At 42.8% G+C, this 288358-nt stretch overlaps 1 protein-coding gene across 2 annotated transcripts; it reads right to left on the reverse strand.

The window, feature by feature from the left end:
• Positions 1-16216: 16216 nt before the first annotated feature.
• On the reverse strand, positions 16217-227694 carry LOC126344332 (tyrosine-protein kinase Dnt-like). Of its 2 annotated transcripts, none has more exons than XM_050002011.1 (12): positions 225757-227680; positions 109028-109155; positions 95604-95710; positions 74488-74618; positions 69037-69211; positions 55219-55615; positions 47869-48034; positions 41911-42070; positions 37456-37605; positions 32363-32522; positions 22296-22432; positions 16217-18481 (listed from the first exon to the last, which is right to left on the reverse strand). In XM_050002011.1, exons 1-12 carry the CDS (start codon positions 225866-225868, stop codon positions 18370-18372), a joined length of 1935 nt encoding a protein of 644 aa, XP_049857968.1. In that variant the 5' UTR covers positions 225869-227680; the 3' UTR covers positions 16217-18369. The 2 variants fall into 2 exon arrangements, with proteins under 2 accessions (XP_049857968.1, XP_049857969.1); XM_050002012.1 differs by having other exon boundaries at positions 16227-18481; positions 55219-55537; positions 225757-227694.
• Between the last annotated feature and the right edge of the window lie 60664 nt (positions 227695-288358).

Here is a 288358-nt window from a genome sequence, read left to right on the forward strand (position 1 = left end):
ATTCCTAAGTGTTTCTGTATTCCTAAATTTTCCTGAACACCTTTCTACGTCCTTCTTTCATCGACAAGCTGAAGTATTTCCTCTGTTACTCATTGTTTCTTCACAATTATGTTATTAGTAGCTATGTTTTTCTTGTGATCTTCTGTGATAGTCCTTTGTAGAGATGTCCATTCCTCTTCTACTGCACTGTCTCCTAATTTTCTCCTTACCGTACTATCTCTAGCCTCAGAGAACGTCAAGCGTATCTCTTAATTCTTTAGTACTTCTATATCGCACTTCTTTGCCCACTGATTCTTCCTGGCTAGTTCCTTAAACTTGAGCTAATCTTCATCGTTACTAAGCTGTGACCTGACTCTACATCTGCTGCTGGGTACACCTTACAATCCAGTATCTGATTTTGGAAACTTTTCCTGGCCATCATGTAACCTAAGTGAATCTTCGCTTACTTCCATTCCTTTTCCAAGTATGCCTCCTCGTCGTCTTGTGACTCTTAAACCAGAGTATTCGTTTTTCACTAACCGATATTTATTGAAGAAATCAATTAGTCTCTCTCCTGTCTCATTTCTAGTACCAAGCCCATATTCCCCACACCTTCTCCATCCCCACACCTGCCCTTTCTTCTTCTACTACCGTTAAAACCACGTTCCATTCGCCCTTGATTATTAGGTTTTCATCTTCTTTTACGTACTGAATTTCCGCTCGATCCCCTGTTTACTTTTTCTGTCTTTTCATCTTCGGCTTGCATTTCGGCATGTATACCTGAACTACTGTTGTTGGTGTTGGCTTGTTGTCTATTCTGATGAGAATAACCCTATCACTGAACAGTTGACGGTAATTGACTCTCTGCCCTACCTTCCCATTCATAACGAATCCTGCTCCCGTTTCACCATTTTCTCCGGCTTTAAGTATTAAATTTTGTTTATTCCGACCGGATATCCCTATCTTATTTCCATCTGACTTAATTAATTGTACACATGCAACACTGACGGTTAGTCCTGTTTTGTATGTGTCTCTAAAAACTGTGTAATAATCATCAATGGTCTTGATCGACACGAATATCAATGATTATTGAAAACAGTCACAGCTGTATTTCGAGAATTGATCACGCTAGTATGTAACGGTGTGTCAGTATTGTTAGTGAGATGGTGTTGATTGTTATTATTACGGCAGTTTATGAAGCCAGGGGGGTGCACCTTGCCATGTCACTTGGGTGGTACCTGAGGCGAGGATATGTTTTCACCCCTCTGGCAGAGTAATACAACGTCAATCCCCCAGGCCGGCAGGCAGGACGCCGTTGTGACAGACTCCACAGTTGGTCACATCGGCGTGTGTGGCTGCGCAACTCTAGCATGCAGAGTTCAACCAAAGATCCCAGCATAGCGTTTAGCGATAGTGGTTGCAAGGAAAGAGCGCGGTGGTAGTGCCAGTGTTGCACGACCATCATTACCAGACTGTCTAGTAATTTATTTAAGACACACCAGTAAGCGTCAAATCAAATCATAATAAATTAATCTCCAGCGGAGAATCAAATGTGAATTAGTGCCGGTGACCGCGAATGCTGAACTACTTACATTGCGATTACCTACGTTAAATTGATTGGATAACTAAATGAGAAGCCACTGTGAAACAAGGTTGGACTCTGAGAAGAACGAGGGAAGTGCGGTAGTGCCATAAAACTGCAGGAAGTCACTCCCCAGCCCTATTCACAGAGTCACCGCTCACTCCCCGTGTAATGGAAAACGAGAGGCGGCTATAATGTTGGGTCGGGCTGTGTTCTCTGGAATGAGAGTCACAGACAAAGACATCCTGGCAACGAACGTCTGAAATCGGACAGTGCAGCTATGCTGAGTAGCAGAGTCTGATTTTCAGGAGCTGTGTGGAAAAGAATGCATTCCACTTAATGGCAGAGAGCTACAACAATTTCTATTGTACAGGGATACATCAGCCAGTCAAACTTCGCTCAAAAATATGAGCAGTTAAACTAACAGCTTATACAGTAAATCGGGATATCAGTTTGGGGTATCGCCGCTGAAAATACTCCAAACCGATCGGAAACAGATCACCGATCATGGCGAAGGTAAAGCACAGAATGAGGATCGCCACTAGACAAATTAGCCTGAGCTACTTCCAGCAACGCAGTTGGCACATTGCCCGGCCCGTACACAGATCAGTGGAGGGGGCAGACGATCGATATCTATATCGTGATCGCATCCACTGGTCCAGGACGTCAGTCAGCAAGAGTAACCTGACGATGATGGCACTTTGCGCCTTCTGAAATTCTTCCTACAACAATGAATCAAAGCGACTGCATGCCTGAGAGACTTTCAAGCAACATATTCACCGTAAAATAGTACAAAAACTCAAGACTTATTTGGACAGACATACACAACTACAAAAAATATCGACAGTCGAGAATTTCCACCGCGTAGAAGAATTTACACTGAAGTTTTAGAACCTCCAGGCTCTCAGCACTCATTTTCTGGGTACGGACTCGGTGACCCATGGTTCCTGAACTTTGGACTGGTGAGCACAGCCAGTGCTCCATCACTGTAACTTCTGAACATGCTTCAGCGACCCCCCCCCCTCGACTTATGAGATGCATGATGAAGTGGAATGTAAGCGGCTGACGTCTAGGGATCTGTGAAACCTCAGTTGTATAAGGATTACGCAGGCAAGTGGGGCTTATAGCCTTATTCCCCTCGTTGCTCGGGGCCTGAGATAGAACCTTCGACTTTAAACTTATCAACTCCCAGCGCGATAGATGTACCTGCTGGCATTACTCACATACACTCTCCGTAACGAATGAGGTAGGCTAGTCATCCTGATAATCAAATTGTATTCAGCAACGGGGCCCAAGGAATTGTAAATGAGAACATGTTTGTAGTGATGAAGAGGAAGAAGGAGACATTTGAAGAAGTACCCCCTTATACATTCACAACGGCTTATGAGGGCTAACTGATTGCTTAAAGTCTATTAAGCGGTTATGAAATGGTTCCTTAGTGCTCGAGACTAACAGGGCTAAGCCGGTGGATCTACATAGGAAACCTGGAAAACTGGATGACTATGATGTAATTGTCATTGAAATAATGGAGTAATTGAGCAGAGCGCCATCTTTATTCTGACCTTCAGTTCTCCATCGCTCTCTGGACACGTTCTGGCCGAGTTCCTCCGCCTCAAAGTTAAGTGCTACTCACCTCAGCCGTCATAGTGCTACAAATGCCAGCGATTTGACCATACAACACCGAGCTGTAGAGGTGAAGTGATCTGTCCGGAGTTTAAAAGGTACACCATGACTCCGGGACTGCCTGCTCATCTCCAGCAACATGCACTAACTGCTCAGGAAGCCACCGCGTCTAGAACTGAGACTGCCCTGTTTTGGCTTAGGAACTGCTAAATACAGGGAATGGAAGTGACCAAGTGCATCCCCTGCGCAGAAGCCAAATCACAACATAAGGGGTCAAAACCCCCGGTGTTTGGCACTTTGTAGGCTTCCATGTTGCAGAGGATACGGGAAGCGACTGCCACAGTCGAGGATGCCATGCTGGGACGGGGATAGCAGGAATTCGATTACCGTATTGACGTCTGCCGAGTCACTCCTGGTTCGCATAGCGAAGGTTTGTAAAAGAAAAAAAATCTGAGTTTCTCTTCAAAATTCAATATATGTGACATTTGTACAATGTTTAGCTCCTGTCCAATAAATAACTGAAACTGTTCCCAGACTTTATGGACACCCTGTATTGGGTAAGAGATTCTGACGTGTCATAGAGTGAGGTCATCCACTGTTTCTAAGAAGCCATCCAGCTAATCATCTGTCCCCTTTTTAATCTTCTCTATACTGGTATTTTATCCATGATATGATCTCTTTGTTCTGCTGTGTTTCGTCTTTTATTGAGTGCTTTCTTGATGTTTACGTTATTGAGGTTGTCTTTTCAGTTCCTGTTGTCCGAATGTAACCTGGTTTTCCCATTTATTATTATTTTTTATAAAGTATAGGCACCACGCTGGTATGTATATCACGCACGCAAGGGCGCTGATGACCTTGCTGTTCAGCGCCCTCACCCTCAAATCATCATCTTCATAAAGTCTTTACAGATCTTGAGGTCACAAAAAACACCAGTCTAAGGAGAAGCTGAAATTTTCGGTGCATTCAATTACATGGATGGTGGAAAATCAAGAACGATCACCGAATTTTTTAACTACAGTTACCAGAGGAACTATCTTTTGTCACATCCACGGCCCTCTAAGATCTAATTTGTATATTAAGGGAAAAGGTGAGGCAGAACTCACAGACAATTGCCATGACTAGTAGAAGAGGCAATATGGGACAGTTCATCTCTATGCTTGGAAAATCATTCTTCTAGAAGTAATAATTATGATGATAAACGAAATTGCATTAAGACAGAAAGACGTTTCGAATAGAAACAGGAATTTACAGTCATAGAAACAAAATAATTAGCATCTCACTTATCGATGAAACAGATAATTGGACGAGGAGTGGAAATGGTTTTCGAGGAGACAACTGTTATTCCAACAATCGACCTCAGGAATGAATAACAAGAGGTCCTCCGAACAATATCGCAGAAATGCCTTCTCCAGCTCTAACGGCAGATAAAGTGCAACTTATTAGGGGAAAGCAACTATAGCGTGTGAAGAGAAATTTTTGTTAATGAAACGGCGCAGAATCGGACAGGTGTTGAAAATAAGGTAATGAATAAAGGTGTACAGAGACACATACTGAAGAGGGTAAATACAGACCATGTTGCAGCTAGTTCAGTTACACTTGAAGCCATTCATGCTGATATCTTGTGTCATGAACGAATGTGTAGTGGAAAGACAGCTTCTAAAAGCTGTAGCCCAGAGGAGATTGGATTAAAGAATAGCTCATAGCACTAACTGATTCTCAAAGAAAGTAGTGGAAAAAGAACAACTTTTCTCTCTTTGCAAAGATACTGGATGAGATTTATTCGAAGAGATGCAGCCTTACAAGAAATCTTTTCTCTGTCCTGAAATTGGGGTAAGTTTTGGAAATATTGAAATGACGACAATTGCACACATTGCCAGTGAAGCTAAGTTCATTTCAAACGATCTTTTGATGAATTGTGAAGCTGTAAATCATGAACGATAGCACGCATTCCGACAGTGAATCTGAAAAATTTATTTCTGGAGGAATGTGTTAAAATATCTGAGCAGGCTGATATAGTTGTCCAAATGTTTTAATGTTGACATCACATTAGGCGTTGAATATTTAAAGGGAAATAACGGAAGAATTTATTTCCTATAGTTAACATCTTCGTCTGTAAGAAGAATCATGCAACCTTAGAAGAAGTGCTCTAGATCAGTTATGTGAATTATAAACTTCAACACACAACCAAAATTACTTTTACAGCCGTTAATTTTGTCCCATTATGAACTAGCTACCAACTTCTGTCAGCTAGGGTGTCTTGAATCCAGTCATGAATCTGTTTCGACTAAGCTCGTATAATCTTTACTAAACTGCAATATGAAACTTTATCGAGCTCTACGAGATTCCTTACGAAGATTATTGTCAGTGTCACCTGGTGATGTTCGTTGAACGAAACCGATTGTGACATAGTAATAATGGTTCAAATGGCTCTGAGCACCATAAGACTTAACTTCAGAGGTCATCAGTCCCCTAGAACTTAGAACTACTTAAATCTAATTAACCAAAGGACATCACACACATCCATGCCCGAGGCAGGATTCGAGCCTGCGACCGTATCGGTCGCGCGGCTCCAGACTGTAACGCCTAGAACAATTCGGCTACTCCGGCCGGCGTGACATAGTAAATGAACCTTAATACAGCTTTAGTGCGTCTTATTAATATTAACACGAACCATCCATGGAGCACAGATGATTACGTGTATGGAATAGCGACAGGAAGTCAAAGTACTTACAATCATCCTGAGTATCTCTGTCTACTGGATTTCATGGAGATTCAGAGTAAGCTATATTTCGCAACATATGTTCGCACAAACGGATTGAAAGTTCTCTCATGGAGGACTTTAAGACCCTTAACGATATCTGAGTGGATCACCTTGGCTATTGCTTTTTTCTCAGTAAAAATTTATAGCGGAGTCGGGACGTACTTTCTGGTGAAGCCACTTTTAAACTTTTTCCCCTACAAAGCATGTTGCAAAGTGGCTAACATTATGCAGTAAATGCGGCAACCTGCTCATTTGCGTCGCTATTTCGCTCGGTCCTCCATTCTGCATTCCTGTGTTTACTAAATCCGCAGAGGCCGCAAGAAATGTGATGATTCCATAATGCACGGACTTGGGCGCGGTGACGGCCGAGTGCGCAGGCGCGAATGCTGCCCACGCTCCGGCGCTCGGCCGACCGCATATTTTGGCTTAATTGTGTGCGAGGGCGCGGCCGGCGTTTTTATAAATTTCTGCCGCAATAAGGTCGGCCCGCCACACCCGCAACACCCGTATGGCTCTGGCTGCCCAATGAAATTTCCAGCAGCGCCTGTGTACGTGAGTGTGTATTGGTGTGTGGTTCTTTGTATGCCAGAGGACCAGCAAATGGAAAGAGGGTGGACGCACATGCGAGGCTATCGTTCTGTGTAGGTGCGCGGCAACGGCCGCTATTTAGGACAGTTCTCTGCATGTTCTCTGCCTGACTTGTGGGAACGGAAGTTATGTTTTTTCATTAGGCACCAGACAATACACGCGGCCCAACTTTTACTCTGTGTTGATGTTGTGACGGTAGATGTGACCTGCGTACTGACGGTTACATCATGTTACAAACAGAAACGGGTTAAAAATAACAGAAAGCGTTCACACAGAGAACCCGTAATTTTTGAGCTGTCGAAAAAAATCTGAACACTAACGAGTAAGCGTGGGTGGAAATATGTGATAGACACTCCACAGTTGACCGAAGTAGTTGAATGTAGCGGCTAAAAAGATGTACATTATTGCAGTTTCTACAGTAGAAATGCCCCAAGCTCTTTCGGGTTCTACTGGATACACAAGTTATTTGCTAACGTGACACGTCGGTCTTCTTTCTTATCCCTGGCCTTGATCCCGTATCCTCATGGAGTCGGAACATTAATTCTTGGACGTGTTATTCTTAGTGGCAGAGGGTGACCGGATGCCTTTCCTGTAAACCTAGACCCCCAAACTGTCATCGTCTGTCGCTGTTTCGATTGTGAATGGTTTCGGCATATTTGTGATTCGTGTAACTGAGGCGAAACATTGGTACCAGCCTGATATTCGCTTCATCGGATGCGGAAATCAGCCTAAAACCTACATCCAGACTGACTGACAAGCAAACCCTCGTCTTTAATCTCAGGGGTGGATTTAATTAGTGGTCGGTCCACCGTTTAATTAATACTTCGGTAAGAGATCAAAAACGTTCGTTCCATTACTTTGAGCCTAATAATTAAAAACTGAATTGCAATGACGCGGATAAGGTACGGTTCTAAGATAGAGTAATGCAAGTTATACACTGTCCTATTACACTAATGTGACCATCTCCTACGTTCGACGTCAATGTGCAATCACCACTCACAGATGGCAGGTGTCAGCACTTTCAATAGAGAATATATAAAGCGCGTCGGGCTGCCGGGGTTATCTTACTATGGAAATGGAGAGATTTATTTGAAGACTAAAAGTAAATGATCATTGACTTTCACGGCACGGCTTGAAGCTTTTACCAAATGGCAAAGTTTTCAAACTTTCCGCGTGTCGCCACGGTTAAAGTATACCGTGGATGGGAAAATTGCGCTATCCAGAACCGGCGCCTACACAGCGTGAAAAATTTGAAAGCAAACACCCTGCAGCAGTTGGCAGAAAGACTCAGGCCACAGGGCATTCCCCGGATGATATAGTCTTTTTGGGAAGCACAACGGAGCAACACATGTATGCACCAGTCCTTAGGGAACATGTCCACCCGCAATGTAGCTGGGTTTTCCTCAACGCGATGGCATCTACCAGCAGAACAAAGAAACATGTCATCCAGCTCGCATTGTATGTGCGTGGTTCAAACACCAAAATAGGTTTCCATGCTCAAACCCACCTCGATCGGGCTGTCCGTGCCATAGATTCTCAATCGACAAATCAAGTGCAACTGGCCGTGAGACTGGAGCTGGCGTGGGTCCTCATCTCTGTTGATATCTTCCTGAACTTCACTGACTCTTTTGTGGGGTTGACCCCCTCGCAGCGTTCCAAGCCCCAAAAGGGGGACATTCAGGCTTTTGGCGGGTAGTCATATTCATGTGGCTGGGCTGTGTAATCGATGTGGGAAAGAGTAGAATCAGGATGATTTGAAATAGCCACGAAAGTTAATAGCTAACCAGTACAATTACCTATTTTCATAGGCCATTATATTAGTATTAGAAATCTCAGCAAGATTTGCACTCGTGGTGGTTGTCACTAACGCAGTCGGTTTTCGGTTCTATCGTTTTTTTCAATGCCGTCTTAACTTAACTGTTAAAACCAGTCAAAATTAGTTGTTTCTTAAACAACCGCGTTTCGGCCTTTTGTTACCCGTATTTCCTGCAATTAACGTAGAAATCGAGCATAAATTGCAAAATTTTCACTCCTTCATTTTCAAGGTAAACATCAAACAAAAGAAAACGAATTCTGGTCAACGTTTACTGATTTTCCCAAAAAGTGATAATGCAATTGAATACTACAAAAGATCACGTTTTCTCCTGTTAGTCGGGGATCATACCACTATTTCGGCACTTCGATTAGTCAGTGTTCAAGGGTGAAAACTGAGGTTGAAGATTTCTGTTTTTTGTGGGAATTTGTCCATTTTCAAGGATTACAAGCAGAAAAAGGTATATTAATTAGATAAAGGCAGCAAACTAGCTACTTTCTGCTTTTGTTTTATGCTGTCAATGAACTCTTGTCGAGTTTTTAATTTATAACTGTTCCATAATTTCTTTCGTCTTTTGTTATTCCATAGAAATTGCAGACAGATCTTGAAGCTTTTAATGCCAATGAATAGATAACTTCATTGCTAACTTCGTAAAAACATCTCGAGACTACGGTTGGTACAACTCTGCAATACAACGGGCGTCCGGCGAGGATAGCGAGAAACTCTTGCACATTGCACGAACACACGTACATTAAACCACAACACATTAATACAAGGACATTACTGTCTCAGCAATGCTGTACCTGTTCTTTTTCTATTACTTTGTCGGTTGTCTCTTTCGGAGTTTTATTGAAACAGCGGTAATCGTTTTTCCCATTGTAAGGCGTTCACTACCCTGCTAGAGCAAATGTAATTTCGGTGTAATGCTCACGCGCTGCCTGCGACAGAAAATATCTTTGCTGCAATTGAGTCACAGGTAAGAGCCGTCTCGGCAGTTCTTGAAATCGCGCGGTTACAGAGTCGTTGCAGTCGATCGCTGCTACAGTGCAGTTGTAGTCTGTCGCTAGTATAGCGCAGTTCATAGCCATGTATTGTAAGGTAAATTTTATAATTTTTATTGGCATGTGCGTAGTTCAGTCACTTGTCTGAGATGTTAATATGAATTTGTTTCAATCTTTTTGTGACTCGCCAGCACAAGTTGCCTCAGATTTGTAGTACTCAATTTTTCATATAATGGATTGTAGAATTTTATCATTGATGTAAAAGATTTCCAGAATATAGTTTTTACCAGTCAGCAAAAAAAGGAGGAATAATTTTGCCTTAAGCCATTACCAATCCCGATCCAGTCATTTATATAAATTTAAATATTTCAGAAATTTTCTCAGGTCATAGTCATGTGTTCTTTAGCAATCAGACGACCAGCTGTGCAGCTGTGTCAATAAGCGAAGTCAGTTTTTGTAATAATTCAGATCTCAGACAAATGTTATCCAGTATTAGTAGATAGGATAGCATTGCACTAAGCTGTGCTATTTAGGAGCATATATATATATATATATATATATATATATATATATATATATATATATATATATATATATATATATATTATTCGGCGACACCATCATGAGGGAAGAATTTTTCAGTTTATTTCTCAGGAACTGATTCAGATTGATTTCATAGAGCCATGGCGTAGCGCTGCTTACGTCAAAATTTATGATATTTCATAAGTTAAGATATTAACAAAAAATTATCATTTTAGTTTTTATACGGGAACGTTACTCCATTTTCTATAATAACATAATATTTAAAAACAATGCTAATATAACGAATAAAAATTGACCCACTTCTATTAAAAATAGGGTTATATGAAAACATAAAATTTTAATAGTGCTGCCATTACTTATTGATATTTCGGCTTCTTACTTGGTTATTACCAAGAGTTAAACAGACATACTTGTTATAACCGAGACCAAACAAAAACCGAAAAATACCGATTATTCTAGACTAATACGCCAGTGTCGGATTTAACCAGTCGGATTTCCCATCCTTAGGGAATTCTCGCACCCTAGGACAGCGTAGCGTCTGCACAAATCTCAGACTTCCTAACAGTGTCCTGTTTGGAGTGGGTGTGAGAGTCAGAGCGTAGAGGTGTGACTGGAGCACACTGGGACAATTCCCATCAATTTAATATTGTAGCTCACTTTAATTTACCTTAACAATCAGTATTGTACAAGTCTAACTTCGTGAACATTTTAATGGTCTGTTACTGCAACAAATTTGTCTCTTAATGTGTTACATGACTCGTCTCAGAAATGTGTCTTCCCTGAATTTGGACTGTAAGGCTCTCCGTGCAACATACCCTCATACACTATGTGATCAAAAGTGTCAGGACACTATGCTGAAAATTAAATACAGGATCGTGGCGCCCTCCATCGGTAACGCTAGAGTTCAATATGGTTTTCGCCCACCATAAGCCTTGAAGACAGCATACACTCTAACAGGCATACGTTCAATCAAGCGCTGGAAGGTTTCTTGGGCAATGGCAACCCCTTCTGCACTGAGTGCTGCGCTGAGGATATGTATCCATTTAGGTCGGTGAAACCTGGCACGAAGTCAGCATCTCAAAGGCGTTCTATAGGAGTCAGGTCAGGACTCTGTCGGGCCAGTTCATTACAGGGACTTTATTGTCGTGTAACCACTCCGCTACAGGCCGTGCATTATGAACAGATGCTCGATCGTGTTGAATGATGCAATCGCCACCTCCGGATTGCTCTTCAACAGTGGGAAGCATGAAGGTGCTTAAAACATCAGTGTAGGCCTGTGCTGTGTTACTGACACGCAAAACAACAAGGGGTGCAAGCCCCCTCTATGAGAAACACGACCACACCGTAACACCACCGCTTCCGGATTTAACTGTTGACTCTATACACGCTGGCGGATGAACTTCATAGGGCGTTCGCCATACCAACACCGTGCCATTGGATCGCCACATTGTGTACCGTGATTCGTCATTCCACACAACGTTTTCCCACTGTTCAATCGTCCAATGTTTGCGCTCCTTACAGCAAGCGAGACGTCATTTGGCATTTACCGGCGTGATGTGTAGCATGACCATGAAATCCAAGTTTTCTCACCTCCCGCCTAACTGTCATAGTACTCGCAGTGGATCCCGATGCAGTTTGAAATTCTCGTGAGACGGTCTGGATAGATGCGTGGCTAGATGTCTGCTTAATACACATTACAAACCTTTTCAGCGGTCGGCGGTTTCTGTCAGTCAACAGACGAGGTCGGCCTGTACTCATTCGTGCTGTACGTGTCCACTGACGTTTCCACTTGACCATCACATCGTAGGGATGTGCGGGAATCTCGCGTTCAGACGTATGATACAAGTGACACCCAAAAATCACGTGACCACGTTCGAAGGCCGTGAGTTCCGTGGAGCGCCCCATTCTGCTCTCTTACGTTGACTAGAAGCTATTTTGGTCACTGATATGGAGTACCTGGCAGTAGGTGGCAGTACAATGCATCTAATATGAAAAACGTTGGTTTTTTAGGGGTGTCGGGATATTTGGTCACATAGTATATGTAGTATCCGTCAATAGAGTTTTATCTCTATGACGCATTCGCATTGACTGATCGATTTTATTACGAAGCGCCCACTTCCATTAATTTCGGTCTATCTTAACCTCCCCCCTCCCCAACTCCCCCACCCCCCTCCAGCATGGTAACAGACTCAGCTAATATCATTTCCGTTGACGTCCTACATTTGCTTAAGGTTCTTAGTCAGGAAATTACTATACCTACTATGTGATGGTTGCACATTAAATCGCTCTTGGATGTTTTTCTCTTTGTGACTGTTCCCATTCATTGAATTCTGATGATGTAGTCAACAGTAAAGGGGCCTTCCATTTATTTACATGCGGTACGTAATGGCGCCAAAAGCAAGTGAAAACATCCTACCGGTGTCCCGACATATTTGCAGTTTCTGGCACTTCAGACATACAATATTAAGTAACGTAATCTCATAAGTTTGATGCAACTTTCAAATATACAACAACACCAACTGTACACACGTAGGACTAGTAAGCGTCCAATACCACTCTCCAATGGCAACCGGGAATTGCTTACACATCTCTTGATTTCTGTCCGTTGCCATCAACGTAGTTGTGTTTCCCTGTAAGTCTTCCGTCTAATCAGAAACCTTTTCATGCTTCGCTGGATTGCTACAGCAGAAATTTACACGTTGTAACGTGTTAATCAAAGCGCTTTCCGCATTATCCACCATATACTTATTGCTTAGCTTGGATACAAGAGTCATTCTACGACTTTACTTTCTTATTAAGTAGACATCCATTTGATAAATTCTGCTATGATCTTTTTTTGGTTTTACCTCTTCTTATTGGTTTGATGCAGCTAGACACAAATTCCTCTCATTTTTCATTGTCTTCACTCCGGAGTGACCCGCGTCCACAGTTTTTTGTGGGATATAAGTTGGATATAATACAGTATCTCTCTTCCACTACAGTTTTTACCTCTACAGCATACTGCAAGACCTCGATGGCTCATCCTTGGTGTTTTAACATTGGTTCGGTCACGCTGTTCGTTCTTCTCGTCAGCGTTTTCCATAGGTTTCTTTTATCGCCGATTCTGTAGAGAATCTCCTTGTTCCTTACGAATCCACATAATGTTCAGCATTCTCCTGTAGCACCATGTCTCACATGCTTCAACTTTCTTCTTTTCAGTTATCCCAGAGTCCATAATTCATTACCGTATAATGCTTTGCTCCGAATGTACATTCTCAGATATATCTTCCTTAAATTGAGGCCTATGTTACATACTAGTAGACCTCTCTTGGCCAGGAATGATGTTTTTCTGTGTGTTAGTTTCCTTTTTGTGCACTCCTGCTTCATCCGTAATGGACTATTTTGCTGCCAATGCAGCAGACTTCCTTAGCTTCGTCTACATCGTGATCACCAGTTTAGATCTCGAGTTTCCCGCGTTATTCATTTCTGCTAAATTCTCATTATTTGGGTCTTTCTTCTGTTTACTCTCACTCCATGGTCTGTGTTTATAAGCCCCTTCGTGCCGTTCCAAAAATCCTGTAATTTTCCTTCACCATCACCTGGCCCAGGCACAGGACGTCATGTTACGACTCAAACTGTGCGCAATAGGCTGTATGATGCGCAACTTCACACCCGACGTTCATGGCGAAGTTCATCTTTACAACCACGACACAATGCAGCGCAATGCAGATGGGCCTAATGACATGCCGAATGGACCTCTCAGGATTGACCCTGAGTCTAAATTCGAGTCTTCAAGCTATCTCTTATTTCCGTCATTGATTCTTTAATGTATAGATTGAACAGTAGAGGCGAGAGTCTACATCGTCTTACACCTTTTTTTTTTTTTTTTTTTTTTTTTTTTTTTTTTTTAATTTGAGAACTTCTCTCTTGCCCTTCCAGTCTCATTACTCCCTCTCTGTCTTTGAAGATATACACACATCAAAAAAGTTTTGCATCACCCAGAACTCTTGAAGGTAAACGTTGATATGGATACTGTATCACAGACATAGTCCCTTTGACTGTTCAGCGATATCAGTAAACCCGCCCAAAGATGTAAACTACCATGCATGAGCAGCGCCTATTACACGGAGGGGGTCCAACAGCCGATCAGTTCCAATCTTACCACTAGGAAGGAGGTACACGGCTCGTGTTGTCTGTAGTTCAACCATGCCTAGACGGTCAATACAGCGTTTCGATATCGTCCGCATTGTAATTTTGTGCCAGGAAGGGCTCTCAACAAGGAAAGTGTCCAGGCGTCTCGGACTGAACCAAACCGTTGTTTTTCGGACATGGAGGAGATACAGAGCGACAGAAATTGACGATGGCATGCCTCGCTCAGGCACAGAACGTCATGTTACGACTCAAACTGTGCGCAATAGGCTGTATGATGCGCAACTTCACACCCGACGTTCATGGCGAAGTTTATCTTTGCAACCACGACACAATGCAGCGCAGTGCAGATGGGCCCAATGACATGCCGAATGGACCTCTCAGGATTGACATCACATTCTCTTCAACTACGAGTGTCGCGTATGCCTTGAACCAGAGAATCATTGCTACCCCTGATGCTCTCTATCGAATTATTAAAAAATTATCAAGGCTTTCTGGTTGGATTAGAAATAATGGATTCTTAAAATTCAAGACAATGGTGTTTCCGTTTAAATCTCTGACTCCTTTTTCTAAAAGGAAACAAGCTCCTATTCCTCACAAAAGTTTTAAAGGGAAACAAAATTTTACACAACATTTGTCCCAATACGTTTGACAATTACAAACTAACACATTACATTTTGGGAGAGGAAACACATATTTACTTCTGTCATATATTTTAAAAGCAACCACAGTTGCCTTTCTCTCTGCATGCTCAGTGAACTAATACTCTGCAGGCTCCTAATGAATGTTCATTCATACGGGCGTAACACTATTAGGGCAGAATAGGAATTTACTTCATGAGCAGAGAGGAAGCTAGCCCCAATTGCACGCTCTCTCTCTCTCTCTCTCTCTCTCTCTCTCTCTCTCTCTCTTTCTCTCTTTCTCCAACCCCACACATACTACATGCAGCACAAAACTAGTGAAACTTGGTTAGCGAGATTACGTGGAAAGGCAGTGCAAAGATAGTGCGATTGCACTTCCCTAGTGTTCTACCAATTAACCGATATCTATCACCTGCTTTACCCATAAGTGAGCCTATGTGATCAATCCATTTCACACCCCCAACTATTTGTATGAGCTATTCGCTTCCAGCTGTGACCCATTGAAATAATAGTCATGGAATACTACGTTCCTTCGTTTTGTAAGTGAACAGTTTTATATTTCTTTACATTTAAAGCAAATTACCTATCTTTGCTTCACTCTGTGGCCTTATGAAGGTCTGACTGAATATATATGCAGATTATTTCAGACAGTACTACATCATAGATAACATCATCTTCTGTGAAATTCCTCCTTTTACTGTTAATATGGTCTCCAAGATCAAAAATATGCAATATGAACTGCAAGCATCCCTACACAGTTTTCTGGGGCATAACCAAAGTTACTTTTACATCTGAGGATGACCCTCTATCCAAGATGACATACTGTGTCCTCCTTACCAAAACGTCCTCAGTCCAGTCACAAATTTCACTTGATACTCCACATGATCGAACTTTTGACAGTAAGCGTTGGTGTGTAACTGATTCAAATGCATTTCGGAAATAAAGAAATACTGCGTCTACATGACTGCTTAGATGTGAGACAGGTGCGAGTTTTCGGAATTCATGTTGACTGTCAGGGAAGAGGTCATTCTGTTCAAGATACCTCATTATGTTTTAGGTCAGAGTATGTTGTAAGTTCCTACAACAAATCAGTGTCAAGGATACTGGACAGTGGTCTGGTAGTTTACTTGTACTATCTTCTTGTAAACATGTGTGACCTCTTATTTCTTCCAACTACTGGGAACCGCTATTTTTCAAGGGACCTACAGTAGATTATATCTAGAAGAGGGGCCAACTCAGCTGACAATTCACTATAGAATCTGGCAGGGACTTCATCGGGCCCTGGAGCTCAGGGGGACAGAACTTCATACCCAAGATACAATGAAAGGAGTTGCTATCTGCTCCTATACAAAGGTTCTGTAGAACGTTCGATACTGTGCACCCTTTTGACCTGTTTCTTCAGAATGTTGGCTCTTTCTCTACTGTATTTCCCTTGCGATTTGACAACGACTTACTTACGTCAGCAATATCTACATTGCAACTGTTGTCTCATACTTTTGGGGCTACATTCTATAGCACACATCCAATATATGTTTATTAAGGACATGCTTCAGCAAATGAATAAAAATTTTCAGTTTATTAATTTTAATTTAAATAAACTCATAATTTTGCAACAAGAAACAATTAGCGTTCAGAACAACGATAAATAAATTATACAACAAAGAAATACAGGATAATGCTTGAATGACAAAACTGATCTGAACAAGCTAGCATAATGTAAAACGTCTATAATAACATATTACAAATTGTATTGTACATGATTTCTTGAACTGAACAATGATGTACATACAAACTAAATTATTCTACCAATATTACAACAGAGGTAGTCACATGCAGCGAGAGTCCACATACATACAGAATATAATTTGTAAAACAATAAACAAATCTCAATAAACATCAATGGGTGATAAGAATACAACGACGGTTACAAGAACACCAATCAGAATATTATAGTTCCAAAGTATATGTGTATATAGGCTAATTAAAAGCGAAATAGCCTCTAGACAGACAGATAGAAATCGATATATTCCACATTAATTGAGAAGAGGTGCATTCCTGCAGTGCTTAGGGTGTTGTTGAGGTTACTTTATATAGAGGGTCTTTGGTGCTGACTTGCAACTGCAAACGAGAATGAACTTTCAGTATGTGATACCATTTCGCTTTGAACAACTAAGTCCATATGTTTTGCATTATACTTCACGCACAGATTTAATAACACCAAATAAGTCTAGCTGTAGTTACATTAACAATCAGACACAAATTTTTCGATATCATGCAATAAAAACTCCGAACATTACAATAAACTTCTGAATTATATGTTTAATATTCCGCATTAATGATTAACAAACGTTTACAGTAATTACATTACATTTTATGATACATTCCAACCAACAACCCTGTTATTCCTTAAACAAACTGCAAGTACTTGTAGGAGGGATGCTTAATAGTTATAAAACGAAAGAGACATAGGTGGTACTGCTGGAGAAGGAGAGGCATTAAATCCTTCAACTCTGAAGGTAGCAGTAATGAATATTGTATGAAAAGAATTCTGTAGTCTTTCCTACGCCAAGGATGAAATTTGAGCCACTAGTACAGGTATATTATGCAAACCACAGAAATACTAGGTATTGAAAGATCAAAGTGGTTGACAGAAAAATTCGAGTGAGTAATAAACCGAAACACAAAGACAGTGAGAGATGAAGAGCTTGTTCCATTATGTGAAGACTAATTTCAAGTTATTTCTTCAGTGAAAATGATACGTTGCTTCAAGTAAATGACCAGCTCAGGCATGCTTGCGACACATCGAGGGAAATAAACGAAAAACCTTGTTACAGTGTTGTCTGTCAGTGTTGTGAAATATCACTTCATGCTGTGTTGAAATAAATATATTTGAATAAATTTCTCTTTAAATATTAACTATACCATTGACTCTCCTTACGGGAATAAAACTAAACTATTGCACAAAATTAGGCCCTTTCTGTTCCATAACATAATTATTTTTCATTACACAGTCGTAACGAATTCTAACAGTTCACTTAAAATTACACCCAAAAATATATGGCACATCTTTAAATATTGAGTCAGTTCTTAGCCTAGGACCTTAATTGATCTCAAATGCATAATTTTCCATTACGACTCTTTCCGTTTCTAAAGGAGTAGCACATTCAGTAATTATGAGAAACATGTTCACATTTCGAAAGGGTGCTGCAGCACAAAATCAAAAGACCACATTGATATGAACACAATGAAATTGTTTGAATAAATATATTTTCATAAAAAAAGCCTTTTGTCTGCCATATATTTCTCTCAGGCAGTCCATGGAACAAGTCATCCTGCTAGATACGTGTCTCCCATTTCGTTAAACCATTTACGTAGAACATCCAGTCTAGTGTGTTGGCTATCGCCTAACATTCTCAATATTTTTCCGTTTTTTTTAAATAGTCATTATCATAACAAAATCTACAAAAATACAAAATAGTTCGAAATATCACAAACATCACATTATCTGACTAACGGCTGCCTATACAAAATATCTCCTTACGGCAAATTTAATTAGATGTGTACAAGTGAAATATTTCCAGGCTTCAGTACATTTTATTCATTACATGAAACGCCGACTTAGTGATGTCGCGAGCGCCTCTGCCGTCTGTACGGTCAAATCACGTGGCGCTGCACTCATTACAAAAATAGCTCTGCCGGTCGGCGTCTTCTTAGATGTACTGCCCTAGCGCCGTGTACAGCTCTTGCAAACAAGAGAGCATCTGGCTGAACGTGACGCGGTCCTCCGGTTTCGACAGCCAGCACCACGCCATCAAAGTGAACCTGCGAAATAGCAAGAGCGAAGATAGACATGAGAGTCGCTCCATTAGACATTTGCTATCAAGAAAAACACAAGATCTGTAGAATAAAAAAGAGATGTGGAGGACGAGGGGTCATTAACATTGGAACACAATTTCATAGAGGATACGGACGAAAGTTCTCTGTCGTGTTGTTTCTAAGGGGGGACGATAATGAATTTAATCAAAAATGTCAATTTTTGATTTATTTTTTATTTGTTTGTACAACTCATGGACAATAAGTTCCCAAAGTTTCAATGTTGAAATCGTATCCGAAGTGCCTGAAAATTAATTAAAACTCTGACACGGCCTCATTGTCACGCGAAGCTCAGAGGGAAAACAGCCCCGACATTCACAAGGAGAGGCTTCCAAATTGTATCCTGGAGCTTCTCAATCCCACTTACAGGTTTCTACCCTATTTTGAATTTCTCAAAAAGTGTGTTCATGGCAAAACCAGAAATCCAAATAAGTATCTAAATTCAGTCATATGGAAATGATGCCCTAAAAACACATTTGCATCTGCTACAGTTGTCAGAATTGGAACTCACGATGCAGTTTTTTCTATTTAACGATGAAAACGTCGAAGAATGAAGGTATTAGAAAGAATGGGCTTCCTGATAGGAAATTTTACTCAAGACATCCTGCGAAAAATAGATTTACAGCGCGTCTCTGCAACTGAAAAGTCAGTTGAAGACCTGGGAAAGGAAAGAAGACAGACAACAAGAAACCAGAAGAGAAACCTTGAAGGGAAGAACGACCCAGAGCACAAATATGATGCCGTCAGAAGTAGTGACAATGTTGCGGTTCGTGAAAAGTTTGTTTTTTAAAGTTCACGTATCTTTTCCTCAGATTCTATGAATGCTACAATTATGAAATTTTATAAAAATATTTTTGGAAATCTAATAAACGTTGTCTCAAGAGAATTTTGAACTTATGATTGAAAGCAGAGATATGGGGCAAAGTGTTTGAAATGTTGCATGAATTTAAAATTGCACTTGTGAAATTATAATTTAAAAATTATGAGAATTCTCCAATTTGACCTATTCCAAAAACCTCATGAGAGAAGCTTACAACATATAAAGAGATGAAACAGAGAAATTTTTGTGGAAATCTGTTGAATACTTTCTGAGAAAAAGAAACATACATAATTTTTTTGAAAATAAAACTTCAAAATTAATCCAAAAAAGTTTTATATATATAATCAAAAGATTTTATATGGAAATGTGTTACTTTCATGAAAAGCGTGGTACAAAATTTCATTGCCATATCTCCAAAACCGTGGATTTGGTGTATTTTTGGAAAAGTGCGTGTTTCTCATCAACGGCCCTCATTAAGGCACCTAACCCAGAAAATCCTTGATTATAGCATCCTTTTGCTTGATAGAACGTTATAAGAGCAATGATAATCAAAAGCTCTTGGTAGAAATTTCAGAGCAAGTTATGTCTGTACACCAAGCCGTGGCACGAATCTGGATTTGGTAATTTTGTCACAAGTGCTCTTCACACTCAGCTGTCCGAACGCACCTCATGAAACACATTAGTTTTCTGCTTCCATCACAAACTCATTCAGGAAGTAACTGTGGAATGCTTGAGTGAGACAGTCTCTCCACAATATTCTCTATCGCTCGCGAAGTAGGAGATTATCTGAGACCTTAACATCGCTTCACCAAAGTGCACAGTTCACTAGCACTAAGACCAGTTCCGTAAACAGAATGCACTGTATTCATTTGTGAGAGTCAGAAACGTTTATGAATGACACTAAATGTCCGTGATAAGACAAAACATTGAGCCAAGTGAGTCTCACACATCTGTCCCATGGACTAGGTCTTTTTTCTATTAAAGCCTCTAGGAGAAGAACTTATGAGAAACGAGTGAAAAATTCTATAACATCCATGAGATGCTCTCGTATTCACACATAGCAAATGTGCTACTGACCCCGCACTGCTATGGTCCCTGGAATATCGGGACAGTTTGTGCTACGTCAGAGTGTAAAACGGCCAGAAACCGTCAGTACTACGTGCCTATAATTCAAGCAATGGGAGCAATACTGGTCCCCACAATGGTGCAGTCTTGACACATTACTGCGCTGCCACCTGAGCAGGTTATCGACTAGGGGCACAAGGCACACAGTGACATTTAACTTTTTATTTCCGTGAATGCAGGTTTCCTTCTTGCTAAGTGAATGGAGCTACCAAAAATCATATGTGATGGTTAGTTAGTATTATGCTCTTATGATTATCATGTTGGTCAGATAATGGTTCAAAGGTTAAAGTTAATAGTGCCTGTAGATGCTTCAAAATAACAACTGAAAACTTCAGTACAGGTTGAACTGTCACACAATGTGGAACAATAATATTACGTTTAAAAATTGTGAGCATATATTTCTGACTAGAGGCCCAGAAGTTCAAGAGTGTAATAGGCCGAGCGCAATGTCAAAACAGCCTGGCTCAGGGGGTCAGTTTACATCGATACACTTGAATAGTTTGTGTGTAGATTCGACAAAAAGCTGTAACTTCACGTGTGTGATCAACAAAGCAGTTACAAAAAAAACTTATAGGTGTCATAACGTTAATATAGGAACACTAAAAAAATGAATAGATGTCCTAACATTACTATAGGGACACTAAAATAGTATTACCATATACCAATGCATGGTACCGCAGCGATATGCACTGGTAAAATTGTCTCGAGCTTACAACAACGTCATGTGCTTTAAAATGTACGACCTCACGGTTGAGTCCTCCTCTGCCATTGTAACTTGTCACAATTTGACGCTGGCCTAGTAGTAATCGACTATTGAATTTTAAACCACTTGACGCTGTTGGAAGCTCGAGAGATTTTTATCAGTATTGACATGTATGCATATGCATAATAGAATCAGCAGTAAGATGCTGTTAAAACTTGCCGTGTCTTATTTTTATTTAGTCGCAAATAGTGTCAGGTGTACATATGATTAGTTTTAGATATATTATCAAAATAAACGAATATCATGAGTGTACTTCATGTTGATGTGGATGCGTAAGTGCCTGGGCTTTTGATGATTGAAATGATACTGGGCGATGTAAAACAAATAGTGATTTGGGTCACCTTACACAAGGAGCTTATATTGTAAGACCGATAAAAAAGAAAAAACAAGTAAGAGAATAACCTGGTTTAGACATGATCTAAAAATGGATGCTGATAGAACAGAAAGTATTTATGGATTTAGGGCACTTGGAGACACACAGAGCTGAATATAATGAATGCGATGGATAGACAACGTGGAGAAGGACGTAGAGACCACAGAGGATGGAACAGTATCGAATGGGGGAGGATATAACGGAGGAAACATGTTAAATAATATGACTCTCACATACGCCTCTAATTACCTGAGAATAATAATGTTCTAACCATTCGGCTGTCGGTAAGAAACCCCCTTTAGTCTGAATAACAGTGTCTAGAGAACAAATTTATTCGCTTTTCGTGGCTGGTTTGAGCCACCTTTAGGTTTAAAAACTAACTGCAGAAACTTTTACTTGTCATCAATAGTTGTAGCAAAGAGTTTTTAGATATCAGATATGCCTGTGCTGGCTCAAAATGGTCACTGGAAAGAAATAAATTCGTTATCTGGATTGCGCTCTTTAGACGATTTGCATATGTATGTGACTAAAGTACCTCCACGGGAGCTAATGCGGTATTTTAATCGTCCCTTCTGTTTTAAAGTTCGCGGTAATGCCCTGCACATTTCTAAACTGGATATTAAACGCTAACAGCCCAAGATAGGTGGAAGTTGGGCGTATGTGGAGGTGAGGGTCAACTCACAGCTCGTCCGGACAGTTGAGCGGCTGCGACAGGCGGTAGCCGTCCCGCAGGTAGGCGCTCATCTCGAAGGGGTCCACCTCCACGTACGGCTGCTGGCCCAGCGTCGTCAGCTCCCACAGAAGCACGCCGTACGCCCACTGCAGCAGCAACAACAACATCAAAAAGGTGGTGAGCGCACAATAGTGGTTTTCCCACTTTGTTAACCACTCCAAGTTAGGCTGGACGCAGTTCGTCTTATAATGAAACAAAGTATTTGATCTTGTGAAAATTCGCAAATGAGGAACGTACTTATAGAGTAATAGTCCATTTCAGTTGCTAATAACTTTCTTAATTTATTCCACGTCCGGTTTCGAAGCTTAATGCTTCATCTTCAGGTGCCACTAAATAGTTGTGACAACATAAATTAACGGAAGTGGAGCCAATCAATCATTGGAGATTAAATCCAAGTTCAACAAACGAAAGGGAGCGTAGGACCTGCAACCACAATGCTTACCTGGACAGTATGATGCACGTTCGTTGAACGTGGGTGTGATCCCCAGTGATTCACTGGCCCAATCATTATATATTTATGTTTTCATAATCATTTAGTATCATCTGAAGATGAAGCTTTAACCCTCGAAACGGATAGTGGAATAAATTACGAAAATTACTAGCAACTGATACGGATTTTGTCTGTTTAAATATTTACAATAACAATTTATTGATACGAAGGTCGACTTTTCCCAACGTACAGCAGTTGACAGATACAGAAAGTTATTGTAAGTTGTGAAATAACAGTATCCTACACTTTCCCTATGCACCTCGTAACGTACTACCAAGACAAAACATTATGACCATCTGCTTAACGGGAGGTTGCGGTCAAGTCTGATGAAAGATATGGGGGTCTTCTTTTATAAAATTTGCATCCATAAAGTACATCTGTTAAAGAATCTTTTAATTGTCAAAGTATTTTAGAAGCTACAAAATGTTGACTGGAACCGTGCGCCGGATTTCTGTCCAATGAAAACCTGCTTAAAAGATGCATGGATGACAGTACGCGAAATGACATCTACATCTACATGGGTACTATGCAAATCACATTTAAGTGCCTGGCAGAGGGAACGAACCACCTTCGCCTTAACATTTCCCTATTATTGCAATATCGCTCAGCACGCGTAAAATACGAACATCTATATCTTTCCGTACGAGTTCTGATTTCCCTTCCTTTATCGTGGTGATCGTTTCTGTCTATGTAGGTTTGTGTCAATAAAATATTTTTGCATTCGGAGGTAAAAGTTGGTGATTGGAATTTCGTGAGAAGATTTCGTCGCAGTGAAAAACGCCTTTACTTTAATGGTGAGCAGCCCAAATCCTACATCATTTCAGGGACACTCTCTCCCATATTTAGTGATAATACAAAACTTGCTGCCCTTCTTTTCGATGTACTCCGTCAGTCCCATCTGGTAAGGATCCCGCAGCGCGCAGCAGTATTCCAAAAGAAGACGGAAAAGCGTAGTGTAGGCAGTTGCCTTAGTAGATCTGTTACATTTTCTGAGTCCCCTGCCATAAAACGCAGTCTTTGGTTAGCCTTCCCCACAACATTTTCTATGTGTTCCATCCAATTTCAGTCGTTCTTAATTGTAATTCCTAGGTATTTAGTTCATTTTGCGGCCTCTAGATTTGACTGATGTACCATGTACCGAAGTTTAACGAATTCCTTTTAGTACTCAGGTGGATGACCTCACACTTTTAGTTGTTTAGGGCCAACTGCCAATTTTGCACCATTCAGATATCTTTTTTCTAAATCGTTTTGCAATTAGTTTTGATCTTCTGATTACTTTATTAATCGATAAACGACAGTGTCATCTGCAACAACCTAAGACATCTGCTCAGATTGTATGCTAAATCGTTTACATTGATAAGGAACAGCAAAGGGCCGATAACACTAACTTGGGGAACGCCATAAATCACTTGTGTTTTACTCGATGACTTCCCGTCAATTACTACGTATTGTGACCTCTCTGACAGGAAATCACAAATCCAGTCACTTAACTGAGACGATATTCCATAAGCACGCAATTTCACTACGAGCCGCTTGTGTGGTACTTTATCAAAAGCCTTCCGGAAATCCAGAAATACGGAATCGATCCGAGATCCCTTGTTAATAGCACCCAACGCTTCATGCGACTAAAGAGCTAGTTGTGTTTCACAAGAATGATGTTTTCTAAATCCATGTTGACTGCGTGCCAATAAACCGTTTTCTTCGAAGTAATTCATAATGTTCGAACACAATATATGTTCCAGAATCCTGCTGCATATCGACGTTAATGATACGAGCCTGTAAGTAAGTGGATTACTCCTGCTACCTTTCTTGAATACTGGTGTGACCTGTGCAAGTTTCCAGTCTTTGGGTACGGATCTCTTGTCGAGCGTACGGTTGTATTTGATTGTTAAGTATGGAGCTAATGCATCAGCATACTCTGAAAAGAACGTAATTGGTATACAGTCTATTCCAGAAGACTTGCTTTTATTAAATGATTTGAGCTGCTTCACTTCTCCGAGGATATTACTCATGTTGTCAGTTGTTCTTGATTCCAATTCTGGCATTTTGGAAGGCTGTGTTTAGTAACTCTGCTTTGGCAGCACTCTCTTCGATAGTATCTCCATAGCTTTCGCTCACAGAAGGCATTGATTGTTTCTTGTCCCTAATATACTTCACATACGACCAGAATCTCTTTGGATTTTCTACCAGATTTCGACACAAAGTCTCGTTGTGGAAACTGTTATAAGCATCTCGCATTCAATTCCGTGCTAAATTTCGAGCTTCGGTGAAAGATCATCAATCTTGGGGATTTTGCACCTGTTTAAATCTGGGATGTTTGTTTCTTTGTTTCTGCAACATTGTTGTGACACGTTTTGTGTACCAAGGAGGAGTAGGTCCGTCGTTTGTTTATTTATTTGTTATAAATCTCTAAGTTGCTGCCGATACTATTTCTTTGAATTCAAGCCACATCTGGTCTACACTTATATTATTAATGTGGAAGGAGTGGAGATTGTCTTTCAGGAAGGCGTAAAGTGAATTTTTATCTGCTTTTCTGAATAGGTATAACCTAAAAACCCACACATTCCACGGCACACAGCACCTGATACCCGTGTAGCCGCCCCCTGCATATAGTGGACACTGACATATCCAGCGGAACCCGAAACCCAAGCACCCTTTGGCGCAAGTCGAGGAATCTGAAGCCTACACGATCGCATAATAGTCTGAGCCTCTGATTCAAAGCCTCCACTCGGCTCTGTACCATAGGTCAGCAATCAGTCCTGTCGACTATGCTGCAAACTGTCAGCTCTGCTTTCATCTTGCAAGCAAGACTGGCAGCTTTTACTACTACTCTTAGCCGCTCGAAGCCAAAGAGAATATCTTCTGATTCAAATTGACACACATCATAGGTGCCGACGTGAGCAACCACCTGCAGTTAACTGCACCGTGTGCTCTTCATGTATCCGGGATGCCCCGTTCCACATCAGGAATGACTTCACCCGATAAGTACATAGAGTGCACATTGGTTTTATTTCCTTTCTTGGCAGCCATGTCCCTAAGGGGCGCTATAACATACCTAACGTTAGAGCTCCCAACTATCAATAATCCCACCCTCTGTGACTGTCCGGATCTTGCAGGCTGAGAAGTTTCCACGGATACAGGACAGGCGACATCATATGTCTCACCGACAGTGTCAGCCACAGACAGCACCTCCAATCTGTTTGTCAGACTAACTGGGGAGGCCTTACGTGCGGCCGTCTGGGAAGTCTTCCGCCGCCTGCTACCCCCCGGGGCAACCTCCCACTCGACCACACGTGAGGGGTCAACCTCGGTGCGAGCAATAACTGGCCACCGGTGAGGACTGATCGGAGGACTCGGGCGTGCTGGACGTCCGTTGGATCCCCACGGCCGGTCCACAAGAGTGGTGCCCATCTACTGCAGCCTCAAGCTGTGTAACCAAAGCCATCGCAGTCTGAAGATGAGAGCAAAGTGTCACCAACTCGGCTCACATCCACAAACAACAATGTGTCCATAAGACTGCAGAAAACTAAACTATGCTGAAGAACGAACTATTGGCACGTAATGCACAACTCTACTGTGGATCCTGAAGAAAACACAAGAACTGTGCCTAATAAGTTAGATTAATAGGCAGAGATTCAGGAACCCAACTACTGAAGCACTCAGATGAAAAATAAATAATTCGCTCCTGATTTGGTACTCGTAATATGTCAGAAAATCGGTTTATTTTCCGACGTAAACGAAAACACGAGAACTGTAGCTATTAGATGTTAAATAAACACGCAGAAACTCAAGCAACTAAACTGTTAAAGCACACAAATGATATTATAAAATTCGCTCATGGTTAGGAACTGTAAAAAGTCAGAACATCGGTTACTTCCCTGTTGCCGCTTGTGCTTCGGTCGGCTACTGCTGCCCGACTGACAACGACAACTTTGCGCAAGCGTTTGGAAACTGGTATCGAAGCTTCTCCATTGGCGGGTAAAAACCGTTGCAATAACGGCATATACTGCTGCAGGTATAGTCAACGAAAGTTATTCATCTATTTCGAAGACCATTGACTTGTTAGAAATAGGCCCAGGGACGAGCGTAAAAAACTTCGCAGTGTTATTTCACAGGAAACAATTGGCCGCCGCAAAGAAAGGGATGTTTCAGTTGGTTAATAGAATCTGGACTGAAAAAACATTGCTCCAAATTTCGAACCAGAGTATGTGTGAGAACGAGGAGGGATGCCTCTATGGTTCTGGCATCGCAGATTGACCCTAAGTTTTGAAAAACAACTTTTTTTTATTACCCAAGGTTCAAACACTTTTTTTTTGCAAACAACGTTTTCCAGCCCGCGAAGCTCTAGAGACACTCGACAGAGTAATCCATTCACTTGACTTGTTAAGTGAAATATACTAAAATGTACTGGGCCTTAGTGACAGCTTTTTTTATTCGTATTTTAAATATATGTTTTAAACAATCGAGTTTAGAAAAACGTGTGAAGAAAATGACACGTTTTTCACATAGCGGACGTTTCTAATCTTTGGGGTCTTTTCTAAAGCCACATTGTGATGCCTGCCCTCCAGAATTTATGCTAATTTAATACTCGTCTATTTTATGGCTTTCAGGAACAGCCACGAATCAGTACAATACCTCACGCAAACCAACGCGCCGCGAGGCGCATACTTTGGCAAAGGCGGCAGCCGTCATTTTTAATTTGCTGTCAGACCAAAAAAAATTTCCAACAAGAATGTATGGTTAATAAAGTGCTAAAACCCCTATTTTAGTAAAACCACCCATAATATGAAAAAAATTAACTTCACCCGTTTTTCGTCCCTCTTGATTAGAGGTTCCACTTAACGGCTATCCATCAGGACACACAATACACGAGGTTTGTGTGCGAGAAGCTGGCACCCGATAGCGCCATAGCTGGGTAACATCGGGTCCATGTCGGCAAATTTTGTAGCCAACACCTCAACGCGAGTTCAGTATCAACCTTCTCAAACTACTGTAGGCCGATTATGGCCTTACGACACGGACTGCTGTAAGATGTTATCACCGTGAAGGAAGACAAGCACGAAGAGAAGCAGGTAGTCCGCAATAAAGTTCACGTAGTCCATAGCTGTGAGTGTTGCCTTCTTTTGCTAGGAGGCCCACAGCTTAACATGTTCCACCGAGCTGTGTCAGTAGCGCGGCGCTAATTCCGAGAAGCCAGTTGCCTGGATGATGGTGAATGCGGACACGAACATTGACCTGGTGTAACAAGAAACGTGATTCATCTCACTAAAGGACAAATCACCACTGATCCACGGTCGAAAGCCAATGACGATGAGCTCATTGCTACTGTAGTATGCCACCATGGTAACAGGCAGGAGTGGTCTGCAGCAGAGCCCCATGTTCAACAAATCACGCCGACCTGCCTTCACTAGCACTGAACTCAGCTGCCGGATCCGGCACATATCGCTGCTTTTCCTACAATAATTCGTGACACGGTCACTCGTGCGGTGATAGGTGTCACCCAAAACATAAACGATTTCTGAATGGCCACTGGAACCTGTTTGTCCTATCAGACTTTAAGGAACAGGTTACGGGAAAGGACGTTACGACCTCGTCTTCCTGATGGAGGACCCCTCTTCACACGATAACATTTCGCAGCCCGCCTTTAGTTCTGCCGTCCCCATGCCAACTGGCAACTTCGCCACTGGCGAAACGTGTTATTCACAGAAATTTCCTCTGATGTGTAAGGTGACGCCCATGTCCATGTGTGGAGAGACCCTGGTGAGCGGTTCGTACCAAATACTGTCCATAAAACTGACAGATTCGGGCAACCTTCCGCGATGGTGTGGGGAAGCATCAGTGGTGACTGTCATACGGATCTTGTGGCTTTACCGCCAGTCAGTACATCGGACAGAATGTCAAATGAAGCACCTTTCAGTAGTATAATTTCCAATCTTATTTTATTTGGCTAAAAATTCTGCATTTTAATACGCCATCATGAAGCCCCTGACCGACGTGTAGGATACGGTCAAAACAGGGACCAGAACGGAGGTGGAATGCTCTTATGCCTCAGTCATAGGCATGAAGATGGCGTAGAAAAACGGTAACGTAGTATAATAAGTTTGAAAATTAGATAACTAAAAGATGATTCAACATTTTTAGCGAAAAGCTGAGTCTAGCAACCATCTCAAAAAATATGGATATACAGGTACATCTAACAGATCCTAATGGACCATGTAGTGGCTACGGATGCGTTGGTGGCCATGACTTCCTACTGACACACGATAATGCTAGAGACCCCGTGGCGGACGATGCAAGAACTCTCAAGAACTCTCAAGGGAGGAAAGGGATGCTACAGGGTGACGTGCGTAGATTTATAAGAAACATGTCACGTAGGCTCACGGAGGGCACACATGTTATTCAAGCACTCAGAGTCAAATAGAGAGCACCCAGTATGACTGGATTAGCGATAGTTTCCACTTTCTGCCGGATATTTCAGTTCTTGCCATGTAAATAAAATAGGATGTAATAATAGTTTGTTGCGTACGTAAGTTTTGAAAGAGAAAGCTGTAATTCGGTAACGTACCCCGTCCTGCATCATTGCTCAGTGGAGTATGACAGATTCCCAAAATTGTTTCCACTAATTATTTAGAGGAACGTAACGGTCGTGTTATTGTTCAATAGACTATACCGGACCCTCAATGTCATGAACCTCTAATTCTTCTGAGCAGTGTATTTCGAGGTGCTTAAGGCATTACACAAAGTGCCGATCTATGCATTATGTACAAAGACCCTAAATCTATGCCTGAGCGTTCGTCAAAGCAAGAATGTAGGCATTTCTATTAACACGGCTGTTGTGTCATCGAAGATGGGAGTATCCACAGCATACTGTTCATGGGGGTAGCTAACCCTTCGTCTCCGAAAATGTTGAAATAAGTATCCTGGCTCTTGTTCATGGTAACCTGAGTGCGTGGGACTAAGTTACGCTATGAAGGAGTTCTGAACACACACGTACAGTCGCTTACACGTCTCACATGCAGTCTTTGTATTCGCCATTTTGCATCTTTCGAAGAGACGCGGTAATGGCGACTTGTCAGAGCAAACAAACACGCCCCAAGTACTCCACTGTCCAGTTCCAGTACCGTTTTGACCGTCGACGACGAGCGGCTTTGTTTGCCGCTGTGTGAAATGGTCTTTCCGAGATTCACTCTTCTAAATATGCACTGCATGCAATTTTCTTTGTAAATTTGTTGAGATTGACCGGCACTCAGTGATCGCAGTATTGCCAGCTGAACTGCAAAAGATATCATTGACAAGGTCGTCCCCGATCGCTGCTTGTTAGGATCGTTTTACGACCACTGGTCTTATGCTGTGTTACCGTGGGTGGGAGTGGTAACAGCTTTCCTTGTACACACGTTAAATAGGCCGCGTTGACAAATCAAAAATTCTGGCAATTTAATTCTCGGTGTGGCCATTGGCACGTCCAAACAGAGTATCTCCCTCTAGACATTCTGTCAAGTACTCGCGTCAATTTATCTTCTACATGGAAAATAGCCGTGAAAGGACTGGATGATGGGACATGTGTTCTACACATATCCCCACTATTTACGGCGTTGTTGGAGGATGATCAGATCAAGAAATACTAGTTATGCACTATCTATAGAGCTACACTGATCAGTGCGATTATTTAAGAAGATGAAAAAATATTGTCCTGGGAATTTATCTGAGAAAGTGAATTATGCACATCTAGTGCTGAGCTCTGCCTATTAAACATAAGTAAATCCACGTCTAACGAAACCAGCCGTGGATATGACTTTACAGCAAGCCTAGCTTCGACAGTTCAGCATAAACTCTAATTTAGGTCTTTACTCTAACTGGTACTGGCAACGGCACGTACGAGGCTTAACCACAGAGCGATGTATCCTTCTTTTTTTGTTTTTATTTTACAAGAAAATTAAATGTGTTATCCAGAGAATGAAAGCTACAATATATGCGATTAATTCGTGGTTTTTTCACAGTTGTCTTCCAGCTTGACACAGACCACGTGTATCTGTGCTCTGCTACCTCAGCCACTGGCGTACGGAATTTTTCAGCGTCTCCACATCTTCAGAGTGATGCGTCCGATGAGTATCTTTGAGTGGGCCGCAGAGAATGAAGTCTGATTTGATGCAGTTCAGAAAGGTCAACATTTTTGGTTCCCAGCGTGTATAAATCTTGGAGTAACCTACGTTTTCGTTGCTGTCTTATTGCACTGCCTTTACAGTTACCTAATTCGTGACACAATGCATCTGTTGTTATCGAGCGGTCGTCAGGAATAGATCGGTCGACACGCTTACGTAAAGTCTCTGCGGCCCCTGGTAGGCCGCTGACCTGCCACCTTTGTTTGCGCTTCATTTTCTCTACAGCGGCGATCGCATCATCTAACGATTGTAACATGTCAACATATCTTCTTCAGCCTATGTGAATGTATAATGGAATTAAGTGGTTCAAATGGCTCTGAGCACTATGGGACTGAACTTCTGTGATCATCAGTCCCTAGAAGCACTTAAACCTAACTAACCTAAGGGCATCACTCACATCCAGGCCCAGGGCAGTATTGGAACCTGCGACCGTAGCGGTCACGCGGTTCCAGACTGAAGCGCCTGGAACCGCACGGCCACACCGGCCGGCAATGTAATTAAGGCACAGAATCCTCTCGCATACGTGCGTGAATGTCAGCAATTTTCTAAACTTATACACTGCGGCCAGCTATCGATGTAGGACGCTGTTGCTCTAGTCGACTGTAGAAGGTGATTTGCAGTGGTACGCCAGTTACTAAACACCACTTTAATGAAGGAGAAAAAAGGAATCAGAAGCATTACTTTCTGAGTGTCCCCTGCAATGTTAGATACACGCACTACCCGTCGTTCGTCGCTGTTTGCGGAGTTAAGTTCGTTGGTTCTAAGTGGTGCTTTTGGCATCCACTGCTTCCTGCTAAATTTTGGTCGATTCTGTGCTTTAACTGGTCTGGCAGACGCAATGCTGCACGCCGACTGAACCATACCTCCAGTGGTTCTGAACTACAAGCGCCCTCCGTTGTGACATTTTAGATGAGCGGGGCAGCATCAAAGCCCATTCGCACTTGGAGCCTATTTACTTCGTGTTGCTGCACTCCAACACCATCATTTCTTCTCTAGGTCAGAGATCCCCATTCTTGTTGGCACTGAGAGCTGTACTTACCTCTTGCTGCATTATTTGTAATGAAGCTTCGTTCGCTTGGAAAAATGTAAGTTAAGTAAATCTTCTGTTTGCTGTGCTCACTTGTTTACTAATCGTTTCTGTCCTGTCCCGCTTTCCTACGCTAACCGTCACCACATCGCTCTGTAGCCCACTTCTTCTCACCGATATGTATGAAGTCGTACACAATAGATTTTCGTCCCAAATACTTCTCTTATAATTACTGTTTGGATTTACTACATCTGATACATTCGCTTGCTCTCTGTGGAACGAATGTCAGTCGCGTTGTTGTGTAGGCTGCAATTAATACCCAAAAGACAAAATTACATACCACGTCGGAGGCGGCGCTGAACTGCTTGTGCACGAGACTCTCAATTGCGAGCCACTTGATAGGACGGTTCTCGTTGTCTCCGAGGCAGTAGTAGTCCGTGGGGAACAGGTCCCGCGACAGCGCGTTGTCCGTGAGGCGCACGCGCAGCTTCTCGTCCAGTCTGCAGGCAGAAAAGGCAGAGGGCGGCTCAGCACCAGCAGTGACGCACAACGACTCCGGAAGGTTTAGGTCTCGACATCACGTTGTGTCTATATCCACTTTACTTTAATTTTGTTTGCTACGGCCTATCGGCTGTGTAAACATTCTCAAGTAAAGCATTCAACTTGTTAAGTACTTAGGTTAAGGGTTTTCATGCGCTACAGCTGACGGATTAAACATTTTACTTTAGCATACACACGCAGCAGACACTTTTCACTATTCAAAATAAAAATAAAACAGAAATATAGAATAGTAGGTGTAGCAACCTCTTTCTTCTAAAACGTTTATCAAGGCTGTGACCTCGTTACATCTAAATTTTTTGACTCAGGAAGATAAAATTTTACGAATAATATGCACAGCTGGTTCACGGTTTTGATCTCATGTGAGTAACACGCAGCGCCAGGAATACTGGTGCTTGCGTCGCGTCGTACTTGAAACTCCCTTGTTTGTTCACTGATGAAAATTCTACGCTTTAGTATAAAACCAGAATCGACAGCAAACCACAATAGTTCAGGTCATGACGTCATAAGCAGAAGATAAAGACAGCAGATACAAACTGAAATCACAAGTTACGAGGGGTATTCAATAATTAATACAACACTTTCTTTCTGAAAGCAGGTCGGTCGCAGATTCGAATCCTTGTCTTTGGCATGGATGTATGTGATGTCCGTAGGTTAGTTAGGTTTCAGTAGTTCAAAGTCTAGGGGACTGGTGACCTCAAATGTTGGGTCCCATAGTGCTTGGAGCCATTGGAATAGAAACAATATTGTTCCCCACTCTTTCGGCTGCAAAACGCCGTGTTGAGTGGTTGCCGCGTAAGATCATTTGATTTTCAGCCTATAAGTAAATACGTGAACTATTACATCTGTTATCGGTCATGTAAATTTGACCGAAAAAATGGATGAGCACGGAAACTCCCACATACACAAAAATACGAGATGGAGAGTTGCGGAAGCTTACACATTATTCCTTTATTGCCCGTAACTGTACTTATTTATGTACAAAACCACAAAACTCCACAAAAGCAATTTTCTTTTGTCAGATAACTTATGGTTCTTATTATTGGCACTGGCTGAAATTGTATAAACTAGTTGATAAACATAACTGTTGTGCAGCAGATGGTATTAGTTTCATACGCTCATACATATCTCAATCTAAAAATTTGTGAACACCCAGAGTGTACACTCACGAGCCGTCACTGTTCCATCTTCTCATCTGGACGCTCTATTTTATTCTAGCGTAACTAATTCATTACACTTTATGCAAGTTTCTAAGAAGAGAAACTCCCCATAGCACCCACCTCCAACATAGTGGTAAAATGCCCCAGTGAATAGGCCGGCAAAAACTAAACACAGACAAAGCGTGAAAACTGGAAGAAGGTATACTGAACTGAAAAAAAGAACGTAGAAATAAGATGTGAAGCCTCAAGTTGCGCTTCAAGGGAATCTGCGTCGTGGTTGTGTGGTAAAGGTCATGGGCTCCAAAGCAGTAGATCAGTGTTCGCATCTGCCTCGCAGCTCAAGGTGTTGTTTTCTTCCGCTTATCTACGTTTCTGTTCGCTGTATTCATATTTATGTCTGTGTTTTGGTGTAACGTCCTTTTGCAATAGCGAGGTGTAAGGCAGGGACCTCCAGACGTACGTACCTCATACTTTTTCCACACAAGTATTACATGTTATGACTCTTGTGTCCGTATTGGAAGCTTTGACTCTTCACTACATTTGTTGCAAAGTATAGTTAGTTCACACCTGTTTATTTGTTGTTTTCATTTCTGTGGGAGGTCTAAGCGGCGTCACTATTGCTCTCACTATTGGCCAGTTTACTGCTACGGTAATATATTCTTATCACACGGCTTGTATTCTATAATCAGTGTGTAGATGGCAGTTGCCAAGAAGAAGAGCAGACACGTCAGTGACCAGACAAAAAGTTCATAAATTTGTGAAAAAAATGGGGTTTGTGTGTAGTTTGAACATAGATTTCCCCCTTTTCAGCCCAACATGACCCCGGAGCCACGACACCATTGTTCGAGAAATTCACTCTATGTTACAAATCTTGAATTTCGACCGTTCTATATTTATATTTTGCATCATATTTCACATTGCAGTGCACCTTCTACCAAGTTTCCATGCTTATCTGGGTACACATTTTGACGGCCTATGCACTGTATCATTTCACGACTAAGTCTGAGTGCGAGTAATGGAAAGTTTTCCTTCTAAGTAAACATGTAAATTGTCACATAGTACCGAGAGGTACGCATTCAATCTTAAGCCTGCTCAAAGTTTACCGTGTTTCGCACTACACATGGAACTTGTATCCGTCATTCAGTCCGTTCCTGTGTATCTTCCTGAATACGACATCGTTTTTCATTGAAATCGTTTTTCCACCTGTTATCGGCATCCTACCCTTAAAAAGAATTACCACCAAACACAGATACTTTAGAGTATGAGAGAGAAAAACTAATTTCCCAGAAGCATCTATAGCAAATAACTACCGTTCTCTGCAGAACTAGACAAACATTGGACAACTTTTTTATGAGACAGGTGTTCTCTTTATATTCAAAGTATTTTCCCATTTCACATATTAAGAGATTTAAAATTCTGTAATACCCATTGTGGAAAAAGTTGAATTTCTCTTACTCTAACGAACAACTCAGTTTCCCTTGCGAACTGTGACTTGTTTTTACTGCTCTCTGTCGAAATGTTAAAAAATGTATATCCCGATAGAACATGGTTCTGTAAACGGTTTAATTCACTTTTTTCTGCTTTATATCCTTCCCAAAGGAGATAATGGAAGAGATAGTGAGAAGCAACAAAAACAATTAGAAGACCACGAAGACACATACGAGAAGAAGTGCAGGAAATTTTCTGTTGAGACTGTTCGAAAGAAAGAGATACGAGAAGCAGTGGAAGAAAGTCGCAGGTGGCTTCAGGATGGCAGTAACCTCTACAATTTTGTACTTAAATCTAGATGGAATAAAAATCCGAGTGAAGCTGAGAAATGAGACTGTCGTGAAATACGTTGCACAAAAATAATTTAGAAGGGAGTAACAAAGTACGTAATGAAAATTTTAGAAGTAGGATGTTAACGTGGAAACTACTAGACCAAACCCGACGGGAAAAATTACTATCTGGTTGGTGATTTTTTTGTTATGTGACCTAAGGCTCGTTTACATGCCTAACTTCTCGTATCCAATGCAGCAGAAATCATATCAGTTATAAAGACGTAGTTAGAATTTTCAGACATAAACAAGCTCATCAAGTAGAACTGTTGCGTTGGTATCAGCGCAGGAACGTGACTTAGACTGCGAATCAGGGCTCATTAAACTACAAATCATAAGGAATGTAAATACCGACTGTCAAATTGAAGAATATATATTTTTCGAAACCCCGTAGTTACCTCCCATTCCGACGCAAAAATTTAAAATTTTGCTCCAAGGTACCTAAAACCTTCTTTTTTAAGGCTGCAAAAGCGTGGAGCCCTACGATGTTAGCCTCGGGCTCGGCGACACTCCAAAAGACCAAGGTGCTGACGAATGCGAAATAAAGGTCACAATCCAGAAGTTCATGTGAGATATAAGGTACCTTAATGATGTCATATTGGCACCAAAGTTCATCAAAATTCTGCCCAACACAACCGTTGACGTGTCACATGATGGTAATTTCGTCACAGCATCTCTTACCCACATTTCACACATTTTTTTGCCGTCTCTCCGACGGAGGTCAGAACCGCGACACCCAATGTTGAAATCACGTGGTTTTCTTAAGGGCGGCCGAGAAGAAATATTTCAGACACACCATCACTGAGAATCGACACAAAAAGGCCTCTGCGGTGGCATAAAGGACGTCTTCTTGAGGCGTTCATTTCCACACATTCGCAGTCCAAACCGACAGTTCGTTGTAGGATGAGCAACATGAAAATGTTATTGATAACCGTTGATACCGCTGACACCCTCCGATGTTTCAACACTTATCTTAGGAGATTGTGGTCTGATACCCCGCTGAATGTGATCAAACCACTTTGGAGTGTAATATGACCGCTATTTTTTCTCTGGCATACAGAGTGGAACAACTAGCAACCGTTCAAAACTATTCGACGAAATTTGAACGTGGTCCGGAGCAGCAAAGGGATTTTATGCTTTGTCAGCATTTCTGTTTCGCGCCCTCCTGTGGTATGATTATGAGGAGGTGTTGGAATATCATGTACTTGAATAAAACGGCAAGGGATCCCTGTAGGGCCTCCCGAGTGTGGGGACATCCTCGGTTGCACCCTCACACCTTTGTTGAGCACTTGCAAAATGTAGGAATCTTGAACTTCAATGTAGTCTTGTGGTTTCTCTATCGCCTGAAGGTAGGCAGATCGCACCTAAGGGGTTTCTAGGGGAACAGCAGCAACGAGGCTGTCGAAGAGAAAGACTGCAGCCACTTTCGAGACAAATTTTAAACTTAACGCGTCAGAATGGCAGAAAACTATGGGGTTTCGAAAAGGTGATTACTTGTTGAGTAGTGTAGTTTGGAAGCGGGAAAGCAGTGAAGGGACAAAATTATAGGGAAAAGCAAATTTCTAATCTATGTACAGAATTATTGAAGACGCTAATTACAGTGCATTATTGGAGGCACTGGATTGACGATTGTTAAGGATACACACAGGTCCACCTCAGTCCACATAAAAAAAATAAATTTGCAATAGAGAGAAAGTGAAATGCTAAACAAAAATTGAAGATATCTGAAACTGTTGAACTGTTACGGAAAATATCGCGAGGTCGCTGCTATGCATTTGTGAACATCATGTCGTCTACAGAATCCCACAACATCAGACATGCTAACAAACCCTCGTTTTCGGGACAAGCTGCTAGTGGACAGATACCGTCATGCTTCGGCTGAGCGAGTGGTTACGTACACGCAGTTCCTGGTGGCGATGTCCTTGTGGCAGACCCTCTGGCTGTGCAGGAAGATGACGGCGAGCGCCAGCTGGATAGCGATGTCCACGATGTCCTGCGTCAGCAGCGTGCACTGGTCCTCCGTCCGCGTGCGGCAGCTCTGCAGGAACCTACAGTCGCACACGGTACTGTGTTACGCACTTCAGCAATGTTAATGGCAGTGGAATGTACCATAAACTGGACTCCCCTCCGAGAAAGGATCTGTGATATCCTGAACTCTAGTGGGACCCAGTACAGGTCTCTGCCACTCTGCAGCAGAGCACACATGTCGACCGCTTTATTTGTCATCTGATCACCATTACCCGTTTTGTCAATGGAAAATGTTTTTACATTGCGTTATATTCTTTTGTTATTTCTCCTATGTATTGGTGGGTGAGCCTCGTATGTATAACTGAACAGGAAGATTGAATATTAATGTTTATTATCACACCATTTAATTTAGACATGGGCTTAAAAATTTATTGGTTTGGAAAAACAAGCTACAGTCGTGTAAGTGGACCCTCTACACTTATTTTTCACGTTTAAAGTCTTCCTGTATTAGTACACACTCTTATTCTTTTGGAAATCTCCTGCAGATTAGTAGACAATGATGGGGAAGGTTGAACAAAGAAAATGGAGTCTGTGTATAATGACTAAAGCTGTCGATTCAATTCAGAAAAGGAATGTCAGGTGTAAGAACGAAATCGTTTAGTGATCAAAAACAACACTTTCGAGGGGTCCTGTTTGAAGTGTGGTACAACTAAGAAGCAGAAAAAAACAGGAAGAGGCAAATTTTTAATTTTAGCCAAAGAGCTGGTTTAGTATTGTCACTTAGCTCCTCAAATGGCCTCACAAGGACTGAGACCACCTCACTTGCCAACACCACTAGGCAGACCCGGACGATCATATATCCATGTGCCCGACAATCCAGCTTAACTTCGGTGATCTGTCAGGAACCGGTGTTACCATGGCGGCGAAGCCGTTGGCCGTATGACTATATGGAAGATGACGTACAGTGGGCAATCAAAAAGTTTCCATACAAAGGCCTTACAGTCCAGAATCGGTATGTCAGTCAGGAAAAATCGCCTCGAGTACTGAGACAGCCATTCAGCTGACGCACCAGGTTGAAGATTCGCATGAGGAGAGATCAGGCTATCGGGAGGCTACGTTACGACATATGCGATAATGAGACGTGCGTGATCATGAGCGGCAGCGCCCGCTGTCACACGATTCCACAACGGCAGTTTTCGAAAGACATGCTGCTCCGTACATATTCCCCTTTCTCCAGCGGATGTCTGCCAGCGTTTACCCCTCAGCAGCCAAGAAAAGAATAACTGCACGTTGGTCCTGTTTGGACGCATTTGGTGATAACTCCGGCGCAATGCACGTTACCACGATCACAGCACGCACATGTGAAAGACATGAATGCCATACTATGGTATTGCCTATATTCTTCATTTGTGTGGCCATATTGTCCGTAGTTGCTTTACAATTCATGAGGGTATTTTTGATCCGTCGTTGCAACAAAAATGAGTGATTTTTCACCAGACGCGTTTCGCTTTGTTGAGGTAAAGCATCATTAGTGGTCTTTCATTAAAATTATCTACACTTTACATACGGAAATGCGGTCTGCTAGCACATCGTTGTTTTTCTGCGTTAGACGCTGATAATTTTCGTTTACTTTTTATATGTTGTGCGTCATTATGCATTTATCTCAAACAGAATGCAGTGGTGTTCATAAAAGTGTGTTGTGAGAAATGCATAGTGCTGCAGAATACCTATAAAGTAGACGAAAATTGTCATTATCTAACTCAGAAAAACTGCAATGGGCTAGCAGACGCCATTTCCCGATGTAAGCGAGAAAGCAGCCGAAAAATCATCGTAAGTACAAACAAACCTATACTTAAAGAACTGTTTATCGATCTAAAACGCCAATCGGAATTCAAATAAACTTTAAGTCCACTAATGATGCTTTACCTCAAAAAATCGAAACGCCTCTCGTGAAAAATCACGCATTTTTGTAGTTGCAGCGACGGATCAAAAATATCCTCATGAATTATTGCGTATATACCAGTGCTTATAATCGCGCATAGTATACACTCTGCAGCAAGGCCCTCCAACAGAAACTTTGTGATTGCCCCTTATATTATACCAACTTTGAAATTAGATTACCTCTTCTCTATTTTCATAACTTTTTCCAATTTCGTTTAAGGCTGTTTCGATTATTTTTAGAACGAGTCCGATTTTGGCAACGATTTTTCAGAGTCGCTAAGTGCAAAATTTCATAACTTTTTTCATAATTACTTCTAATAATATCATCTAGGAGTTACATGTAAAAGATGCAAAATGTTATAAACTAAATGCTACATGCTTTTAAAGCATATTTATTCATATTTCCAGTGTTTTAAAAATTAATAACAACATGGAGCTAGGTTTTGTGCTTGTCCTCTACAGGGAGATTTGCGGTTAAGACGTAGTTGATAAACCAAAAGTAACATCCGAACAATCTTCACAAAATGTTGTATGCAGTTACACTCGGGTCAAACATTCACGTACCGGAAATGTGTGGGTTTTATTTGCTTCACCTCGCTTGTGTTGGGCTGGTAACTAACGTTGGTCTCAGAATATGTGATACACAGACAGTTAACATACGATATTAGAAACTGTACCAGCCTCACATACAGGCTGCGCACAATACTTGCCTCTCTCGGGTTGGCGAACGCCTACGGAGAGTGAAACGACGTCTGACCATTAAATTAAAACGAAGTAAATTGTTGTATAACGAAAACAGCGTAGCCAGATGACGGAATAAACGCTAGGAAACTATGAAACGGATAATTTACAGCTGCTGTTTTCTACACCCCCATCTAGTGTCCACAAGAGATAACGATATTATTACAATATTACCAATTGCTACTGCAGATATCGTTCTAGATTACTCTAAAAGAAAAGGAAGCTAGCCTGTGACGCTTCCTTGATGCAACAGGTAACGGAAAAGCATTTATATTATATAAGAATGTTAAAGAAAATCTGATATTGTTTCAGCTGATTGAACTGTGGTTTTCTAGTGACTCATTGTGTATTGTATTAACTACACGAAACACTTTTTTGCCTTGCTTCACATAACTTCATTATTTTTGTGCGACCTAAGATTCGAGTTGTACGCCCATCTTCCAGTAAGACTACACAACTAATCACGAAGATAGCAATTAAGAAAAGATAAACGCACGTGAGTAGATTGATTAAGAAGTTAGCATTTGTTTAGCTTTGCTGGATTGCCATCGTTGGAATCATTTGTCTGTTGGAGCTTACAACCCGAACCTCCTTCGTACAAAAATAATAACTTTTTTAAAACGAGGAAGGACAAAAGCGTTTCGTTTAGTTAATAGAATGACATTTTTTGTTGACAAAAAATTGTACCAGTATTTGCTTGGAGTCAAAAAAGTAAAGCGGTATAAATGTAACTATATCATTATTTACGGTTAATTCTGTAATTTGCTTAAGTACCCATTGCCCCCTTCATTATTAAGTTTACAATCGTCACACATACAACCGAATTTAGGAAACGACACACTAATGAGACGCTTATCACTTATCACTGGCCTCTAACTACCGTCTTCCTTTTTACAAAGAAGCTGGTTTTCTGAGAACCTTTACGAACGACTTATTATACATTCAGTTCCTCGAATAAGGATCCATATCGTAGGTGCGCTGAATTTCCTAGTTTTGTAGATACCTCGATTGCTTTTATATGTTCTTTCTGCTAATATTCAGATGATTTAACCAGGAAAATATCACTTTGAAATGTGTAAGGAGTTGTTTCCAAACACTGAGAACTGAAATAAGGATTTTTTAGCTACGACTGATTTGGATAACGTAATGCCAAACAGAAATTTGTCAGACGTGCTAACGCTCGTAGTTATTCCGACATACACTGATGAACCAAAATATTATGACTGCCTATATAAAAAATACCTACAATAGTACTACAAACAACCTTAAAACATGAACTTATTCATACTTAGTGCTGCAAGGTGCAATTTGTCACCAGTGGTACTGACAAATTGCACTTTGAAAATTAGGCATGAGTAAAATAGGATGTTACAATGTTGTTTGTCACCAGTGGTACTGACAAATTGCACTTTGAAAATTAGGCATGAGTAAGATAGGATATTGTAATGCTATTTTTAATACCAATGTCGTTATTGTTGTGGTGTTAAACTTCTGTATTTTTTATGTTATGATATCTTATTTCTGCTCTTTTTTTAGATCGGAAGATGATCTGCTAGTTAGATCGAAATGGTTGTAGTTTAAAATGGTTATTATTAATAGAAAATGGTGATCCAGTTAGTTTTATTCATGCATATTACTAGGACTGTTGGGGAGTAATGTTAGTAAATTGAGGTGGTGCAAACGGAGTTAGGCGGTGCACGCACTTTTTGAGGTTGCCCTTGGCGCAGTGCGGGTAGACGAGCAGCGGCGGCAGGCGCGCCTCCACGCTGGCTGCGAGCAGCGGCAGCAGGTTCTGGTGGCTCAGCCCGTGCAGCATCGAACCCTCTGCCAGCAGCAGAGACACCTGCAGCCGCGACGCCTGGTCTGCGAACACGCACGCACACACATACACGTTGAATCACATGTTGTCGCCTCACCGAAGAGATTTTCTTACTCTTACACACAAAATGAAACTTGTTTAGTCACAGAAATAATGTCGAGTTTTATCAAAGTAATTCTTTCCGTTTGTAGTTAAGCGGCCAGCACCTCTGATTGTCATGCGGAGCACCAAGGCTTGATTTCCAAGGGTTTTTACATGGTGGGAGGATTGGAAAAGAGTGCACTCAGCTTCATAAAGCCAATCGAGGTGCTACGTGGATCAGACGTCGATGCCCCTGTAATGTGGAAGGTTGATAACGGCCAGAAGAGGAGTGTGCTGACCCCGTGCCCTCCATATCGATTCAAGTGACGCCATTATCAGAGGATGACATGACAGCCAGTTGGAATCACAGAGCCAGCAAGTGGAGTTCGTAAATTTTGAATGATCTGTTTCGTGTAAGTAATTTAAAAATATTTGTGGAAACCATTTTTTGGCTAGTGTAAAGAAAAATATTTAGAGTACACATTTAGATGAGCGAATAATACACTGTCGTTTTAAGAACTCTGGTGATTTAATGCTGTAAGGTGAAATTTTCCTACTATTGTGATACAGATCATCCACAACTAATACGCAAATACTATTTATCACACACACCATAATGTAACAAATCAAGATAAGAAACTTCCTGGCAGATAAAAACTGTGTGCCCGACCGAGACTCGAACTCGGAACCTTTGCCGCTGCAGAGTGGAACTCTCATTCTGGAAACATCCTCCAGGCTGTGGCTAAGCCATGTCTCCGCAGTATCCTTTCTTTCATGTGTGCTAGTTCTCAAAGGTTCGCAGGAGAACTTCTGTAAAGTTTGGAAGGTAGGAGACGAGATACTGGCAGAAGTAAAGCTGTGAGTACGGGCGTGAGACGTGCTTCGGTAGCTCATATGGTCCCGGTGGAGGTTCGAGTCCTCCCTCGGGCATGGGTGTGTGCGTTTGTCCTTAGGGTAATTTAGGTTAAGCAGTGTGTAAGCTTAGGGACTGATGAACTTAGCAGTTAAGTCCCATAAGATTTCACACATATTTGAACATTTTCCATAAACTCTTCATAATACAATCATTAAATGTATTAAAAAACTGAGTTAATCGAGCAACAACGAACATAAACGGATGTCTCGCGACGTCCGCACCGAGCAAATACAACGAACGAAAAAACGATCAAAAATGAGATAAAAAAAAAGATGGTAGAGTACTTGCCCGCGAAAGGCAAAGGTCCCGAGTTCCGAGTCTCGGTCGGGCACACAGTTTTAATCTGCCTGGATGTTTCATATCAGCGCACACTCCACCGCAAAGTGAAAATCTCATTCTGGAGGACATGCTAAGTTGCATTACAGTTTTCGACAGGAGAAAATGCTGAACTGTCAGCTGTCAATAGGTAGATGAAATTTAGTAAATTAGCACGAAGCAATAGCACTGCTATCACGACGAACTTAGTACGTGCATCGCTGCACGTAATGTATCGTCGACATACGTCTGAATTTTGGAATTACAACACAAACTGCTCCATCACGAAACAAATTCAGTAAAGTCTACTTGATATTTTGGAATGCACCAATCAGTAGCACTGGCAAGTCCGCATCATTTAACCACAAAAAAAAGGAAAACCTCAACTTATTGACTGCTGTAGATGAGCAGGTAATAGACAATGGAAGAACGGAATCAGATGCAACCTTACTGCTTCTGCTATCAGTGAGCTGATAATGGGCTTCCAGATGTGGTGCAAATTTCAGTTACCAGTGCTGCGACGAGAAAATGACCGTAAAAAGCTGTGGTGTGGTGAACACACTAACGTTGTTTAACTTGATCTAGTCTTAGGAAAGTTTTAAGGCCATAAAAGAGGAAGATGTATATCCCCAAATTAGTGGACTTTCGACAGTATTCGGTAATATGGGAAATCTTCGGAAATACTTAAATGGTCTGTGGAGCAAAATTTAAAAAAAAAACTGAAAAACAACGTAACTGTGTGTACTACGGTCCTAAAATCCGAATGTTCACTTTCTGTATACTTAGTGACGGTGAATGTGTAGTGCTCTCTGACACCGCGCACGTCTACTAATCCGTTCTTTTCAGGTGTCGTAATTATTTTGGAGCGACTATCTCGAAACATTTTTACTTCAACAACTTTCGTCATGAACGAAGTGATTTGATATGAAAAATTTTATGTTGTTGTTGTTGTAGTCTTCATTCAGAAGGATTATTTGCTCCAGCTTTTCACGTTGAGTTATACTTTAACTTGTGTCCTTCTGAACATGGTTGTTTGTTTTATAACCTTGATCTCCCTCTACAATTTTTACTTTCCACATTTCTCTCTATCACTAAGCTGAGTTTCTTAATGCCTGAGAATGCGATCTATCAACCGACCCACTCCTTTAGGGAAGTTTCGTGACAGATTTCTTTTTATCCTTATTCGACTCTACGCAACAGTCATTTGACATACCCAGTACTCTTCAGCAATATTCTGTAGGAATACATTTAAGAAGCTTTTGCTCCGTTCTTGTATGAACAGTTTGTCTTTCACCTCTCACTTCCATTTATGGCTACATACCAGACAAAACAAATTACGAACAGACTTTATAACAAATGGTTTAGATGTAAACAGATTTCTCATTTTTTTAAACGTTTTTATACTATTGCCCATCTGTTTCTTTATATACTCTCTAATTCTGCTGTCACTACTTATTTTTTCGCCCAGGGGGCAATATGTATCTACTACATTTAAGTGCGTAGTTTCCTAATTCCCTCAGCATCGTCCGATTGGATTGGCCTACATTCTACTACCTTTGTTTTAGTTTTTTGAAGTTCTTCTCATAGCCCTTTTTCAATACGTTATGCATTCGTTCAACTGATATAATTACAGTAATATGTCATCGGCAAACCATTGAAATGTGCGGCCACGGTATTTGCATGACTCTCCTCGTTGAAATGGGCAAGGTGTAGAGGAGTCTGAATGATGACGAAGATTTCAAGCCCCAACGTTTATATGACAGCTTGAAGGACGATGGTAATCAACTCAGGATACCGACAATGAAAGCAGGAAAGGGTAGCATCAAACCTTCATGTTTCGAAATTGTGTCATACCTGTTGCCTGCTTGACTCGATTAACAGACGACGGCAGTTATCTCTAGAAGAGGAGCTGTAGTTGCGTAACAACGAATAGACGTTTGCATATCTTTTTGTAGAAACCGACCTTCTAATAATCGGGGTGACTCGATTAACGTGTACCCCAGAGAGTTCATGGAGTAAGATGATCTGTGGAGTGAGAATTCAGGTTCATCATCAATACACTTGGCTGGCAGGTGATGGTGCTTCATTGTAGCATAATATTTGGTCACAAGTTTTCCTTTTTCTTACTTTTTATTTGCTTTTCTTCTTCTTTTTGTTTCGCACTACAGCCTTTGATGGGCCTTGGTCTCCTCAACAATCTTCCTCAATCATCCTCCTCTCTGCTTTTGCCTTCCATCCTCGGGTCTCCCTCTTGGTAAGATGAGTGAACACATTGTCCTACCCTCGAGAATTGGTAGTCCCTTTCTTCTCGTGAAATACCATCTGCTTTTCATTAATCGTTCGGGCATCCTGTCATCTGGAATCCTCTCCATGTGCCCTAAGCAGCGTATTCTTTTCGATTTAACAAATTTCATTATAGCTTTCGATTGTACAAACTGTTGTATTCCATCGTTTTAACTTACTCTACAACCACCTGCCGCTCTCACTGGACCATAAAAATTTCGAAGGATTTTCCTTTCAAATGCCCTCTGCCTGTTCATATCTGCTTCTGTCGTCGTCCAAATTTCTGATTCCACTTTTTTGTCATGACGTACTTCAGTATCCGTCCATAGCAACAACAAATACATAACTTAGCGTTTGATGCTCTTGGGCAGTCAAAAGTGCCAGTACAGTAACAATTAAAAACACACCGCCACATAAACCAACGAAATAAGTGTTTGTTATCAACCACTCATTTACTTTAGAGCCAACAGTTCATTTCCACTGCTCTTACTTATATTGATGTGACAAAAGTCATAGCATACTTCGTGTCAGACCATATTTTGTTGCCGGCCGCGGTGGCCGTGCGGTTCTGGCGCTGCAGTCCGGAACCACGGGACTGATACGGTCGCAGGTTCGAATCCTGCCTCGGGCATGGGTGTGTGTGATGTCCTTAGGTTAGTTAGGTTTAAGTAGTTCTAAGTTCTAGGGGACTTATGATCTAAGATGTTGAGTCCCGTAGTGCTGAGAGCCACCATATTTTGTCCAGAGTAGTGCAGCAGCTCGACGTGGCATGAACTCGACAAGTTGTTGGAAAACCCTGCAGAATTAGTTAGCCATGCTCTCTCTATAACCAACCATAATTGTGAAATTTCTGGCAGTGCAAGATTTTGCACACTAACTGGTCTCTCGATTACGTCCCATAAATTTTCAATGAGATTCGTGTCGGGTGATCTGGGTGGCCAAATCACAAGCTCTAACTGTCCATAACGGTCACCATACCAGCCGGGAACAACTGAGGCTCGGTGACATGGCGCACTGTCATCTATAAGAATTCCATCGTCGTCTGCGAAAATGAACTCGATGAATGGTTCTACAATGGTTCCAGTCGGTTCTGTTGGACCAGAGGGCCCAGTCCATTCCATGTAAACACAGCCCTCTCCATTATGGAGTAAGCACCTCGTTCCACAATGTTTTGGTGACAGCCTGGGCCCATGCTTTCGATGGGTCTGTGCTATACTCGAATCCTACCATCAGCTTTTACAATCTGAAATCTGGGCTCGTCTGAACCGTTCACGGTTCTCCAGTCGCCTGGGGTCAAGCGCCGTAGTCACAAGCCCAAAGGAGAGGAACAAAAGGCGATGTCGTACCGTCAGCAAAGACACCGGTGTCGGTCATCCGCTGCCGCAGCGCTTTAACTCCCAATTTCGCAGCACTGTACTAACGGACTACGTTCGTCGTACGTCCCACATTGATATACGTGATTATTTCTCACAGCGTTGCTTGTCTATTAGGACAGACAACTCTACTGAAGCCCCGCTGCTCAAAATGGTTAAGCGAAGGCTGTAGGCCACTGCGTTGTTCCTGGTGGGAGGTAAGCCGCGCGGGATTAGCCGAGTGGTTTAAGGCGCTGCCGGCATGAGCTGTGCGGCTGGTCCCGGCGGAGGTTCGAGTCCTCCCTCGGGAATGGGTGTGTGTGTTTGTGCTTAGGATAATTTAAGTTAAGTAGTGTGTAAACTTAGGGGCTGACCACCTTAGCAGTTAAGTCCCATAAGATTTCACACACATATGAACATTTTGGTGGGAGGTAATGCTCGAAAGTTGGTATTTTCGGCATGCTCCTTGCGGTATGGATATCGGAATATTTAATTCCCTTAAGATTTCAGAAATGGAATGTCCCATGCATGTAACTCCAGGTACCATTCGCGTTTAAAGTGTGTCAAGTCCCGTCGTTAGGCCATAATTACGTCGGAAAGCTAGTCACAAGAATCACATGGGTACAAAGGACATATTCCTTGGGGAAGCTGCGTTGAGCCATCCTATAGCCATCTATATATGCGCATATTGATACCACACGACTTTGGCCACCTAACTGTGCAAGTAGATACATAAACACGTGGCAAGTGTGTGCGATATGGAAGTCTCAAACGACAGTGTTCACCAAAATCACATCGCAGTTCCAGTTTGGCGTTAGCGACATGGGCAGGCGCTAAACACGGTATGGTACTATTACAGCAAGTGTTCGTGTGTTAGGCGGTGTTGGGTACTCACCGGAGACGGTCTTGACGGTGACCTGCTGGTTGCGGAAGACGCCCCGGTAGACGCGGCCGAAGGTGCCCTCGTGCAGCAGCTCGTGCACCGTTATGGACGACCGCTCCACAGCGACGGCGCGCAGCCGGCTCGTGGGGTCCGTCAGCCGCGGGTCGTACAGCGAGTGCTACCGCAAAGGGAGCACACATTAAAAACAGTGACACCGTGTAGACAGCATCATACAGATTACCCGTAACAGGGTATCGTTGCACAAACTCTAATGATCTTACTCTTTCAGTGATTACGAGCATCGGAAATATGAACAAAGTAAAAATATGCAGAAACCTGTCTTAACTTACTACGAATTATCATTAACCTTAACTTCTCTCGTAAATTAAGAAAAAACACAAAATCCATAAGCATCTGATGGTAATGGTTTCATCATGTCCACCAAGGTCCAATAGCCTCATAACTGTCTGTGAGCGTGTGAATGCTATTCTGTCATTCTGCGCAACGGATTAATCTGAGATGTACCCTTCACCCTGTGACTCCTACACGATGCAATTTCCACCCCCACGCTACTACAGAAGTCAGACAGATGCTCCTAACGTTCTAAAGAGAAATGCTTGAAAAACGTTCAGCAATTAATATCTTCTGGACTCTTCCGCTCTAAGGAAATGACGCAAAAATTCTTACGTAACTAGTGGGATACTTGGGTACTGGAGTAGTGATAGTTAGTGTAAGAAAAACATGAAACAACCGAAAATTATTATTTATTTTACAAAAATTCTGAGAAATCATAATGGAACTTTTAGTTATGAACTGAACAAGTTATTTCCGAGTTCTTTTCGGAATGTCAAGTTACCTCTTAAGAATAGGATTCGCTAATGAAATTTCTATACAAAGTTTAAGATTGTTATTGACTTGGAAGAATGGCTGAGAGCCGCGCCTACTCAAATTGAATAATTATCCGTAAAATTTTGCTAGGTACGATAGAGGCTGCTGTTGCATGTGAAATGCAGTGAAGTGTACTGTTATGGAGGAAATATGGGACTCGCAAGAGCTGTAGCGCACAATACCGTAAGCTGCGATGACTGCTGTCTACGACACTCGCTGCTGACAAATAAGATAACTCTCGTTCTATCTGGATTGACCTTCGCCAATCAAACTCTCCCTATGCCTTGATGAAGTCAAGGACTCCTATTCGCCCCTAGTCTAAATATTGGCGTGGTTCACCGGTCAGATAACCAGTCCACCGCAATGCCACTCAAAAATTCTTTCTCAGGCGTTTAACTATAATTCTGTCTGTTCACACCGCACAATAAGTGTGGCGGCCAACACAGTGAACAACGCTGAATCGCAAGGACTCAATATAGAGCCGCTCTCCGATTCACTCTCGACACAGATGCTCTCCCAGTGAAGTACTGGGAAGAGACTTGTTCATCGCTATTTAGAGTACACATACGAGAGCAGACGCTCTCGTTACGTGCTGCCTGCCCCTCTCCACACCAGACATGAAGGGGTATATCTTTCGGTCTCTTCCCTTACTCCTTCAACTCTAGGCGTCAAGAATATCGTCTGCCAAACAGCGTTTCTCTTCTAAAACGGGAGAATGACGTTTCGTTTAAGGTGATCAATCTGGAAATCTGGCGTTTGCTGTCTCCCTGTGAAAACCTCCGAAACTGCGTGCTATGTTTGTAAAGAATGCGTAGGCTGGGCGCTCCCACACAATGTAGCGGAATTTGCTTTTAAGCCGAACACGGGGTCGTTCTGCCTTTCACTCGGGCAAATGCTGTCTGCTCTACGGGCGGTCACCGTCCGACGTAGATAGGCTGATTCATACTCTGAAGGGACCGGCTCGGCCTCCCAGCGTGCGGTCTGCCTCTCCCGAACTAAAAGCTCCTGTGACCGTCGTGTCTGGAATGTGTGTGTGCACTCCAGCCTCGAGTATTTCAATCTCGGTGCGCAGTTGTGATTTACTAGTTATTTGCATATCGTTTACATGAATTCATACAGCATTGACTTTATCTTACCGAGTTTGGATTCGAATGAAGCGTCTTGATGTGCGGAATTTGATTGTGAGGGCGGAGTATTTAAGCAATTCAGGTCAGGACACCACGGCGTCTTACAACTGTTCTACTGTCAGCAGTGAACAGTATGATTGGTGCCTCGGCGGCCATTGTGGGGATGAAGTTACTCTTCTTTGATAATAACAAATCTTCCTCTGAGTTATTCCATAAACATAACGTACCAATTAAGTGCGTAACTACAAGATACACATTTTGTTTCTGCACAACCATCTATGATACAGTTGTTTTATTCTTGGTAATCAAGGCGTCTAACTCCAAAAATGATTTTATTCAAACTCCTGTTTGTTGCTGAATGGTGACCTAGCGCCAAGCGTAAATCTCTACAGGGTGAAGGGAAACAGTCTGAAAAGTTTGTAAGCGTGTTGCAGGGTAGGTTGTGCTGAGAAATAATTGTTAAGGCAAAAGTTCAATATGTTGTGCCGTTGGCGAGTTATTTTGTTTTTTAAGTTAGCAAGTCGAGTCGTTGCGCTCGCAATTACAACCGGCCCCACAGACAATGACGCAAATCGTCTCCTTCATTTCGTTTCCTACAAGCGAACAACAGAGCGCTACGGTACCAAGGATCGAGGCAGTGCCAAAGTCTGAGCATTCTCGTGCGCTATCCTCTACGCTATAAGAACCTACACTCATTTTATCTGGCAGACTACTTGAAATTGCGCGTACAACGGCCTATTTGGCTAACTACAATGGTAATTAATTTGGAAACAGCACTACGGAATTTTTTCTTAACAATTGATTCTCAGCACAGCCTACCCTGCAACGCCCGTATAAACATTCCGGATTGTTTCTAACCGCCCTCAATAGCTCTGATGCGTTGCAGACACCTTCTGCTCAATGTTTGCTACATATGTCATTTCGCATCAAGTGATGCAGAGGTGAGGACATTTCTGTACATGTCTGCTGCTATGTGCAACCAGCCGCCCGTGCACGTATTCTAATGGGATCCATCCCAAATCTGTAATCTCGGTGTGTATATTAAGGCTTTTGTTTAGGTAATTATTCAGCACGTTTATCATATTGATCGAAAAGATTCATTACATAGGACTGTGGTCCAGTTGAATCGTATTGCAATACATTATAATATTACCAATTACTGATTAATTTTGAGAAGCATATACTCACACCGTAAGGCGTGGTTCTCTCCGAGGCGATGCAATATGCAGTATGATGGGGAAGTGACTTGCAATACGATGCGCAAGCAACCCACATTGGTAGAGCGCGGAAATGTAGTGACTTGATTGGTTCAGACTATAACGGCAGCGGCGCTTGTGGCCGAGCGGTTCTAGGCACCTCAGTCTGCAACCGCGCCACTGCCACGGTCGCAGGTTCGAATCCTGTCTCGGGTATGGATGTGTGTGATGCCCTTAGGTTAGTTACGTTTAAGTAGTTCTAAGTTCTAGGGAACTGATGACATCATATGTTAAGTCCCATAGTGCTCAAAGCCATTTGAACTAGAAAGGCAGCAATACAACACCGATACCATTCATTCTCTGTCATATCACCCGGCACAATACGTAGTACTGGTTGCTCCAAGCAACTGTGTGGTACGATGCGTGGAGACGGTATTTTCAAGTCATGTGATGTGTCTAAAGATATTGGTTCATGGATTTAGTTTCTAAGTCAAGTTTTTAATATTTGTATAAAAAAATTAAAAATTATTGTTTTGGGACTCGCACGGCGCAATTACTCTGTTATGAAACTTTTCTCATGCCACTTTGATGAAACTACTTATTAAAAATTAATTTTTGCATCTTATAATCTGGTATCACAGGTTGATGATGAACTGGTTTCCTTCTTTTACTGCCAATAGATACTGTTATACTTCGAAATTAAGTAAAACACGAGGAATATTTTTCTGCAAAAAATGTTGTCGCTTGCAAGTTTTCGTTTGTTGCAATTTAGGTCATTCAGTGCTGTAGGCCAAATGTGGTAACGTACCAAAATTTAAATTGAACTACGTGCTCTAGAGAACTTTTTGAGTCTCAGACATCTATGATATACATACGCAGACTGAAGCGATGAACGAAAATTTGTACCAAGTGCGGTATTCGATCTCAGGTCTCCTGCTCATTAGGCAGATGCACTAACCACTGCTCGTTCCTGACACAGTGACTCTGCATAATTGCACGGACTATCACAGCACAGCTCTCTCCTCAGTCAGTCCGCCTATATACCTTATAGATATTTGGCATCTGAAAACGTGCTAACATTCATGGTGGTGTCTGTTTGTTCTATATCGTGTCTCCCTACCACTTTCGCGCAACGACGCTCTGAGCATGTTTTTTAGGGAATTGACTAGTTTGAATCTGCGACCTGTTGCTGGTAAGGAGACGCTAGACCACACATGACATGTAGAATTCAGAAGAGTTCAGTGAGACTAGCGATGATATAACCAAATACTTAATGATTTCAGCGTCAGCTCCACTGCACTCCCTGTAAAAGAACCTTCATACTACCTAAAATTAGTGGAAGGGGTTCAAGGCTTTCCTATTTTTAGTTAGCTGGTAAAATAACGTCGAAATAGCAGTTAAGTTTACCATTGGAAATTTTATTCTACTCACAAAACATTGTTTATAAATTGCACTATTGATAAAAGGAAGTGTTTTAATACAGGATGGTAAAAACCAACTGCGTTCAACAAAACTGTGAAAGAATATTCCCTGAATGGGTTTCCAAGTTCTACAATGGATCGAAGGATGACCTATGCCATATCACATCTATAATCAAGGTTTAAATTAAGTTTCACAAAAGAGAAAAACCATCAAAATGGTCTACAGTGACCCTCAGTTATCTTTAATAACTTATCTAAGTTGTCGTAAATTACAATGGCTGTAGTGGCTTCTCAATAACTATATAACAGAAACATCATCGCGTTTCAGATTTTTACTTTAAGTGGAAAATGTGAACACCATGAGCTTTAATTGACGATCGACACTAGTGTTACGCAAAAAGGGGGTGTAACAGATGAGACTTCTGAGTGAAGTCTTATGCGCTCAAAAATGCAGCATCGCGTGCGTTCATTATCTTGTTGGTGTTTAGGCAGCGTCAGGGCGACGGCGGGCAGCACAGCTCCGCTCACCTCGCCATCTCGGAAGCAACTCTCTTCTCCTAACTTCTCCTTACTACCATTTACCGAAGTTGGTTTAAAAAAAAACTATCTGGCTCTGTTTTCATCTGACCAATCAGGGTCTCAATGTTAACCTTAAGCTCCGCCTACAAAAATTCTGTCTATCCAATGAGAAACATACTTTTCGTGGTGGGCCAATGTTTTTAAAGTTTGCAATGTAACAGAGACGCGAAAAAGTCTCACGCTATAACTTGCACCTGGTGTTGTCCTTTTAGCGTTATCGTAAGACCTATTCTGTTCTTCTGGAGGGCTCTAGCTTTTAACATGGGCTGGGGGGGGGGGGGGGGGTCCTAACGTAACAGAGACGCGAAAAAGTCTCATGCTAAAAGTTGCGGTTGGTGTGGCCCTTTTTGTGTTGTCGTAAGATCTATACTGTTTTTCTGGAGGGCTATGGCTTTTAACATGGGCTGGGGGGTGGTCCTTGACATAACAGAGACGCGAAAAAGTCTCATGCTAAAACTTGCGGGTGGTGTGGCCCTAGTGGTTAGCTGGCGACGTGGGTGTCCAGTGCGTCCCTTATCGTAGGGCCTTGCAGCTTAACACGGTTCTGCTCTCGGCTTTTGTTCTCGTTTCTCCCTCTGAACTGCGTCTGTCTCACGGTGGGAAGGTATGACCTGCATTTAGGCATTCTTGTGTTAATCTGTGGTATTCCATTTGCTCACTCATTACTTCTTATTACTATGGTTAATTTTATGTCACTATTTATTCGGAGCTATGTGGCATACTACTGGATTCGCTTATCATGTCAGGGTTTTCATGGACGGTGTTGGATTTGCCTGACACCTTACAATGTCACTCCAACCAAAAAGTTTCATTTGAATAAAAAGGTATCCCCAGGTTTCAGACAGGATCCCGAGTTTTATTCGATTTTGAGATGCTATTTCAATACAATTGCATAGAGTCTGCAACTCTATTTCAGTTTAGGGGGAATGCGAAATGGGCTGGAACGTGAATGGAATTTGAATTGAGGTGTTCAAATAGTTCAAATGGCTCTGAGCACTATGGGACTTAGCTTCTGAGGTCATCAGTCCCCTAGAACTTAGAACTACTTAAACCTAACTAACCTAAGGAACACACATCCATGCCCGAGGCAGTATTCGAACCTGCGATCATAGCAGTCGCGCGGTTCCAGACTGTAGCATCTAGAACCACTCGGCCACCGCGGCCGGGAAGAATTGAGGTGTGCTAGGTAGTCAATGCAGTTGTGGAAATCCACCGTGTCAGGGTTGCGTAATGGTTAGGATGTCTGCCTAATAAGCGGGAGACACGCTTTTCAATGCCGGCTTTGGTGCTAATTTTCTTTTCCTCGTTTCAGTCTGCGTATATAAATAACGAAATTGCTTTTCGAGGTGGAAGGAGAGCCATACGTCTCTCCAATCTCTATTAAATAAGTGACAGTTTTGGAAGATGTCCATAACGATGTTGACATCGTTGTGGCACACGTGAGGTTGTCGCCACCTGTTGTGTCTTCTTGCTTGACGTATCACTCCTGTGGGAATATGAGGGTCACGCGGTTAATCGTAGGGTCGCACAACTTTTATTGTATCGTATCGCCTCAATGAGAACAGCGCCTAAGAGTACATTAAAGCTCACACCCACCCCTTTTCTGGAGGACACTCGAATCGCCAATCACAAAGATACCGGAATGTTACCAAGTAATGGTATCAAAGGTTTGTATGTGTTAAGTGTATGTACTACACCGGGGACCTAGAAAAGACGTATAGGCTTCGTCCCGCCGTAGCCCTCAGTGGTTCACATAACAGGTCGCAGCAGTTCACCCACCCCACCGCCGCCCCACACCGAACTCGGGATTGTTATGCGGTTCGGCCCCCAGTAGAAGCTCCGGGAAAGTCTCATGACAGACGAGTGTAGCCCCACATGTTTACGTCGTATTGCGGTGTACTCGTACGTGGCAATGGTGTTTGCGCAGTGTAACTAAGGCGAAATAAGGGAACCAGCCCGCATTCGCCAAGGTAGATGGGAAACCGCGTTAAAAACCATCCATAAGCTGGCCGGCACACCGGACCTCGACACTAATCCGCAGGGCAGATTCGTGCCGAAGACCGGCACGCCTTCCCGCTCGGAAAGCAGCACGTTAGCCAGGCGGGTATGAAAGATTTAAACACCTGCCAATTTCTTCAGAACTGCACTTACCTGAGACAGCTGCGACAGGCGAGACGAAGCGTAGTACGTGGGACAGAGGGAGGCGGGCTTTGCGTAGACGTGGTAGTCGTCAGAAGTGGCGGCGCCGGACAGGAAGGTGGTAGCGTAGGGGCAGGGCGGCTGCGACAGCGAGTGCGCCTGCGACGGCAGCGGCGACGCGGCGGCGGCGGCGGCGGCGGAGGGTGCCACCTTGGTGAAGCTGGCGATGGTGGCGTAGCTGCCGCTGGCCACGCTGCCTGCGCGCCCCAGCGCCTCCAGCCGGATGAACACGTTCGGGCTGCTGCCGTACGCCGCGCTCGTGTACGTAGTGCTGCGCAAGCGGCAGCAGGTGTCCTTGTACACGCCCCAGCTACACTTGCTCCTAGTGTCACTACCAGTAAGGCACCTTCTGCAAAATTTAACATCGAGTCTGTCTCCTGAACTTCACCAAAAACTCATCGTCTCCTCCGACCTGCCAAAATTGACATTCGCTATCACAAAGGAGGTTCTAAAATTCCAGAAGATTGCATGAAACTCTGCACCGGATAAACATTCTAGATTACAGGACAATTAAGAGCACGAAATGGGAACTTCCTCTGCTACCATGGAGAATGGTGGTGTCAGAGCGTCTATAAGATTGACGGAAGTTTGTGATTGTATTGTTTTCTATCCACGCAATAACACTTCAACATCTGATCTCCTGCCCAGTGGAAAACTAATCATTAATGGCTTGCTTTTAGAGCAAGTACTTGGGAGTACTACCCAACCTGAAAAGATGCGACTTGTAACATCTATAGTTATTAGTCCCCAAATGACGTAAATACTGATGTAATGCTGTTCAGTACATCGTCCTCGGTCACCGACAGAAATTGTGGAGTTGCACCCATTACAGCCTGAATATGCTAATGGCAGATAAGTAGTGATTGTGCACCAACGAGAGACGATAAAAACGACTATACCTACTAATGATAGATACTATCTACCCCGAAAACGAAAATATGTCTACAGAAAAGTTTTTTTTTATGTTTTTGGAAAATATCACGGATAGACTGAGTTTGTGAAGCATCGAGTACGCAGGGTGAACCCTTCCTCCATACAATAAATTTTAAAGGTTGGAGAGGTATGAACGTCCCTGGCGGATTAAAACAGTATGCCGGACCGAAACTCGAACTCGGGACCCTTGCCTTTCACAGGCAAGTGCTCTACCGACTGAGCTCCCCAAGCACGACTCACGACCCCTCCTCACAGCTTCAATTCTGCCAGTATCTCGTCTCCTACCTTCCAAACTCCACAAAAGCTCTTCTGCAAACCTTCTGTGATGTCTGGAAGGTGGGAGACGAGGTACTGGCAGAACTGAAGCTGTGAGGAGGGGTCGTGAGTCGTGCTTGGGTAGCTGAGTCGGTACAGTACTTGCCCGCGGAAGGCAAAGGTCCAGAACTCGAGTCTCAATCGTGCACACCGCTTTATTCTGACAGGAAGTTTCATATCAGCACACATGCCACAGCAGAGTGAAAATCTCGTTCTGGTTTTTGAGGGACATTTTCTGAATATCTTCGTACAACGGACACGTGGAACTCATTGTCAGGATAGAGAGCAACTGACTTCCATTTATCCTTTAACATTTAATTATTTTTTTTTTAATAGCTGCACAACACTCCAAATTACGATGGTACGTTTTGTAAGTCATGTCTGGAAGCAACCTCCTTCCAGTCACGAACGGTAATTGCTGATGACAACACTGATGCCGAGTTCACTAGTCATCCTCAAGCGTACATTCAGTATTGCTTGTTTCCGCTTGGTTGGTTCTCCAGTCATTTGCACTTGTACGTTAACAGCCATGCAATATGGATAGCTTTATTGTTGAAGATTACTGTTTTGCCCCACTTGTTAGCGTTCAGTAGTTCAGGGGTAGAACGGTACAAAGACACTGTGCGGAGCTGTCCCTGAAGCGATGGCAACCATAGTAATTTACAGTTGGGCGACTTCCTAGAACATCTGAGCAGTCTGTCAAGTCAAAATTTACTGTAGTAGAAAAGGCCCAACAGCTACCCTTTCTAGAAGTTCCGGGTACGAGGGATGATGAGAACCTGGGACAGAACGTGTATCGAAATCGGACACATAAGGACCAATACCAGTACAAGCTGTGAAATCATCGCCTAGCCAGAAAAGAGGGATGTCTAATATGCTCATAATGCGCGCAAGATGAAAATGTGATCATTTCCACATTCGTATGTTTTAATAAGTGTAAGGGAGCTGATGACCACTCCGTTGGGCGCCCATACGATCCCTACACAACGCACGCGAATATGCCAGCCGCAACTTCTCCGACACGAGATGCAACAACAGGAAAACGTTCAGAGAGGTAATAGTACGAGGGTTTCCGAGAAAGTAATGCCCGCATTTTTTTCTTCAACAGTTCTTTACTGAACACAACGAGAATTACACACACGAAGGAATGGTGTTTTATCTACACACCATCCTGTTCTATGGCCTTCAATAAGCAGCATCTTCTGTGGGGAGTGGGAATGGCGCCATTCCATCGATTGTCCTTTTGTTTCGACCTCAAAATGGTGAACCGAGGTTTCATCACCGGTCACAATCCGGAAGAAGAAGGACTTCCCCTCAGCTTCAAAACGTTGCAACAAATTAAGACAAATGTCTTTTTATATGCGATTTGTGATCACCGTTAGACAGCGCGGGACCCCTCTTGCACACACTTTTGAATATCCAAGAGTGCGGATAGTTGCATCCACACTTCTTTGCTAATTGACAGATGCAACGGCAACTGTCGAGTCGTAATGCGTCTGTCCTGGCGAACGACAACAGCCCTCTGCAACATGTCAGATGTGTTAGCCGTGGATGGTCTCCCCTACAGCTGCAAATCGTTTAGCCCCGCCGAACCGCCTTCTGATGACCTCCCGCTCCGTGTCCAGCGACTAACTATACTTCTGTCGACAGGAGATGCTTCACAGACTTCGCACAAGCGTTTGTGAATATTACCCACATTATCTTTCTCTGTAGTGAGAAATTCAATTACGGGACGTTTCTTGTAACTTACATCAGCTAGAGACGCCATCTGAAACTGTCCTTCAGTTTTTCTATCTGTCGGAAGAGACGGAAACTTGACGCGCTCACTCGAAAGACTTCAATTAATAAACACGTAAAGTTTCGCGTTCGTAGCATTGTTTTCAGCTGAGGAAAAAAATGCAGTGCGTTTCTTCCTGAGCAACCCTCGTACATCACGTAAGTGGTGTCTCGAAATACAACAATCGACAGAGTGATGCAGGGAAAATAGAAAGGTCGGGTTCGGCCGTTATGCCATACATTCCCAGGGTGTCGAACAGAATAAGCCGTATGTTGTGCAAACTACTTTTGAAGGGGCAAAGAAGAGCAAAGGGTTTCTCAGATCGGTTCAGGACCACAGGGAAGAACTGACAATGTCAAAAACGTAACGCAGTTCCTGCGCACAAAGAAAAGTCTTTGTTGGAATGACTGCACTATCAATCAACGCCACGATTGCCGATCATATATGGCATTGTAGGTTTCTTTTTTTTTCAATTTATATCAATTCATTGGCTTCCGGTTCGCGCCCATGCAGCCGTCTCAATAGTGAAAAGACGATATGACAGTGTTTTTGAGGTAATTTTCGTGTCAGCAATGACGATACCAATGGAAGGGCAACACAACACCCTGTCCCCGAGAGGATCCGGGCTGACCTGGCAGCTACCGCAACGGACTGGACCGCTATAGACTGGGACTTGTGGAGAAATCGGGAGTGGCGGAGCGCGTGCTATGCGTGTGTCCCAGCACGTAACAAAATTCGCTTTCACGGGAACTCTTGCCATGGAGAGAAGCTACCGCGCCCGCTTTTCCAGGGAATCGTTAGGGCTCCACAACATGAAGACTGCTTCAACAAGAAACAGGAAATCCTCAAGGTGAACGTATCCAGGATACGCGTCCTGCGAACGACCGTTGCAGGTGAAAAGAGGAGAGCTACAGTGGTAACGACCACGGAGAAGCCGCTGGAAGTTGGCTCACCAGATACACAATACCTATGGCTGCCAGCTCGACTCCAGTCCACATCAGCAACGCAGGGTGAAGTTTTGACAATGCCAGCCACTCGTGCGGGCGGAACGTCAGAAAAATAATCAAATCAACAGAGGTCGAAGAACTCGAGAAAAGCGTGATTTGTCAACAAGTGAGTACGAAAGTGTTAATAATTTTCTATTTCACAGACCTTCACAATGGAATTTCTTTTCAACTTCTCATGACTGTTCCTCCCAAACTTTGCAGGTAGATTCGCCTTCACACAAAGAAAAGTCAAAAGAGCCTTTGGTGAGAAGCAAGGGTGGCAACAAGGAGAGCGCATTGGGAATTTCTCTGTTAAATGGTAAGGAGAGAGCGGACATGTGGAAACGGTACATTGAGGCCCTCTATGAGAGGGGGTGAGGGGGGGGGGGGACTTCTCTGACGACGTGATACAAGAAGAAACAGGAGTCAATAGGGAAGAAATAAAGCATCCAGCATTACAGTCAGAATTTAAAAGAGCTCTGTAAGACTCGAAATCAAATGACGCAGAAGGGATTGATAACATTCCATTGAAATTTCTAAAATCATTGGAGGAAGTGTCAACAAAACGATTATTCACGTTGTCGGATGCAGAATCTATATTACTGGCGACATAGCACCAGACTTTCGGAAAAACAACATCCACATAGTTACAAAGATTGCAAGAACAGACATGTGCGGGAATTATTGCTCACGCATCCAAGTAGCTGACAAGAATATACAGAGGAATAGAAAAGAAAAATTGAGTATCTTTTAGTTGATGATTAGTTTGGCTATAGGAAAGAGAAAGGCACGAGAAATTCGGTTCTGACGTTGGTAATGGAAGCAAGACAGAAGAAAAATCAAGACACATTCATAGGATTTGTCGACCGGGAAAAAGTGTTCGACAATGTCAAATGATGCAAGATGTTCGAAATTCTCAGAGAAATAGCCGTAAGCTGAAGAGAAGGACAGGTAATAAACAGCAAGTGCAAGAACCAAGTAGGAACAATGATAGAAGACCAGGAATGAAGTATGCGGATTAAAAAGATCGTAAGACAGGGATGTAGTCTTTCACCCCTACTGTTCGATCTGTACATCGAAAAACAATGATGGAAATCAAAGAAATTTTTAGGAATGGAATTTAAATTCAAGGTAAAGGGACATGAATGTTAAGATTCGCTATTCTCAGTCCAAGTGAAGATGAATTGCTAGATATTTCGAATGAAGTGAACAGTCTAATGAGTAAAAATTTGGACTGACTTTATATCGAAGATAGATCAATGTAATGAGAAGTATCAGAAATTAAAACAACGAGGAACTTAATATCTTAGTTGCTGATCACGTAGTAGGTGAAGGTAAGCAGCAAAATAACCCATGACGGATGGAGCAAGGAGGACATAAAAACAGCCTAGCACTGGCGAAAAGAGCATTTCTGCCCAAGAGGAGACTATTAGTATCAGACATAGCCCTTAATTTGAGAAAGAAATTTCTGAGAACGTACGTTTGGCGCACAGGATTGTATGATAGTGAAACATGAACTGTGAGTAAATCGGAGCAGGAGCAAATTGAAGTATTTGAGATGCAGTGCTACTGAAGAACGTTGAAAATTTGGTGGACTGATAAGGCAAAGAATGAGGAGGTTCTCTGGATAATTGAAGAGGAAAGGAATGTATGGTAAACACTGACAAGAAGAACTGACAGTGTGGTAGGACATCTGTTAAGACATCAGGGAATAACATCCACGGTGTTAGAGAGAGTTGTAGAGGATAAGAACAGTAGTGGAAGACAAAGGTTGGAATACATTCTACACATAATTGAGGATGATGGTTGCAAGTTTACAAGTTCTACATTGAAATGAAAAGTTAGTACAGGAAAGGAACTCGGGGGATGACTCAATGACTCAAAAAAAAAAAAAAGTTCCACGTAATCTCTACAGGTTTATGCGAATGCCGTCTTATTAAGTCCCACTACTTCTACTAAGAAGAACTATGATTCAACGTTGCATTGAGATTAATGCAAGACGCATTGTACATTATATCTAACAGTCTTCAATGGGCCACAGATTTGTGGATACCGTCAACCCTGCCTGCACCTCGTTGGCAGCTTAGTAGGATAGTGATTGACTATATCCGCCTCCGGGGTCACTGGAATAGGGAGACATACGGTGAAATGAAAACTTGTTAGAGAAACAGTGGAAAACCACTGTACAAATATTTTCAGTTCCTGCAATATTTTTGCTTTAGAGCGCCTGGTGCTGTAATCAACTTGGCCGACACGGCGCGTGTACATCTTGTACAAATAAAGACTTACGGTGGTGCGCCTTTTGGCTCCAGGGAGGACCCTTTTGTCATCGCGTCACTCCTTTGTTCGGAGTGCCTGCTGGGAAATGCGTATACAACAGAGGAGGCAATAAGAGTCGCGCAGTCCGGAGCCGGGCTTCAATATAATAACGCAGCGCAGGGGAAGATAAACAGGTTATCTGTTTTTGTGCCACGTGCAAAATAGTCTGCGGGCGCTTTTGTTACCAGCTGATTGGGTTTCTGTTGAAATGGAAATACTGTATCTGAATGGATGCGAGAGCCGGGGGTAGCAGCAGCAGGAGATAGCGTCTACCTCTTCATATCTGCAACGTATGGCAGAGCTGATCAAGTTAAAATTTCTCTTTTTCCTGATTCCATAGATGCAGTAACGTATTAAACCCTTTATGGGGAGAGATTCGTTCTTCTGTTCATCGCAGCGGCGGAAGTCTGTGCTATACCTCCTCGTGTTTTCCAATATAAATTTTTCAGTTCCCTAAAGACTTCTCAATAGCGCTTGATTTGAAGAAAGATACGGTGCCTGTTCTGGCGCTGACTGGCTTTGGGTGCAGTTGCGTCCGAGAGCTGATGATATATAGGCAGCTTCAAAACATGTAATTTTATCTTGCTCTCCATTTCAGAGAGAGACGGTCTGCTTCATATTATTTCTGTTGTAATCTTTATTTAAATACGGTTTAACTCGAGGACGGTGTACTTAGCAACATTGCATCAGTATTTTCGTCATTTGCGGACTAATTTCTATAACCGTTACAAGTCGTGTGTTCTCAGGGTGGTTATCAACTCGAAGTACATGTGGCAAGAGCAAGAAATTAATGCTTAATTTGACCTAAGCAGCAGTTGAAGTTTTGAAGTGTGGACGAGAGGACGCAAAGTGGTACTCTATGCAGACAGGCGTATCCACTTAACGGTATAGTAAGACTGTGCAGAAAACATCAGGCCGCAAAGATTATTAACATGTTTCTGGGAAGACTTACCACCAGCATCATCGATGGTAACTCGCAACAAGCCGAATAAAAAGTAGCTAAATAGCTCGCCACAATCAAGATTAATACTTGCAACCGACCGGAACCGGCTCTCAGTTACTTTCCATCGATCCCGCGGAAGAAATTCGTGGAAGGCAGAGCAAAGCGCTGCAGAATTTAACAACGGAAATTTATAAGATAGCTGTAGCAAAACGTCGTAATTTAAGAAATAAGGTTCGCGACGCGTAAGTAACAAGATGGGGTGAACATAAAATGAAGGTTCCCTCAAAAAGGCGTGTAATGTGACATAATTTGTTGGTGAGGTGTTTCGGGAAAGAGGTGGTGTTCGTATCGCTGCGTTAACCCATACACGCTAACGTCACGGCCGCTAAAACTGCTGCTGCCCCGTCGCGTGATGAGGTCGTCCGCGGCTCCAATGTTCGGCACTTGCACTGCTCCAGACGACTCTTCAGTGTGATTACTTCCAAGCAATGACTACTGCTGACTCATCGTACTGAATGTTCATTTCTCACTCCTTGCTGACAATTATTTAGTCTCCTTGGTCCTCAGCACTAGCCCCTTATGTACTGGTTTTTCAGGGACACATTTGTGACGTTCTTTCGGTGACTCTTCCCAACGCCCTCCTAACGACCAAGATTCTTCCATAATCTACCACAACGTTCTTGGACACTAACTGTACGCTATCGTCAGCCACTCATGGTGACGCCCAAGGATGTTGTCCTTCCTTACCCATTACAGAACTGCTGCTTCCTCACCAGGTTGTCCACAAGTCTGACTTCACATGGAGCACTACCCCACTTCCTGATGTACACCTGACACCAAACCTTGTGCGCTACTCTCAATAAAGTTTCTCTCCTATCATCATAGCCATGCCACTTCATATATTAATAAAATTTCATAGCCACGAAGAAATGAATTTCAAAGTTAATTTATGTCCTGTTATGTAAACTTAATGATAATCTCAGAACAGTATATGTGAAGTGCGTAATTTCTACCGAAAAAGTATCAACAATAACAATACCTACACTGTATAGAAACGGTAGTAACTATTGATTTAAAGCTGTAGGCATAAGGTAACAGACAATGTTGGCTTGTTTTGGAGGGCAGAACACTTTTCTCTTACTACTCATGATAGTTGGATTTATGAAAGGCCACCAAAATGAAAATTACGTCACTTGTGGTCGAGTATTCCAACAGTCCTCATAAGCATTGATCTATTTGTGATACACTTACTCATTTTATGAATAATACTGTTTCTTATACTTCTCTCTTGCATTATTTGATATGTTTCGATGGATTTTCCAGGAGTAAAGGCGGCACAGAAAATCTTTTGAAATTTGCGAAAGGGTAAATAATACGACACTTTTCAACCTCCCATCAACAACGAGGCACCTAAGATGGAGCTCAAGCTACGATTAGGTAATGATGGGAAAGGAAATCGGCTGTGACCTTTTCAAAGGGAGTGTTGTGGTATTAGCCTTAAGCGTTTTAGAGAAATCGCAGGAAACCTAGTTCTGGATCGACTAATAGGTAGTTAAACCGTTCTCATCCCGATTCCCAGCCCTGTGTGCTAACCACTGCACCACCTAGCTCGGTGTGGAACTCAATTGACCATGGTTACGAAACCACACAGGCAGCCATTTGTTGCCGTCATATACCCTTAAATAATGTGGGATGCATACAAAAAGGACCATACTACGGTTCTTATATGAGTCCACGTAACATCGATGGTAGTCAATACAGTGGTGTCAAAAATTATGGCAACAAACTGTTTTTTCTCCGTCTTGCCTCATTCCTGATGTAATCATACAAACAGTCTGTAGATACGCGTACGATCGTGTTCTTCACGGAAGATGGGATGCCGCGCAACGGACAACTAGGCCAATGAAGACCTCATGGCTCGTATCAAACGGGTTAGTGCTTGCCGGTTAGTCCTATATCCACAAACGGTGTGCACACAGTCACAGACGGTGCAGCATGGCACAGAGGCCCGCACCAGAATATCTGCAATCGACGCCCTGGGAAGAATGGAAGCAGGACAGTCACAAACTGATGTAGCCCCATGGCTTAATGTGAATCGTTCTGTTGCTTCTTGGAAGTGGTGAACGTTTATAGAGACTGTATCCTGAAAACAAGGGCAGGTTCGACCACGTATGACATCAGAGAGAGAGGACTGTTACTTGTCTGTAAAGGCAGGACGGTACCAGCTAGTACTGTACGTCAACTCGCATCTGACGTCGCAGCATTCACTGGACGCCTTGTATGGAGGCAAATGTCGTAGAGAAGGCATCGACACTGTAGCCTTTATCGTCGGAGACCTGCTGCGTGTGTGACACGCCTTCACAGAAGGAAACGTCTAGAGTGGAGCCGTCAACATATCACCTGGACAGTAGAACAATGGGCCAATGTTCTTTTCGCAGAGCTTAGATTTCGTCCAGAGAGTGAGTCTCAACGGATTCGCATCTGGAGGGAAAGTAGAAAATGATTTCGGAATCCAAAAATTAGGGGAAGAAATCAATATCGAGGACAATTCCTAATGGTGTGGGCAGGGATTATGTTGACCACTCGGAGACATCTTGAAACTGTATGGGTAAATTGGCCCATGGTTTAACTGCAGTCATGTATGGTGAGATCTTGGGACCTCATATTCGGCTGTTGCAAGTTTCTGTGAGCCCATACTTCGTACTGATGGACGATAATGCACGACCTCATAGAGCACAGGAGATTGATGCTTTCTTGAAGGTGGAAGACATTGCACAGATTGTGTGGCCTGCTCGCTTTTAAGATCAGAATCCCATAGAGTTTGTCTGGGGTGCATTAGGGAGGCGGGTTTCAACAAGTCGGCATCCACCAACCACTCTCCAAGACTTGCGAGCAGCTCTGCAGGGAAAATTGGCGTTACTGCCTCGAAATGAGATTGATGACACCATTCACATCATGCCCCGTCATTGTCAGACCTGTATTGCTGCCATAGGTTTTCACATACCATACTGAGCACATTAACGAGTTGTCGAATGTGAGTGAAAATCCGTTGAGTTGTAAAAAACAAGCAATACTGTTGCCTAACATTAAGCATGTAGCAGCTGTTTACGCTATGTATTCTTAACATTGGTTCTACTTTACTATCGCCTGTTTATACATTTTTGTAACAAAATAAATACAACCTTGAAAAATTTGTGTTTGTTTCTTTAATTTTGGACACCAGTGTAGAAGACTGCGATGACCAAGCTATCGACCAATTACAGCCCAGACGAACTGCTACACATATTAATTAAATATCTAAGGCACGGTGGCAGTGGTGCGACTTATTGTTCATCGAAGACATGTGACCGCGCATTGACCTGCTCTACCTAAACAAGACTGTGGAACCTCAGGATCTTGATGTGATTACTGCTTTTTGAAATGATCTCAAAATTAGGAATCGATGTCGTGTCTTGTATCCAAAGGCACCCAATACAACAGGCGTTTTGTCAGCTATGGCGTTCAATAAGGGAAGGAAGGGCTGCCAGATCGCGTTTGCTATGACACCGCCTAACAGTTACCGCCATTGTCATAAAAAGAGGAAATCGGGACACTTTCGACTGTACTTCATTTTGTCACTCAATAGGCTACAGGATCACGCAAGAGTTACCTCCGTAGTAAGATGTTTGTGCTTTGTAGTCAGTGGAAGCCGACGCAATGACGTGTGGGCGAGCCTGCATATCATCGTGCATCAAAAGGAGTTAAACATTCGACGACGGAAGATCTAAACTGGTTGCTGCGTCCAGGTGTCGAGCCCGAACCGTGGATGAACGGTCTATTGTGATCATGTGAACAACATTGCGGTTAACGGTACTGTTGAGGCTGTACGTGGTCCAGCATCCATTCGTTGTCAGGTACAACTGTTTTCTGTCCACTGGTGCAACAAAGGAATAACTTTCCCAGTAGTATTCTTCTTCCAAAATGAATGTGGTAGTATGACAAAGCTTTTCAAGAGACCACCCACCTCCATAACCGAGGTTCCATACGTCTCTGCTGTGGAACTCTTGAGTAGAAGAATTGTTCACGACCAGTGTTTGGCCAGAAAGAGGTGGAAAGTGGGTGGTGTACAGTTTCTAAACCGAACACTTCTGTCAGTGTCCTAAGCTGAATTCTAAACCTCTTCATGCCGTTTCGTATGCTGAACACATGTGGCATCGTGGATGGTGATACGTCCGCCGGACGTGGCTGTGAATCACGGCCGTCCCCTTGAAGCCATTTAAGGGATGCAGGTTTTTTGACCGCGCAGTCCCTTTTCTTAACATCAAACATCATAAACATGCCTCCTACTTTCAACGGACAAAAGATAAATTTTTCATGCTATGAGAGGAAGGGTCATTGAGAGACGATTCAGAAACGCCTGCATGATTAGATACCCGAATTTACGCCTGGGGACAATGCCGAACGACTTTATTATTTTCAAAATCTCCTTATAGGTCAGTTGTTTACAAATATTCTGCAGTTAAGTGTTGACAATGCTAACTAGCACTCGATTTCACACTCCGTGAAATAGTAGTAATTTGGTATTTTTGGTCAGATCTCATGAGGTGTCGGTAGATCTGTGTAAACTGAAATCACATATTCGTGTTACCCGTACATTGCTCTAAACATCCTCAGAGGTCAATTTCATTCAAGTAAAGGTTTTTTTTTAATACCGGTTTAGGAGATAATTTCCTCCACACAAATGCTGACTTATTATCAGATATCTTGATGAACTTAAAAGATTTTTGTGAATAGATTTGCAACTCAAGTGAGACTCTTTTTCATAGCGACTTAATAGGTTAACGACTGCTTATAATGCTGTGTCCTAGAGAGCTATAAACGCACTTTGTTTGTCTGGTAGATGTAGGAAGCTTAATCCCCTTTATTGAAAAATGTAGCGGCACGTCAATTTCTATGTACCTCAACTACGTGGTCGTCCTGGCTATGTACGTACTGCACCTGAGCACATTGTTTGTGGAAGCTGATTTTATGCCATACAAACGAAGTGGTTTAAGGACTGTGAAGATTAAAAAACTGGACTTATTCAGGACAAGTGCTGTTTTGCAAAAAGTCCCACATGTCTTCCATCAGAATGACAGTGGAACGTCCTCTGGTGCTCCCTCCCCCTCCGCCCTCTGTATGAATTACTTTGTGCGCTAACCATAACATGACACCTACACGGATTTTCAATGATTAAAATAACGAGTGTTAACTGTGTAACATCGCTTTGTCACAAACAACTTCAACGGACATAATACGACCGCCTCTACTTTCTTTACAAGGTACTTTTAACATGCCATCCATTGCGCTGGTCTTGTCAGCAGCAGAGTATTGTGCCCTGTTATGGCTAAACAGCTGCCACACCAACTTGATCGACGTTCCGTTGAACCACACTATGAAGTTAGTAACTGGACAATCCGACCAACGACCATTTATTGACTTCCTCTGCTGAGCAACATCTATCCACCCTCAATTCCGAAGAAGAGAGGCGTTGCTCAGGGATACCGTAAGGTACAGGAGAACCTGGAATTACCCATAGGGGAATACATACAAAGTTTACGACGAAATAGACTCCGTTCAAGAAACCTACCGTTACGGCAAGATGAACAGCTAGATGCTAGTAATAATGAGGTGAGGGACCTGTGAGGTCAGAAGTGTCAGCTTACTGAAAATCCTCAACAGCATCAGTGGTTCCGAAAGTATAACTGTGGTACTGCTGGCACAGAACTCGACAAGGAACTATGGGTCTAACTGAACAGAGCTCGCAATGGGCGTGGTCGGTGGGCAGACTTACTTTACAAATAATACAGGGTTTCCGTTTTGTGACTGTGGGACTGCGAACCAGAAAATCAAGCACATTATGTTACTATACTCGCGCTCCTATCAGAGGAGTTGGAGCGACCTCATGAAAGCTGATAATGCAGCTTTTATTAGGATTAGGAACTTAGGTCCTGAAACTTCCTGGCAGATTTAAACTTTGTACCGAACCGAAACTCGAACTCGGGACCATTGCTTTTCGCGGGCAAGTGCTCTACCAGCAGACCCTACCCAAGCACGACTCACGACCCGTCCTCACACGTCACTTAGATACTGACATTTAGTTACTTTTGTACGTAATTTTGCTTTCCTGTATTTCTGCTACACACATATTCTATTGTTACATACCTCTAAGTTTATAATTCATGCATTTGAGCCATACTAACAAATAAATAAAAGCACTACTTAAATTCTAAATTAGTTTCAAAGACATCGTTGGGACATAATTGCTTAAATACAACTGAGTCTACTTTTCCTGTTATTTGACATGGATCCTCTACAAACATACGATAAGGTTTTATGCTCTCTATATATACTCATTTTGTACATAACTAAGCCTTGCTTTTTCATCTTTCTATTACATGAAAATATTTATATATCTAACGTATGTTAACCACATGAAAAGGGCACAAGATAAAGGCCGAAATCGGCGGTATACTCACTGCAGTGACTGCTGGGTTCGCAGCTTCTTGCTCTTGACGTAGACAACAGACGTGATGGCAATGACGACGACGATCATAGCGCATGCGCAGCCGACCGCCACGTAAAAGGTGCCGCTAGACGTCACCAGGGAGGCAGGGTCCAGCCGGATCGAGTCGTTTCGCGGCGACGCCTCCTCTGCAGAAAGAAACGGCTTCCGTAGTGTCTTACTTCTATGGTGTCGTCACTTAAATAACGTCCCGTACTTCTGCTTCTGGTCAGGAACATACACAGAGTCGAGCGCTTCTCCATGAATTGTTCATAACCAACAAATATGTGTGCTCTTTGAGAGACAAACCATTGATCAACGATCTGTGAAACTCTTCTCTAGTAACAGTTATATTTTCCACGAACTTACAGCCCACGTGACAGGCATGATAAACGAAATGGTTCGCTATGAGACTACATGTCTTATTCATCGGTACGATTTTTCTTTCTTCCTCAAAACTATTTACGATTACAAAACTACGAATAGTGTATCATGCGTACTGGTCACACCCATTTGTTTGCTTGAACAGTATTCTCTCTGTGATGGTTTAAAAGGTCCGTAGGCATCCTGTCTTCACAGAATAACCACCACTGTGAGACCTGTAGCTTATGACAATGTTCTTGTAACTGTAACGGCAATCAGTTTCCTTACAGGCAGGCTCGCAACTCAAGTCGATTTTGACACCTTATTCTGTCGCTGACACGTTCCATACGGTTCGTAGATGTTACCATTCAGTAAACTACTTCACATGAAAAAAATTAGCTTAGCTGCTCCTCTTTGAATAATGACCTACTAGTGGTAAATACGGCATACGTATCTTTAATACGTGATACATGTAGCTCTGACCTTGAAGGGTATTCTCCCAGACATCAACGAAGATGTTTTTCCAGTACGACTCTGCTTCACAGAAGAACTACCACCGTGAAACCTGCAGCTTCTGACAATGTTCCTATAACTGTAACGGCAATCAGTTTCCTTTCAGGCATACACGCATCTCAAGTCAGGATGAAGCAGAATTCATCTGTGGAAAGGAACTTCCACCATCCACTCAATACGTGATCTGTACGTTGTTGACTCCCTAATAAATGACGTCGTCTCATCACTACCTTGTAGGGAATACGCATTGTCGGATGCCTGTCACACAGAATAACATCTAGTATGACGGCTTCCTATATTCTCCAGAAAATATCTTGTAAAAATCACTGTGTTTACTTCTGTTGACTAATCTGCGAAGATCGTTACATTAGTATCGACAAACACTTCAGACAACATGTGGTCCAGGTGAACCACCGCTGAGTCTGGCGTGCTAAATGTGTCCATGATTATTACTCACAAAACAGTGCCTAAACTTTGTGCGTGGAACCATACACGCACATTAAGCCGGTCCAGGGTGCTTCGACCCCCTTCTCTAAGCGCACAAGGGTAATTCTCAGAAGGCACGTCCATGTCGCGAAAGTTGGCCCGGATTTCGAGCTGGTGGCAAAGTTCTGCTGGGGACCCAGTATCGCGGGGTATAAAGCGTTACCCATGCCCAGGGTTACGAGTGAAGACCACATCCGCAAAGAAGGCGAAGAAGATGGACTTCGGTACGGCGGACTTGGCGTAAGTGGCACCTCATTCACAGAGAAACCCAAGGGAGGGATAGACAGAGTCCCTGAGCCCAGAAAGGCAGTCGCCTAGTGGAAGAAAACCATGATTAAAAAGTACCTGGACCTCCAAGTGGGGGGTTTGGAGTTGCACCTGAACTCCACCCCTAGCAAAAGAAATTACATGCAAAACCTCCCCCCGGAACGGAATGGATCAAAATGAAGAATAAAACAGGCACGATAAAGGACAATGAGAACTGCAACATGGAATAACACAAAGAATCTCTACAAAGCAATCTGAAGTCTTTAAAGGAATAAAGCGCCTTGACGTCAGCATAGTGGGCCTAACAGAAACCAAAGTGAAAGAGTATAGTTCAGAAGAGACGAATGATTACATATACAGATATAGTGGGGTACCAAAGGAACAACGAGCCCAAAGTATAGTTGCTATTGCCATAAAGAAACAACCCAAATAAAACCTAACCAACTGGATATATGTCAGTGATAGAATTCTGCAAGTACAGATGAAAATAAAGGGCCCTCTGCTAACGACGACGCTGATGTAGCGAAGAAAGACTTATTCTACACTAAACTGACAAGATCTCTTGAAAATATAGAAAATCGCAAGGAAGCCATTTTACAAGGAGACCTAAATGCCAGAACAGGATGGAAAGCTAATGATAACATAGTGCGGCAATATGGTGAAGAAACCATAAATAATAATGTTGAAAGACTGATAGAATTCTGCATGCTAAATGACTTAAGAATTCTGAATGGATGGTTCGAGCATTATGACATCCACAGATACACATGGGCGAAATCAAGCGATAGTCCATTATTTACTATGTCACAATAAAGCAAACAACAAAGTTAGTAGTACAGGACGTGAGGGCTATGAGAGGTGCAGAGTGCGAATCATACCATTTTTTGCTAATGTCTAAGACATTATTCAAGTTTATCAAAGACACAGAAATCCATGTGGAAAGCGAACCAGAGGAAATTCAAAATAATTTACAAAGCCTTGACCATAGTTCTACCCGCTTCTTGTACGAGCAAAGGCTAGTAAAACGTCTTGCTGCCGTTGAAGAAACCTATGTACATAAGATGTATCAGATGGTTAAAGAAGCCATCCATAACGCAGCTTATGAAGCACTGGGGAAAAAAAGAAATCCAAAAGCGTAGTAGAATATGTTATGACTGCTGGAACCACCGGTACAAGACAAGGTAGAAAGTGAGAAGAAAGAAATGATTGCACTCAAGATCAGACAATGATTGGCGAAAATAGAGAGAGCGTAGAAAAGATGCACAGGAAACAATACTTAAGGCCAATAACGAATCCTGGCAGAAAACCGGTGAAGATATACAAAAAAGCATGGGGAATACGGGAGCAAATAGAACCTGGAAGTTATTAAAAACAATGAGAATACAGAATAAAAATGAAGGAGACATAAACCTTATTAGCATGCAGGAATGGTTACAACACTGCCAAGGATTATTAACTGAGAACAGAGTGGCATTCACTGAGAACCCGCCAGAAATTGAAATAAGTAATGATAATATACCACCGATAACCCCGCAGTAAGTGCAAACTGCAATTAATGCCATGATAAACACAAAGTCGCCAGGTCCAGGATTACTTTATATAGATCTGGTTAAGGAAGCACCGCAAAAACTCCTTGAAATATGGGCAGTGATCTTCTACAAATACCTTAGAGGTGACGAAGCCCCAAAGGCGTGGAAAAAGGCAAAAATTACATCAATATTTAGGAAGGGCAACAGGAGAAATTGTGCGAAGTATCGTGATATTAGTGTGTTGCCATCCGTTGCTAGAGTCTATTTCCGTATCCTGATAAAGAGGATAAAAGAAGAAATAACGGAATCTGAAGGACAAAATTGATTCAGATCTGGTCGCTCCTGTACTGATGAAGAATACCCTCAAAAAACCTAGTGGAGAAAAGGACCTACCTTGTCGTTGTAGACCTCCAGAAAGCTTACACCACATTTCCACAAAACAATCTATGGACAAGTCTAATTGATAATGGCGTAACATCGAGCTATGTGAAAGCTGTCAGACTCCTCTACCAAGGTTGTATGGCAATGGTAACAGCGAGAAATCAACTATCTCAAGAGTTTGAGGTGACAGACGGTCTACGCCAGGGATGCACACTCGCTGCTACACTCTTTTAAGATCTACCTAGAGGAGGCACTAAAATCCTGGAAAAGGAAATGCGGAGAAATGGGTATCCCTATAGAGGATGAGATCTTGTTCATGTTATTTTTGTTGGCGACCGAGTGTTAGTAGCTGGAGATGAGGAAGATGCAAATTACACTTTCCGCAAATTAAGAGAAGAATATGAAAAATGGGGTCTTGTCATAAACATATCTAAAACAGAATATCTGGAAGTGGGAAGAAATGCTGTTAACGACTTACAACTCAGTGCTGATACTGTTAAAGGGTGTCACAATTTTAAGTACTTGGGAGTGACACTGTCGTCCGATGGTACAAGTATGGATGCTATAAACAATAAAATTTGCCAGGGCAAGCGAGCCATAAAACAACTAAATGGTTTTCTCTGGAACAAAAACACAACACGCAGAACGAAAAATACCATCTACCACACAGTTATTGAAAGTATCACAACATACGGTGCGGAGTTGTGCGCACAAACTCAGAGACACAAAGATGGCCTGCTCGCTGTCGAGATGGATTTCTACAGACGGAGTTGTGTATATTCCAGGCTTGATCGTATTAGAAATGATAGGATCAGGGAGGTTACGAATGTCGAAAGCACAATCCTAGACTACATAGAAAGGATGCGCCTACTCTGGTATGGTCACTTACAGCGTATGCCAGACACAAGATGGCCAAAACGTGTATGGCTATCGACTCCACATCAAAGAAGAAAGCGCGGTAGACCTTCGAGATGCTGGAAAGACGACGTCAAAGAAGCAATGACGGCGAGAGGTCTTAATGAAGGAGACTGGAATGACCGTAAACGACGGAGAGTGGGATGCGAGAGGGGTCAGCAGTAGTATATATAAACAGTGCCTAAAATAGCGTTACTAAATGCACATATTGGCCAGTGGCCAATGGCCAGTGCCCTGCTCCTACTGAAAGATTAATCGTTCCTGAGGCGCTATAGACAAAATACTAACTTCAGTTTTCTTCGAATCACGCACTTATAAAGGAAATAAGACTTATTTACTACTGAGATTGCCGAATTGTAACTGCTAGAGTAATTTTGATATTTATTTAGAGGGATTATCTGCTTTCCATCTCTTTCTTATTATAATTACTGTATGAATAGTTGTGTAGAATGTCGGTAACAAATATATTCATCTGCAGTTTCCACAGCTAGTTTCTTTCAGTAACACGAACCTGGAAAACACAGCTGTTTTACTTATCGGTATGTGTAGTTAATGCAACAAAAGACTGACCAGGGCGATGTGTGTACCTACTCATCGAAATATTCAGCATACGCAATTTCATGTTGAGGTACTCAAAAAATATCTGATTTATAAATCTACAGAACTTTGTAACCGCAAGACACATTCGAGCTGCATGTCGCACCGGAACCACGGAGAATTCCCATCTTTCACTCTGGTGGAAACGCTCCTCTGTTCGACACGTATGACATCTGTAGTAGGTCCGAATCTTCCAGCGCTGCTTTCCCGCCGGATATTTTCGTCTATTTAATCAGCTGCTAACTATTTAAACAGTCTTAAACATATGTAACATATGTATTAGTCTGTATTACATCTACAAATATGCGAAGTTTGGACACACACATTTTACAAAATTAACGAAAAAAGGTAGAAGTTCCAAGTGTCTGACTGACCTTTAAGGCAGATCTTGTTACGCCGAAAGTTGAGGCAGGTCTGGTTGTGCAGCGGGTTGTGCGAGCTCACGTTGAGCTGCAGCAGCACCTGGATCTCCGCGCTCACCACTCCCGTGCACGGGAACCGAACCCTGCAACCGCAGCACCAAAGTCTCTCTCAGCACTCCACAGAGCAATTGATGCCTTCAACTAGATTATCGTGTTGCGACCCGCGAACACTATGACGATTTTGGCAGACCCATTGCTTAAAGAGTTTTAAAAGTCAGGGAGCGAAGTTTCAAGATCCGTTCGAAAAATTTACTCTAAAGTAATATTTTGATACTCTTCATCTTCTGGTGGTACCTGAAGCAAGAGCTAAACATACTCAACAGTCGACGAGAAAAGTCAGTAAGGGAGCCCAGGGAACGTTGAACATCCGGCCACAGCATGACACGAGATCAGCGAGTAGCACTCATTAAAAACAGAAGTGATGCTTATTCACCTTTCGTCAGAGTGAATGAATGAGACACTTTTTCCTACAAAAGCTGATATTTATTTTCTTCGTTTCATAAATGATTTCGGCTTGTTAAGCGATTGTCCAGTGATTATCTGTAGAGAATAGCGCATTATATTACCGATGCAAAATGGGAATACAATGTTGTGGAATCAAATTACTTTTTTCCTTTGCCTATACATGTATACAAACAGATCTTTGAAATTAGTAGACGACACCCACTTTCATTCTTTGGTAAAGATAACGTTTTCGCACATTTCCCGCCGTTTGCGTAAAAACTAACTGTCGAAACGTCAACAACATTTGCAAAGTAAAACTAATGGAAACACAAAACATGAATTCGCTGCTATTTTTGTTAATATGACAACTTTCGTAGGTATCTACCCTTCGCTTAATTTACTTTCACAACACTGTGTTCCCATTTATTCGGTTCAGGGATTTTCTCTGCCTCGTGATGAATGGGTGTTGTGTGCTGTCCTTAGGTTAGTTAGGTTTAAGTAGTTCTACGTTCTAGGGGACTGATGGCCATAGAAATTAAGTCCCATAGTGCTCAGAGCCATTTGAACCATTTTTGAACCCATTTATTGATGAAAAATGGCTTAAAAAGCCGAAACCAGTTTTGAAATGATAGAGAAGTTTACATAAATAACGGATTATACCATAAAAATGCTGCACTGATTCCTTAAGATTATGGCTTTGTATCTCCAATGAAGTAGAATGGTATTATAAGTAGTTATTGTGTTAGTACTAGTATAAATAGGTGTAATCATTATTGTCGTAATAGCACGAATAGTAGTAGGAGAAGGAACTAAACATAATAGAATTAGAAACAGATAGAACATAGAGAAAATCCTCGGCTCTGTGATGAGACGAGAATATCCAATTTGAAACAAAGAAAGATGCCAGAGAAAAACTGAATACTGTGTGGAGTGTAGGAAGTTGTCGAGCGGTAGCAGAACAATCATGAAAATTTCTAGAAATTTTATTTCAACTTTAGTACACAGGGTGAAAGTTAACGAAACCGATAAAATACGGGAACGTATTCGTGACTGGAAATAGAACAAGGAAGGTCCCATGAACATGTGTCCGGAAATGCATTGCTACCACGGAAGATGGCACTGACGAATGAAAGTTGCTCTGACCATGTGCCGTGTGCTGCTTGTGTGTTGCAGGCTATGTAATTAACGCAACGTACTGAAAGCAACAGAATGATCCGATACTCACATCGTGAGCAAGCCGAGGTGGTGTTTGTGTACCACCAAGTAGATGAAAACGGTCGAGAGGCAGCACTGCTACATTGGAACTAGTACCCTCCAGACACCAACCACATCACACAACATTTCTAGCTCTTTTTGGACGTTCGTGTGATCATTCGCCCTTTGAGACGCACAAACGTGTAGGAAGGCGGTGGACTGTGCATACACAAGATCTGGAGGACCGTGTTCTTCAGAATATTGAGACGAACCGTACTACAGGGGCAGTGCGGTAGCGTTCTCGCTTCCCACGCCCGGGTTCCCGGGTTCGATTCCCGGCGAGGTCAGGGATTTTCTCTGCCTCGTGATGGCTGGGTGTTATGTGATGTCCTTAGGTTAGTTAGGTTTAAGTAGTTCTAAGTTCTAGGGGACTGATGACCTAAGCTATTAAGTCCCACAGTGCTCAGAGACATTTTTTCGTACTACTAGCTCCAGGCAAGTGACCCGCCAACATCGTATAGGCTAAAGTACTATTATGTGTATCCTGCACGACGACCGCGATTATCCCTACCATATGCAACGTGTGGAAGGATTATCAGGAGCGGATTTCCCTCTACGGAAGCATTGTGTCTCTGTTATTTGCAACAGACCATTGCAATTATGGGATTTCTATCATCGGCCCATTATGCCACCGAAGCAACCTTTACTAGACCTAGCAGCATCTGTCTACATAATCTTCATCAGTGGCCTGCCGGCGTCTCATTAGCATAGACACAGAATCAGTGTGTGGACTGACAGTCCATTTCCGGACACATGCTCATAGGAACATTTTCCCTCCAATTCCAGTCAGCAATCCGTCCCTGGAATTTTGCCGGTTTTATTAACGTTAACCCTGTATAACAGAAACATGTAAGACTGTCTAGTCACATTAAGCTGTTGAACAGCTGCGAACTTGAAATGTAACGGTAGAAATTTCTCTTTAAAAATGATAATGCTTATAATGACCAAGAGGGTAAACAGTAATTCTAATGCAGCTATTAGATATACTAAACATGTAGAATTGCAGCATCTATGCATCGACCAAAGCCTGAAATGACTACTGCCCATCTCTTTGTTGTACCTCAACAAAATAGTTCATATGGCTCTAAGCACTATGGGACTTAACATCTGAGGTCATCAGTCCCCTTGAACTTAGAACTACTTAAACGTAACTAATCAAAGGACATCACACACATCCATGCCGGAGGCAGGATTCCAACCTGCGACATAGCGGTTGTGCGGTACCGGACTGAAGCGCCTAGAACCGCTCGCCAACACCGGCCGGCCCAGCTCAACAAATATTTAAACCAGAGATGTTACAGTAAATAATCTGTTAGAATGAATGACTTATAAAACAGCAGAATGAAGCCGTGGCAGAATAATGACAGCGCTGGAAAGAATTTCATACGGTATAACACTGGAAAAAAGTTGCTAAAAAAATGCAAAAGCCGACCCCAAATGAACATTGAAACAAGTCAGCTGGAGTTGATACTGCCTTCCACAGGATTACAGCGTCTAGAACGCATATCTTTTTCATTTTTCTCCTTGTAGTTTCACACTGATTCCTCTCAACTTATGTACGAAGTATACGAGTATATTTAGTTGCCTAGTAACAGCGAACTTAAACTGTATGTACGTAATAGTGATTATTTTAGTGTTAGTGTTTAGTGTTAAATATGTAGCATATGTATAATCCCTACACCTAGTAAACGAATCAACTGCCATATTCCTTTCAGTGAATTGTAGTATTATGTTACGTCCTCTAATGAAAATACTGATTTTTTTTTTCATTATTTCTTTTGCACATCAACTCCGCTTTCCTAGATAGCCTCAACAAGAACAATCACTCAAAAATTATTTGCATGCAGTAAAAACCCTACACTAATATTCAAGTACATGCAGTGTCAGTAAACTCGGTAGCGTTCAACTTTCTTTAATGATAAGCTTAAAATGTTTATAGGCATTAGCAGGAGTAAAAAGTACTGTACAATATATGCATATATCGTGATACGTAAGATACCGAATAGTCACTCCGTACCAAACCTCTGGTTGGCTATAATTAAACTTTCCCTATTTAGTACGTTATAACACGGAAACTAATTACCGTATGATACCAAACTAGGTAGCATTAATGTCAAGGAAATGGGGAAGAGAAATAATGCAGAATCAATTCACTTGAAACACTTTTAATGTGTTGCTACCACACATGATACCATTACGTACCGGTATCACTACTGCTACAAAAGGGGCTCAGTATGGCTGAGATAAGTGTCCAGAAGAGTCTGAAAGCGCAGGTTACATTCTGCACAGCAGAACAAAGCATATCTGTAGGCATGCTGGCTATATCTCTTGATATGTTGCGCTTCAGATCAGCACACGTGTGGAGTGTTCCACTGGTAAACCCTGTCATTGAGGTAGCCCCACAACCAGAAATCACAGGGAGTGAGATCAGGTGGTCGTGCCGGTCAAAAACTTGGAAACGATCGGTTAATAATTCGGTCCTTTGTAAGTGTGTTTCGGAGAAGCAGGTGAACTGCACGAGCGATGTGCGGTGGGGCCTCATCTTGCATGTAAACTGTTGAGTTCAATGCGTCTCTCTCCCGTCGGGCGGGTATGCATTGGCGAAGTATATCGCAGTAACGCTGACCAGTCACACTGAACATCTATGGTCCTTGCGCACCAACCTATTCAAAAACAATGGGACAATAATGAACGTAGCTATGAAGCTTCACCATAAGGTGACACGTTCACACATACAGAGGCACTCCATGCCCAGTGACTCGAGGTGAAGATCCCCACACTCGGCAATTCTCTGCTTTCACCTCAATCGGCAGAGAAAAATGAGTTTCGTCTGTCCAGAGGATGGTGCAAGACCAGCCCTCGTCAACTTAAATCCTTGCGAGAAAGTGGAGGGCGAAGTCAACACGTGGTGCAAGCTGCTGTGCGATACAGATCTTGTACGGATACCATTTGAGAATGCTTCGAAGCATTTTCCGTAAAGTGGACCACGAGATGTTCAACTGTCGTGACACAGCACACGCACTGCCTGAGGATTGGGAATTTCACGCCGCGTTGTCCGCCTTAGTAACAGATGTTTCACCAACCCCTGTGGGGCAACCTGTCGTCGGGCTCTTTCCAGAGCGACGTCCGAATTTCCAGTTGATTCGCACTTCTTCATCATGCTCCACACAGCAGGTGGAGAAAGAGGACACTTCCGATATCTTTTCAGCCGCCGGTATTCTCGAAGTGCAGCTGCAGCATTACTGTTGTTTTGATAATAGAGCTTCACTAACAAAGCCCTGCTCCTTTTGTCCAATATCATGTTGACACGTCAACAAGCGCACTGCAACTGGTCAGGTGTATGAGACTACGAATCACGATGTCTGATCACCTGGTGGCCGTAGCTGGAACTGGACGGTGGCGCTGTAGGACTGGAAATCATGCACCTTATACTCTGGACGTTAATGCTACCAAGTTTGATACTAGTACGGTGATTAGTTTCCGTGGTATAACGTCTTAAGTAGAGAACGTTTAACCACAATCATCCGGTACATTGATGTATACATAAATGTATTTCACATACTTGAAGAGTGAAAAATCTCATAAGAACCGAAAACTATGTTTTCCTTTTTGTACGAGTACATAGCTTATTTGTATCCTAAACACTGAGAATGTATTTTTCTGTGGTGCTTTCTTCATCACTGCAAAAAATTATGAGAAATTAGAATATAAATCATTTATGAAGAACGTTCAAAGCACCGTACAAGGGAACTGTCTATGAGTAAGTGCTGACAAAAAGTTTTTGTCACAATTCCTATTAATAAAACATGAGATACAAGTACAGACGTACAGCAGAAATGTTTTAGTTAGTATTTCATCTCAAATTAAAGAGAAGTCAAAGCCAAGGTGAGAAACAAAAGTTGTAGGAAACGAAGTTCAGCGTAAAGAGAGCAATGAGCGATCAATGACTTTGAAAGTAATGTGTGTCAACCGACCTGAGTAAAAGCTCTGAGAGGTTCTGTTCTTATTTAAAATCAGGAAGCGATTAGAGATCATCTATTCATTTGCACAGAGACTACACTGGCCCCGAAGCGAAAGATACAGAGATAACGCCTATGTACAGAAAATATAATTGAATTCTGTAACAAGTTTCAGCTAGTAATAGCGAATACCCTGTTCAAGAATCACAAGAGAAGGAGGTATACTTGGAAAAGGCCGGGAGGTACGGGAAGATTTGAATTATATTACATCATGGTCAGACAGAAATTCCGAAATCAGATACTGGATTGTAAGGCGTACCCAGGAGCAGATATAGACTCAGATCACAATATAGTAGTGATGAGTAGGCTGAAGTTCAAGACATTAGTCAGGAAGAATCAATACGCTAAGAAGTTGGATACAGAAGATCTAAGGAATGACGAGATACGTTTGAAGTTCTCTAGCGCTATAGATATAGCAATAAGGAATAGCGCAGTAGGCAACACAGTTGTAGAGGAATGGACGTCTCTAAAAAGGGCCATCACAGAAGTTGGGAAGGAAAAATAGGTACAAAGAAGGTAGCTGCGAAGAAAGCATGGGTAACAGAAGAAATACTTCAGTTGATTGATGAAAGGAGGAAGTACAAACATGTTCCGGGAAAATCAGGAATACAGAAATACAAGTCGCTGAGGAATGAAATAAATAGGAAGTGCAGGGAAGCTAAGACGAAATGGCTGCAGGAAAAATGTAAAGACATCGAAAAAGATATGATTGTCGGAAGGACAGACTCAGCATACAGGAAAGTCAAAACAACCTTTGGTGACATTAAAAGCAACGGTGGTAACATTAAGAGTGCAACGGGAATTCCACTGTTAAATGCAGAAGAGAGAGCAGGTAGGTGAAATGAAATGTCGTGTGACGAGGGCCTCCCGTCGGGTAGACCGTTCGCCTGGTGCAAGTCTTTCGATTTGACGCCACTTCGGTGACTTGCGCGTCGATGGGGATGAAGTGATGATGATTAGGACAACACAACACCCAGTCCCTGAGTGGAGAAAATCTCCGCCCCAGCCGGGAATCGAACCCGGGCCCTTTGGATTGACAATCTGTCGCGCTGACCACTTTTTTTTGTTACCATCCTTCTATTTAAAATGTTTGTCCCCTGTGAGAATTAAACTCACGACCCCTGGTTTACAAGACCAGTGCTCTAGCCCCTTTTTTATTTTTTTATTTGTTTTTTTTTTCGTGTGCAAGTGTTCTACCACCTTTTTTTGGGTGGTTCACAAACACTAAATAAAATGCATCCTCAGCAAAAACAAAAACAAAAAAATCATTGTAAAACAAATCACAAATGTAAAGGGACAGGGATACAGGGATGTTGTTTTTATTTATTATATTTATTTATTTTCCACAATCACCCTGTTGAAAGGAACATGTAGATCATGTAGATCATTTTATGGTATAGTGTGTGCATTACATATGGAGCGGTGAGAGAAGCGTGAGGTTCATTATCAGCTGTAAAATGTGCACACCGACTGCACCCGGCACATCCCAACTGCGTGGGGGGTCGAGAAAGACTGCCTGAAGATAGTTGGCAAAGATTTTCCGATAGTGTGACCATCTATGAACCTCATTGTGGGCTTGCTGTAAGAAATACCAAAAGTCGAGTCGCGACTTGGCAGCATCCCCATAGAGGTACGCGATCGTCCAACCTTTGACCCAGATGATCGATTGTGATTTAGTCGCCGGAAAGTAGTCACTCTCCGGATGCAAGAAGAAAGCAGGTGTAATATGTTGCGGGGTCACAGGGAGGTAGCAAGCCACCATCTGTCGTCCTAGGAGCCATACGTCCTCCACCGCGATACAAGTTAAGCGGTGATGGTCGTCATCCACTTGGCGACATTTCGGACACAGTGGAGTGTCCACTAGTCCAATTGCATGGAGTCGTTGGTTGGTGTTGAACTTGCCACAGGTGACAGAGAACCACAGTGCCCGAACGAAGGTAGGAAAGAATTTTTGGTGCACATATCTCCAAATCTTCGGCCAATGCAACGTGGGGTGTTTCAGTTCAATGACATTACGACTTAGCCGTCGTAGCAGCCAAATATAAAAATCCTTCGCGCATGGTGGTCTCGTGCGCGGAAGCTCGTCTCTGATACAACTAAGTTCCACGACAAATGTTGATACATGCGCAAAATGTGGCGTAATGTTGCCCACCGCCACCGGAGGTGTGAGGGGCGCTGGAACTAGGAGATCCAGTAGGCGGGATGTAAGGGAATCACGCCTGCTACACCATTGCTTGTACATCGTGGCTAGAAGGAGCGCCGTCGCTCGGCAGAGAACATTCGTAAGTCCGAGTCCCCCCTTGTCAGTAGGGAGCGTGAGCGTTGCGTATCGCACCTTGAGGGGCGACCCAATCATCACAAAATAGCCTAGTGCTGATTGAAGTCGATGCCCGAGCGTGAGTGGTAGGGGCAGGATCTGCGAAATATGCACCATTCGAGAAACCACATAAGTGTTCAGATATTCGACTCGCTGCAAAGTATCAAGGCGCCTTAGGAGATGTTGGCGTACCATGGTACGTGTTGTCTGTAAAATACGTTGGTAGTTAACTGCCGCAGTATGTTTCACAGATGAGGTAAAGTCTATGCCGAGATAGCGGAATCGTTGCATATAAGGAAACGGACTGATTTCTTCCGGCGTAAGGCCCCTTCCCACCAGCATTGCCGCCGATTTGTTCATGTTCACTGCACTACCCGCCGTCACACTGTGGTCCAACAACAGTTCAAGGACCGTCTTCACCTCTTCCTCAGAACGAACGAGCAGCAGGAGGTCGTCCGCATAGGCACGACATTTGAAGGTGTAGCCCCGCAGTTCCACCCCAGAAAGAGAATTTGTTAGCCTCCCAATTAATGGTTCCAACGCTATCGCGAACAGCAGCATCGAAAGAGGGCAGCCCTGGCGAATGGAACGTCGAATTTGAATGGGCCCTGCTATACTCCCATTAACCTGTACCAAGGCTTGTGCGCTCCCATAAATCCTTCTAATGAGACCAGTAAAACAGTCTGGAAATCCCATTTGTTCCAGTACAGCGTGCAGATAGTTGTAGCGCACCTTATCAAAAGCACTGTCAAAATCAACCGCCACCATCGCCGCTTTAAGCCGGCACTCCTCCGCCAGCGCTATCACATCACGGCATTCGCCAGTAGCTGTTTGCACATTCACCGATCCACCCGGTGTCGTCTGTTCTGGAGAGAGAACGCTACGAATTAACATACGACATCGGGACGCTAGCAATTACCGTCAATGTGACAGACCGCTGCGGGTCTGATCGAACAGTTTCCATTGCCTCATCCTGTTTCGTAGAGGCTGTTGTGTCGTCTTGGTCCACAGGCACATCGTCGTCGGGGCAGGGGGAGTCATCCCTAGGAGATGTGCGACGACGCCGTTTCCTCCTTTTCGGGGAACGTTGTTTGCGTGATCTTCCTTTCGTGTCCTCAGATTGTAGGGAATCACGGCTGCCCGACAGAAAAGCATCCGAAGGAACTGGAAGTGTTTCGAGTCCCATCGTTGTAGTTGGCGGGAGTTCTGTTGAAACTGATATTGTCGTCACAGAGTGCGTTCCAGACGGACCAGCATCCGTAGTGGCTGGGACTGCTTCGTGTACTATCGGTGTCCTTGGTAGGAGTTCGGTCTCAACTGATGTTGTCGCCGTAGACTGTATGCTCGATGGAGCAGCATCCTCTGTCATCCCGACGTCTGCTACAAGGTTTCGGAGAGTGCCATCGGGAACTTCCACCGGGGCTGTGTCCTTTCGGTCATCAGCGGACGCAGTGAGGGCTTTGGCATAGGTGATCGGTAGTACTGTCTTCGCCGGCGACGGCTCCCGCACATCTGAAGGCAGTTGCGTAATCCGCCGTTGCATACAGTTCGACCTGAGGTGTCCCTCCTGGCCACAGCCAGAACATGTACGTGGTTTCCCATCGTAAATCACCACCGCCCGACAACCACCAATTGTCAGATAGGACGGTACATGCTTCTGAAGATCAATAGTGATCTGTCTCACTCCGTTAAGCACGGGGTACGTGGCGAATTGTGTCCAGCGTTCTGCTGTGTGACCATGTACCGTGCCGTATGGCTTAAAAGCCTCAATAACTTCGTCAGCCGGGAGCTCAAATGGCAGCTCAAAAACACGTATTGTCCGTACACCCAGACCAACATGTGCTACAGTTACCGTGCCGACATTCCCGTCACTATGGCAAAATCGGAGACCTGTTTTTGTCGCCTGTATAATTCTCTCACACGCCGCGTCATTTACCATCTTAACATACACCGTGGGACTAACGATGGACAGGTGAATTCCGACAATATCGTTTGGCGGTATCTTGACGTCCTCTCGTATGAATCGTTCCACTGCTAAAGCCTTTGGTCTTTCGTAGTCTTTTCAGAAATTGAATCGTAATGTAGTTTTTCTCTACTTGTTCGCCATGATCGTTGTTATTAGCCCGCGCGCAGACTAAGTCCACAAGTAAACAAACACTCGCACACGCCGCACAGGCGAAAGTATCGGACCTCCGCTCCGCACGGCCGCTAGCGCCGAACTGTCCACTCAGCTACCGGGGCGGACAGCAGATAGTGGGATAGAATACATTGAAAGCCTCTATGAGGGTGAAGATTTGTCTGATGTGATAGAAGAAGAAACAGAAGTCGATTTAGAAGAGATAGGGGATCCAGTTTTAGAATCGGAATTTAAAAGAGCTTTGGAGGACTTACGGTCAAATAAGGCAGAAGGGATAGATAACATACCATCAGAATTTCTAAAGTCATTAGGGGAAGTGGCAACAAAACGACTATTCACGTTGGTTTGTAGATTATATGAGTCTGGCGAGATACCATCTGACTTTCGGAAAAGCATCATCCATACAATTCCGAAGACGGGGCTGAGAAGTGCGAGAATTATCGCACAATCAGCTTAACAGCTCAAGCATCGAAGCTGCTTACAAGAATAATATACAGAAGAATGGTAAAGAAAATTGAGAATGCGCTAGGTGACGATCAGTTTGGCTTTAGGAAAAGTAAAGGCACATGAGAGGCAATTCTGACGTTACGGCAAATAATGGAAGCAAGGCTAAAGAAAAATCAAGACACGTTCATAGGATTTGTCGACCTGGAAAAAGCGTTCGACAATATAAAATGGTGCAAGCTGTTCGAGATTCTAAAAAGGGTAGGGGTAAGCTATAGGGAGAGATGGGTCATATACAATATGTACAACAACCAAGAGGGAATAATAAGAGTGGTCGATCAATTACGAAGTGCTCGTATTAAGAAGGGTGTAATACAATGCTGTAGCCTTTCGCCCCTACTCTTCAATCTGTACATCGAAGAAAGCAATGATGGAAATAAAAGAAAGGTTCAGGAGTGGAATTAAAATACAAGGTTAAAGGATATAAATGATACGATTCGCTGATGACATTGCTATCCTGAGTGAAAGTGAAGAAGAATTAAATGATCTGCTGAACGAAATGAACAGTCTAATGAGTACACAGTATGGTTTGAGATTAAATCGGAGAAAGACGAAAGTAATGAGAAGTAGTAGAAATGAGAACAGCGAGAAACTTAACAGGTAGTAAAATAACCAATGACGGACGGAACAAGGAAGACATCAAAAGCAGACTCGCTATGGCAAAAAAGGCATTTTTGGCCAAGAGAAGTCTACTAATATCAAATACCGGCCCTAAATTTGAGGAAGAAATTTCTGAGGATGTACGTCTGGAGTTCAGCATTGTATGGTAGTGAAACATGGACTGTGGGAAAACCGGAACAGAAGAGAATCGAAGCATTTGAGATGTGGAGCTATAGATGAATGTTGAAAATTAGATGGACTGATAAGGTAACGAATGAGGAGGTTCTACGCAGAATCGTGGAGGAAAGGAATATGTGGAAAACACTGATAAGGAGAAGGGACAGGATGATAGGACATCTGCTAAGACATGAGGGAACGACTTCTATGGTACTAGAGGGAGCTGTAGAGGGCAAAAACTGTAGAGGAAGACAGAGATTGGAATACGTCAAGCAAATAATCGAGGACGTAGGTTGCAAGTGCTACTCTGAGATGAAGAGGTTAGCACAGGAAAGGAATTCGTGGCGGGCCGCATCAAACCAGTCAGTAGACTGATGACAAAAAAAAAAAAACTGAAAATCTTTCACCACAAATCGATTTGTAAAATGACCTGCACAGAGTTGATGAATGGTACACGCACTGGCAGTTGACATGAAACGCAAATAAATGGAACATACTGCACTTACATAAGAAAAAAAATGATCTGCTGTACAACTACACTATTGACGAAGAACTGATAGGACACTGTGTACCGTATAGTATCTAGGAATATCTATCCAGAGCGACCTTAAGTGGAATGATCACATACAACAAATTGTAGGAAAAGCAGATTCCAGACAGATTCATTAGAAGAATCTTAAGGAAATGTAACTCATTCACGAAGAAAGCGGTTGATAACGCGTTTGTTCGAGCGATTCTTGAATATTGATCATCAATATCCGATCCTTATCAGGCAGAACTAATGGAAGAGACGAAGGTGATCGAACAAAGAGTGGTGCGTTTCGTCATGAGATCGTTTAGTCGGCGCAAGAGCGTTACAGGTATGCTCAACAAACTCCATCAGCAGACGTTACAAGAGAGGCGTTGTGCAGCACGGAGAGGTTTGCTATTGAGATTTCGAGAGACTACTTTCCGGGAAGAGTTTCACAGCATTATTTCCTCCAACACACATTTTGTGTAATGACCACGTCGAGGAAATTCGAGATATTAGAGGCAATACAGACGGTTATAGACAATCATTCTTTCCATACCCCATACGCGAATGGGACAGAGTAAGGGGATCAGGTAGAGGTATCAGATGTACCCTCCACCGCATGGCACTAGGTGGCCTGCGGAGTGCAATGTAGATGAGCTCCAGAGGGAAAGACCATGCATCACCCCGTAACGAAGGAAACATTTTCTTCGTGATTTGACACTTAGAACAACTTTAGGGACACGCCGCTGAGCACCGTCAACAATACTGCGCTATAAACGCGCTTCGTGAAAAAAATTTTATTTAGAACGTTTGACATTTCCCCTTTTCATTTATTCTCATCTATCTCAACAACTAGATGCAGGCTGTGTGGGTCGCACTGTGACAGTATACAATGAAGAGCCAAAGAAACAGATACACTTGCCTAATATCATGTAAGGCCCCCGCGAGCACGCAGAAGTACTGCAACACGACGTGGCATGGATAGACTAATATCTGAAGTAGTTCTGGAAGGAACTGACACCATGAATTCTGCAGGGCTGTCCATAAATCTGCAAGAGTGTGAGGGAGAGGGGGGGGGGGGGGGAAGTCCCTTCTGAACAGCACGTTGGAAGACCTCCCAGATATGCTCAATAATATTCATGTCTGGGGCGTTCGATGGCCAGCGGAAGTGTTTAAACTCAGAAGTATGTCCCTGGAACCACTCTGTAGCACTTCTGGACATGTGGGGTGTCACATGGCCCTACTGGAACTGCCCAAGTCCTTCAGAATTCACATTGGACATGAATGGATGCAGGTGATGAGACAGGATGCTTACGTATGTGTCACCTGTCAGATTCATATCTAGTCGTATCAAGTGTTCCATATAACTCCAACTGCACACGCTCCATACTATTACAGAGTCTCCACTAACTCGAACAGTCCCCTTCTGCCATGCAGGGTCCACGGATTCATGGGATTGTCTCCATACCCCTATATGTCCATCTGCTCGATAGAATTAGAAGCGAGACTCGTTCGACCAGGCAACATGTCGGTGTTGACACGCCCAGGTGAAACGTAAAGCTTGTGTCGTGCAGTCATCAAGGATACACAAGTGGGCCTTTGATTTCCAAAGCCCATGTCGATGATGTTTTGTTGAATGATTCGCACGCTGACTCTTGGTGACGGCCCAGCATTGAAATCTGCAGAAAATTCCGGAACGGTTGCACTTCCGTTACGCTGAAAGATTCTCTTTAGTCGTACTTGGTCCCGTTCTTGTACGATCTTCTTCTGGCCGCAGCGATGTCGGAGATGTGATGTTTTACCGGATTCCTCATATTCACGGTACACTCGTGAAACGTTGTACGGGAAATTCCCACTTTATCACTATCTCGGAGACGCTGTGTCTCTTCGCTCTTGCGACGACTACAACAGCACGTTCAGACTCACGTAACTCTTGATAATCTGCCTTTGTAGCAGCAGTAGCCGACCTAGCAATTTCACCAGGCACTTGTTGTCTGATACAGATTCTGCCGACCGCAGCGCCGTATTCTGCCTGTTTACATATCTGTGTATTTGAAAAAGCGTGAATATACCAGTTCCTTTGGCGCTGCAGCGTAAATTACTGATGTAACTGTATTGATTGAGTGTGTGTAAAGTAATTTTATTTCAAATGAGATTTAATATAGTTTTCTCGCCGTTCGTATTTTCCTTCATGGACAAGGTACAGATTGGAAAGTATAATAACAATTTGATGACTTCCAAATAGTATTTCTCTACAGCTGACAACTGGAAAGGGTGGGCGGGATATAAGCCACTCTACTTGGAATGAAAAAGCACTTAGCTTACTATCCTAACAAATTCCAGGATTAACAGTATGCTACTACCGACACAGAGAGAATGGAGATTTGTGGCATAAATTGACTATAAGAAGGGACTGGTTAATAGCATACATTCTGAGACATCAAGGGATCACCAGTTTGGTACTGGAGGGAAGTGTGAGGGGTAAAATGGTAAAGGGAGACCAAGAGATGAAAACAGTAAGCAGATTCATAAAGATGAAACTTTCAGCAGTTATTTGGAGGTGAAGAGGCTTCTACAGGATAAAGCAGCATGGAGAGTTGCATGAAACCAATCTTCGGAGTGAAGACCACAATAACAACAACAATAACAAAAACAATAACTCTACAAAGGCACAAGACGAAGTCATCTACATGACACGCTCAACTAAAAAATATTTCGCATCCAATGTGATCCAATGAGCGGCTTTTACAGACTGTTCAGTACGCTATCATCTATGCTGTGACTTTAAGAAACCCACCATGGATAATTTGTTTCTCTTGTAGCACTTGCAGTTCGAAGAACACTTCACTACCATATCAAGAAAATATCCGATAGGTAACGCAGTAAACTTGGACGTCAAGTTTAGCGTTACCGACCACGACCATACAGCACTATCTAGAACGCGCTACAGAAACACAGAATTCCTGATATTCGCATGACGCCTATATTCAGTTCATATTAGTTACCTACTGCTTTGGTAACCAAATATGGCATGAGATGGAAACGTAGGTATTTCTTTTTCAAGTTTTACAGATTTTCTTTTAAATTAGAACAGTAATATAGTTTGTTGGAGTGTAGCGAACTTCCTTACACAGGGTGATTTTTTCCAACGTGTATGAACTCTAGGGATTGATCGATGAGAGAATGCGGAACAAATAAGCTATAATGAACTTATGCACGGAAATTGATGGTTTCCATGCTTGTGACATATATTGTTACAGAGACTGCGCCCTAATACGCCCTGTACTTTGCAACCACACTTACAGTATTACTATGAAATTTAAGCTGGATCATCTCATAAGCTTAACCGCAGTTTTTATATGTATGTGCGAAGCCACGTGATGATACATAGCTTACTGAATAACAGCGGAGGTAATGTACTCCCAAATAAAATATTACAAGTTCGGTGGTGGCTTGTTTATACGAGGAAAGACAGAAATGCAGGGGAAGAGAGAGAGAGGTGTGGTGTGGACGATGCCAGCAAGTGCTTAATCTCTTATAATAAAACAGAGAAAAGCGGCTTGTTGGATAAAGGCTGTTATCGCATTTTTCAGGTACAGTATTATCGAAAAACACTGGCCAGCGCTCATAAATTCTGCGTCATATAATACTTTTCACGTTGCGCTTAAGGCGTGACGTGCTAGTGCTTCAGCACAGTAATGGTGCAGCGTTAGTCTCGTGAGCTTGAAGCCCTTTAGGACTTCACGTAAACCCGCTATCTTCAAATAGTATAGAGGATTAGATGGCAGAAACTGCACTGTGATGTTCACATGTTCTACAAAAGTATATAACTTACTAGCACATTGCTATTGTATAAAACATTGTCCAGTTAGGTTCATTTAGATTTCAAGATATATTTGGAAAACAAGATACTTAATCGACTCGTTTTCTTTTTCAGTTTCTCGTGAGCTTGAAGCCCTTTAGGACTTCACGTAAACCCGCTATCTTCAAATAGTATAGAGGATTAGATGGCAGAAACTGCACTGTGATGTTCACATGTTCTACAAAAGTATATAACTTACTAGCACATTGCTATTGTATAAAACATTGTCCAGTTAGGTTCATTTAGATTTCAAGATATATTTGGAAAACAAGATACTTAATTGACTCGTTTTCTTTTTCAGTTTCTTGTGAGTTAACGAACATTGCGCTCTCATTTAAGTGTATGGCCGAAGGAGTTAGCCAACAGGAACTGTGAAACGAACCCTGTCGTCCAGGACTGCGTGCCACACAGGGTGAAGATTCACCACGAGATAGGGAAACTCACAGTCGTCTATTGTCTATTGAGGCCTAAGTGTTGTAGTGTGCGAGTGAGACAGACGGGAACCTACATCATAGGGAAACCCAGTAGAAGCCGTTTGTGGCCGAGGAGCCATAGCAGTGTTAAACATGGCAGATCTAAGACTGGCTATAAAGGGAAACATTTATGGAAACTATTTAATTATGTAGTAATGCAAGGAAAGAAACCACAGTAATTTTAATCTGCCATCCTCCACAAACTTTCAGGGTGATCCCAATAAAACTTGAATATTGATCATATCTATAATAGTGAAATTAACAAGCTTTATAACGAAGACCTGAATGCCAATGTCTCAACGCTTTGGTCGATCTTAACGATCAATATTTCATATACAAGAGCATATACAAACGTTTTATCAACTCTGTGACTTTATTTGTTTAAGAGATATAGTAAATTTAAGTTAACAGTATTTTCAGTTAAACATCAGATCATAATTTTCTCCACACAAAACACATCGAACGATGACATCATGACACCTTATTGAATCAGTAGGTAATAGAAAATGTGTTGTAAAATTTAGTGCATAATAGTTACATCTGTTATTTATTTATCAGAAAGCGCATTGGTACAAGGCTACTAGCCATGGAATTCAAATCTAAGAAGGAAATTGTATTGGTTTTATGTAAAAGAATTTAACGTTAATTATGTAATGGGTATTAATGTTATTTTAAATAGAACGTGAAAGTTGTAAAGCTTTGATTATTTAAATATGTTAAAATATAAAATGATATAGATTAAGCTGTAGCCAAGCAGATGTACGGCTTCAGGAAAGGGAACTACCCTAATCAGTTGAGCGAGGATATTCCGCTCACTGGAAAAGCTGCCGGGGACGGACAGAGGGACAGTTCGTCTGCGTCTGGAGACACCAAGGGGTACAGTTCGGATGCAGACATGAAAGCGGACGGTAGGTCATTAGGCAGCTAGGAAGTGAAACGACTTAAAAAATTTCGCTTTGTGAGGTATCTAGGAGCAGTGAGCAGCTGTACACCTCGTGTGAACTCTAACTTTTCTCGTAGATAACTTGTATTTCGCGATGACAATGTGAATGATCGAACTGTGTCAAACGAATAAGCGCTCGAGTTAAGTAGTAACTCTAAATATGACCACTTTCGCCATTAGTTTGCTTTCTGTATAGATATTATTCTAAAATAGATATTATTCTATCCAAATCGCAACTGCGTGGCCTACATCATTAATGGGTCGTTAATTTAGTTCCCGATATTATTACCACTGTTATTATATGTTACGTTAACTTTGTGTTTCACAAATTTGCCATCAGCTAGACAATTTAACCAAAGGGTCACAAGTGTCTAATTTAGGGCGTGTAATGCGACAAGGGCGATTCAATCCCTTGACGAGTTGGAGCCAAGACATTTCGACGAAGAGCAACCGCACGTGAGCCCGGACATCTATGGGATGTTAGCTCCCATGCTTCGTGCCTTGTTATGTTTGGAGAACACGGTTGCTGCGCGCCAACCCTTCGGTCGACTACAGCCTCTGTCGCTACAGGTACGTTTTCCTCTCGTTAAGAAGATAGCAGAAGATCTGTTGAAACTTAAATGTGTGTAATGAATGCTGCAATCGAAGATAATCGACAGTTGCTTCGTTTAATTATTTATGGTTGTTGCCACAAAGTTTTCCAATAGCAACTCTGGTTTTACTCATGTCAGGGAACTCATGGTAGGCAACAACACTTTTACTCAATGAGAGACATTCAAATACTAATGCTACTTTTTCTCTACAGGCTGACTACGTTCAACTTTGCCCATTTCCACAAGCCACCTGTTACAGAGGACAGCATTTGTTGTAACTGGATGTCTTGAATGTGGACAATAAAGGTATAAATGATAAAATATACGTGTAGTAATTACTTAAGTGTTTGTATTTAAGAGATAGTTGGTGCGTATTTTTCTGTTTATGGCACCACACGTAATGTGTGTCTTATCTAATTTAAAAGATGCCACGGATGTAGTTACACCTCACAGTGTTATGGTAATGGTACGCGTTATTAATTTATTTATTTATTGGCAATTGTGGTAGTTTTATTATACATCATCATGTGATCCTCGAGACAACAGTATGGTCAACGGAGTGGAAATGTGCCCTTATAGTATTAGACTGTGTGTCATGGCGGCTTAATTATTGTAGGCGTTTTCTTAATTTTGACAATTTTAATCCGAATAATTTTTATTATAAGATCTTACATAATCTCTGATATATTCAATGATTAGTGATTGTATGAGTATCACTGACTGAGTTCAGAGTGAGACACAACGTTCCATCACATCATAGGTGTACGATAGAAAGCCAATTGTTTCACTGTATAGTTTGTAGTCTCGAGTTTGGTGAGCTATTGAGGTAGGATGGAGTGCAGCTTATATGCTGACTGAAGGTGCTATTGAAGATTTCTATGAATCGTTTGTGGTCGCGAATTTGGTGATTAACGCAAGACGGGGTGTCTTTCGTAGGCTGATTAAAGCGCTATGGGAATTTTATATGAACTTCTGGCTGCGCAGTTCGGTTTGCTCTCTTAACATTTGTTGTAGGTGCTTAGTCATTGTGAACTTAGTTCTGTATTTCCTCTAAAATGTCAATTAATTGGCTTTTGGAGACATTATGCAAGGTCTCTCGGGATTTTCAGTGGAGTGTTTACTTTCTGTGAGCTGTATGCCGAAAGCTGAAACGTTATTTTCACTTGTGTTTTTGCGTTCTCCACATCCCGTTTTAAAAGTTCTGCCTATCTGTGCAATGTAGGCTTTATTACAACAGTTGCATTCGACTTTGTAAACTCCAGAACTGTTATATTGTTGTGTTTTGTCTGTTTTCTGAATAATGTAGGTTAATAATGTATTGAGGTGCAGAACTCTATTTTGAGATTTGCTTTCGTTATTGAGTAATTTATTCTGATACAAGTACATAGTATATATCTTTCTTTTCTGTTCCAGTCTTTGTCAACGTAATTTTAAAAAAATGGTTGAAATGGCTCTGAGCACTATGCGACTTAACTTCTGAGGTCATCAGTCGCCTAGAACTTAGAACTAATTAAACCTAACTAACCTAAGGACATCTCACAAATTCATGCCCGAGGCAGGATTCAAACCTGCGACCGTAGCGGTCTCTCGTTTTCAGACTGTAGCGCTTACAACCGCACGGCCACTCCGGCCAGCGCGTAATATCATCTCTAATGGTTTTGAGCTCTGTATTTAATTTCCTTTAATATAATTTGTGGACAAGTTCTGTGTTACAGCCATTACGGTTCGCCACTACTCTGAGGGTTTCAGTTCTGATTTTATATTTGCATTGCTGGGAGGGTATTTTGTGATTCGATCTGTTGCTGATCTAAAGTGTGCCTCATTATTGCTCCAAGATGGCAAAATCTGTTATGAATGACGATACCTGTAGTTGTGGATTTGCGGGAGATATTGAAAGTATGTACCGAGTTCGTGTTGCTAACAGTTACCTCAAGGAAGTTCACGCTGCGGTTACGCTCGTGTTCTATAGTCGAAATGGAAATGAGCGTTAGGCGTCATTGGTCGGGAGGCCCCATGCGAGTCAGTTTCGGCCGCCTTGGTGCAGGTCTTATTCGACGCTACATTGGCCGACCTGCGCGTCGGATGGGGATGAAATGATGACGAAGACAGCACAATACCCAGTCTCTGAGAGGATAAAATCCTCAACGCATCCGGAAATCGAACCCAGGCGCGCAGGACGGCAGTCCGTCACGCTGCCCATTCAGCTATAGAGGCGGACTTCTATGGTAAAGGCGATGCTTTTCTGCATGCTTTTGAACTGTTGGTGGAAGTTGCTAATTCCTTCTGTTGATCCAAAACAGAACGATAGTCTTTTCCTCAATACTTGAGAGCTGCAAGACACGACGTACTGAAAATGTCTATAATATTCGTACTGTCGGTGGAATGTCTAAATCCAGCAGTGACCGTAGAGATCACGTACGTTGAGATACCGTTTCATACCCATTATAATGCGAACTGTAACGCAAAATCGGACCACGTCTTAGCAAGCGAGTTTAGAAGATTAATAATTTTTCTGCACGAGAAGAAAGGGTTATTATCGTTACAACATAGCAGATACCTCTAATTTTGCTGCTCTTTAGTTTATCAGATAGAGAGAAAGGGAGGACAGTGTCTCTCCGAAATGCTGTAGATGACGGGTAGTCAACTTTTTTAACTACACGTTGGCAGTAAAATTTTGTAACCACCCACCGGTTCTACATTAATAGTGATTTATAAATTTGTAAAATAACTTTAATTCATAAATTTTATAAAGCTGAGTTGCAGAAAGTCAAAGCATATAGTAATAATTACTTACGAAATACTTTGGGTCAAAATTTGATGTGAATTTAATGAAAATGTTTAAGACTCCTACTGCCTACCGCCCACCATGGAAGCTGGAACGCCCAGTGGTGGAAGGTAGTGACCACTGCGAATAGAGAAACGTACTGCTGTCGAAAATTACATACATCACATATCACAAAATTGTTTCAGAACAGCTCATTAACGAAATTAATACTGAAATATTGCCGTTGGTGCACGGGGCTCAAAGTGGTGGAAACAATGCTGAAAACTCAGTATTTGGTTATAAAACGATCACTATATCAGTGAAGATTTACGAGTCTAAAAATTAACCAGATGCCAACGTATCAGAGTAACAATGTAACATAAGGTAATGAAGACGTCCGTATTTGAAACTGCTCGACAGCTTAGGCTTGGGCACCAGTAAAAGGTGTATTTAGGCTGCTAGCTTACCTGAAAGTCTGCACCCTGGTTGGTATGAGGCCTCGGGACGAGATGTTCAGCTGCGGCGGCCGCATCGCCTCGTGGTTGTCGTAGTCGATCGCCAGCACGTACGGCAGCTGCGGCAGCACACGCAAAAGCACGGCTACAGGCAGATGTCGTGACTCAAGAGGTAAGATGTTGCAGCGGCGTTGACGCTCAAGGCCATACACCTGCTGTTTACTCTCTCCATATTTAGCACGTTCTTGCTGGCGCTGAGAACTGTGTTTCTTGAAGTTAATGTAATATTCTATGGCAGGCACATTGCCCTGTTCATTTTTGCACTGTGATGTGTAAGTCTGACAGTGAAAGACTAATTACAGGCTATCCACAAAGTACATTACGTTTTAGTTTGTGTCCGTTAGGGGTGGGGCTAGCGCTGCCATCTTGGTGTCATGGCATTTCGCCGCTCAGTCGGCATCCTGCCGTGCTAGTGAGAGGTTCGTGCTGTACTCCGTTGAGTTACTGTGACAGTTTGAAATGTCAGCGTTAATTGGAAATGCCACGAAGTGTGAAGTGCTTGCTGTAACAAGGTTTCTGACTGCAAAAAACTGTACACCGGTAGAAATCTATCGGCAGCTTTGTGAAGTGTATGGCGACAACATAATCAATGAAGGTGGAGTGCGTCGTGGGTCATAAAATTTAAAAATGGCCGAACTAACGTTCACGACGAAGAGAGAAGTGGAAGACCCAACATAGTGACTGCCGAACTTGTCGAGAAAGTCGATGCCGCGGTCCGTGTAAACCTTAATTTCACAATAACGAAACTCTCTATGAGTTTTCCACAAATTTCACGAAGTTTATTGCACGGAATTGGTTACCACAAGTATTATGCAAGATGGATACCAAAAATCGTGACAGAGATTCTCAAAAATCAACGGGTGGCTGCAGCGTTAACGTTTTTGGACGCTTACGAGAAATATGGCAACTCATTACCCCATCGCATCGTTACTGGTGACGAAACTTGGGTTAAGCATGTGAACTGCGAGACAAAATTGCAGTCAATGCAGTGGGGACACACAATTTCCCCCAAAAAAACCAAGAAATGCATGCAGACAATGTCGGCAAGGAAGGTGATGGCGACTGTCTTTTGGGACAGAAAAGGTGCGCTTTTTTTGGATTTCCTGGAAAAAGGCACTACAATAAACTCTCAAAGCTATTGCCAAACTCTGCACAACCTCAGAAGAGCAATACAAAATAAGGTACAGGGGAAAGTTGGGCTCAAAGATCTTGCTGATTCACGACAACGCCCGGACCCACACGGCAAATGCCACACGTGAAGTTCTCGAATCTTTTAAGTGGGAGTTGTTTCCTCATCCGCCGAACATTCCCGACCTGGCACCGAGCGACTTCCAAAATGGTTCAAATGGTTCTGAGCACTATGGGACTCAACTGCTGTGGTCATTAGTCCCCTAGAACTTAGAACTACTTAAACCTAACTAACCTAAGGACATTACACACATCCATGCCCGAGGCAGGATTCGAACCTGCGACCGTAGCAGTCTCACGGTTCCGGACTGCGCGCCTAGAACCGCGAGACCACCGCGGCCGGCCGCGACTTCCACTTATTCCCATCAATGAAGAAGTGGTTGTCTATGCAGCGTTTTGGTTGATGGCGCAGGCGGCCGAATTTTACGATGAAGGAATTTCAAAGCTCGTCCATCGCTACGATAAGTGCCTTAATTTAAATGGCAACTATGTATAAAAGTAGTATTTAAATGTGGGTTTCATCTGTATACAATAAAAAAATTCCAATACTTTATTTATTTTTAATTCCAAAACGCAATGTACTTTGTGGATAGCCCTCGTAGGTCTGATCACTTCAGATACTTAACATTTAATTTATGTCCAGAAAGTGTAGTTGGAAGCCTAGTCAATTTTATTATATCTCTCCATTCCGCCATTCTCAAGTATTACAGAATTTGCCTATATGATTATCCAATTGTTTTATTTTTAAAATTATCCCACCAACTTGCTGATATCCATCATAAAGAACTATTTGTGCTTCTGTAAAGATTGGAGCTCATGTAATTCAAGGTGCAAATTTTATTTCTTCATGTTGAAGTTTGAATGTCTTAAAAAAAACCTTTTCTTGACATTTAACTTAATTCTTTCTGGTAATTTATTGAGAATAACAATCTTCTGTTGTCTTTCTTCAACATCAGCGTAACTGAAATGATCACACTGTTTCTGTTTAAATAACTTCATGTATAACACGTGTCAATGCTTATACATGAACTCAGTATGTATTTGGAATGTTTAACACGGTTTTTTAATGTATAGGGCGGTGCCCTTATTCAAAGGCTATAGGCTACTATTTTAATATACTGACCTTTTGTTTTAAAAGTTTATTCTTTTAAAACAACAAGAGATTGCACAAAATAATTTTACGTTGAATTACAAACTATTTGATATCTCATTCGTTCAGAAAGCTCTCTTGCTGAGGGGGGGGGGGGGGGGGGGGGGGAGGAGGGTAACATAATCCGTAGAGTCGAGGGTGATCTACTCCTGTTACACGCAGCCCGATGGAGAAGGGGGTTTAGTGGGAGTCACCGATGGTAAATACAGGGGTACTGTGTTGATGTCTATTTCATTTTTAAAGTAATCTCCTTTCTTCTGCTAGACAGCGCTGCATTGAACGAACTATGTTTTTCGATAGGGTCCTTTTGCAAATCCGAATAACTTACGACGATGCAAGTATTCCTATATATTCTCTGTAATCTTCTATCTTCTTCCTTCGTCAGTTAATTTGTAACTCTTAATAATTGCAAGGAAAAAGATTCAGGAACGTCTGAAACTATGAGCAAAACAGTGTCTCCCTGATAGACGAAATACTTGAAAATTTTTAGAGCACCCATGGAGCCCATTCCGGCATTTTCCTCTCTTGTAACGTAAATTCGGTTAGGTGCTGGAAACAGTGTGCGACACGACTTATCCGACGAAATGGCACTCTTCCAATGCTCCATAGTCTACGTTACTATAGCTTCGGCACGGATTTATCTTGTTATGGACATCTGCATCACGAACGAGCGGTTTTGGAACTCCAGTTCACCCTTCAATAAAAATGGTTCAAATTGCTCTGAGCACTATGGGACTTAACGTCTGAAGTCATCAGTCCCCTAGAAGTTAGAACTACGTAAACCTAACTAACCTAAGGACATCACACACATCCATGCCCGAGGCAGGATTCGAACCTGCGAACGTAGCGGTCGCTCGGCTCCAGACTGTAGCGCCTAGAACCGCACGTCCCCCTTCAACGCCCTGCTTATGCATCTCCCTTCTTGTTATTTTGGTGCTAGCCGGGTTCGCGAGTGAGACATTCATTTCTGCACTGACGTTTGAGGTGGCCATCCCCCATCATACACTCCTGGAAATTGAAATAAGAACACCGTGAATTCATTGTCCCAGGAAGGGGAAACTTTATGGACACATTCCTGGGGTCAGATACATCACATGATCACACTGACAGAACCACAGGCACATAGATATAGGCAACAGAGCATGCACAATGTCGGCACTAGTACAGTGTATATCCACCTTTCGCAGCAATGCAGGCTGCTATTCTCCCATGGAGACGATCGTAGAGATGCTGGATGTAGTCCTGTGGAACGGCTTGCCATGCCATTTCCGCCTGGCGCCTCAGTTGGACCAGCGTTCATGATGGACGTGCAGACCGCGTGAGACGACGCTTCATCCAGTCCCAAACATGCTTAATGTGGGACAGATCCGGAGATCTTGATGGCCAGGGTAGTTGACTTACACCTTCTAGAGCACGTTGGGTGGCACGGGATACATGCGGACGTGCATTGTCCTGTTGGAACAGCAAGTTCCCTTGCCGGTCTAGGAATGGTACAACGATGGGTTCGATGACGGTTTGGATGTACCGTGCACTATTCAGTGTCCCCTCGACGATCACCAGAGGTGTACGGCCAGTGTAGGAGATCGCTCCCCACACCATGATGCCGGGTGTTGGCCCTGTGTGCCTCGGTCGTATGCAGTCCTGATTGTGGCGCTCACCTGCACGGCGCCAAACACGCATACGACCATCATTGGCACCAAGGCAGAAGCGACTCTCATCGCTGAAGACGACACGTCTCCATTCGTCCCTCCGTTCACGCCTGTCGCGACACCACTGGAGGCGGGCTGCACGATGTCGGGGCGTGAGCGGAAGACGGCCTAACGGTGTGCGGGACCGTAGCCCAGCTTCATGGAGACGGTTGCGAATGGTCCTCGCCGATACCCCAGGAGCAACAGTGTCCCTAATTTGCTGGGAAGTGGCGGTGCGGTCCTCTACGGCACTGCGTAGGATCCTACGGTCTTGGCTTGCATCCGTGCGTCGCTGCGGTCCGGTCCCAGGTCGACGGGCACGTGCACCTTCCGCCGACCACTGGCGACAACATAAATGTACTGTGGAGACCTCACGCCCCACGTGTTGAGCAATTCGGCGGTACGTCCACCCGGCCTCCCGCATGCCCACTATACGCCCTCGCTCAAAGTCCGTCAACTGCACATACGGTTCACGTCCACGCTGTCGCGGCATGCTACCAGTGTTAAAAACTGCTATAGAGCTCCGTACGCCGCAGCAAACTGGCTGACACTGACGGCGGCGGTGCACAAATGCTGCGCAGCTAGCGCCATTCGACGGCCAACACCGGGGTTCCTGGTGTGTCCGCTGTGCCGTGTGTGTGATCATTGCTTGTACAGCCCTCTCGCACTGTCCGGAGCAAGTATGGTGGGTCTGACACACCGGTGTCAATGTGTTCGTTTTTCCATTTCCAGGAGTGTAGTTCTCTTAAATGACCGTCTGTAACGATCACCCGGCGTACATATCTGTCCTCTTTTCCTGTACAGAGCATAAATCTTTGATACGGCGCCTCTTGAAATACCACACACATCGTCAACCATAGTTACGGAAGAACCATAGGAGCACCAACAATTTCTCAATGTTCGAAATCACTGAGCTCCGACGTAATACAATCACAACTACACAGTAGTCTGTTCGAGTCCTCACTTGCGCATGGGTGTGTGTGTTTGTCCTTAGGATAACTTAGGTTAAGTAGTGTGTAAGCTTAGGGACTGATGACCTTAGCAGTTAAGTCCCACAAGATATCACACATATTTGAACAGTAGTCTGTTCTGAAACCGACTGACGCTTGCAACGTATTGAGGATAATGGGTAGGTACCGTTCATCGTCAAATACAGCAACCAACTTGAGGGCTGGGCTAGAATCAGCATTCATCATCAAGTCCGCACTTCTCGCGGTGTTTTCACATTTTCTTTCCCAAGCCCTTAATGTACTGTTTTCGACTGGGAAAACTTCGTTTTGCATACTGCAGCTTTCATTACGAGAAATTATCGCCTGCGTGTGCAGCGCCTGCGGAGTTAGCCGGGCTCGGTGCGCCTGCAGAGCGGGCGGAAGCCGCGCGCCAGCGAGCCGGATCTGTCGCTGCGGAAACTGTTCTCCGGGCTCCGTCTGCCGGAAGCGTTCACTGCCAGCAGCCGCCGTGCCGTCCGCTGCGCCACCGGAGGAGGAAATTGCCAATTGCGGCAGGGGTAATGACGGGAATCCTCATATCGGAAAACCATTACGCGGCGCGGGCGGCGGCGCAAGCAAGGATTATGCAGTTAGAATGCGCACGGGGACGTGTCGGTGGGCGGGACCTGCTTTGGTTGCCGAGAGGGAGGCAGAGTCGTGGGGGTTGGGGGCGGCGGGGGCGGTGGGAGGGTCACCGCTGGGTCCTGTAGTTGGGCCACGAGGGGCCAGGGCGCGCCCTAACGAGCCGCACCTGTCACTGAGAGAGGGCGATTTACCGTTGCTACGTCGACTGCGAACGCAGCGCCTTGCCCCGTTATTTTGTTCCGGTGGGGGAATAATGATTTGGCTACTACGACAGCTTTGACTAACTCACTCATCAATACGTGTTAAGTTGAATGCTAATTTGTTGTCAAGAGTCTCACAACAGCCGCTTTATGACGTCAAGGGAAGTTGTCGAAGAAATCTCTGAAATACTGGCTTTTTCCTCACTCATACGGGTAGAGGGTAGGGATTGAGGAAGGCCGTCAAAGGAGCAGGTAACCCGTTCTTTAGCCAACTAACAACAAAAATTAAATAACATGAAAAATAGACCAAAATGAAATAGGGGATGTATTTACATCGAGTTTAAAATGCTTTCTAGGGGAAAAGTGAAATGGATGTTTTTACATACACAAGAGATATGATTTCTTACACTGGTAGTTAACAATAGTAACAATAAAAGGAAAAACGAAACACATGAACTTTGCGCTCCAGTAACTCTGTTTTGCTAAGTTCCTGCACTGCGTATGTGTTTTGGGGCACTGTAGTGCTGTAGACGGATTCTAGGTAGTTACTGCACGCTATTACGTGTGCTGGAACAGTCTCATTATTGAGAGAGAGCAGCACGTGTGACGAGGAAAGTGGCCGTGGCTGGTAGAACGCTTTACCTGCCGTACCGGATAACTATGAATAATGTTGATTTCAAGCACTTGGTTCAAATGGCTCTGAGCACTATGGGACTTGACTTCTAAGGTCAGCAGTCCCCTAGGACTTAGAACTACTTAAACCTAACTAACCTAAGGACATCACAAACATCCATGCCCGAGGCAGGATTTGAACCTGCAACCGTAGCGGTCGCGCGGTTCCAGACTGTAGCGCCTAGAACAGCTCGGCCACTCCGGCCGGCGATTTCAAGCACTGCACAGCAGAGAGCGATATCCACGTATTAATTTGAGTGCTGCAAATTGCTCAACTGGTCGCTAAATGAAATGCCACTAATTATGTAACCAATGGCTTTATTCGACGCTTATTGGGAGATACCCATCATCAGACAGTCTGGAAACCAAAAGACAAATGACAGAAATTATACAAATGTATAGGGAGAAACATGACAAGAGTGCAATTACAAAGCTTCGTCATATTGAAAGCTGACACATACACCGTGATCCTCTGGTACTCAAATACATAAAGACACGTTGTAACCGATAAGTCTGGCATGGCAGACTAATATCAAAACTACGTCACGCTCTGCGGCTACATACTTTAAGCCACCAGAGAACGGTGAAGCATACATAAGTGGTGCCACATAGAAGTGAAAACAGAGTGATAAATTTTAATTTATTGACAGAAAAGTATTGAATGCAAAACGTAACTTTCATAAAGTTCTACAAAGCAAGAAAGTAAAACAAGCTGTAAAACAATTTTTACACTGCTATGAAATGCCGTCAGTAGAATAGACACGTAAACTAAAACGAGTAAGGAAGGTATGCAAACGAGTTATAGAAAATCAAAATTACACGAAATGACTTATTGATAAAAAGTGTGAACCATACCACATAGTGATGAACAATGAAATTTCAGCGTTAAAAAGAAAACAAGAAAGAAACAGTCCTCACATATGACACGAATGCAAGCCCTCACTGGATTAGGTAAAGGAACTAGAACCATCGAAAGATACAAAAATAAATCAAGAGAAAGATGAAATACATAAAATAATGTAGCAAAGATCCAGAAATATAAAGAAGTATAGAGTCCGTAATAATGCTTGAAAGTACTCAGTAGTTAACAGAACAAGATAAAATAACAACAAATTTACATTTAAAGGATGGTAGCGACTGAAGTCCTCCAGAAGACCCATCAAATGCAGTATGTGCGGAAAACCTACTTCTACATAATGAAAAATAAAAATGTGACATACATAGAATTAGAGCAATAACTCCCACTGCTACAGGACCGGATGAGGGATATCGTAAGTAATAAATAAAATACTGTAACTCATTAATCAGTAAATGAAATACAAAAAACTCTGAATCTCAAAACTGTCAGGGACTCAAACTCTGAAGAATAATGTATATGAAAAGTGTGCACAGGATCGATAGATCTGCTTAAAACAACATAGAGCGTAAATAATAGCACAAAACAGGTAAATTGAAAGGAAGTGGTGCAAGTAAAAGTAATTCCCGTAATTTTCGTAATTAATGGAATATGACGAAAGTAAGAGGCGTAACAACCAACCGCCGACTAATATGTATGTGGAGTACTCTAGAGTCGGTGGGAATTGCATAGAATTACAAGTGTAGTATTTCCTTAATTATTTTAAAGAACCTTTGGCGTCTTGAAGACAGCTGTTCATTCAACACTGAACATGAGTCACACGACTGGTGTAGAAAATTTTCTAACTCTTCCAAAATATCTAACTCACTCCCTTTTGGCTCCACATGAAGTACATTCATCCATCTGTCTATGGGAAGCTTTCGATGTCCCTCACCTGCTAAACGGCACACGAGTGATGAATTTTATTTACAAGCATGTTCACGAAACTAGTGGCAAAGCTTCTTCCAGTATGACTCACGTAGAGTCACAGGAACGACATTTAAATTTCTAGCCGCCTGATCAGCTGTATTTATCCGGTTTATCGTCAACAGAATTCCGCTACAAGAAACTTAACTCTTTTCGCGCGTGAAACTTTCCGGAATGAAAGTGCAGTAGTCTCACAATGCTGTCCTGAGTGAAATACGGACACATTAAGTTTTTCAGGTGACTTTTACCAAAGACTTTTATCTCGATAGCAGATATGAATGAATCCGAATACTCATTGGCACGACCTACTTGCATAAGAATATCAATCTCTTTATTCAAGCGTTTAGTGCTGAGCTAAAACTTGTGTAATCTATTGTACGCTGATTGAAAGTATGCACGTTTGAGTGCAAGTGGATGGGCAGAATCGTTACCCAAAATACAGTCAGTGGCTGCTGATCTACGACAAATACTAAAAGGACTGAGGTGCCCACTCTCTCGTTAACATAAGATCAAGAAAGCTCAGTCGTTTATTATTCTCTAATTCAGATGCACTTGGTTCGATGCCTGTTCGTTATCAAGGTACACAATCACAACGTCATTCATTTATCTACGATAAAATACATTTTTAAACATAATGGACGGACTATTTTTGAAGAAGGTGTTCTATGGGTAATTAAAAAGTATTTCAGTCGGAATAACTGATGCGGCTGCACCCCATCACAAGTTTTATGATAATTCTTACCATGTTGAACAAAAAAATTAAAAGAAATGATCAGAGGAATAAATTCAAGAAGTTCATAGTCTTCCTCAACGGCTAATTTTTATGTTTCATACAATTCATATGAATTATTTCCAAAGTTTCGTCAAGCGGGATGTTATTGTAAGGATTAGTGATGTCAAAGGAAGCTAGAAACGAATCTTCTGGCACATTACAATTCTTAATTAATGCTTTCATTTCGTAATTGTTCTTAACGAACCAAGTATTAGAAAAAAGTGAGCTTCTTTAATTTGGTTTAATAAAAACTATTTATTACAAATATGGGGCTTTGGTATCCATTCACATGGGGTCTTACTCGATAACCTTGTTTATGAAGCTTAATCTGTGTCCTCAATTTTGGAAGTTTTGGGTTCATGATGAAACATTTTCCCTTAGCAACGCCTGAATAGAACAGAAAATTTGAATTGTTCACACATTTTGTTTTTCAAATCATCAATAAATTTTGGCATAGGATTTTTCTTGTCTTCTTTAATGTTGTTGTGTTCAAAAAATTCTTATGTCTTACTAACAGAATCTTTAGCTCAAATAAGTACGACCGGCTGTCGCTGTTGACTCTTGTTACGATAACGCTACTTCCACATCATTTTGTGTCCAGATTCATGACTGATAACAGAAGTGTTTAGGATGCTAATTGAGCGTTAAATTATTTTTCAAGGGCTTTACACGTTTTACTTCAATGGCTGCCTGAAGAGATCCAGGAATGAATTTTATATTGTTCACAAACATTTTTAATTTCAGAACAACTCTTTTAATACTTTGGTTGTTAACTGTTGCTGGGAGATTAAAATTCAGACCTTTATAAACAAGTACTGCTCATCAGAAGACAACTCGAGGTTTGGTAAGTTGACTACACTAGCTACAAAAGGATGTTTACACCTGGCATGCTTAACATTGGAATTTCACATATTTTATTCTATATCATTATGTGGTACGGTATTTGTCAATACGCCACTCAATTCTGATTTTGTGTAACTGGTTTGTATACCTTACAAGTTTTATTTTTTGTGCCTATTCTACTGATGGCAATTTATACCAATGGAAGAATTGTTTTTTGGTATGTTGTTTAACTTTCTTGCTTTGTATACCTTTGTGAAAGTTCTGTTTTGTATTCAACAGGTTTTTGTAAGGGCATTGTAATTAATTATTTTGTTTTCGTTGCTATGCGGCACCACTTATTTATGCTTCATCGTCCTGTGATAGCACAAATTGTTTACTTGGAAAACATAATGTAGCTCTGAGATTAGTCTGCCATGACAGCTGTATCAGTTACAATGTATCTTTCTGCATCTGCATAACTATATGATCATGGTGTGTATGACAGCTCTCTATACGATGAAATTTTGTTATCGTACAATTGTCTTGTTGCTCTTTGTAGCTTTGTACGTGTTCTCTCTTTTGTATTTTGGTGCAGGCTGGAGTGGCGCAGCAGTTCTAGGCACTTCAGTCTCGAACCGCGCGACCGCTACGTCGCAGGTTCGAATCCTGCCTTGGGTATGGATGTGTGTGATGTTCTTAGGTTAGTTAGGTTGAAGTAACCCTAAGTTTTAGGGCACTGATGACCTCAGATGTTAAGTCCCATAGTGCTCAAAGCCATTTGAACCAAAAATGTTCAAATGTCTGTGAAATGTTATGGGACTTGACTGCTAAGGTCATCACTCCCTAAGCTCACACACTACTTAAGCTAAATTATCCTAAGGACAAACACACACACCCACCCATGCCCGAGGGAGGACTCGAACGTCTGCCGGGACCAGACGCACAGACCATGACTGCAGTGCCCTAGACCGCTCGGCTAATCCCGCGCAGCTCATTTGAACCATTTTTGTATTTTGGTTTCCTGACTATCTGATGAGATGCCTCTCCCGAAACGCGTCAAATCCACCCACTGGATTCTAAGTAGTGGCGCTTACTTTCGTGGCCAATTCAATAATTCTGGAGCACTCATATTAATGTTCAATGTGGTAGCACTCTTACGGTGTGACTCTATGTCACAATTACAACGTACCTACGTAGATAGTGTTGATGTACATTTCTTCTTTAGTTAGTTACGAATTTTTCTGTTATGGATGTTCTTAACACACTTAGGGGAAAATCAAAACTCCTAGCAAGTCCTAGCAGTGCTTTACAGCTCATTTGAAAGGCGCGCTATGGAAGGATCGATACAACACTAACAAACAGCCCCTAGGAACTTCTTGTAAAGTAAGTAAGTGGAAATAGCAGGGACTTGCCTGCTTGCCTCTCTGTTTCCCTATAGAATGAATGTAGTCATTCTCCTTTTATTGTACGTTGTCAGTTTATAAACACTGCATGGGAGCTTCATCAGACATGGCTGTCGTCTTCTGTATTTATAATGACACTATCATATTGACCATCAAACATTTAGTTTATTCTTTCCTTACGCGGTTCAGCAGCTCGCCATTGTCAAAAGAATGCAACATTCCTGACACATGTCACATGCAACCTACTCTTACTAAAGGTAAGTGTATACATATACTTAGTAAGAGTAAGTTGGATGTGATACTTCACATCAGCAGTGCATGAAGTGCCAATCGAGTTGAGCCTTCCTTCTGCACCACCTGCGTTGCTGAGAGGCATATCGGTTCCTGAAGAGCTATGATACTCAATAAAATTGTTAAAGGTTTTCAATTGAAGCTATTATAAAAGCAGAAATTGCCCTGTCACTGAGCCTTCGGTCTTGACATTCCCAGAGTTGAATATGAACAAACTGTATGAGAAACTGGATTCACCGGCTATGAAATCGAAAACTTATGTCTCGCGAACCCAATCTTATTACAAAGCATGCAGTGCGCACATATTAATATGGACACTGCTTAGAATTTAGATGAGTACATGACAAAGAACAACTAAACGAAACATGAAAGTAAACTATGACAAACAACAATAGTTCTGGGAAAGTCGTCCGATATGAAACGCTGTCGGTAGTGACCAACTTCCTAGCATTATAACGTAGCCGCAGGTGGGTAATTATGATTGTGTGACTGTACCGGTAGAGAAATTAAATTAACCATACAACCACGCCTTTCGGCCTCATTGTGGGTGAATTTACATAGATATTTTGAATTACTGGAAAATCCTTAACTTCGTTCCGTCCTAACCAGTCGATGCCGCTAGATAATGGTTGGTTCAAATGGCTCTGAGCACTATGGGACTTAACTGCTGAGGTCATCAGTCCCCTAGAACTTAGAACTACTTAAACCTAACCAACCTAAGGACATCACACACATCCATGGCCGAGGCAAGATTCGAACCTGCGACCGTAGCGGGGGTAGACTGTAAAGCCTAGAACCGCTCGGCCACTACGGCAGCCACCGCTAAATACTCTCACCAAAACTGTTGTGTGTTGACGAGTAGACTGGGATGATGCACACTAAAGCGAAGGAAACGTGATCTGAATTAAAGTTTCCTCACAAAATTTAAGTGAGGAAATTTAAGAGATATTTAAGTGCAAGTATCATTCTCAAAGCAACGTCCAGAAGTGCGTCTTCTTCGCTTCTTTGTCGCTAAGTGAAATCTTTGGGTTTCTACCATCTCCTGTGTGTGCTTTGCTCAGAGTTGACGTCAAAAATGACCACAAGCGACAAAAAGTTCGTCCAGCTTTAACTACTGGTGTACTTGTAGCATTACGGTTTTTCTCGCAACGAAAACTGAGTAAAACGCATTCTCCAATCGGCCGTCTTTTGGCCTGCACTGTTCGAGAATATGGGACTCACGAGCTTACGTCATCGTCTCGCTTTTTTATCCTATCAATTCACGGTCACCACTTGCAAAAAAATTTAGAAAACGGCTCTTAGCTTCCCACTCTAGCTGTTTCTCGGAACAAATAATGGGTTCTGTCTTATCTGTTGGCGGAAAAACAAAATCCCGAGTCGTGGTGTCGCTTTTTGTCGGAGTGTGTTTTCACAAAGCGGTTCAAGAACACACAGTCTGAATAGTTCCACTGCCTTCGCGAGAGGCAAGCAGTCTGTTCAAATGAGCCCACTTCCATCTGCATTCTGAGAACTCATCACCAGGCAAGGTAGAAACCCATCAGCATAACGCGCTTTGACAGAAAGGGGCCACTTATTTGCTGGAGTGAGTCTCCATGGGTCACTGCTCTGTTCCAAGTGTGAAATGATTGCAGACTAAGAGTAAGTGGAACACAGTGATCTCCAGTGTTTGCTTCGTACACGATTAACTGACAGGAAATCTGAATTAGAACACTGAATTTAGTAAAAGTTACGAAGGAGAGTGATGCAAGTTCAGGGTTGCTCTAAACGATTCGGGTTCTGAATGTAGATACTCACCGGGTTTTTGGCGAGCGACTGCCAGGAGAAGACCAGGTCGCTGATGTGCGCCGGCACGGGCACCACGAAGTTCATGGCGTACGTGTTGACCACGCCCTCTCGCACGTAGAACAGCTCCGCCGACAGGCCTGCAACAAACACAAGCACGCCGTCACCTGAGGCGCGACAGCTGGCTGTGCTCCCGCGTGACGACAGGACACCCTGGGCCGTCTTCCTGTTGCCTATCTGAGATAAACATACCGGACAAACAATTTGTCACCCCAGAAGACATCACGCAAATACCGAGCAAAACCGCCTCTGCCTTCATAACATCCATATTCCAGGGAGAGATTCTGTAAGTATCTTCACTTTCACCATAAACAGCTTAAGCCACTCATTGATGAATACATCCAGTAAATTACAAACAAAATAGGTATACAGCTTCCTACGTTTGACATGCTGCTCAAATAGCCCCGGAAATTTTCTATGGGGTTAAAATGAAGTGATTTAGCTAGCCAATCAAGATACAATAGAATGCCAGAGTATCCATGATACCACGTACGGACCAGATGATACCTAAAATGTCCGATAATATCCCCTTGAAAATCAGAAAACGTAACCTAATTTTCAGCCACCTTCACAGTAGTCCTCTCGTGCCTGTATTCAACGCTACTCGCGATTTCACCATTGTTGGAAATAGTGGTGGCACTTTGCTAGCCGAATCGTATTCAGAATCAGTTGCGATTCGGCTTGAATCTTTCCTACTGAGACAAAACGCTATCTTTTCAACCCCAATTTCATTTTCTGGAAGGCGTAACACTTGGTGTTGGTGCGACCCTGTGAGCACAGGTGTTGTCGCTTTGGAATACGGGTATGCATACAGCCTACTAGTAGTAAAGTTGTAGAAGAAACTGCAACACTTCACCACCGAGAATTTTTAAATGATTTTCATCGTTCATCTTAATGGTAACTTGTATTAGGGGACATACCGTATGGAAAGCACCCCTGAAAAATTTGCAGAACCATCTTAGGTCTGAAAGTTTCTCTCCACACATTCTCCGTTAAACGTTTCATTCGGCCCAGGGAGCAACCGACACGTTCCGGTACTTGGAAAGCAAAATCGGAGGTCACTACGTCTCTCCAGTCAGCTACTGGCAATTTTTTTGTTTTTTGAATTTTCAAGACGTCCAGCTTCGTTAGCCACTGTTGCGGCCTTTTGCGATGTTCCTGACTTAATACGTCCAGCGCATGCATTTTTCTTTCCAATGTTCCCTCTAAATACACTCCTGGAAATTGAAATAAGAACACCGTTAAATCATTGTCCCAGGAAGGGGAAACTTTATTGACACATTCCTGGGGTCAGATACATCACATGATCACACTGACAGAACCACAGGCACATAGACACAGGCAACAGAGTATGCACAATGTCGGCACTAGTACAGTGTATATCCACCTTTCGCAGCAATGCAGGCTGCTATTCTCCCATGGAGACGATCGTAGAGATGCTGGATGTAGTCCTGTGGAACGGCTTGCCATGCCATTTCCACCTGGCGCCTCAGTTGGACCAGCGTTCGTGCTGGACGTGCAGACCGCGTGAGACGACGCTTCATCCAGTCCCAAACATGCTCAATGTGGGACAGATCCGGAGATCTTGCTGGCCACGGTAGTTGACTTACACCTTCTAGAGCACGTTGGGTGGCACGGGATACATGCGGACGTGCATTGTCCTGTTGGAACAGCAAGTTCCCTTGCCGGTCTAGGAATGGTAGAACGATGGGTTCGATGACGGTTTGGATGTACCGTGCACTATTCAGTGTCCCCTTGACGATCACCAGAGGTGTACGGCCAGCGTAGGAGATCGCTCCCTACACCATGATGCCGGGTGTTGGCCCTGTGTGCCTCGGTTGTATGCAGTCCTGATTGTGGCGCTCACCTGCACGGCGCCAAACACGCATACGACCATAATTGGCACCAAGGCAGAAGCGACTCTCATCGCTGAAGACGACACGTCTCCATTCGTCCCTCCATTCAAGCCTGTCGCGACAACGCTGGAGGCGGGCTGCACGATGTTGGGGCGTGAGCCGAAGACGGCCTAACGGTGTGCGGGACCGTAGCCCAGCTTCATGGAGACGGTTGCGAATGGTCCTCGCCGATACCCCAGGAGCAACAGTGTCCCTAATTTGCTGGGAAGTGGCGGTGCGGTCCCCTACGGCACTGCGTAGGATCCTACGGTCTTGGCGTGCATCCGTGCGTCGCTGCGGTCCGGTCCCAGGTCGAAGGGCACGTGCACCTTCCGCCGACCACTGACGACAACATAAATGTACTGTGGAGACCTCACGCCCCACGTGTTGAGCAATTCGGCGGTACGTCCACCCGGCCTCCCGCATGCCCACTATACGCCCTCGCTCAAAGTCTGTCAACTGCACATACGGTTCACGTCCACGCTGTCGCGGCATGCTACCAGTGTTAAAGACTGCGATGGAGCTCCGTATGCCATGGCAAACTGGCTGACACTGACGGCGGCGGTGCACAAATGCTGCGCAGCTAGCGCCATTCGACGGCCAATACCGCGGTTCCTGGTGTGTCCGCTGTGCCGTGTGTGTGATCATTGCTTGTACAAACCTCTCGCAGTGTCCGGAGCAAGTATGGTGGGTCTGACACACCGGTGTCAATGTGATCTTTTTTCCATTTCCAGGAGTGTAGATTGATAATTATCTGCAGTCTCTGAATGCAGTAATTCCTACCCGATTAGAAACTTGATGTCACTGAAAAGGAACGACGTTCGTCTCCTGTTCCTGCCGGTTAGGATCTTTATACAAATTTTCTTCTGTCTTTTTCCTCCGAGTGAAGCACTATTCATTGCTGACACGTTGGACGACCAGTGCTGATACACAAAAAAATTCATTGACAGTGTGGTCTTGGGCTTTTTGAAACGCTGTTACATGCCACCCACCTTAGTGCGCTGTTTCCATTCAAACGTCCGGCATGTACACACCACTTCACTGCCATGTCTTACGTCAGCGGTGGAGGGTCACTTGGCCACCTGGTAACAGTCCCACAATGTACGAGGTCTGTTTGAAAAGTTGCGCAACAGTCGTAATTTCACGCCAATGGTGTGTTGGGTTCAAATTTGATTTGCACCCCTGCAAATGCCTGTGTTTAATGTATAACTGCTGGAAGTTTCACTGCAGTATGTCTGTTAGTTATTGTTCGGTGGTTCTAATGAGCATAGAGTTGTGCAGTTTGCGAATTTCGAGATCGTAGAGTTAGAGGAGCAACGCGTCTGCATTAAATTTTGCTGAAACTAAGGAACGCCTTTACAGAGACACATAAAATAATGCATAATATCTATGATAATGAATGCTTTAAGCCGTATTTGGTGTTACGAATGGTTCAAACGGTTGAGAAAAGACTGGAAGGAACTTAAAGATTGCCTTCGTTCAGAAAATCCTTTGAGTCTACCGATGACGCTCATCTTCATAACGTCAACGAAATTGTGCATGCCATTCGAAGGGTAACTGTCTGAGAGATTGCATAAGACTGTAACATATCGATTAGATCACGTAGTGAAATTCTGACACAGCATCTTCGATTGCATCGTGCTGTCGCCAATTTCGTTCCACGGCTCATGAGTATAGACCAGAAAGAGAATCGCTTCGCAGTCAGTGAAGAGATTTTGGAGCGCGCCAATGAGGACGAGATGTTCTTTAAGAGAATCATAACTGGTGATGAGACAGGTGTCTAAGGTTTTGATGTTGAGACTGAGGTTGAGGCTTCACAGTGGCTCGGGAGATGTTCTCCAAGACCGAAAAAAGCTCGTCAGGTCATATCAAATGTCAAAGCCATACTGATAGTTTTCTTTGCCTATAAAGGATTAGTTCATCAAGAATTTGTGCCACAGTGTCAAACTGTTAATCGATAGTAGTATCGCTGTGACGATTGAGAGAAAATGTGAGAAGGAAACGACCTGAAATGGGGCTCTTGCATCACACTAACGGACAAACACATTTATCCCTGGTGGTGCGTCTTCATTGCACAAAAAACGAAATCACTGTGTTGCCTCATCTTCCGTATTCTCCAGACCTGGCCCCTGAGGCCTTGTTTTTATCTTCTGACTTGAAAACCCAGTAGAAAAGTCAGATTTGGAGCGACAGACAAGATATAAGAAAATTCGCAGACGGCGTTTCACGCGATCCAGCAAGAGGCGCAACAAGACTACTTTCGAAAGTGGAAACGGCTTTGGGAGCGGTGTATCAACTGTCGAGAAGAGCATTTCGAAGGATACCATGCACAACAGGTAAAAGGTAAGCGTAGAAAAAACTTGTGGACTGAGTTATGGAATATTTTGAACAGGCCTTCATTATGATCTTGTGCTCTTTTAAGTGAATGACAAAATTTTTAACACAATTGTGGCACAAAGTTGATAATGAACAGTACTACGTAAAGGCTGAATTGGTGGTTAACCGAAAAGTCATGCTTGAAAAACAAATGATTCAAATGGCTCTGAGCCCTATGGGACTTAACATCTGAGGTCATAAGTCTTCTAGAACTTAGAACTACTTAAGCCTAACTAACCTAAGGACATCACACACATCCATGCACGAGGCGAACCTGCGACCGTAGCAATCGCACGGTTCCGGACTGAAGCGCCTAGAACCGCTCGGCCACAGCGGCCGGCATTCAAAAACCGAATGACTTTCTTGCTCATAAATGACACGTTTCGCACTTAGCCCTCTTCAGATTCGTACGAGTAACATGCTGCTTGTAGATCTAAAGGTTACAAGATGTGCACATAACAATCATAAGAGGACTCAGTGTCTTGCTGGTCACACTCTGCTAATTATTGTTGCGTGTACATCTTGTTATCTTTATATCTACATGCAGCATGATGTTCCCAGATATTTCAAGAAGTCTGAGTCCGTAAAGTGTTACATTACGAGCAGTAAAGTCATTCTACTTTTGAAGCACGGCTCTTCTGTTAGTGACTAATGCAGCCTTTACAATATGTTGAAAAACACAATTGTCCATCTATACAGATTAAAACTGTAACGAAACAAAAATTGTGTGAAATAGCTTGGAAAGAAAGAGTGAGACGTGTCTAGAGTTGTATTTTTGCTCCATTAAGTAATTTGTATATTAACACTTGATTTGCACTTAGTACGATCACAGAACGCTTTCCGGTATCAATCTAAATGCACTAAAGCAAAACCGTAGAATGAAAGCAGATGAGACGTTTTTGATCCGATCACATGAAAATAAAAGTTTAAAAATTTATTTTGCCTCATTCTCTGATGACAAAATGTGTCATCCGAAGACCAGTATCAGTTGCAAATCGATTTAGAAAATATTGCTATATGGTGTGTCAGGTGGCAGTTGACGCTAAATAACGAAAAGTGTGAGATGATCCACATGAGTTCCAAAAGAAATGCGTTGGAATTCGATTACTCGAATTCTCAAGGCTGTCAATTCAACTAAGTACCTGGGTGTTAAAATTACGAACAACTTCAGTTGGAAGGACCACATAGATAAAATTTTCGGGAAGGCGAGCCAAAGGTTGCGTTTCATTGGCAGGACACTTAGAAGATGCAACAAGTCCACTAAAGAGACAGCTTACACTACACTCGTTCGTCCTCTGTTAGAATATTGCTGCGCGGTGTGGGATCCTTACCAGCTGGGATTGACGGAGGACATCGAAAGGGTGTAAAAAAGGGCCGCTCGTTTTGTATTATCACGTTATAGGGGAGAGAGTGTGGCAGATATGATACACGAGTTGGGATGGAAGTCATTACAGCATAGACGTTTTTCGTCGCGGCGAGACCTTTTTACGAAATTTCAGTCACCAACTTTCTCTTCCGAATGCGAAAATATTTTATTGAGCCCAACCTACATAGGTAGGAATGATCATCAAAATAAAAGAAGAGAACAGAAAGGTTTAGGTGTTCGTTTTTCCCGCTAGCTGTTCGGGAGTGGAATAGTAGAGAGATAGTATGATTGTGGTTCGATGAACCCTCTGCCAAGCACTTAAATGTGAATTTCAGAGTAGTCATGTAGATGTAGAATGTAGATGTGTGTTTCGAGAGGTAGCCAGAAACAATGGAGTCATCGTAAGTAGTATGTTACAGGCACAACTGTCGGGAATATTTTGAGAAGAATTTTAATTTAGAAATAATTAATATTTTGTATTTTATTTTTAGTTCATTTGTTAAACTGCATTTCTTAATATGTTAGGATGAAAGTCCATTGTTGATTTTTTAATGCACTGTCAGACAGTAAGAAGAAATACTTCGTTATTAAAATGGCATTTATTATTCGAATGAAACCATATTTCAATGTTTGGTACACCATTCCCGAATCCCATTATAGCACTAACCGTTGGATGATGTACAAACGGCATATTCAACTTAGATAGTTCATGTTTACTTTTCAAATATGACTTGAAAAATCATCCAGCAGCCATGGAGTAAAAGGATAATAAGTTGCGGCCCTGTATAGTTTTGTGATTTGCATGAAATGCGAGGAGTGCGGAACCTATTATGAACAGTAACCTACTTCATGTTGTCCTCCCCACGTATGGACAGTTTATATAGCTGTCTTGTTATTTGCGAACTTTAATGACAATTGGGTTTTCCTACAGCACCTGAACTAAGTCTTGTTTTACCCGGTACAAAACACAGGAATTGACGTCTAACGTAAAGATATCTTGACTAATACTAACACAACGGTTTCCTAGATCTGACAGTTCAGATTAAGCATTCGAACAGATGAGCCGATGTATGCTTTCATTATGTGTCGTGTAACAACCGGTGAAACCTGGGATAAAGGCACCATCGTCTCTGCTCTTGTCGCTGACTCGTTACCATTTGAGAGATCCAGGTGCAGGACAATGCGTAACCAACCTAGGGTCATTTAGAAAAGTTTGCTTTTTTCGATTCTAGTAGTCTTCTTTGACATTAAAGCCAGTTTTTCTATCATTGCCGTGTACAGAATTGTTTCAGTTTTTTTTAACTTCTACACAATATTCCCACGGAGCTGTTTCACACTTAATATCAGTTGACCTATAATGTCGTCACTGATATCTCAAAGATTTTCAACCTAGTCATTGACGCATTTTTCGCTCTAGGGGAATATAATGATTTTTAATGGATGGCTTGCCATTAAGTGTGGATTTCTCATAAGTTCCGGGCTCTGATCATGTGGAATTAAACAGTGGATATTTCGAAGAAAGTCAAATCTCTTAGCACTACAAAACCCTTTACTCGTGCTAAATTACTGTGTTAAAATTTGCCGTTGTGTAAATTTCCAGCAATACGGAGAAGACAATTTTCGGCCCTTCCGTTTGGCTGCTCTCGATTCTTAATGTATGTGATCGGTTTCACCTGCTATCATTATCTGCAGAGCTCCTATAGTAACTTAGTAAATAACACTTTTACGTCACCCAAAGTCATACAGAAGCGTGAAACACTATTCTGCATAAGCTCCTAACGGCTTAGGAAAGGGCCCGCTACTGACATTTCACATAAGTGGAAGTCGATATTCACATGCTGTTAAAACGCTTTTATGACAAAACACTTCTTTTCCATGTACGAACACGTAATGCCGAACTGGTCATCAGTAAGTGGCAGTCACATCTTAAAGAACAAGTGCTAAGATGCGCATCTTGAATTAATTACAGTAATTAAGTAATTCATTATACGTGTAGGCTATTTTCTAACGTCTCAGACTTCATGCAAAGGAAAACCATTAGAGCGGCGACTGCATAACAGCACTTTAGATATGATAACCATTCTCATAAATATATCTAACATTCAAATCGCACATGGGAAGCTTGCAGGAATGTGGCAGTTAGTGAGTCAGGAGTTGCTACTTGGTATTTAATTTCGGTCAGAATGTACACGATGATTGAATGACAAAATGTAAACACTGATAGAGAAATTGGACTAAAGAGTTGTAACAACGATTAGCTACTGCTAACAGTGGTGATTATGTTAATGATGATTGTGATTTGATGATGATACGGTGACGATTAGGACTGGATGATGCTTTGATAACGATCAAGATCATGATGACTGAGAGATGACTTCTGGATGACGACGCTGTGACGATAGAAAGCTGCTAACTGGATTACTTTATGCAAATGAATGAAAGTCTGTGAATGGATGCATCACTGATTGTGGGAAATGATAGTTCTCTGTTTGGCTAATTATCGGAAATGTTACTTCTCTGTCTGGTAACCTTCGTTGATAGCAAAATTTGAAATATAGATACGCAGAGAAAAGGATCGCAAGCTAAGGTAAGGATGTGCACACTAGTTACAATAATGTAGAAATTACTTGAGATCAGCCTACGATAACTGGATGAACCGAAATCATCCTGCAGTAGCGACTTGGAATAGTATCTGTGATCTGATTCACGAGCTCTATTGGCGGTACATCTTATTCCTTATAAATTCTACACGTCTCATCAATGCTTTTTGGTGACCGAAAAGTCTGAATAGATTCTAAGGGTGTTGTAGCGTACGATGTGCTGAGAAATAATAATTATTATTATTATTATTATTATTATGAGCTTTTCCACATTACAGATGCTTATCTCCAACATAATAATTTACTTGGAAATTACAATACAAACAATAAACGTTCTTAGACTATATTTTCAAAATATTCCTCCAGGTGTTTCGATCTTGTGTGTCCTCTTCCTCTGCGTCCATTCTCCTCATTGTGTGCTGTACATTTTGGAGCCAGGTGGTCATAGGTCGTCCTCTTCTTCTTCTCCCTCCGGTTCCCACTCCAGTATCAATTTTGGTATTCTGGTTTTCTCCATTCGTCGTACATGCCCATACCACCGTAATTTCCTCCTATTCATTACGTCATATATTCTTCCTTTTATTTACATTCTCCTTATTATTTCCGTATCCCTTATCTTATCTTTCCTGGAGATTCTTGCCGATCTTCTCCAGAAGTCCATCTCTAGAGCTTGTAATTTTTTAATTTGCTTCATGTTAATTGTCCAGGTCTCCGTTCCCTACAGAACCACACTCTCTAATATGGATTTGTATATTAATTTTTTAGTTGTGCTCATTACATTCCTGCTCCATAAGACTGAGTTAAGCTTCCCAATGATCCTGCGTCCGCTAGTAATTCTTCATTACTGAGAAAATAATTCGCTACGTCTCAACTTTTCCGATTTAATTCGCATTGACGTTAGTCAATCACGGCGTTTCACGGGTAAACTCAAGCATTTTCACTTCCAAAAATGCGGTAATGCCCCGAAATCTATGTGTTTGTGGCTTATCAGTTATTCACTATCAACTAAACTGCGGTTTTCGAAAGTAATACGTTTAAACTAGGTGAACAAGAGCCAGATTTATTCGGTTTGAGGAAATCAAATAAAGAACACGTTTGGGGACACTGTCTGTTGCAGCCTGTTTGAATTTGCGCCCCCAACGACTTGATTGGTTAACGTTGTCGCTAATGAAATCGGAACAGCGCAACATATCGAACTTTTTTCCTCAGCGATTACTTCTCAGTACAATCTACACCGTAACACTCTTACAAGCTCTTCAGACTGTTTCTCATCACCCTGTAGATTTGCCCTATGCGGCGAAGAACCAGAAATCTTGCCATGGATATATTCTTTCTGAAAAGTTCATCCATCGCAGTAATTCAGTGTGCACAGACATTATCATCCTGCGAGTGGATCTCTGGAGTAATTGCAGCCCTTTGTAGTCGCACATGCCGTAACACTAACTCACGTCTGGACTTCTGAGCGTTAATATTGTCCCACCAACAAGCAGCAAAAATGCGAACATTTATACGTTGATGAAATATGACGTGTCCCTACAGCCAGTCTCCAAAAAATTACCTCCATTCACCATTCTCTGTGACTTTACCGCTTAACAAATGAATGCAAGACGAAAATAGCTCTGCAAACAGTAGAGAGTTTGATAGTCCGATATCAGTATCGTTGTTTCCACAATAAACATTTTCGTCTCTGCAGTTACGGAAAAAGCGCTATTGCGTCACTGACGTACACCATCCACTCTTTTTACAGTTTCCTGGGAAACCGCAACAATTAGCTATGAAGATAATTATGTTACAGACATCAATGGATATCTTCGTGTTGTTAAGGCCGGACTTCTGCCCTACTGCTGAGTGCTTACTCTCGACAGCCATGTACTTAGCGACAGCATTTTTCGTGTGTTTCATTATAACCGTGAACGCTGTAAAATTATACTTAGTGACAGATACACGCCGCTACGATTGCTCTCTCTGACGTATTTCAGGTGTCAGAGGTTTCTGCCTTTCGCAATGATGACATCCTCCTTGTGTTGAAAGATATCTTCCGCATTAGGAGGTGAAACGTCAGGCACAAAAAGTTTGCTTTAGACAATGACTGAATTCCTAGAAAAATGCCATCAAAGTCTACAGAATGATTATTTATCTTTCTCAGAATTAGATCCAGAATACAAGAAGCACACGAAGTTTAGTGAACAAGTTTGTAACTATTTGCAGTTCCCTTTTTTGTATCCTCAATTTCCATCCTTTTTCGAGACTGCACAGCTACCTTACCCATACCCACATTCATACTCTCCTTGAACATTGTGAAATGCATGGAAGATTATGTGGCGTAGCAAAAATGAGTGTTTCAAAGCTCTTGTATGTGCTGTAATTAACATTATCTCGCCTTTGCGATCGCTACTTGAGCAATGCTTGAGGGGCTGAGTACATTTCTAGATTTCTCACTTGATACTAGTTCCTGAGACTTTGTAATTAATGTCTCGTGTGGTAGATGACGTCCATCTTCATCATCTGCCAGTTCATGTTCCACAACTTTTTAGTTGCCCTCTTCCATGGGTCATACTAACGCGTTACCATCCATTTTGACCTCCTTTGTACACATTCGGTACCCTCTGTTATTCGTAGTTCTTACGGATCGCACACACCTGCGCAATATTATAAGAACACTTTGTAAGCTAACTCTTTTGTAGATCCACAGCATTTTTCCAGTAGCATATAAAAGAACCGAAATCTACGACCTACGTTTGGATCCATGTAATCATTTATTTTCGTATCTCCTAAACTTTTACAAGATATTTTAACACTGATTCATCAATACCATAGCAATAGGGTATTAAGCCTCTTTGTGAAATACAAAAAAAAATCTGTTTCTCTGTATTCAGTACATTTGAGCAGTATGTTTGTAATACTCATAGATAGTGTCCAATCCAACAAAATCTGCAGAGCAAAGCAACTTCTTCGTTTGTGGCGGTAAACGGTCGTCCGTCTCCTTCATCGTGCGCGACACTTGTGCGACCATTTCGGAATTTTTCAATCCATTCTTAATGTTGTGAGCGTCAAACAATTCCGAGTAGCGGCAGGCGACAGTTTTGGTGATTTAACCCTGTTTTTTTTTCTCCTGTCCAGCGCTACCTGCTACAAATAAAAGTTACAGCCGGCTACGAGCGGAGAAACAGAAAAACATTGACAGAGCTGTGTTATCTGAGAACACAGACTCCGAGGCAGCAGAACCGAAATGTTTTTGTACCCGACAGATCTGTCCGCCGCTGCAATTATAATTGACGGAACAGCAGACGGTCGATAGCAGTAGCAGCCGGAAAAGGAAAACAGAGAGGTAAACAACGTTATTGTGTTTCGCGACTTGTTCCCCTTCGCCGGTTGTTATTGGAAGCGATCCTTCAAGGAAAAGCAGCCAACAGACGCGTCGGTGGAGTGGAAAGGAAGCAGGTACGTACGCAGAGGTGAGCCGACTCACTGTCCAGCAGTTCTGATTTCCGATATTTCCTTTGATGAAATTATCTTCTTTCTTTTCTGGTTGTGATAAGATTTATTTGGGCAGTCTGAGACAATATAACTGGTTACTGGTAAAGGAAATATATGCATCTTTTCTGCAAAAACATTCGTATCTCCGTGTTCCTTTCCTTACAGGTCGTTCTGTAGAGAGTTACCTCCTAAACCTCCGAACAGTAGTCACCCAGCCATCATCATAGTACGATTAAAAGTCCGAAACACTTACAGTCAGCTAAAGTCGTATGATAAGTTTCTTTTCAATGCCAGACCTCTTTCTTTAGAAAACGAGTTCCCAGTATAAAGCTCAGTGAGAAATTTACCATTATGAACGAAGAATGTAGAAAGTCATGTTTCGAAACTCGGAGTTTTTGAAAAACACAATCCCATTGAAGAATTTATTGCATAACAAAAAAAACACAGTGATGTAACAATAGTCATGGGATACCTCCAAATACAGAGTCGGACATCCTTTTGCCCGCCGCAGTGCAGTATCTCGACGTGATGACATGCACTCAACATATTGTTGGAAATCCCCTGCAAAAATACTGATTCTTGCTGCCTCTATATCCGACCATAATTCCGAAAGTGTTGCCGGTGCTGCTGACTGTGTCCCATAAATGTTCGATGGGAATCAAGTCGGGCAACCTGGGTGACCAAATCATTCAATCTAGTAGTCCAGAATGCTCTTAAAACCAATCACGAACAGTTTTCGCCCCGTGACATGTTAGAGAACACTACGTCAATGGATGGCTGCAAATGTTCTCCAAGCTACCGAATATAGTCATGGACGGTCAATGATCGGTTCAGTTGGACCAGGAGACCCAGTCCCATTCCATTTAAACGTAACCAACAACATGATGGAGCCACGTCCACGTGGCACAATGCCTTCCTGACAGCCTGGCTCCATGGCTTTGTGGCGTCTGCTCAACACTCAAATACTACCATCGGCTCTTACCACCTCAAATCAGAACTCAAATGACAAGGCCAGGGTCTTCCAGTCGTCTTAGGTCCAACTGACAGCCACGAGCCCAAGCGAGATACTGCAGACGATGTTAGGAGAAGCACTCGTGTCAGTCGTCTGATGCCATAGCCCATTAATGTGGAATTTCACCGCGCTGTCGTAGCGATTATTTTCGTCGTAAGTCCCACATTGGTTTATGCGGTTATTTCAGGCAGAGTTGCTTGTCTCTACGAAAACCCACTGCTCTAGGTCGTTAAGTGAAGGCCGGCGGCCACTGCGTTGACCGTGGTGCGAGGTGATGCCTGAAATGTGGTATTCTCGGCTCACTCTTGATACTGTGGACCTCGGAATGTTGAATTCCCAAACTATATCCGAAACTGAAAGTCCCAAATGTCTAGCTCCAACTACCATTCCGCCTACAACGTCTGTTGATTCCTGTCTGGTGGCCATAAACACGTCGTGAACCATTTCATATGAATCACCTGAGTACAAATGACAGCTCTGCCAGTGCACTGATTTTATATAGACTGTATATGCGATGCTACCGCCATCTGTATATGTGCGTATCACTGTCCCATGACTTCAGTCATTTCATTGCAGAGGAAAAGCTACGAGGGTAAGTAAATTATTATCCGCAAAGTAGTTATTGTAATCAAATGAGAAACTTACAAGAACATCATTTTTCGACGTAGTCTCCTTGCGTTTCAACGGGCTTGGTCCCTCGTTGTACAACCTTCTTGATGCCCTCATAAAAGAAGGTTCTTGGTTGAGCTGCGAGCCAAGAATGCACCGCTTGTTTCACTGCTTCGTCCGAGGTAAGTCGACGGCCGCTTGGTGCCTGTTTGAGTGGACCAAACAAGTGATAGCCAGAAGGGGCAAGATCGGAACTATACGGAAGATGATCCAGTACTTCAAATTTGAATTTCTGGAGCGTTGCAGCAGTGTGGGCAGCAGTATACGGACGGGCGTTGTCGTGCAACAACACAACACCTTTTGACAGAAATCCTCGGCGTTTGCTTCGAATTGCAGGCTTTGACCTGGCAGTAAGCACCCCATTGTAACGTACACTGTTTATTGTTGTGCCCTTTTTCGCATAATGTTCGAGTACTGGACGTTGTGCGTGCCAAAGAACCGTAATCATCAGTTTTCCAGAGCACCGTTGAACTTTTTCTTGCACGGCGAACTTGGATATTTCCATTCCATACTCCGCCGTTTAATCTCCGGCTCGTAATGATGGATCCATGTTTCGTCACTAGCAATGATCCTGTCTTAGAAGTTGTCCCCTTTGTTACCATAACGATCCAAACGTTTTTTGCAGATGTCCAAGCGCGTTTGTTTATACAACTGTGTGAGTTGTTTTGGGACGCATCTTGCGCAACTTTATGAAACCCAAGTCCCGTTGTGGATGATTTCGTAGGCAGAACTGTGACTAATTTGCAGAGTATATGCTACTTCGTCAATAGTTAAACGTCTGTGTAAGAGAATCATTTCACGTGAACGCTCAACGGTAAATGGTCATCCGGCTCATTCATCGTGCGTAACACTTGTGCGACCATATCGGAATTTTTCAATCCATTCGTAAAGTCGTTTGCAGAATATCAAGCCTTTTCCCATTTTTACTGATAGTTACTTTGTTCTTCCAAGCACTAATGGAAATTTACGGAACCTGAACGTTGTTCACTGTGTTAGTTTGTGTAAATTAGGCTAGAATATCTTTCTTGTGTATCGTAAGTCACTGTTTTACAGTGATCTGTATATTCTATATTATTGATCTGTCTGTGTTTAACACATTATCAATTTTTTCACTTCGGTTTCGTTGGAGTACAGCAGAAACGGAATAATTCTTTCATGTTCGTCTGATATTTGGACGAGGAATATGTCAAATTGACATATCATGTTTCAATAACTATTTTCTCCACAGTCATGTTGGGCGCGAGCAGAGGTAGTTGTTGGATGATCGCAGCACATTGAAAAAAATGAAACCATTTCCCTTTCCCCCTCCAACCTTCTTAGGGTAGTAATTTTAACCAGGAGAAAGTCACTGTATCCCAATAATCTCACGAAGACCCAAAGTCAAATAATACTAACTGCGTAGCAACTTAGTAAATATGAGCATCATTGTCTGACAGAGTCACAGATATTCATTCGCTTGCACCGAGCAAGGATACTGCATAAAGTGCTGTCTCCTGTCGTGTAGTCGTCAGTCCGAAGACTGCTCTCCATGCTAGTCTACCCTTTGCAAGACTCTTCGTCTCCGAATAACTACTGCAACCTACATCCTTCGGAATCTGGTTAGGTATTCATCTCTTGGTCTCACTTTAGGATTTTTGCCATCACACTTCACTCCATTATTAAATATGTGTTGCCCTGACGTCACACTGTGTGTCCTACTACCCAACCCCTTCTTCCACTCATAATGCCCTACAAATTTGTTTTCTCCCCAGTTCTATTCAGTGTTTCGTCATTGGTTACATGATCTATCCATCTCATTTTCATCGTCCTTCTGTAGCCCTCCTTTTCAAAAGCTTTTGTTCTCTTCTTGTCTAAACTGTTCATCGCTTATGTTTCACTTCCATACTTGGCTAATTTCCATACAGGTACTTTCAGAAAAGACTTCCGAACACTTAAATCTATATTGGATGCTAACACATTTCTCTACTTCAGAAACGCTTTTCGTGCTACTGACAGTCCACATTTTTACCTTCCTCGGCCATCATCACTTATTTTGCTGCTCAGATAATAACTACGACTTAAAATTTCTCGTTTCCTTGTCTAATTCCCGCAGGAACGTGTCATTTAATTTGAATGTATTCCACTGCCTTTGTCTTGAATTTACTGACGTTCATCTTGTGTCCTCCTTTCAAGTCACAGTCCATTTCATTAAACAGCTCTTCCAAGTCCTTCGGTCTCTCTGATAGAATTACAACGTCATCGGCAAACCTCATACTTTTTATTTCTTCTAACTAGAACTTAACCTACACTCAAGATATTTCTTTGGTTACCTTTCCTGCCTCCTCAGTGTACAGATCGATTGATAGGCTAAAATCATATCTCATTCCTTTCTCAACTACTGCTTCGCTTTCACGGCCGTCGACTCGTATATCTGTTGTGTGGTTTCTGTATAAGTTGTAAACAGAATTTCACTCCCTGTATTTTACCTCTGCTACCTTCAGAATAACGATAAATAGTTTGGACCAGAAGAGAACAGAAGCTTTCGAAATGTGGTGCTACAGAAAAATGCTGAAGATTAGATGGGTAGATCACATAACTAATGATGAAGTATTGAATTGAATTGGGGAGAAGAGGAGTATGTGGCACAACCTGACAAAAAGAAGGGACCGGTTAGTAGGATGTGATCTGAGGCATCAAGGGATCACAAATTTAGCATTGGAGGGCAGTGTGGAGGGTAGAAATCGTAGAGGGAGACCAAGAGATGAATACACTAAGCAGATTCAGAAGGATGTCGGTTGCAGTAAGTACTGGGAGATGAAGAAGCTTTCACAGGATAGGGTAGCATGGAGAGCTGCATCAAACCAGTCTCACGACTGAAGACCACAACAACAACAACCTTCAGAATTTCAAACTATGTACTCCCGACAACATTGTCAAACGCTGATCGATCTTTCAAAAATATGAGCGGTCCACCGCACAATAAAATCTCTTTCCCAACAATTTACATATAGGGCCAGGTAATTTACATACAGGGCCAGGTAATTTACATTTACAGGGCTGATCAGCTGGGTAGTAATTAGCTTTTGACACACTGTCGCTGCGCGGAGTGGCCGAGCGGCTTGAGGTGTCACGTCACGGACTGCGCGGCCCCTCCAGCCGGACGTTCGAATCTTCCCTCGGGCACACGAGGAAATTCTGTTATTCTTTCTCTGATTGATATTTGCGTTGAATAACTTAAATAACAATAAAGAATCCTTAACACATTAGACACTTCACGACAAAACTGTATCTTGTGCACGAAACACTTCAAAAAACGCTTTTAGTTCGAAGCCATCTACCAGAAAAAGCAATCCACTGTACAGAAACTCGTGGCCGAAATCTTTTTTTCTGGGAACTACAAGACTGTGGTTAGGACCAAAATGTGTGTCACAAAATGAAGCCGATGACTGATTTGTTACGTACTGCAGTGGGCTTCTGTTGCACAACACACACTTCATTCACTGATGAGCCACACCACTGCAACCACCTTAATAGCGTGTTGGTCCATTCTTGGAAACGAATGAAGTAGCGATTCCGACAAGTACTTGACAGTTTTCAGGCAGTATGTGGCACCTTATTGCAAGTCCTCAGTTGTTTTAATCATGAAAATATCTCTGAGTGAAGCTAGGTATGCCGCCCACTGTGACCGAGCGATTCTAGGTGCTTCCGTACGGAACCGCGCTGATGCTACGGTTGCAGGTTCGAATGCTGCCTTGGGCATGGATGTGTGTGATGTCCTTAGGTTAGTTAAGTTTAAGTAGTTCTAAGTGTAGGGCACTGATAACCTCCGATGTTAAGCCACATAGTGCTTAGAGCCGTTTGAACCATCTTGAAGCTAAATATCATTACCTTTGCATAAATAAAAATGCTATCTCGTCAATAATCTTCAAATCCTGTGCTACTCACATGAGCCTTCTATACGCATTAGTGAACTACTCATGGCACACTTGTTTCCCTATGCACTTAATCACTTTCAGATATCAAATTGATAATCAACTTAACTAATTTAATGGTATTGAACCTTAAATTGCCTGTGTACTCATGTACCACCACAATAAAATAAAAGCAATGAATAGTAAATGGAGTATGAATGAGAACAGTGTACGCCACTGTTCTCATTCATACTCCATATTAAGTTTACGAAAAAATGACAAGTTTTATTTACTTTTAGTATACACCTTTTTGGACAACCTGCTGATGAATGTTATACAAAATTGAGAAACACAAATCAATAAGGAATGGTGTTTGCTGGAAGAGGCTTACATTGGAGTGGAAGCTACACAAAATCTCCCCTGAAGTAATCTCTCTTACAACGCAATCTTGTTTTGTTTGCATGAATCCACTGCGAGGTCCAACTGCATTAAAATGGAACCAACTACAATCAGCTACACCACAAACTCTGGTTCATCTGGGAACAGAGAGCTGTCAGTATCATTTGACAACCCTTCCAAATAGATTCAGGCGGCAGCAGGAAACGGCGCGCCGTAGGCGAGGAGTGGTCACTGTGGCAGGTGTAATGTTCTGACGAGTCCTCGAAAATGTGCAAAGTACACAGTCTGGCCATTTGATTAGCTGAAATCGGGAAACTGTTCTATCGAAGCCCTGAAATCCCGGAAGATTTCAGTATGAGGTGTACTCGTTTGTTGGTCTGGGCTAACCAATTTGACTCACAGGCACGATGGCGCATGTTGCAGTTGTCAAACGTCACAGACTGACTCAGGACGCGTAAGTTCACCCACATGACGGACAATATTTCCGAGATGATATGTCGTTCCATAGCCGGTACGCCGCGCGGGTTTAGCCGAGCTGTCTACGGCGCTGCAGTCATGGACTGTGCGGCTGATCCCGGTGGAGGTTCGAGTCCCCCCTCGGGCATGGGTGTGTGTGTTTGTTCTTAGGATAATTTAGGTTAAGTAGTGTGTCAGCTTAAGTACTGATGACCTTAGAAGTTGAGTCCCATAAGATTTGACACACATTTGAACATTTGATAGCCGGTACAGTTGGAAACACAGCACAAATCTCACACCTGAAGTTCTACACAAGTGTAAGACCCGAAGTTAAGACCTCCAAGTATCACCACTACCTCCCATCAAGGATTTGTGAGGGAGCTGAATTATCAAAACGAAAACTGCTCCCACATTGCACAAACCAATAAAACTATATTTTACTTATTGAATTTTCCCTGTTGACTGTTCTGTTGCTCTGGTAACCAATCCAGAAGCAGCACCGAAGTTCTCACGCTCAGCGAGGAAGCCTCGACTTTGCGTATTCTGTCAGGAGCCAGTCAGTGACTCCTCATCTTTCTTGTCTGGAAAAAGAGGATTTTACGTCGTTCTGATGGTAAGCATGGGTCGTTTTATGAAAAAACATCTACCTGGTTCAAATGGTTCAAATGGCTCTGAGCACTATGGGACTTAACATCTGAGGTCATCAGTGCCCTAGAACATACAACAACTTAAACCAAACTAACCTAAGGACATCACACACATCCATGCCCGAGGCAGGATTCGAACCTGCGACCGTAGCAGTCGCGCAGTTCCGGACTGAAGCAGCTGGGACCGCTCCTCCCGCAGCCTGGATGCGACGACAGTACCTCATTTATGAAGTAAGCTAATCATTTCAGGCTTACTGTTTTCAGTTTCTGAAAGAAGGCTACTAAATTTCCCAGACAATCGTTGCCACGAAATATGTGTTTCTGCCACTCACTAAAAGAACTTGTCGACTTCCTGGAAGTAAGAAGTGGGGGTTACAGTCCTACTTCCACTAGACATGAACACCTGCTGCTGTGTCCGTATCATTTCAGCTTCTAATTTTAGGATGTATGGAGTCTTAGTACTTTCCCATCGTTTACATAGAAGTTCAGTTTACAGCAGTCTCTCCGAATTGGTTTTCTCCCAGCCCTCCTGCCATCTTCTGCAATGGGATGGCGCTTGGCCCAGGTAAAAATTTTTTCGAACCAGCAACCTTCAGTTCTACTCTAAGCAAAAGAAGCAGGAGAGAACTTCAGCCAAAAGTCCCTCCGCAGATAAGAACCACTGAACTCTGTTTCAGTCGCACGGCAAGATAGCTACGCTCAGCATTTATGGCAGCCAGTTCCTCTCACTCTTGGTCACCTTTACTATGTCATTCCGGGTGCAAGCTCGCTACAAGTTACACATGCAGTTACGGGAGTATTCTGTCCGCAATTTCCTCAAGTAGAATAAATCATTAACCACACATAGCAAATGTAATACAAGGTAACACCGAGATCATTCCCTAAAATATAAACGTTAATCTGCCGGACAATGTTGTTAAAGTGAGAGAGTGGCATGCCATCTCTCAAGCTGTCTAATTAAAGGTCACACAAGTGTAATAAATTAAGCAGCTATAGCCTTCCATGTGTATTACATCGTGTTTAGATCAGTGAAATCTGCTGGTTAGGTAATCAAAAATGAGGTCAGTATCAAGCTGATCGGTCCAATGTTCCATGATTCTGGCCTCTGATACGAACAGTTATCCTGCTGGCAGATGTCGTCGTCGCCGTTGGAGAAGACGTCAACCTTGGAATAAAGAAGTGGTCTAAATAACATTAATATAGTCCGGAGATGTCTTTGTGCATTGGATTGTTGCTCGTATGAACGCTCCCACAAATTAATGCTGCTTCCCTTCCCTTCCTGGACACTCCATGACATGGTGTACGTTTCGAGCAGCCGTTCAAGATGAAGACACCATATCTGGACACCTGCATCGTAATTCATCCGACCAGAGGACAAGTTTCCAAGGATCAATGATCCCGTCTCGACAGTCCCGTGTCCATGGCAGTCATAATTACCAGTGCAATCGGTTCAGCATAAGAACGCAAGGGGTTTATCTTCTGCGGAGCCCTTTGGTTGTTTCATTGTATATCAGTAGATGTACTCCGAAATGCTTCTACTCACAGCTGCATCTCACTTTTTTGTGAGATCTGCCACAGATCGCCGACTGTCCTGTTTTACTGAATGAGTTGGTATCCGACGTCGTCGTTCTGTAATGAAGCGTGAACGTCCAACACCATGAGCCTACTTACACTCTCACCGTCCTTCAACCACTTCTCACGCTTTGTTAAAGTGTCTTATATCACTGGATTTCTCCATTTGCAACTCTTATCATCTCTAGAATGATTCCCATCGACCTGCTGAGCTCGCTGCGGCAATATTGTTGAGAAGGTGATTCTAAAACGACTCACTAGGCACTGCGTCAACATCTACACCCTGCTACTGGAGCATTTCGCTTCGGAAACCTTCACTCAGCTACACAGCAGCTGCTCCACGTAGCTGAGCACGTAAGGGACGGAGTATGACACAGGCAAAGCAACGGGGGCTATCTCTACAGACATCGAAAAAGCCTTCGATCGTCTATGGCTCTACGGTGACATTCAGAAGCTCAGCGTTCTTGCGTTTCCTGACCGACCCGTACATCTCGTGAACTCATATCTCACAAACATTAACTTCAACATTGACATTAAGCGTAAACAATGAGAACCACATAGTACACTAGCCGGAGTACTCCAGTACAACATACTGCGGCCCCTCTTGTTTAACCTCAACATTAACGATATTTCAGCAACACGCAATACGCTAGTTGCCACCTATGCAGATGATACCGCGATCATAGCGCAAGATTGGAAACCCATGACTGCAGCAGGACTCAGATATATTGAATCTTGTGTTGGAGAATCAATTGCACGAATATCAACACTGTAGACAAATCAAATTACAGGCACGCCCAGTACATTTCCGTGAGAAAGTCAGACACATAGGTGTTCTAAGTGCCCGGAACCTCGTATGGGGAAACACACACAACACAAAGCATAAGCGAGGCTGAAATAGCTATACCCTATGCGTAACAGGCACGGCACACTGAATAGTAAGGAGTCTAGGACCATGTACATGACACTTATTAGACCACTGGTGACGTATGCAACTCCAGTCTTGGGCTACGCAGCCCCAACCCGTCTGTGCCGACTGCAGACCATACAGAACAAGATGCAACGAATCATAGGCATTGCTCCAAAATACGCACATACCGCGGATTTGCATAATGAATTCCGCCTCAATACTCTAGTCGAGGTATTCAGAAAACTCGCCACACGCCTGTAGAAAACTCCAGACACTCGAAAAACATGTTTCTTTCGTGGTGTCTAACCTCCTAAGGCAAGTTTAAATAAAGCCTGCAACAATGGCCATATCGGCAAACACCTATAAGACAGTAAATGCGACTGGCCTCGGCAGTTGTAGCCACAGAGTCTACCAAACGTCGCAGATAGGGAAGCCGAACACAAGGAAAGCAAAGAAAACTCACAACGAGTGGCCTATTTAAGACCAGTTCATCACTCACTTGTTACAAGTATGCTGACGCTGCAGCTGGTCCAACTACGACGATAACATCCCTCTAGCAACATTTCCCAACATCCACGCATGAACTACGCTGCTGGTAGGAATCTGCCAACAGCTCTACTACCCGTACAGACTGTCGAAGGCGTTTTTTCTTACTGACTTAGCCATAGCACGTGTTTCCGCCTCTGCCTTCAGAACAGCTACCACCAGCAATTAGTTATGTTCATCGTCATGTTACTCTTAGTTTAGCATCCTAACCCTTTCGCCGAGGTGACAGAAGAACTTTTTCTGATGGCCATCATGCTAGTGTTGGTGTGAAGGAACTGCGCATCTATCAAATTGCTTTATATCCGAAGATTATTTCCCGTAAATCTTGTTCGATGCCGTGCTAGTAGAGGTAAGTTTAATGTAGCTCCAAGAAGCAACATTCAAGGTAAAAATGTAGAAGTTAATTCAAGTTTGCCGATTAGGCATTTTAAAGTGCGCGCCTTTCATTCATTTGGCACCTAAATTTTCAAGACTTAATGATCGTGTTAGATATGCGTAGAACTAGGTAGAAGTTTCCGTACAGATTTATTAACTCGGGAACAGTGCTCCTATAGTAGAGCGCCATCAAGTTTTAACCTTGCTTTAACTTTGTATGTTGTTATACAAACCACTGGACCATAGAAGAACTATTTGTCCACATTTCATTTTCTCCTTCTGTGTGTACCCTCTCATTTTGTAACCTAACTTACAGCACTGGGCAGCCAGTTGGTTTGGCAGCAGCGGCAATTAAGAATTTTAAAATGTTCGATTGTCATCTCTCTCTTACCCAGCCAGTCTAGTTACATATGTAAGTAGGCTGTTTAGGTTTTTTTATTGGTAACGCCGCCGCCACGTAGCGCTCTGTATGAAAATCGCTGACTGTTGTGTGCAGTCTGTGGCTGGTTTGCATTGTTGTCTACCATTGTAGTGTTGGGCAGCGGCAGCTGGCTGTTAGCGGCGCGTAGCGTTGCGCAGTTGGAGGTGAGCCGCCAACAGTGGTGGACGTGGGGAGAGAGATGGCGGAGTTTTGAAATTTGTAAGAATTGGTGTCATGAACTGATATATATATTATGACTATAAAGGTAAATACATTGTTTGTTCTCTATTAAAATCTTTCATTTGCTAACTGTGCCTCAGTAGTTAGTGACTTTAGTAGTTTGAATCTTTTAGTTAGCTGGCGGTAGTGGCGCTCGCTGTATTGCAGTAGTTCGAGTAACGAAGATTTTTGTGAGGTAAGTGATTTGTGAAACATATAGGTTAATGTTAGTCAGGGCCATTCTCTTGTAGGGATTATTGAAAGTCAGATTGCGTTGCGCTAAAAACTATTGTGTGTCAGTTTAAGCACAGTCTTGTATAATTTTTCTAAGGGGACGTTTCACATAATACTGGTAAACTCTTCATAGACACTTTTCCGTTGGCATACCAAGTTGGAGAAAGACAGATCCACGAGAGAGAGAAAATACTTTATTTCGCTTGTGCCACTGTTTGTAAGAAACTGAAATGGAAAATGAAGAAATGCGTGTGAAATAAAAACTCCACGTTAATGATGTTTACTTAAGATATTATACACTTCGTAGAGTACATAGGAACAGAGTCACAGGGTGACACTTACGGGCATTGACTCCCACGCAATGTCAAGATCGTGTATAGCATTCTCCAGCTACAGTTAAGTCCAGCTATCATGCTATCACGCAACCGCAAACCACTACCACTGACGTCTGAGTTGAACCTTCTCTCATCAGTACATACAAGTTACAGCATTAAAAATGTCCCGTAACTTCTTCCGTTGCGTCATCTGAGATGAAATGTACGCTGATGTCTTGTGAGAATAGGCTAGGAGAGAAATATCCAACTTTATAACTTTCGATCACTCGTAGTATTGATCGTAGCGCACTTCTGGCGTTCCACTGATTTCATTATATTCTGCGATAACTGTCCGCAGCTCCTCATTCAAAACAGCAGTCCAGGCATGAACGCGCTAAAGAGAGACTCTGAGCGTGTTCCTCGGTGTACCGACAGCAATAACAGCTCATTCATTACGCCCAAAAGAAATGGACACTTCAGTGCTAAAATAGACAGCATACAGCAGGCTCGTAGTTGAAAATTCCGTGAATTGTAGTATTTCCTTATAACGACGTACTCCTGGCATTATTAGATAAATATATGTTTAGTGTATATTGTAATGCAAGTAAATTTACATTAACGGTTTCGTCCAACTTTTTCCGAAAATCACGAACTGATTCTTCATAAACCTAAATTACAGTGTTATTAAGTAACATCGCACAAAATTAATTAGCCCAAAAAACAGAGAGCTTCATCTACAAATACATTCATAGCTACTGAGCAGCATCGCAAGAAGACGTGTCGTTAAGCAGGCCGCAGGCGATTGTGATACGACTCACTCTGTAGTAACAAGGTGAGCATTAATCAAACAAGAAATTACAAAATTTTCTAGGAACGGATAACAGCAAGTTATTTTTATATGAAATCAAGTAAAATATTTACACAGTTAAACCACAAGCTTTTAACTGTACACCTACTAACACACAGTCAATTGTATTAGACTGAACTACACTGAAACCTGTCATAACTACAGCAAAAAGAATTTAGGAAGACATATCAGAAATTAAAGAGAAGCAGTTTTAGTCTACAGGAGCGAGTGCCACATTACGGGAAAAAGAGACAAATTTTGGAGTCTGATACAACCATTTGCAGTATATAACGCTCACGTACCCAGTTCGATAGTCAAGGGAAGGAACGTTCGGATTTCACGTCTCGTTGACGATGATTTCATTAGAGACGGAGCACAAACTAGGATTGGAAAACGTTAAGGAACAAAATCGGCCTGGTGCTTTTCAGATTAACGATTATGGCATTATCCTAAAGTGGTTTGGGAAGAGCAACGAAAACCTAAGTCTTGATGCTCAGACGGGTATTACAATTTTGATCATACAGAACGCGAATTAAAAGGCTAAATACACCATTCTCCTACTTCGGTATGGTGCTCCGAAACATAATGTACGTTTCAGTATAATTTACTGTATTTTATGCAAGTTTTGTAGATAATATTCGCAAAAAAATTACTGATATATGGAACGTGTAAGTAGATGTAAAATGGAAATGAAGGATGGGAGTCATTGGCCGGGAGGCACCTTACGGGGCAGGTCCGGCCGCCTTGGTGCAAGTGTTATTGCATTCGACGCCACATTGGGCGACCTGCGCGCCGGATGGGGATGAAATGATGATGAAGACAACACAACACTCAGTCCCTGAGAGGAGAAAATCCCCGACCCAACCGGGAATCGAACCCCGGCCGCTTAGGACGGCAGTCCGCCACGCTGACCATCTTTTTTTTCCGGTACAGGTCGTTGCGTTTGGTCTGGGCGGACATCACAAGATATCCATTCAATTTGATCTTGAATTCCTGTCTCAGTTTTTTTTTTTTTTTTTAATTACAGAGATAACGCAGTCCTCTGACCGAACACGCTGAGCTATTGTGCCGGCGACCATTCAGCTACCGGAGCGGACAGTAGATGTACAAATACGATATATTTTCTAGGCAAAAACGCAGTTACATGACGGTCAATTACATGCCTGGATATTTTATGCAGCGTGCGCTGTTTCGATATCATATCGAAACTTAGATATAACCTCTGTGCTTATAGAAAAGTAACCGCCCCATTCGCGTCCCGCTATGGGGCATGTGTGCTTTCCGTCACGCCTGGTTAACGGGTCGCATGAGCTCTCTGACTGTCGCTGACAGCCAGCAACATCAGGGCGGCCATACAGTGGTAAGTGCTGGGAGGTACGTCGGGGAAGTATGCCTTAAACATTTGTTGGAATTGAATATGACTTTGAGCGAGAGCGTGTATTGCTACTCTGTCGATTTACATGCCCGAGAAACATATCGATCGGATTTGGTAATGCGTCTGCTGTTTAGCTTCCACAGAAATCATAGGCTAAGTGAAATACCTGAGTCGTATGGAGCTATTTGGTGAGCACCTTCAGTTGAGTAGCACAGATGCAAAAGCCGATAACTGCATAGTAACAGAAACAGAAAATCGTGAAAAACTCGTCGCATTCAAACTGTTAAAGACTTAATTTCTTTTCCAAAAATAAGTAAAAAGTAATTGATTGCACGTCATTGAGGATTGAAACCTGCTATTATGTTTTATATATTAAAATCTTAAGTGAATTACTAACTTAGGGATTTCTATACCCGATTTATGCAGTTAACGGGTTTTGCAAATGCATTGATCCAATTACAAAACAAATATTCCGTTGTAAAATCCGCTATTCGGTCGTATGTTAGGAATGACAGAAAGCTGGCATTTAATTATTGCGAATAAAAACAGAAAATGTTTTATTGCAATGAGGAGTAAGACAATTCTACAGAATTGGCATATAAAAATACGAATGGGACATTATTTCACTAGGAAAAACTGACTTTACTTCAAAAAGAGAACAAGTATGAAAGTTAAACAAAGTTCTTTTTTTAAAATAATACACTATCGCGTTTTTCAGACCACAAGGTATTATATAAAATAAAATAGGGTACACATTCCATCTAAGTAAAACATGAACAAAATTTTAGAATATAATTAAATAGGGGGAAGTTATATCTTATTTAAAACAGCGACATAACATTCTAGAGAATGAAATCAGCTGAAAATTGATTTTAAGTGACATGTACCTCAACACTGCCCATCAACTCAAAATCGCTTCCGGCATCTTTTGATGACTAAAAGCGGCAGGAGCGTCTCTAGGAGTGCCTTCCTGTTCGTCTACACCTTGGTGAAGAAACTGAGTTTGTCTGTGGTCGCCCAGTCTTCACCAAAGTGGAGCTTCAAAAGCATTTTGACGTATCCGACTTCGGCTTCTGAAAGTTGTACATCAGCTGTGTTAGATTTTGGGCTGTTTCTTTGCTGAAATTTTTTCCTCTCATCAAGATGATCGTCTTGTATCCCATTTCAAAGTTGTAAAACGCATCCCCATGAACTAGACAAATCTTGTTTTCGTGAACACGGTATTTTTGGCCTTTTGAATCTGGAAATATCAGTTACCAGTAACTTTCACTAATCCTTCTACGTGTGTCATAACAGTTAGTGTCAACGCAGTTCTGATTGTATAAAATTGCTTTAATAATAGTCTTCCTGTCCATACTTTTCTGTTCTGAAAACATTTCTTTTCCACTGATCAGAACGCCCTTCCCTTTCCGGAAGGGACCATCACCCTCGGTCTCGTGCTGGTCATTTGCAACTACACTGATGGGTTCGAGTTTATGCAGAACTACTCCATTTTACAATTACTTCCACTTCGTTTCTACCACGTTCTGCATTAAAATCGTCCATAAAATCATTTACTTCCTTCAAAAGACTCATGCGGATATGTCAAAAAACATCCTATTGATCAACGTATCGGCAGTGAGAGCTTCATTGTTGCATATGTATTCGCTACAGCGGAGCCAACCTAACTACGAATAAGAAAAATATCCCAATCAATTGTAAGAAACTAAAAGGTAGTTTTGAATGTCTAGACTACTAAGTCTGATGTCAGTTGGCGTGTTTTACATCCGGACATGAGATGGTGACTGCCAGGCCTGTTGAACTTGGTTGGTTTTGCAAACGTTGGATATTTAGCGGGCTTTGCGCCTGAATACAACTTGCAATTATCATCTTATGCAACCGAACACTATTTAATAATTTCAACGGTCTATAGCGGGTTTTGCACCCTGAAACCTATTATATCATGTCGTGTGCTCTATTGAAAATCGACTAAATGCATTTAGCGGCTTTTGCATCTGAGCCACTCAATTGTGGACTGCACAAGCTGCTATCCTGAGCTATCCACTGCACCACGTAGTGTTGTACACTTTATGTTTAAGCCTTGGTTAACCATGATGTTATTTAAAAGGAGTCTACCTGTCGCACTAAGTGACACTGGTAATTTTTGTATGTCACTATTTGGTCTGTCTATTGGCTTTCAGCCACGTTGTTAGTTATTGAGTTGCTCCTGAAATCTACTTCATGTTCAGCATAAAGGGTAGTTCAGTTTTGCTGTCCTAGTTGAAGCCATGTGTGAATTCACGACTTTATTTTATTCGTAGACTCTGTTGTGGAACTATCATTAGTAATCTCGGTTCAAAATCAACCTATGTGATTTGCTCACTGCTCATGTTACAGATATTCCTGTCTATCTCGTTCAAGCCTGATTCGTAATTCATCGGTATTATTTGTGCTAGATTTGGAATTCTGGATTAACTTTACTACTCACTGTTGAAGTCAGCTTGTTCTTTAAATTTTATTTATACATATTTTATCATTGCCAATCTAGTTTCACAGTGTTCCATATTATTATTATTATTATTATTATTATTATATTATTATTGTTTTTATCATAGTGGCTAAATGTTTGTTATAGTGGATTTATTACTATGGTTCACTTGTTAACTGAAATGTTTTTCCATCTGCTTTAGTTCATACTACGCTTTATTTCATTTATTTTGGACAGAATCACCAGAACTGAGTGAAACTCAACAGCATGTTATCCCAAATTAAATAGTTGAATCTCTAATTCTATAACTATATTGTTCGTCTGCTTGCATTCACCAGAGAACATCAGACTTTACGCATTACAGAAATACAAAGTAACAATTGGGAGTATGATTTTATAAATAAAGATTGTCTTCCTTGGTTCAAATATTAATATTTTATGACTAGGCACATTACCTTCTCACCTCCTCAATTTCTGTGCTATCTCTTTCACCCACTCTTAATCTATAGCAACATTTAGTAACTTAAATAGAACTATTACATTCTATTTACTCAGAAATTTGTTCGTGTATTGTGCAAAAGGAATTATCAAGTGGAAATTATTTCAATTTTTACTCTAATTTTTCATTATTTGCTAGTACTTAAAAAAATCATAAAAAGACGTTCGTATGATTATATGACTACATACTTTGCTCCCTTCTGTGAAAGAGTAAGGCTAAATTGTGGATAGTGGTGACTATATGTGTTCCAGTTTTACATTTAATGATTGTACTTTTAGCTTCAAATTGTGTCTGATACTTCACAACAAGCTTTCTAAGACACTAAATTATTTTGAGGCCGTTGTTCGTATGAATAATGGTTTTAAACGTTTCTTACACTTGTTCTAGAATATACATCAGATATTATCCATACAGAGTGTTTCTATGGAAAGTTCACTGGTTATATGTTGTAGCAGTCCTGGTTGCTGATGGTCACCCAATAGCAGTAGGATGACAGTCTGCCTGTCAGGATGTTGAGTACGGCTTTCCACAGGGAATGATTAATGTAGGATTCGTGGCGACAGCAAATCCAGAGAATATTCTCCTTAAATAAACAGCTACTGTTGGGAGTGTATTCTATATAGCAAATATCGCCAGTGCTCGTGGCTCGGAACTGCAGCAGTGGGCAGGGTGGCTTTGCTGAGGCGGGCGCCGGCGATGCAGCGCCGCTGCACATAAGCGGCCTACAGCTTACGTTGCGGGTAGTCTGCGAACAGGCTAGCCGGGGTCAGCGTGACGCGTATCGAAGGCAGGATCAGACCTGTGACTGCGTATAATTGCAGGTCCGGCGCGTAGAAGAGGCCGGCTGTCTTATACATTGCGCGAGTGGCGAGCCTGGAGTAAGGACCAATACTGAAGCGGAATACGGCGCCTGAAACAGGCTCGTTAAGCCCAGTCACGACAGATCTCACATCGGGTGACGAGAGACGAGAGACGAGTCCCCAGTGCCAGTCACCAGTGACAATACTGATGGGCCAGATATACTCGCACTTGCCCGTACAGCTTTCTTTGTAGACCTGAAAGATGCTGCCCTAGGCGTTGCCACGGTGTAACCTGGTGCCTTCTAAGGCAACTTGCGAAGTGCAAGTGCTGAATAGTAGTATTACAGAGCTGCCAGTGGAATTCTGTAATTGACAGCCCACTTGTCCGGCTGCCGCGGTTCCGTCGTAACTGATGACGTAACTGTGCGGAACTGAAACATAAAAGCATTCCATATGACGTCAAAACATGTTGTCACCAAAGTAAACAGTTTAATGGTGAGGAAATTTTCGAGAATATTTACAATGCATTTCTAACTCTGGCTAATAGGCATCCCTGGAATTTTTTAACAATTGGTTCCATATGTTTCCTTGCTCTGTCATTGATCAGTATCTTGTCTTCTACGAAATTAGATGAAGTTGAGTCATAGACAGTTTACCAAGAAACAATTACTAATACAATGGGTGATAAAGAAGTTTCCGTTAGAGGGCGTTGTTGCAGCCTATATCCAACATAGTGATATCCGCAACGGATACGTTCAAAATGGTTCAAATGGCTCTGAGCACTATGCGACTTAACGTATGATGTCATCAGTCGCCTAGAACTTAGAACTAACTAAACCTAACTAACCTAAGGACATCACACACATCTATGCCCGAGGCAGGATTCTAACCTGCGTCCGTAGCGGTCGCTCGGTTCCAGACTGTAGCGCCTAGAACCGCACGGCCACTCCGTCCGGCTCGGTCATACGTGCATGCGGTAAATGTGAAAGCGTGAAGTATGGTGACGCTATTCCCTCTAATTAATATCAACGTGCAGTTATTCTTTTCTTGGCTGCCGAAAGACGAACACCGACATAAATCCGTAGGAGGATGAAAAATGTGTATGGGGGAGCATGTCTGTCGATAACTACCGTTATGGAAGGTGCGACAGAAGGTGCTGCTGATTCATGATAACGCACGATCCAATATCGCAAATATCTTACGCAGAAGTTACGGCACCTCAAGTGGGATACAGTCGAGCATTCGCCCTTTAGGTCAGATCTCTTCTCATGCGTTTATCACGCTTTCATTCCCTTCAGTGGTTCAAATGGCTCTAAGTACTACAGGACTTAACATCTGAGGTGATCAGTCCCCGAAACTTAGAGCTATTTAAACCTAACTAACCTAAGGACATCACACACATCCGTGACCGAGGCAGGATTCGAACCAGTGACAGTAGCAGCCGTGTGGTTCCTGACTGAAGCGACGACTCATTTCCTTAAATGGGCTCTTGAATTGTCGACGATTTCTGTTGGATGAGGCAGTGTCGGACTTCTTTACATAACAGGACACTACCTTTCACCAAACGGATAGCCGGCTGGGGCAGCCGAGCGGTTCTAGGCGCTACAGTCTGGACCCGCGTGACCTCTACAGTTGAAGGTACGAATCCTGCCTCATGCATGGATGTGTATGTTGTCCTTAGGTTAGTTACCTTTAAGTAGTTCTAAGTTCTATTGGACAGATGGCCTCAGCAGTTAAGTCACGTAGGGCTCAGAGCCATTTGAACCATTTTTTGAACCAAACGGATATCTTCAGCCTGGTGGTCGCTGGGATTATCGTATTTATACTCACATACTGATTCTGGACTATACAGCGTTCGAACGGAAACTTCTTTTTGTTCGCGTCTTTTACCTCAAATTTTTTAGGTATTACTACTTTCGATGTTGCAGCTATTTTGAAATTGATTATGTTACTTGAATATTCAGTTAAGATTACTAGTTCTGCTTCGTCAGTGTAACACGTAAGATCATTTGTGTATAGCACAAAAATAGTGGTCCTTGAATTGAGCCTTATGGAACACCAGCAGCAATTTATCCCCATTCAGAAGCAGAATGGTTGAGAGCTGCTGTTATGGGATGTTTGTACATTTCCAATCGTCCATAGAACATATATTTACTTACTGCTCTGTGGCAGTGCAGATGTACAGTATTTTTAGTCTATAGTAGTAGAAGATATTTTACCCATACTGGTGCTGGTGGGAGTAGTTTCGAGAACATCAATGATCAGCTGCTGCCAAAAAGCGTGCAGATTTTCCCGAAGACAGAGGTTAGGTGTGGAAGTGCGCGAATTTCGGCAACTGGCGCTAACCACAGAAGTCCTGCGCTACAGCGAGAACACGGGCCAGAGCACAGGGATGAGGACCGGGTGTGAGCCGGGATTGCGGCCGTGGTAACTAAAGCCACCCCCGCAGAGCGGCGGACAGGGAGAGGGACGTGGCTCGCTGGCAATTTGTCACGCGGCCGCCTTTCATATGCTGATTGCGGCCGTGGCAGCGGCCGGCGCCGCGCCGCGCCGCACTCGTTTGACTCGCGCCCTTCCCTACCCTCCTCTCTCCTCTCTTCTCGGCTCGCAGTGATTAATAGCCGCGGCCGGCCACGCCAACAGGCAGTCCGGCGCAGGCCTGGCGCCAGCGCGCCGCAGGGCGGTGGTGCGGAACCAGCGGGAGAGTTGGCGGCAGAGAGGTGCGAGGAAAGAGAGGGGCTGCCGAACGTGGCGGCAGAAAGAGCACCGAGAGGAAGTGCCCACAGGGTCCCCAGAGGGCAGCCGTCAGCCAGCTTCAAAATGGGAGGGTCTGCTGGCAATGAGTAGCGATAGAGATGATTCAAATGGCTCTGAGCACTATGGGACTTAGCTTCTAAGGTCATCAGTCCCCTAGAACTCAGAACTACTTAAACCTAACTAACCTAAGGACATCACACACATCGATGCCTGAGGCAGAATTCGAACGTGCAACCGTAGCGGTCCTGCGGTTCCATACTGTAGCGCCTAGAAACACACGGCCACGCCGGCCGGCACCGATAGAGAGATCGGCTGCAGAGCAGCATCACTAATCCCTCTCTGCGTCTTCCACCATTGCAACAATTGTAGACTGGAAATCTCTAAGCATACGTTTAATTGAGAACAAAATATTGTCATAAAAATTACCTACACTACTGGCCACAGTAATTGCTACACCAAGAAGAAAATACCACAGTTCATCAAGAGTAATGACTGGCGTATTGTGACGAGCCACATGCTCAGCCACCATTGACCATACATTTTTAGTTGGTGAGAGATCTGGAGTATGTGTTGGCCAGGGCAACAGTCGAACAATTTCTGTATCGAGAAAGGCCCGTGCAGGACCCGCAACATGCGGTCGTGCATTATCCTGCTGAAATGTAAGGTTTAGCAGGGATCGAATGAAGGGTAGAGCCAAGGGTCGTAACACATCTGAAATATAACGTCCACTGTTCAAAGTGCGCTCAATGCGAACAAGAGGTGACCGAGACGCGTAACCAATGGCACCCCATACCATCAAGCCGGGTGATACGCCAGTATGGCGATAACGAATACACGCTTCCAACGTGCGTTCATCGCGATGTTGCCAAACACGGATGTGACCATCATGACGCTGTAAACAGAACCTGGATTCAGCTGAAAAAATGTTTTGCCATTCGTGCACCCAGGTTCGTCGTTGAGTACACCATCGCAGGCGCTCCTGTCTGTGACGCAGCTTCAAGGGTAACCTCAGCCACGGTCTCCGAGCTGATAGTCCATGCTGCTGCGAACGTCGTCGAACTATTCGTGCAGATGGTTGTTATCTTGCAAACGTCCCCGTCTGTTGACTCAGGGATAGAGACGTGGCTGCACGATCCTTTACAGCCATGCGGATAAGATGCCTCCCATCTCCACTGCTAGTGATACGAGGCCATTGGGATCCAGCATGGCGTTCCGTATTACCCTCGTGAACCCACCGATTCCATATTCTGCTAACAGTCACTGAATCTCGACCAACGCGAGCAGCAATGTCGTGACACGATAAACCGCAATAGCGCTAGGCTACAATCCGACCTTTATCAAAGTCGGAAACGTGATGGCACGCATAATCCAATATGTAGCTGCCGGTATGAGTGCATGATCACAGCTGTTAATAAGAAGAAGATTCCCTCTCGTGCATTTGAAAGTAAGATACGCACAACCAGGTAGCTATTTACTAGGCTAATTGCAGTTATCGCTAGGTACAAGACGTCGACATCGCTCATATACTGATCCTGCCAAGGGTCGAAGACAATGTTCGGTAAACTTCAAAAATGGTTCAAATGACTCTGAGCACTATGGGACTTCACTTCTGAGGTCATCAGTCCCCTAGAACTTAGAACTACTTAAACCTAACTAACCTAAGGACATCACATACATCCATGCCCGAGGCAAGATTCGAACCTGCGACCGTAGCGGTCGCTCAGTTTCTGACTGTAGCGCCGAGAACCGCTCGGCCCCTCCGGCCGGCGGTAGCCTTCACTGTTCCAGATGAAAACGAGGAGTATTGCTGGGTATGCAAGAAGACTGTTATGGACATTTATCTAGTCACTTCAAAGCATATTGTAAACCTGATGAAGAGGAAACAAGAAGGAAAACTGTATGTAAAGGGATCAGTGGGGTAAGAACCCATTGCAAATTCTTGCCATCCGATACGGAACAAACTGAAGAACGTATTAATCCCATAGCCAGAGACCTAAATCATTTTTACAGATTGAAATCAGAGGACGAGTATTTGAGTTGTGATTTACATATTCATAGGCAGAAAAGGCATTTCTGATCAATTACCCTAATTGATAATATCACATACAAGTTTTGTTCCAGAGTTTTCCACGATGACTATCCTCAACTTTCCTTTTGTAAATATCGTTAATTACACCACAGAAAAGCTGAAGTAGCTTTCAACGCCATGAGAAGTTACAGTATTACTGAACTATTGTATGAGAGCAATACGTAAGCTGTAACCATGGACTTACACGATGTGTTCCAGCTACCTAAACTCAAATTAAACTAACTGGAGATCAGATTATGTGTGTTTGGGATAAAAGAGAGTACTCTAGATGTAAAAACAAGTTGTTAATGACTCTGACGAGCCTCTAACACACAATAAGAACTGCGTGTCTGAAGTGTGGGCAAATATAAAACCGCATGATGTTATCCCTCTACACTTTTCTGATCAGCCCAGGAGTATTTGAAAAAATGGATGACAGCTTCTATTCTTCCGACCGGGATTTTTCTCTGATCAACAAGCGCTGAAAAAACCAGGGTATCAAGTTAAAGCTGGCGTTGTCTCAGTTACTACAAGTGCAAGGCCTACTCGGCTTTATAAAACTGTAGAAATGAAAGTTTTTCGACTTCGATAAAGCATCGGAAAAAACTATCATGTTCGCTTAAAACCGAACATTTGGAACGACCAAAGGTTGGACGTTCATATCGATATGACATGTACAATAGTATGTTCTGCACAGGAGATTTGCAATTGAACTACGTCAGCCCACAGATTCTAGGCCAACGTCGATATCGAGGCACAAAATCATCTACCGGTATGATGTGACTGCGGCTCTAGTGACTTCAGCAAACGTGCAGGATGTGCCTCGCAGACGTATGTGGCAACCATACCGTAAAGTCAGAGAGATTGAAAGAGTGCGCATTATTGGAATGAGAGAATCAGATTTATCCATCCGGGAAATTTCTGCTCTTGTAGGACGAAGTGTTTCCACACTGCAACGGGTGTGTGCAGAATGGATCACTGAAGGCCGTATAACATGGCGAGATGGGTCATGACGCAACCTAGACCACCTCCTGGACGATCGATACCACATACGAATGTCATTTCAGGACAGATCTGCGTCCTCCTCGGCTCAGCTGTGTCAGTGGAAGAGTGTAACTCATTTTACACTAGGAGGGGTGACAATCGGACAATCGGTCGACATATTTTATTGCGGCATGGGTTACGTGCACGTCGTCCACTTTATCGCCTTCCTTTTCCGAATGTGAGGAAACTGCTACACTTCAATGGCGTATAGAACGACGTCACAAGGGCCAGGTATGGCTCTGGTGTTTTTGGACAATCAAGGTTCTGTTTGTTTGAAAATGGTGGCCGCAATTTTGTTCGCCGCCGACATGGGGAGCAGCACAACAGTGATTGCATTCGCACAATATGTACAGCGCCATCTCATGGCCTTATGATGTGAGGTGCTGCTTTGTCCAACCACAGTTTACAGTTGGTGCGTGCCCAGGGAACTGTGGCCAGTGTGACCTACGTGAATGACATCCTGCACCCCGTAGCCATATTCTTTCTGCATAACACCCCATACGTCATTTTTCAGCAAGACAATGCACGACCATATGTTTGTGCACGAACACGTGCCTCCTTGGTGTCGCAGAATGTCAACTTTATGTCCTGGCTCTCCTGATGACAAGACTTGTCGCCAATGGAAGATCTGTGGCGTATGGCGAAACGACGGGTGCAACACTTATGACCCATTGCCAACCAAAACAGATGAACTATGGAACCAGGTGAATGCATCACGGATGGCTATGACACAGGACGCCATTCGCGCCTTAAACGCGTTGGTGCCATCACGCATGGAACAAAATATTAGTGCCCGTGGTAGACACTATACCTACTAGGAAACTGGACACGTGCTGAACCGAGATGACTGAGATTCTCTTAATTCCTGCGTAACATACTGATGTTCATGTTATTTTAATATGAACGTCCTATCTCTAGTGTGTTCCGCTTTTTCTGAAAATGAATGTATTGTCGCCACTAAAAAGTTAAAGATATAAGAATTGATATAGTTAAGAGTAGACAGTGGCAATCCTGGTATCGTCGCATACAAGAAAACATAGATTGGACTTCAAATGCTGTCACACTGTAACGCTTTGCAGAAAGATCCTGGTGTGTATGGATTACTATCCACTGAGGCTTTCTGAAGGATGAGCGAGAAATCACAGGTTAAAAGAAATAATAATAAGTATTATTACTATTATTATTTTTTTTCAGTGACTAATTGCCCTGGTGGAATGAATAAGCAGATTTATTTTTATTTGCGTGCAAACTGTCACATTTTGTTTTATGGTTCAAAAATGGCTCTGAGCACTATGAAACTTACCTTCTGAGGTCATCAGTCCCCTAGAACTTAGAACTACTTAAACCTAACTAACCTCAGGACATCATAAACATCCATGCCCGAGGCAGGATTCGAATCTACGACCATAGCGGTCGCGCGGTTCCAGACTGTAGCGCCTAGAACCGCTAGGCCACTCCGGCCGGCTTTGTTTTATCGATTTATTGTTTCGGTGCCTTGACTATCACAATTTGCGTTCAATCTTGATCCGCCAGGTTAGCCGAGAGCGCTAATGTGTACCTTCCTGGACTCAGGTAGCACGCCGCGCCTGGATCGAATCCGACCAGCGGATTAACGACGAGGGCCGGTGTGACAGCCATCCTGGATGTGGTTTTTAGGCGGTTTTCCACATCCCACTAGGTGAATATCGACCAGGTCACATGTTCTACATCAGTTACACTGATCGCAGACATATGAAACACGTTCACACTATTACATCATTTACACTAGGCACAGACAGCTGAAGTACACTGATTCCGTCCTGGGGGTACGGGGTGGCGGCAGGAAGGGCATCTAACTACTCCTTCAAATTAGCCTTGCCAAATCCGTTGTAACCACGACGACCCTGCGACAAATGCGCAACAAGGCGATCGAAAAAGAAGAGAGAAGAAGAAGAAGTTGCATGAAATCTTAGAGTTTGATTACGTAACTGCATCGTCCTAAACATCTCCTTGCATTTCTTCAGGTTACATTAAGTATTTAGCACGTAACAATAGTATTTGTGTTATGGTACATAGCCCTTTTCTCGTTTTGAGGGCAATTTTGGACAAAAAAGAAATATTATTTCCACTAACTATAAGAAAACTATCCCTACGCATTTTACATAGTACTTAGTATTTAACTCAATGCGGAATTCTATAAACAAAGAACTTGTTCTGTGGCATTTATTATGGTTTTCCCAAAAAATAATAATAAAAGTTAGTTTCAAGACACTTCTATTAGAATTTCCAGTCTACACTATTATTTTCTATAATCCATTTGGATTATGTGAACATGGTGGAAGTTGCATATTATAAGTCCAGTGAAAGTGTGTGTGTGTGTGTGTGTGTGTATGTGTGTGTGTGTGTGTGTGTGTGTGTGTGTCACGGATATGAGCAGATGGAGTGATTACGTGACGGCTGCCTTTATGTAATCATGCTACTGGAACATAGCTTACAACTTCTGAATGTAATATTATCATCCCAAACCTTGGTTACGCCATTTGCCTGACGGTATTTAAAAGTTAGTGTCCCTGAGTACAATAGATTCATACACAAGTCTACATACTCCGTCTGAACTGTGATTGATCTGTTTCCCTCAATGTAGTAACTGAACTCGCTGAACTACGCGACTGTATCTTCTTTGCAGCAAAATGAAACTTGCTATTCCCGTACCTAAGTCAGAAGCAGACAGAATGCCACTACAATTATCTATTGCAATTTGAAATTCTCATATGAGTTCAAATAAATTCTTATACTGACTATTTTACTGTAGTAGTTGATTTCTACCCCAACAGTTTGTTTCTGTGAATGAGCTCTGATGTTTACGGTGTGAATAACGGAGTATGGTTCGAATTTTTCAGGATCGAAAGGCAACTAGGCATGATGAATAACTATTTCGTCATTCGTTTTTATTTTGAAAATAAATTCTCGTTCTGTAAGTCAAAACTCACCGTCGCACAGAAAATGGGAGCCACTTTCTTTTAATAAATTTCTGAAATAACTGTTTCCGTTGTCATTGACATACACTTTTTGGAAACCGTGGTTAGCTAACAGTGGGTAGGAGTAACAGTATAATATACCTGAGTACTTATCAATGTGAATATTTTACAAATTCCCTCCGTAATTTCACAACGTTAGTAATACGTTCAAATGGCTCTGAGCACTATGGGACTTGACATCTGAGATCATGAGTCCTCTAGAAAGTAGAACTACTTAAACTTAACTAACCTAAGGACATCACACAAACCCATGCCCGAGGCAGGATTCGAACCTGTGACCGTAGCCAAGACACACATACGCTGTATCACAACAGGCCTTTTGTTTCGACAATATTTACGGCAGTCACATCAGTCGAACAAATAAAGCACTGATGTGTGCAGCACAGGTCTCTGGTTCCAACAGTATTTTCGTAACATACGTTTAAGTAAATAAATGATTTAACCTTATATATATATATATATATATATATATATATATATATATATATATATATATATATATATATATGTGTACGATACATAGTGTGGCGGTTTCATTAAATTTGAATTAATTATATATTGCAACATCAGATTCACAAGGGCACGGACTGGTCCATTCCTATTTTCTTCATACTTACAGGATTTGACAGCTAATGGCAAAACATAAATTTTCTAAAGCACAACCATGACACAATAAAAACAAAATTAGAGCTTAGTTCAATACAAAGCATTTGTAGCTTATAAATCTGTACATAGTGCAATATATTTGTTGTTACTGTTGTAATCTTCAGTCCAGAGACTGGGTTGATGCAGCTCTCCATGCTACTCTATTCTGTGCAAGTTTCTTCATCTTCGAGTAACTACTGTAACCTACGTCCCTCTGAATCTGCTTAGTGTATTCACCTTTTGGTCTCCCTCTACGATTTTTACCCTCCACGCTCCCCTCCGATAGCAAATTGGTGATCCCTTGATGTCTCAGAATGTATCCCACTAACCGATCCCTTCTTCAAGTTGTGCCACAAACTCCTCTTCTCCCCATTTCTCTTGAGTACCTTCTCATCAGTTATGTGAGTTATCTTCTGCAGCAGCACGTTTCGAAAGCTTCTATTCTCGTTTTGTCTGATTTATTTATCGTTCATGTTTCATTTCCACACATGGCTACTCTCCATACAAAACTTTCAGAAAAGACTTCCTTACACTTAAAAATATAGCCGATGTTAACAAATTTCTCTTCTTCAGAAGCGATTTCCTTGCTACCGCCAGTCTACATTTTATATCCACTCTACTTCGACCATCATCAGTTATTTTGCTCCCCAAATAGCAAAACTCTTCTACTACTGTGTCTCATTTACTGATCTAATTACCTGAGCATCACCCAATTTAATTCGACTACATTCTATTATCCTCGTTTTGCCTTTGTTAATGTTCATCTTCCACCCTTCCTTAGAGACACTGCGCATTCCGTTAAACTGCTCTTCCAGATTCTTTGCTGTCTCTGACAGAATTGTAATGTCGTCGGCAAACCTCAAAGTGTTTATTTCTTCTCCATGGATTTTAATGCCTACTCCGAATTTTTCTTTTGTTTCCTTTACTGCTTGATCAATATACATCGGGATAGGCTACAACCATGTCTCACTCCCCTCTCAACCATTTCTTCCCTTTCATGCCCCTCGACTCTTGTAACTGCTATCTGATTTCAGCACAAATTGTAAATAGCCTTCCTTCCCTGTATTTTACTCTAGCCACCTCCAGAATATGACAGAGAATTCCAGTCATCACTGTCAAAAGCTCTCTCTAAGTCAACAAATGCTCTAAATGTAAGTTTGCCTTTCCTTAACCTATTTTCCAAGATAAATCTTGGGGTCAGTATTGCCTCGTGTGTTCCATCATTTCTATGGAATGCTAACTGATCTCCCTCGGGGCCAGGTTCCATCAGTTTCTCCATTCGTTTGTAAAGAATTTGTGTTAGTATTTTGCACCCATGCCTTATTAAACTAATAGTTCAATAATTTTCACACCTGTCGACACCTGCTTTCTTTGGGATTGGGATTATTATATTTTTCTTGAAGGCTGAGGTATTTCACCAGATACTAGAGTTTTGTCATGGGTGGTTCTCCCAAGGCTATCAGTACTTCTAATATAATGTTGCCTACGCCTGGGACCGTTTTTTATTAGTTCTTTCAATGGTCTGTCGAATTTTTCACGCAGAATCATCCATTTTGTCTTCATCTACGTCCTCTTCCACTTTCCTAATGGTGCCCTCAAGTACATCGCCCTTGTATAGTCCCTCTATATACTCCCTCCGCCTTTCAGCTTTTCTTAGGACTGGTTTTCCCTCTGAGTTCTTGATATTCATACAGGTGTTTCTCTTTTCTGCAGATGTTTCTTTAATTTTCCAGTGGGCTGTGTCTATCTTGCTCCTAGTAATATATGCCTCTACAACATTACATTTGTTCTCTAGTCATCCTTGCTTAGCCATTTTGCACTTCCTGTCGGTCTCATTTTTGAGTCGTTTGTATTTCTTTTCACCTGCTTCATTTACTGCATTTTTATATTTTCTATTTCATCAATTACATTCAATCCCTCTTCTGCTACCCAAGGGTTTCTACTAGCCCTCGTCTTTTATCTACTTGGTCCTCTGCTCCCTTCACTATTTCATCTCTCAAAGCTACCCATTCTTCTTCTTCTGTATTTCTTTCCTCTGGATTTGTCACTCGTTCCCATATGCTACCTCTGAAACATTTCTTCAGTCTCTTCATCACTGTGGAGCTAGTTGGCATATAAACTTGTACTGCTGTGGTAGGCATGAGCTTCGTGTCTATTTTGGCTACAATAATGCATTCACTATGCTGTGCGTAGTAGCCTATCCGCACTCCAATTTTCTTATTCATTATTAAACCTGCTCCTACGTTACCCCTATTTGATTTTGTATTTATTATCCTGTATTCAACTGACCAGAAGTCTTGTTCCTCTTGCCAAAGATTTTCACTGATTCCCACTATGTCTAAATTTAACCTCACCGTTTCCGTTTTTAAATTTTCTAACGTACCTGACTGGGTAAGGCATCTGACAATCCACGCTCCGATCCGTAGGACCTCAGTTTTCATTCTACTGATAATATGTGTATTATCCTGAAGTAGCTGGTTCGAATCTCTCTGGTCGCAATCCTTTTTTTTTTACCTTTATTTGAATTTGATGTTTAGTAACAAATGTAAATGTTATAATTAACAAAAAATTTATCATAATTTGTAAACAGAAACTAAATACTTTTAGTCTTAATTTTATTAGCATGAAAGTATAAGTATTCACCATAAATGAAACTTGAGTAAACAAATGAGAAACATCACATTCAGAATAAGAACATATAATTTGTTATTTCGAGAGATTGAATGGTAGTACTGCCTTATTCATATATAACTTTCATCCAACAAAAAGTCATTTTCAAATATGTACCGAATGTTAATTTACTTTCATTGAGTCACTAACTACAAGTAAAACTACTTTCTTTCATTGAAAATTTTTTATCAGTGCTCGGCTATTAACAATACATATCCCTATGACTTTCTCTTTATGTTTTACCTTTTTAGAGTTAGGGGATACTGCCTGAAGAAACTGATGTCCGGGCAGTGACCATCAAATCTTACAAGTACGATGAAACTCAAGGAGAACGATTACGTGAGGTTCCCTTGACAGATGAAAACACTGTAAGCTGAAGTAGACAGTAGTCCAACGAGGACGTCCTAAGTCTCTAAATGTTTCATATAAATATATAATGTAAATTTGATACGGCAACTTCGTACATTATGGTTTATTCCCCGACCACTGTCTACATTATAATTATTCAATGACCTGTAGCGTGACGAATATTCATACTTCCCCTCGCGAAAGAATTTAAAACCCTTCATGAGAAACACGACCACACCATAACACCACCGCGCCTCCGAATTGTACTGTTAAGACTACACACGTTCACCGGGCATTCGCCATACCCACACCCTGCTATTGGATCGCCACATTGTGTACCTTGATCCGACACTCCACACAACGTTTTTCCACTGTTTAGTCGTACAATGCTTACGCTCCTTACACCTAGCGAGGCATCGTTTGGCGTTTACGGGCGTGATGTGTGGCTTATGACCAACCGCTGGACCATGAAATTCAAGTTTTCTCACCTTCCTCCTAACTATCATAGTACTTTCATTGGATCCTGATCCAGTTTGGAACTCCTGTGTCATGGTCTATACACATGTCTGCTTATTACACATTACAACCTTCTTCACCTATCGGCGGTCTGTGTCAGTCAATAGACGAGGTTGGCCTGTGCGCTTGTATGCTGTACATGTCCCTTCACGTTTCCACTTCACTATTAGATCTGAAACAGTGGACCTAGGGATGTTTAGGAGTGGGGAAATTTCGCGTACACACGTATGACACAAGTGACACCCAATCACCTGACCGCGCTGTAAGTCCGTGAGTCTGGCGGGGCGCCCCATTCTGCTCTCTCATGATGTCTAATGCCTACTGAGGTCGCTGATATGGAGTACCTGGCAGTATGTGGTAGCACAATGCACTTAATATGAAAAACATATGTTTTTGGGGCTGTCCGGATACTTTCGATGACATAGTGTAGTTTATTTACACTCCGCCACGTTACGCGCTACAATTCGGAGCCCTCTGCGGCTGAGGACTGCGGATATGTACATCCACAATAAAGTCGTGGAATGTTAACAACGTTTATTTATTTAAAAAGCTTTAAAAGTTATCTCAAAAAATATTCGGAGGCATTACTTTTCAGTATGCCTTCTGGTAACATTTAGGGTCTATTATAGATATTGCTGCAAAAGTCGCTAAGGCACGGATAGATTACTGACTATGACTTTCACTTCGTTTGAAGTGACTGACAGCGGCCTGCATCACTTACGAGGTAACGACATCATGTAACAAGTCGCTAACGCGTGCGTCAATTTGTATAATGTAAGGAGGAACAGAGGCTAAAACTCTTAATAAATCCACGTACTGTGAGCTTAAAAAAGCCAACAGATGTTGAAAGGAGGTTATACGTATTTACACACACTGATTATGTCGCAGTGTCACTGACTCTGAGCTTTCTAATGGAGGCCCCACCACAGAAACGCCCCTCATAGTTCTAGGAAGTGACCTATTTTTTGTGACTCTAGACAAGCGCTACGCTTTGAGTTGAAGTAATTTATGTCAAAATACTAAACAATAAACTTTATATTTCCTCTTTGGTTTGTACTAAATTATCCTCAGACTATTCGACGATCCAGTATGCCTGGACCAGCATGCTCCAAGAGGTCACTCTGGATACAACACCTGCAAAAATAACCGACGAGTGGATTCTTTTATCGAACGGAGAGATCATAAATCAAATACAACAATACTGGAACAATTTTGTTATCCATTAAACATTTTTCAGGGTTAATTACGTCTCTATATTCGCTTGTGACCTTGGGACCCATAGAATCCCTTGAACGGTTCTAGGAGGATCAGAATCCATCCTAATGTCTACTTACTGTCCTTGTTTATTGTAAATATCATGAAATTAATTCCCTCATTTTTTTAAATAGAGTAACAGAGAAAAGTTTATTACATGTCCATCCTTTTGCAGGAGGTCTTTGCGACGGCGGCTGTTTACTATTGTGACAAAATAAAACATCTACAGCCGTTCAAAATGGTTCAAATGGCTCTGAGCACTATGGGACTTAACTTCTGAGGTCATCAGTCCCCTAGAACCTTGATCTACTTAAATCTAACTAATCTAAGAACATCACACACATCCATGCCTGATGCAGGATTCGAACCTGCGACCGTAGCGGTCGAGCGGTTCCAGACTGTAGCGTCATAAGGACGGCTCTAGAGCCGGCCGCAGTGGCCGAGCGGTTCTAGGCACTACAGTCTGGAACCGCTCGGCCACTGCGGCCGGCTCTAGAGCCGTCCTTATGATTTTATTTTGTATTGTTGTAACCAGTTAAAGTGTCTTCAGCCTGAAGATGGCGAATTGAAGTGCTGAAACTGGTTGCAACAAAATAAAATAAAATTATAAGGACGGCTGTAGGTGTTTTATTTTGTCACAATAGACGAAAGGTTAAGTGACGCTTGAAAACAGTAGATTGGTACCAGCAAAATGAAGAAGCGATGTTTAATTGAGTGCGAGATACTGTGGTGGCTTTGATGGCCTTTATTCCCCTCTGTTACTCTGATTGCTGTGCTATATCGAGTAGTAATTATATCCCTTCATCAGGCACCCCTCCATGAACACAACCTCTATCACCTCCTCTAGCAATGTCACCACGTCATCAGCAGGCAGGTGTGCACAGTGTGCAGGTTATGTGAGAGTACTAGGCACCGCGTACTATATCTCAGTCGCCGGCTCGCGTAGATCAGTCGATCGCTAAATCGGGGTAGGAAGGAACGATCTTCGGTGGTTCTCCGCACGAGGGGCTTTGACTACCACGAAGGTGGACAGTTAGAGTTTTCTCCTAGATGAACCAAGGGGCTAGCAACAGCTCAGCGAACGTCGCTGCGTATGGACCTCGACAGCAGACGGCTGGTGCAGGCACACGTGGTGACTGTTGTTCACCGGCGACGAAGGTTGGAATTTGCTTACCAGTGCCGCAACTAGACGTCTGCTTACTGGTGACAGGTGGCCTTTTCAGATGACTCAGGTTTCATGCTCAGTCGGACAGGTGTTGGCGTGTACAGCGTGAAACATATCCTTCAACAATAGTCGAAAATGTGCAGGCCAGAGGTAATTCCCTAGGTGATCTCGTTATTTTGGAAGGTACCATAGACCAACAAAAGTATGCATCTTTCCCTGGGGACCATGTTCAGCGCTATACGAAATTCGTTCTTACTCGGCATTCTGGCATCTACAAGTAGGAAATTGCATACTCCCGGATTTAAATCCAATGGAGAATCTGTGGACCACCTCGCCCGGGATGTTCTGGCCATGGATCCCCAATAGAGAAACCTAGCGCAGCTGGCCACGGCAATGGAGCCGGCATGGCTCCACATCCCTGTCACTACTTTCCAGAACGCCATCGACTATCATCCTGCATGTCTCGAAGCGGTCCAAGCTGCAAAAGATGGTTATTGAGGCTTCTGACAGGTGGTCACATTCGCGAGACTGGACAATGTATGTGTCGCGCAGTGATAAAATTTTGCAGGTTCATTCAGTGGTATATGTGAATTCTGTATGCAAAGTGTGACGTGACTTAAGTTAGAACTCACTAAACTTCGCCTGAACAAGCCTGGATACGGATACTGAGGGACATGTGGTCACCACACCGCTCTCCGGCTTTACATCAGTCTACCACAGCAATGAAGTAGCTTCTCAGTTTGTCTCACAAGGGCTGAGTGCCAATAGCGCTCGGTAGACCGGATGGCCACCCATCCAACTGCTAGCACAATCCGACAGTGCTTTACTTCGATGATCTCATGGGAACCGGTGTTACCACTGCGTCAAGGCCGTTGGCAGCTAAAGTTAGCAGTAAAGAAACAATAAAATAAAAGATCATTCTTGTTGCAGCAGTGTTACTGCATGAACAGCGGAGTGAATTAAGCGGTGAACGTTTTTCCTCTTATTATTTTGCGTAGTTGTAAGCGAGAAGAAAAGGTTTCAGAGGAATAAAATAAGTTGAATGTTATGTTCTCATTTTCAAATATTGGATGTTACACCGTACAAGGTACTGCTTTGCCCTGTCACTGAGTACGTCTGGAAGAAGGCAGCCGAAGAACAGAAGAAGGGAACTCCAATCTCTTCAGAATCGCGCTCTCCACCTCGCTCTACACCTATCAGGAGACTTTACTACCGGACCACTCAACAATATCGTAGATCTCGCACGCCTGCCACAGTTCCTCACTGCTGTGCAAGCAGTTTAAAAAATATTCAAATCAAAAGACCGCATTCTCCTCGTGTTGCGAACCCAAACAATTTCGGAAAGCGGAGGCACTGAGTGATGTTCCAGTATCGACGATCGAGGACTCAGCCTGGAGTTACTCCGAGTTCAACAATCGGAGCATACTGCCGACCAGCGCCGTACATCGTCGTATCTGGTCGAACGTTATAGTAGAGCACACCGATTTGCAGACACAGGCCTCGTGCTACGCATCACGGTGCTAGGGCTTCATGACAAACCTTTATAGAGTGACCAGATAGTGTTACCTCATTCATCTTTCTTGCATGGTAACCTGTGGCGTAATTTTTCCCTGTAATTGCTCCTGAAGAACCTAGTACGATCTCTAATCTACTTAACTACTGTTTTGTCTGAATATCCCAAATAGTCGAAAGAAGAACGGCAACATGTTGTCATCAATAATGTTGAAATAAGAGTCCTGATTCATCTGCACAGTAACCTGAACGAATGGTCACTCGTCAAGGCACGGAAACACGTCCAGTGTCTCACGAAACCATCTGGACCATATCTTTCACGCACCTAATTGGGCCGATGACGTTTCGGCGCCTTGCATCATCTTATATGTGGGAAAATATCATTTCGTTGGACACTACGAGAGATCTCCAACCAATTACTGTCAAGCTGCTTTCGTGGGGCCCATGGAGGACAAGCCGTTTTACGCATCGTTCTGAGCGAGGGCTTCTGGTTAAGTAACTACACGTCTTTCTATTTAATATTTGTTCTTTCAATGAAAGTTTAGTTATAATTCAAATATAATGTTCACTGCTCAAAGTACTCTTCGTAACGTCTCAGAAACATAACTAGGACTAACCTGTGTTCCTGTCGGCTATGAACTCGACTGTATTGCAAGGGGTAACACTCATATCCACTCGTCGTCATTGATGCCGTTCAACCAATAGTCAGTCGAGACTCACCTATCACGTGTTGCAAATTATACAACTACTGCAAGGCGAGCAGAAGGTCTTGGTTTTCTCGGTGGCCTTTACTGGTTTCTTATAAAAGCTTGACCTTTTTTTTTTTTTGAGTCATCAGTGTTCTTACTCGTCTGATGCTGCCCACCAAGAATTCCTCTCCTGTGCCACTTTCTTCATTTCAGAGTAGCACTTGCACCTTTCGCCCTCAATTATTTGAGTGGATGTATTCCATTTCTCTATCATCCTCTATAGTTTTTACCCTCTAGCTCTCCCTTTAGTATCTTGAAAGTTATTCCGTGATGTCTTAACAGATGTTCTACCATCCTGTCCCATCTTCTTATCAGTGTTTTCCATATCTTTTATTTCCTTCGCCGATTCGGTGAACCACTTTCGTATTCATTATATTACCAGGCCACCAGGTTTCGACATTTTTCTGTAGCACCCCCACATCTCAAACGCTTCGATTCTTTTCTGTTCTGGTTTTCTCACAGTCAACGTATCACTCCCACACAATGCTGCGCTCAAAATGTACATTCTAAAAAATTTATTCCTCAAATTGAGACCAATGGTTAACGCTAGTGGAGCTCTCTTGGACTGGAATGAACATTTTGCCAGTATTAGTCGGCTTTTTATGTCCTACCTGCTCCGCCCGTGATTGGTTGTTTTGCTGTCTAAATAGCAGAGTTCGTTAACTTCATCTACTTCGCGATAACCAACTGTGATGTTAAGTTTCTCGCTGACTTTCGCCTTTCTTCGATTTACTCACATTCCATACTCGGTACCCATTAGGTTCTTCGTTCAGTGCAACAGTTCCTATAATTCTTCTTTACTTTCGCTAAGAACAGCAATATCAACAGCGAATTTTAACATTGATATCCTTTCACCCTGAATTTTAATTTCACTCTTTAACGTTTTCGGCATTGTTTCATCGACATACAGACTGAACAGCAGTGATGAAGTCTACAACCCTGTCTTACACCTTTCTAATCCGTTAACTTCGTTCTACGTCTTTTACTGCTATTGTTCCCTCTCGGCTATTTCTTTAGCCTTGTTTCCATTGTCAACTGCGTCAGAACTGCCTTTCTGATGCCTTTACCTGATGCCTTTACCTGTCCTAAACCAAAACTGATCGTCATCTAATAGATCCTCAATTTTCTGCTCCGTTCTACGTTGTGTTAGTCTTGTCAGGAACTTTTATGGATGGGCTGTTAAGCTGATTTTGCGATAATATTTGCACTTTTCGGCAGTTTCAATCTTAGGAATAGAGTGGATGATGTTTTCCGGTAAGCCTGATGGTATATCGCCAGTCTAATATATTCTACACACTAACGTGCATAGTCGTTTTGTTGTCACTTCTTCCAGTGATTTTAGGAATTCCGATGGAATTTTATCTACCCCTACATTTAACAGTGAAAGTCGTCTCATTGCACACTTAATGTTACTGCCCTTTCTTTTGATTTCACTAAAGGCTGATTTTACGTCTCTATATCCCGAGTCTTTTTCGTTTTCTTCGCATTTTTTCATGTAGCCATTTCGCCAAAGCTTCCGTGTACTTCCTCTTTATTTCATTCCTGAGCGACATTTATTTCTGTATTTCTTCATTTTCCTGAACAGTTTTGTACTACCTTCCTTCATCGCTCAGAAAAAGTATTTCTTCTGTTACCATGGTTCTTCGCAGTTATCTTCTTTGGACCTATGTTTTTCCTTTCAACTTCTGTGATTGCCGTTTTTAAAATGTCCATTTCTCATTCCAGCTTAATTACCTTTTTAGCTATTGTGCATTGCAGCATTTATAGCCTCAGAGAACTTCAAGCTTATCTCGTTATTCTTTAGTACTTGCGTGTCTCACTTCTTTGTGCACTGATACTTCATGACTAGGCTCTTAATCTTCAGTATATTCTTGCCGATAAGTACATTGTGTTCTGAGTTTATACCTGCCACTTTGTACGCCATACAATCCCCTATAAGACTTCGGAATCTCTGATTGACAATGATGTAATTTAACTGCAATATTCCTGTATCTCCAGTACTTCTCCTAGTTTACAACCTTCTTTTATGATTCTTGAATAGTGTATTCGCTCTTAGTAGCCGAGACATATTGCAGAACTTGCACCTTACATCCTCAATTATTTGTTGTACATATTTAAATCTCTGTCATCTTCTATAGTTGTTACCCACAACAGCTCCCTCTAGAATCATAAAAGTTACTCAATGGTGTATCCATCGTCCTGCCAGTTCTTCCTGCCATTGTTTCCGTATCTCCCTTCCTTCGCCGATTCTACGGAGAACCTCATTCCTTATGTTATGAGTCGACCTGATTTTCAACATCCTTCTGTAACTCTTCGATCCTCTTCTTCGACGGTTTTCCAACTGTCCACAATTCATTGCCATACAATGTAGTGCTCAGAAAATTCTTGCTGAAATTAAGGCCAGTGTTTGATACCAGTACACATTTCTTGGCCAAGAATGTCCTCTGTCTGCTTTTCATGTCCTCCTTGCTTCGAACGTCATGGGTAATTTTGCTTCCACGGTAACAGAATTCGTTAACTTCTTCTACTTCTTGATACCCTATTTTGATGTTAACTTCTTGCTACTCTCATTTCTGCTACATCACATTATCTTTGTCTTTTCCCGGTTTACTTTCATGTCACTAAAATTCATTTAATAACGCGAAGACAGCCCATTTCTAAAAAACAATGAATATGTAATGTGTTATTGATGTGTATCACATATGAGAGGGCTACACTTTCAATGAGTACAGAAAACGCTAGCTCTGCTTACCACATTTACACCACTGAAGGGATGAATTTCCTTATTTTTAAATAATTTATTCTATAATAGCAAAAATATAATATTGATTTCGACTGCAATATTTTATTTCATGAAATTTTTATAGTAATGTTTAACACCTCAATTAGAGAAACAGTAATAAACAACACTATGTTGCAAAAGAAGTGGGAAAAGTAGTCATCCTGACAGCGACGGCAGCTACTGACGAAAAAATTTACACTAGTGATAATTTGATCACCAGGAATGTCATGTGAATAATAATATTTATCATGAAACAAAGACTGAATGAAAGAATATGATAGGATAAGCATCAAAGAAAGAATTGCAAAATAATTAATAACGAAGTTTAAAGCCCAGTTGGTAAATTCGCCAAAGATAACATTTACCATAGCAGAGAGTTGTAGCTGCTTCGAAAAGGAAGTTCGATGTGACTACAATGTAACTCGGAATGGTTAGTTTCAGCTGCTATCTAGTCGACCTCTAGTACTATTGCGATCATAGCATGCATGTAAGCGCTACTAGATTGTTTTAAGCTAATCGGAAATTTGAATATTTTGCGATATAGACTGAAGCATTATTCTGAGGTCAGGCTAAAGCAAAGCCATCTTTACCGTTAGCAGGATAATGGGATACAGAGATTCGCGACGAAGTTAAATCGTGTGGGTTTTGTGATGGGACTTAGCCTTCGTGTTAGTAAATAAGCACGAAAATTCAAGGACATTGAAAAGGAAAGATCGCCGACGGAAAAACAATTATTAGTCTCGAGTAGGTAACATACAAACGCCAACACAAAGAACGCACAATTGCGCCGAGTTATCAGAAGTTGCCGTCATCTACAGGATTACTGATGCAAACGGAGGCAGTTCCCTGAGTCAGAAATTGGTGTGCGTGCTCAGTGTACGGACAATTAATTACAAGGAACAATAAAATGTGATTCATACTTTAATTCTTCGGTTTGCCTGCATAATTGAATAAACAGTATCAGGTGTATTAGTGAAAATTTATTGACTATAAGAATATTATGAAGTGTAAAGTGAATTCATGATTATTTGGAAGTGAACAGTCATCGATTTGTCTAAAAATTACGACACATTCTAAACAATGCTTAATTCTATGTTATCTCAGGAATTACGTCCTATAGTTATTTAACACGCGACGTAGCGAAGCCTTGACGATGGAATAACGATTTATCAACTTATCATCCTCGCAATTCCATACTGTGGCCACGACTTGGGTGATGTGTAAAAGATTCAAGACTTTATATTATGAATATTCAACAACCATCGTCTAACCGGGCATAATAAAAAGAAGAACTACAGTGAGCCAGTTCTCACAAGCTGAAAAGTCTTTCGCGGACTCACTACAAAAGAAAAGCACGCGAGGAGTTTCTGTTTTTCTACTAGTTACAGGGCGGCATTATCGTGAGCGACGGACGCCGTTCCACGTCATGCCGACCAGGACAAACATCACCACACAGTCGTGTCTACTCTAAGGAGACGCCGACGCCACAAAAGCTAATATAGGAAATAAAATGTTAAAAATACAATAAATGACTTCTTCTTGAGGTTAGAACTCTCCTTTCAGAGAAACAGAGAAGAAACTCAAAGACAAAACAAAATGTAATGAAGTAAATTTTTAGATCCAAGTTATATTCGGAAGTAGGTACATGCAGTCTTAGAACAAAGAAGGAAATTGAAAGGTACATTAACATTTATTCAAGCAAAAAAAATTACAGGTAAAACTCTACGATCGTTTGAAAATAGATGCGTACAACCTTAAAAAGTATTACATCAATACTCTAAAGCTCATTAAACAGATTTCTTAAACAGTCATGGCACGACAAAGTGACTGCTTAGAGCCAAGTCTCGTCGTTCATCTTCAAGATATTGAACGACGGGACTCAGCTCTGAGCAATCACTTTGCGAATCAGTGACTGTTCAAGAAACCTGTGAGTTGATATATGTCGCTTTATGATAGTACACATCTATGCTCAAACGACTGTAATTCTTCAATGTTTTAATTTCTTGTACACATCGTCTGAAGATGCATCTCTACTGATGCGAAACTGTTAGTGACTTATAATTTAAAGTATTTTAACAGCCAGAGCGGGAAATTTTATTCTCCACTTACAACTTTGTGAGTATACTAAAATAATGGAGCTGTACAAATTAACTAGACAAGTTTTGTGTGAAAGTCACAATAAAGCAAAAACTGAAATAGTAAGATAGGTTGGTTCAACAAAAGAAGAATCGAATGAAGCAACCAGCAGCTTGATATACCGAAGAAAAGAAATTGTAGTCGTCTAATTGGTAGTTAACATGATAGAAAAACCTAAGAAAACGCGAACAATTTGAGCTGACTAGGGAAAAGAATACCTAATCAGGGGGAACGAATGTAAAATTGTCATAAAGAAAAATTTAAAAAAACCTCTCGAAACCCCATTTCTTGTACGTCACATGCTCTATGACTGTAAATGATAATAATATATAATAACCAAGATTTTTGTTACTGTTCCAGTACATTTTGTTCCGGCAATTGATCTTGAAACTCCAGTGCGTATTAAAGCTGAATGATATTTCTTGTTTTCGTCCACAGTTTTACGATTAACTGCACATAAGCCTGAAATAGTTGTTGCACTAATACATCCGTTATATTTTTAATGATTTCTGCTATTTTGTGAGGAAATAAGTTCTTGAGTTTTCCCTTTATTGATGACTTGACAAATAAGTTAGCACAAAACTTGAACGCAAATTTTTCTTCCATTAAAATATAGATTCACTGCTTTTGCACAAGTATGAATGTTACAGTTATTGAGGACATTCTTGTTCAGTTAGCTTTAACTACTACACGGCTACCCTGTGAGACATTACTTTGGGAGAACTAAATTCTCAGTTGACTCTGCAAACACTGATATTTTAATGAATACAGTCAGCCGAGCAGCATAGAAAAGAACAATAATCAATATTTAAAGTTACAGTTATTTAACGTAAACGACAACGGGTGAAAGATTATTAGGTTCGATGGTAAGTAAATCTCACAAGAGTGGTGCCAAAGTACTTGTAAGATATCCGTTGACTAGAATTTTTGTTTTTCCAGTGGTCACGTGACAGCGAAGGCTGAGCGTTTGCTCGCCCCGTCTCTGTGGGCTGTTGGCAGGCAGCGAGACAGTACGGCGGCGAAGTTTTCTTGTTAGCGCCCCGCGACTCGCCGCTGCCATTGAGTCGGTCGCCCCTGCTGAAGCGCGACACCTCCGGCGAGAGGCAAACACTTTTCCTCGTCGCCTCAGCGCCTTCCACTCAGCACCCTTAGGCCATTCGCTTCCCGTCCTCGTCAGTCCGGACGCCTCGATTCGCAGCTGATTACAGGCTCGCTACATTCTATGTAATTGTTTATTATTTTGCGTGGTGTTCCCAGTGGTGTTTTAAATGAATTATCCCCCCCCCCCCCTCTCTCCCGCCGCTTACACAGCTCTTGTAACAGAGTATTCAGCATCTACAAAGGTGGCTCTAGATTCTCTATCGCCGGGTTGCGGGCACTACCTATGCTCTCTCAGATGACTGAAGAATGGGACTATTTCATGCACACGATCTGTAAGGTTTTATTTTTGGACACACGATTTGAATCTCGGTACTCAGGGCACTGTCAACCACCTACAACTATGCTCTAGTACTAGTCACAAACAACCGGCCGTTGTACGAACGGGACATTCAAGGCCGTTGTCAAGAGTATTCCGATATTTTTATACTGGCCAATATTTTCGACATCTGGTAAGGCGTTCTATTGAACGGCGGAAAGATAGTGTACTTCAAAATTTTATTTTGTCTTTGAATTTAAAGTACCATAAGTTATTCTGTGTTGACTAGTTAACGTATTCCAGGAATTCACAAAAAATATGGAATTTTATTACTGTTTGTACAAAACCATATTTTGTTGAATCTTCTTTTATTATCAGGCGTACAACACTAACACATATACTTATCTATAGGAGGTGGCACCGTGGTTAGCACAGTTGAGTCGCATTCAGGAGGTAGGTGTTTCAAATTCGCGTCCCGTCATCAAGATTTAGGTTATCCGTCATTTCCCTCAATCACTTCTGGTTAACTCCGGCAAAGTTCCGATGAAAGGGCAAGGCCGACTTCCTTACCTAATTCGAGGGGACGGATGACCTCGCTGTTTGGTCATCTACCAGGGATGAACCAACCAACCAATATAACAATTGAAGACCTAAAATCTGAAAATGAGTCAGTGATCATAGTTTTGGCGCTTTATTTTACAGGTCCGTCTTGATCATATAAAATTTTACATTTCACTATGACCGATTTCGGCTACTGCCATCTTCAGACCATAAAATATTCTGATGCAGTATCATCGTCAAACTAAACATGTAGATACATACTATGTACGTAAATCTTTAGTTTGATGTTGATACTACATACTATGTACTTACATGTTTAGTTTGACGTTCATACGACATCAGAATATTTTATGGTCTGAAAATGACAGTAGCCGAAACTGGTCATAGTGAAATGTAAAAATTTATGTGATCCAGACGGACCTTTAACATAAAGCGCCAACCAATATATATCGTCACTAAGTTTTAAAAATAAAAATATCAAATGAAAGACTTACTTTTCGAATTCTGGTGTTCCCGGAAGTTCAATATGGATATCGTGTTCAATACTAATCAAAGATAAACTGGTGACTCTACTTTGTTACAACGTCGTAAGTGTTTCAAAGCCGGCATCCGGGTTCGGAGCACCCGTTGAACTTCCGGGTAGAACTACGTCCAAACACTGCACCCTTTTGGATAACTCAGTACCCTGAGACACGGTACAGAACAGTATGCCTACTTTCCGCAGTAGTAATGGAAATACACTCCTGGAAATTGAAATAAAAACACCGTGAATTCATTGTCCCAGAAAGGGGAAACTTTATTGACACATTCCTGGGGTCAGATACATCACATGATCACACTGACAGAACCACAGGCACATAGACACAGGCAACAGAGCATGCACAATGTTGGCACTAGTACAGTGTACATCCACCTTTCGCAGCAATGCAGGATGCTATTCTCCCATGGAGACGATCGTAGAGATGCTGGATGTAGACCTGTGGAACGGCTTGCCATGCCATTTCCACCTGGCGCCTCAGTTGGACCAGCGTTCGTGCTGGACGTGCAGACCGCGTGAGACGACGCTTCATCCAGTCCCAAACATGCTCAATGGGGGACAGATCCGGAGATCTTGCTGGCCAGGGTAGTTGACTTACACCTTCTAGAGCACCTTGGGTGGCACGGGATACATGCGGACGTGCGTTGTCCTGCTGGAACAGCAAGTTCCCTTGCCGGTCTAGGAATGGTAGAACGATGGGTTCGATGACGGTTTGGATGTACCGTGCACTATTCAGTGTCCTCTCGACGATCCCCAGAGGTGTACGGCCAGTGTAGGAGATCGCTCCCCACACCATGATGCCGGGTGTTGGCCCTGTGTGCCTCGGTCGTATGCAGTCCTGATTGTGGCGCTCACCTGCACGGCGCCAAACACGCATACGACCATCATTGGCACCAAGGCAGAAGCGACTCTCATCGCTGAAGACGACACGTCTCCATTCGTCCCTCCATTCACGCCTGTCGCGACACCACTGGAGGCGGGCTGCACGATGTTGGGGCGTGAGCGGAAGACGGCCTAACGGTGTGCGGGACCGTAACCCAGCTTCATGGAGACGGTTGCGAATGGTCCACGCCGATACCCCAGGAGCAACAGTGTCCCTAATTTGCTGGGAAGTGGCGGTGCGGTCCCCTACGGCACTGCGTAGGATCCTACGGTTTTGGCGTGCATCCGTGCATCGCTGCGGTCCGATCCCAGGTCGACGGGCACGTACACCTTCCGCCGACCACTGGCGACAACATCGATGTACTGTGGAGACCTCACGCCCAACGTGTTGAGCAATTCGGCGGTACGTCCACCCGGCCTCCCGCACGCCCACTATACGCCCTCACTCAAAGTCCGTCAACTGCACATACGGTTCACGTCCATGCTGTCGCGGCATGCTACCAGTGTTAAAGACTGCGATGGAGCTCCGTATGCCACGGCAAACTTGCTGACACTGACGGCGGCGGTGCACAAATGCTGCGCAGCCAGCGCCATTCGACGGCGAACACCGCGGTTCCTGCTGTGTCCGCTGTGCCGTGCGTGTGATCATTGCTTGTACAGCCCTCACGCAGTGTCCGGAGCAAGTATGGTTGGTCTGACACACCGGTGTCAATGTGTTCTTTTTTTCATTTCCAGGAGTGTAGTATCGACGACAGTGCAGCGAAAGCAGAATTATTAACTACAGCCTTCCAAAGTTCCTTCGCCAGAGAAGACGAAGTAAATATTTCAGAAATAGAATAAAGAACAGCTGTCAACATGAGTAACTTAAAAGTAGATACCCTAGGAGTACTGAAGCATCTTAAATCATTTAATAAAAGCAAGTCTTCCGGTCCAGACTGTATACCAATTAGGTTCCTTTCACTGTAGGCTGATGCAATAGTTCTACACTTGACATATACAACCGCTCGTTCGACGAAAGATCCGAACCCAAAGGCTGGAAGGTGGCACAGGTCACATCAATATTCAAGAAAGGTAGTAGGAGTAATGCACTAAGCCGGGCGGCGTAGGCGTGCTTTGTGAAGTAGCTTGTCACGGTTCGTGTAGCTTCCCCCGTCGGAGGTTCGGTTCCTCCCTCTGGCATGCGTGTGTGTGTCGTCCTTAGGGTAAGTTAGTTTAATTACTTTAATTAGTGTGTAAGCCTAGAAACCGATGACGTCAGCAGTTTGGTCCTATAGTCCTTACCACAAATTACCAATTTTAGTAATCCATTAAATTACAGACCCGTATCGTTCACGCTGATATGCTACAGGTTTTTGAAACATATACTGTGTTCGAACTTATGAATTCCGTCCAGGAGAACGGTCTATTGACGCACAATGAACGTGCGTTTAGGAAACATCGTTCTCGTGAAACACAACTAGCTCTTTACACACAAAATGTTTTTAGTGCTATTGACAAGGGGTTTCAAATTGATTCTGTTTCTAGAGTTCCAAGAGGCTCTAGACACTATGCAACACAAGCGCCTTGAACTGAATTTGCGTGCTTATGGAATATCGTCTCACTTATGATGCCGGATTCGCAACTTTCTGTCAGAGAAGTCGCCGTTAGTAGTAAATGACGGAAAGTGATCGAGTGAAACAAAAGTGATGTCTGGCATTAGCCACGGTAATGTTATAGGCCATATGCTGTTCCTTATCTATATAAATAAACTAGGTAACAATCTCAGCATCCGTCTCAGGTTGTCTGCAGATGATGCTGTCGTTTATCGTCCAGCGAACTCATCAGAAGATCAAAACAAATTGAATAACGATTTAGAAAAGACACCTGAAGGTTGCGAAAATTGGAAATTGACCCTAAATAATGAGATTTGTGGCCCTTTACATGAATGCTAAAAAGAATCCGTCAAACTTCGGTTACACGATAAATCAGTCAAACCTCGAGGGCGCAAATCCAATTAAATACATAGGAATTAGAACTGCTATCAGTTTAAATTGGAAAGAACACAGAGAAGATGTTGTGAGGGCGGCCAACTAAAGACTGCGTTTTGTTTGCAAAACACGTAGAAAATGGAACATCTCTGCTAAACAGGCTGCCTACAATACGCTTGTCCGTCCTCTTCTGGAGTACTGCTGAGCGGTCTGGGATTCTTACCAGACAGGATTAACGAAGTGCATCAAGAAAGTTTAAAGAAGAGCAGCGCGTTCGGTATTATCAAGAAATCGGCGAAAGAGTGTCACGGACATGATACAGGACTTACGGTGGACACCACTAACACAAAGGCGTTTCTCCTGTAGCAGGATCTTCTCATGAAATTAAAATCACCAAATTTCTCTTCCGAATGCGTAAATATTTTGATGACGCCGATCGACACAAGGAGAAACGATCGTCATAGTAAAATAATGGAAATCAGAGCTCGCACAGGGAGATATAGGTGTTCGTTTTCCCCGCGCTCTGTTCGATACTGGAATAATAGAGAACTATTGTGAAGGGTGTTCGATGAAGCATCTGCCAGGTATTTGAGTGTGCTTTCCAGAGTATCTATGTAGATGTGGATGGTCACATGTGACTCCTCATTGTAGGTCATAATTCGTTTTCTCTAAACTACGCTGCCTGATAAAAGAGTGAAGTATCCAGAAGACATCTTCGGATGCCAAAGTAACTTCGTAGACGTACACACCACTAGCAGGTGTGTAAATAATTAGAGTTGCAATTCTCTGTGACACGTATAACAACCACCACAGTATAACAGTAGTTTTTTGTTACCAGGCATGGTGGGGTATATATGGGGTGTGAACAGCTTCAGATGTTGAGTGATCAATGAGCGACACGAAGGTATCGCGTACCCGCCTGACAGTGGTTGAACAGGTCCTAGTCATGGGTCTCCATTTGGACGGCTGACCAAACCGTTCAATACACGGATTTTTTGGGCGTTTGTCTATGACAGGAGACAAGTGCTGGACTGTATGGAAACTGGAAGGCAAGCACACTCGTCGTCAAGGTGACAGTCGACCCGTCTGAGGACCACAAAGGGGGATCGCCTTATTGTGTACCAAACACATCATAACCCCTCAACGTCTGCACCCGCCAATCGATAACAACTGAAGGAGTGCATTATGTGGTAAACCGGAGCATTGATCGGGCACTAGCAGCAGCAGGGCTGCGCGATTACCATTCTAAGAGAAAACGATAGGTATCAACACAAAACAAACGGCTGCGTTTGGAGTGATGTGGTGATCGGGAAGCATGGGCGGCTGACGAGTCGCATTGCATTCTGCATGAATCGTAGAGAACAATTTCAGCGCGTATAGAAGCGATCTGGGAGAGGCCCCATTCTTACAATATTTTGGAGAAACACAGTGACGTTACTCGAGGCGTCATGGTGTAGAGAGCCATTGGGTATGACTTCAGGTCACACCTGGTACTGATAGACGAGCTCTGATGGCACAAAGGACGTCACGAATGTACTGCATTCTGGAGTGCTACCGTTCATTTGATTGTATTGTCGTGCAAATTTTCAACAGGACTATGGTCGTCTACACATGGCAGATGTCTCTGTGAACTGTCTACATGATATTGAGGTACACTCTTGAACTATACGATTCAAAGATCCGTCTCCGTTAGAACATGTACAATCTGTTCTCATATCAATTCCATCTGAGTGGCAGCAACAGGATGTCAACGAACAGCTACATCAGTTCTGTGCCAGCTTGCCTGAACACAAGATAATTATAGATTTGCAGCGCATATACACTATGCGATCAAAAGTATCCAAACACCCACAAAACTTATTTTTTTCATGATAGGTGCATTGTGCTGCCACCTACTGCCAGGTACTCAATATCAGCGGTCTCAGCAGTCATTGGACGTCGTGAGAGAGCAGAATGAGGCGCTCCGCGGAACTCACGGACTTAGAACGTGGCCAGGTGATTGCGTGTCACTTGTCTCATACAACTGTACACGAGATTTCCACACTCCTAAACATCCCTAGGTCCACTGTTTCCGATGTGATAGTGAAGTGAAACATGAAAGGGCACGTACAGCACGAAAGCGTAGAGATCGACGTCGTCTGTAGACTGACAGAGACCGCCAACAGTTGAAGAGGGTCGTAATGTGTAGTAAGCAGACATCTATCCAGAACATCACACAGAAATTCAAATTGCGTCACGATCCAATGCAAGTAGTACGACGGTTAGACGGGAGGTGAGATAACTTGGATTTCATGGCCGAGTGGCTGCTCATAAGCCACCCAACACTCCGGTAAATGTCTGACGCCACCTCACTTGGTGTAAGGAGCGTAATCATTGGACGACTGAACAGTGGAAAAACGTTGTGTGGAGTGACGAATCACGGTACATATTGTGGCCATTCGATGGTAGGGTGTGGGTATGGTGAATGCCGGGTGAACGTCATCTGCCAGCGTGTGCAGTGCCAACAGTAAAATTCGGAGGCGGTGGTGTTATGGTGTGGTCGTGTTTTCCATGGAGGGGCTTGCACCCCTTGTTGTTTTGCATGGCAGAATTACAGCACAGGCCTGCCTTAATGTTTTAAGCGCCTTCTTGCTTCTCACTGCTGGAGAGGAATTCGGGGATGCATTCGCATCTTTTGACACGATGGGGCTCCTGTTCATAAAGCACGGTCTGTGGTGCAGTGGTTACAGGACAATAACATTTCTGTAATGGACTGGCCTGCACATAGTCCCCACCTGAATCTTTCGTGCCAGGCTTCACCCTTCCTCAGTGCAGCATTCCGTGAAGAATGGGCTGCCATTCCCCAAGAAACCTTCCAGCATCTGATTAAACGTATGCCTGCGAGAGTAGAAGACGCCATGAACTTGTAAGTCATTTTCAATCTTGTGTACGGATAGTTTTGATCACATAGTGTATTCAGCCCAGAGGGGATGAAAGGATCGTAATGATAACTGGTTTCTTACTCGGTATTGTAATAACTGAAACAATTTCACATACCATCTCAGACCGTAAAGCCTCATTTCGTTTCGTTCTCCGTTTGGGGTGCTTCACTTCAGTTTATAAGGTATATAGCATAAAATATTGACAGAAAAACTACTAGGGTTTTTTTGTGCCCAGATATGGGGACTACTTATCGTAATATACGTCCTCGGTCCAAAACGTTCCGTGACACGATTAAGAAAACAGTAAAGAAACGTTAAGATGGTGGTTTTAACGCTTCAGGCGTACTACCGTCTGCACCTTCTTGCGTACAACGTACATGAAGTGCAAACAACCATGTAACTGATTGAGAAATTATCATTTTTGTGGTGTTGTTCGACATGCAGGTCACATTCGAACCGTCTTCGGCCTTGGAGAACCATCACAGACCCGTCTGCACTTTGTCGTTCTGTGGTAGCTTTACATTGATAACACACAGTTGACTTTACATGTCAGTCAAGTTGCGTCAGAGATTCTAATTCATGCGTTGTTTTCGTGCTGGAGCCAAGGTGCTCGGGATATATACTGCACACACTTTTAACACCTTGAAAACGGTCTAGAGAATGTCTCAAATATTTAATTTTGGAACGTTCACTTTATTGCTTCCTTACAGTTCGTGATGTAAAAATGATTACATAATAACATACAGCCAGGCACAAAACCAGTCTCGGAACTTTGTGGACGGCACTCAGTGTACATCCACATCTACATACTTACTCCGCAAGCCATTGTATGGTGCGTGGCGGAGAGTGCTATTAGTCTTTTCGTGAGTAGAGCGAGGGGAAAACGACTGTCTATATGTCTCCGTACGAACAGCAATCTCTCTAATCTTATCTTCATGGTTCTTATACGAAACGTGCATTGGCGGCAGTAGAGTCTTTCTGCAGTCAGCCTCAAATGCCGGTTCTCTAAACTTTCTCAATACTGCTCCTAGAAAAAAACGTCGCCTTCACTCCGGTGACTCCCATTTGAGACCCCGGAGCATCTAGTAATATTTGTGCCTTGTTCGAACCAGCCGGTAACAAATCTAACAATCCGCCTGTGAATTGTTTCGATGTCTTCCATTAATCTGACCTGCGGTTCCCAAACACTCGGACGGTACTCAACAATGGGTCACATTAGTATCCCATATGTGGTCACTTTTATAGCTGAACCACTGAACCACATCTGGCTAAAAATCTTCCAATTAAACAAAGTCGACCATCCGCCTGCCCTACAAAAATCTTAGCACGCTCTGATTTCATATTGCTTTTCGACGGTACACACATTTTTTGTCCTAGCCTCTCCAGTCGAAACAATGTGTGGAACTCACGGAGATAGGGTTGGAGATGTAACTGATATACGTATTGGTAAACACGTGAACGCCTGATTGTGACGACGACAGCAGGTAGATACTACAAGGAGGAGGGAGCTGAAAGACAAGAAACGGCTCACGTCGGCAGCACGTGGTCCCGTCCCGGTCGCTCCTCACATCACCACCACCACCGCAGACCCCGCCGCCAGTGAAGGATGCCGCTACCGGAGACGGCGAGGGAACGCTGCCAGGGGCCATGCGTCAAGCGCAGCGCGCCCTGCCGGTCATTAAAGAGCCCGCCAGCCTGGCTGTGTCGGTGTCTGCGGCTGGGTGTTATCTTACCGGAGGCAGCTGCCTGCACAGATAACGAACCAAGCGGGAGAGCCGCGTAGTCTCGGGCGTCTGGCCATGGTTCGCGCGGCTCTTTGGTGGTTCGAGTCCTCCCTCGGGCATGGGTGTGTGTGTTGTCCTCAGCTTAAGTTAGCTTAACTTACATTAAGTAGTGTGTAAGCCTAGGGACCGATGACACAGCAGTTTCGTCCCATAGGAGCTTACCACAAATTTCAAAAAAAAATCCAGATAACGAGCCTCCAGGCGCACGCCTTGTCGTCTAGCCACAGCACTGCTTAGCATTTTTGTGCTTCTCACGTTGTCTTTACGTATCTAAAAGCGTTTACGAATCAGTCAGATGAATTCTGTATTAAAAACCAAAATGTTATTGCTCGTACAGCGTTATTAGTCAGGGACTAACGTTTGTTGATATTCGTCCTTTCTATTTGATTCGCTCCTATATCTGCCGTGTGAAATGTGAACAATTTTTTTCTTTCTGGTATACTGGTCAACAAAAAAAAAATAGTGGTTATGGTCGCTGCTTCTATATCGTAAGGTTCCGGACAAAATACCTTTGGTAACTCTTGACAGAATTTTGTCCCTCAGAGAGCTTTTAACAAAAAGAGCCGAAATATTGACAACGAGAAACAACATTACTCAAAATCTTCGAGGAATTACCCGAGGGTCAAGGGCTTTCACCCTGTGTTCTGCTCCGGATCTTACCTTCTCAGCCGCTTGATATCGTGTTCCAACAGATCATAAGCACAAAATATAAAGACCAACTACAGATAAACGCCATTAGAATGATTGCTCCTGTCATAAGATCAACACCCATAGAAAGGCTGCCAGTGCTAAGCCATATTGCACCCCTTCAGCCATGAACCACAAATCCTGTAGCGAATCAGTACAAATAGATCATGGGTTGCCCGCATCTCGTGGTCGTGCGGTAGCGTTCTCGCTTCCCACGCCCTGGTTCCCGGGTTCGATTCCCGGCGGAGTCAGGGATTTTCTCTGCCTCGTGATGGCTGGGTATTGTGTGATGTTCTTAGGTTAGTTAGGTTTAAGTAGTTCTAAGTTCTAGCGGACTGATGACCATAGATGTTAAGTCCCATAGTGCTGAGAGCCATTTGAACTAGATCATGGGTATTAAAAACGTACCATTCTATGAAGATATCTGTGACGCAAGCCATAACCGGTTCCGCTCTAGACGACCAGCAACAATAACGGTGATGGTCACCGGGAAAGATGAGATCAACATCTCTAACACATGGATTCAAGAATGGAGTGAACAACAAAACAGTAGCATGCCCCGTTTCACCCAAACATTATTTGACTTGCCACGGAAATCACGATCGAATGTAAACAGAATTAGAGCCCAATACGTCGGACGTGTAACCATTAGTATTTTGTGCTTGTGGAGAACCACAGACCATCAGGCACATCACAGAAATAATGCCTCAAACGATCATATAATGGTAGACCAAAAAACTTACTGATGTCTACTCCAAAGTCGATAGACTTGATAAATGCTCTAGATGTTTGTTTTTACGATTTCATCTTATAAATAATAGATGTTCACTGAGACTTTTTTGCTTCTAATATCGTGTTCTTTCAACTGTATGCGTTTACGCCATTAATTATGTTACACCCTGTATATCATAATTAATGGCGTAAACGGCATAAAAGTACTCGTGTACTTTCATCTGTATGCATTTACGACGTTAATTACGATACACCCTGATTAATTATGATATACCCTGGTACTTCCAACTGTATGAATTTACGCCATTAATTATGATACACCCTGTATCATAATACAGGGTGTATCATACAGTTGAAAGTACACGATACTAGAAGCAAAAGAGTGTCGGTAAACATGTGGTCGAAAATGAATACCTTAAGAGCTACGAGCAATTTTTCAGCTTGGAAACTGTGAAGCAAATCTCTTCTACTGCAAGCTTTTCACATTTGGAAAGAAGTAATATGTACCAAAAAATGTTTAAAATGGCTCTGGGCACTATGGGACTTAACATCTGAGGTCATCAGTCCTCTAGAACTTAGAACTACTTAAACCTAACTAACATAAGGACATCACACACATCCATGCCCGAGGCAGGATTCGAACCTGTGACCACACTGAAGCGCCTAGAACCACTCGGCTACCAGCGGCCGGCAGTATATACAAAAACAAGAAAAAGTCCAGTAAACATTTGCTCTAAAATGCATACCTTAAAAGTTATGAGCAATTGTTCACTAGAAGAGTTGTGTTTCCAAGTAGCGAAAATAAGCACGTGCTCATAGCTCTTAAGGTATGCATTTTAGAACACATGTTTGCTGGATATTTTTTCTTATTTTGGTCCATACTACTACTTCCCAAAATGTGGAAAGCAAAGAGCTTGCAGTAGAAGAGATTTGCTTCACAGTATCGAAGATGAGAAATTGCTCGTAACTCTTAAGGTATTCATTTTCGACCCTATGTTTATAGTGACTTTTTTGCTTGTAGTAGCGTGCACTTTCAACTGTATGCGTTTACGCCATTAGTTATGATACACCCTGTATACAAGAGGATAAATCAATTATTATCCGCAACATAATTATTTTTTTCATATTTTCATACAGCTGCCGTTTAACGTTTATGACGCGTGCTTTGTTTATTTGTAGTTATATCTTTGCAAGTTTCAAGCTGCTAGGTTAGTTTCGTTATGGCTGACGTGCTGTTAATCATGGCTGCTCCGTTGTCTACTTTGCACCAAAGAAGAGCAACGTGCTGTGCCTCGTTTATTTGTGGTCGGAAGGCATATCAAGGGCCGAAATTCCTCGAAGACTTTCGGTACAGTACGTGAACGGGGTTTAGCGACAACGGAGTGTCTACGAATGGATTGAAAAATTGCGAAATGGTCGCACAAGTGTTAATCACGATGAAGGAGCCGGACGACTGTTTACCGCCACAAATGGAGAAACCAATGAGCGTTCACGTGAAATGATTCTCTTAGACAGACGATTGACTATTGACGGAGTGGCACCTCGTCTGCAAATTATTCACGGTTCTGTCTACGAAATCATCCAGAACAGACTTGTATTTCATACAGTCTGTGCAAGCTGGGTCTCAGAACAACTCACACAGTTGCATAAACAAACGCGCTTGGACATCTGCAAAAAACAATTGGATCGCTATGGTAACGGACGGGACAACTTCTTAGACAGGATCATTACTGGTGACGAGACATGGACTCATCATAACAAGCCAGAGAGTAAACGGCAAAGTATGGAATGGATACGTCATAATTCGCCGTGCAAGAAAAAGTTCAAGACCCAACCGTCTTCAGGAAAACTGATGCTTACGGGTCTTTGGGACGCACAAGGTTCAGTACTGGAACATTTGGGGGACATGGGCACAACAATAAACAGTGTACATTACAGTAAGATGCTTACTGTCAGGCTAAAACCTGCAAACGTTGAGGACTGCTTTCAAACGGTGATGTGCTTTTGCACGATAATGCCCGTCAGCATACTGCTGCCCACACTGCTGAATCGCTCCAGCAACTCAAATTTGAAGTACTGGAGCATCCTCCATATAGTACCGATCTTGGCCCTTCTGGCTATCACTTGTTTGCTCCGCTCAAACAGGCATTAAGGAGGCGTTGATTTCTCTCGAACGAAGCCGTGAAACAAGTGGTTGATTTCTGGCTCGCAGCTCAACCGAGAACCTTCCTTTATGAGGGCATCAGGAAGCTTGTACAACGATTTACCAAGTGCGTTGAAACGCAAGGAGACTACGTCGAAAAATGATGTTCTTTTAGGTTTCCTATTGGATTACAATAAAATGCTATACCTTCTTTGCGGATAATAATTGACTTGCCCACTTATATTTGCACAGCACTAGGAAATGAAGTAAATGACAGTGCATTTCCTAGTGTTGGGCAAATGCAATTCCGAATGGATGTAAGCAGTAGAAGAGCCGTAAAACCAGAAGAACGAACACATGTACAGCTGCATCTTCAACATTTGACACTAATGACGCGTGATCGCAGACATAACTTGTAAGTTATCAATATGCTATTACTAGCAAAAGAGGACGGCGGGACAACACAATGATGTCACAACCTCCAAGTCACTGAGCCAGGCCAGGAATCGAACCTGGAACAGAGACAGTGACCCTAAGCGCAATGTTTTTTGTTGCCCACTAGGCCAGTAAGAGAAAAAGTTCTTCATACTTAACAAGGCAGAGAGAGGAGCGTCGGCATTCCCTTGAATAGCGTACGCTCACTTGATACTAAATTCTCCACAGCTATTAAAAATATTATATTTACTCAGGTACAAGGCCATTTAAAATTACTAATCATTATTTTTATGAAATGGCTTTCCGAGCCGAAAGTTACATAGAAGAAATGAGAGTACACCATGCTCATTTTCTTCAACAGAATAATTAATTTAAGCGCTATCAGAGTAACCAATGTGCAGTATTTTCAGTGATTTCTAAAGACAGGGAATAAAGTGTCACAAGGAGACGGAGCCTGGTGAGCTGAAACTGATGTCTTACTAGAGGATGCAGAATTGCGCAAAAAAGGAAATTCATTTTCTTTGTCATAGGATAGCCTTTTTCGTCAGATGATGTACGAGTACAGTTGACCACAGAAGGCACTTCGCTGTGGTGTACACTACTCTCGTCAAGCTGTGGCTCTTCAACAGCAGACGTGTGCTGCATCACAGTGGGCGTGGTGTCGTCACGGCACTGCCGCAGCAAACTTCGCCCGCCAAATATTCGTGGCGCTGCAGGGAATTGCATGCGGTCTGCTTTCGGACCTGCTTTGTTGACGGACAGGACGTCCTGTAATCAGTCTACCGCTCTGACTTAGAACGCTGGGTTTGTAAGAAGTAAGAGCAAATGACAGACATACAACTTCAGGTCGCCAAAATCACTATCTTACAGCCTTCATTGCGATGACCGGTTTCAGCAAACCACGTTGCCACCATCAAATCTGTAAAACATACATCAACATCTTCATCTCTAAAGAGGTGTAATACTATTTACCATAAACATGGACCATACCATGCGATACAATATACCTTCTACGCTACATTTCACTGAATCTTGATCAAATATTTCTCATATCGTATCATATAAGAGAACGATATTTTATGAGCATGAGAACAACAGCACTTCAGGAAGCAAAGCATAAAACAACTATTACGTAAAACAAAGTAATATTGCATTGATTATAAAAGCCCATTAACAGAATGAAAACTGAGATTCTCAATTAAACATCGTATATGTTACAACCAGCCACGAGGTAGCACGATGGTAGCAGTTACAAAGAAAAATAAATCGTGTTATATAACGTATGAAGACAAACCAACAATCCAAGAACGTGCACTGCAAACATACAGTAAATAAATAATCGAAATAAGAATCTCAGTCTTCATTCTGCTAATGTACGAACATGAGCCTTCATAATAACTGCAATATGTACGTTGTTTTATGTAACAGTTTTTTTATACTTGCTCTCATGTTCACGAAATATCGTGCTGTGATATGATATAATATAAGAAGCATTTGGTCAAGATTTAGTTAAATGTAGTGCAGAAGTTATGTTGTGTACCATGTTATGGGTCAAGTTAATGGCAAACTGTATTACACTCCAGTGTACTTGACCGTGTCGATCTATGCTTTACAGATCTGTTTATGGCAACGTAGTTTGCTGAAACCGGTCATCGCAATGAAGGCTGTTCAATAGCGATCATGGCCGTTTGAAGATGTACTTCTGTTTCTGTATTCATCTAGATCGCCCCCTAGCTTGACAAGGTCAAGAACATGTATAAGAACAAAATTAAGAGAAAGCTATGTCATAAGAATTTCATGACACTACCGCAGTTTCCGTTTCCAACAAATTTCACTACCGGTATTCGCGTTCTTCGTATGTTTTATTTTAAGGGCATTAGGCTTGTACCTGAGCCTCACGTTTCCACTCGTAGTGCTGGACACATCATCGTAAGCTATATAAACTCAGATAGCAGTTCCTTGAGGATTTGGTGTTAAATAAGGTAAAGAATGACAAGATTTCCCCACAATGATCTCCTTCACAGACGTTGGTGCGAATCCATAATGTTAGGGAGCGGTGTGATCATGTCACGAACCGACCGTCGCGTGTATACCTACAGGCATTTCGGTTCGCTGAGCTTGTTTAAATTTGAATCTGCTATCTGAGTCTGTACAGCCCCTGTACAGCTATATAAACTCAGATAGCAGTTCCTTGAGGATTTGGTGTTAAATAAGGTAAAGAATGACAAGATTTCCCCACAATGATCTCCTTCACAGACGTTGGTGCGAATCCGTAATGTTAGGGAGCGGTGTGATCATGTCACGAACCGACCGTCGCGTGTATACCTACAGGCATTTCGGTTCGCTGAGCTTGTTTAAATTTGAATCTGCTATCTGAGTCTGTACAGCCCCTGTCGATGTCTTCAGCACTAGAGGATGAAGTGATAGGCACGGAATATACATTAGATAACAAAGCAAACTACTATGGTGGGCGAAAACGACCCCGCTCTCTGTTTAAAAGCTGTAGTACTTAATATCACAGAAGAGATAATACAGACGTATAGAAATATGGTGGTTAGTGATGAAGGAAGCTCCAACATTCATTCAGTCGGTACGCCTGACATATTACTAGGAGCTATCTCAGGACTGTCAATGGCGTATAATCCAACAGTTCACAGACTGTGGCCGACGTCAAAACAAATTATACCTGAGGCTTTTGTTTTATATCATACTTACTACCTTCCGGTGACTATGAGGAATGTGTAATTTAGTTCTTTGTGGTATTTCTAATAACTTTTTCGAATAAGCTCTGAATCGGAACTATTGTCATTAGAACTACCCCCGGTTTCCAGAAGTTGAAGATCTCAACAAAAGATCCACGCGATTCTATGAGGACACAAGTTACGACAGACTGAGTCACTGGATTCTTACTAATGGTTCAGGAAAATCCCCTGCCCTGGAATAAAGGGATCTACAGGAAAATCTATAGTTTATACGTACCAGAAAAAAATGTACATCAAAAGGATAACATAATTATAGGTGGAGTAACCAAAGGCCAACAAGAAACTGAATGATAATACGAGGTCACTTTAGCACAAATGACTACGTGAAGATACATATATTAACTGAAGAGAAGGCTTTTATTCGATTATATATATGGTGCACTTTCTCTATTCGCCATATATGTAGCGGTTTATATTTTCCAACTTTTCTTAGGAATACGGGGATATGATCGAGTAGCATTGGCCATAACAATCCCACACATCACAAAAACAAACCTAAGCTACTCATACACTTCACTCGTGGCTTAAGAGTAAAGGTTATTCTTGAGTAGATATCGAGGTATATCGATGTAATGTGCTTCGATACCTACCCTCTTTCGTTTGTAATATATAACGTGCTATTCTTTCTATCTAATGAATCAGTACCAAACTTCCCACGTAGCTACATAGATAAGAATCGTCAATGTGGAATTCAACTGATTTATGATTTCATAACCAAAGTATACACAAAGAAATAACGGCAGCTATAGGTTTAGTAGAACTACCACATTCGCGATTCTACATGATTCTTCCATCTGCCACCTGCGGAAAAGAAATCCACTTGTTCATGACCGTGAAATCTTAAGTGGTGTTTTGATTTTATGACAATTAAATGGAATAAACGAACACACTATTACAATGTTCAAAGACGACTTAGGAAAACTGTCAGACAGAAATTGGGGGGGGGAGGGGGGGGGGGTTGAACAGTTGCCTTTCCGACAATTTTCCAAGAATCGGTAATTTGAATCTCATCCAACGTGGAATGTATAATGTTTGTTCATCAGTAAAATATTCATACACGTTTAGACTTAGACTGATGTAAATGTAGTAACTGTAATAACCAAAGTACAATGGATTACAAAGAATCGGTTGGGAATTGGAAAATCGTGAGGTATCTCACAACTCATAAAGATCCTAGTAAGATATAATCTACTTACTTGGGTTATGTATCTATTGGGCAGAAGTTATATTATAAATTTCCAAGCAAGATATAAATCAAAGAGTAGAAATGAATTACTTATTGATAAAGGACGCTTTCATGCCCAGATAAGTGTAATGACAAGTACTGTTGCATGATGTTTCTCAAAGCCTCAGGAACTGATCAGACTAAAGATGGTCACTAAGATACATCTTATCCAATCATAGGGAGAAAAACTTAAATCCGTGAAAGAAGGATATACAATCATAAGTTACAAGATTAATGTTTAACTCCCTATCATCTTTATGTGTGGAAACTGAGCTGACATGGATTGGCTCAATAACATCAATAACATCAAAACGGTGTCCTTTGAAGGTGACCTTAAGCTTCGGAAGGAAAGGTAATTCTGCCAGACTCAATTCCGGACTTTAAGTGGGAACTTGGGCGACTTTGCCAAGTTGTCCAAGTTGTACTTGACCAGGCACCCTCGGACACGTAGAGCTGCATGGCTGGAAGCATTGTCATGATGAAACAGCTGGGTACTCGTTATCACCTTTCGCACCCGAAGGACATTTTTTCTCAATTTTCGAGAGCATCCACGTAACTGGCAGCGTTTGCAGTCGATCCTGTAGGCACAGGCTATTTGAATGTTGCTTATAAAAATTCCTTGCGTCAAAATTGTGTACACTTTCGACATGCTCAATCGTGCTGTTAGTTGGTTTGCGAGACGCCGGGTTGTGACGTTCTGTTCTCTGGCGCTTTGTTTTCCGGGTCGAACTCAAATGCTCAAGTTTCGTCGACAGTAATAACATTGTCGAAAAAAGAGGTTCGATTTGAACTCGTTGCCAAAGTTCAGTCGTCATCTTGACTGTACTGTCCTTTTGCTAGTCTCTCAAAACTTTGGGGAGCAGCTTACAGAACACGTTTCGCATGTTATGCTTGTTTGCCACTATAGGACTATCTAATGGTCTATGCAACCATACTGACACTCATATGACAGAGTAGAAAAAAAAAGACAAATACGAATCAGTTTTCAGTCGGTTCGTTGGTCGATGGCAGTCCAAAGTGGTAACTGTCTGTGACCTCTTCCCCGCCATCTTTAACTTCAATCGAGAAGCGACCTGCCTCCCCTGATGTCGGAACTCCAAACGCTGTGTAAGTGTAGCGACTGTTCTGTTCATTCCCTTCCCGTACTCTTTTTCCTGTGTTAAATAAAACGGAGTTTACTGTTAGAGTAGCACTAGCGTTTATGATTGTGAAATTCACTGTGAGCCACAGGAGATACAAAATTCGCTAGGGTATGGGATGATTCATTGAATTTTCGAAACATGAGAGCCCATATTCGTTCACTTATAAGCTATGAGTAATTCTAGGTAGAGGAATTTACAGGACAGCCCACGAGAAGTAGTAACTTGACGTTTGGTTGTTACGAATTTTATCGTATATTTACTTACAGAGAACACAGTACCATTATTTTAAAGACAACCACAAAGTTGTTTCCAAAAAAAGTACATCACACAAATAGATTACATCAATGGCGAAGCATTTCTGAAGACATTCGAGGAAGCTTCTCATTACGTTCTCAATCAGTTCTTCAGCAATGGCTCGTCTTCGCGGATTGCGACTTTCATCTCATGAGTATTGTCAAGGCACCGTGAAAAACTCTGTTCTTGATAAGACTCCACAGAAAAAAAAAGCAGGGGGTGAAAGATCAATTGATCTCGCAACGGGAGTCACTGAATCTTGAGAGTACTGGAAATGGAGAGCTGCGCCTCGGCGTAGCCATTGAATACTGATCGTATGAGCTATAGATCAATCTCGCTAAAACCATATCTCCTTTAGACGGCAATGTGCCTGCAGATAGAGAATGAAGCAATTAATCAAATCCGGCATGGGTGACCGAGCGGTTCTAGGCGCTACAATCTGGAATCGCGCGATCGCTACGGTCGCAGGTTCGAATCCTGCCTCGGGCATGGATGTGTGTGGAGTCCTTAGGTTAGTTAGGTTTAAGTAGTTCTACGTTCTAGGGTACTGAGGACCTCAGAAGTTGTTCCATAGTGCTCAGAGCCATTTGAACCATTCTTTATTAATCAAAGCCGTCTACCACTCGAAACTGACAGACATTGGCAAGTCGTTTTGTCTTCCAAAAGTATGGCTCGGCGATTCCACTCATCTGTCCAATACCTTACCATACCTTTAGGCTACCGAGGACGTTTCCATGAATTAACTTCAGCTCCCTAACAGAGTAATATTGGAAGCCTTGGTTATTAAAGTTAAAGTAAATACTTGTAAAAATTTAGGTGCAATCCTAAGAGGCAAAATGCCATGTGATTATCACTTGAACTGAGAATTAAAGAAGATTAATGGTAAACGTAGAATTTGTGGAAGAGTTTTGCAGAAGTCCGATGTATCTGAAAAGAACATAGCACATAAGACTCTCTTCCGACCACTTGCAGAACACCTGTAATGTATTTGGAGTCATTAGGTAGTAGGTATAACATCAGACATGGTACGAATTCAAAGATGTCCTACTAAGATAGTAACTTTTCAGTATAGCCCATAGGTTAGTGAAACAGAAATACTCTGGGAACTTAAATGAAAGTTATACTAACCTACGGCTAGCATCAACGATCCTACTATCGTTCACACAGCTGTGTTTCGCGTGTTGCCTGCACACCTCACCCGCTGGCTACATACAATCTGGTGATTGCAGAACACCTTTGCGATGTTTTGATACGCCGACTTCGTGTCAGCCCTCACCGACCGACATCGATACCTCTTCTCAGTGCAGCACTGCCATTGCACAAGAAACCTTCCACCACCCGATTGAACGTATTCCTACGAGATTGGAAGCTGTCATTAAGGCTAAGGATGGGCCAACACCACAATGGATTCCACCATTACCGATGGAGGGCGCCACGAAGTTGTAAGTCATTTTCAGCCAGGTGTCAGGATATTTTTTATTACATAGTGCAAGCAGCCCAGATGGGATGAAACGGACGTAAGGATAACTGGGTCGATACTCTTTGTTATTATAAATGAAATAATTTCACTTTCTCCCGTTTTGGATACTTCACTTCTTTCTTTCAGGCTATATGGTATAAAATATTATTAGGGAAACTATTGGAGTGTTTCTTTCCCAGACACGGACTATACGTATCGTAATGTACCCCTCGGCCAAAAAATTTTCGTGGCACTATTGGTGGTCTTAACGCTTCAGGCGTACTACAGTCTATCCCTTCTTGAGTACAACGTACATAACATTCATACAACCATGTAACAGAGAGGAAAATGTTCTTTTTTTTTTAGCGGTGTTGTTCGAGTGCCGGTGCAGCAAAGCCAAGGGCAAACTTCTTCAGAAGAAACGAAATTACAACTGGAAATCGAAAAAGACATGTTTGTCGGAAGGATGGATTTAGAACATGGAAACCATCCATGAAAGTAAAAACAAGTGATTCAACGTTAATGTTGGAGTGGAAATTACACTGATAAAAGTAGAAGAGATACCAGATAGGTGAAAAGAGTGAGGGCCTCTACGAATGGGAGCATGTCTCAGACGACATGGTTATAGAAGACATAAGTGAGGGAGGGGATCCAGTATTAGAGTCAGTCTTGTGATCATATCAGAACGGATAGATAACATGCCTTCGGAATCTCTAAAGTCATTAAGGTAAGTGACAATCATGCGACTATTTAAGCTAGTGTGTGGAATGTATGAGGCTGGAGCGGCACCATCAGGCTTTCAGAATAATACCATTCACACAATTCCGAAGACAGTGAGGACAGATTATGGCGAGAACTGTCAAAGAAGCAACTTAACAAATCGGGTGTCCAAGCTTCTTACAAGAATAATGTACAGAAGAATAGAAAAGAAGTGATGGTCTTTTAGATGCAGTCAGTTTCTCTTTTGGAAATTTAAAGGGAGCAGAGAGATAACTCTTACTTTGTAATTAATAAAGCGCATACCAATGCTCATCGAATCTCCTCCAATCACCGAGGCTCTGCAAGGTCAAGTCCGGTTAGTTCCTGGGCGTACTTTAGATCACGTAAGCCACCGAAGTGGCTTGTAGTAATTGAAACATTTGTGCTAGGCCGTTGGTCCATACGACATTATTATTACATGTTCACAGGATTTGTAGACGTAGAAAAAAAACATGCTTGAAATTCTAAAAAAAAATGGAATCCGTGGGGTGAGACGGGTAACATACTTTATGTATAAAAACGAAGAGGGACCAGTAAGCATGAGAGACCAAGAACGAAGTGGCCGGATTAAAAAGAATATTACATTGCGATGTATAGTTTCGCTCCAGCTGTTCAAGCTGGATCGAGAGTGTCTAATTAGAAAATACTGTGAATTGAAAGTAAACCGAACATAGACGAAAGTAATGAGGAATAGGCTAATGAGATTAACACAAAAGCTCATGTATGCAGGTCACTTGCAGGTTTCTGGTCCTGCATTGCTACATTTGAGTTTTCAGTGTATAGTGCCAAGAGGACGTACTGATCTTCCACTTCAATGGTAAGGCGGAACACAATTTGTTATACAAAAATACGTTTATTTGTAGAAGCATTTGCAAAGTGGACAATCTTGCTCACTGCAGCACTTGGCTGACTGAGAATGCTTCCATGCATTACAAGATCCTCACGCTTACTGTATTCTGACAGATGGGAAGATACAATGCATTACGCTCGTGCGGTGCTTCCCTGGCTTCTCCAAGGTAGCTGGGGAGTCCACTCACTATGGCCCCTCAGCAGTACGTTCCCACCCTGAACAAAGTAGCAGGTAGGTGCTCACAAGTAGTCCTGTAAAGTTCTCTACAGGGAACAGGCTATACTGGACAGACTGACTTGCCAAATTTGGAAGATGCCAATAGATCGTACTAGGAGTGGCAAAGTGATTTACAGAACTTAACAACGAAGGAGACGGAAATTTTGGAACCGTGGAAGCTAAGTAATACGTGACAGAGAAAGCAATGAGAACATAAAAATCAGAGCAATACAGATAAGAGCAGCACGGACAAGCTAGGCACCATGGACAAAATAATTATTCTATTAACAAATATAGACTTTAATTTAACAAACATATGACTTAGAATGTACGTTTTGAGCACAATATTGCATGGTAGTGACATACGGTCTGTTGGATAACCAGAAAATAGGAGAGCTGAAGTGTCTGATATGTGCTCCAATAGAAGAATGTCGAAAGGTAATTGAACTGTTAGGATAATTTTTAAACTAGGGCAGTAACAGCTAAAGTAATTATACATAACTGATTGACTATTCCCACAGTGAAAAGCATGTGTTTACTTACAAATATTAAAACTTTTACAATATAAAACTGAATGAAAAGTCAAATAGTCCGCAACAGCTGTATTTATTGAATCGATTAGGGCGATTACAGACATACAACCGGTTTCCCAACTTTCAAGTTGGACCTTATGTTGTATACAATGCTATGCCATATTGTATAGGGAGCTATTACATAATGACGCAGAATAACAGCTGGCGTGGCTACTCAAAGTTCTCAGTACCCTACAATTGGTAAGAAACATCGTCAATAATGAAGCTCCGATCTATGTGAAATTCACAATGACCTGACATCACTTGACCAATTAAAATATGTTTCGCTGGGTGTACGTCAAACAACGGACTTTTACGAGGAGCTTCGTCCGATGCTTGACATATACTGGAGCATATTTCACCTGGTCAAGTGATGTCAGTTACTCGTGAATTTAACACAGACTAGACCTTAATCATTGATGATGGTTTTTACCAATTGAGGAAGGCTGAGAACTTTACCGAGCCACGCCAACTGTTATTCTGCCGCATTCTGTTACAGCTCCCTGTACCGTATGGTATAGCATTATATACACCAGCTGGTGCAACTTAAAAGTTACGAAACCGGTGGCGTGAGTCTCTAATCTATTTGAGTAAATACAGCTATTGCAGACTAACGGACTTTTCACTCAGTTTTATCATTTAAAAGTTTTAACAACTGTATTTAAAAGCCTGTGTTACACTGCAGGAATGGTCAAACAATTATAAACTGATAAGGAATGAGGAGTTTCCTTACATAATTGGCAATGAAAGGAAAAAATGGAAAATACTAACTTTTAAATGGTTCAAATGGCTCTGAGCACTATGGGACTTAACATCGGAGGTCATCAGTCCCCTAGAACTTAGAACTAATTAAACCGGACTAACCTATGGACATCACACACATGCATGCCAAAGGATCTGAACCTGCGACCGTAGCAGTCGCGCGGTTCCGGACTGAATCGCCTAGAACCGCTTGGCCTCTACGGCCGGAACTGACTTTTAAAAGGAATACGATGAATGGAGATATCTTAAGTCATCGGGGAATAAGTTCTATAGCATTACAGACAAGTGTAGAGGCTAATGATTCTAGGATAACGCAGAGGTATCAAATAAATTGTAGCATCCAGCAAGTAATTGAAGAAGTTGAAGATATTGAAGAAAATGAAGAGTTTAGAGCAAGGGAGCAATTTGTGGCATGCTACAATGAATTAAAGAACAGATGAGTCAATAAAATTTAAAAAAATATAGGGGTGTAGACAGTCATTTTGATTTCTGACAGTAGTTTATCTCTCGCTCAGTACGTGAAAGAATAGAAAAGAAAAGTGATATTAATGGCACGATTTACATTCCGCCATGCTCTGTACGGAGGCCTGCGGAGTACTTACACAGATGTAACAGGTAAGGCTGACTTCCAAGGACCTCCGCCAGCTCCGCCAATCCTCTGTGCCAAATGTGAGACGGCGGAATGAGATTTCGCCACGTGTGCACACTCCATAATATCAGGACGGCCAGACGGAGAGTGTATAATTTGCCTAATAATAGCCCATCGCAGGAGGGTAGGTCGGATTTAATTAAGTTAATGGCAAATCGTAGCAGCGCATTAATTTGAGTACGTGCCAGGTAAAAGGGGAGAACCCCCGGCGCGATGAAAAGAGGGACTCGGGGGCCCTCTCGTCGGGCAAACAGTTTCATTTTCATTTCGCCCGTGTTTGCGCGCGAGCTAAGGAGAAAGAGAGCCGAGACGGCGAGTGCGGGCGTGGGGGCGGCTGCAGCACACGCGGCTCACGCCAGACGAGTCGGCAGGCCGCGAATAAAGCGCGCAATTACGCCGCGCCGCTAAACGTAATTGTCCGCAGACGTCCTCGCGGCGATCCAGCCGCTCGTGTGAATGCATGATAAACGCCCGCTGCATTACGCAGAAATACAAATAAGGGACGCGCGCCCGGCAACGCCGTCTCCGAGTGCCGACCGTCTGCGGCAATTGTTCCGCGAGAAGTGGTCCTAATGAAAGCTTTGTTCCGGGTACGGCTAATGCTGCCACGGTATTCCGCACAAAGGTGGCGCGGCGGTCACCGCTAATCCCATCGATCCGGCCCGCGTATTAATTCGCTGATATTATCTCACCTGTCCCCCATACCAGCCCGCGACAATGTTGCTACCGCTGTGCTGCGAGGAAGGTTCGCCCAAATGCTACGTTGAATGCAATCGCAACAATTGCGGCACAGTATAACAGAACTTGGAATCCATCCTGATGGGGTGAAACTCGAAAATGTATCTCGATCCTTTTAATGGAAGAACTATTTATTCTTCTTCTTCTTATCCCCCTTTCCTACGTTCTTTAGTGTGGAGACTGCTTTTCTTATTTATAGTCTTCTTCTTCAGTGTTCAAGGCGCGGTTGGTTTGCAACAGTAGGCCCATCCTTCTCTTATGTCTGCTTTCCCTTTCATTTCTGCGTATGTAGCCGGTCGCACGTCATTGTAATCTTCTTCTTATTATTATTATTCTAGGACCACGGGTAGCCCCTTCGTGGACTGCATTTTCCTCTTCTTCTCCCAGAACCTCTTCATTCTTTCTATTCTTCCGCTCTTCTTCCAAGATCTTCAGTTTGCGTTTCTCCTGTCTTCTTTTCTGTTATTGATCTCCAACATATTGGCCAGTGTTTATTTGTTCCTCTAATTTTATTTCCTTCGACCTTGATCTCCAATTCCAACCAGTCCTCCCATAGCTCGACAATACCACTCGGTTCCTGTCTTTCCCCTTGTCCTCCCTGTTGTTTTCCGCACTCTCTTCGTCATTCTGTCCGTACTCATCCTGACTACATGTCCAGCAAACCTTGCCCTTTTGAGACTCATTTCCCCGGGTATTGTTCTCATGTTCCGGTAAAATTTTTCCCTAAGTCTTCGCATCCACCTCTCTCCATCTCTTTTGGGGCCTAGTACTTTTCTCGGTATTTTTCTCTCTTCTTCCTCTAGTCGTTCTGCCCCATCTCTTCCTAGTGCCATCGTCTCAGCAACATATAATACAGCATTCCTCACCGTTGCCTTGTAGCGGCTTATAGTGGCCTCTGTGTCATTGTAGTCTGCTACTCGTATGACATTCTTGGTCTTCCCCATCGATTCCGTGCTTCAGTAGCTCCATTTGCTATTATTCTAGTAACGTTATTGTGTCTTATAAAGATGTTCTACAAATTTGTTCTTTATTGGATGTGTCTCCAATAAGATCTGGTCTCCTCTATTCTCAGCAATTGTATCAGATCTTTGTCATGCTTCTGCAGCAGCAAACCTCCACAAATTCAAGCTACCTTCTCCCTTCGTTTCCTGCTGTCAAAGTTTCACATATATAATGGGCCACACTTCAGAGAAATACTTCCATGATCTGTTTATCTCATTTCCAGAGTTATGTTGTCGCTGATGAGTAAACGTTTCTCCAAATTAAATGCAATTTTGGTCAGTTGCATTCTGTCCACAATTCCTTTCTGTCTTCTACCATCCCTTATGACCTTCTTTCGCAGCAAGGTAAATTCCTCTAGCACGTCTAACTTCTCTCTGCCAATTGTTATTGTTAGACTCAGATGTTCCTCTTCATTAATGTATACCACCATCTTAGTTTTTAGTTCGTTCATTCTCATAGGAAAGTGATTGCTGAAAATTCTCTCCATTGTGCTGAAGACCTTCTCTAGATAATCTCTAGTCTTCGCAACCTCAGAAATATTGTCTGCACAAAGCAGCATGTCTATCTTCTGACCATTAATTTTGATACAGACCTCAGAAGTTTCCCGAAGTTGGTCTTCCTGGAAGTAATCAGTCGCCGGCCGGAGTGGCCGAGCGGTTCTAGGCGCTACAGTCTGGAACCGCGCGACTTCTACGGTCTCAGGTTCGAATCCTGCCTCGGGCATAGGTGTGTGTGAGGTCCTTAGGTTAGTTATATTTTTCTTAGTTCTAGGGGACTGACGACCTGACAAACTAAGTCCCATAGTGCTCATAGCCATTTGAATCAAGTAAGCCGTCAATATAGGAGGGGGGAAATCTTGCTTCTTGTCCATGATGAGAATTTCTAATCACAGCAACTTCGTTCTTATATCAGGTATCATGTATAAACCTTCGAGTCTTACACCAGCTCTCTTCAGCCGGTCAACGTTATAAAATGGTTTTTTCAGATACACGAAGGCAATATAAGGTGGTTTATTTTTGCGTTCTTGCTTTTAGATAAGATTCTTCAGCATCAGAATAGCTTCTCTTGTTCCTAATCCCCTTCTGAATCCAGACTGATCACACTTAAGTATGAAAGGTACATTATGACTTTCTTGGCGCTGGAGGGGAGGAAGAAGACTGAGAAGCAATTGCAATTCTCTGAGAGACTGTAAACCCATAGCCCCCGGCTCACGTGGGTTGGATTGTTTGGGGGAGGAGACCAAACTGCGAGGTCATCGGTCTCATCGGATTAAGGAAGGAAGTCTGCCATACCCTTTCAAAGGAACCATCCAGGCATTTACCTGGAGCGACTTAAGGAAATCACGGAAAAACTAAATCAGGTGGGCCGGACGCGGGACTGAACCGCCGTCCTCCCGAATGGGAGTCCCGTGTGCTAGCGACCGCGCCACCTCGTTCGGTCCGGCCAACATCGTTTCGCCTTTGTACGCAGCTGTATGACGAGAACTGTATGAGAGACGCTCCACGCCGTGGTACCCCACTGAGTTTAGGTAATCGCCGCCTCGATGGAACAAATTTCCGGTTTTGCCACGAAAGCTTCAGAAAATCCACCGCTAGTTCTGTCATCCACCAAAGAGGGCGCTGGTACCGGAACCACTCTTCGGCTCTCGCCAACGAGATCACAGAAACTAGATTGTGCCACCGTTCGTGGATAAATTGAGTCCTCCGACCACACTCTGCATTTCGATAGTTGCGGATACAGTTACAATTCCTACAGCTTCTCCATGCTACTTTCCAGTCTACAGCTCCGGCCAACGCTAATCATCCGTGGCGGCCGTAAATCTAGCAGCTACTGGACTGAAATTCAGGTTCAAAGAGTGAACCTCATGACTGGCACAGACCGCAGCGCACATACAACCACAACCATACACAGGGAACAAACGATAACTGCATACAACATACCACAGTGGTACGCGAGCTTTACAGTGTTCCTTCGCTGTCTGTGTATAAACTACCCTTTCTACAGAAAAATGAACAGGCCATATTTAGGAAATTTTATTTTCTTCAATTTCGTGCTGGGGCACGTTTCCGCTACATGCTGTGGTTTTCGAATTAGCAGGAGAAACGTACAAAAGTTGCTTTCTAATGCCCACCCACAGCCACACCCATCCTCGGATGGTTGCCACTACATGAATTATTTCCTGTATGCGACCTGTTTTAATCTTCACTGACTCGGCTATCGTATGTCACCGGCGTAGACAGGCACTTGTAAATTGGAAAAATGATGTTTGTGTAACTTTAAACTCACTATTCTGTGGAATGTAACAGCATTTAATCAACAGTTAAATGGTTTAGTTTTCTGGTCCTAAGCCTACTACACTACTGTGGCTGTAAGGCTCAAGTAGTTAATGCATGACGTTTGCAATAGCTTGCTTTCTTTAAAATGCCCTCACGGGAAGATCAAATTAATAACATCAACGATATACTGGTTTCGTAATAGGCCAGTCATTTAAGACCGAATAATGATGAATATGGCAAGTAAATTACGTGGTCTCAAATTTTTGTACAGTGGGAGGAACCACGACCATGATCAACTCACTAAACGTCCTGGCTGGTGGGGTGTGAATGTGGATGTGGGATTGTATTTGGAAGCTACTTTTGTACGCTATTCTTCAATAGCTCGAAAATCATGGCCTCTAGCAAAAACTTACCCCATTACGTTTCCTGCCAAAGCGATATATTAGTTTGTTTTTTTCTAGAGCCAATAATCTAGGCACAGAGAGCAACAAAAATTAGAAATCTCGCACAATGTGCACACACTGTACCTTAGTTGGTTTTTGTTGGTTATTTTATATTAATTTTCTGACGTGATGGACCACAGCAGTCCTGTATCAAACTCTTCGTCTCGACTTCCTCTACGCGACTGTGGAATGCTGTAAACAATTATCGTTTAAAACCCTTTGATTAAATAATTTACTTCGATGTTTTAGGTTATTTCGTAGATAGAACTTGATCTCCAGTGCTTCGCACTATCAACATTCCAGTTTGGGTATTGTGTGTGTCTATATAAAGATTTACCAAATGTTTCATTTTCTGTTGCCCATATTAATTGGTTCAGAGGTTACGTTCTGTGTACAGTAACGAATGTTCTGTGGTAGTAGGTTCGCTCCCTGCTAGTCTGCTACCTTGGATGTTGAACACTAGACTTGAATCAGAGTGGGTGTTTCCCTAAAGTACGGCAAATCATTTTATTATGAGGGGACTGTACGCCGCAGCACGTTCGAAGTTAGAACCACTTCGGACAGATCGAGGAGGCAGGGGCACCTGGCTTCACAACGCGCTCACAACACTCTGCTCCAGCCAGTGGTTAGTCAGTATCGCTGACTTTGTGAAACTCATCTCTAAAGCCGCGTGGCGACGCTCGGAGTAACAAATACGTAGAACATTGGTATGCGGCCAAGTTCCACGCCGAACTTGTTAGAAGTTGTACCGATACCGATAAACTGATCCAGCAAGCCTAAGGCGGATCTGCTCCGTCGGCTTCGCAAGTTTCAAGGATTGTAGGAGGAGACCGAACGGAACAGTCGCTGCACTCACTAACGCACGGCTTAGTATAGCGATAAAGGAAAAGCCACTTTGCTTCTCGGTTGCTTACTTTAACCGTTGAAACTGAGCGTTGAAGTTCAAAATCTCGCTAAATGTGAAATCTGTTCTATTATATGAATTTTAGTAACACTGTAATACTGTATGTATGTTATGTAAGGACGGACATGGTGCCTTAGGTTACGTCTACGGTGTCGTTTGTTTAAAGATGAGTGGCGAATGCATTTGTGTAATGACTGATTTGCCGATCTACCTGAACAACAAACTATTACAAAATTTACGAAAACATTAGAGTAAAACTGTTTCCAGAGCTTCTTTTACTTCTTATTGCTCTTATTTCTCCTGTTCTTCTTTCGCCTTTTCCCATTTTCCTACGCGGTAGACAGTGTTGGTGGTAGATGGTGGAAGGATGCCCATCCTGACACCATTAATAACCCCGGAACGGAGTCTGTGTACCACGTCTGTCTGCGTCTACAGTAAATCTCTAACGAGGTTATATATGAAGATGGTATCTGTTCATTCAGATATGTCTGAAACAACAGAAACCATCTTCATATATAGTTAAGGCTAACCGCCCATTGACCTTCTTCTTACGTGCAGATGCAAACGCATTGCCCGAACTCTTACGGGACTCGGTCAGATTTTCTGCCTCGAGTAATAAGTGCACAGGGCAGGGGCACTACGAATGTAGTGTGTGGACATTAACTTGGGAATGTGGGTCTCACGGGGAGAATGCAGAGGATAAATCCATGCAGGCGCACTATCGTTTGTGCCCTCGGTGGCTCAGATGGATAGAGCGTCTGCCATCTAAGCATGAGATCTCGCGTTCGCGTCCTGGTCGGGGCACAAATTTTCAACTGTCTCCGTTAATGTATATCAACGCCTGTAGACAGCGTAGGGTCTTGATTTAATTATCATTTCATTCTAATGAGGTTGGACGATCGCGGTAGACTTGGGTCTTCGGATGCCCCCACAACCGATAATCACACGGACGTGAAAAGTCGTACCTTCCTAGAAATATTTACCAGCCAGGCTGTGGATGATGCGCTTCTGCAGCATATCGGCGTACTTCGCATCCGGTACGTAATAGCTTGAAGAGCATCTTTTCCTCGAGGAAAATACCAGCTTTTGGTCGGTTTTCGCATTCGTTTCTGGTTTCAACGAAACCGAATGTCATTTACGGCAAGTATGACAAGTTCTACCTTTTTACCTACATTATTTTATAAATTAGTGCATTTTCAAATGTTAATGGAATTTTGGGTAATACTGTACAATGACACAGAATGTTTAAAATCGAAGGAGCTGTTACAGAGAAAATTGCAAAGACAAGACTCCAGAGCGTAGAATTTTTTTTAAGTTGTGTGGCTGGATGAAATAATGAATATCTAAAGTTAGGAATAATTCCTATCATTCTCTGCGAATCGTATTGCACGTCGTGCGCTGAAACTGCGTCACGAATTGCCACTCAAAATTAGGTTATTTGATGACTGAACGTGACATTTAGTTTTTTTTCTATGTTGGTCATATTCAAATGCTGACACAGTACTGTGCGGCAGCTGTCCCAGATCTGTCACAGCCTCCAGTACGCTGTTTTAGACAGCGATTCAAGGACACTTTAGACAAAATGGTTTGGCATGAATATACGGATAAAAAAGTCGTGGATTATTTGACACCAGCAACGTCACATCCATCTACAACTAGTTTTGTTATGACTGTGGTGTTGAGCAGTGCCTTAAACCTCTAACGTATTGCCACCATGCCAATAAATACCTGAAGAAGCTGTCGTCTGGTGAATAATACTGCCCACATAAATCAAAAAGTAAGAGCTTTGGCGGTTTATCTGGAATGCAATACACTGCCTGACACAAACGTGAAGCGTACATAAGGGGAAGAGGAAACGTAGTGAAACTTCATGTGCCAGCTGGGAGTGCATATAATCTTATTTCCGTTATCATAATTTGCAGTCAAATTAAAAAAGAACTTTGCTGTCCAAACCAACATATCAGAATCATATTACACCCCATTTGGCCCACAAGCAGGAAGTGGTACGGTTGACTAGGGCGTCATAAAGTCATTTTTCTGTCCTGAACCAAGCTGGTCCTCAACTTTTGTTATGGCCCTTAATATTCTAGATACTGCCACTGAGACGGAGTTCGAGCCGGTAACACAAATTTTCTATCGGGAACGTATCCGGGGAATTTGCTCGCCGTGATAATGAGTCAGCATCATATAGACAGATCATGGAGAACGTGAAGACATTCATCAGCAGTCCTTGCTCCCCTGTCACGCTACCTCAACAAATGCAGCCGTTTATTGTGTGGTATTAATGGAAGCCTATGCATGGAGCCGAAATTTCTTGGTTTCCTAAAAATGTTACAGGGCGACACAGAATGTTGCAGGGAATCCATTATTTGGTTTTGGATTGTAGAGACATATGTAAGGAACGTGCTACGTGCACAATACAGCGGTTCTCCATTGTGGCTGTCAGACATAGTCAAGTGGAATTTTGAAGACGTATGTACCCACCCTCTACTTCACATTCTACCCAGCATCTGCCCACTACGTCACCCGAATATGGCTGTTGCACGATTCGACGACCCGGCCGAATGACGCCCACAATGATGGTCCATTCAAATTATCAGGTGCTGATTCGCTGTCCCACACGTGTACGCGACATCCCCGTGTCCTTCACAGTATCACTCAGTGTCTGACGTTGTTCCCCTCTCCTTATGTACCCAACTAGACTTGGTGACAACTCTAAAAACGAGCAGCACTAATGCACTCTGGTGGACGTTCAACATATCACAGACAATGGCAGTTCTACTCCTTTAACCACCTTTTTACCAGAAAATTTGTATACCGTTGCCTACCAGTCAGTCCCGTGTTGTTCAAACTGAAATAAATTGACACCAATTTGAGTACTTATGGTGTTAACGACATTTCAGGTACAAGTACTTTCAAGATAACTTTATTTATCACAAGTTTACATTTTAAGAAACACAATTTTTATACTTTTACTTGTGGCTTTTATTCTTACTGCAAATTTGCGCAGGGTCTACGGACAATAACAGAATGTTGTGAGCATACAGGTTTCGTACACTTATAACATGTAATTTGACTTTTTCTATCTTTCTGCTGTACGCAATATGCACATCTCCTTTTGTTTCCCTTGCAGGATTGGGTGCTATTAAATGAATTCTTTGACTTCTTTATCCCTGATTCTTGCTTTCCTAGACTGATAAAAGATTTCGACGTCTGAGTTTATTATTAGTAGCCAGCATCATCCAAATTATCTATGCATTTACTAAATTTATATCAAACATGTTGAAGAAAACGGCCAATAACCAGCGCTTTGTTTTTCTCTTCACACGGCAGCATCGCGTCTTCTGGTCTATGGTGTCAACCCCAGCTTTTGTGGCATCATATGTCATTGTAACGTCAGACTGCGTTACTTATGATGATGACACCGTTGGTTAGCCATGAAAAGAGCTGGGCGGTAACAACTTTTTTTTTTCTTAGGAATATAATATGCTATCATCACATCTGATTGAAAACCAAATAATGCAGAGTATACTTCACGTCACTTAGGTCTAATAAAATTTGCCAGCAGTTCACCTTCGTCTTTTTTTTTCGGATAATACCGACTAGTGTCAAAACTTTTGACAACAAATAGTAAGCTAAATCGAGAGATGTAAAAAATTATCACGGCTGATATTACGCCCACAGTTTTCAAGTTCAACCACCAGGATTTTCACGACATTCTCTCCAGGTCACACGGCTCTGGTTTTTCCCTCTTCCCGAAATACACTTACATCATCCAGCAGTAGCTTGTTTCACTGTCGCAGATAGCCCAGAAATTTATTCCACGTCTACCAGGTTTTGAAGGGATGTATTGTCGAAATGGACAGCGACTTGAAATGTGACCAACTGCTTATCCATGGTCATACACTATTCTGTTATGTAGGCAGCCCTAAGGCTAATTTTTCACATCTCAAAAACTTCTATGGTTGGTTCTATTTCGGCACTTGACTTATGTTTATGTCGGGCTGTTGCACTGTCAGAGCGCAACAGCCTTAGAATAGCTTGGAAGCGGTGCAAGACATAATTTCATTAAACGGTGGTCGGCCATTCTCAGCTCTCCAAAGCTCACTGATATCGACAATTCTTGACTTGTACAGCCCAGTCAGGATCAGAACACAAGAAACGCTTTCATTTAATGAGCATCTATACGCATCCAGTCCTCGTAAACGATTCTACCTTCCTTGTTGGTTTACATGCACGCTTTGTTAATGAGGGATACGACAAAGAACAATATAAAACAAGATCCTTAATTATCACCGTTGTTGAATGAATAACTTGAAGCTCCCTGGTGTTCTTTCAGTACATCATATTTGCTCCACATAGCATAAATTCCAGATTCGGGAGCTGTAGCCCATATTTTATTCCCATTAGGGGAAAACAATAAGTCACACTGAACAGGGTTTGCACTAAATTGTTCTTCTCCGTCTTCGTAAAGCGAATCTTCATCATCTTCGTGTAATTCTGAGTTTTGAGGACATCTACCTCATTACCATTACCATCACTAGTAGATTCACATTCAGTAGATAGGTTCTGAAAATCAGAAGAGTTCTCTAAGAATTCCCTTATCTCTCGAGTGATAGTCGTCTTCTCCGTAACATTTTCAGTTTGCAGAGCATATAATTGTTATGAAATAATGCACCAAAATAAACATGCGTTTATCGCATGGACTGTTAAACGCTGAAAGAACAACAGCACGAGTCAACAATGGTCAATGACGTAACAGATGATTATTGCAACTGTAGCTTTGTGGTTAGTGTTTGTCATTATCCTGATGCCATTCGAAATTTGTGGTAAGGACTATGGGACCAAACTGCTGAGGTCATCGGTCCCTTGGGTTACACATTACTTAATCTGACTTAAACTAACTTACGCTATGGACAACACACACATAACCATGCCAGAGGGAGGTCTCGAACCTCCGACAGGGAGAGCAGCGCAAGGCGTGGCAAGACGCCTAGACCGCACGGCTACCCGGCGCTGCCCTGATGCCATTATCACCTAGAATAAGTTCCTGAAATTCCTATTTTTAATCGAGTGTTACCATGTGAATGTAATCATCGCATAAATACATTATACAGGGTGTTACAAAAAGGTACGGCCAAACTTTCAGGAAACATTCCTCACACACAAATAAAGAAAAGATGTTATGTGGACATGTGTCCGGAAACGCTTAATTTCCATGTTAGAGCTTATTTTAGTTTCGTCAGTATGTACTATACTTCCTCGATTCACCGCCACATGTGTGGGCTGACGAGAATCCGCACGCAAATGTGCAATCACGTCATCAACACGAATTTTCTGTGAGCGTTTGTGCAGGCATTGTTGGTGATGTCTTGTTTGGGCCCCATGTTCTTCCACCTACACTCAATGGAGCACGTTATCATGATTTCATACGGGATACTCTACCTGTGCTGCTAGAACATGTGCCTTTTCAAGTACGACACAACATGTGTTTCATGCACGAAGGAGCTCCTGCACATTTCAGTCGAAGTGTTCGTACGCTTCTCAACAACAGATTCGGTGATCGACGGATTGGTAGAGGCGGACCAATTCCTTGGCCTCCACGCTCTCTTGACCTCAACCTTCTTGACTTTCATTTATGGGGGCATTTGGAAGCTCTTGACTACGCAACCCCGGTACCAAATGTAGAGTCTCTTCGTGCTCGTATTGTGGACGGCTGTGATACAATACGCGATTCTCCAGGGCTGCATCAGCGCATCAGGGATTCCATGCGACGGAGGGTGGATGCATGTATCCTCGCTAACGGAGGACATTTTGAACATTTCCTGTGCCAAAGTGTTTGAAGTCACGCTGGTACGTTCTGTTGCTGGGTGTTTCCATTCCATGATTAATGTGATTTGAAGAGAAGTAATAAAATGAGCTCTAACATGGAAAGTAAGCGTTTCCGGACACATGTCCACATAACATATTTTCTTTCTTTGTGTGTGAGGAATGTTTCCTGAACGTTTGGCCGTACCTTTTTGTAACACCCTGTATAACTGAGCCACTTAACTTGTTTGCAGTAGTAATTTAAATGTCACTTTCCTGGTCACTGAAATTCCTCAACAATTAAACAGTGTAATCAAGACCCCAGTCTAAAAATCAGAAGATAATAAGTGTCATTAAAGGAATTTGATTCAATTTGTTTATTAATGGTTATTCCGACGTAGTTTATACTCAGATTTTATGTCTTGTTTCTAATAGCTGTGATTTTTTACAGCATCGACCTCGCAGTTCGACGTGCAGTATTTCGACGTTGAATTATCATTTTGAGTGCATAATTGTTTTCTGTGTTAAATGGTCATATTGGACAGTGGAAACAAGTTCCGCGAGTGTTGTTGTGTCGTGAGTTTTAACATCGTTTGAGTAACAATAATTATGATCTTTTCTCAAAATTTGACAGGAGTTACGGACCGATACACTAAAGTAACCTAATTTTGAATTTTCGTTTTCTACTCACGACGCATTTACGTACTAGTAAAAGCAAAAAAGAAAGAAAATGGTTCAAATGGCCCTGAGCACTAAGGGACTTAACTTCTAAGGTCATCAGTCCTCTAGAACCTAGAACTACTTGAAACTAACTAACCTAAGGACATCACACACATGCATGCCCGAGGCAGGATTCGAACCTGCGACCGTAGCGGTCACGCGGTCCCAGAATTAATTAGACACTCTGTGCAATAGTTCACATTGTACTAGTGACCATGTTTTGTAATAATTACCTTATTTAGGTTTTTCAATGCATTTCGCGATGCTATGACATGCTCAACAATTATCAAACTTAACATACAGTTACAGTTTATTAGGGAAGGATTCAAGATTTCTGCTATCACAATTTAATTAATTTGCGCCAGTTCCACTATTTAATTAACAGTTGAGTTCATTTCCATTGGCTGCGTGCTTTTTACCATTACGACAACTATAAGAGTCGTTACTATGAGAATATGCCGTTAATGACTGCGAAAGTATACTGGAGTGACAAAAGTCATGGGATAGATCATCATGTCGTGTGGGACCTCCTTTTGTCCGCATAGTGCAGCATCTCGACATGCCGTGGACTCAAGAAGTCGTTGGAAGTCCCTGCAGAAATATTGATTCATGTTGCCTCTATAGGAGTCCATGGTAGCGAAACTGTTGCCGTTGCAATATTTTGCGCACTAAGTGACCTTTGAACTATGTTCCATAAATTTTCGATGGGATTCACGTCGGGCGATGTGAGTGGACAATTATTCACTTGAATGCTCCAGAGTGTCCTTCAAACCAATGACGAAAAATTGTGAGCCAGTCATATCTTTTGGAACATGAAGACCATGAATGGCTGCAAGCGGTCTAGAAGTAGCCGAACAAAACCATTTCCAGTCAATGATGGGTTCAGTTGGACCATAGGACTTGCCAATTCCATGTAAATACAGCCCAGTCCAAAATGCAGCCACCGGCAGCTCGCACAGTGCCTTCTACACAACCCTGATCCATCGTTTCGTGGTGTCAGCGGCATACTCTAAACCTACCATAAGCTCTTACCAACTGAAATCAGGACTTATCTGACCAGGCCAGTATATGGTCCAACCGATATGGTTACCAGCCCAAGAGAGGCGCTGCAGGCGATGTCGTGCTGTTAGCAGTAGGGTCAGTCGTCTGTTACCATACCCCATTAACGCCAAATTTCTCCTCACTTTCCTAACGGATACGTTTATCATACATCCCACATTGATTTCTGTGGTTATTTAACGCAACGCAGCGTTGCTTGCCTGTTAGCACAGAGCCGGCCGCGGTGGTCTCGCGGTTCTAGGCGCGCAGTCAGGAACCGTGCGACTGCTTCGGTCGCAGGTTCGAATCCTGCCTCGGGCATGGATGTGTGTGGTGTCCTTAGGTTAGTTAGGTTTAAGTAGTTCTAAGTTCTAGGGGACTGATAACCACAGCAGTTGAGTCCCATAGTGCTCAGAGCCATTTTTTTTTTGTTAGCACAGAAAAGTCTAAGCAGACGCCACTGCTCTCGGTCGGGAAGCGAAGGCTGTTGGCCAATGCGTAGTATGCGGAGAGAGGTAAGACCTGATAATCGGTATTCTACATCTACATCTACATTTATACTCCACAAGCCACCAAACGGTGTGTGGCGGAGGGCACTTTACGTGCCACTGTCATTACCTCCCTTTCCTGTTCCAGGCGCGTATGGTTGGCGGGAAGAGCGACTGCCGGAAAGCCTCCGTGCGCGCTGGAATCTCTCTAATTTTACATTCGTGATCTCCTCGGGAGGTATAAATAGGAAGAAGCAATATATTCGATACCTCATCCAGAAACGCATCCTTTCGATACCTGGACCGCAAGCTACACCGCTTACAGGGGGCCTCTCTTGCAGAGTCTGCTAAACATCTGACGCTATCATGCCTACCAAATAACCCTATGACGAAACGCGCCGCTCTTCTTTGGATCTTCTCTATCTCCTCCGTCAACCCCACCTGGTACGGACCCCACACTGAAGAGCAATACTCAAGCATATGTCGAACGAGTGTTTTGCAAGCCACCTCCTTTGTTGATGGACTACATTTTCTAAGGACTCTCCCAGTGAATCTCAACCTGGTACCCGTCTTACCAACAATTAATTTTGTATGATCATTCCACTTCAAATCGTTTCGTACGCATACTCCCAGATATTTTACAGAAGTAACTGCTACCAGTGTTTGTTCCGCTATCATATAATCATACAATAAAGGATCCTTCTTTCTATGTATTCGTAATACGTTACATTTGTCTATGTTAAGGGTCAGTTGCCACTCCCTGCACTAAGTGCCTAACCGCTGCAGATCTTTCTGCATATCGCTGCAATTTTCTAATGCTGCAACTTCTCTGTATACTACAGCATGGAACTTCCGACACTATCTACTAGGTTATTTATATATATTGTGAAAAGCAATGGTCCCATAACACTCCCCTGTGGCACGCCAGAGGTTACTTTAACGTCTGTAGACGCCTCTCTCATGCTGTGTTCTGTTTGCTAAAAACTCTTCAGTCCAGCTACACAGCTGGTCTGATATTCTGTAGGTTCTTACTTTGTTTATCAGGCGACAGTGCGGAACTGTATCGAACGCCTTCTGGAAGTCAAGGAAAATGGCATCTACCTGGGAGCCTGTATCTAATATTTTCTGGGTCTCATGAACAAATAAAGCGAGTTGGGTCTCACACGATCGCTGTTTCCGGAATTCATGTTGATTCCTACAGAGTAGATTCTGGGTTTCCAGAAATGACATGTTAGGCGAGTATAAAAAATGGTCCAAATGGCTCTGAGCACCATGGGACTCAACTGCTGTGGTCATTAGTCCCCTAGAACTTAGAACTATTCAAACCTAACTAACCTAAGGACATCACACACATCCATGCTCGAGGCAGGATTCGAACCTGCGACCGTAGCAGTCGCACGGTTCCGGACTGCGCGCATAGAACCGCGAGACCACCGCGGCCGGCTAGGTGAGTATAAAACATGTTCTAAAATTATACAACAGATCGGTGTCCGAGATATAGGCCTATAGCTTTGCACATATTCTCGACGACCCTTCTTGAAAACTGTAAGTACCTGTGCTCTTTTCCAATCATTGGGAGCCTTTCGTGTCTCTAGAGACTTGCGGCACACGGCTGTTAGAAGCACGCTCTTGACACTGTGGATCTCGGAATACACAAGGGTAACGAAAAGGAAAATCCCATTCATCTAGCTCCAGTAACCATTTCGCGTTCAACTGACTTGTGGCCACAATTACGTCAGAAACCCTTTAACATGAACCACGTGGGTACAGACGATGTGTACGCGGTGCTACCGCCATCTGTATATGAGCATATCAATGTCTCATGACTCTCGTCTCCTCACTGTACTCAATAATAACAGTGCAAGTGAGGTTTCATGGAGCTTTGGAAAATATTAGAGTACATCATCCGATAGGATAGAATTTCTAGCATTTACACGTACATTGTCGAAAATACAATTCTGTCTTTCATACATGTGAGGCAATTACCAACAATAATGATTTCAGCTATTGGTAATAATCAGCGTCAGATACATTCTGAGTAAAGCACTTGTTATACCACTTAGCCTCTTCCCTGTCAATTAACCATATTAGCCACTTTCAAACCGAGCGATGTGGCGCAGTGGTTAACACACTGGACTCGCATTCGGAAGGACGACGGCTCAATCCCGCGTCCGGCCATCCTGATTTAGGTTTTCCGTGATTTCCCTAAATCACTCCAGGCAAATTCCGGGATGTTTCCTTTGAAAGGGCACGGCCGAATTCCTTCCCCGTCCTTCCCTATTCCGATGAGACCGATGACCTCGTAGTTTGGTCTCTTCCCCCATAACAACCAACAAACCCACTTTCAACAACCACGCGCCGAGCTTCTACACTCGGACACCAAACCCGATAGACCCGACATTGCTCACTCAAACGGTGCCTATGGGCGACACTAGCCCTGCTGCAGTTCAAAAAGAAACAAAGACGGAAGAAGAGGCAAAGCGCCCTGGCTAAGCTGAACGGTACGTATACAAGGAGACAGCAGAAGCAAGATTCCGCAGCTCGCTTACAGGGCGCTTCTGAATCGACTATATTATTTCCTGACTGTGAGGGTTACAATAAAAACAGCCTCGGTGAATACACGATTTGGGGTGTAGGGCTGATACAAGAGGAAGATGCAATGTGTGGCTGCAACGTTTCGTTTCCCAGCAAAAGAGTTCTCGAGAGTAATTGATATTGAAGAGCAGGTGTTTGGCGGTTCCCCGAGGAAGCTGGTGCGGCAGGGCATAGAGAGGCGGCCGCCTCAAAGAGATGGTAATCGGGCGTTGGTGGTGGCTGCCGCCTCCCGCCAGCTCGGCCGCCCTTACAAAGAGATCGCTGATTACGCGTACCGTAACGGGATCTCGCGAGATAAGCGGCGCGCTCTGCCCGCGCCTTTTTGAGGTAGGTGTTGAGGGTTACTTGTCAAGGCTGACGACTTACATCGGAATCCCGCTGCCTAGGGTACATTCCTCCTGACTACTTGGAACCACATCGGCAAGAAAGTTACCGACATAGAGACGTTGAAGAGAGTACTCAACAAAGCTTTCTAGTGTAGGCGTTCATTAATAAAGGTTTTGCACAGTGTGTTTCACAGATATTGCCGAATTACGGCGTACAAGACCTCGAATCAAAGTGAAATTCTTTTCAGTACGTGTCAACATACACTCCTGGAAATTGAAATAAGAACACCGTGAATTCATTGTCCCAGGAAGGGGAAACTTTATTGACACATTCCTGGGGTCAGATACATCACATGATCACACTGACAGAACCACAGGCACATAGACACAGGCAACAGAGCATGCACAATGTCGGCACTAGTACAGTGTATATCCACCTTTTGCAGCAATGCAGGCTGCTATTCTCCCATGGAGACGATCGTAGAGATGCTGGATGTAGTCCTGTGGAACGGCTTGCCATGCTATTTCCACCTGGCGCCTCAGTTGGACCAGCGTTCGTGCTGGACGTGCAGACCGCGTGAGACGACGCTTCATCCAGTCCCAAACATGCTCAATGGGGGACAGATCCGGAGACCATGCTGGCCAGGGTAGTTGACTTACACCTTCTAGAGCACGTTGGGTGGCACGGGATACATGCGGACGTGCATTGTCCTGTTGGAACAGCAAATTCCCTTGCCGGTCTAGGAATGGTAGAACAATGGGTTCGATGACGGTTTGGATGTACCGTGCACTATTCAGTGTCCCCTCGACGATCGCCAGAGGTGTACGGTCAGTGTAGGAGATCGCTCCCCACACCATGATGCCGGGTGTTGGCCCCGTGTGCCTCGGTCGTATGCAGGCCTGATTGTGGCGCTCACCTGCACGGCGCCAAACACGCATACGACCACCATTGGCACCAAGGCAGAAGCGAGTCTCATCGCTGAAGACGACACGTCTCCATTCGTCCCTCCATTCACGCCTGTCGCGACACCACTGGAGGCGGGCTGCACGATGTTGGGGCGTGAGCGGAAGACGGCCTAACGGTGTGCGGGACCGTAGGCCAGCTTCATGGAGACGGTTGCGAATGGTCCTCGCCGATACCCCAGGAGCAACAGTGTCCCTAATTTGCTGGGAAGTGGCGGTGCGGTCCCCTACGGCACTGCGTAGGATCCTACGGTCTTGGCGTGCATCAGTGCGTCGCTGCGGTCCGGTCCCAGGTCGACGGGCACGTGCACCTTCCGCCGACCACTGGCGACAACATCGATGTACTGTGGAGACCTCACGCCCCACGTATTGAGCAATTCGGCGGTACGTCCACCCGGCCTTCCGCATGCCCACTATACGCCCTCGCTCAAAGTCCGTCAACTGCACATACGGTTCACGTCCACGCTGTCGCGGCATGCTACCAGTGTTAAAGACTGCGATGGTGCTCCGTATGCCACGGCAAACTGGCTGACACTGACGGCGGCGGTGCACAAATGCTGCGCAGCTAGCGCCATTCGACGGCCAACATCGCGGTTCCTGGTGTGTCCGCTGTGCCGTGCGTGTGATCATTGCTTGTACAGCCCTCTCGCAGTGTCCGGAGCAAGTATGGTGGGTCTGACACACCGGTGTCAATGTGTTCTTTCTTCCATTTCCAGGAGTATATTAGTAATGAGTTGCCAATACATTTAAATCTTTATTTATTTTGTTGAGTAGTCAGTCACCTGATTGATTTGATGCAGTCCATCAGTTATTCCTTCCTTGTGCCAATTCTTCGTTTCAGAGTAACACTTGCACCGTACATCTTCGATTACTTGTAGTATACAGAGTGGTCCATTGATAGTGACGGGGCCAAATATCTCACGAAATAAGCGTCAAACGAAAAAACTACAATAAACGAAACTCGTCTAGCTTGAACGCGGAAACCAGATGGCGGTGTGTTGGCCCGCTAGATGTCGCTGTCATACGTCAAACGGATATCAACTGCGTTCTTTTAAAATAGGGACCTCCATTTTTATTACATATTCCTGTAGTACGTAAATATATATGAATGTTTTAGTTGGACCACTTTTTTCACTTTGTGATAGATAGCGCTGTAATAGTCACAAACGTATAAGTACGTGGTATCACGTAACATTCCGCCAGTGCGGATGGTATTTGCTTCGTGATACAGTACCCGTGTTAAAAAGGACCGTTTACCAATTCCGGCTATTGTGATCAAAATGCTCAACGGGCGTGTGCTATGTATGCTGCTCGGTATCCTGCACGACATCATCCAAGTGTCCGAACCGTTCGCCAGATAGTTACGTTATTTCAGGAAACAGGAAGTGTTCAGCCACATGTGAAACGTCAACCACGACCTGCAACAAATGATGATGACGAAGTAGGTGTTTTAGCTGCTGTCGCGGCTAATCCGCATATCAGTAGCGGACAAATTGCGCGATAATCGTGAATCTGAAAAACGTCGGTGTTGAGAATCCTACATCAACATCGATTGCACCCGTACTTTATTTCTATGCACCAAGAATTGCATGGCGACGACTTTGAACGTCGTGTACAGTTCTGCCACTAGGCACAAGAGAAATTACGGGACGTTGAAAGATTTTTTGCACACGTTCTATTTAGTGGCGAAGCGCCATTTACCAACAGCGGTAACGTAAACCAGCATAATATGCACTATTGGGCAACGGAAAATCCACGATGACTGCGACAAGTGGAACATCAGAGACCTTGGCGGGTTAATGTATGATGCGCCATTATGGGAGGAAGGATAATTGGCCCCCATTTTATCGATGGCAATCTAAATGGTGCAATGTGTGCTGATTTCCTACGTAATGTTCTACCGAAGTTACTACAAATCATTGCATACCAGAATGGCGATGTACTTCCAACATGATGGATGTCCGGCGCATAGCTCGCGTGCGGTTGAAGTGGTATTGAATAACATATTTCATGACACGTGGATTGGTCGTCGAAGCACCGTAGCATGGCCCGCACGTTCAACGGATCTGATGTCCCCGGATTTCTTTCTGTGGGGAAAGTTGAAGGATATTTGCTTCCGTGATCCACTGACAACTCCTGACAACATGCGTCAGGGCATTGTCAATGCATGAGTGAACATTACGGAAGGCGAACTATTCACTGTGGAGAGGAATGTCGTTACACATATTGCCAAATGCATTGAGGTTGACGGGCATCATTTTGAGCAATTATTGCATTGATGTGGTATTTACAGGTAATCAAGCTGTAATAGCAGAAATGGTAAATTCACGAAGGTACATGTTTCACATTGGAACAACCGAAATAAAATGTTCAAATGTACCTACATTTTGTATTTTAATTTAAAAGACTTACCTGTTACCAACTGTTCGTCTAAAATTGTGAGCCTTATGTTTCTGACTATTACAGCGCCATCTATCTCAAAGCGAAAACAGTGGTCTAACTAATACATTCATATTTCTTTACGTACTACACGAATATGTAATAAAAAAATTTGGGTTCCAATTTTAAAAAACGCAGTTGACATCCGTTTGGCCTATGGCAGCGCCATCAAGCGGGCCAACCATAGCGCCATCTGGATTCCCCCTTGAAGCTAGACAAGTTTCGTTCTTTGTAGTTTTTTCGTTTGACCCTTACTTCGTGAGATATTGGGCACGGTCACGATCAATGGACCACCCTGTAGACACTGTCTGGAAATAAAATCACAGCACAAAGAAATAATTAATGTATAGCAATTCGATATCAGGAATAGATTTGTGTAGGTAACATATTTAAGTCATTCACGTTGGAAGTTCACAGCTTGATGTTCGTGCGAGAAAAACCATTGCAAATATGAAATGCTGGTGCATCAGTAACAGATGACACGTCCAGAATGTTGAATCCAAGCATCCAAACGTGCCCGCACTGTGTTGTACAGGTGCCGGATATCAGTCTGTGGAATGGAGTTCGGTGTCTGTTGCTCTCGTTCGGTCGATACAGGAACGGTTGATGCTGGTTGTGGGTGACGCAGGAGTTTCCTTACATTGATGTCTCATTTGAGCTCCATTGGAGATAGATCTGGCGATCGAGGAGGCCGAGGTGACATGTCGACAGTCTGTAGAGCGTGTTGGATTACAAAAGTGGTATGGGGGTTCGCATTATCCTGTTGGAAAACGTCCCCTGGAATGCTGTTCACGAATGGCAGCACAACATATCGAATTACCAGACTGACGTACAAATTTGCATTCAGTGTGCGTAGGATAATAACGAGAGCGCTCGTGCTGTCATACGAAATCACACCCCAGACCGCAACCGACGTTGTTTAAACTCAGTGAGAGGTTAGTAATGGTGTCTTTGACGCCTTAAAGACTAATATCAACTCACCATGTCCGATCTCATAGGTACCTAACACTCACGACGGAGAATATTCACAGCAAACGTGACTTGCCAGCTCATAGTAGCGCTTCTGCCGCCACTCTCAAGCGGCTACCGCGAATTTTGAATACAATTCTTCGTTCACATGTAAAAACATGCCTGCCAACTTCCCTTTATCTCGTACGACTCCGTCAGTCTGTTTCAGTTTCTGTCTTCCTCTACAGTTTCACCCTGTATCGCTCCGTCTAGTATCATGGAAGTTGTTCTCTGATGTCTTAACACACGTCTTATCATTCTTTCCGTCCTTCTCCAGGGTGCTTCCCACACGTTCGTTTTTACCTGCTTATTCCTTACAGTGTTAGTCCACCAAATTTTCAACATCCTTCTACAGCAATAAATCTCAAACGCTTCACGACTCGTCTTTTCCGGTTTTAACAGAATCAGTGATTCACTAACATACAATATTATGTAGCAAACGTAACCACTCAGAAATTTCTTCCTCAAGTTACTAGTAGACGTCTCTTGACCAGGAATACCCTCTCTTCGTGAACTTATCTGTTTTCTACACCCTCCTTACTTCATCATGAGGTATTTTGCTAAAGATGTAGTCACGTTGCTTAACTTCGTGATCCTCTGTTTTGATGTTGAGTTTATCGTTAATTTTTATTTTTGCCATTCTTGATTACTTTATTTTTCAGTTTTCTCTCGATCCATATTCTGTACTTATTAGACAACCATCTGTGATTCTCCTTCTCTTTCGCGAGAGATTACAATGTCATCAACCAATCTTATTATTGATATGCTTCCACCCTGAATTTTAATCACAGAGTGTCCCGATTGATCCTGTCCTTCAACGATTTAAAATTTCGTCTCGTGCTGCAAAAACGTTCCTGTCGCAGTGACGCTCTGTGACGCTCGACCTTAGTTCGAATCCCGGTCTTGCCATAAAATTTAATTCATTGCTTCTGTCTATAGTTACTGTAGGGATGAGAAAGCCTTCTGGGTGATCTTGATTTACCTACAGAATGTAGACAGCGTTACTCCTAGCTACTTGGTGCTACTCATCTATGCATTCTACATATATTTCATCATTTTACGAACATTCGACTTTTGTTGTTTGCCGACTTCCTGATGTTATTGTTTTAATGACCCCAAATGTAGTTACATTTGGTCTCGATAGACACTCGCAAATAAAATTACTCTGTCTTCACACTTACATATTGTCTAGTGTAGTTCAAGATCCGGAGAAAAGACTAACCGAGCGACGCCGGATAGCCAGCTACTGTGTCTATATTTGTCGACGTCGACTTCGGCCATTGTTCGCCGAGGTGCCGGCAGCTCCAGCGATCAGCTGGAGCGATAAAAACTCCGGAAGTGTCACACCTGACGGCGCCCTCTCCCATCCCTTCCCCCGCCACCCACGCTCGCTCCCCCGAGAGCAATCGCTGCGCCCTATTGTTAGGTGGCCGGGGTTGGGGGGGGGGGGGGGGGGGCGGTCCGCCGCCGGCGGGGGGCGGATTGTCCGGCGGGTTGCGTGCGAGGCCGCCGTCAGGCGCCGCTATTTCTGGGCCCGCGTAATTGTCGTTCGGCACACTATTCATCAGCGTGCGCCTGACGTCCTAATAGACCGCCTCTACTATTTCACTCGGCTTTGCTCGGGCGCCGCGCTGGCGCCCATTCCAGCTCCAATCTCTGGCCGCCACGTGGCAGCTCCCCCGCAATGTGATAACGTTCTTTGTCGGGAGCCGCGCACGCTGTCGTCCGCGCGTCACTATCTGCACGATATAACAGCGCCACCTGTCGACGTCAGTCACGGGAGCCAAGAGGTATATTTATGCTCCTTGTTCTGTATGTGTTATTTCTGTTAACGGTAGTACATTAAGAGCGAGAAAAGTACCACTCGTGTAAACAGTATAAAGTTTATAAGTGTTTTCAGTGGACGGAGGCTTATTTTCGTATATTTTACTTGAAGTATTCGTTTTAGTCGATTTCCTCTTTGAATTTTTGCTATTCTCGGTACTTATTTTCTGGTATTTACATCTCCACATATGACCACCAAGCCACTGTACATTGCGTGGCGGCGGGTGGTTCGACAACAGTAATCGAATTTCTGTCCGTTGTCTTCGGATATTGAGCAAAATGACCCCTACTATCCCGCGCCTTGGTTCCCGGTTTCGATTCCCGGCGGGGTCAGGGACTTTCTCTGCCTCGTCATGATTGGGTGTGTGTGATGTCCTTAGGTTAGTTAGGTTTAAGTAGTTCTAAGTTCTAGGGCACTGATGACCATAGATGTTAAGTCCCATAGTGCTTAGAGCCATTTGAACCATTTGACCTCTACTACAAATATACGACAGAGCGAGCAGAACAGTCGTACAGTCTTCTCTTCAAACACGGTCTTTAGCTATAGTGAACTATGTTTCGCAAGAACTGCGTCGTCATCTTGCAAAGATTCCTATTTATTTTTCCCGAAGGTTTCTGGCAGCCAACGGCCTTGCCGCACCGATTTCCGACAAATCACCGAAGTTAACCGCTGTCGGGTTGGGCTGGAACTTGGATGGGTGACCATTCGGTCTGCCGAGCGCTGTTAGCAAGCGGGGTGCACTCAGCCATTGTGAGGCAAACTGAGGGGATACTTCATTGAGAAGTAGCGGCTCCGGTCTCGTAAACTGACATACTGCCGAGAGAGCCGTGTGTTGACCACATGCCGTTCCATACCCGCCTCCAATGACTCCTGTGGGCTGAGGAAGACACGGCAACTGGTAGGTACCGTTGGGTATTCATGGCAGGTTCGGGTGGAGTTAAGTTCAGTTTAGAAGATTTCTGTTGCACTTTCGGTGGTTATAATGTCCTTATATCCCATAGTGCGTCTGAATTCATTTGATGTCTATGACAAGTGAACAACAGATCCAAACCCAAGACCAGTACTATAGAACTGCTAGATATTCCTTTCGCCTACCGTAATAATGATTTCACTAATTCCCTCATTTCAAATCGGTTCTTAAAATCACAGCTAATTATGTGATCTAACACGCTCTAGATCTTTACTGCTATCTCTCTTCTCTTTCATTTGACCACAATCAAAGAGAGCTGCCGTTCTTTACACCAAACGATAAATTTTTACGCATCTCGTCCACTTCCTTACGGTTAATCAACGACGATACTTTCCTGTAGACAACAGAATCGTAAGCAAAGTATCTTGTAATGCTGCTGAACCAATGTGATAAATGCTTTGTGTGATGAAGACATTGGTGGTCATATTATGCTTCCTTCTGGCTCACGCAGTGATAATTTCGTTTCTACAGAACCTTCGTTGTACCGTATCACATATTTTTTTTAGATTCCCCTAATACTTGTCTACTATTTGGTATAGTGTGCAACACCTTTTGCAGATTCAAGAAGGCGTCTTCTACCTGTTCACCTACAAGTATTGTTTTGTCGTGTCTGAGAAAGACAGGTAGTTGACATAAATGCTTTATAGATATGGTACCTCGTCATATTTAGCCGAAAAGATATCCCGAAACCAATACGAATTTGTGGGACGTAAACGAAAGTTGATAGACGTGTTTCGATGTCTGAAAGATGACGCCTGTTCAGATTTTGAAAATCAGGTTTGCTTTATATACACGTTCTAACGGTCGTCAGAGTTAGTTACCTTCGAGATGGGATATGGTGACTCCTGTAGGGCGAAAACGCCTTTAAGGCGACATAGGTGCCATTATCAACACCTTTGAGGTGCATTTTAAGGAGTGTTCTCCAAAAGCGTAAAACGTTTCCACATGCTGATGTTGTAACAAACCCGCTCTACTGAGTGTCGACATGTTGCCTTGGCCTCCACGATCGCCAGATCTGTCTCCAGTCTCCCACATATGGGACATCAGCGTAAGAAAACTCCACAGTCATCCACATACAACATTAGGAGTCCCTCTACTGACCGACCAAGTCCAACAGGCATGGAACTCCATACCGCTAACTCACATCCGGCATCTGTGCAGCAAAATGCATGCACGTTTGCATGCTGACCTTCAACATTGTGATGGTTACACCGGTTGTTAATGTCAAGCATTTCATTTACATCTACATGGTTAAACTGGATATCACGTTTAAGTACCTGGCAGTGTGTTCATCGAACCACTTTCACAATAATTCTCTGTTATTCCAAACTCGTACATCGTCCGTAAAAAACGAACACCTATGTCTTTCGGTGCGAGCTCTGATTTCCCTTACTTCATGGTGATCGTTTCTCCCTATGTAGGTCGGCGTCAACAAAATACTTTCGCATTTGGAGGAGGACTTTGGTGACTGAAATTTCCTGAGAATATTACGGCGCAACGAAACACGCCTTTCTTTTAACTATGTCCAACCCAAATCCTATATTATTTCACTGACACACTTTCCCCTATTTCGGATAGTCCAAAACGTGTTGCTCTTCTTTGAGCTTTCTCGATGTACTCCGTCAGTCCTATCTGGTAAGGATTCCGCAACGCGCAGCAGTATTCTAAAAGAGGACGAACAGTCGTAGTGTAGGCAGTCTCTTTAGTAGATCTGTTACATTCTCTAAGTGTCCCGCGAATAAACAGCAGTCTTTGGTTAGCCTTCCACACAATATTTTCTATGCGTTCCTTCGAATTTAATTTATTCGTAATTATAATTCCTAGGTACTTCGCTTAATTTTCGGCCCTTAGATTTGACTCATTTAGCGTGTAACGAAAATTTAACGGATTTCTTTTAGCACTCATGTGAGCAACGTCACCCTTTTCGTTAGTCAGGGTCCATTACCAATTTTGGAACCATATTGGTATCGTTTCTAAATCGTTTTGCCATTAGATTCGCTTTTAACTTCTGATGACTTTACTGGTCTCTAAACGACAGCGCAATACGCAAACAGCCTAAGACGGCTGCTCAGATTGTTTCCCAAACCGTTTATGTGGATGATGTGCTGGAAAGTGTCTATAACACTATCTTGAGGAACGACAGAAATCACTTATGTCCTACTCGATGTCTTTCCGTCAGTTACTACGAACTGTGACCTCTCTGACCGGAAATCATATCGCTGAGACGATTTTCCATAAGCACACAATTTCACTACAAGCTACTTGTGTGGTAGAGTTTCAAAAGTCTTCTGGAAATCTAGAAATACGGAGTTAGTTGGATATCCCTTGTCAATAGCACTCAGTACTTCGTGCGAGTAAAGAAAAAGTTGTTTTTCACAAGAACGATGTTTCTAAATCCGTGTTGACTGTGTGTCAGTAGACCTTTTACTTCGAGGTGGTTCATAACGTTCGAACACAATATATGTTCCAAAATCCTGCAACATAACGATGTTAATGATATGGGCCTATAATTTAGTAGATTAGTGCTACTACCTTCTTGTTATATTGGTGTGACCTCTGTGACCTGTACAGTTTTTGAGTACGGATCTTTCGTCTAGCGAACGGTTGTACACTCCTGGAAATTGAAATAAGAACACCGTGAATTCATTGTCCCAGGAAGGGGAAACTTTATTGACACATCCTGGGGTCAGATACATCACATGACCACACTGACAGAACCACAGGCACATAGACACAGGCAACAGAGCATGCACAATGTCGGCACTAGTACAGTGTATATCCACCTTTCACAGCAATGCAGGCTGCTATTCTCCCATGGAGACGATCGTAGAGATGCTGGATGTAGTCCTGTGGAACGGCTTACCATGCTATTTCCACCTGGCGCCTCAGTTGGACCAGCGTTCGTGCTGGACGTGCAGACCGCATGAGACGACGCTTCATCCAGTCCCAAACATGCTCAATGGGGGACAGATCCGGAGATCTTGCTGGCCAGGGTAGTTGACTTACACCTTCTAGAGCACGTTGGGTGGCACGGGATACATGCGGACGTGCATTGTCCTGTTGGAACAGCAAGTTCCCTTGCCGTCTAGGAATGGTAGAACGATGGGTTCGATGACGGTTTGGATGTACCGTGCACTATTCAGTGTCCCCTCGACGATCACCAGAGGTGTACGGCCAGTGTAGGAGATCGCTCCCCACACCATGATGCCGGGTGTTGGCCCTGTGTGCCTCGGTCGTATGCAGTCCTGATTGTGGCGCTCACCTGCACGGCGCCAAACACGCATACGACACATCATTGGCACCAAGGCAGAAGCGACTCTCATCGCTGAAGACGACACGTATCCATTCGTCCCTCCATTCACGCCTGTCGCGACACCACTGGAGGCGGGCTGCACGATGTTGGGGCGTGAGCGGAAGACGGCCTAACGGTGTGCGGGACCGTAGCCCAGCTTCATGGAGACGGTTGCGAATGGTCCTCGCCGATACCCCAGGAGCAACAGTGTCCCTAATTTGCTGGGAAGTGGCGGTGCGGTCCCCTACGGCACTGCGTAGGATCCTACGGTCTTGGCGTGCATCCGTGCGTCGGTGCGGTCTGGTCCCAGGTCGACGGGCACGTGCACCTTCCGCCGACCACTGGCGACAACATCGATGTACTGTGGAGACCTCACGGCCCACGTGTTGAGCAATTCGGCGGTACGTCCACCCGGCCTCCCACATGCCCACTATACGCCCTCGCTCAAAGTCCGTCAACTGCACATACGGTTCACGTCCACGCTGTCGCGGCATGCTACCAGTGTTAAAGACTGCGATGGAGCTCCGTATGCCACGGCAAACTGGCTGACACTGACGGCGGCGGTGCACAAATGCTGCGCAGCTAGCGCCATTCTACGGCCAACACCGCGGTTCCTGGTGTGTCCGCTGTGCCGTGCGTGTGATCATTGCTTGTACAGCCCTCTCGCAGTGTCCGGAGCAAGTATGGTGGGTCTGACACACCGGTGTCTATGTGTTTTTTTTTTCCATTTCCAGGAGTGTATATGGTTGTTAAATATGGAGCTGTTGTATCAGCATATTCTGAAAGAAATCTAACTGGTGTACTATATGGACCTGAAGACATGCTTTTGTTAAGAGACTTAATTTGCTTCACTACTTCAAGGATATCTACTTCTACGTTACTCATGGTCGCAGCTGTTCTTGACTCGAATTCTGGAAAATTTATCTCGTCTTCTTTGGTGAACGAATCCTGCAAGGCTGTGTTTAGTAGCTATGCTTTGGCAGCACTGTCATCCATAGTATTTGCCTTGCTATCGAGGAGAGAAGGCAGTGATTGCGTCTTGCCGCTAGCATACTTCACATGCGACCAGAAACTCTTTAGATCTTCTTCCAGGTTTCGAGACAAAGTTTCATGTGGAAACTGTTATAAGCATATCGCATTGAAGTCCGCGCTAAATTTCGAGCATGTGTAGAAGATCGACAATCTTCACATTTGCAGTGTCTTATGTCGCACTTACATTAACCTGTGATCACTTAAATATGTTACCTAGACAAATGCAATCCTGAAATTTCATTACTCTACATTAATTATTTTACGGGGTTGCGGGTTTTTTCCCCAATAGTGCGTAATGATGTGGTATCGTAAACACAAAACGTCTCTATCAATTTGCTCTGGCCGTGGAGGCCTACGCTATTATAAAAGCAAGTTGTATTTCATAGCAGTGGTTCTCATGAAATCATGCTCTGATTTTCTGAGAAAATCTTGTTTTCCTTCAGAAACACCGAGTGCGGTGGCGCAGTTGTTAGCACACTGGACTCCAATTCGATAGGACGACGCTTCAAACCCGCGTCTGGCCAACCTGATTTAGGTTTTCCATGATTTCCCTATATCGGTCCAGGCAAATTCCGGGATAGCTGATCTGAAAGGACATGACAGACTTTCTTCTCCATGCTTAGCTAAACCGATGGGACCGATGACCTCGCTGTTTGGTCCCCTCCCCAAACAACCAACCAACCTCCAGAAACGTTATAACGTTTCAACTTAGAATACGCTCTAGATTCTTCCAAGAGACGCACGTAAGCGGTATTGGATTGTAATTATGTGCATCCTATCTATTAAGCTATTCTCAACAGAAGTAACCTGGACTCTTTTCAAATCAGACGGAATTATTGGATGAGCAAAGGACTTGTGATAAATATTAGCTACCGAAGGGGCAAATTCTTCTGTTTACAGTGCTGGAAAAGATTATTATACCTTGAAAGACGACGTCAGTTTTGATCCGATAACGATATATACCACCAGTCGGATAGTAAATGTGCTGATAATGGTTACGACGTCGTTTGCCACAGACAGCGTACTAGCATAGATAGCTAACAGAGCACCAATTGTCTCTACCCTTTAATAGGGAATGCTCACGGCTAGGAGTCTCTGTGTGGTGCGTGTATGTGAAGCAAGTAGGCAACCGTTCCACGGAGCGAGTTTCAAAGAAGCCTAATTGTTGCCATCCGTGTGGCGGGATGGTCCTTTCAGAAAACTGCCACCCGTACTGCGTCAGTTGTGGAACGATGCTGGTATCAGTGATCACGCGAACATTCTCACAGATGTAGGTGACGTTCTGGAAGGCCACGTATCACCGACTCTCTCGAAGATCGTCGTACTGTAAGGGCGGCAGTGGCAGATCGTACAAATATCAAAGCACAGATAGCAGGTCTTCTGAAGCTAGACGTGTCAACACAAGCTGTTGCTAACCAGTTATCAACAGCGGGACTACGGATAGGGTCACATACACAACTCGTCTTCCTCTCACGCTACAGCATCGACTTAACCGGCTAGACTGATGCCGTCAGGGGACCACTTGGAAGCTGGAATGGCGCGCCGTGGTCTTCAGAAATGAAAGTAGATTCTGCCTGCATGCAAGTGGTGGCCGTTTGCGCGAATGTCGTAGACCTTCTGAGCACTGTGTGTTAGAGTGAATTCGTCCGAGACACACTGGCATCACCCCAGACTTTGTGGTCTGGCATGTGCCATTTCTGGAGGTGACGCTGACCGGCGCTCGGTACATACAGTGTCATGTTACACCCGCTCTTTTGTCCTTCAGCTCTTTTGTCCTTCTTTAAACAGGAAGGAGATGCGTTGTTCCAACAGGATAACGCTTTCCCAAACGCCGCCCGTGAAACTCAACGTCCTCTGCATAAGGTGCAGCAATTACCATGGCCAGCACGATCTCCGGACTCATTGCCAATCGAGCACGTGAGGGATTTGATGCTACGGTAGTGACGCGTGCAACTCGTCATGCAGCAGCTGTTACAGAACTACGTGACCGATCGATCAGGCATGGAATAATGTATACCACGACAATATCCGCCATCTATACGATCGACTGGATGGCAGACTACGCACCTGCATTGTCACCGTGGACGTTACACCATGTCATAATATGGGTGCGTCAGTATGTTCCGATACCTGGTACCTCAGGAACGCTTGTATTATCTGTAAATGTAATCATTTCATGTACTCCACATGTAATGATCAACAAAAAATTTTGATTGAATTGGAAATCGCTAAAAGAGTGTATTATTTTTTTCTTCCGATAGTGTATTACATGTTAAATCTAACTAGACATCCATCAAACCCTCGGTCTTAGTTCGTTATAAGCGCATCATTCGTTGTTCGATACTGAAGTGCTAATTTCGATAACTCTCGTTCGTGAGACTTTGCAGCGGTTAAACTTCGACACATTTTATGATTCATGCTACCTCGTTCAGAAATAACTATGTCTTTTTTATCTGTGTACTTTTCATTGTAGTTAAACATATGAAAAGCTGTACTATATAGTACTGCTCTTCTAAATCTTGATTGAGAAAATTTTCAAAAAAAAAAAATCTGAAAATACGCTAAATGTTATGCATCAAAGTTCTCGGTCCGTTCTTCTACGTCTGCGAGTCTTTTACGTGGCGATAAAGGTGAAACAGCGTTTTACCGTAAATGCTCATTTTCCTTTCTTACGGCTTCCCCACCTTCTTATATGAAATGAGTCAAGGCTTAATGTAGTTGGTATCACATAAATTCGACATTGTTTTTCGGAGCTGTCAAACGTCTTCAGAAAGAATACAGATTAAAACCCATTTAATCACCAATATAGTGCAGGAAAAAGTATTTTTGGTCATTTCCAAAATACCACTTGGCGATAATAGTTACAAAATATTTGAACCATCGTCCTCCCGAATGTGAGTCTACTGTAATAACCACTACCGCATCTAGCTCCGTGTTCGTTACATGGAACGTACTGTATTTTAGTTCGGTCGAATTTATTAAAGAGAGTCCAGGTCTCTAAATGAAAGGTAAAGATGGAAATTACGTAACGAGCAAGTATCAACAAGGTATCTATTTTTTAAAAGTAGTAGTATCTGTACAGCGCTATAGAAAGCTGGTAAGAAACCAAACTTATGTTTACGTTTATGTATTTTACTCCTTCGCTGTCCATTTCCAAAAGTTCATCCAGCATTAATAGTAGTACAACAGTTTCACTTTGTTCAACGTCTCCTCACCTAATGTACTTGCGGGCAGGACACATATGGTCCGTCTATTTGGCCTTGTGTGCGTTAAGTTCCACTTACACGTTTGCTTATTTCAATACCCATAATTTCCTTGGTCTCATTCCTTCGGATTAACACCTTGGATTTTTCATGTGATTTTAAATCTTGATCTAAAGATAATTATTTCATTCCTCATGTAGTAGCTCCTAATTCTTGATTCTACTACGGACTTTGCATTATAAGGCATTTTATTCTGTCTAAAGGGTCATCGAGTAGTTAAGACAACGATATAGCCAAATGATGCCTGAAGAGGTGTAAGGCCATTTCCAAACAAAGAGGGGAAAGTTGAAACGTGGAATGACATAGTGAAGATTTATTCAAGAAATACGAAGCTGAGGACAGTGTTATGGGAAGGGAGGAGGAAGTAGATGAGGAAGATTAGACGAGAGGTACCCCCATGCAACACAAATTTTACAGACCTCTTACAGACCTAAGTCAAAACAAGGTCCTTGGAACGTACAACTTTCCTTGCGGACTAACCAGATCCTTCCAAGAACCCACCATGACAAACACTTCACCTGGTCTTCAAGACACATGTGATAAGAGAAGTGGCATCGGATTTCCATTTCCAAAGTATAAAGGTGTGAATATTATCGATATACTAGTTTAAATTGTTATAGTTGCTAAATTCTGACAGATATTGTTTAAGGTAGAATGGGAAAACTGTTAGAAGTTCATCTCGGGGAAGATCAGTTTTAGTTTCGACGAAATTTTGAAAGATGGGATGCAATACTAACCCTACTACTTATAGTAAAAGATTGCCTTATGTAGATTTAGAGAAAGTATCTGACAATGTTACCTGGAGTAGTACATTTGAAATTGTGATGTAGTGAGGATAAAACATTGGGCGGTTAATGTTCTCTAGGTAGTGTACAGAAAACAGATGGCAGTTATAATTGTCGAAGGACATCAAAAGATACTGCATGCTATCCTCCATGTTATATGACCTGTATACTGAGAAAGCTTTGAGGGAAACAGAGGACAAATTTATAAAGGAATTCAGGCAGTGGAAATTAAAATTTTGATTTCTGCCTATGACATTCTGTCAGTGACGACAAGAGTACGAATAATGTCTTGAAAATAGACAAAGATAAGCATTAATAAAAGTAACTTGATGACAGTGCAAATGTAGAGCAATTAAATCAGATGATTCTCAAGAATTACATTAAAGAATGAGACAATAATGCAGTAGATAAGTTTTGCTACCTGGTCAGCAAAATTAGTGACCATGGATGAAGTAGAGAGTGCTTCAAATACAGAACGGCAGTAGCGTGAAAAAGAGAGATTAGCTGATACTGAAACTAAAGTGCTACGAAATCTTTCCTGAAAGTATTTGCATGGAATATAGCCATGTACGGAAATCAAATGAGGATGATAAAGCTCAAAGAGGGCAGGGTCTTTCGAAATAGTGTGCTACAGGAGAATGATGAAGGTTATGTTGGCAAATCGGATAACTAATGAAGAGCACTCAATTGAGTTATAGAGTAAAGAAATTTAGGGCACAAGTTGCCTAAAAGAAGGGATCGGTTCGTACGACATATCCTTAGGCGTCAATAAATCTTCAATACGGAAACAGAGGGAAATGTGGGGATATGCCTCTAGTCTGATTTAGAGTGGGACGACGTTATCAAATGTATCGTAGGAACAGTTTCTAGACAGCAAAAGTCATCTACAAAAGAGACAACTTAGAATATCGTCGTTCGACAATATTTTGACTATTACCCGGTGGGCCACCTTTACCAGTATTAATACAGAAGTCAGAGAAGATTTAAAGTAGGCAGGAGAGCGAAGTGGTCGTGTGTCTCCAATGGTAGCTGCTACAAGCATTGCACAGGGTCTAACGGAGGGCGTACGTTCGGGGAAGATTGCCAGTATGAAGGGTGGTTCCGTGATGATGTTACGAACTTTCAGGGATAATGGGTAAATTTATCAGTTTTAAGTTAGAGACTCTTCTCAGGAAACGACCTAGGCGGAAGGTATAAGCGCAAATCCACTGACGTCTCGATTTAGCCTCGCACTGCGCTCAAACTAAGAACTCCACCTTCCGAACCCTGCCCTATACATACAGAAAGTCCGTTTGATACTCTTCATTATTCTCAGATAATTTCCCCTGTTGAAGGGCTAGTAGTAACGGTGCTCATAACTTGATGTCAGGGACACCGAAAAGTCTTAGACTGCGGTACAGTATAAAGGTATCATTTATCTCCTCAAGTTTTACAAGGTGTTACTTTTACAACAGTAGTTCAAAATGGCATCTCCAAGCGTCTAAGCGAGCATGGCACCGTCGCACAAACTTACGTACAACGCCTTCTGCTAATATCCCTGGTGTTGTTTGGACAGTGTGGCAGGAAGAGTGAAATCTTCAGCCTCTACAGGCGTCTCGTACAGAAGGCATTTCCCGTGCGTCCATACATTTTTTTTCTTTTTATAAAAAAAGTTACGATACTGCCGAATTTATGCTTCGAGAAATCGCACATTACCCCCATTGACCATAAGCCATGGTAAAGCACAACGATATAAGTCTGATTTAGGCCGCTGAATAAGCAATGTATTCGTCTCCGTATAGTTCCCGACGCACGTAGAGCGACCGTAGACCGTCGATCGTCCCCTATGGCTGTGTGGTGGCGAAGCGACGACCATTCAACAAACACTGTTTATGCACGAGGAAACAATGTCTCTGCGATACTGAGGCTCCTGCGTAGATACTGTTAACTTCGGATAGCCGGATTCTTGTGCTATCCCCGGTGTACTAGGAACCACGCGTTTTGCCTGACAGAATACCTCTTAGACGGTACACCGAATTTGCAGCTGAGTTGCCCCTATTTTAACCATAATACACCATAAATATCTCTGTCAAAGAGCCGTATTCCGTAGCTGAAGAAAAAGGCAAATGTCACACATGTCTATAAGACGTTCAGCACAAGTGATTCAGAAAAGCACCGTCTAATATCTTTAACATCCATTTCTTGAAGTGTTTTGGAACATATTATGAGCTGAAATCTAATGAAGTATCAGGAACGGAAGACCTCCTTCATGTCATAGACTACGAAACCATCGGTCATGCAAGCCCGAACTAGTGTTTCTCTCCGATGAATTCATGAAAGCACATAGATTAAGATGTTGAAAAGAGCTAAACAGGACAACGCTTCACAACAGATGCCAATTTTACATAGAAAGCCTACATGTATAGGGTTTTGAGAACCAACCGTAAATGATGTGTCTAGTAATACACCAGAACCCTCTATGTATCGATCCTGTAGGGACAGATCAGATTGTCTAAAGTGCACGATGAAATGTTTAAGCGTCTCGCACTCCTCACCTGAGTGGGACGAGCGGAAGTCCTAACATCGGTACACTGTTAAGCATCTTCTGCCATGCTCTCCACAGGCGTCTGAAGAATATGGAAGTATATATGCAGATGTATTGGTTTTGTGCGTAAGTTCGTATCTTTATTCATAAGTTTAATAACATACAAAACAGAATTTTAGTCATGAATAGTATAGTCTCCTTCACTATTTCCAACAGTCGGCCAACGCTGTGATAACTTTTCCATTCCGCGACTACAGAAATCACGTAGTTTTGAGGTGAAGAACTCGTCGTGCCATGTTTGAAGAGGAAAGGAAATTCCTTGAAGGTTGTTCAATAGAGAGCGGAAAAGGTGAAAATCTCAGGGCGCGAGATCAGTTGAATAAGGTAAGAGCCGAGTGACTTCCCAAACCAAGTACTCCACGGTGTTTTTTGTCGGTCTGCCAGAAAGCTGGCGGGCGTTATCGTAGTATAGCGTCACTTAACGCAATCTTTCTTGTTGTTGTTCTTGGACTCCGTCTGCAAGACCTCTCAGTTGTTGATAGTAAATTCAGCAGTGATGATTGCGTCTTGCGGAAGCATTTCGTAGCAGAGCACACCGTCGCTGTTTCACCAGATGCATAACATTTTCTTTTGTGGATGCGCGTGGATCTTTGTGCGGGGAGCTGCTGCTTTCTTTTGGCTCAGTCTTCCATTTCATTCCCTTATGATAGCATAAAGACATAATTTCTCGTAACCAGTAATGATACGGAATAGAAATGGTCGTACAGACGCCATTTCTTGTCACCAGTAACGATACAGAATAGGAATGGTCGGTGTCGTTCACGAGCTAATTGATGACGAGTAAGCAAAAATGCACCTATGGCCACCGGCTCACTTTTGTGATTTTGCCTATGAGCATGCGGTCAACATCACCCGATTTTTGAAGTTTCCCTAATGGATGCAAATGTCACACGGTGATAGAATGTTCACGGTTCTTCACATTTTTCAGTTCTCGAGTGCACTGACGGTGATCATTGTGGATTAACGAGTCTAAGTGATCTTCATTAAACACTGAACGTCTTCCCAAATGGTTATCCTTAAACTATAAAAACATTTTCTTCACATACTGTGTCCACTGGCATTATCCCCTTACACGGTGCAACAGTTTCTGGCAGCCTCCGGTGCTGCCAACCCTGTAATGAACACAGACCGAAGAGTATGTCGGAGATGTTCCGATTTCTCCATTTGGCATTCCACTTTCTGGCGTCTAGAGCTACACTCGCTACCTCCAAAATGACAAAATGACCATATGTAAACTCAAATAGCAATAGTGAATTACAAACAAAAATTACATTCGTTAAATAAACTCATACCAACGGAAATGCCAACATGCAAAACAAAAACACCAAGAACTTATGCAACAACCTAATAAATGTTGCAGATCGTCAAGACCCTCATCTCTAACACCCTCATATAGTAGTCAGTTTCCTGTAGGTACAGTTAACTCCTACAACAATATTTAGGAAATATGGAAGCCGATTGCTTTCTCCAAGAGCTATCATCTGCAGTAATCTTATTTCTTTCTTCTTATATAAATGCGGAATGCATTTCGGTATCCATACAGATTCCGTGTAAGTATTATTCCAAGAGCTGTGCAATACAGTTTCCCTAGATTTAATACAACAGGGTGTAGAAATACGATACAGCCACTATCACCACAGAGCCAGCAGGTAGGTAATTCACGACTCAGACGGCACCATCACGAAGATGTAGGAAACTAAGGATTCTGCGTGTGTATAACTAGCCGCGCGGGATTAGCCGAGCGGTCTCGGGCGCTGCAGTAATGGGGGCGGCTGGTCCCGGCTGAGGTTCGAGTCCTCTCTCTGGCATGGGTGTGTGTGTTTGTCATTTAGGTTAAGTAGTGTGTAAGCTTATGGACTGATGACCTTAGTATTTAAGTCCCATAAGATTTCACACACATTTGAACAGTTTTTCTCCTTACTTCCACACGTTTCCTTCCGGAACGACCGTTGACACTGCATGTCTGTTCTCTTCAAGTTTTAGACAGCAGCTGTTGTGAATGCAGTAGTTACAGGAACTGGGACATCCAGATACATCCCACCTTCATATTTGAGACGGTTAATACGATGACGTAATGGACATGTTAGTGACCAATTCTAACTCCACCTATAGAAACAATTTCCACAATACGACAATTACCTAATCCCCATCGGCCCACTCGATCCTTACCACACCAAATTCAGTACAGCGTAAAAGTCGAAACAGTAGGAGTGATAGCACGAATGGAGCTTGATAGGGAATGAGAAAATGATACAGGGTGCAACGAGGGTTGAGAGAGATACATATGAGAGATATGTTAAAGCGAGTGTTTCGTTCGATACTGGCGTGGAACTTTGCAAACCCGCAGTACCATATCATACCAGGCCGACACAACATCTATTACGTCCGATAATTCAGCGCCGTCGAGGAAGAGCTGCGCATCAGAGGGCGATGCAAATAAAACGACCGTAATGCAACACCGGAAATAGTCACTAGACCCTTCCTAGAACTTCTGACACTTAAAAATATGATGAATAGGGAGTACAGGCTATGATAATGTGCTCTGACGTCGTTCAACATCATGAAACATAATGAACACTGTATATTATGATCGTTTTCTCCCCAAACTCTATGGTGATTACAATGCTTTTTACTCTTAAATTTTATCTGTATAGTACTTATTTCTTCTTTCCTAAATGTTAATCTCGTTTGTTCTTAGTCAAGTGACATTAGCCATAACCGTATAAACACGACCTCTTATGATAAAGGATTTCAGAAAGTAAGCTCGACCCACGCTAAGAGCATTACGCAGCATTAGTGCAGACGAAATTCTGCTGCTGCCCGGATAACAACTGTATCAGATTGTGCTATCGAAAAAGCGCTGAAACTGGATAAGTATTCCGAAGCTGTAGTACACGGGGCTCTGCGAGTCTAGTGATCAAAACGTGTTAATTGCACACGAAACCATCATAAAATTCTGGTGTATATGGACCAAACGTCGCGTCCCGCCGTAGTCAAATGGTATCAATATAATCAGACAAAGGCCTCGCATTCGTTGGTAATGCTGATCAGGAATTAAGATCATCGCTATCGACGACAGATGACAGTTTCCAGGCAATCGAGACAATGATTCATGATTTTCTCCATTGGATAGCCATATTTAGATTTTCCACGACTTCCTTAAATCACCCCAGGGAAATGTCCCGACGGTTTCTTTGAGAACAAAACTGTCGAATCATTCCCCTACATTACAAAATTACTTATTCGTACCCCATGACTTTCTGGTAGACGAGATGTTTAGCTGAATCCTTTCTTCCAATCCTAAGGCAAATACGTCCAAAAAAAGCCTTAAGATATTTATGGTTTTTATAAGCTCATGGTCGGAATATGTGATGAGCAAAAACTTTCAGAGGACATCGTGGTCGACTTTGACTGTGAAATATAATGAAATATAAAATATAATACTACAATTCCGTCCGTGTGGGCATCGAAGTGGAATAATGAATATGCCTATCGGTTTAATGTGATATACCTAAAATATAATAACAATACGAAATACGGGCATGATGACGACAGCGTGGTCCATTTGTCTTTACCATCTAAAATAGCTTATTGTCGAGATATAACAAATGTGTCAAGAAAATGTTATTCATTTACGCTGGAGACACTGACCAGTATTCTTGTCTTCCCCGTAGCGTTATATGTTACGAAGTAACGAACAGCCACACGTGTTTTTTAATTCACTGTCTCTCCTCAAGACCTGTCCAAACACATATCACGGTGTACTTTTCATATAGATAAGACGCTGTTAAAACCGCAACACGAAAATGATTTTGCATCTAGCACACAGTGCAGCTACCGAGAGCAATGTAAGTCAACCACTAAACTAGTGTTGACAGTAAACAAAAATACAAACAAATGGTTCAAATGGCACTGAGCACTATGGGACTTAATATCTAAGGCCATCAGTCGCCTAGACATAGAACTACTAAAACCTAACTAACCTAAGGACACCACACACATCCATGCCCGAGGCAGGATTCGAACCTGCGACCGTCACAGCAGCGAGGTTCCGGACTGAAGGGCCTCTAATCGCTCGGCCATAGCGGCCGGCTACAAAAATACAGACCAGTCACTCTATCAGCCGTCTTTCTTAGAAGATTTATTTGAGTATAATGTACATCATCAATGAGGAAGTAGAAATATCGGTCATCTGTGAAGAATGTAGGTGGGGAGAACATTAATTCCAATAATGTGGTTCTGTTTACTGTCAACTCCGGTAAGAGAACGAGTTACCGTATGACAGGTACTTACAACGTGATCTAGAACAGGAGAGTTCAGTATTACCTTTATAATAACGTCATGTGTACGTGACTCGTACGCTGTAATATATTTCTGAACAGAGGAGATGAACCTCACTGCCAGATAAAATACGAGGCATCTTCGGAACACAAGGCACGATTTGGTGCGAATTGAAAACCACTTTGAAAATCCGATGGAGCTTTGCACAGATGTGTTCGGCAGTGTCTTTAGTGTGCCTGTCGATCGCTTCATGTCACTCTTTTCAGGTGAGAGTGCAAAGGATTATGCAGAAATGCCTTCAACAAGTATGAGGATCTGGAAACAAATTTCGCCTGAAGCTATGGAGCCCATATACAATAAATGTCTTGCGTTTCTTTCTTCAAGACAATTTTCAGCCACAATCTCCAGGGGCCATGAAAACGCTCCTGCAGCTTTTTCGATTGGAAGTGTTTCATCACCCACAATCGCTGCTTACATGAACCGCTGGCTACGAGGGCAACATTTTGGCACAAACAACGATAGGCAGACCAGAGTAAGGAATTGGCGGAAAGCACAGGCGGCTGCTTTCTGAGACAAGGGTACTGGAAAGTTTATTCAGCGCCACGACTAATGTTTAAGTCGGAATGGCGACTACTTAGACAGATAGCTTGAAGGTGTGGTTAACCGTTGCGAATGAAATTTTTTTTTGTTTTCACTGTGGTTTTCATTTCGCGCCCTGTCGGACCCCACTTTCCGAAAATCCCTCGTATGTAGGGTACTACATAAAAAAGTCGTACTGTTATTCGTATCTCCGTGATAATTAGACACCCCCTGGAAACTTAAGCAACATTTGCTTCAAACGTTTTATTTTATTTTATCTCTGGACAAAAAGTTATCACGGGTGGCCAAGATAAATGGGATACACCAGTACATATGACAGATATTTTTAGTTTTGAATGGATCCAAGGCATATTTTTCATAGTATTCCATCTGATACTGGCCATATTGTCAAAGCAGCAACAGTAAAAATTATGAATAAGTAAGTATACAGTCAAAGGTTACGATGGTATACTGTAAAAAGTAGGTCCAAGAAATAAAGAATTATGCTGTTGTAATGTGGCAGTAAATGTACTCACCCAGCAGCTTCATCACTTCCTCCTGGTTGATGAAGATATTGAGATGGGCCTTGGCGACCGAAGCCGTCACCAGCAGCGTCAGGGCTCGAAGCACCAGCATCGGGAACGTCATCTCACTCGGCGAACGGCTCCACGGTGCGAACTATAAGCCAACAGTCTGTTCTCCGGAAGGTCACCGACATAATTTTGCAGTTCTTTCCCCCTATTCATTAACCGAGTCTACCATATGTGCAAGCAGAACTTCACAAAATATCTGCCGCCGTCCTACATGACCAGGAGGATCGCAATCTGCGAGCGAGTAATACTGAAGTTAAAGGAAAAATGTCACTTAAAACTGTCCCTTTGCAAGGAGGTGGGCAGAATGAGAAGACTCGTAGCTCTGTACGTTCGTTTCCTCAGCTGCACCAGTTGCTAAAGTAGTTCACAAACTGCCCTCCCAGCGGGAGGTTAAAGGAGGGCACCCAGCCCGGTCGCTGGCAGCACGAAAGGCCAGCGAGTTGCGGCGAGGGGCGTGGGGGCAGCCAGGAGGGATGCTCGCTCCGCGGACGTGCGCTGAATTTTATACGGCGGCCCGGGAGCACGCAACAACTTTACCGAAGCGGCGGCTAAAGTTGTGACTTACTGCTGCAGGACACCGTAAAAAAGAGGCGGTGCCACCAGGACTTGGCAGACTTATTGAGGTCGCTTCCAGCATCCGTGCACGGCCGTCGTCCGAGCTGGCATAGAGTGATATTCCCGGGAGCTTGATTATATTGTCTGGGCAAGGTGCCTAAACACTTGTGGTAACAAGTGATGTGTCTGACTTACGGATTAAATTTTCGACAGGGCTGCGTATCAACATATATTGTATTGCCTGTGGACACTTATGGTCACTACTGCGGGAAGTGACAGATTTTAATATGTAGAATTCACAGATGATGAAAATCTATACCTCTCTCACATCACCATTTTAGCACTAGAAGTAATTTATACAGCCAACCTGGTGTTCGACAAAAAAAGCAGTTGCCATGAAATTAAGAGGAGTACTAACACATAAAGCAGTTTTTATATTTCAGATTAAGAAAGTTGGTAACTATTGTCGCTGAAAATGCTCGTGACAGAAGAACGTATTACTCCAACGTCGAAGTAAATATTGGAAATAAGTATTTACTGTGTCATTGTGGTATGAATTTTAATGCGAATAGACTATCACAAACATGGAAAATTGTCACGAGAGAGGGGTGGTATACAGCGTAGTAACAGCCGCTAAGAGTTTTGATGCTACTACCACTTGTCATTGCTAGAGACAATTTAAGGAGGATATGACGTGTCTTAATTGATATTGAGCAAGTTAAAGGAGTGTGGAAGCAAGTAGCTTCAAATGGCTTCAAAGACAACACACACTACGTTTGTTAAAAACGTCACATTTGGTAAGAATCTTTGGTAAGATTTTCGCTCGTGTACTCCAGCTCGCAACAAGAGAAATTAATGGCACAAGTGTATGCCTAAGTCAAGTAAGCACACCGTGCAACCGTGCAGTAGCACGGAGGAAGGCACGCCCATCTCGCGGTCACACGGCCCGGTCACCAGCACAGCGCGCAAAGTAGGTCGCTCCTCATCGCTGTTGACAATCACTGCGCTCTGTTCGGCTAGCGTTATACCAGTCCATCGCCTAGCAAAACACGCAACGTCTGTATTACGTGTCACAGAGAATTCCGACAGACGCAGTTATTGTTCGGAACGAGCGGCGGGTTAGTTCTGTAGCAGAGCTGTACGGCAGCGCGCGCACCGCGAGGCCATGTCCGCGTGGCGTGGGTTCGGCAGACGTCGCGGAGTAGCGTCGGCGTCGCCGGCGTCGTCGTCAGCGTCTCGTGGGCGCGGTGAGGCGAGGCGGTGCGCCGAGCAGGAGCTGCGGAGCTCCGGGACGAGTGGCGCAGCTGGAGCGCCCCGGACCACTGCGGGGTGGCTGCCCGGCCGGCCGGCGTCGCGCACACCCCCCGCGCCGGCCGCGCATGCGCACCGCCCCGCGCGACGCGACGCCGGCCGACCCAGACGCCACTTGCAGGGCTGTGCGCCGCGCCAGTACTCGGCCGTCTCTGCAGGCGCGCTGGAGTGCCGCCGAGGACGGGACTCCTCCTCGCTCTCCGAGCGCCTTCCAGTTGTTTACTGTTCCCCTTCACTCACGACACACACATACACATACTATAAAGGAGAGTCATAAGTTTCATATGTTTACAGTTGTAAATTCATGATACTCTGGTTGCGAAGATGGAATTTTAATTTATTTACTGGATAATTGATATCGGCATCTACTCACGAAGTAAAGTTATCCGAAAATTCCATTAGACTATATACACCAGTAAACGCTGAATCTATAAAGAATCGGACTCACGTGCTGAAAACAGATGATGACTCTACAAATGAATTAAATGCTCCAAGCAAATAAGAGAAAAAATATTTACAAAGTGTTAAATAAATTATACTCCAAATTTATTTCAAGTCGCTAAGTGCTCGCACCATGAAACACTGGAAATATAGAGTCTGGGTAATTCGGGCTCCTTTATTCACGCACCTCGTATCGAATGATTCATGTGTTATAACATGGTATGATTTTGCACGTGGATTCAGTGATATATGTAGATACCGTCTCTAAAGTCTGCTGTGAATCGAGTTGGTAGTAAGAGCGTAATAAATTAAAAGACATGCCTAATGAAGTTTCAAGGTGCGACATTTTAAGCCGAATCTTGTTTTTCACGCATGTCAGATATTATGTTGTTATATCTTCTGAGTAATCGGTTGTACAATTATATAATTCTGCAGGTACATTCTCTGGTATGTATGGATAATGTCTGAAAAATGCCTTTCGAATACAGTTGGTACAGTAAAGAAATAACAAATTAAAGTATCGTGTCTGACGCTTGAGAGCAACGATAATTTTACACTTTTATACATGACTGTTTCTCAGCAACCGTAAACAATTATCAGACATTTCTGAACGAGGAAAATGCAGTACGAACAAATTTTCTTCGTCTCATAATTTAGTGGAGGGACACCAGTAAAGTTGTTTCGCGAAGGTATGAAGACACGTGTAAAGTTTGTCGGAATCAATAAGATCTCTGGTTCTCAAATACTGAGTGAATAAAGTCATGGTATTTGCGCACTGTCAATTAAGCCTACCTTAAGAAAAGTTTAATAAGTCACAGCTGCAAAATACTAACGCGAATTACTTACAGACGAATGGAGAAACTGGTAGAAGCCGACCTCGGGGCAGATCAGTTTGGATTCTGTAGAAATGTTGGAACACGTGAGGCAATACTGACCCTACGACTTATCTTAGAAGAAAGATTAAGGAACGGAAAACCTACGTTTCTAGCATTTGTAGACTTACAGAAAGCTTTTGACAATGTTGACTGGCATACTCTCTTTCTAATTCTGAAGATGGCAGGGGTAAAATACAGAGAGCGAAAGGCTATTTACAAATTGTACAGAAACCAGATGGCAGTTAAGAGTCGAGGGACATAAAAGGGAAGCAGTGGTTGGGAAAGGAGTGAGACAGGGTTGTAGCCTCTCCCCGATGCTATTCAATATGTATATTGAGCATGGACTATAGGAAACAAAAGAAAAATTCGGAGTAGGTATTAAAATCCATGGAGAAGAAATAAAAACTTTGAGGTTCACCGATAACATTGTAATTCTGTCAGAAACAGCAAAGGACTTGGAAGAGCAGTCGAACGGAATGGACAGTGTCCTGAAAGGAGGATATAAGATGAACATCAACAAAAGCCAAACAAGGATAATGAAATGCAGTCGAATTAAGTCGGCTGATGATGAGGGAATTAGATTAGGAAATGAGACACTTAAAGTAGTAAAGCAGTTTTGCTATTTGGGGAGCAAAATAACTGATGATGGTAGAAGCAGAGAGGATATAAAATGTAGACTGGCAATGGAAGGAAAGCGTTTCTGAAGAAGAGAAATTTGCTAACATCGAGTATTGATTTAAGTGTTAGGAAGTCGTTTCTGAAAGTATTTGTATGGAGTGTAGACATGTATGGAAGTGAAACGTGGACGATAAATAGTTTAGACAAGAAGAGAATAGAAGCTTTCGAAATGTTTTGCTACAGAAGAATGCTGAAGATTAGATGGGTAGATCACATAACTAATGAGGAGGTATTGAATATAATGGGGGAAAAGAGGAGGCACAACTTGACTAGAGGAAGGGTTCGGTCGGTAGGACATGTTCTGAGGCATCAAGGGATCACAAATTTAGTACTGGAGGGCAGCGTGGAGGGTAAAAATCGTAGAGGGAGACCAAGAGATGAGTACACTAAGCAGATTCAGAAGAATGTTGGCTGCAGTAGGTACTGGGAGATGAAGAAGCTAGCACTGGATAGAGTAGGAAGTAGAGCTGCATCAAACCAGTCTCAAGACTGATGACCAGAACAACGACAAGGAAAGTAAGCCGGCCAGTGTGGCCGTGCGGTTCTATGCGCTTCAGTTTGGAACCACGTGACCGCTGCGGTCGCAGGTTCGAATCCTGCCTCGGATATGGATGTGTCTGATGTCCTTGGGTTAGTTAGGTTTAAGTAGTTCTAAGTGCTAGGGGACTGATGACCACAGATGTTAAGTACCATAGTGCTCAGAGACATTTGAGCCATTTTTAAGAAAAGTACACAGTTTCTAATTCTGATATTTCTCTTCTTTTATTCCACTTTCAACCTCTGCGTCTATTACAAGTCAAACCTATAGTTTATAAGATCAGATTAAAATTCTTGTGTTTATGCTACATTATAGCCTACATAAAATTCCAGTTACTCACAGAGTTGCTCTCTACAAGGATCAGAGTTCGCTTGTCAATGGTTAAATTACCAGTCGCGTAATGAAAGAGACATAAATGAGCAACTATGAGCCGATGACTTCTCTTGTTCTCTGTTGTTTGTTGGTTTGCACGTAAACAAAACGCACATCGTTCAATGTTAGTACAATTGTGTATTTCATATCCTTATAAAATATCAATCGAATTTATAAATAAGAACACATTAACTGCTGGCCTAACTTCTTTACTTTTGTGGCACTAAAACAGTTACTTCTGATGCAAGTACAGCTTCCATGCGAACAACCAAAAAGAAATATATCATTGTAAATGTTGTTCTGTACTCAGCAGAACGTTCTCCAACATGATCAAAGGCAAGAGATTCCTGTTATTATTTATGAATGCGAAAGTTGTTTAGTAGTAACGGATACATGTTTTATGTAAGTTCGACGAAATATTCAAACAATATTTGAAAATGGCTCTGAGCACTATGGAACATCACTTCTGAGGTCATCCGTCCCCTAGAACTTAGAACTACTTAAACCTAACTAACCTAAGGACATCACACACATCCATGTCCGAGGCAGGATCCGAACCTGCGACCGTAGCGGTCACGTGGTTCCTGACTGCAGCGCCAAGTAATGTTTGACACGATTTTGTTTTTCATTTCTTATTTTACCTTTTTTAGGTAACTCCGAATTTTAGTACTATATGGTAAATCAGGATTTCTTATCTCTATTACAACACCCCTCTGTTAGATATTACAAATCAACAATTATCGAGGAAAACCTCAATTATACAGCGTAGGGTTCCATTTTATTATAAATAATGTATTTTTTTTCTAAGTAACAGACAGGAGCATAACTGTGAAGTACAAAAGTGTTCGGTGAGTTACGCAACCATTTATACACCCTCAGTCAGTTTCTAGAGGGATCATCATTTGCAGTTTCTATACGCAAAGAAAGTGATTGAAATGAAGTAACGCCCGATAGGTATGCAAGACACCTAACAAATAGGCAAAGCGGTTGTGACCTTCACTGACAAACGCTTCAAGAAACCCACTTCCCGTGAACCGAGGACCCTGCTGTTGGTGGGGAGGCTTGCGTGGCTCGGTGATACAGATAGCCGTGCTTTAGGTGCAACCACAACGGAGGGGTATCTGTTGAGAGGCCAGACAATCGTGTGATTCCTGAAGAGGGGCAGCAGCGTTTACAGCAGTCGCGGGGGCAACAGTTTGGATGATTGACTGATCTCTCCTTGTAACATTAACCAAAAGGACCTTGCTGTGCTGCTACTACGAAGGGCTGGAAGCAAGGGGAAACTACAGCTGTAATTTTTCCCGGAGGCATGCAGCTCTACTGTATGGTTAAGTGATGATGACATCCGATTGGGTAAAATACTCCAGAGGTAAAATAGTCCTTCATTCAGATTTCAGACGGGGACTACTCAGAAGGGCGGCTATAGCAGAAGAAACAAAACTAGCGTTCTGCGGATGGGAGCGTGGAATATCAGATACCTTCTTCGTGCACTTAGGTTACAAAATTTAAAAAGAGAAATGGGTAGGTTAACGTTTGATGCAGTAGCAACTAGTGAAGTTCGGTGGCAGGAGGAACAGGACTCCTGGTGAAATGAATACAGGGTTACAAATACAAAATCAGAGGTAATGAAGGAGTAGGTTTAATAATGAATAAAAAATAGGAACAAGGATAAGTTATTATGAACAGCATTTTAAACCCATTGTTGTAGCCAAGACAGACAGAAAGCCCATACTCACCACAGTTGTACAAGTTTATATGCCAACTAGCTCCGCAAATGAGGAGGATATTGAGGGAAAGTATGATGAGATAAAGAAATTATTCATGCAGTTGTGGGAGACGAAAATTTAATCGTGATGGGGGGAATGGAAATCGATAGTAGGGAAAAGAAGAGAAGGAAACGTAGTAGATGAATATGAACAGGGGAAAGAAAAAAAAAGAAAGATGTAGCCGCCTGGTATAGTTTTGCACAGAGCCTAATTTAACCATAAGTAACACTTGGTTTAAGAATCATGAAAGAAGGCTGTACACATGGAAGAGACCTGGAGACACCACAAGGTTTCATATTGATTATATATTGGTAAGACAGAGGTTTTATTAGTAAGACATTTTCATGGGCAGATGTGGATTCTGACCACAATTTAGTTGCTAGATACTGCAGATTAAAACTAAAAAACCTGCTAAAAGGCAGGAATTTAACGAGATGGGAACTGGTGAACCTGAAAGTACCAGAGATTGCAGAGAATTTCAGAGGAAGCATTAGGGAACAATTTGCAAGAAGAGGGGATAGGAATACAGTCGAAGATGAATGGGTATCTTTGAGAGATGAAATAGTGAAGGCAGCTTAGGATCAAGTAGATAAAAAGAAGAGGGCCAGTAGAAATCGTTGGGCAACACTAGAGATATTCAATTTAATCAGTGAAAGGAAAATATATATAAAAATGCAACAAATTAAACAAGCAAAAGAAGAGACAAACGTCTAAAAACTGGGACCGACAGGAGGACAAAACTGGTAATCAGAAATGGCTAGAGTACAAATTTAAGAATGTAGGAGCATATATCACAAGGGATAAGATAGATGCAGCCTGCGGGAAAATTAAAGAGGCGTTTGGACTAAAGATAATCACTTGTATTAATATCAAGAGCTCAGATGGAAAACCAGGCCTAAGCAAAGAAGGGAAAGCAGAAACGTGGATGGAATATACAGAGGGTCTATGCAAGGGAGATGTACTTGAGGGCAATAGTATGGAAATGGAAGAGGTCATAGATGAAGATGAGAAGAGAATTTGACAAATCACAGAAATACTTAAGTCGGAACAAGGTCTCGGGAATAGACAACATTACGTTAGAGCTACTGATAGCCTTTGGAGAGTCAACCATGACAAAACTCTTCCATCTAGTGAGCAACATGTAGAGACACGCGAAATACCCTCAAACTTCAAGAAGAATGTAATAATTCCGTGTCCAAAGAAAACATATTCTGCCAGGCGAGAAATTTACCGAACTATCAGTTTAATAATTCAAAATACTTACAATAATCTTTTACAGATGAGTGGAAAAACTGGCGAAGGCGTCCTCGAAGAAGTTCACTTCGGATTCCGCTGAAATGTAGGAAAATGCGAGGCAATACTGATTCTACAACTTCTGATAGAAAATAGGTTAAGGAAGGGAAAACCTACGTTTCTGGCATTTATGGACTTCGAAAAGGCTTTTGCCAATGTTGACTGGAATACTCTCTTTCAAATTCTGAAGGTGGCAGAGTAAAATACAGGGAGTGAAAGGCTATTTACGATTTGTACAGAAACCAGATGGCAGCTATAAGATTCGAAGGTCATGAACGGGAAGGAGTGGTTGAGAAGGCAGTCATGCAGGGTTGTAGGCTATCCCTGATGTTGTGCAATTAGTACATTGAGCAAGCAGTAAAGGAAACAAAAGAGAAATTTTGGAGTAGGAATTAAAATCCAGGGAAAGAAAAGAAAAACTTTACAGGTTGCCGATTATATTATAATTCTGTCAGAGACAGCAAATTACTTGGAAAAGCAGTTGAAGGGAATGCACAGTGTCTTGAAAGGAGGATATAAGATGACCATCAACAAATGCAAAACAACGATAATGGAATGTAGTGTAATTAAATCAGGTGATGTTGAGAGAATTAATTAGGACATGACGCACTTAAAGTAATAGATGGTTTTTCTATTTGGGAATCATAGTAACTTATGATGGTCGAAGTAGGTGGTGGTTGTTGGGATGTTTAAGGGGGACTAAACAGCTAAGGTCATCAGTCCCCCAGGTCGAAGTAGATAATATGTAGAGTGGCAATGACAAGAAAAGCTTTGCTGAAGAAGAGAAATTTGTTAACATCGAGTATGGATTTAAGTGTCAGCAAGTCCTTTCCGAAATTATTTGTATATAGGGCAGCCACGTACGGAAATGAATGATGGACGATAAATATTTTAGACAAGACGAGAAAAGAAGTTTTTGAAATTTGGTGCTGAAAAAGAATTCCGAAGATTAGATGGGTATATCACGTAAATAATGGGGAGGTGATGAACATCATTGGGGAGAAGAGAAGTTTGTGCTACAACCTGACTAGAAGAAAGTATCGGTTGGTATGACACATTCTGAGGCATCAAGAGAATTGGTAAATTTAGTGCTGTAGGGAAACGTGGGGGTAAAAATAGTAGAGAGAGCGACCAAGAGATGAATACAATAAGCAGATCCAGAAGTATGTAGGTTGAAGTAATTACTTGGAGATGAAGACGCTTGCACAGTCTAGGGCAGCATTGAGAGCTGCATCTAACCAGTCTTTGGACTGAAGACCACAACAACAACAAAAGCTGGGAAAACGATGGTAGTTTACGCTAACTGATGATAGTCTAAGGTAGACTACAGTTGTTTTACAGCTCTACTCATTCATAGTCATGTACCAAACTTAAGCGAGTAATATTTTATATATTACTTTTGCTGATCTCATTACACAATAGTAGCAGTCAATCTAAGGTAGACTACAGTAGTTTTACAGCTCTCCTCGTTCATAGTCATGTACCAAACTGTAAGCGATATTACATTTGCTGATCTCATTACACACTGTTGGCAGTCAGTTTACGTTTGAATTAAGAACATTTTCCAGTGGTACAACTTCAAACATTTTCAGCGGTAATAACAAACCTCTATGATTATAACAAGTGGTTATGGTTCTGAAATGTCACAGTTATATAATAAAACACAATTTCATGACCCATGGCTACATGATCAGAGGCTAAAGTTAAAAGTCTAAATCTATTTTCCACAAGCCACCTTGAGGTGTGTGGTTCAAATGGTTCAAATGGCTCTAGGCACTATGGGACTTAACATCTGAGGTCATCAGTCCCCTAGACTTAGAACTACTTAAACGTAAGTAACCAAAGAACATCACACACATCCATGCCCGAGGCAGGCTTCAAACAAGCGACCGTAGCAGCAGCGCGGTTCCGGACTGAAGCGTCCAGTACCTCTCGGCGACAACAGCCGGCTGCGGTGTGTGGCGGAGGGTATTTTTGTACCACTGTCACTCACCCTTCTACTTTCCTATCGGAGTCACGCGTTGTTTTCGGGAAGAACGTTGCGAGTAAACATCCATGTGGACTCGAATTTCTCGAATTTTGTCTTCGTGGTAGTTTCGCGCGATGAACGTCGTAGAAAGCGATATATTAGTTTACTGTTCTAGGAACGTACGCTCCCGGAAATTTAGCAACACGTCAGACCGTGATACAGAATGCTTCTCATGCAAGGTCTGGCACTGGAAGTGACTGAACATTTCAGTCACGATATCTTGTTTACTAAATGAAGCCGTAACGAAACGCGCTTCTTGGGATTTCCTCTGTTTCCTGTATTAGTCCTGTCTGGTATGGATCCCATATTAACGAACAATATTCAAATATTGGTCGAGCGAGTGTCTTGCATGTTACTTGCTGATGGATTCCTTTTCTGAGGATTCTTCCAATGAATTCTAGTCTGACATATGCCTTATTCGCGATTAATTTCACGTCTTCGTTCCAATTCATATCACTCCCTATGTTTAGTTCTGTATATTTTTTTTGAATTAATTGCTTCCGATAATTGTTCTGCAGTTGTGTAAGCATACAATAAATGGCCTTCCGGTCTGAAAGTTTTACATCACCTCAGTTCCGAGATTCCGAACCCTGTACAGAAAATTGGAATAGAGATCAACATAAACATCATTTACATCCTTTTTGTTGCTCATGAAAACCACACATTGCATGTTGTACCACTATACAGTGATACCTTAAGAGGTGGTGGTCCAGATTGCTATACACACCGGTAACTACAATACACAGTACCACGTCCTCTTGCATTGAAGCATGCCTGTATTCGTCGTGACATACTATCCACAAGCTCACCAGGGCACTGTTGGTCCTGATTGGCCTTCATCACAACGGTGATTTGGCGTGGTTAGTAGGTCATGTCGTCCATAAACAGCCCTTTTAATCCTATCCCAGGCCGAGGCCTATTCGATAGGGTTCATGTCTGGAGAATATGCTGGCTACTCTAGTCGAGCGATATCGTTATTTAGAAGGAAGTCATTCGCAAGATGTGCACGATGGGGGCGCGAATTGTCGACCATGAAGACGAATGCCTCCTCAATATGCTGCCGGTATGGTTGCACTATCGGTCGGAGGATGGTATTCCTTTAACGCACAGCCGTTTCGGTGCCTTCCATGACCACCAGCGAAGTACGTCCTCCCCACATAATGGCACCTCAAAAGAGCAGGGAACTCCACCTTCTTGCACTCGCTAGACAAAGTGTCCAAATCGTTCAGCCTGATCAGGTTGCCTCCAAACGACGATTGTCTGGTTGAAGGGACGTACGACACTCAACGGTGAAGAAAACGTGATGAAATGAAATGAAACGATCGTATGGCATCGTTGGCCGGGATGTTCCATTAGGGTTCGACCGCCAAGTGCAAGTCTTATTTCAGTCGGCGCCACATTGGGTGACTCGCGGCCGATGATGAGGACAACACAACACCCAGTCCATGAGCGTAAAAAATCTCCAACCCGGCAGGGAATCGCACCCGGGCCCAGTCCATGGGAGGCAATCACGTTACCACCCAGTTATACAGGCGGACAAGAGAACGCGATGCCAACCCTGAGCGGTCCATTCGGCATGTTGTTGGGTGTCGTGTCGTGGTTGCAAAGATGGACATCGCATTGGACGTCGTAAGTGAAGTTGAGCACCATGCAGCCTACTGCGCGAGGTTTGAGTCGTAACACGACGTTTTGTGCCTGCACGAAAAGTATAGTTCAACATGGTGGCTCTGCTGTCAGGGTTCCTCCGAGCCATCATCCGTACGCAGCGATCATCCACTGCAGTAGTAGCCCTTGGACGGCCAGAGCGAGGCATGTCATCGGCAGGTCCTGTCTCACTGTATTTCCTCCATGTCTGAACAACATCGCTTTGGTTCACTCCCAGACGCTGTGGTGGGGCAGGATCAGTCATCTGCATTCTCTCTTTCACTTATAAAGTCCACTACCTCGATATGTTTCACTCTGTAGTAGCAGATACGTGAAGGCAGTTGTAAAGCAGCGTCAAATGAAACAACACTATCACACTGAGGCCGCGAAACTCGAATTAAAAGTCATTTCTTGAAAGTTCATTTTAAAAAATCGGGCGTTCGTGGGATGCAGTCTACTTGCGGAAAGCATTTAAAATTAAATTGAATCTGCTTTTTATTCATATGGAAACATATGAAACGCCTATCAAGTACGTATGTAATATGGTAATGCTCTGTCATTCGAAGTTCACTATCCGTACAACATAGTTTCACTCGAAAAGCAGCCAGAATTTTTCAAGTCTGACCCGACTAATTTTCACGTTCTACCAGGTATCGACCCATAGCTATCCGAGAGTTAAACATTCCGTTGTTTCAGTGATCTTCCTCCAAAGAAGTGCTCGCCAAAGTATTCCGTACAGAGCATGAAAAATACCACACTGGATTGTTACTACGACTAGAAAGTTCACACGCTCATAACTCTCAAAATATTTCATTTAGAAACACCAAACTTTCATTAAAATGCACGTAGCTCCTGTCGCTTCAGTCACGAGGTATTCGAACCGCAATTAAGCCACTATTTCATCTTTTTTGCTTACCGCTGTGACCGACTGGTTCTAGGCACTTCAGTCCGGAACTGCACTGCTGCTACGGTCGCAGCTTCGAATCATGCCTCGGGCATGAATGTGTGTGATGTCCTTGGGTTTATTAGATTTGAGTAGTTCTAAGTCAAGGGGACTAATGACCTGATAAGTTAAGTTCCATAGTGCTCAAAACCATTTGAACCATTTGAATCTTCATTTTTCACAGTAATTTTACGGAGATATCTAACGTGGTGTTTTCCGTAGGCCAGTTAGCAAGCGTCTGTATCGAACTATTCTACTCACTGCCCATTCCATTATATTCCCCGCGCGGGAACAGATTAATTTTGATTGGCTGTTGATCTAAACGATCAAACAGAATGTTCCTTCCTGATCATTCTCGCGGTAAACTTGTCTTGTCCAATCAATAATCTGATAGTATTTAACATCATTAAAACTTCAATTTCTAGAATACTGTTTAATCAAAATAAGTGAAGTACGAATTATTCTCCAAATTGATAAATAAACTTATTCGACCTGTAACTTTCATTCTGTCTGTTTTCACATCGACATGCGTTCTCTGAATCATGGTTGCAACATAACTTTCCCAATGTCTATTTGTACAGTATTTTATGAAAAATGACGTATTAAGTTGTAACGTATGTCCCACATACATGTGTTAGCATGTCGAAGACTTCTTCGACATGTGCAGTACACCTGTGTTTCCACCAATCGTAGGTGATGATATCAACGGCAAGTCTTCACGTGCGCCCCTGTGCGAAGTGGTTGTGCGCTGGTACCTGTATTTGAAACGACCGCTGTAATAATGTGGCAGTCACCAGGACATATTCCGTCTCTTTGGCATCAGGGTCTATTTCAAGGGAAGTAAAGACCAAGTAAAGCCGTTCTTTTCTAGTCAACATATTAAATGCAATTGTGAATGCAGAAAGGAGAAATGCTGTTTCCCTGGTAAATGTAGGATATGTGCAGCGATTTTTAGTAGAGGTGAAACAATAAGAAGCAGAGTGAAAGCGTAGGTATGTTTGAAAGGGACAGACAATGAACAAATACGCCTACAGCAATGAGCCAAAGCATTTCTGGAGCTATAATGGGCGGGAAATAGTGCACGTCTTACAAGGGTATCGATAAAAAAATAGGAACAAGGGAAAGCTCGATAATCTTTAGTCGGAAGAGGTAAGAGGGCTCACACCAAGAGGAGTATAGAATTCCATTATGCTCGAAACAGCTGAAGGTCTTCGCACTACAAGAAGAGAAACGCAAATGGCAGTCGGAGCTGTTATGTTTAGGACAGGAAAAAGCTGGTGCCGTTTGTCCTGATGGCCGAAAGCTGTTTGGCAAACTGACGTTTCGCCAGCGCGAGCATCTACTATTCTCCAAAAACTGTTCACCGTAGCTAGAGGAATAGCGTTACTCGTGGCAGCATTGCGAAATGATCTTACCATGGTCTTAGTTTCCGTGCCTATTCACTAGCTATTTACAGTGTCCGACCTGCACGAAACAGAAAAATAATGTCCGCTTAACCTGGGACAGTTGGCTTTCTTGTTGACGGTCTCGATGGTTACTCGGAACAAATCGCAGACAGGTTATTAATTTCAACGAATTTCGTAAACGGTCCGCACCTGTGCTCAGCATCAGCCCATTTTTATGTCTCTCTAAGACTGCAGTTTTGCTAACATTTGGTGATCCTGTAGTTAATTGATCGTCTTGTAGTTTCTGTACCTATTTTTCCCCAACACTGATGCTGTGAGTGGTTTCAGTTTGTCTTTGGGTGATCTGTAACTCTCCGTGATTTTCTTAATCGTTTTGTAAATTGTGTATGCTATATTTCCGAAGGAGACCGTGATTCTGACCTCCAGTATGGGGTGTGTGGCAGAAAGGCCAGACTTGCTTCTTTCAAAATTTCACTTCACCAGCTGTTGGCACTATGTTATTCTTTCCATATGCTTCTTGGGACATCCATTGATGCTCAATACGCAATACAGAGCGTCCAAGAAATGCCGCAACAAACTTCGAAGGGCTATAGAAGGTCTCTTGAGGAACAAATCGAGATTAGGAGCCCCTGTCCGAAAAAGTCACCCAGCGATGCTACAGGGTGACAAATTATAGGCACTAGCGCCTGCCACTGGGCCACCTTTCCGGCAGCAAACGTGGCTTACCGTACGACATTGCAGTACCTCTGTTTTTCCAAATTATGATGTAATGTTCCTTTGGACATGCATGCATGTCCAAAGGAACAGGCACTGTGGCGACTACAAACGTTGCGAAATACATGAAATGTATCCCCAGTTGCGTATATGGACAAACATGAGCTGTATAATGGAATGACGACTGTAAAAATTTGTGCCGGACCAGGACTTCAACCCTGGTTTCCCGCTTATAGCGAGCGGGCTCCTAACCATTAGGCTATCCGAGGATGACTTGCCGGCAGAGCCAAATTTCCAGATATCGTCAGTCAGTATCTGCAGTCTGTACTCGTACATTCATTATGGCGGCCGCTGTTGCCGAGCGGTTCTAGGCGCTTCAGTCTGGAACCTCACGAGCGCTACGGTCGCAGGTTCGAATCCTGCCTCGGGCATGGAAGTGTGTGATGTCCTTAGGTTAGTTAAGTTTAAGTAGTTCTAAGTTCTAGGGGACTGAAGACCTCAGATGTTAAGTTCAATAGTGCTCAGTGCCATTTGAACCATTTGAAATCCATTGTGTATATTCCAGTACAGGCGAGACATTTTACTTGAAAGTCGCTTCCCCGGTGTCAATATTGCAGAACCTGTGTTATTACGAATTACGACGCAGTTTTCCTTTGGATATGCGTGCATTTCAGTTAATGTCACAGAAAAACTTCAATACCAGTGTTCGTTATACCACTGAAATAATACACGTTGATAGACCTAAGTCAGCTAAAGGCATCGCGAATATATCTGGGCGTAAAGCTGTAATCTTCTTAAAATATGTTAGCGTAAACACATCTGCCTAAAATGGTAGCAGTATCTCAAAGAGTTGGTCCTAGGTATCGATCTGCCCTCATCTACAGATAAGCTATAGGTTTCTTTTCTCTCCTTTCTGTAAATCTTCAGCTTTACTACCCAAGCACCGGTATAATTTGGAAAATAATCATTAGGAGACAACAATATTAAGGAAAGGAAGAATTTCGTCGTAGATTATGAAGCAGTCTAGTATTACTATCGGCTGAGGGCATGTATACTGAGATACCCAAGCGCACACCGTGTATTGTAAGTTACTCCACTCTAGGACCATAATTCGAGTGAGCATTTGTCTGATACAGCCAGATTTCCAAACTTCAGTTTTCATATTCCTTATACTGAATAGTCGATGCACATTCTCGACCATTAGTTACCGAATATGGAGACAAAAACAACAAATATGAAGATTGTCACATATGAAGAGTTATCTTTCGTTTCGGAAGTGGGCAGCTCACTGCTTTAGAAATGACACCTTTACGAGGCGTCCTTCTTCACCGAACCGCATCCAAAAATATCACGAATGTGCTTCCGGCCAGGAACGCAATAAAACCGAGAGACTTGATTTACAGCGAATACCGTACTGCGTGTTCTCCGCCTGGCTAAACGAACTACATCATCGACAGCACACAGAATGTTAGCAGTCAGAAGTTGATTTAAGGGACAGTGATGTCGACTTTTGTATTGGACATGCAAGCTTCCTATCCGCTTCTGCTGGGAATGGCGCAAAGACATGTAGATGCTTACCTCCGACATTACTAAAAGTCCATTGTTAAATTGAATTCTCATAATAAAGATTGTTCGTGCCGCTACATACCAGTACATGCTACACCAAGGTTGTAGGAGCTTCAGTCCGTGATTCGAGTCACGGTACAGCATGAAGTTTTAATCTCCCAGAAAGTTTCATATCAGCTCACAGCCCACACTCCACTGTAGAGTCGGCCGTGGTAGCCGAACGGTTCTAGGAGCTTCAATCCGGAACCGCATGACCTCTATGGTCGCCGGTTCGAATCTTGCCTCGAGCATAGATGTGTGTGATGTTCTTAGGTTAGTTATTTTTAAGTAGTTCCAAGTTCTAGGGGAATGATGACCTCAGATGGTAAGTGCCATAGTGCTCAGAGCCATTTTAACCACATTTATCCACTGTAGAGTGAAAATTAACTCTTTAAACAGTTCCGTCGACTTTCACTAAGCCATTTTTCCTCAATATTTTGGTTCCAGAAGTGCTAGTTCGCCAAGTTATACAACAGAACTTCTGTTAAGTTTGGAAGGTGAGATATGAGGTACAGGCAGTATCAAAGCCATGAGGACAGTTTGCGAGTTGTGACTCGATAGCTCAGTGGGTAGACAGTCGCCCCACGAAAGTAAAGCTCCCGAGTTCGAGCACCGTTTTCAAGGATCAGTAATTTTTGTTCACCATATTCCCACATGTTCCAGCTGAGCAGTGTATCATAATGGGAGAATATTCCCAGACTGCAGTCTGACTGGCAGTTTTAAGATATTCATGTACGAGGTATTAAAACTCTGAATTTATACGAAGATCAAGAACATTACTTAAGTTTTCATTTATTTGTTTATCCTTCACAATTACAATCTGAACAATTTCAGCCTGATTAACTCAAACAGGACATACAACCTACATAAGATCGTAGAATGAAGGCTTTCACGACCGGGTGACATGACTGTTGATATACTTTCCGGGATGTGAGGTCGTGGTCCAAGAACTTTTCTGCAGAGCATGAAAGTTCTAGGGCCACGACCTCACATCCCGGAAAGTATATCAACAGCTACACAAGATTACCGGAAAAACAATTACAAGCATCATTTAATGCTGTGTGATTCCGCCCTGGGCTTGATAAACACCTGGAGTCGAATAAAAAGGAAGTCCATGAGGTTGCCCATGTACGTCGCGTCCAGGTCACGCCACTCAGTGTGCATTGGAAAGCACAGTTCCACCAAACTGCTGGATGCTGACGTCGGCATTTTACCCACTATTCCAGTAAGTCCCACAGATTTCCATTGCGGTTCAAGTCAGGCTATTTTTCTGACCAGTCGAGTGTAATATGGTAGATCAGTGTCAAGAAATTTTGACTCATATCTACCAGCACCCTGAATTTTGCTGTTGTCTCCTTTATGTGCCTGTATAAGCAATGGCATCTTGAGAGGTGACCGGTCCCAAATCTTCACTGCATGAAGCTCCCGTCGTAATGTTCTCTCACTATCATGTTGGGATTGAGCTTCATCCACTGCCTGCAGCAAAACCTGTCTGGATTGCAAGCGACTGATTCAGAACTTCTGAAAAGCGTCTCCCGTCCTTCTCCGTCAGTATCTTTTTCCGATCGCAGTTCTGACGTATTTCGTATTCACGAGTGTTACTACGCTCTTTGAAGATATGTTGAGCAGTCCTCCGCGAAACACCAATAACTTCACATACCGTATGGCTATGTCGCGGCCAAACACGATTGCCCCTTTTTGCCACTCTGTCACGCCCTTGTATTTACTGATATCTACATATAATGTAGAGGGAGACCAAGAGATGAATACACTAAGCAGATTCAGAAGGATGTAGGTTGCAGTAGGTACTGGGAGATGAAGAAGCTTGCGCAAAATAGAGTAGCATGGAGAGCTGCATCAAACCAGTCTTAGGACTAAAGACCACAACAACAACAACATATAATGTCGGCTTGAAACATAAATGTCTTGCCGTATCATGCTCACGTAGAGGCAGTGCGTACGTGGTTGTCCACGTGAGTCGATCACTGTATGATTTGTAAAGACTTAATGAAGCGTCTGGGAGTATGCACTGGAATTAAAAACAACGCATCAGTGGTGCAAAGGCCCAAAACAGGAAAACGTGGTGCCGAAGCCATAAAAGCTAGACTACGAAATGAAGACATCTGTCCGGATGAGTCTTGTTTCAAACTGTTTCCAACTTCTGGCCGAGTCTACGTCCCAAGAGTGAAATATCGACGAGGATCGGTGATGACCTGGGCAGCCTCGCCATGGTACTCCATGGTATTCCATGTTACTCTGCAAGGCTGCATTACTGCCAAGGATTATGTAGTCATTTTGGATGATCAGGTACATCCCATAGCACAACTCAGAAGCCACTCCCTTCGCTTCCACAGGGATCGGTGTCCGCCTGGGTGGAGAAAGACCCCAACCGCTTCACCAGTATGTTGTGACAACTAAAGAGCCACACATTCCACAAACCGTAGGGATGTGTGGCTGAAAGTACCGCAGCACAGCACTTTCTCGCCACTGCCCAGAACTACCTCGTTCACCCAGCGACTGACTCTCCGACACCTTCAGGCACAGTGCGCCACTGTAGCGACCTCGGCCGCCACGCCAAAATGGCTTCTCGTTCTGTCCACCGACATCAGCGCAGGGACGGCTCTGGCTTCTCGAAGATGTTACTAGTTCCACTTGCAACAGCTGACTGAGCCCACTGTTGTCGTTGCTTGAGACCAGATCGGTTAAGATGACCCTCGCGCCTACCGTTATCTCGCATCTCCAGCGCAACACTACCTGAGAGTTGCATGAAGGAAACACACAAACTTACCCAAAAGTAAAGGAAAGCGTTATAAATTACAGGTTAAGTGCACAGAAATTTAAGATTATTCTGGGTGTTTGGGTCTCGATCCTCCACAAAGCTTCAATAAGTTGGGAAGTATCATATCAACTCTCACTCCTGTGCAGAGAGAATGAGTCTTTCTGGTAGCATTTTCCAGGCTGTGTTTAAGTTATGTCTTCGCAATATCCTCTCTTCTATATCTGCTAGTGCTGCAAGTTTCGCAGGAGTACTCCTGTTAATATGGGACGGCAGAACATGTTGTGGCGGAGTGACGCTACGGGGCGGATTGTGCTTCGTGCTTGGGTAGTTCAACCGGCAGAGCACTGACTGATATGGTACGAGTGACACAAAGAAAGCAGAAATTAAAGGAGCTGCTAACACAACATTAAAGCAGTTGTAATGCAACCAACACGAGTGACTTTAGAAACCGAGTCAGTCATAATACTGTCAATATCATTAATAGTAATGAATAAGGAGAAAAAGGTCCTACAAACTGAATTTTTTGATACTTTTGGACAGTTATGTGACGTCTACGCTAGTCTGAGATCACTAACAGATGACGAAAACGGGAGAAAGTAGTGTTACGCTATTCAGCCAGCAAAACATTAACATATTCAGAGTAATGTTGAGAAAAGAACAGTGGGCACACACTCCTAGGAATAAATGAAAAGTGGTTTTCTAAAAGCACTAACAGATCCCTTCAATATAGCGTTTCCAAAAACCAAGAGCAAAAGAAAAAATTCGGAAAATACGCAATGATTCACAAAAGAAATAAATAAACAAAGGGCTATCTTCAGAGAAACAAAAAAGGGTAGAGTACTGAAACCTATAAAAAGCATCGACGCTGTATGGACAGTTAATAAAACAAGCAAAAGTTAAATTCGATTGATGAGACTATTTCGAAAAGAAGAAATAAAATGAAAACGGCCTGGGATGTAATTCATTCTGAGATGTGCAACAAAAAATAGACAAATAAAACGAATGAAACAGAAAGTATGAAAAGGAGTAACGAAATCATCACAGAGAAAATATAAATTGCCAACATCCTGAATAATAACAACTTAGATACAGTAGAAAATCTGAAGCATGAATGTAACAACCAAGGAAGTTACCAGACCACATTTACAGATAGGCCAACCCACTGCAGATAAGCCAACCTACTCAGTATCCCTGAAATCAGCATCTGAAGAGGAAGTGAAAAAGATTATAAAAATACATAAGAGAAAAACATTCTTCTACACTTAATGGAGTGTCAAACTACCTACTCAAGAAGATGGTAGCAAAAATAACTGCACTACTACTGGGTATTGTCAAATGTTCATTCCAGAAGGAGTATTTGCTGATCAACTTAAATTAATTGAAGTACTACTGTGTGCAAAATGGAAAAGGATGATCATCCTAACAACTACAGAACGGCATCTTTAGTACCAATCTTCTCAAAATCATTGGAAGTGCTCACCATAAATAGACCAACAGCTTACATAATGCAGTAACTCCAGCAGAGCATGGATACCGGAAAAAGGAATCAACTGAAACATAACTGAATCACTAACAGAATCTACCGTACAGGCCTTGGACAATAAGATGGTAGAGGCTGGATTTTTTCTTCACTTTTCTAAGTGCTTTGACAGAACAACACATGCAGTTCTGGAAAAGAAACAAGAGAATGCTGATATTCGTAGACACGATACTGATTGGAAAATGTGATATCTCAGAAACAAAAGGTAATATGTAACGATTAACATCGCATACTGATCAGAAGCACGGAGCGTAGAGTAGGTTGTACGTCAATCATCTGTAATGGGACCTATACTGTTCAGTATATTTACAAGTACTGTACAATCACATGACGATTGAAATGAAATATAGTGTGCTGATAATATAGGTGTGATAAATCTTTCCAATAATTTTGAAGCACGTGAGACAATCATTTTTATATCAGTCAATAATAAAGCACAATGGCCCATCCAAAGTTACTTCATTACCAATCTGAATGAAACTGCCTACATGGTTTTCAAAAATAATGAAGACGTAGCGCACGTAGGCCTTTTATGGATGAGAAAGTACCTGAAGTTTTTAGGTATAACACTAGACTGTTAGCTAAACTGGAAATAATAAATAAATACTGTTTCCAATAACCTAAGCTCAATGATATTTGCAGTGAAACACTTATTCACATCAGGATGAAGCAATTCTTTCATACTATTTGACTGTGTTTCTTATTCATGTGTGTAACAAAGTCTCAAACAGATGCATGCAGCTGAAAGAGAACAAAAAAGGAGAAAGTGTAATTATTGTCATTTGCTACTGAAATTGTAGTAAGAACTGATTATTTTCACTTCAATTAAGATCAAGTTCAATGGCTTTACTGCACTAAACGAAAATTAAATTCAAGTCAAAATTTTCATTGTTTGTTAACGGAGCGCATGGTTACGTATGACCAAGTATGTAGTTAGTGTATATATATTATATTGTAAGAATTTTATCGTACTTTGAATTAAGATGCGCGTCGGACTTTCTAATAATAATGTAATAATACAGCGCTTATCACACTCGAACGTTGCGTCGCCGAGCAAGCCGTCAAATCACTTGCATTATATAATTAAAGACGAGAACTGTGAGGTTGGTCATTCAACAAAATAAAACTGAGTTTGAAACATAGTGATCCAATGGCAAAAATTATAGATTGAAGACACCTACATTCATATTGTGCCACTGCCACAAAGATAAAAAAGGAAAGAACTAATGTGCTTCTTTCATAGATAAAATAATTACAGCTTTGTCGAACAAAGATCAATGATGGCTTTACAGACGTTAGTTGGCCGAATATTCTCCTTTCTTATAAGTTCAAATACTTCTTTGCTATTCATTCAATATTATTGCCATAACGCTGCAAACGTTTTCACTGAAATAACATTAGGAATTATTACAAAGGATTCAAATGCAAGAGTATCACTTGAAATTATTATCATTAGCGTGTCCAAGAAAGACTAGTCAGGTACGAGAGTTCAATTTTGTGGTTGTATTCCAATGAAAAGTTATGTACTCCCCTTAAGCGATGAGTTTTGTTCACTAGTACAGTCTCGCGTCTATCATTCAACTGCGTGCTATATTTCACTTGTACAAAAAACTGTAGAAAGGTACAGTAAATTTTAGTCAACTGGTCCTTGTAACTGACTGTATAATGTTCGTGGTAAGAGAACTATACGAGGTTTCATTCAAATGAGGGTTTACAAAACAAAAATTACCTTTAGAGTCTTTTCGTTAAGTGACACCCACTTCATGAATTAGTTACAGTTTTGATGATGTCTTCGCTAGATAATTAAAGATCGTAGCACATGGTTAAAGTCTTGATTACTGTATGATCGCACAGTCTCATGTTTAATACATTTATCCCTAATTAGACGGGAAATCAGAGCTAAAAGCAGGGAGAGGGCATTACGAAATTAGCTTTATTCCTAATTATAAACATTATGGTTCGAGAGGTGCAGCCAAAATGAAGTGTGGAATTTATTTTGAGCAAAACAAATCTGAGGTGTTTGGAAACCAATATGGGTATACGGTTTTAGATAAATCTAATATTCTTGAAACGGGTTTAGTAAAAGTAGGGATATTCTGGAGAACACAGCACCAAAAACAAAAAATAATATTTTTTCCTTGTTCAGTGAACATAGTGTCATGGTCAAGATGTTTTGTTTGAGAATAAATAACTAAATTCAATGTAATTCGTTAAATCACATTGATATATCCAAATACACCACGCATATATATAGTGTAAATAGGAAGAAAATTTGTCATCATTTGTAGAAAAGATGAGTTCAGTTTTATAAGAACCATGGTCTTTTGTGAACATATGAAAAAGAGCAACCTATATAAATAAAATAATTGGTTTGAGACATTTGAACATTTTGGATGGTAGCAATCAACATATGATCTTTTGTGTTGAGATGAAATGTGCTCACACTCTCGTAGGAAAGAAATATCGGTTATCGATGACAGGACACATTATAGAGGGTAGGAAACTGGACAGCCACCCAGTGAGGTGGTAATTGCTCACGGACATCAGAATACATAGGTTTCATTTCAAGGAGTTGTACATTTATATCAATAACACATAACATAAGACTTCCATTAGGTTGTTCTTAAAGAAATATCTTATTAAAACACACACACACACATTTTTGTTAATTATTTGAATACGTTAAACAGATCTGAGATTTTTTTGGTGAACCTGCAAGTCTGTTCATAGTTCACTGACCCATATACACAAAATATGAATACTGATTTCAATTATAGCCTGTTATTCACAGACTGTTGTATATATTACATGCTAGTGTTATAAATGTTAATTTTCACTATGTGCACTGTTGAGTTCCCTCGTATGGTTAAGTTTCAAAATTGGCACTGCACCGTTTAATTCAGTAATTGTTATGCATCGAGCATTCCACTCCGACAATCTGGCGCAGCGCTGGCAGTGTTGTCGTTTATAACGATAGTGGATACAGTGGTCATTTACTGTTTCCTTTCTGTGACCTTGCCTGCACTTGCCTATTTAAAACAGTTCATCTAACTCAACTGGATTTAAAGTCTGACTGGATCATGAGTGTGAACACTTTTTACTACAAACTTGAATCGTATGTGTGAGAACTCATATTTCATGCATTTATGTACTCGACCCGTCGCTCATGACATCATTAGCTACCGTCACCTAGAGGAGTGCTTTTGAACATTCACTTTGCAAACCTTAAACCCAAGCACTTCTACATAAATTTCGTAATACCATAGTCTTGCATTTCTCACTTTAGATTAACACACGTTGCAATACAGTTTTCACAGATCGTAATTTCTTAAGATATGCAGTACAATCAAAAATATTTATATTATATTTAAATGTTTCATAGGAGACATGAATTCCGATCGACAATGGCCACACACATTTGCAAAAGTGTAACATTTTGGCCTCAGATGTACAGACTTGTATCATCCCGTAATTATCACACTGACTGATGGTACAAGATAGCATTATTTTCAAAGACAGACCTCTCCTTGTGTACTAAACTCCTTCAGTATAGAAAAACTAAACTTCATATAACACTGAAGAAAAGCAGCGATAATCTGAAGAATTTTGGGAACAAAATTTCGTTAGCTATAAACTAGTATTAGCTGCGCAGTATATTATTCTAAGTATATATAGGTCTTATTTTATTACCTCCAGATCTAACGTAGCCCATAGATAGGAACCTCGAAGTACTTCTTACACTACGATTATAAATTAAATCATTACACACACTTTATATATAATACCGTCCCCACTGGCGGAATGTTACGTGATGCCACGTACGTTTGTGACTGTTATAGCGCCCTCTATCACAAAGCGAAAAAAGTGGTCCAACTAAAACATTCATATCTCTTTACGTACTACACGAATCTACGAATCTGTAATAAAAAATAGGGGTTCCTGTTTAAAAAAAACTAGTTGAAATCCGTTTGACCTATAGCAGCGCCATCTACCGGGTCAATATAGCGACATCTAGTTTCCCCCTTCAAGCTAGACAAGTTTCGTTCTTTGTAGTTTTTTCTTTTCACGCTTATTTGGTGAGATATTTGGCCCGGTTACGATCAATAGACCACCCTGTATACCAAGAACATAATATGTAGTCTTTCTTACATGTTATCCCTGTTACTGGTTTATTTCCACTCTGGTAGTCTGAATCTATGGATTTCGCAAGTAATTATAAAAACGCTTATCATTCGCACACCCAACCAACCACATAAAAAACAGTGATTGGTATTGAGCCATTCGGGTTTATTCGAGCTCATATTGACCTGTTCCCTTTTATCGGTGGGAAAGTTCTTTATTTCCTGATGCGATGGGGGTTCCTCAGGCAGAGACATTATGTACACTAGGCACTCATTTAAAAATCAACAAATGAATCGTTCAGAAATCAAAATAGCATGCGTTCAAAGATGCTCAAAAACCATCAGGGATGCGTTTGAAAATCATATGAATAATCGATAGACCAACATGCGCTGGATGTTGGGCGCTTAGTGAAAAAGGTTTTTCCTTCAAAAATATGAATCTGGCTCTCCCTAAAATTGCCATCCGGGTCAGACACCTCGGTTTTCCTCACGTCCCCATACCGATCCGGGGTTGGTACTCGAGTGAAGACTATAGAACAAACGATAACTAAATAATCATACACATATGAACACATTGCACAAACCTCTATTCGTCTAACTAACACGAGCCTCGCCAAGGTGGAATGTCCTGCGTGCTTGAACAATGCATATAACATTACCATAGTTGCAACCATATTGGAGTGGTATCTGTGGATAGGGAAGACTGGTACTTTGCTCCTGGAGAGGGGCAGCGGCCTTCTATTGCGGGGTAAATGGTCTGAAGACTGAACTTGTCCAGCAATATTAATCATTATGGCCTTACTCTACTAATACTGCGAACGGTAGATAACAAGGACAAACTACAACATCTATTCTTCTTGCCGTTGGCATGCCGCTCTAATGCATCCTTAAATCATAGCGGCATGTTCTTGGAAACAATATTCTGGAACAAACAATCCTGTTGGGGGAATATCCGCAGCTGAGTATCGTAATAATTTTTAAATGCAGGACCGTTTTCGGATTAACAAGTGCCCATCATCAGGTGCAGTTGCTGAAAAAAAAAATTAAGTGCTGTGCGCCAAATAATTACCTTTACATACACTTGTACGCGCAATGTAGTGAAAGCTAATGATAACTACCATTTATCAAATTCTAACAGCGGTTGGGCAACATACGACGAAAAGTCGCAGTACCGTGGTGACAACTAATACTAAAACAAGTAACCCGCCTAGATGAAGTTGCACGGTATAAGATAGTAGCCGGAACACTTAGGTGGTGTGCTGCGAGCATGATTGCACCTAGACTGGGTAAGCCGGAGGCGACCACCGCAAATGAGCGCACACGGCGAGATGGCGCACACGAAGGCGAGACAAAGTGGTAATTTTTCGTATGACGATACTGAGGCCATCTATTTGAGCGACTGGAAGTGAATGCCATGTGACCCGCTAGCCCTGCAGCTTACATTTAAATTGATAATTTTAAATCCACAGTAAGACAGAAAATATACTGGTGTCCAAAATTAAGGCATCAAACTGAAATTTTGCAAGGTTGCGTTTATTTCGTCACAAAACAGTACAATAAGGTGATAGTGAAGTAGAATCAATGTAAGGAATAGTTAACATAAAGAAGTACAACATTCACCATTGCACCATAACGGCAGACAAGAAAATCCTCTTTTTTTTTCAACTTAACAGATTTACACACACTTTCCGACAATTGGTTACTATGCTGAACATTGGGTGTTGCCCAACCTCTGGCACCAGTACAGGCCTGACAAATGACGGGGCATGCTGTGAATGATGTCATCAATGTCATGTTTGGGAAATAACGCCCATTCTCCCTGCAGCGCTGCTCGCATGTCTTGAAGAGTGATTGGTGGATGTTGACGAGATGCAACTCTTGTCTCGAGTGCATCCTAGACGTGCTCTACAGGATTCAAACATAGAGAGCGTTTCCAAAAAAACGTCAACCCTCCTGCTCCATTAGGTCGATATTTAACATGCACCAATATGAAGTCTGGGCACACAGCACTTCACAACATCCTCACATGACATCCGAAGATCTCGTAGCTATACCTGACAGCTGTTAAAGGTTGCCGATTTAACCGTACAGTTTCATGAAGAGGTGTTCAACTGGTCAACATAATCCTTGACCCCGCCATTAGGTATCATCCTCGACATCTGGCTGGGTCCCGAAATAGTGTTCCACGTTCCCTCCAGATGCGAATCCGTCGAAAATCACTATTCAGACGAAATCGGGACGCTTCTGTGGAAACAAAGTTGGCCAACTTTTCGACCATCCAGGTGGAATGTTGACGGCTCCACTCCAGACGTTCCTTTCTGTGAAGACCGTCAGAGGTAGACATACAACAGCTCTCGGACAATAAAGCCCACTCTGCCGAAACCTTCTGCATGCCGTTTTCCTCGATACACGTGCGGTGGATGCTGCGAGGTCAGATGCCAGTTGCCGTGCTGTACGAAGGCGGTAACGTCGTGCCCTCACAGCCAAATAACGGTTCTCTCTTTCTGATGTTACACCTGATCGGTCCCGTCCTGGTCTTCAGGATACAGTTTCGATCTCTATAAACTGTCGCCACAACCGAAAATAAACAGAACGATTCACATAAGGCCATCGGGCCACATAACTAGGCGACTGCCCTGGTGCCATTCTTCTCTTGGCCCTCCACTGCAGGCAGCTTAGTAGGAGTCTTCTGTGTGCCATACTGCACCGTCTGTGACTGTGTGCACAGTGATTATGGATTGGGACTACCTTTGAAAACACTATCCCGCTAGATAGGTGCCTTGAAGTGATCTTTGGCGCAGATGTCCGTTGATCAGAACGCCCTCTTCAGTGCAGGACATCTGGTACGGACATCTGTGGGCAGTTTGCATGAATATATCGTGAATTAGACACTGGACGGGGAAATAGTGGTTGGCTGCTTTAATGTTGAACACTAGTGTATTATCAAGTGATTTAAACGACGCGAAAAACATACAGTATAATAAGAGAAATAATAGTATAATAAGACAAATTTCAAAAGTATAAGGAATGCAGAAAATTGGTAAAAACCACCAAATAAAAAGTTTTTTAATTTTAAGAGACCTGTGAAGAGTAAAAGAAGAATGAATAACAAAGTGTTTTTTCATTTGTGATAGGCACACGTTGTTCAGTGGCTATTCATTTAGCAAGGTTCCAGTTGTGACCTAGAAGTGATAAGCCACTGCTGTCGCATACGCTTATTATAAAAACTACAAGGTTCAGTTAGTTTTTCATAAGCACAGTTTCAGGATTTCAGCTTCGAATAGAATCCTGCAGACTTTTAATGGCTGTACTATCATCGATTCCCACGAGAAATTACTGGAAGCTTGCTAGATCTATAGCCACCAAGTGACGTGTTCCTACCGGTATGACTAAAACTTTATTTTTCACGTAGGTTTTATTCTGTACACGTTTGTACACTGAAGCGCCACAGAAACTGGTATAGGCATGTGTATTCAAATACAGAAACACGTAAACCAGCAGAATATGGCACTGCGGTCGGCAGTGCCTACATCGGACAATAAGTGTCTGCAGCAGTTGTTGGATCGATTAGTGCAATGGCAGGTTATCAAGATTTAAGTAAGTTTCAACGAGGTGTTAAAGTCGGAGCACGAGCGGTGGGAAACAGTATATTCCAGGTAGCAATGAAGTGAGGACATTCCCGTAGGATCATTTCGCGAGTGTACCGTAAATATCAGGAATCTGGCAAAACCTCAAATTTCCGACATTGCAGCAGTCGGAAAATAATCCTGTAAGAAAGGGAAAAACGATGGCTGAAGAGAACCGTTGAACGTTGGAAGTGTAGCCCTTCCGCAAATGGATGCAGGTTTCAATGCTAGGCCATAAACAAGTCTCATCGTGCGAAACATTCAACTAAACATCATCGATACGGGCTTTTGATGACTGTTGATGACTGGAAACATGTTGCCTGGTCGGACGAGCCTCATTTCACATTGTATCGAGCAGATGGACTTTTACAGGTATCGATAAATCGCATGAATCTATGGACCCTTCATGTCAGTAGGGACTGTTCAAGCTGGTGGAGGCTCTGTAATGCTGTGGGGCGCGTGCAGTTGGTGTGGTATGGGACTCTTGGTATGTCTAGATAAGACTCTGACAGGTGACACGTTGAAAATCTAATAATTTTTTTATTAAGCACTGATCTACAGAATTTTATCTGGCATACTTAACCTATCCATTTATTATATACAATCCCAATGCAATCAGACTGCTCCTATACATTGACAACATGACTCTCAATAACTAACACAAAAGAATGGCATGAATTGCAGAAAAGTCCTAACAATAATACAAATCCAAAAAGCATGAAATTAAAGAAATACCTCCGACTCTGGTAATCACTCAAACTCATTTCAATCACAATTCCCGATAACGCAAACCTCTTTTTTTTCGTAAGTCAGTTACCTCACAGAAAATCTACACGAACTACAGCAATTACAGCAAGTAGCAACAATGGCCAGCTAAATAAAAAGATTCTAACCACTATTGATTAATTACTAGAAGTCGTGTGGTTAGGAGAAAGATAGATTTTGTTGAACAGTAAACAATGTATTTAGAAAATTTTATCTTATTCATGTGACATCCAGTTCCAAATATTTTGTAGTTCTCGATAATTCCACCACCCAATCATTATTAACCATATCTCTGATACGTGTTACAAACCGGACACAATGGGAAGGACCAGGCCCCTTTGCTTTTTTCTTTTATTACATCAGAGAAATACACATTATAAGACAAAATTTAACTACATGAAATATTGCTCCCAGTAAAAGTTAACATAAGCAGTGACAAAACTTAGTTGTTTTAAGGGTTTCTGCTGGCAACAAATTTTAAGGACGCAATGTAAGGTTTACATCAATTCAGCTCAAACACGTAGCTAGTGACTGAATCAGGACACAGACACTTCAACAATTTCGGTAGCAAATAAATAGCGTGAATTTGTACGCACCATCACCAACTAATCAACAGCCTTGCCATTGAATAAATAGTAGGCCATTTGGAACGAATTAGTAACACGCAGCAACTAGAGGAGTTAATACCAACAGTCTTTAAATGTCTTGCTCCCCATTAAGTAAACAAACTTGCAGTAATTAAATGAATAACAAATCAAACACACTACGCTCCACTCAAACTCTTCAGTGGAAGCCAAGCCAAAAATGAAGATTCCATTAACTGACTAGCACTGAAGTCACACTAAAGCTCATCTCTGTGTTCCCAGACACACATGGGGCAAACTTATACAAGACAAGGTTTTGAAGGGAGCACATCAGTAAAACCGGTAGTGGAGCTAACTCGTGCCACTGAAAATTAAGTTCCTAGACCGGGGCACAAGGTGGTATACAATGAGGTTGCCTTAGTGCTAATTCAAAATTAAATACATTAAACCAGCATTCATTAACGAAGAGTGACACCTGGTCGTTCGAAGGGATGAGAACACTTAATTGAAAAGACTGATGGCGAAAGCGGCAGTAACATCAAACACCTTCTCCGAGTTTTAACCAAGAGTCACTTCCCGCTATACAAATAAACATTTAACCAAGCACAAGGAAGGAACCCCAAAGAGAAAATTCAAATAAAACCCACAAAAGATTATAAAGGACAGGGAACCACAACTATCATATTTAAAAGTGTTAGCTCTCCCCAAAGGCGGTGTAAACGCGAAGGCCACACTTAAGAGGCCACCAAAATTGGTTACAAAGGTCTTATACATTTGCTCCTTTTCTTTAAATAAACACAAGGCTGCTTAACTTCTGCTGGCTTCTGCTGGACGTCCGGTATAGCTCCTGTAGGATACACCAGGCAGCAACCCAAGCTAGGCGGTCGCAAGGCCCGGTGAGAAAAATCAGGAGAGACAGGCGGGCAGCCAACACGATCCTCCATGCTGAACCGGCAGACCGCGTACAACCCACTCCACATATACGTGGTTGCTTCCCGCCTCGTACCTCGCGGCGTCTCAGCAGGTAGCCCGAGCAAACGTCAACATCTACTCGCCCCGCGTATGCGCAAAACAACAAGTTAAGCAAAGATAAGAAACATCGAAGGATCGATAATGGACATCCAAGAGACTGGCGTGCCAGTAACGAGCGCCACGGCTCAATATCCATCCCCATACTTTCCTTGATTATTTTCTTATAAACGCATCATTTAATCTCACTTTACAATGCATGTCCTACGAACACAGAGTCTCCACTAAGAATATCATATCCGTACTCTTCCCTATCCATTCGCTAACTGTTGGTCCGTCCAACCACAGAATCTCTTGCCGAGGGTGCAGAGCGCTTTCAACGATATTAACACAGTCTATACCACTGCCAACAAACAAACAGGCTACTTACATAGCCCCTCTGCTCTCCTCGAAAAATTTTACAAATTGTTTTGAGCAGTTGCCAAGACGAAGTTGTAAAAAAAATTATGTTAACAATATTAAATAGAGCAGATGCACACAAAGGTTAAGTAATATGCTGTCGGTCAATAAAGCAGAAATTTTCCTCACAGTCCCTAAAGACAGACCTAATAATTCACGAGAAGAGAAGTCTACACCAGTTTTAAGCAAAAAGGCTGAGCGGTATATGAAAATGCACAATTAACTAGTGCACAACCATGCAGTCTTGAAGAAGTAGTGTTTCCTCCACTCGGAAACACAGTGTTGACTCTTGACATGAAGTACTGAAATGGTAGCGTAAGACTGGTAACAGGCTACAGCAGAGCAGACCCACAGCACTATCAGTCGAAGTCTTGAAGGATATTGGAAGACCTGATGGAACACCATAGAGCAGACCCACTACAGCATCAATCAAAGTCTTGAGCGATATTGGTACTATTGGTGGATCACCATAGAGAAGACCCACTGTAGTATCAATCGAAGTCTTGAAGAATGTTGGTGATATTGGTGGATGACCACAGAGCAGCACCGCTGTAGTCTTAGTAGAGCTTAAGATAGTAGTGGGCCACCAAAGGTGCAGACCCACTATAGTCCTTGTAGAGACGGCCAGGAGCCATCCGTTGGGACTCTGAGGGTGCATATCCACAACTGAAGAGTCTTTAGGATAATACAGGGTGAAGCGAAATTTGCGTTCTCAAGCTGGGCAGAGTGACTACTCAGATGCTAGAGATAAAAAAAGTATCTCACAAAAATTTTTACAGCCAGTACATCCAGCAGAAAAAGGGCGTTAAAGACTGGCAATCTGGCAACGCTGTAACCACGAGTATGGTAACTACCTCTGTTAGCACATATTACTTGTGCTGTACAACTAGTGCAAACAGTCCGCTGTCAGCAATGGGGTCAAGGACAGTGTGGCTGTGTCCCGCCTGTTAGCGGACCGCGCGTGAGTGTTTTCCTGTTTACCTTCCTCTGCGGCGAGTGACACGCGTACATGTCCCGGTAGTGTCCTGGCACACTCGTACCCAAAGTCCACAAGTGAGATCACATTTCAAGCGGACTACGGAAAACCTCGACGACTTTAACTTGAACGTTTCATCCGAGAAGAACTTCATATTGCACCTCAAGACATCATTGGGATCCACTTTTCTATAACAAAGAGTGTCGTATACATAAAAGTGATCAATGAAGACGCGTGCGCTGATGTTGTGTGCAGACACACTCGTTGTTGTTGTGGTCTTCAGTCCTGAGACTGGTTTGATGCAGCTTTCCATCCCACTCTATCCTGTGCAAGCATCTTCATCTCCCAGTACCTACTGCAACCTACATCCTTCTGAATCTGCTTAGTGTATTCATCTCTTGGTCTCCCTCTACGATTTTTACCCTCCACGCTGCCCTCCAGTACTAAATTGGTGATCCCTTCATGCCTCAGAACATGTGCTACCAACCGATCCCTTCTTCTAGTCAAGTTGTGCCACAAACGTCTCTTCTCCCCAATCCTACTCAATACCTCCTCGTTAGTTATGTGATCTACCCATCTAATCTTCAGCATTCTTCTGTAGCACCACATTTCGAAAGCATCTATTCTATTCTGGTCCAAACTATTTATCGTCCATGATTCACTTCCATACGTGGCTACACTCCATACAAATACTTCCAGAAATGACTTCTGACACTGAAATCTATACTCGATGTTAACAAATTTTTCTTCTTCAGAAACGCTTTCCTTGCCATTGCCAGTCTACATATTATATCCTCTCTACTTCGACCATCATCAGTTATTTTGCTCCCCAAATAGCAAAACTCCTTTACTACTTTAAGTGTCTCATTTCCTAATCTAATTCCCTCAGCATCACCCGACTTAATTTGACTACATTCCATTATCCTCGTTTTGCTTTTGTTGATGTTCATCTTATACCCTCCTTTCAAGCCACTGTTCATTCCGTTCAACTGCTCTTCCAAGTCCTTTGCTGTCTCTGACAGAATTACAATGTCATCGGCGAACCTCAAGGTTTTTATTTCTTCTCCCTGGATTTTAATACCTACTCCGAATTCTTCTTTTGTTTCGTTTAGTGCTAGCTCAATATACAGATTTAATAACATCGGGGAGAGGCTACAACCCTGTCTTACTCCCTTCCCAACAACTGCTTTCCTTTCATGTCCCTCGACGCTTATAACTGCCATCTGGTTTCTGTACAAATTGTAAATAGCCTTTCGCTCCCTCTATTTTACCCGTGCCACCTTTAGAATTTGATAGAGAGTATTCCAGTTAACACTGACAAAAGCTTTCTCTAAGTCTACAAATGCTAGAAACGTAGGTTTGCCTTTCCTTAATCTTTCTTCTAAGATAAGTCGTAAGGTCAGTATTGCCTCACGTGTTCCAGTATTTCTACGGAATCCAAACTGATCTTCCCCGAGGTCGACTTCTACCATTTTTTCCATTCGTCTGTAAAGAATTCGCGTTAGTATTTGCAGCTGTGGCTTATTAGACTGATTGTTCGGTAATTTTCACATTTGTCAACACCTGCTTTCTTTGGGATTGGAATTATTATGTTCTTCTTGAAGTCTGAGGGTATTTCGCCTGTTTCATAAACCTTGCTCACCAGATGGTCGAGTTTTGTCAGGACTAGCTCTCCCAAGGCCGTCAGTAGTTGCAATGAAATGTTGCCTACTCCGGGGGCCTTGTTTCGACTCAGGTCTTTCAATGCTCTGTCAAATTCTTCACGCAGTATCGCATCTCCATCTCATCCTCATCCACATCCTCCTCCATTTCCATAATATTCTCCTCATGTACATCGCCCTTGTATACACCCTCTATATACTCCTTCTACCTTTCTGCTTTCCCTTCTTTGCTTAGAACTGGGTTTCCATCTGAGCTCTTGATGTTCATGCAAGTGGTTCTCTTATCTCCAAAGGTCTCTTTAATTTTCCTGTAGGCAGTATCTATCTTACCACTAGTGAGATAAGCCGCAACATCCTTACATTAGCCATCGCTTCTTAGCCATTTTGCACTTCCTGTCGATCTTATTTTTGAGACGTTTGTATTCCTTTTTGCCTGCTTCATTTACTGCATTTTTATATTTTCTCCTTTCATCAATTAAATTTGATATTTCTTCTGTTACCCATGGATTTCTACTAGCCCTCGTCTTTTTACCTACTTGATCCTCCGCCGCCTTCACTACTTCAACTCTCAAATCTACCCATTCTTCTTCTACTGTATTTCTTTCCCTCATTCCTGTCAATTGTTCCCTTATGCTCTCCCTGAAACTCTGTACCACCTCTGGTTCTTTCAGTTTATCCAGGTCCCATCTTCTTAAATTCCCGCCTTTTTGCAGTTTCTTCACTTTTAATCTACAGGTCATAACTAATAGATTGTGGTCAGAGTCCACATCTGCCCCTGGAAATGTCTTACAATTCAAAACCTGATTCCTAAATCTCTGTCTTACCATTATATAATCTATCTGAAACCAGTCAATATCTCCAGGCTTCTTCCATGTATACAGCCTTCTTTAATGATTCTTGAACTATGTGTTACCTATGATTAAGTTGTGCTCTGTGCAAAATTCTACCAGGCGGCTTCCTCTTTCATTTCTCTCCCCCAATCCATATTCACCTACTACGTTTCCTTCTCTCCCTTTTCCTACAAACAAATTCCAGTCACCCATGACTATTAAATTCTCGTCACCCTTCACTATCTGAATAATTTCTTTTATTTCATCATACATTTCTTCAATTTCTTCGTCATCTGCGGAGCTAGTTGTCATGTACTTATATCTAAGCGTCCTGATGGCCACATAGGTACAGTAACGATCGACCACGCTGGATTAGGCCTTCGCACTCTGAGGGCCTTGGAGCTGCCATTCGAAGACCCGCCAGATAATGTGATGACAGCTTTCAAACGGTATGCAATGTGCTAAGCCACCTGGCTGAAAAATGGAGAACGTTTGAGACATACTCCGTCTTAAACGGAGTGCGACAAATTAAGATTGCACTGACGAATTAGGTACCATCCTATCTAGTAATTGGAGGCTGGAGACCCATTGCCATGCACGAAGGACAGCCATGTACTTGCGCCGGCTGTAGCCAGGAATGACACGTCTTATAGACCTTTTTTTAACGCAGACTGACTCAGACGCCGATTGGTGAAGTTCCATCCCCAACGACACCTAGACTACTTCACTCCACATCACGTATGCAAAGGCCGCAACCGCAACAGCTTTTCCTGCCCAGGATCGAAACACCATGTTGCACTTAATGGTCGATGACATCTATGCGGCGCCGGGATCTGGTCGGTGTAGCGAACGTTCCACCTTTTTCGCTCATATAATCAAGCCCCCCTTTCTGGGCTGTGAGGACGCCTTGATATAGGAGGGGACTTCACCTGTAGCCAAGCACATAAGGTTCAGTTACCACACCACTCTCCCTGCACAGAACTTGAGATAATCTTCAAATGGTGGACTCGTGGAAACATGTTTGTGGCGATCGAACAGGATTTACGCACCACACCAGCCATTCCTCCAGCCCCATCAACCGGATTTACATCTCGCGTTCCCTAGCCGCGGGGACGAAAGATATGGTTCAAATGGCTCTGGGCACTATGAGACTTAACATCCGCGGTCGTCAATCCCCTAGAAATTAGATCTAATTAGACCTAACAAACCTAAGGACATCACACACGGCCATGCCCGAGGTAGGACTCGAACTTGCGACCGTAGCAGTCGCGCGGTTCCTGACTGAAGCGCCTAGAACCGCTCGGCCACAACGGCCGGCGGGGGACGAGAGCTGCCGAAGTTTGGCCCACAGCGTTTTCTGACCACGAGGCCTACATCTGCGCCATTACCTTTGGCCGCCAGAAGTTATGGTACAGCTGTGGTCGTTGGAAGTAGAATTTCGCCCACCTAGCCTCTCAGGAATCTCGTCGCCTAATGCAGAACGCGAGGGATTCCTGTAGTCGCCGGCGTGTCACCTACCGGTCTACTCTGTCATGGTCGTTACTCTGCGCTAAACCAGCACCCCGTAAGACGTAGATAGGCTACGGTCAAGATGTGGCAGCATGGAAGAGAAATACCATGGAATTTTATTACAGCATCTTAAGAAATAACGTGTATTCACAGTACATGTGGCTTGTAACTGAAGAAGTGTCATGATGATCTCTCCATTGGCAAAAGATTCCGGAATAGTCCCCCATTCGGATCTCCGGGAGGGGACTGCCAAGGGGGAGGTTACCATGAGAAAAAGATTGAATAATCAACGAAAGGGTAACGTTCTACGAGTCGGGGCGTGGAATGTCAGAAGCTTGAACGTGGTAGGGAAACTAGAAAATCTGAAAAGGGAAATGCAAAGGCTCAATCTAGATATAGTAGGGGTCAGTGAAGTGAAGTGGAAGGAAGACAAGGATTTCTAGTCAGATGAGTATCGGGTAATAACAACAGGAGCAGAAAATGGTATAACAGGTGTAGGATTCGTTATGAATAGGAAGGTAGGGCAGAGGGTGTGTTACTGTGAACAGTTCAGTGACCGGGTTGTTCTAATCAGAATCGTCAGCAGACCAACACCGACAACGATAGTTCAGGTATACATGCCGACGTCGCAAGCTGAAGATGAACCCGAGCGAGACTCCGCCGCAGCAGGTTGTGTTACGGCTACGGCTACGCTCTTGTTAAGCGCTCGCGCGCACAGCACACCCGACAAGTTTATCTTGTCTCTTTCATAAAAAGCAAATTGTCATGTCTGATAGGGCGTATCAGAGATAGGGCAGATTTTCCAGAGAGCTGGAATTAGGGCGGTTAGATAGGGTATACGCGAACCAGGGCCCCGTTCACGTCGGACCAGCCCGCGCTCGCAGAGGCAAAGAAAAAGGTGCAGGGCCAGAACAGTACACCCGCGGAAAGAGAAAGGTATACACCTAACCAAATAGGAGACACAAACGACACGCACCACGCGCACGTGGGCGAGCCGCCATTGTTCACCGGCCGACCCCACTTCCGGTCCAGCCATGGACAAAGAAAAGAAAAACACAAAGGCTAAAACACGATCCAAAACGGCAGCAGCCCCCAAAGGGCCAAGCCCACAAACACCGGCAGGAACTCGAAGATCATACTCGGACATCACGGCTACACCATGTGCCAAAACTCCGAAGTATGTGGCATCGCTGACGCCGAACGGCAGGAACATCGTCGTGTCGACACAAAAAACAGCGAATACAGACGAACCTAAGGCAGAAGAGAGCAGCTCAGAACAACCATACACTAAACCCACAACCCTGACGGTGCAAAACCTGGCCGCAGAAGAGACACAAAAATCGTTATGCTATGCGCTGAAAGCGCTAAACGTGGCACAACACATAACGGAGGTAGTGGTACACCGCAACAGATCCGCCACCATACACAGTTCACATCCTGACATCAAAGGCAAGATAGACAAATTCTTGGCACATCACCGGCCAGAAGCGAACTGCACCGTCAAAGAATACCGCTCGCCCAAGGAGAGGAACATCACCAGTAAACCATGCATGTGCGTGGTAATTAAAAATATCGACTTCGATATCACCACTAATGAAATTGAAGACCAACTCACCACTCTGGGATACTCTTTCGAGCGTGCGATCCGGATCCGGTCTCGCAACACGTCAGAACTCACGCCGAATATCCGGGTTCTGACCAGGGACCAAACCACTGTAGACAAACTCCTCACTGAGAATTTCAAAATTCACATGCGATCTTACAAGGTAGAACCACCTCACCTGCCCCCACCACAACCAGCCCATTGCGCAAAGTGCTTTAGCTTCGAGCACTCTACCGACAAATGTTCCCAATCACCAAAATGCGCCAGATGCGCGGGGAACCATTACGCAAGTGAATGCAGCTCAAAAGAAGTAAAAGTCAAATGCGCAAATTGCGAAGGCGATCATCATCCAATGGACCCTAAATGCCCGAAAAGGCCATCAGCCCCTGCTAACCTAGAATCAACGCAAACTGTGAAGTGCATCGACAAACCCACAAAACATGAACCAGTAACAACCACAAGTGACCAATTCGTCAAAACTGACGACCTGATCAGAGCCATCACGACAGCAATGATAAACATCCTTCCAGACAGGAAAGCAAAAGTCGTGGAAGCAATGAGAGAGGTATCAAAGTCCTTCCTGGGCAGAAAACTAGAACCGGTACCGATCGGAAACAAACTGCACTTCCACCTGCAGAGTACAAAGACTACAGAAGAATCCCGCTACAACAAAGGCAGCAAAGAAGCACCAGAAACATCCGAACACACCAGAAAACAACAAACACCCAAGGAAGACACAACGTCAGTCACTTACAATCAAGAACCGAAAGCACAGCCACCCACCACACGCAAAGAGAACAGTCAAAAACAGATACCAGCTGTGCAAGAAGTACAGTCCCAAAAACCAAAGCCTTCGCACCTATAAACCAGAGGGTACAACAAAAAGAACACAGAACCAGTATGGATGACACGGGTCAAGAGGACTTAAACATGGGCTTCGTAAACGCCAATGGCTTCAGAACGAAGCACCCATTACTGGAAAGGTTAGTCACGAAAGAAAATCTAGCTATCTTAGGAGTGCTGGAAACGAGGACTGTCAACTACCCACTCCGTATACAAGACTATATAACACACGAACTAAAAGCAATTCCAGTACCGAGAAGCTCCCCAAAGGGCGGCGTGGCGGTATTCCATAACAAGAAAACACCAGCCATTAAGATCGATCTGCCTCCGAAATTCTCGAATATCCAAGCCATACATCTTCAACTTCAAACCCGCTCAAATAAATTCTTACATCTAATAACGATTTACAATCCACCTGATGAAGAAATTCCAATTGACTTCTTAAACTATATCAAAAACCTAGGCGACTTCATCATCATGGGGGACTTCAATGCCAGATCTGAAACTTTCGGCGACTCAAGATCCAACAGGAACGGAATAGCTCTAACAATACACCTGGATGACATCAATAACGGAGTTAGATTACCCTACAACAAGACCACGTTTATAGGACACCAAGGAACATCCATCCCTGATCATATCATCTGCGCAAAAACCATATATAGACACCTCAGCCCCCCATGGGCGGGAGATAGCATAGGGTCAGATCACCTGCCATTAATCATACGCACGCACCTGATGAGCGCACCACACCACAGGAAAGATAGAAAAACCATCATAGACATGAAAAACCTAAACATCCCAAATTACGAAAACGAACTAAGGGAAAGCTTACCAACGACTAGAAACATTGCAAACATTGAACACCTATAAGAGTACAACAAAGAAATCATACAAGCAATCACCAAAGCGACAGAAAACAATGCTCCAACCAAAATCATTAAACCAAATGCGGACCGCATACCGCAGAGAATATTAAACACGATAAAAGAAAAAAGGCGAATATACAACCTTTTCAAAAGAACAACGGATTGCGAGTACAAGAGAGAATGGAACAGACTAAACAACTTGGTAAAGCAACAACTGAAAGAATTCAGAGCTGACAAATGGGGAATAATAAGCAAAAACCTAGATCACAAACAAGTAAACAGATACTGGCACACGTTCAGGAAAATCACAGGTGCAGATCATAAACAGGATCCACCCCTCTATCAGGATGGTAACATTATCACCGACGACAGAGAAAAGGCCAACCTATTCAGAGCAGTCCTCAACGAAATTCACAGCTTCCCAACCGACCCTAACTTTGACCTAACGCACGAAAAAGAAATCACAATAGAATACGAAAAATTGCTTAAAACACTAAATACACCAACAGAAGCCGAAGCCTCACTCACAGAGGAAATCACAAGCACAGAAGTGGAGGAAGCATTACTAATAGGAAAAAACAGCGCGCCAGGCAAAGATGGGATTAAAAGAAACCAGCTACGTCTAGCCCCCAGAGAAGCAATGATAACTAGCCTCAAGACCCTCTACAACGCAGCGCTGACGTTAGGCGATATCCCTGTGCAGTGGAAGGAAGCAAAAATTGTAATGCTTCCCAAACCGGGGAAACCACCAAACGACCCGCGATCGTACCGCCCTATCACCTTGCTTCCAGTACTAGGAAAAATTTTCGAAACCATAATCAAAAACAGATTAAGCAACTTCGCAGACAAAACTCAAGTAATACCTGCCTGCCAATCAGGCTTCAGAAAATTCCACTCCACGATAGACCCCATAGTACAACTATGCAGCGGCGTCATCAAAGGCCTAAACATACTGGACTGCGCCGCTGCGATATTCTTAGACATAGAAAGGGCGTTCGACAAAGTGTGGCACAAAGGCCTATATTATAAACTTCTCAAAATTGGCGTACCAACGAAGATAACCACACTTCTGTCGAACACTTTAGAAAACCGCCCATCCAGAGTAATCGTCAACGGCGCAGAGTCGGACCCTTTCACGCCAAAAGCGGGTGTCCCACAGGGAGCCATCATCTCTCCCCTGCTGTATACACTATACACAGCAGACATCCCACTCACGAACAAATGGAACGAGGGCCTAACGCTATACGCTGACGACACGGCTTACTGGTGCCATGCACCAACAATACAAGAAACCAACAGGCAAGCGCAAGAATACCTAATTCAACTGCAAAAATGGCTCACCCAATGGAAAATAAAACCCAACGCAAGCAAAACGCAGCTAATCCTCATTAAACATAGACATGCTCGCACCCGTCAGCAAAACCCAGAAAACTGCAAATTACAACTATGGGGAAAGACTATCAAGGCGACAGACAAGGCTAGATACCTGGGCATTACCCTAGACAAGTACATGTCATGGGAGCCACACACAAGAGACATCACAACAAGAGCAAAAACGAGAGGGAACCTACTTCGCCTACTCAGAGGCAGAACAAACGGAGCGAAAACAGAAACAATTATCTACACATATAAAACGTTTATTCGCCCCATACTGGAATATGCTGCTCCAGTATGGATGACCAACAAAACAGCTACAAGGAAAATAATGGCGACAGAAAGAAAAATATTAAGGATAGCAGGCAACATGAATCCCAGGACAGGAAACGAATTAGTATACCAAAACGCAAAAGTAAAACCTGTAAAGAAAAGATGGCTGGAATTAACTGCCAAAATTGGCTCCAACAGACTACAGAATAAAACAGCAACAACAGAAATCCTGCTAAGAGACTACACAACACTGAACTATCCGAAAACAAAATATCCATACCCACCAATAACAATCAAAACTAGCATGAAGGCTACAGACACGAATGCAGCAGCCCACTTCACGAACAATGACATACAAGAGGACACGATAACACACCTGCAAGACGACGGACCAGAAGAAGAAGATGAAACATAAATCAAGAACACAACACATTCTGAAGCAAAATCAAAGAAAACACTCTACAAAGAAACAGCATACAGAAGACTACACAGATCCTTGCTGAGGTTTTAGGGAGGTTTCCCTCAGCACTTGGGCAAATGCCAGGATCTCATCACCCTCCCACGCGACAAGCGATCAAATAAGAGTTGAAACTCGAAATATAATGAACAGAAAAATATCATTCCCCATTCTTCCAAATAAAATGTGCCACCACAGCATAACTTAAGATAATATAAGGCACCAAAGAGCAATAGGCTCTCCATGTGCCCGCCTCACCCCTTCTGGGAGAGGAATGAAAGATGAAAAAAAAAAAAAAAGATAGAGAAAGTGTATGAGGATATTGAAAGGATAATGCAGTACGTAAAGGGGGACGAAAATCTAATAGTCATGGGCGACTGGAATGCAGTTGTAGGGGAAGGAGTAGAAGAAAAGGTTACAGGAGAATATGGGCTTGGGACAAGGAATGAAAGAGGAGAAAGACTAATTGAGTTCTGTAACAAGTTTCAGCTAGTAATAGCGAATACCCTGTTCAAGAATCACAAGAGGAGGAGATATACTTGGAAAAGACCGGGAGATACGGGAAGATTTCAATTAGATTACATCATAGTCAGACAGAGATTCCGAAATCAGATACTAGATTGTAAGGCGTACCCAGGAGCAGATATAGACTCAGATCACAATATAGTAGTGATGAAGAGTAGGCTGAAGTTCAAGACATTAGTCAGGAAGAATCAATACGCTAAGAAGTGGGATACGGAAGTTCTAAGGAATGACGAGATACGTTTGAAGTTCTCTAGCGCTATAGATACAGCAATAAGGAATAGCGCAGTAGGCAACACAGTTGAAGAGGAAAGGACGTCTCTAAAAAGAGCCATCACAGAAGTTGGAAAGGAAAACATAGGTACAAAGAAGGTAGCTGCGAAGAAACCATGGGTAACAGAAGAAATACTTCAGTTGATTGATGAAAGGAGGAAGTACAAACATGTTCCGGGAAAATCAGGAATACAGAAATACAAGTCGCTGAGGAATGAAATAAATAGGAAGTGCAAGGCAGCTAAGACGAAATGGCTGCAGGAAAAATGTGAAGACATCGAAAAAGATATGGTTGTCGGAAGGACAGACTCAGCATACAGGAAAGTCAAAACAACCTTTGGTGACATTAAAAGCAATGGTGGTAACATTAAGAGTGCAACGGGAATTCCACTTTTAAATGCAGAGGAGAGAGCAGATAGGTGGAAAGAATACATTGAAAGCCTCTATGAGGGTGAAGATTTGTCTGATGTGATAGAAGAAGAAACAGGAGTCGATTTAGAAGACATAGGGGATCCAGTATTAGAATCGGAATTTAAAAGAGCTTTGGTGGACTTACGGTCAAATAAGGCAGAAGGGATAGATAACATTCCATAAGAATTTCTAAAATCATTGGGGGAAGTGGCAACAAAACGACTATTCACGTTGGTGTGTAGAATATATGAGTCTGGCGACATACCATCTGACTTTCGGAAAAGCATCATCCACACAATTCCGAAGACGGCAAGAGCTGACAAGTGCGAAAATAATCGCACAATCAGCTTAACAGCTCATGCATCGAAGCTGCTTACAAGAATAATATACAGAAGAATGGAAAAGAAAATTGAGAATGCGCTAGGTGACGATCAGTTTGGCTTTAGGAAAAGTAAAGGGACGAGATAGGCAATTCTGACGTTACGGCTAGTAATGGAAGCAAGGGTCAAGAAAAATCAAGACACGTTCATAGGGTTTGTCGACCTGGAAAAAGCTTTCGACAATATCAATTGGTGCAAGCTGTTCGAGATTCTGAAAGAAGTAGGGGTAAGCTATAGGGGGAGACGGGTCATATACAGTATGTGCAACAACTAAGATGGAATAATAAGAGTGGGCGATCAAGAACGATGTGCTCGTATTAAGAAGGGAGTAAGACACGGCTGTAGCCTTTCGCCCCTACTCTTCAATCTGTACATCGAGGAAGCAATGATGGAAACAAAAGAAAGGTTCAGGAGTGGACTTAAAATACAAGGTGAAAGAATATTAATGATACGATTCGCTGATGACATTGCTATCCTGAGTGAAAGTGAAGAAGAATGAAATGATTTGCTGAACGGAATGAACAGTCTAATGAGTACATAGTATGGTTTGAGAGTAGATCGGAGAATGACGAAAGTAATGAGAAGTGGTAGAAATGAGAAGAGCGAGAAACTTAACATCAGGATTGATGGTCACGAAGTCAATGAAGTTAAGGAACTCTGCTACCTAGGCAGTAAAATAACCAATGACGGACGGAGCAAGGAAAACATCAAAAGCAGACTCGCTATGGCAAAAAAGGCATTTCTGGCCAAGAGAAGTCTACTAATATCAAATACTGGCCTTAATTTGAAGAAGAAATTTCTGAGAATGTATGTCTGGAGTACAGCATTGTGTGGTAGTGAAACATGGACTGTGGGAAAACCGAAACAGAAGAGAATAGAAGCATTTGAGATGTGGCGCTATAGACGAATGTTGAAAATTAGGTGGACTGATAAGATAAGGAATGAGGTGGTTCTACCCAGAATCGGAGAGGAAAGGAATATGTGGAAAACACTGATAAGGAGAAGGGACAAGATGATAGGACATCTGCTAAGACATGAGGTAATGACTTCCATGGTACTAGAGGGAGCTGTAGAGGGAAAAAACTGTAGAGGAAGACAGAGATTGGAATAAGTCAAGCAAATAATTGAGGACATAGGTTGCAAGTGCTACTCTGAGATGAAGAGGTTGGCACAGGAAAGGAATTCGTGGCGGCCGCATCTAACCAATCAGTAGACTGATGACCAAAAAAAAAAATGGGGGGGGGGGGGGATGTACAACATTGCCGTACTCACCTGCAAGACAGGTGACGGCGAACCGTGCCAAGACGCAGATCATCAGATTCACACGTTGCGATCGTGAGAGCCTGCACTCAAGATAGAGTGGCCCAGGAGGAACCGTCCATGTACTACGTCATTGCAGAACGACGGCGCCGACGTAGGACACTGATCCAAGCTATCACGACGGAAGACGGATGACGCCTTGATACCCCACGCTATAGAGGAAACGCCCTTCATGCTCACTACACTGGGCTGTACTCGGAACACCGACGTCCTCCAGCGGTGATGGCCAAAGTCTCTCAACGCACTTATGGCACGATCTCTCCGACAGCGGCAGCGGATTTGACTGTAGACGTAACGGACGAGGAAATCATTGAAGCAATACAGGCTAGGGCTGCTCATAAGTCCCCGGGACCTGATGGCCTTCCCCTGGAATTTTATTGGACATATCAGCAATTGCTGGCACCAGCATGGACTGGTATTTGCCGCTATCTTATGGCTATCACGACCCAGATCCCTGAGTCGTCCCTAGAAGGGCTGATTGTGCCCATACACAACTATACACAAACCACAAAGCCGATCCGGGATCAGTGATTTTCGCCCCTTGACTTTATTCAATAGTGACATGAATATTTTCACCCGGATTCTGGCAGCATGCCTAAAGCGATCGTCGCATTGTGTTGTGCCTCAGGACCAAGCGCCGTTAGGAGGTGAACACAATATTCGCTCTGCACTGTGCCGATATCGAGATATGATTGCGCTAGCCAACGCTCGGCAAATGCTAGGAGTTTTGGCCTCACTCGACTTTAGCCAGTCCTTTGACAGAGTCGACCACACATTTTATATGGAGGTACTGCGAGATATGAGGTATCCAGACATCATAGTTGAGGTAGTGATGCGTCTTCTACGCGGCGAGACGTCCAAGGTTTTATATAATAGCCGTCTCACGTCGCCGATAGAGATCCAGCACTCGTTGCGACAAAGCTGTCCTCTTTTGGCGATATTGTACACCCTCACGCTAGAACCACTACTCTGTGGCCTCCGACAATGTCTGACTGTGATGACCCTTAGTAGACACACTTTTTGCTGCACCACCTATGCTGATGGTCTTGTACTCCTTCTTCGCAGTAATGACGATGTTCGTGCAGTTCTGGCGTGGGTGGCGACCTACGGCGTGGCATCGGGGAGCCATCTCAATGTACACAAATAGCACGCCCTGTCTATAGGAAGAGGTCTATCCGACGAAAGCTTCGCACTGCTACTGGGACACAATTCGCTGTCTTGGCAGTGATTTCACATCTGATATGAAGCTTTCGACAGCCTTTAACTATAGGCGTTTATTGAATCAAATGAGGGCAGTAATAAGTGATAATAAGTGACCACCGTCTTAGAAATCTAAACCTCCTGCAATGGACGCAATATTCTAACCTCTATTTGGCGTCACGTATTCCCCATTTTGCACAGATACTATAGATACCGCCTACTCTGGCTCACCGCGAATTGACTGTTTTGGGATCCTAATACCCCCAAGGAGCAGAGGGGGTTTAGGTGTTTCTCATGTCCAGAACAGCGCGAAGGCACTGTTCGCAGCTGTCACCTGCACCTGTGGCGACGAAGCCCGACATGCCTGGTAAGTATATTTCTCAGTCACTGTGACGATATAGGACATCCCAGCACCTTTCTTCTACATTAGCCAATTTTTCATTGAATTCAGCTACATCCACGTCGCACAAGTACTCGCACGCTTGATAACGACTAGGGCGATATATACTGATTTGCAGCTGAACAGGACGCCGAGTGTGATTGAAAGCAAATACCCCACTGCAAAGTGGCTTGCTGTATGGCAGGCAGTGAATGCCACCACCCTTGATTGTGGCGTTCAGTCTGCATGGTACGTAAGTGTAAATGGCAAACCGTTGTGTCAGTCCAGCCTACATCACATCCACCTCGCCGACTCACTCTTGTGTGCCACATGCCAAGTGACTGATACGGATGAACATCGTTTCGAATGTGGGTCGGCAAAGGACGTTTGCTATTTGGTGCGTCAGATATTGGATTTTCCAACAAGCACGACTCCCGACAGGATAACTACACGATAACTTCTTTTCCCAGATGAGGTGTATTTTCCAAGAGCAAAAACGAACTCTGTGACGTGGATTAGTGGCCACGCTGTTCACTTCCTATTCGCTAATGACGAAAAGACACTATCCGATTTTTAATATTACCTCAACGAGGGAAACTGTGCGATCGTCAAGAACCCTAAATAAAGACAATATTTTCCTAATTTTCTTAAGAGCACAGTCCATAACCCGCCTCGCCGCTGGATTATCCATGACATGTCTTTCCAGTTGCTTTGTGTAATGAGATTGATCAAACAACGGAAACAACACAGCGACGATACGACAGTCATCGAAAAATCCGCAGCGGGTTATAGCATGGAGCATTATTATGTCGTAACGGGACGACTTTTATTATTCTGGTTATGTAGCCGAAGACGAACGGCATTCGTTTATCTATTTGTGCAAAAAAGAAAGTGTAATGGCTAGAGTTTTGGGTTAGCAAGCAGGAGGTTGACGGTTCGACCCTGGGTTGAGGCATATGTTTTTCATTTGGTAAATAAAGTCCAGGTGGTACGGTATCTGGCATCTTAATCGTCAACAGCGATTTCAGTGGGTCCTCTAGAAAGCATTTGCACTTACACACTACAATCTTAGGAATGGAAGACTGGTCAGCTTTGAAAGAAGCGCTTTCCACGTCGCCGGTGTTAATTTATTCTCACCACTTCATCTACCATATGCGCAACCTGTTTGCTTTGTACTCTCCTCCAATGATCCCATATTAGTATCAACTATTATTCTTGCCTCGTTCAGGTCCATTCCAATTCGTTAGGGCTTTACGTTACCAGCAGGGTGATTTGCGAATAATGTGCAAACTCGGTTACTGTTTGGATGTGTTATCACCATAGTCCCATTAACTATGCCTTTCAACATTGAGTATGGTAACCGCATGCTGTTTAATACATATCTGAATGCATTATTATTATTATTCTATCCACAGGATTATGGAAACGTCACTTACTAACAATTATGGAAACAATGTAATTCGAAACGGAACATTCCAGAGTTAGCGGTGTCAGAATGTACCATGCAGAACAATATGTCAGATGTGCAATGCGCGTTACGTAGAACAGCGCTCCGGACTGACGGCGTGTTTATGCTGTACGCGATTTCCACCAGAGAGGGACTAGTGGCGAGCGGAGTAACGCGCCAGTGACAGACTCCAATGTACATACGCCCACATATCGAATTTTTCCATTGTAAACCTCCACACTCTGGAATTAAAGTGCGACAGTATTTGGACAGAACATTTCCTGGGAAATGGCTCGGATTTGCAGGTCCAGTTGTATGGCCACCGCATTCACCTGACCTAAATCCCCTTGATTTCTTCCTGTGGGTACACTTGAAGGAGCACGTGTATTCCACTCCGCCGACGAATGTGAAGGAACTAGTAGTGCTCTTGTTACTGTGGACGCAGCTTTGCTGCGAACGGTCAAGACCTGTATGATTCGGAGAGTTGCGCAATGTTTGGACTTCCAGGGAGATCGCTTTGAGCTTGTGTTGTTCTGAAGACAAGTATTCTGTTGTGAAGGTCATGCAGACATTAATATGGACACTACTATTGTCACTGGTTGCTAATGTGCGAGATCTGAGCGCTCATGTTACATGTAGTACAAATGAACAGTAGATGTTGTGTTAGTGTACTGTGCTACCATCTTTAACATCTCGAAATTGTTTTTTATTTTTCTAACCATATACTTATTATGTTCAGCGTTTCAAAATGTTGTAAATTTAGGGTATATGTGACCTAAGAAACGGTATATTACAGTATGAAATGTCAGAATGAAATCAGTAAATAAAAAAATTCGGTCCAAACCAGGATCGAAATCTCGACCTCCTGAATGCTAACTCAAAACATGACCTATTGTACCAACGGTACAGCACAACTAAAATGTGCTGACAGAGGTAGTTACGGTACGTATGGTTACAGTGTTGCCAGATTGCCGCTCTTCAACGTCCTAATTCTGCTGGATGTACTTGCTGGACGAAATTTTGTGACAGACATTTTTTTCTCTCTGGCATGTGAGGAATCACGCTGCCAAGCTCTTGTGCACGAGTATCACTTCATTCTGTATAGTAATTTCGAAAATTTGTCCGCCTGAAAATGTACTGTTCTCCCAAGCATATTGCAACAAACTGTGTATTTCTATCGCTGCTCGTTTAGTTTTTATTGCCGTTTCAAATATACCCGTCATTTTTGAAACACGCTGTATGTTTACAAGGAGTAGTGTATGTCGTATTTGTGGTGTATTTTGCAAAGAAATGTCAGTAGCGAGGTCAATGGCCTCTCTTTTCTACAGCTATGTGAGCTCTTGCGGGAATGCAGCGAGCTTCTAAGCGGCTCAAACGGCACCAGTGAAGTTGAAAGACAACGCAATAGTGGGTATATTTCAGTGCTGCTATGGCGCAGCCCAGGACAGCAGAGCATTAGGTCGAGGTCACATGCACTCTTTACCAAAATATTTACATCAGTTTCAGCTACAATGACAGTTTCATACAACGTGCGTTTGGAGTGATATGGGACCCTCGGTATGTCTAGATATGACTCTGACAGGTGACACGTTGAAACTTTCTCTTTCATTATTTTTTTTTATTAAACACTGACCTACATAATTTTCCCTTACAAAGACAATTCTAACTTAACCTATTTATTTATTATCCACAATATACAAGCCCAACACAGTCTGACTGCTATACATTGACAACATGACTTCCAATAAGAATGGCTCTGAATTTCAAGAAATCCTAACAATAATACAAATCGAAAAAACATTAAATTAAAGAATTTTGAAACCACCTCCAGCTCTGTTAATCACCTAAACTAATTTCAGTCACTATTCCCGATTTTTCAAACACCATTTTTTTCATAAGTCACTTACCTTACAGAAAATCTTCATAACAAGAACTACAGCAATTACAGAAAGTAGCAACAATGGCCAGCTAAATAAAATGATTCTAACTACTTTACACTCTCCAACTACCAGGAGGTATATGGTTAGCAGAAAAGAACATTTTTTGAAGAGCAAACAATGTACTTATAAAGTTTTACCTTATTTACATCCAGTGCCAAAAGTTATATAGTTGTCAATAATTCTACTGCCCAAAACATTATCAGCCATATATCCATCCACATACATTTCTTTGCGTATTGTCTTGTAGCAGTGCGGGATTAGCCGAGCGGTCTGAGGCGCTACAGCCATGGACTGTGCGGCTGGTCCTGGTGGAGGTTCTAGTCTTCCCTCGGACATGGGTGTGTGTGTTTGTCCTTGGATAATTTAGGTTATGTCGTGTGTAAGCTTAGGGACTGATGGGCTTAGCAGTTATGTCCCATAAGATTTCACACACATTTGAACATTGTCTTGAAAAAACATCACTTCATCTCACTTTACAATGCATGTCCTACCAACACAGATTCTCCACAAAGAATATGGCGTCCATACACTTCGCTATCCACTCGCTAACTACTTGTCTCTACAACCACTGAATCTCTTGCTAAGGGCGCAGAGCGCTGTCAGTGGTATTAACACAGTCTACAGCGCTGTTAACATACAAACAGGCTGCTTGCAACGTAAGTAAGCATCATGTTAGATCATCTGCACCCACTCGTGTCCATTGTGCATTCCGAAAGTTTTGGGTAATTACAGCAAGACAATGCGACACCCCGCAGAACTGTTTCAGAATGACCTCTGGAACACTCTTCTGAATTTAAGTACTTTGGCATCAAAATTACTGAGCATATCTGGGCTGTCATGCAACGTGCTGTTCAGAAGAGACACCACCCTCTCGTACTCTTAAGGATTTATGGACAGCCCTGCAGGAATCATGGTGTCAGTTCCTTCCAGCACTACTTCAGACAACAGTCAAGTCCACGACACGTTGTGCTGTAGCATGCCTGCGTGCTCGCAGGGTTCCTACACGATATTAGGTAGGTGTAAAAATTTCTTTTTCTCTTCGTTGTATAAACTACTAGCTTTTTACTAAGTGTTTTTTATCGCTTACTCGTTTTGTTTCCTTATTTTAGTTAGCTCATTAATCTTTTAAATTGCGTCTTATTATGTACTTGTAAACGCCTTTCGGGTGTCTTACATGACTTTATAATATTTTCACCCCTATTCTCGATTTAAAATTGTCAGTTTCAATTTAAATGGGGGCTACTTGGTCTCACAGCATTCAGTTCCAGTCGTTCATACAAATAACCACAGTACTATCAAAAGAAAGCTCACCAACTTCGCTCCCTCCTTCGTGTGCGCCATCTCGCCGTCTGCGCACGCTTGCAGTGGTCGCCTCTGGCTTACCCCGTCTAGCTGCATTAGGGGTCGCATCACACCACCTAAGCGTTCCGGCTACTATCTTATAACGTGACAATTCATGTAGGCCCCTTACGTGTTATATTATTAGTTGTCTCCACGGTACTGCGACATTTCATGTATGCAGCCCAACTGCTGATAGAGTTTTCTAAGTGGTCGTCCTCATTAACTTTCATTATATTATGGATACAAGTGTATGTAAAGATTATTTTTTAGCCCACCACACTGGTTTTGTTTCAGCAACTGCACGTGATGATGGTCATTTGTTAACCCGAAAACGGTCACGATATTAAAAACAAAAGCCTTGCAAATGAAGCGATGATTTCCATGTCCAATATTCCGGAAGTGAGATAGGCCACCACTAGGATCACGGGGCATGAACTATTCAGTGAGGATGCCAGATGCCGTAATCAGGAGAAATAGCACGGCATCTTACAGATAAGGGTGTGGAATATTAGATCCCTTACCCGGGTATGTATGTCAGAGTTTTCAAATAGGGATGTGGACAAGTTGAAGGTAGCTATAGTGGAAATTAACGAACGGGAACAAGACTTCTCGTCAGGATAGCAGAAGGTTTTCAACACAAAATTGAACATGGCTAAATCAGGAGTACGCCTAATAATGAACAAGGGCCTGCCGGAATGGCCGAGCCGTTCTAGGTGCGACAGTCTGGAACCGCTCGACCGCTATGGTCGCAGGTTCGAATCCTGCCTGGATGGATGTGTGTGCATGGATGTGTGTGATGTCCTTAGGTTAGTTAGGTTTAAGTAGTTGTAAGTTGTAAGGGACTGATGACCTCAGATGTTAAGTCCCATAGTGCTCAGAGCCATTTGAACCATCTGAACCAATGAACGTAGGGAGACGTGACGTTACCCCGAAGCTACTCAATCTGTATATCTGTAATGAAGAAGCAGTATGGGAAACCAAGGAGTAATTTAGAAAGATAATTAAAATTCAGGGACAAGAACTAAAAATTTTTAAATTTTCCGATAACGCTGTAATTCTGGCAGAGCGGCAAAGGACTCTAAATGGATAGTATCTTAGTAAGAGGTTATAAGACGAACATCCACAAAATTAAAACTAAGGTAATGGAATGTAGTTGAATCCAGTCAGACGTTAATGAGGTAAATTAGATTAGAAAGTAATATATTAAAAATAGTAGATCAGTTTAGCTATTTGGGGAGCAAAATAACTGATGATATGCCAAGTGTAGAAGACATAAAATTCACACTTACTCTAGGAGGATAAGAGTTTCTGAAGAAGAGGAAACTGTTAACAACTAATATACATTTAAAAATTGAGATGCTTTATCTGAAAGTATTCTCTGGAATGTAATCGTGTGCGGAAGTGAAACATGAACGATAAAGAGTTCCCACAAGATGAGAATAGAAATTTTTAAAGTGTAGTGCTGAGACAACGTTGAAGATTAAGTGGGTAGAACGAATAACTCATGAAAAGGTACTTAATCGAAATGGGAAGAAGAGAAATTTATGGCAAGACTTGAGTAAAAGAAATTTCAGGTTGATGGGATAGCTCCTGCAATATGGAGGAACATCAATTTAGTAATGGTGAGAAGTGTGTGGGAGAGATCAAGACTTGAATACAGTATGTACGTTGAAATGTGTGTGCGCTGTAGCAGTTATTCAGGTGCACAGGTAGCTTTCACAGGATACCCTCATCAAACTAATCTTCGGACTGAAGACCATAACAACAACCACAACAACAAAAAAGCTAATATATATAACATTTTTAGCTGCTGAAGACCATAACAACAACCACAACAACAAAAAAGCTAATATATATAACATTTTTAGCTGCTTTTCACATTCAGGGCTATGCTGACGAATACATATTCCCAAGGAAAAAGTGGTATGCAAGTTATAGACAACGGTCGTGCGACCAAGTCCATGAACAACACGAAATACTGCTACGTGACAATTTGAGAAATACGAGTAGACGTCAGAAAGTCAGCAACACGTGTCATCCCACATTAAGAGGATTTTGCAACAACAGTAGCGCATTATCAGAAGAGAGTACATGTTCAAGACTTCACAAACACATACACAGTTCTGCTGCGGTACAGGTAACAGATGGGGGTGAAATGGCGCAGCAACTGGAACCGTACTTTAACGTTGAAGTATGGGGGACGCTATGATTCTTGTGGTCAAAATGTCTAAAGCACACGCACGTAAACCCTGAAATTTTATCGGTATATGGAGCAAATGCAATATTGCGCCCAGCCATATTGGAATGGTGCTAAAAATTTGACCAAGGTCACGCAGACGAAGTTGACGCTGAATGGGAAGGAAGGCCATCGGTATCGACCACAGATGACAATTTATAGGCAACCGGGTAACTGATTCACAGCAGTTGAAGATTTTCCGACGATGTGGGCGTTCACACAAATGTTCTCAAATAGGTCAAAGAGATGAGCCATAGGTAGAAATTTGGCAACATTGTTCACACAGGCTTTGTGATCACACTAAGAATATACTTGAAAGGAGAAACAGCATTGGTCGTATTTTTTTGTTTTATTATTCGCAAAACCTATTTTCGGTCACTTAGTGACCATCCTCAGTGCTGTAATATACAATTTAAATTGGTAGGCACTGGTGTCAACAAGCTTAGAACGATCACATAAACTGAGATTTTGCGAATAATAGAACAAAAAAATACGACCAATGCTGTTTCTCCTTCCAAGTATATCCATTATCTGGTCGTGGTGCACAGAACACTCCATGGAGTCGCCAATCAATTACATTAAGAGTAGTTGTGTAACGTATATCAAGTCACAGTTACTTTAGCCTGGGATAATATGTAACTTAATTTTTCAAGTTCTCGTGTATGAATCGGTCGGACTTGTAACCATTGAATTCCGTAATTTCCAGTGGTTGTTTCTTGCTCAGTTGCCCTAGTGTCGCCATAGGGCCGTCGCCACTCTTCTCGCTGCTGGTGCAGGCTCACTGCAAATCCGCCGAATACACGCTGGTGTAGTCACCTTAGGCGCGGCACTGCAACACGGCGATGGCAGTGGGATTTTGAAATGTACCACAGTCCTGTACGTTAATTTCTGAAAAAATGACATTCTGTTACCGGAATTAGTAAACAAATGTAATATTCTTCAACTTGGTTAGTGTCACAATCAAAACAACATTTTACAGTGAGGTCGTTTCGCCGACACAGCGGTCATCTTCAGGCGCGAACTGCCGCTAGTTTCACAGTATGCGGCTTGCAGAGAGCGTGTTTCAAAAGTACCACGTTGTGGTGGAAACAGGTTCCCTACGTCACATCTTCGCCCCATAAAATCTGTTGACAGTCTGGATACACCTAACGAACCTCTTGCTTCAACAAGACCCAAGGAAACACATCATCTCCTTCTTCGAAATCCGCCAATGGTGTTTGTGATTGGGTAAACGCTTTGCAAGCTACAATCCGCGCCATCTACGACGACCGACGGATTATGCGAGTATGCTGAAACACTCACTGTCTACAACTGCCGGCCTTAAGCCGTAGGCAGCATTCTGTATCGACCACGGACGAGACTGTAAGCCGGCCTCAAAAGAGGCAGGCTGACCAAATGTTTGTTTTTCAGCCCTAAGCTCCATATTGGCGCAGCACGGCGGCGCCTGCCGCGGCGCCGGGACGCGAGCCTGCCCGGCTGTAGTTCCGCTGCCAGATCAAAGGCGCCGCTAATCTCGTTGCAGCCGAGCGCGGCGCAGATTAAAAATAATGAAGTGGCAGGCGGCAGCATCGTGCGCTGCCCACTACCGGTTCACGGCTCTAATGTGTGTTTACAAACTCAATTACTTTCTGCCGCCCTGCACCCTAATCCCGCGCGAACAGGTTGTCCAGCAGCACACAACTGTAGGCTTTCATTTTCTCTCAAACGTCAGATTACAAACTGAAGAGAAAAATCGGTACAAGTTACAGAAATAGGAGCAGTAATGACAAGCAACAGAAAAACGGCAAATAAAACGATATTTGCATTTGGAGTTGCTGACATAATGTTGTCGATGTTGCAATGGATGTGACGATCGGGGCGGTAGTATAGGGGCTGCGTTCCAGAATGCGAATGGCACTCTGCAGCAGAGTGTGTGCTGATTTGAAACTTCCTACGAAATTAACACTGAATGCCGAACCGAGATTCGAACTCTGGATCTTTGCCTTGCCGGGCAAGTGCTCTACCAGACTGAGCTACCCAAGCACGACGCATCCGCACAGCTTTGCTTAACGCCAGTACCTCGACATCTATCTTGCCAGCGAAAGGCAAAGGTCTCGAGTTTGGGTTTCGGTCTGGCTTACAGCTTCATATCAGCGCACACTCCGCTACAGAGTGAAAATTTCATTCTGGTAGCACCCCTCAAGCTGTGGCTAAGCCATGTCTCTGAGATATTCTTTTTTTCCATAAGTGCTGGCCCCGCAAGTTTCGCAGGAGAACGTTTGTGAAATTTGGAATGTACGAGCCGAAATACAGGCGGAAGTGAAACTGTAAGGACCGTTTGTGAGTCATAACTACATAGCTTAATCGGTCAGAAAGATAGCTGCAAGAAGCAAGGTGCCGAGTTTGAGTCCCACTCCATCATTAGGCTTTGATTTATCTCGAGCAGTCGAAAGGGATCATACTCTACTCACACCAGACTGAAAGATGAATTATATGTTGAGTTGTCTGAAGCTCACCACAGATGCACATTCTGGACGATAGAAGGTATCCTCTTTTTAGTACATTTTGATATTCCTGTTCTTGAATGCCAAATATCGCCATTTCTCGTGATCTCCAGAAGCTTCTTACACAGTTTCACCCAGTGAAAATCTTGTCCCGTTCATCATATTTCTGTTTTGGGCTGAATATTTTATTCATAGTGGTCTCCAATTTTTTTATTTTTTGTAGGAGGAGAATGAATTTTTTGTAAACATACTTGGAGCATTTAACTATGAGTTGGTGTATAAAAGTATTTTCTTTTATTTACAGATGAGACATAATGGACCGTGAAGTAGATGTTAGGCCTCAACAACAGTTCCTCTTCAAGACCGGCGATGATTCTGCCACATTGATTCACAGGAAGTTGCTCCCTGTTTATGGGGAGGCACAGTGGGTCGCAGCAGTATCCAGCAGTGAATGCAGAGGTTTCAAGTAGGTGATTTCTCTCTATTGGACAATCCACAATGAAGTAGATCATCGACGGCAGTGAGTGATGTGAATAAGGAGACAATCGATCAAATCATCCAAAATTACAGATGTATCACTACACGACAGCTTGCTGAAATCACTCGTTTGTCACTAGGTAGTGTGGTATCGCTGGTACAGTCACTACGGTACAGAAAAATCTGTGCACGTTGGGTGCCTAGATTATTGACAAGAGGGTCTCATGAACACCTTTACTGAAGAGTGGAAACTGTTCTGACGGCGTCATTACTCAGGATCAAACATGGTCGGTTTTGTCCGAACCGGAGAGCAAAACTCAATCCATGGGGTGGTGTCACCCGGGTTTCCTTCGGAAGAATAGACCAACATTTTCACGAACAGCAGGCAGAAAGGTGATGGCGTCCTTCTTCTGCGATCAGTGTGGTGTCATTTTCATTGATATTTTGGAACCTGGCTCCACAATTAACAGGGACCGTTACTGTTTGTCATTGGACAAGATGCGACGTCCCATCAAGACCCAGAGACCACAGCTTGGAGGAGAAAATCAGGAAAATGCGTTGGAAAATTGTTCCGCATCCTTCCAACAGTCCGGACTTGACTCCGCCTGATTCTTACCTGTTTGGTCGTCTGAAGGCCCACCTGCGCAGTAAAGAATTTGATAGTGAGAAAGACCTTATTTCCTGTGTCAAGCGATGGTGTTTCCCGAGAATTTTACATCATGGGAAGATCATTGGACCAGATACGTCACAGATGATGAAGGCTATACTGAGTAGGGTCAATGTATAGCCAAAGTTTCCAAGTACTTTTGCAAAAAATTTCATTTTCCTCCTGAAAAGAAATTAGAGATAATTGTACAAAAATTTTTGAACGCCCTTTGTATTTCTTGATTTCATACTTTCAGTGATCTGCCGAATGGAGTATAGTAAGATTTTGTTCGTACATTCAAGATTTCATTCTCCCCACCCGTTACCTCTTATCGTCTTGTTACTCTGTGAAGAAAAACTATTTCAATTGGCATCAGCTACAGATATACTAGTTCAAACTAATCAAATAAATACATCATCATTATCAACATCGTCTACAGGGATTAGGCCTTTTGACCTATACTGCCTCAGAACTGTTCACGCTATATCTTGGAGAGAAGTAAAACGTTTCCCTTTACAAGTGTCTTCTGTAGTTATCCTGTTATCAGATTCTTGCTGCACATGGCCTATCCAGTTGAGTCTCTACTTTTAAATTACAATTTTAATGGGCTCTACACTTGGTTCTAGTCTAATATCGACGCAATTTTTATGATGCACTAATGATCTTTTTTTCAGTCATTAATCTTCAGACGAGTTTGATGCAGGCGGCCACGAATTCCTCTCCTGCGCCAACCCTTTCATCTTAGAGTAACACTTACAAACTACATCTTCAAATATTTGCTGGATGTATTCCAATCTCTGTCTTCCCTACTCTTTTTACCCCTATAGTTGCCTCTAGTACTATCGGAGTTACTTCCTGGTTAACAGACGTCCTTGCATATCGTCCCTTCATCCTGTCTGTGTTATTCATATATTCCTTTCCTCGCCGATCCTGAGGAAAACATCATTTCTTACCTTATCTGTCTACATAATTTCCAACATTCTTCTATAGCACCACATCTCAAATACATCGATTCACTTCTGTTCCGCTTTTCCCACAGTCCATGTTTCACTACCATACAATTCTGTGCTCCATATGTACATTCTCATAAATTTGTTCCTCAAGTTAAGGCGTATGTTTCGTGCTAGAAGACGTCCCTTGGTCTGGAATGGCCATTTTGCCACTGCTAATGTGCTTTTTATGCGCTCGTTTATCCGTCCGTTCCTGCTGATTTTGTTGCCTAGGCTGCAGAATTCCTTAAATTGGTCTAGTTCGTTATCACCAATTCTAATGGTAACTTTATCGCTATTCTCATTTCTGCTATATTTCGGTGGTCAAAATCCTGCAAAAAGGCCGAGGAACTTCATCACTGATAACTCAATTTCTCGTAAGTATCTAACGGTAGGACCCTTCATTCACTGCTACACAGCAGCAAAGGCAATGCCATTTCTTTGTAAAGCTTGATTAACTTTCATTTCCCTCCGCTATGTTTAATGTACGTTGTATGATTCCACATAAATGTCTGAATGAGGCCAGTTTTAACTATACCTCATCCGACGTTTAAAATTGCATCCCAGATACTTAAATCCTCTTACTTGCTGAATTATTTAACCATCCATAACTATTTTGCCTCTTGTAGGTTCTAGTTTCTTATTTTATGTGTCGATATTCTGATTTTGTATCAAGCGGCGCTTTGATTCAATACGTACTGCAGTTTGAATCTTTTCTCCTGATTCTTTTATTACAAGATGATTATCAGCACAAAAAAGCTTCATGAAATTAAAATGATCACTTTTTAAATGTGTTGTTTAATATAACCACCTATTTAAGAAAGATATTGGGAATATGAACACTAGAAACGGTAGGGTCAATAGGCAGCAGCCTGTAATCTTTGATTAATATACGTAGATTGTTTCCTATTCCTTATAACACGCATTTATTATTTTTGTAAAATGAATGAAGTGCAGTAACCAGATCTGCTGGAACTCCCATTTACCCATTTCCTTCAGCGATTCCCGTATCACTTTCCTTTTGACATGGTCAATCAGGTTTTGACAATCACAAAAACAATAATGAGTAACTGGTTCGTAATTCGAATTATCTTTTTCTCTGTTACTTTCACCAAAGCGAAAATACAATAAGAACATGATTCACCTTTTCTAAAATCATGTTGTACCTCTAACATGGTATTAGTCTCTTATTTATAACTGTAGCACACAGTTTGTATCAAAATGTTTGCACACTCATTCCTTGGTAGTTTGCATATTGTGATTTATCCCTTTTCTTGTAAACAGGGCACATCAGAGCTTCATTTCATTCGTCATATATCCATCCAGCCACAAAACATGACAAGTCTACCCTACAGTCGATGAGATAAATATGCAACCTATGTCATATGTTACTAGTGCTACGGAGAATTTTTTAATTACTCTTGCATCACTTTCTGCAGCTCTTTCATTGTTAGCAGATCTACAGAATCAATTGCACTGGTATTTATTTCTCTTTCTCCTACATTATAAGTCCATAAACATTTAAAGTACTTTAATCATTCCATTTTTGATACAGTTAGTTGTTAAGTATCTAGTTCTTGTTTACACAAGTGTTTAAAAAGTTTGTATGCTTTGTCTTTCTCCCTTGAATATCGTGTACAATCTCATTCACATAATGTTCGTTTTACCCGCCCGCTGTTCGGGAGTGGAATGGTAGAGAGATAGTGTGATTGTGGTTCGATGAACCCTCTGTCCAGCACTTAAACGTGAGTTGCAGAGCAATCATGTACATGTAGATGTAGATCTCAATTTCCCGTTTAATTCTACGTGTATTCTATTTTGCTAAGGCGGACTTACTTATATTTCTACGTAATTCATTACACTCCTGGAGAAGAAATGGTTCAAACGGCTGTGAGTACTATGGGACTTAACATCTGAGGTCATCAGTCCCGTAGACTTAGAACTACTTAAACCTAACTAACCTAAGGGCATCACACGCATCCATGCCCGAGGCAGGATTCGAACATGCGACCGTAGCAGCGCGGTTGTGGACTGAAGCGCCTAGCACTGCTCGGCCACAGCGGACGGCTGCTGCAGAAGAGTAGTATACCATTTTACAGGCCGGCCGCGGTGGTCTCGCGTTTCTAGGCGCGCAGTCCGGAACCGTGCGACTCCTACGGTCGCAGGTTCGAATCCTGCCTCGGGCATTGATGTGTGTGATGTCCTTAGGTTAGTTACGTTTAAGTAGTTCTAAGTTCTAGGGGACTAATGACCACAGCAGTTGAGTCCCATAGTGCTCAGAGCCATTTGAACCATTTTTGAACCATTTTACAGGTTTCTCATTCTCTCAAGATTTATTGTAGCAACAGGTATATGGAGTAGATGAAATGATTATATTCACAGATGAACAGGTTAGGTGGTGTTGGGGTACCAGGTATCAATCCCAGCTGAAACATCTAAGTGTCGTAGCCTCCACAAGCGGCAACGTAGAGGGTAACTCTTCCATCCAGTCGATCGTACGGATGGCGAATACTGTCATTGGATACGTTATCCCACATCTGTTCGAACTGTTCATGTAGTTCTGTAAGTATTGTTGGTTGACGAGTCGCACAAGTCACTTCTCGTTCAATCATACCACACACCTGCTCCACTAGAGACAAGTCCGAAGGTCGTGCTGGCCAGAGAAGTTGCTGCAGCTCTTGCAGATGACGCTGAGTTTCAAGGGCAGTGAGTGGGCGAGCATTATCCTGCTGGAACAACGCATCTCCTTCCTGTTGGAAGAAGGGCAAAAGACCTGCTGTGCATCACACTGCACCTACCGAGCGCTGGTCAGCGTCACGTCCAGAAATACGAAACGTGTGCTAGGGTCTTAAGTTATCACACCACACACCATAATTCCTAGGATAGGGCCAGTGTGTCTTGAACGAACGCACTCAACGATTCGGTGCCCATGACGTCTACGTCGCTCGAACGACTGTCACGTGCTTACAAACGGAATCTGCTTTCATCACTCAAGACCCCGGCACACGTTTCCATATTTCAAGTGATCCTCTGACGGCACCAGTCAAGAAGTTCATGATGTTGAAACCTTTATTACTACATCTACAACCTCGCTTGTGGCATATGCCGTCATCGGATGAAAATCGGCATCGTCTTTCCAGGTATATTAATTTTTTCCAGCAGTGTATTTTAGACGTCTTGCATAATAAAAAATTTACATTCGTATGTTCCCTTTCCAGGTACTGGCAGCCTGCCAGTACCAATCGAATTGTAACCGAACCCGGGACCATCGAATGGCGAGAGTGGTTCTTGTCGAGCGACGGGATGTGAACAATGTACCCACTCGTATACATCTCTATTTGCCATCAGTGTACCCACTCGTATACAGCTGTATTTGCCCTAACCATTTCTGGCAAATTATTGCCAACAGTCTACATGGCTTATTTGGACGGTAGATTCAAAATACCGAAGATGAATATGTGGTAGAAAATATGAATGTCGTCATTACTTCATCCAAATCTGGGTACGCAATCGGGGGGACAACGATTCAAACCCACGTGTGGCCATCATTGATATAGGTTTTCCGTGATTTCCCTACATCGCTTCAGGCAAATGTAGGGATAGTTCCTTTGAAAGGGAACGGCCGATAACCTTTCCCATCCTTCTCTTACCAACCAACCAACCAAAATCTGGGAAACTTACGACAGCACGAGACAAAAAATTTTGACGGTGACGAAGCCCTATGTGCGGGGGAATAAATTTCTTCAGTTAAGTAACTGGTAGCGACATCAGAAAAAATACTAAATAATACGTCAGGGTTTATGAAGATGAACGTCTGTCATCGTGCAGTCCTGACCTTCAACGCCGCCCTCACACCCCTCCCTCCCCTAAATCAACTTCACTAATGCAACCTTGCGTTGTCCACTTTCGTCGTCAGGTAAAGGATTTGATCAAAAATATTGTAAACTCCACTTATCTCATAGAAAGAGAAAAAAACAATCACGTCCTGAGAAGACTGCATCAAAATACAATTCATTGGACCTCAGTGGCGATCATCGTCAATATTTGGCGAAACGATGCGCTACGCATGGCTTTCTACCAGACATTGGGATAGAAATGTAAACCAATGGAAACTGTGTTTCCTCTTCCCGGGGACCACTTCAACCGACTCACATTGTCAGTGGCCTAGGACAAAGGGGTAAGAGTGACGTTGTAGGGCGAGTGTTTGACACACATTCTACAAACGAGCAGGGGGTTAGCTGGATGATGCCTTCCCTACGCTTGAGAATGGACACCTTGCGAAAAGACTTGTTGACAATGAGAACGGTGCCTAAAACTGATGGATCCCGGTAGCCCTTTGGATGGAGTATAAACACAAAGGCGTCAAGAATGCACAAGTGGAGGCCTGTGAATTTTCCGACTGGCAGCAGCCGATTTCGCCTGCCTTGAAAAGCATGAAAGTGTCTAGGAGGCAAGCACCTCGAAAGCACCTGGTCAGATCGTAGATTCAAAGCGCCAGGGATTCGCAAAGGAATGCGTGTGACACTAAACAACTTTGGAAGAAGTCAGCCTGCTTAAAATATATTTTTGGACAGTTAAGACGTTGCGTGTCAATCACGAATGCCTGCAGGTTCTTGGGTGCACAAACATAAGACTGTTCAGGACTCAAATGGAGATATCCGTTACAAAGAAGTGTTGTTTGGCTGCTTTAACAGCATCCTAGTAATGCAGGAAAACACCGAAACAACCGACTTTGGGAATATCCTTGATAGTGAAAATTTGAGAAAGATGCTAATTCTCGAGTTACACCCAGTCCAAAGAAAAGCTCCTCTCTGCACTGGGAGACGTGGCCATGAAATGGTTATCAGTCACTGGTAGCATTGCAAACCTAGTCCACCAATAACGACATCGAGAGGAGGAAAATTTCGAGGAGTCGTTGAGCTTAGCGAGGTAATGAAAAGGGAAGAATCGGTTAGAGAGTGTAGAAGCATGAGGACACGGGGGCTCTTTCATCCGGCACCAACGTCCACCTTCCGACACCGCGATAGCACTGCTTCGGTTACAGCAACTCATGGCGACCTTTCAACACAGACACCGTTCGGGGACCCTGCTTC

Source organism: Schistocerca gregaria, chromosome 1, assembly GCF_023897955.1.
Source record: "Schistocerca gregaria isolate iqSchGreg1 chromosome 1, iqSchGreg1.2, whole genome shotgun sequence".
Taxonomy (NCBI): Eukaryota; Metazoa; Arthropoda; class Insecta; order Orthoptera; family Acrididae; genus Schistocerca; species Schistocerca gregaria.

Bases quoted from the DNA above. Each gene is read 5' to 3' on its own strand.
- LOC126344332 (XM_050002011.1), bottom strand. From the start codon at position 225,868: ATGACGTTCCCGATGCTGGTGCTTCGAGCCCTGACGCTGCTGGTGACG. The intron at 69,212-74,487 runs GTCAGTCAGACA...TTCTTTCTGCAG, and splicing joins TAACAAGATCTGCCTTAAAG to AGGAGGCGTCGCCGCGAAAC. The intron at 48,035-55,218 runs GTAAGTGCAGTT...CCTTTGCGGTAG, and splicing joins GCCTGTCGCAGCTGTCTCAG to CACTCGCTGTACGACCCGCG.